General features: G+C 40.3%; 4 protein-coding genes and 1 long non-coding RNA gene across 11 annotated transcripts; 1 reads left to right on the forward strand and 4 right to left on the reverse strand.

Moving 5' to 3' along the window:
- Positions 1 to 1,857: 1,857 nt before the first annotated feature.
- Positions 1,858 to 8,147, reverse strand: LOC308410248 (uncharacterized protein). 3 transcript variants are annotated; one of them, XM_080903481.1, is made up of 10 exons: positions 8,062 to 8,147; positions 6,777 to 6,878; positions 6,354 to 6,494; positions 6,075 to 6,247; positions 5,698 to 5,834; positions 5,145 to 5,157; positions 4,280 to 4,609; positions 4,018 to 4,186; positions 3,439 to 3,563; positions 1,858 to 3,103 (listed from the first exon to the last, which is right to left on the reverse strand). In XM_080903481.1, the coding sequence occupies exons 2-10, from the start codon at positions 6,868 to 6,870 to the stop codon at positions 2,783 to 2,785; spliced, it is 1,503 nt and encodes a 500-aa protein (XP_080759607.1). In that variant the 5' UTR covers positions 6,871 to 6,878; positions 8,062 to 8,147; the 3' UTR covers positions 1,858 to 2,782. The 3 variants fall into 3 exon arrangements, with proteins under 3 accessions (XP_080759607.1, XP_080759608.1, XP_080759609.1); XM_080903482.1 differs by having other exon boundaries at positions 6,654 to 6,878; positions 8,062 to 8,099; XM_080903483.1 differs by lacking the exon at positions 3,439 to 3,563 and having other exon boundaries at positions 2,962 to 3,103.
- A 75-nt stretch (positions 8,148 to 8,222) lies between these two features.
- Positions 8,223 to 9,890, forward strand: nr0b1 (nuclear receptor subfamily 0, group B, member 1). Its single transcript, XM_080902751.1, has 2 exons — positions 8,223 to 9,107; positions 9,316 to 9,890. Exons 1-2 carry the CDS (start codon positions 8,465 to 8,467, stop codon positions 9,555 to 9,557), a joined length of 885 nt encoding a protein of 294 aa, XP_080758877.1. The 5' UTR covers positions 8,223 to 8,464; the 3' UTR covers positions 9,558 to 9,890.
- A 4,395-nt stretch (positions 9,891 to 14,285) lies between these two features.
- Positions 14,286 to 193,123, reverse strand: il1rapl1a (interleukin 1 receptor accessory protein-like 1a). 4 transcript variants are annotated; one of them, XM_080902276.1, is made up of 12 exons: positions 192,353 to 193,123; positions 170,583 to 170,684; positions 124,559 to 124,844; positions 112,501 to 112,687; positions 109,457 to 109,610; positions 71,187 to 71,261; positions 41,656 to 41,788; positions 34,612 to 34,757; positions 22,088 to 22,234; positions 19,593 to 19,763; positions 16,957 to 17,001; positions 14,286 to 16,535 (listed from the first exon to the last, which is right to left on the reverse strand). In XM_080902276.1, the coding sequence occupies exons 2-12, from the start codon at positions 170,662 to 170,664 to the stop codon at positions 15,814 to 15,816; spliced, it is 2,148 nt and encodes a 715-aa protein (XP_080758402.1). In that variant the 5' UTR covers positions 170,665 to 170,684; positions 192,353 to 193,123; the 3' UTR covers positions 14,286 to 15,813. The 4 variants fall into 4 exon arrangements, with proteins under 4 accessions (XP_080758402.1, XP_080758401.1, XP_080758404.1 ...); XM_080902275.1 differs by lacking the exon at positions 192,353 to 193,123 and adding an exon at positions 173,675 to 173,851; XM_080902278.1 differs by lacking the exons at positions 16,957 to 17,001; positions 192,353 to 193,123 and adding an exon at positions 173,675 to 173,851 and having other exon boundaries at positions 22,088 to 22,231.
- LOC308409873 (uncharacterized protein) lies at positions 22,629 to 26,720 on the reverse strand (the record flags this gene model as incomplete). The annotated part of the gene is made up of 2 exons (XM_080902874.1): positions 22,629 to 22,900; positions 25,739 to 26,720. One exon carries the CDS (start codon positions 26,718 to 26,720, stop codon positions 25,929 to 25,931), a length of 792 nt encoding a protein of 263 aa, XP_080759000.1. The 3' UTR covers positions 22,629 to 22,900; positions 25,739 to 25,928.
- An 86,649-nt stretch (positions 193,124 to 279,772) lies between the features above and the next one.
- LOC308410070 lies at positions 279,773 to 282,460 on the reverse strand. 2 transcript variants are annotated; one of them, XR_013974113.1, is made up of 3 exons: positions 282,323 to 282,460; positions 280,006 to 280,493; positions 279,773 to 279,925 (listed from the first exon to the last, which is right to left on the reverse strand). It is a non-coding gene; the product is annotated as an uncharacterized lncRNA (long non-coding RNA). The 2 variants fall into 2 exon arrangements; XR_013974114.1 differs by having other exon boundaries at positions 280,006 to 280,212; positions 280,285 to 282,436.
- Positions 282,461 to 288,358: the final 5,898 nt, after the last annotated feature.

Here is a 288,358-nt window from a genome sequence, read left to right on the forward strand (position 1 = left end):
AGTTTTACACTTGCCAGTCTCTGCGGATTAGTTGTGCAGCCCGATCCATTTGTTTCAGATTTCCTAGCTCACAGGAAACAGACTTGTAATGCAGATAAATGTTTTCAACTGTTGCATATTAAACCCCAACTGTTGTCATCTAAACTGACATCTTGCATTAATTCATCTGGTGTTTAGATGCAAAGGTGGTACATACGTGTCTATGAGATGACATGCATCAGTCATTATTTAGGGGATAGGGTGGCATGTTTGGCATCAGTTTTCAGATCTTCATCCAATTTTAAATAAAGCATCAACTTGTTGTGGTGGTGGGAGGCCAGTTAGGTGAAAGATGTTTAAGAAATATTTCAGATTGACTAAATTTACCCTGGGAAGGATGGTTAAGTGGAGAGACACCTTGTCCAAATCTGATAAACAAACAATAGACGAAAAGGAGGCCTGAAAAAGAGCGACCGAGCGCTGCAGCTGTCTTTTCAACTCTGTGCTTTTGCAACAAGACATAATGTAATCTCTCCTTGAGACAGGAGGATTTTTATAACCTGCGCTGGCTGGGCCTTGAGCAGGAGAAGAGACAGGCTGAGTGAAGGCTGTTTATCCCGCTGTGTCCTTGATATAAACATGTGAAAAATTTCTGTGGTTCTTCTTTCTGCTAAATCAATACAAAGACATTCGGCCTCTGAACAATGTTGTAGCACTACAGAAAAAAAAAGTTTTCATCCTGTCTCTCTTTTCATAACTGTGTCCTTCAATGCAACAGAGCAAGGGACACTGAGGTCCTGCTTACTGCAATTTCACGAATGTAACCATGTACTCAATGTCATCCTTTCACCAAACCAAAGACAACCTTTTGTTAAGACCCTCATTTTTTAAGCATGCGAGGGTATTTGGGACGTGGCCAGGGCAGAGATGCTCAGACCGTCTACAAAACAAACTGAGATTAGAACCTTTGCTCCAAACTTTTGCATTAGTCACCCACAGTTCTGCTCATCCTGACATCTTCTATTGCTTGCTTTCTGTCTGGTTAAACTCCTCTGTAATCAGCTCTGATTTCCCCAGAGGGATTTTCCTTTCAGGTAGCAGCCAACCCTAACTTGTGATCCCTCTCAGGAGCAATTAAGATAAACCTCTAATTCATCTGCTTTATCCCAACTTGTCCTTCTTAGTTTCTCATTCACTGACTTCCACCGCCCCCTCTCCCCACCACCTCCCAAATACCTCCTTCAGTGACAGAAGCAAGGAGAGCACTGAGTCATGACATCATAATTCACCAGCTCCAGTTTTCACGGTTAAATCAATATCAGCGTGTCCGAGTCAAGGTTGGAGGCCGGCCTTCGCGCCTCAGCTCTTCCTACTTCTTTCTCATAGAAAATCATATAAATTGTCCCTAAAATAATTAAGCCTTCAGATCCCTCCCTGGACTATTTTTTCTTTTACTGGCTTCTGTCCGATGACTGCTCAGAGAGTCAAGGTAATGCTGAGAATAAAGCTGCACAGCAAAATCGCCAGTGTTAAATTGACACCGTGAGTGTTAAATTTAACACTAGAAAAGTGTCTATATGTGTCCACTCTTTTGAGTGTTAAATTAACACTTTTCAAAGTGTTATATTTTTAACAATGACCTAGTGTTATTCTAACACTGTACAGAGTTAAAGATTAACACTGACTAACACTGACCAGTGTCAACAATATTCTACACTGGTGTTAAGTGTTAAAAAGTAACACCAAATAGTGTTGGTAGTACTTTACACTAGCCCTGGTGTTTAAAAATTTAACACTGAATAGTGTTGATTGTCTAACACTAACACTAGTGTCAGGCAAATCATCAATACTAGCCAGATTACAATAAACTCCCATTAATCTCTGATATCTCTACTGCTACAATTAATTAAAATGTATTCACAGCTACAGACACTCTACCCATTAAAAGAAACAACAGGACAGTGTTCAAAATACTCTGTATTCAAACAGCAGATACACCACAAATAAACAGCGCATAAATATATACAAAACTAGAATATTGGACAATCTACATTTTGTCATTAGTGTCATTTGAAAATAGCCCATTGTAAGGTCTATAATACACCACATTATCTACACAGATCAGTGCAACAGCATCCAGTTTATCCTCAATAACAAATGCATTTAAGTGACCATTGATCATTTCTTCGGTCTCCATATTACTTAGAGCATGCACAAGCAGCTTTAAGTACATCAAAACACACACAGGAAAACATGCTCTACAGGTTCAACTATTTTCCATTTTTGCTCAAAATGTCTCATCCTTTTAGATTCTGTTAAGATATGAGAATGGGTTTTCAAGCTGATCAAAACATTCAACTTTTCCGAGGTTTCTCTTGATGACAAACATTCAACAACAGATTGTTTTGCATGTGCAATGACGCATGTCATTAACACTTTCCTCCAATGAACCAACTAAACACTGCACAGTACTTTCAGAACTCCTGAGGATTGTAGTTGAGAAATAACAGTCCTATACATGTCCTGTCACAAGATGAGCCACATTTACAGGCTGTGAAACAAAGGTTCTATCATAAGGTGCAGGCTCAAAATAAAAATTACTGATGACCTCTGAGTCAACAAAGTCTCCACGTGCTTTGAAGAGGTGTTGCTTGTAAAAGATAAATTAATATCTAGGCTGTCCAAAGCTCAAAAGTAAAAACGTTGCTGGAACTTGACATGTCTAAATAACACTGAGCAACTTGTGTGGTGTATCTTGCAAAAGTAACACAAGAACAGTCAAAGTACTGTATAGTCGATGTCTTTAGACTGTACTGTGAAGAATTCTTGCTCTGATTTCCCTGACCCGAGGACTCTCCTTCACGCTGCCAACATCAATGCCATACACGGTGGTCTGGATGAATGTGTAGAAGTTGTGCAATGCTTCGTCATAGGACACGGCAAATACAAAATGTGCCTTGAAAAGCTCGTCAAAAGCTGCAACTCCCGTCTGCGTCACACAGGGAATGACCTTTTGATCTAGGACAATGTAGAAAGTCTGGATGATGTTCTTTCTTTCTCCAACACACAGGAGGAATGGCTGAGTGGGGCCAGCCTTAAGAAAAGTCTCCATGCTACCTCCCACCTGAGGGAGTGAAAGAAACCAAATGATTCACATTAAACAAAATTGGTAATCGGATGTTGAGTGGCAGTGCTGCCTAAAATTAAGACAATATTAAATATATTAATTATATTATTATATAAATATTAAAATGTTTTACTTCGGGCCCACAGTTATTTTTGTTCCAATGTGTAATTTTAGGTTTAATGGTAACAATAATGTGCCGGCGTTGCAACACCAAGCCTATCTGGCATAGATATATCTGCTGCACAGTGGAACTCCTTGCCCTCTTAAAACATCTGATAATCTTTTCTCATCAAAAGAGAAAGCTACTTTAACACATTTCTAAAAAATCATACCTTCATGAATTTCATTAGGTGGTGAGCAGCATCTGATGTGCTAATCTTTGAAGACTTCCTTCCCTTAGATGTTGGAGGTAACAAGTGAAGCAGCAAAAGAATGGCAGCCAACTCGCAGTCCCAAACTACAGAATAGGAATTAGGATAATCGCAATTACTGTCATTTTAAGGTCCACAGCAGTCATTTTGTCAATGTTATTCAGTTTTGGATAACTGATAATTTTTCAAATAAAGCAGTTTTCCAATGTCTTCAGTATGGTATGAAAATTCATTTCAAGACACTTAAAATCTTCTGGCCACCAAGTGACGTAAATATTGAGTCATAACAATACTAACATTAAGTAACTTTTTTTTGTCAAACTTTAAATGCCATTAAAGTTTGTTTGTAAATTCCTTTTCATACCATACTGAAATGAACAGAAACTCAACGTAATTTATAAAATCGACAGCTGTATTCCAATTTGTTGTAAAGGTGCCAAAACATGTTTTGATTTAATAGTATGGTCCACCTAATATATTGTGCTGTGGGAATTGTGAAAATGCTGTAAAGACATGTGAAGTCTACCATCTCCAACTTACCACCCTCATCAGAGTCCCCCTGTGCAGAGACAAGCAGGTCATCCAATTCTGTACTCTGAGACAGATTTTTGCAATCTTTGATGATTCTTGGCTTGAAGAATGTTGGCCACTTTGCAAGGAATTTACCAGACACTTCCTCCCCAAACAGCATTGTGAAGTCTTGGTCAATCTGAAACACAAAATGTGACAATAGAAAGAACGCATTAACGAGCAAACAAACAAAGGAACCACACAGCTGTCAGTCAATCAGTTTATGCCTTACCAAGCCAGGTGTATCCAGAAATCTTGGGAAAAGGTCCAGGACAGAAGAAGCTGTGGCTGGATCTTGAATCACTTTTTGCCTATGTTGAAATGTCACCTTCATTTTCTCTTTGACAACTTTCATATCAGTCGAGTGCCTCATCACTGACACAGCTTCCTTGCATTCATCACCCGACAACTGTCTCGCATTTGTTGCGAAGTTGCGAAGAGTCTTGGGGCTGTCTTGAAAAGCTGACTTTGATTTCTTCATCTCTTCAGTAGAGTTGCGCTGCACAGTTTTCAATCTCCATGCCAGGTAACCAGAACCACTCTGGTGACCATAGAAATGTTCCTGCCGAATTAAGAGCAAGAGAGATATTTATTCAATATTGATTACCTGCTACTCTGTTTGTAGCAAGTGAAGAAAACTCCTGACTGGTGGGATTGTTCAGTGCTACATGTCAAAAAGCCAGATATGGCATCATGCATTAGAGGTCTATTTAAATCAATTGTTACACAATGACATTTTTTTACATTTATTTATTTTGGGTCCATTAGGAAATAACTTGATAAACTGCCTGAATGACAGACTGACCTGAATTAGTCTTATCATATGATTTCTTTAACCACTCCATCAGAAAAGCCAACAACAAAATACTTTCACAGACCACTGACTGTCATATCTGCAGGTGTAGGCATTTATCACGTAAACCACAATCAAAAAAGTCTTAATTGCATAAAAACTGGGTCACAGACCCAGGACTATGACACTGACAGCATGTATGCATCATAACATCATAACTTACATAACCATTCTTTGAATCTGGGTCCTTCAAGTTTGGGAACAAGGTTGTAATCCCAAGTGCATACATAATGCGGACACTTACTGGTGGGATCCTCCTAAAAGGCAGATACAGAGAACACGAAAACTATCAATTATTTACCCCAACACAGATTCAAGTTCAATTATAAAATGTCAGCAACAAGAACAACATGTATCCAGGTGTATGATTTGAACTACCCAAACTACCTATCATCTGTAAATCATGACTGACCACATCACACACCTGACAGGTCTTTAAGAATAATGAAAATGAAGACTTGGATTATGCTCCACATGGACTATGACAATTTGATGCAGACATTTTCCTAATGTTTTGCTGTTGTCAACCATCCCTGTTAAGAAGCACTATGTTCAGAAACTACAATAATGACAATGGAAAATAACATCACTCCATAACAAATTGTGACTTTCTTTTGAAACATTATCAATATGGGGTTAGCAACTAATGAAAACTATGATTGATTTGATTTAACTTAACAATGACTTCATGACATATAGAAGAATCTATTTAAGTGGTGCAATAATGGTAAACAACTAAAATTGCAGACAAAAAAAAAACCAAAACAAAGATTTTTCTTAATGTTTACATCACTTACCCATGACTCTCTACCATGTCTGCCACAAGGATGTTCACCATCCTTCTTCTTGTAGTATCAGAGAGGCAGTTTGTTTTCTCATATTCCTTAAATACTTGATCACCATCTGGCTTTGAATACAAGGCTGCTCTGATGATCTGAAATAACAATTGCAAGAAATTCATAGAAAGCACCTACCAGGTGGGTATAAAAATTATCAGCATCAACTGCTATAGCCTTTGCATTAATCACTACATCTTATTTAATCATGAGAGGGACCATTGTTTTGTTTTTATAATTTTTTTAATAATATTTTTAAAGATATTGAGTATTGGTACAAATGAACAGGTAATTGGCAATCTTAAGTTACAACATATCATATCCTGAAGATTACTTACATTTCTTGCAGTGTTGCTGTCAGGAGGTCCTTCAATTAACTGTCTTTTCCGAGCTTTGGTAGATTCGAGTATTATTGTTGTGTCTGAACCTGATGATGATCCTCCTGATGCAGGTGACGGTGACAACTCTAATGAAGATGTGTGATCTGAAGAAGACCCTGCAACACTGTTGTCTAACAATACAGACAGCCTCATAGATTTAAACATGATTACACCAACTATAAATTAGTAAATTTAACAACGCATTTTTAAATGAAACATACGGCTTAAACTTCTTACCACTGCATTCTTCAGTGAAGACACTGAAAGACACCTGAGATGACTTCAAAAGTTCATCAAATATGTCCGAATCCACTTCCACTCCCGCAGAATCCATCAGGACCAAATTGGTAGAACCTGGCAAACTGAATTTCACCAGCACTAAAAAAGAAACAATCAATAAAGTTCTATATGAATTTATAATTCATAAATCCGTGAATCACAGTTTTACTTTGACAATATTTATAAATTCTTTATTCATTCAATTACTAAAAGAATTATTCATTTAAATTAGCAATCAATGTAGTGAAGTAAACTTACAGTATTTGCCCTTGGTCTGCAGTGAAGGCTTTGAGTAAAGTACAAGTAAATCAAAACAATACTTACATGAATAGTATATGAATAAATTTACTTAGTTACTTTTAATCACTACACTCAAATTACCTCCTTGCAAAAATTCGGAGTAATTGTAGGCATCGTCTGTCTTTGGTACCCTGACCCATTTGCTCATTCCCTTAAACTCGACAGGAACCAGCATATCGCCACCTTCCAAGAGTAGAACAAAACTGCATAACTGCACTGCAGTACAGTAGTCTCTTGATTATCGCGGGGGTTAGTAGAAACCATATTTCTTTTTTATTATTTTTATATACTTTAAGCCATAAAAACTCTCCCTGCACTCTAACAAACCCTAATATAAAGAGGCAGAAAAATGTTTATTTTACCATGAAAAAAAACAATCTAAAAAAAGAAAAATGCCTTATTGTCACAGAAATGCATAACATATGAAATTACCATAATTAACAAGATGTAGGGGGCATACTCTAGTGTAAAAATCTTTCCATCTATACATACTCTCAGGGTAGCCTTAAGCATCCTAGTTCACCTAAGCCAGTGTCTCAAACGTCAATGAGCTATGGGCCACTGCCATCTCATTGGAGGGCCACTTTAGTGTTCAAGTAGTACAAAAAAAAAAAAAAATACAAAGAAACCACCCACAAATATTTCCCAAAATGCAGTTCCTCGTTAGTTTTTAAAATTTCAAATATTGTATAAGAAGGCAAAACCGCAAACTTGAACGCATTTTTCTCACTCCAAACTAACCGAAGCCTAGCTCCGCGGCTCTGAACCGTGGTTAAAAAAAAAAAAAAAAACCTGGCTAATACGTCGGGTCCCGCGTCGGGCTCGTGGCCGCTAACTAGCTTTACTGTCAGCGAACACAGTGTACACTCGAGTATAAACAGCTTACTTACAACTGGGCTCGTCAGCCAGTCTTTTTGGCTGCAGTGGTTATTATATCTACATGCTTTCATCTTCCGTTTCTCGCGGGTAGCAACTCATACTTTCTCCCTCCCTCGCACTCAAACCGGGAGGGAGGGAGGGGGGAGTCCCACACGGGGCCGCGGGTTTGAGACCCCTGAACTAAGGATTTAGCAAGTTTAATTTGAAAATAAATAAAAGGCGTTTAGTAAAAACTGTGACATATATTAACAAGTAATATTCGTTATAGTCTGCCAACAGCCAGATTATGCTAAATGAATGCTAGGAAAGTAACTGGTACTTTGCAGTTTTAGCTAGCAGTAGCCCAGCTTAACAAAAAACAGTTAAAATTCAAATATGACACTTAAAGATAATGTATTTTGATACAAATACTATTGTTTTTACTAGTTATCATGTTACTTGTTCTAACATCAATCTAAAACTTAATATTTGACCGAATAAAACTTACCGCAGCAGCAAGAAAAAATGGCGACCGAAGATTCTGAAATGCGAAGCTCCACAGGAAATGAAGGCGTGGTCTAATTTAACACCCACAGTGTTAAAATGCAGTAACGATAAATAAAAAATCATTTACACCGGTGTGTCTTGAATATGTGAGGGCTGTGAAAAGGTAAGTGTGGGAAATAGGAGAGGGGTGGAGAGAGGGGCGGTGTTTGAGAAGGGAGGGGTGTGTGTGTGTGTGTTCAGGGGGTCTGAACAATCTCTCAAAGCGCGGGGACAGACGGGAGCTAATATAAACGCTCTGCCCTTCACTCGGGGCTATCAGGGGCTAAGAAAACAGGGCTACCTCTGTCACTGACCTCAAGCGCTTCAAAGAAGCAGCGGGACGCGCTGAGCTCCTGCCGGCGGTCATGGCCACGCTGGAGGGCTGCCGCTGTCGGGGTGCCAGCGGCCGAAAAAACAGCAGCAGCAGCAGCAGCATTCTCTACAGCATTCTAAAGAGTGATGACCGCCTGGTGACCGCCGAGGAGCAACAGCAGCATCCCCAACAGCACACGCTGCAGCACTTGTTCCAGAAGCCCCCCTCTTCCGCTTCTGCCTCTTTGCAGGAGGTCCGACAGCAGGCTTGCTCTTGCGGCTCGTCTCGGCGCCGGGGCGTCCTCCGCTCCCCGCAGGTGACCTGCAAAGTGGCGTCCGCGGTCCTGGTGAAGACGCTGCGCTTCGTGAAAAACGTCCCCTGTTTTCGCGAGCTGCCCGAGGACGACCAGCTCGTGCTGATCCGGAGCGGCTGGGCGCCTCTGCTCGTGCTGGGACTCGCACAAGACCGGGTGGACTTTGAGACCACGGAGACCGTGGAGCCGAGCATGCTGCAGCGCATCCTCACGGGCTGTCCGGACAGGCAGAGCGAGGCTGTGGGCGGCCAGAACAGGGGGGCACCCGGCGTCTCTGTTGTGGACATCGAAGCGATCAAAGCCTTCCTAAAGAAGTGCTGGAGTGTAGATATAAGCACGAAGGAATATGCGTACCTGAAGGGAGCCGTGCTCTTCAACCCAGGTGGGTCAGGGCTTTTGATAGCAGAGCATCAGTTTTTAAGCACAGGTGCCACGCTCACGAGTGGAACCGTTTGATTTATTAATTGATGGGTAAAAGTTTGTTTTATTTCAGCATGACTGCTCTGATATTTACACTTTATCTAACTACTTGTCTGCGTTGTAACATTTTTATCAACTTTTCACTTCCCCCCATCCTTCCCCACCTCTAGATCTGGAGGGTTTGCGCTGTCTGCACTACATCCAGTCGCTGCGTCGAGAGGCGCACCAGGCTCTAAACGAGCACGTCAGGCTGATCCATCGCGAGGATACGACGCGGTTCGCCAAGCTGCTCATAGCTCTGTCCATGCTGAGGGCCATCAGCCCGCCAGTGGTCGCTCAGCTCTTCTTCAGACCCGTCATAGGGACTGTCAACATCGAAGAGGTCCTCATGGAGATGTTCTACGGGAAGTAGGTCACGGGTCCATAGTGGACTGAGATGAATTCAGCAGGTTCAGCTGTCAGATGGACTGAACTGCTCAAAGATTTAATTGGTTGGCAGGTGAGGACGACGTGTGGGACTCAATTAATTAAAGACAAATGTATTTGGGAAATCTTCAGTGACTGTGAAATGACCAACACAAGCAAGTGTGAGTGTGCATGTGAGAATGAGCGGCACAGAGAAAGAAAGAGAGAATGTGCTGAGGGAATATGTCATAATAGAGGAAAATATAAAGCAGCTCATGTAATTCATAACTTATTTGTTTTTATATAAAATATTTTTCTATAATAATGATAATAAAAAAAACCCCCCTAAAAACAAACTATGTATGTGAGTGATAATTGCTCCGTCATTGCTGACACATTTTCCTCTGTGAAATCAGCCCTGGACAAACTCTTACGAAGGAAGATAATGTGTCTCAGTACACACGCAGAAAGTACTTAAGAGATCACGTCGCCTCGAAAAAATATGAGTCACACTGATTGATGTCAACTACAGTTCAGTCACATCAACTACAGATTATCTTCAAAAGGTCAGGGCTTGGTGTAGCAGCTATTCACTGTCCAGTGAAGGAGGTAAGTTGTGGAGTATAAACACAGATGCAGGACTTCTGAATTCAGGTGAAATGCCCTGTTAGGCCACCAGAGTGCAACAGTATACAACGTGTAGCGATTGTGCAAGTCACATGGATCAACTTCCCCTGTCATGCACACAGAAAGGGGCAAAAGTGGTTGAGGAAAAGGACCTTAGGTAATGTTCCTGTTCCTCGTAGGCTGGCCATCACAGTGTGGGCACAGTGCGGTAAGGTATCAACTTGCTCGCTGGAGAAAAAAAAAAAATCTCCCTGTAACCAACAGAACAAAAGCTCCTAGAGACGCCGCATAAAATACACCTATGGTTTAAACCAGACCTCTGTAATGAGACACTACTGAGTGAATGTTCATCTCAGACAATGGCACAAGGACTTGCTGCTGTTACACCATAGCCACACGATGTTACGAAGCTCAGTCCCTGAACATCTCATCTAGCAGCTATAATACTTCATCACTGTTCAGAGGTCAGATGGCCTGAGCCTGCACTTGGTCTCGCTTTGTGGCAGCACCAATAAAATAACCCGGCCAGATTGTTAGCATTTTATATTATACCCAAACAATTGTGGTAGAAGTTCTCACACACTTTAATTAAGGAACAAGTAGCACACATTAAAGTAATACTTCAAGTAATGGTCCTGCACTATACACACATCAGAAGTAAAATGGCATATGATCGGATAATTATTGGATTAAAAACTATTACATTTGTGTCACAATCGACATGGAGCAGATTTTACGTTTCATACTGCGGGGATATTAGCCTACAATAATATATCACAATGTGGTCAGATTTATTTAATTTGAATTGGTTAGAACACTCATTAGTAAAACACAACGATATTAATTGGCAGAAAATTGAACTACTCAAATAAAGCACTTAGGTACGTGTGTAAAAGTGCTTAGCTGCTTTCCACCGTGATTCCCAAACGAGAAAGGAAAGAAAGATGAAAGCAGACGTAAAGCTTCTTTGTTGGGTGTAAAATTGGAGAAGATTTCTCATCTCGGTCACCGAAGTATGAAAGGACCTCCTGTTTCTGGGTACACCTTAAAAAATGGGGCGCAACAACATGGGAGGTGACTGTGTGTGTGTGGCTGTCTCCGAGGTGAGAGCAGAGAGAGGAGAAAGTGCAGGACGAGCTACCTTATTAAAAAGCCACAAAGCAGGGGGCTTTCGGTGAGAGGCAACATTGTTAAATTACGGCTCTTGGAAAGAACAAAAAGTTATGAGTCACATTTCTGAAACTTCTAGACTATAATGCTGTATCGGGAGCTCTCCAGTCACCATCCTCGCCATCTTATAATAACCGCATGCGTTTAAATCAACATATTTACTGTTCTTTCGAACAAGGAAGCAAACAGCGAATCACTGTTTGTTGATCAAAGTTGATCAAATTGACTTTTCAGTCAAATTGTTTTCCATCTCTGGTTTCACATCAAAAACTCTCTGAAAAGATGTTTTCGAGATCAGTAGACCTTTCAATGGTGCCCTAAAGCAGAAAAAGCAGTGTCTCTGTGCTTAATTTGTTGCTATTAATTTCATGCAAGCAGAACAGCAAAGCACTAAAGGGAGGAGGTGATGCCAATAATAAAGGCTGGCACAGAAAACTTGAGATACTGATGAAATAGCTCACATACCTCCTGGTGGACAGATAAGGCATTGCAAAGAGTAAAATAACAAGAAAAAACAAAACAAAACCATGCACATGAAGGTGTATTTACACACACACACACACACACACACACACACACACACACACACACACACACACACACACACACACACACACACGGCCTTGCACATGTGCTCATGTGGACTTTGAAGCCGTCCCGTCTATCTCCTCTGCCTTTTTCTTTCTCATCGGGGCCTATTTTCTCTCCAATTAAGCCTGTAATTGCTCTGGGTAATAAAGACTCTATTAATCCTGTGTCTGCTAATAAAACCACACTGGTTTGGCAGGAGGCTGCTTTTCTTGTGGCTGACAATATGTTGTGGGTGTTTGCCTGAGTTAGCATCACTTATTACAAAAAGAACACAACCAAAGCAGATTCCACCATTTGAGACCCTTTTCTTTCTGTCTTTCTTTCTTTTTAAATTGGTACGGTGTTACAGTTTCTCTTGGTGTTTGCATAGTCTGAAAGCAGCACTCCCCAGCACCACCACCACCACCCTTGTCTCCAGCAAAAATGTCCACAGGCTGAATTTTATAAACACTGTCTTTAGCTTCATTTCTTCATCATTCTGCCTTCTACTCAGTCTTTTCCTGCTTTTTTTTTCTTCCTCTGCCCCAGTTTCTGTGTTTTCTCCTGGGGTTGGCAGACATCAGTAAATCTGCTTTCTGTCTCTGTGTTTACCAGTGTTCAGACACCCGTTGTAGGTAGTGTGTATCCCCAGGAGATGGCACTGTTTGTCAGCACTCACCCACCAATGTGCAGGCAAATGTCAGGCGTCAACTGAAACTGCTTGACCTTAAGCCAAGCTGTTTCTTATATCAGCACCTTTTTTTTGTTAAAGGTTTATCTTCACTTGGCATATCTGGCTCTATCTGAAAGGCAGTGAACATAAGGAGAGAGCAAGGGGGAGAGCATGCAGCAAACTTATTCAGGTAGCTTTAAACCAGAGAATTTCATGGTGCTTGTTTTAGACACCGTTTGATTTCCATCGTTACCTGTATGTTTGTATGTCACACTTCTCTCAAATGGCCAACTAAGTCATTGAAGTTGTTTGTTTTTGTTTTACTTTGCCACCAGGGGGGATTTGTGACAGAACGATAGCAGTAAGGTTAAAAAGGGAAGGTTTGCAACATGGCAGCAAGGCCTGCTATGACGTATAGCTTGGTGATGGTGGTGCTGACAGACAGGAGACTGAGCTGGAGGTTGAAGAGTTGAAGATGCTCAGATGCTTCTTTAGTAGTGGAAAGGATTAGAAATGAGTACATCAGAGGGAAAGCTCAGGTCGAGTGTTTTGGAGACAAAGGTGCAAAACTGAGATGGTCTGAACATGTACAGAGGAGGGATAATGGTTATACTGGACAAAGGATGTTGAAGATGGAGCTGCCAGGAATGAGTGAAAAGAAGAAGGTCACAGAGAGAGATTCATGGATGTAGTGTAGGAGCACATGCGGGAGGGTTGGTGTGACAGAGGCGAATGCTAGGGAGGGCAACATGGAGGCAGATGATCCGATGTGGCGACCCTATGAGGCACAGCTGAAAGAAGAAGAAGAAAAAGAGCTGCTCATTTCAGTTTCATTTTTATTCTTTTAAAAAATAATTTAGTTTTTATTAGTTTCAGTGTTTTCATTGTCTCAGTGGTTCTTTGTTTTGTTTTTTAGTACGGATAAGTATTTGTGTATAAGTATATGCAAAAGTTTTTGTTTTGCATGAACTGAGGAGCTGACATGTTTTTGCACACCTATTTTTTTAGTTTTGTTTAGTTCTAGTTAAATTCCATGATTTGCATTCATGCTATCTAATACCAGAACATCTCCTTTAAACAGTCTGCTTATCTGCCTTTCTCCTTTCTTCACTGCACTGACATTTTGCTGCAAGAAAGAATAATTATCAGTATAATTACGTAACGTGTTTCTTGACAGGATGAGGAAATAGAGGACAGAGGAATATGATTAGATCTGGCATATTTCTGGACACAACTATACCATAGGGTCAAGAAACATGCCCGTCTATTCTCTTAGAGGGCAAATGTAGTTGCAATGATTGTACACAGATGGACATCACCTTCCAATGAGTCTAGTATTACAGCATTTCGGTGTTATCCACCAGAAAGAGCAGCTGGATCATAGACTTTATAGAAAGATCTTTATAACATCTATGAACTGGACGTTCAAGGCACAGTTTGTTTAAAGACTTATTTCAACAGTACTAAAACACTTGTTCATTTACCCTGTGCCAGATTTCCCAGGGCTGATCACTGATTCAAATGTCCTGTTTCACATCTGGTGGATGTAGCTGACTCTAGCCATTACAAAATCATGTGGTAATGAAAAAAAGAAAAAAGGTTAAGAGCATAATCAGGTGTGTTATGAATTGCTGCTGGTTCAACTTGGACACAAAAGGAAAACATCGAAAGGAAATCAATGTTTTTAATGTGCAGTGAGAAAGTAAGGGCAACTGATCATGATTGTGTTTCTATAAAGATAGACATTTCTTTCCAAGTGAAAATTGTGTTTATATATTTATATAAATATCTATATTATATATAGAATACATATCTATTTGCTATGCATACTCAAAAATCACACCTTCAAATATATGTAAAAAGTCTTTCAAAACACAAAAGGAATTCTTTTCTTTCCTTAAACATGAACTATCCATATGAACCAAATGAATTATCAGGATGGGAATAATACTGTTATTTTTTTTTAAACCAAAACATTGAAAATGCTTTACCTTTGAATCTAGAAGAGCAGAGGACATTTTTTTGTCATGTGGGATTTAAAAGCCACCTTAATCTCTTTAACAAACCAGGAGCCACACCGAAGGGCACAAAACCAGCATAACACTTATACACAAATCCTCTTTCTATGGAAGATGAAATGCAAATAAGTATGACATCTCAAGCAAACTCTTTTCAGTTATAAAAATAGAATTCTTTTTAAAATAATCTACAGATTTCTTTTTAAGGTGAGGCATTTCACTATCACTCTAAAACAGCAAGGCTGTTTGTCTCAATAGAAAATATGAAGCTTTAGAGAGAGATCTGCCAGTCTATCTGCTTGGAGAGGACGAGCGCTGCTCCCCAACCACTCCTCCTTTTCAGTCCCACGAGACGATATATTTTTTGCCAGCTTCTCCTTCTTTTTGCATATTCTATATTTTTTTTTTAAAAAGAGAGAGTTTCCTTTTAAACTAGATACACCTTTTACAGGTAAACGAAAACAAGTTTTAGCTCCTTGAAGCTCCTGAAATGTCCAGGCGTTTCCCAAAGTTCGAAAAAAAAAAGGTTCTCTTTAAACAACACAAAGATTTTTAAACAAACAAACAACAGCGCACGCACATGTCATATTGGCTTTCCTATCGAGCGTGTTACAAAATAAGAAAGAAAAAAAGAAAAAGAGACAAAAAAAGAGAAAAAGATTAAAAATATACAACTCTTTATGACAAGTTAAAGCAAAAGTCCTACATTAGAGAAGGCAACAAACATGATTGAATAAAATAAACAAAAGAACAAAACAGGAAAACACTGATGCTACAAATAAATTGAAATATATGTACAGACCCTGTTTTCCTTTTGCTTGTATGGATGCAATTTCTTGTATGTGTGTATGTGTGTGTGTGTATTCGTTCCTGTGAATAATTGCCATAGTGTGTTGGTTCTTCACCATGGAGTCCTTGTGAGTCCATTTCTCGCTAGTTAATGAAACAGTGTGTTCGCATTATCCCCTGTAGTTCCACATAGAAAACATCCTCTGGAAACGAGGTGCAGTCCGACTGAACAACAAGACAAACCACGTCCAGGAACCTGCTTTACCTCCATGACTAGCTGCCGGAGCCATACGGATCCAAATGCTTTTTGCCGTAATCACAACCTCGAACTGTGTTCCTAAGAACTGCCAGACTGTAACCTCGTCATGTCTGACGTTGAGCGATCTTCCTAAAGCTGGCGCCGAGTCTGCTTGCCATTACCAGATGACGCTGGAGATGCTGGTTTCCCTGGGCAGCAGAGGGAGCATGGCGTTGTTGGCGTGCCCCTCCTCCAGACTGTGCTCTCGGCTCTTCCCGGGTGGCCTCTGTCCGTTCAGCAGTGTCAGTGGGATGTTGCAGTAGGTGTGCTGGTTTCCCAGGGATGAGAGAGGTGGCAAGGTCCCTCCTGGGGGCATGTCGTACTCGTAACTGCGGTAGTAGTGTTTCTGCCTCATGGTGGTGTGGTAGGTGCTGTGGAACGAGGAGCGCAGCTCTGGGTGGGCAGTGGCCATGGCCGTGGAAGTGGCCGCCGCCATGGACATGGCAGAAACAGTCTGCAGCTCTCCGAATGGGCCCTGCTCGCTGACGTCTAGTGCCGCCTCATGCGTGAGCATGGGCTCCGTGCGTCTGAAGGGCATCTCATACTGCAGCTGCTTCCAGAACTTGGAGCTGAGCTTGTTGCTCTTGGTTCCACGCCATTTGATGACAGTAAGGGTCTTAATGGTGTGTTTAAGCGCCTCCACTTCCTGGTAGTTCATGATTCCGCGCAACTCGGCACATTCGATCAGGATGACTTTGATCTCACCCGTCACCAGCATGTTGCGCAGTCGCGTCTCCAGCTCAAAGATGCTCCAGCCTCGCCGCACTACGTAGTTGGGTGTCATAACTATGATGAGGCGTTTGCTCTGGTCTACACAGCGGGCCACGTCCTCTATGTAGGCTGCGGGAAAGAAGCGGGAAGGAAAGAGAAGAGCAAAAATTTATGTGACACAAGTGTGGCAAAACATTGCAGTGAGCATTGTTTTCACCTAATGAGAACAGGGCCACAACACAGTGATGGATGAACACACAGACAGCATCAGACACAAAACGCAAGACAGTGACAGTATCTGGTCTACTAACACCCGTTTAATATGGAGCTTTAAGTGTGCACAAAGGTGCAGCATATAAATTAACATTTTATGCACATAGAGCAGATCCATATGGCTCTAACTGCAAACCAGTGATTGATAAAGCTGCACACTCTATAGGATTAGGGCTGAGCTCGCTATTGAATCGGGCCTGATGTTTCAGATCACACAATGGTGCCACTCTAAGCATGAAAGCAGCTGATGCAAGAGGAAAAGACCGAAGGCGAGTACCTCTAAAGAGCCGCGTGTCATCCTGGTAATGCTCATTGGTGAGACCTAAACATAAACATTTTAACATTCAGGTCACAGGCAGAACACATTACAGACACAGAAACATGCTCAACACCGTCAGAAGCGTGGCTGCGTCCCCTCTCAGTCATCTTTTTATTTCACATACGATTAATCACATACCATGTTTCTCTGATTGGACATTCATCTGCAATGATTTTACTTGGCAGTGGTGCTGGCGGCAATTTTCTTTTGATTAAAGGATAGAAGCGGCTCAGTCAGCAGGGCTCAGAGCCTTCACACATTACCCACTGATGTTTAATTCTGTCTGGACCAGCTAGGACATGTTTGCGTTTTATCTTTCTCACATGAAGCCTACAGTAGAAACACACAGCATTGCTACTAACTAGAGCACACTGTGTACCACTGGCAAAGACAGACTGCTAAACAGAGTTAGCACACATGAGAATATGTTCAGACAGAATTTTCATGGATTTATTAATACATGGATAAAAATCAGTGAGGATGATAAATTTGTTCAATATATCGGCTCCCGGTACACACCGCATACTGTATTCCCATATCTGTAGTACACAGTAAGGGAAGAGCTAGTGAGAAATGCTATGATCTAGTGCTTTAATCCAGAGAGGTTTGAGACGATACAAGAAAAAAAGGGTTCTTGTTGACAGTATTGCATTGAATATTGCATTTCCCTCCTCTTCCCTTATTTTAACTTTGAAATATTCATCTATTCATCACTTGTGAGCATCCTCTGCTTGATTCTGCCCTGACAGCACCGGACATTGAAACACAAGACAGTGACGGTGGAAAAACAATGGTGAAAACAAACAACACAGACAAAACAGACTGTGACAGTCTATGTATATGTATATGTATACATGTACCCTGCTCCCAAAGAAATTAACAATCTCCAATAATGGTAATTTAGTTTTAATGAAAAGACAGAACATCAACCAAATTCCAGAAAAAAGACATTATATAAAAGTCACAGATTGAAAGAAGTATTTGATGCCCAAGCAAAACATGACTTGGTACTCTGTAGAGAAAGCCTCATTGGTAAGCACCAGAGAGATGTGGGATGGATATTGGCCCACTCCTCTTTATAGAAACTTTAAATCCTTTATGTCTGTGAAGGTTCTCAGTCATCCAGGTCATCGTAGCCAAAGGAGCTTGCAAAGAAAAGGATCTGGACTTCTTTAAGTTGCTTGAAGACGTTTCACCTCTCATCCGAGAAGCTTCTTCAGTTCAAACTCTGGCTGATTGGGACCCACACCCAGTTTCACACCTTGGCTCAGGCGATTAGAGGATCATCAGGGGGTCCTTTTGTCCCTCTGTGGGGGGTTACTCCCACTAGGTTTAAATCTGGGACTCCCCACCATTTGACCTTAGAACTGAAGAAGCTTCTCGGATGAGAGGTGAAACGTCTTCAAGCAACTCAAAGAAGTCTAGACGCTTTTCTTTGCAAGCTCCTTTGACTTTAAATCCTTTACATTTCTTGGCTGCTGCTTGGCAACTCTAAACTTCAGCTCCCTCCACAGTTTGTTTATAGGTCTGGAGATTGGCTACGCCTCTCCGTGACCTTAATGTGCTTCTTCTTTATATCCGTTGTTGCCTTGGTGGCATGTTTTGGGTCATTCTCATGCTGGAAGACCCATCCATGACCCACCTTCAGTGTTCTGACTGAGCAGGGAAACAGCCCAAAAGTATAATATTTCCACTTCAGTGGAGGATGGTGATCCTTTGGTTATACTCAGTATTTCTCTTCCTCCAAACACGGCGGGTTGAGTTGATACCAAAGAGCTTGATTTAGGTTTCATTTGACCACAGCACTTTCATGAATGCCTTCTCTGAATTATTTCGTTGCTCACTAGCAAACTTAAGATGGGCCTGTAGATGTGCCTTGTTAAACAGTGGGAACTCTTGTTGTGTGCCATCAATGATGTTCTTGGTGACTTTGGTCCCAACTGCACCTCCCGTGTACTTTTGACCTGATCTATCACCTTTCTCATGATCATCCTCACCCAATGAGGGAAGATCTTGTACAGACTGAGGTTGACACAAGGTTTTGTATTTCTTCCATTTCTGAATCACGCCAGCAGCTGTCACCTTGTCACCAAGATTCTTGCTGATGGTCTTGTCGTCCATTGTGGCCTTGTGCAGGTCTGTAGGCTGCTCCCTGGCATCCTTTAACAGCTGTTTGGTCTTACCTAATTTCTTGGTCTTCCCAAGAAATTGATTCTGTGCTTTATGCACATAATCGTTTGATATCACAAGTATCTGTAATTGATTGATTGTAATCTGTGTGCCATGTGGGCACACAGCCAGTCTGTGGGAGCCAGAATTCTAGCGTGTTGGTCTGGAATCAAATACTTATTTCGCTCATTGTCACTCAATATTTTAACGTCTTTCTCCATTAAAATGAAACTATCATAAAATTAGAGACTGGACATTTCTTTGTAAGTGAGCAAATTTACAAATTCAGTAGAGGATCAAATAATTATTTCCCCCATTATAGAATTTATAGTAGAAACAAACAAACACCTATACAACTGTTTACAGTATGGCACAAACATTTCAAACGTGTGCAAGCATGCATACATACAAACACACAGTCTTACTTCCTGATGGGATGAGGTCTCGATCTGGGATGAAGAGTTTGTAGCCATAATGTTTCTCCAGAACATCAGGGAGGATCTCCAAGGCAAAGCGCTCCTCTTCCCGGGTCTCCTGACTCCACTGGTCAGGGTCCACTTTGGTGTAAGACAAATATGCATCATAGTCTTTATTTTCTGAGGAACAGGAAGAAAGAGTGGAGAGTCAGTCATGAAATATGCAGACTAAACGCCATGGCATTTTCACTGAACACTGCACGCTCATTCTCTGATGAGCATTTTATTCCAAACAACTGACTTTACACATTTCTTGCAATTGCGTTGGCTAACTTCTACAATACTTACAACTTTTAAAGCTACTTCTAAAACCAGAATTACACACTCCTTATTATAGTTTCAAAATAATAAAATAACGTTGGTTTTTCTTACACTTATTGGCTCTATCCATAAACATTCACATTCAGTGTCATGTGATGCCATGGTTATGACAGTGCCATTTAACCCTTATGCACGGCACCTCAAATAGTTACCAGTTATTTTCATCCAAACAGAATATGCATCAGAAATTTCTGCAAATTTATAGACAAAAGGCACAAAAGTAAAATGCCGAAAGTCGGAAGTTATATCTTTTGTGTAATTCTTATACAGTGTTTAACACAATTATTAGACCACCTGCCATAAAAACAGGAAAACACAAATATTTTAGAAATTTGTCAAAAACTTTGCGAAAGCTAGAAACTTTTCTGTTCCAGAAACTGAGCCATTAACTAATCAAATAATAATAATGTGATTTATTATTTTTTACATTTTTTTTTGTAAAACAGCGAATGTGAAGATTCATAGGTAACATTAATTATAAAACTGAAAAATAGAATTTTAATTAAAATGCTTGTTCATGCTGGAGGATTTAACATTATAGAAACATAACTTTTTTGATGATTACCAATACTGGTAACTTAGGGCAGCTGTGTGAAAAAAACTTGCACTTAATGGTATTTTAATAAATTTGTTAAGCACTGAAGTATGTTAAAGAACTGTAAACATGGGTAATACAGTCTATAGTCTAATATGAAACTATAGTGTAACTTTCTACAGGACACACGATTGTGCTTTGCTGTGTCAGTTTACATTTTCTATTCGGTACTTTGTTTTCTATAAAAAACTGTTAAATTTAATAATTTGCCGACATGGATTTCCTTCCAGTGAGTCACAAGATCGCTCATGAAGTGAGCTACTTATGATCAAGGAGAAGGCCTTTCTTGCAAATGCTGTTCCCAATAAGTGTCTCCGGTACGCAGTCAAATTCTTCCACACCAAACTCAGAAAACCATTTCTTTTATTGTCTATTGTATGTATTTTTTGCTTATCATTCTTGTTTGGAAAAAAGAAGACCACTTTTCTAGTGGTGTCAAATTGATTTGGCCATGTAGTGTATACAAGAAATAAATTGTGGTAGATACAAAAATACCCAAAACAATGCAGAAGCAATACTCTCTTCCCACCTCAAAATGATTTCCCAGAAGACAGTGGGAAGAACTGAGAAGGTAGAAAATAGATAACAGGGAAAAGAACAGTGCTGGTGCCATATTCGCTAAGTCCTAGTCATTATGCTCTGTGGAAACTGGAATGTGGTTCAGTCAGAAAGTGAGGAAGGACTGCTTCAGAAACTCTTTTGAGGAGCATGCGCAGCTTTGAAACTTACTGGAAGGGCCATGGCTGTGCTCGATAGGATCCAAACATCAAACAAAGCTTTCAAATTAGCAACCAACCTCGCAAATTAACCACCTAGCAAAGTTGGAAAAATCAAAAACAGCTTGTATCAGCGGTCCCTGACGGCATGACTTAATCATGTGGAAGTTTGAGTCTACAGTCTTGGGCGTAATGGATAATTTATGCTACTGTAGAAACAATCCGGTGACTTCTGTCTTTCCAGAATTCTTGAAAAGAGAGCAAAAATGCAAAACACAGAGGAATCATACTGGGACACAAACAGACAAATCCTTAAGTGAAGTACAAGTTAACTATGTTCTGTAGAGAAAGCAGAAAGTTGCTTTTCAATTTGAGGATTGTTACGCTCCTATTTGTTGCTCAGAGACGGTGCTTCGAGCCTGCCTTGTTGCTGTGAATCACTATCTGGCAGCAGAGGGTGGGCTTCATTCCATGACATACTGAGATTGATCTCTTTTTAAATGGGCAACAAATTGAATAAATTCCCGGTAAAGTCACTGCACCATGCACCTCTTTACCAACAGCAGCGGAAATGCCGTCACTGAGATAGCACTGGGGTAAACATCTGTAACTACTAGTGAGTAGTTACTTTTAAACAAAATAGTACATTCATTGGATCTATGAATACAAGCCCGCAAAGGCACATATGGAGTCATCACGGCTTGCTTGATATTGAGTTTTTGGATAAAAAAAGTCCTGGTGAAAAAAGTGTGAATAAGATAATGGTTAAAAGGCCAAAAGACATTTTTTTAGACGCATTCTTCTGTCTTTACCTCCGTCTACATCTTCACTGCCAAAGTGCCTCCTGTAGAAAAGCATCAACTCAATCTTGTAGCATTTGTAGAGTGAGATGAGAAAGATGAGTAGCAGCAGGATTGCTCCCAGCCCTCCTGCCAGCTCCACAGTGTACATGAGCTCTGCTGAAGACAACACATACAGACAAGAAAATAAGCAAAACTGCTGAGACAGTCATGGTTAAAACGCCAGTTACAGTTTTGTGTGGCCACTTACAGTCACTGGAAATAGATAAACATCCCCGCACCTCTAAGCTTTTACTTATTGGGACAAAATAAAAAAAATTATCTAGTCCCTACAAGGTCTAAAAAAAAAACCACATGAAATATTACACTGAGTCATTTTTTTATTCAATAGAAACTAAGACAAACCCCAGAAAGAGTGTGTAAGTACACCACATAATTCAATAGTTTGTTGAAATACCTTTAGCTGCAATAACTTGAAGTTGTGGAGGTATGTAACAACGACAGGAGAGGTCTCAGTGTCTCACTCCAACAACTTTATTAACTGACCGAACTTCACATATAGTCAGCGCCAAAATCTCCACCCCCACACTTCCTTTCAACTTGTGTGTGAGTGGAGCCACCTGGTGGTCCGCCACACATACCCCCCCTTGAACACACAGTCAGGTCTCCATTCAGTCCAGGACCCTGGGTCTAAGCAAACGACCCGCACGACTGAACCTGGGAGGGAGAGAACAGGCAGAGGAAGGTCCATCCTGTGAACGAGGCTGGTGAAGGCGAGCAGGAAAGGCAGGAGGAGGCTCAAACGTTGGTGGTCCGGGGGTAGTCCTGGGGGGAAAACCAGAGACTGTCAACCCCAGCGCAGGAGGTCGGCCACGGCGAGGGGCCTGGGCCGGCACTACATCACTGTCCGGAAGAACATGTGCTGGTTTAAGTCTGTCAACACACACAGTCTCCCTTCGACCCCCAAAATCCAAAACAAAATGTTTCTGGCCCGGTTCAATAACCCTGAACGGGCCGTCATACAGCGGCCGCAGCGGTGTCCTGTGGGCATCGTGCCTGACAAAAACAAACTTAGCAGTCTCTAAAGTCTTTGGAACAAAGGTGTCAGGCACGCAATGGTGCACCGGACCAGGAACCCGAAGCGAGTGCAAAAGCGGGGTGAGAGAGAGCACCGATGGATCGAAGCAGGGAGGAGGATTTTCAGGCAAGAATTCTCCAGGCACGCGGAGGGGCTGACCAAACACTAGCTCAGCTGGGGAAGCGCCGAGATCCTCCTTAACCGCAGAGCGCAGCCCAAGCAAAACCCACGGGAGGCGGTCAACCCAATTGCCATCCTTTAAGGAGGCGCGAAAGGCAGCCTTCAGCGACCGGTGGAACCGTTCACACATCCCATTAGCCTGCGGGTTGTATGCGGTTGTGCGGTGGACTTTAGCCCCCAGTCCATCAGCCATGGCCGACCAAAGCTCGGAAATGAACTGGGGGCCTCTGTCTGACGTAATGTCCGCGGGTGGGCCGAAACGCGAGACCCAGGTCGACAAAAACGCCTTGGCCACCACTGCTGCGGTAGTGGACGCCAGGGGGACCGCCTCCGGCCACCTGGTGGTCCGGTCAACAACAGTCAAAAGGTGCGTAAAACCTTGTGACTGCGGCAAGGGACCCACCAGATCGACATGCACATGATCGAAACGTTTGCCGGGTATGAAGAACGGCTCCAGGGGCGCCTTGGTGTGTTTATGAACCTTCGCGCGCTGGCAGGGAATGCACGCCGACGCCCATTCCTTAACAGATTTGCGAAGGCCTGGCCAAACAAATTTAGAGCTGACCAGTTTAACAGAGGCCCGGACCCCTGGATGAGAGAGAGCATGTACCGAGTCAAAAACTTGACGACGCCAGGAAGCGGGAACCACAGGGCGATGGCGGCCGGTGGAAACGTCACAGACGAGGAGGGGACCACCGTCCTGCACGGGTCTGTCCTCCAGTATGAGGCCCGTCTGGGTGGATTTAAGCGCGAGGATGTCAGGGTCACCGCTCTGATCGGCAGCCATGGCGGAGTAGTCTATGCCGAGAAAGACGGGAGAAACCAGCGCACGGGACAAACAGTCAGCCACATGATTGGATTTACCAGCCACGTGCCGAATGTCCGTGGTAAACTCAGAAATGGCTGCCAACTGGCGCTGCTGGCGTGCACTCCATGGATCGGAAACCTTGGACATGGCAAACGTCAAGGGTTTGTGGTCCACGTATGCGGTAAAGTGACGACCCTCGAGAAAAAACCGGAAATGACGAGACGCCAGGTGGAGCGCCAGTAGCTCCCTGTCAAAAACGCTGTAATTGCGTTCGCTGTCCCGTAGCGTACGGCTGAAAAAGGCGAGCGGTTGCCAGACACCCGAGATTCGCTGTTCCAGCACCGCACCCACCGCTATGTCCGACGCATCAGTGGTCAACGCAATCGGCGCTGAGGGGGATGGGTGGGCCAGAAGGGCAGCATTAGCTAACGCTGACTTAGCATCAGAAAACGCTTGGATGCTGTCCGGAAACCAGTCAACGGGGTCATTAGCTTTTTTACCCTTTAACGCCCCATAAAGGGGCTTCAGCAGATGTGCCGCTCTGGGGAGAAAACGGTTGTAAAAATTCACCATCCCCAAAAATTCCTGCAGTGCCTTAACAGTCGTGGGACGCGGAAATTCCGAAACAGCTCGGACTTTGTCAGGCAACGGAACCGCGCCCTCGGCGGAAACACGGTGCCCAAGGAAATCGAGAACGGGCAACCCAAACTGGCATTTAGACGGATTAATAATCAGTCCATGCTCCGCCAAACGCTGAAAAACCTGACGCAGATGGAACATGTGCTGCTCCTTCGAGCTGCTGGCCACCAGTATATCATCAAGATATACAAAAACAAAGGGCAGCCCGCGCAAGACCGAGTCCATCAACCGCTGGAAGGTTTGGGCGGCACCTTTCAGGCCAAACGGCATGCGCAGAAACTCGAAAAGGCCGAAAGGTGTAATTACGGCGGTTTTGGGGACATCCTCCGCGCGCACGGGAACCTGGTGATATCCCCGTACCAAATCGATCTTAGAAAAAACCGAGGTCCCCGCAAGATGGGCGGAAAAATCTTGGATGTGGGGAATGGGATAACGATCGTTCTCCGTGACATTATTAAGACGGCGGAAATCCCCACAAGGTCGCCACCGACCATCAGATTTAGGCACCATGTGTAACGGAGAAGCCCAGGCACTGTTCGAACGCTGCACGATGCCCAGACGCTCCATGGTGGCAAATTCTTCCCTAGCGACAGCCAGTTTGGCGGGGTCGAGGCGGCGCGCGCGCGCGAACACCGGGGGCCCTACTGTAGTTATGTAATGCTCTACCCCATGCTTCGTCACCGTGCTCGAGAAAGTGGGGACAGTGAGTGAGGGAAACTCAGAAAGCAAACACTGAAAAACGTCACCCGAATCTGAGTTAGCATGCACCACGGGCTGAGCACCCCGAGTCAAACAGGGTAATGAGGAAAAGGACACAGCATCAATTAAACGTCTGTTAGCCACATCAACCAGTAGTCCGTGAGCACAAAGAAAATCAGCGCCTATTATAGGCACAGAGCTAGCAGCAACAACAAAGTTCCACTGAAAGTCACGGTTGTGAAAGCAAACAGTCACCAACCTTTCACCGAAGGTTTTGATGGGAGAGCCATTAGCCGCTGTTAGCAATGGCCCGCAACCCTCAGCTAGCCTGTCCGAGCCAGCCGGGGGAAGAAGGCTCTTCTGTGAGCCGGAGTCCACCAGGAAACGCCTCCCCGAGCGTGAGTCCTCTAAGAAAAGCAGCCTTTCCTTGTTGCCAGCGGTCGCGGCTGCTACAGAGCGCTGACATGCCCGTTTCCCTGGGTCTGGAAACTGCAAGGCGGGAGGCAGCGCCGTGCCTTCGCTCCAAAACGCTGGTGATAAAAACAAAGCCCCTTTCCGCGGTGCCGCCGTGCAGCGATTCCGGCCACAGTGGACGAGTCGGAGGGCCCGTGGAGCATCGGTGAGGGGGAGGGGGAAAACGCTGGTGGGTCCTGAATAACCGTCTGGACGCCGAAAGTCCTGGTAGCCAGGAGGATGCGATCCGCCTCTTCCGCAAGGGAGCGGTAATCCTTCGTGGCCAATAGCGGGGAGTTGGCAAGGCCAGCGCGCACTGGAGCCGGCAGCTGTCGAAGAAAGAGGTGGGTGAAGAGAAATCCTCCGTCCTCCGCGCCCAGCAAGGACAGCATGCTCTCCATGAGCTCGAGGGCGGTGCCGTCGCCCAGGCCCGCGATGGAAAGGAGTTTCTCGGCCCGCTCAGCATCAGAGAGGGAGTAACGCCGCAGCAGCAGCCCCTTGAGGGCGGCGTACTTGCCCTGGGCTGGGGGATCCCGGAGGAGAGTAATCACACGGCGGGTTGACAGCGGGTCAAGTGAGGCCACCACATGGTGGTATTTAGTGTCGTCGGCTGAAACTCCACGAAGAGCAAACTGAGCTTCTACGTGCATGAACCATGAAGGAGGATCGTGAAGCCAAAAATCCGGCAATTTAAGCGCCACAGCAAACGCAGCCATCGGCGGAGGTGAAGGTCCGGCGGCCGCCGATGCTTCCAGGCCAGAGCTGGCTTCGTCGTCGAGCCTTAGCATGTTCACTACAGGGGTCACCAATGTGGAGGTATGTAACAACGACAGGAGAGGTCTCAGTGTCTCACTCCAACAACTTTATTAACTGACCGAACTTCACATATAGTCAGCGCCAAAATCTCCACCCCCACACTTCCTTTCAACTTGTGTGTGAGTGGAGCCACCTGGTGGTCCGCCACAAAGTACTCATTTTCTGTATGACTTCATCAATTTCTAACATCACTGTAGAGGAATTTGGGCCCTTTCTTCTTTCCAACATTGCTCTAGTTTATTGAGGTCTGCAGGCATTTGTTGATGTTCAGATCTCCAATGGTTTCTCAACAACATATTCAGCCAGTTTGAGGTTTGGACATTGACTGAGCCATTCCAACACTTTGATTATTTTCTTTTTCAGCCATCCTGTTGTAGATTTGCTTCTGTGCTTGGGGCCATTGTTCTGATGTAAAACCCAGTTTGGGTCAAGCATTAGCTATCGGACACATTGCTTTACATTCGACTCTAGAATACTTTGGTACAGTGGCTTGCAAAAGTATTCGGCCCCCTTGAACTTTTCCACATTTTGTCACATTACAGCCACAAACATGAATCAATTTTATTGGAATTCCATGTGAAAGACGAACACAAAGTGGTGTACACGTGAGAAGTGGAATAAAAATCATACATGATTCCAAACATTTTTTACAAATAAATAACTGCAAAGTGGGGTGTGCGAAATTATTCAGCCCCCTGAGTCAATACTTTGTAGAACCACCTTTTGCTGCAATTACAGCTGCCAGTCTTTTAGGGTATGTCTCTACCAGCTTTGCACATCTAGAGACTGAAATCCTTGCCCAATCTTCTTTGCAAAACAGCTCCAGCTCAGTCAGATTAGATCGACAGCGTTTGTGAACAGCAGTTTTCAGATCTTGCCACAGATTCTCGATTGGATTAGATTGGAAGATGAACCTCCGCCCCAGTCTCAAGTCTTTTGCAGACTCCAAGAGGTTTTCTTCCAAGATTGCCCTGTATTTGGCTCCATCCATCTTCCCATCAACTCTGACCAGCTTCCCTGTCCCTGCTGAAGAGAAGCACCCCCAGAGCATGATGCTGCCACCACCATATTTGACAGTGGGGATGGTGTGTTCAGAGTGATGTGCAGTGTTAGTTTTCTGCCACATATAGTGTTTTGCATGTGTTCCTAAAAGTTCCATTCTGGTCTCATCTGACCAGAGCACCTTCTTCCACATGTTTGCTGTGTCCCCCAAATGGCTCATGGCAAACTGCAAACGGGACTTCTTATGGTTTTCTGTTAGCAATGGCTTTCTTCTTGCCACTCTTCCATAAAGGCCAACTTTGTGCAGTGCACGACTAATAGTTGTCCTATGGACAGATTCCCCCACCTGAGCTGTAGATCTCTGCAGCTCGTCCAGAGTCACCATGGGCCTCTTGGCTGCATTTCTGATCAGCGCTCTCCTTGTTCGGCCTGTGAGTTTAGGTGGACGGCCTTGTCTTGGTTGGTTTACAGTTGTGCCATACTCCTTCCATTTCTGAATGATCGCTTGAACAGTGCTCCGTGGGATGTTCAAGGCTTGGGAAATCTTTTTGTAGCCTAAGCCTGCTTTAAATTTCTCAATAACTTTATCCCTGACCTGTCTGGTGTGTTCTTTGGACTTCATGGTGTTGTTGCTCCCAACATTCGCTTAGACAACCTCTGAGGCCGTCACAGAGCAGCTGTATTTGTACTGACATTAGATTACACACAGGTGCACTCTATTTAGTCATTAGCACTCATCAGGCAATGTCTATGGGCAACTGACTGCACTCAGACCAAAGGGGGCTGAGTAATTACGCACACCCCACTTTGCAGTTATTTATTTGTAAAAATGTTTGGAATCATGTATGATTTTCGTTCCACTTCTCACGTGTACACCACTTTGTGTTGGTCTTTCACGTGGAATTCCAATGAAATTGATTCATGTTTGTTGCTGTAATGTGACAAAATGTGGGAAAGTTCAAGGGGGCCGAATACTTTTGCAAGCCACTGTATACAGAGGAGTTCATAGGCAAGTCAAAGACTGCACGGTGTCCAGGTCCTGTGCCTGCAAAAGAAACTCAAATCATCACTCCTCCACCACCGTGGCTGAAAGTTGGTATGAAGTATTTGCTAATATGCTCTGTTTTTAATTAAGCTACATTGCATTATGGCCAAACATCACTACTCCAAAGGACATTGCTCTAGAAGTCTAGTGGTTCATTCCAATGCAAATTTGCAAATCTCAACCATGCTACCAGATTATTATTATCCTGGTATTTTTTTTTAACCTAGCCATAGATATTCAGTCTATCACTAATTGTATTGTATTGAACTTGGCCTGTAGAGCCCAAACTGTCACTTTTGGGTGTTTATTTGCACATTACACATTCTGAACTTAAATTTGCTGGTATATTCACTCCTAAGAAGGAATGGGAATTGTCGTCCCAGTTTTCCAATAGTCTTTCTGTAGGATGATGAAAATCAAAGTATTTGTAAATAACTTACTAATTCTTCCCAATTGCTTCTCTAAGATCATTGCTGAAAATTTTCTCCTTGTCAGTGTGTTAAAACACACCTAAATGCTCCATACCTGCAAATAGTCAAAAACATATGCTTTTATAGAGGTGCTCAGACCTGCTGATTATCAGTTAATTAGCTGCATTTGATTAGCAGCACCTCTTACCCTCTTAATTGTTATGGAAGCAGTAGGGTGTACTCAGTTTTTCACACACCGATTCTGCAACTTGGCTAATTTATTTCTTAAATAAATAATGACACAGTGTACTATGTCATGTGTTGTTGCTAATCTGAGTATGTGTTGCGTTAAAGGCCAGATTTTTAAGGACTAGATAATTTTTATTATGTCCTGATTATTATGTCCTTTTAGAAAAAAAAGTGTTTGCTTTCTTTTTACCCACACTCTTATGACAGTATTCATCAGGCCGGCCTCAAACACTGGCCTCTTTGTTTCATTATTTCAGGTAAACTCACAGAATGAGGCACTTTTACACGTTTACATTTGCCTGAAATCTGGACGATCATCAGCATTTTCAGCGCTCGGCTCAGAGCGGAGCAGAATCAATCTTCAGAGACACGAGTCTCATAATGAGTTTGGGAAAAATGAGAGGGCACATAGCAGAGAGACACAGGGAAAAAAAGGAGATAATGAGAAACTGGGTTCATTTCTTTGGAGCAGTGCAGCAATGACACAGCTTTGGCTGTCATCCATAGCGGGACTGGGACAATTCTGGACATGGATGGAGGCTTTTTCAAAACAAGAGGCTTTAGTTTACTCATCACGCTGACACTCACCTCGCCATCATAACCCACTCTCTTCAGAGTTCTCTTACTTCTCCTTGCCCACTTTTCTTGCTGTCTCTCCATTCATTTCTCCTCTCCATTATCTCCTTCTCATCTCCCCAGAGACCTAGCTTGGGGAAGGATGAATTATGGTGTGTATTAAAGCCGCATTTACCTGGTAGGCTCAGCTAGAGCAGGTTCACTTTATTTCTCTGTCACACTATGGGCTGTAATGCTGCACAGTGGCCCTACGTTCTCTAGGCTGCATGCCAATTTACTCTATATATAACCCCAGACACAGCAAAGGTACATATTAAAGTAATAACAGAAATACTGTGAATTTATAAAATCTTATTTTTATTAAAAGTCACTTAACTATAGCTACACTTTCTGGATCTAATGATTATTATTCTAAAATAGGTTTAACCGAAGACATAGTAGGTTATGAGAAATTACAAAATGATAACTAATTAAATCTGTGTTGGTGAGAGTAAAAGAAAAAGACCAACACTCATGATCAGCAGCCAGTTAGCTTAGCTTAGCTAAACTGCTAAAAACAGGAAAAGCTGCTTTCTGAGAGTAACAAAATCTGCCCTCAAGCACATCTAAACATTCATTTACCAGTCATGTCTTGTTTTCTAATAAATACAAGAAACAAAATGTAAGAGTTATAAAAGAAGCTATGTGGGTGGATATGATTTGGCTAATTTTCAACAATTTTCAACTCACTGTTTCCAGTCTTTGTGCTAAGCTTTGTATTTACCTTAGAGGCATGGGAATTAAGTGTATATGGCAAATCTCAAAACAGCTCTTTAACTTGTAAAGACAGATCTTTGATGTTGGCTTGTGCATTATATTTGATGTTTTTTTCATTTCAGCAGCAGTCGACAGTGTGTTGCGGAAAACAGCTATGTTTTCTCGGGCTTCTAATTGGCTATTTACCAGCCTTTTCCAACTGTAACCAAATGTAATGCTTTTAACTCATTATCAGCAATAATCTTCACTCTTGAAGTTGTTTATGTTTCACTGACCCCCACTTCCTTTCTGCCTTCTCTGTTTTCATGTCTCTCTTTCTTTCGAGATGGAAGGAAAGGGAGCCTGCAGAGATATTAGACCTGCTGCAGGGCTTGTGAGTGATGCATTCTTGGAGCATAGAACATGAAATAAACATCAGATGTGGATGAGAAGCAAGAGAGAGAGAGAGAGAGAGAGAGAAGGAGGGGGGGGGGGTGTTGCCTTGAAGTCTTTTTGTAGCATCCTTTTTTTTTGCAACTGCTTTTACAAAGAGAGCTAAATGAAATTGTCTGCAGTCTGTGAAAACTGCTAAAATGGCTGTCTACAAAAGATGATTGCAGAGACAGAGATTAAAGTGGGGAAACAGACATATAACAGCATAAAATGTAATTGTATGCTGGACTTATTGGCCTGTTGGGAGAAGCTGAGGACCAATTTGCTGTTTAAACAACCATCAAATTACCTCTCTTTTAGGATGACAACCAGTGCGTGAAAAGAGCTTCTGACAAGTCATACTAGAGCACCAAAATAGCTACACAGCCGATGGGAAACATGAAAAAAACCAAACATGCAAATCAATTAGAATATTTCTGTTTGATGAAATGATGTAGCCAGGCTTCAATTATTTCATATGTCACGAGGCTTTACTGTCAGGCAAACAGAAAAAATAATATCATGCTTTCTAATGTAAAGCAACTAAATATAAAGAAAAAAGAAAAAGGATGATTTCCCCCCAAATCTAACACACATTTTCCTTCAGCCCACAGGGATTTTAATCAATCAAGATTATTTTAATATCCAGTTTTGGGTTAAGTGTACAAATATCTGCATATTCTTGACTATAATAAAACTACAACCTGAAAAGGATAAGCGGAAGCGAATGGATGGATGGAAGAAATAAACCCATCTAACAGACCAGCATGCCACCATATGCCTTTTACTGTCCTCCCATCTCCCTACCATACAAATGACAAGCTGGACGAACACAGGTTAAGAACTTTGGGACAATGTTTGACACAAATTTGAAATTTGACAGACAAATAAATGCAGTGGTCGAGAGCAGTTTCTTCCAGCTCAGAACAATCTCCAGACTAAAAACATAACAAAACCCCCAAACAAGATCCAGAAAGGGCTTTGTTATGTCTAAAGTAGACTACTGGAATGCATAGTGGAGTTACTCATCTCTTGCCCACTTACAATTAGTCCAGTGTTAGCAGTCTTGCACTAAGCTCCCTGTGCATTGCATAATCTAGTACAAAGCTGCACTGTTCGTGTTTGAAGCTTTAAATGGTCTTGCACCTGCATATGTGGTAGATATATTGCGTCCATGTACTCAAGATCATAATGGCCTGATTCTCACTCCCGATTATCCCACAGTTGAACCTTAGTTCCAAAGTGACCCTCGACAAGCATCAACTGTAACTGTTTTTCAATCTAAACTTGAAAACTGCTCATTTCTAGAACTTTGTTGGATTGGTTGCCGATAGGAACCTGTTTCTATTCTATTTTATTTTCATGTAAAGCACTTTAGTTTTAAATGTGCTATAGAAATAAAATGCACTAACTTCTCTCCCATCACACAGCTATTTAACCTACAAATTGAATTTCAATCTGTTAGTTAAATGGCTGGTATGTTAGTATTTGGGTAATGTTAGAGAAGACTGTGCAAACACCCCAGCTCAGCAAGAGGAAACATTTCTATAACTGCAAGATCTGAAAAGAATTAATAAAACTTCTATAGGACTCATCGTTTTAAGTAGGAAGAGACAGCGAATACCAATATCTTAATATTCTGTTGCTGGACCTCATTTCTTTCTCTCTTAAAAGCACACACACACACACACACACACACACACACACACACACACACACACACACACACACACACACACACACACACACACACACACACACACACACACACACACACACACACACACACACAGGAGATATCACTCATGTTTCAATCACAAATATGAGTGCACACCTGGAGTAGACAACTTTTCAAATGAAGTGTTAATAGACTTATTCACTGAAAGTGATTACTTTTTCATTGTGAAACTTGTTAGACGTTAATATTACATAATCCATTCAGGCTTGTTAAACTTTAATTATCACAATGCCTGAAACTCCTGACTTAAAATTGATTTAATTGAGGAATATGAAATTTAATAATTAAACCAGTTTTTCACTTCTTGTTGTAAATGTTGGAAGTGATGTTATGACGATTAGTCATCCATATAATACTCTGATGATGCAGTCTATAAACCTTTGAAATACACTTCCTGTTTTAATCCCATTTTCTCTTCATATACATCTGAACACGTCCATATTTCTGAACAAACTCTATTGCCTTTATTTATGTGGTTGGAAGGAAGATTGTTCTTCGTGGTTGGATCTGTCCAAATAAAAGTTGAACAAAATTCATTATTTAAATAACAATTGTGGCCCCAGAATTCGTAGTGGCGCAAATAATCTTGGCCACACCTTAGAGGACATCCCAATGAGACCAGCATGATAAAAAGACTGACTCACACCATATTCAACTCTTTTATAATATTCGGTTTCATTTAGCTCACCAAGTAGTTTTTTTGCAGTCAGGTGTAATTTTTATTTTGCTAATTGCATATGGAAAGCTGTTCCTTATTCTAAAATGAATGTTAAAGCCATAAAACGTACTATTTCAGAATCCAGTTGACATCAGCTCTAAAAGACTGAGGGCCAACATCAGCTGCTGAGGTCTGTTTGCATCACATGCTCAAGATTTCACGGCTGCACCCTACTGAATCTACTCCATCATTAGGCTGTTGGATGACCTGAAAAGTCCCGCTTGTGAACTGAACGAACCCAGCCTATAACTACAATCAATAGGAAATCAAGCCTAAGTTCAACTGCCTCAGAGTTAATATTGTTGGTAGTCTCAATTAATCTGAATTAGTGTGAATTAAAATTAGTTTAATCATTCAGATATTCTATTAACTTTCATCTGGCTCATAATTTTCCAAGAGCTGGAGAATTAAATCCACATTCTCCCATTGATCATTACCCATTTGTTCATCAATTCTGATTCTGGTATTATCTTTATTTAATGCATTCTTGCTCCTGCTGTCTGCTTGTAGCTATAGCTGTTCATAAAGGATTTGAAGTGTGTTCCTTTCCTTGCAGCAACCCCCTAAATTGGCAAAGAACCCTGTCCGGAGACATAAAAGCAGATACTTTGAGCTACACATGCTTCTTTTCATTCTGAAGTAAATAAAAACCTAGTTTAACAATAACCTGATCATAGCAACATTTGTAGTCATCATTTTTGAAAAGCTATATTGCTTTGAAATGTGTTCTTTCTTTGGACCACAAGGCGAGTCCTATTTACTTCAATTACACTAAAGAGAAGGCAGACATCTTTACAGCCAATATGTGGAAAATGAGGAAACTCATACCATAATAATGTACATGGATGAACAACACTACATGCCAGAGGAAAAATCAGTATTTTTATTTTTTTATTTTGGGGGGTGGGGTTGAACTGTCCCTTTAAGTTTGGAGTAGGAAATGTAAATAAGCACTTACCCCGCCTGAAAAGCTGGATGGTAGCTTGGCGACGGCCGTTGCCATTTTCCACGTAACAGGAATAATTTCCCAGGTCTTCCTCCTCTAAAGAGTCAATAGTTAGTGAAATGGCCACTTCCTGTTCTCCAAGATGCTCCTTGATGACCCTGCAAGACAAACAATTTAAACGGTATTGAACAATTCTTCTCAGCATCAAACACAATAGGTGGATGGGGAGTGACTTGGAGTTGATGGAATTAAAAAAAGATCAAAAACTCTCATGTTCAGCATGTGATGGGGTCTTCAGGAGTCATGACCCGAAGCACATCAGTCAGCGTTAACCAGATACGGTGTTATTGCAAATCCCAAGGGTTAAGCTATACAAAATAGTTTTCCTGTGGTACAAATGTATCTTGATCGAGGCCCTTTTGCGTTACATTAAGTACTTCATGGTATGTTAATTTCTTTCTTTGCACTCAAACATATGAGAAATGAAAATCAATAAGGGATCTTCCTCAGCTTGTGCGGGAGGAAATCAAATAATAGCGATGAGGAGAAAATCTTTTTATAGCAGCTGCCATGGTAACGGCGAGAAGGAGAGAAAGTAATATTCCATAAAGTAAATGAGTGTCCCCCGCTGGGCTGGTTGAGCCTGATGGAGGAGCGAATAGGGAGATAATGCTCCCTCATACCTTGGACACACTACTTAGCCTACTTTTACAGCACCCTCAACACAAATGACTCTTTGGAGGAAACAAAGTGCAAATGAGAAAAAGATCCCTTCTGTTTGTATGTGAGTGTGTTTATCATTACTGTGCTGAGAAGGAGTGGGACGAGGACAAAGGAGAGAGAGTGTTTGCATGTGTGAGTTTGTGTTTAAATGTGTAGGGGGGGAGGGGGATAATGACTCTCAAGCATCTCGCTTCTCCCTCACCTTCAAACTGATAAACTGCACATAGGAAAGCTTGTTGGGAGAATTGGCATCTGTAATTGAAAGTGCATCATGGGCCGTGTGTGAAGAGGCGGCGGCAGCACTGATGATTCAGAGTTTGTTTTATTGTAGGATAGGCGCAGTGAGAAGGAGGCATGAGAATAAATCAGGTCTATCCAGAAAGCAGTGGTGACCCTAACCATAACTGTGTATTGCTTACTCAAGCCGTGTACTATGGGACTGTGGCTCAACACTTAAGGTGGATCATCCACTTTGCATGCCAAACCGTCCTCGGTTAAGATGCTGAAGTCCCAAAATCATGTTTCCTGAATGCATTTTACGATTTACTTTGCAAGTCAAAACTTTTGCATAAAAAATCTAAGAAAAACATTGGTAACTACTTTGATAATTGTTCAGAGAACTTGTGGAAACATTACTCACTATTCTAAAAAATATTTATTAACCAGTCAACTAATGGAAAAAATAATCTGATCAGTTCAGTAGGAAATTCATAATTGTGAAGAAAAGTGACTCTGAATCTGGCGTGGTTGGTGTACTGGGATTTTCCCACACAATCATGGTTTACAAAGACTGGTCTGAAAAAGAGAAAATATCCATTAGGGGGCAGTTCTCTGGGCAAAAACATCTTTTTCATGCCAGATGTCAGATAAAATCACCAGTGTTGTGTTCCAGCTGAAAAGGAAGGCAACAGTAACTCAAGTAACGACTCATTACAACCAAAGAAGAGCATCTCTGAATATACAACATGCCCAACCTTGATGCAGATGGGCTACAACAGGAGAAGAGAACACCTGATTCCACTCTTGTTAGCTAAGAAAAGGAAATTGAGGCTATATTTTACATGGGATCACCAAAATTGGAAAATAGTCTTGATTTCTGCTGTGACATTTAGATGTTCAGGTCAGAATTTGGTGTAAACAACATAAAAGCATAACTCCATCCTGTTTTGTTCATATTTTCTTGCACACTTAAGGCCACTTAATATCAGCTGAGCATTGCTTAGACATCACAGCCTACCTGAGTATTTTTACTGGCCATGTCCATTTCTCTATAACTAAAGTCACTGCCAGGGGTGCATGTGAAGAAATAAATGGGATCGGACATTAAATGTTCCTTAACACGCCAACTCCCTGGTCAGGGGCAGGGATAGCTCAGTAGGTAAAGTGGTCGCCCCATGATCGGAAGGTCGGCGGTTCGAATCCACTTAACGGCTACCCTGAGGTACCCCTACACACTGCTCCCCGGGCGCCTGCTTAGTGGGCTGCCCACTGCTTCACAGAGTGAATGGGTCAAATGCAGAGAAAAACAAGTAATTTCCCCATGGGGATCAATAAAGTATCCATTAAAGTCTTAATGTTTGGTAGCATGTGCATGAGAATAGCTCAGATAATGCTCCGTCTGGGCAGCACCAATATTTCCTGAAGTGAGAATGTGACTGAAGTCGACCGTCTCCTGCTGCGTTCCCCTTGTGGGAAAGTGCAAACTCAGACTCCAGACAGCATCTCAACCCAGCTTACCCCCAACACTGTCTGGAGTTCATGGGAAAACAGTAATTGTGGGCATATTTCTCCAATCAGTACTTCTAGCTTTAACTCTTGGACTACAGTTTTACAGAGCAGCTTCACAGCATAGTATTTTTCATTTTTAAGTGTAGCGTGTGAGTGGCGTGGTGTCTTCTGTTTCACATTTTACACCATGTGACACAACACAGCCATTGAACCTGATGAATAATGACTATGTGAACCTTGAATGGAGTTCACACTTGGTTTTAAAATGTGGACAATGATAAATAAACAACATCGTGAAAGGTGCTGCTTTGATCCGGTCATTCAGGCCACTTTGCTGAGGTGATTTTAAATGCACTTGGCCTCATATCACTGTACTGTAAATGCTAATGTGTCCTAACATGAGCAACGTATCAGGATGTAGTAGTAAATATGCCAACACTGAAGGACAAACATTTTGTTCTCTTTGCTAGCTCTTGCTGATCTTACGCTTGAATGGCAACAGACAGACAAAATAATGCTGTCCTTTCACCTTCTAGTGGAATTTGCACAGTAACAAAGGCTGAACTTGTGGTTAGCTGGAAACCTTAGAGGCTAATGAAATGATGACACATCTTGGCTCTCTACTTGTGACCCAGTCACCCAGCATACATTTTAAAACCAAGTGTAAACAGGGTCATAGTCACAAATGTGAGCTGAAGGACACATAACGGCTGGGATACCGATACACAGGAAGTTGTTCCTACTTTGGTACATCAGGGTCAGATTTGCAGGATGCCCTCTGCTTTTTCACGAGTGACCGAGTTTATTGATATAGCCTCAGCAGAAGGAGTAAACTGCAAACTTCTTCTCAAGCTATGGCTTCTTCTTTATCCCTTGTACATCCACTCCCCTCCTCATTGATAAAACCTCTGTGTTTGCTCATTTAGTGATCAATTTCCAGCGTATTCAATTCTTTCATATATTCAAGTGCACGTACACCTGCAAAACATCAACTGAAGCCACTCGATAACGTATTGATCACCTATTTTTTTTTATGCTGAGACGCATTTGTTTTGTTAATTTATTAATCTCTGCATACAATGCTGATGTCTAGTCATCCATGCCATGATAACAGCAACAGCCCAGTCCCAATGGCGCAAATGAGAATTTATGGGCTCGGGTTGCCACAGAAATGAACTCCACCAAATCAATAGGCTGAGAGTTGGGTAAATACAGTGGGGCAAAAAAGTATTTAGTCAGCCACCGATTGTGCAAGTTCCCCCACTTAAAATGATGACAGAGGTCAGTAATTTGCACCAGAGGTACACTTCAACTGTGAGAGACAGAATGTGAAAAAAAAATCCATGAATCCACATGGTAGGATTTGTAAAGAATTTATTCGTGAATCAGGGTGGGAAATAAGTATTTGGTCAATAACAAAAATACAGCTCAATACTTTGTAACATAACCTTTGTTGGCAATAACAGAGGTCAAACGTTTACTATAGGTCTTTACCAGGTTTGCACACACAGTAGCTGGTATTTTGGCCCATTCCTCCATGCAGATCTTCTCGAGAGCAGTGATGTTTTGGGGCTGTCGCCGAGCAACACGGACTTTCAACTCCCGCCACAGATTTTCTATGGGGTTGAGGTCTGGAGACTGACTCCAGGACTTTCAAATGCTTCTTACGGAGCCACTCCTTTGTTGCCCGGGCGGTGTGTTTTGGATCATTGTCATGTTGGAAGACCCAGCCTCGTTTCATCTTCAAAGTTCTCACTGATGGAAGGAGGTTTTGGCTCAAAATCTCACGATACATGGCCCCATTCATTCTGTCCTTAACACGGATCAGTCGTCCTGTCCCCCTGGCAGAAAAACAGCCCCATAGCATGATGTTTCCACCCCCATGCTTCACAGTAGGTATGGTGTTCTTGGGATGCAACTCAGTATTCTTCTTCTTCCAAACACGACGAGTTGAGTTTATACCAAAAAGTTCTACTTTGGTTTCATCTGACCACATGACATTCTCCCAATCCTCTGCTGTATCATCCATGTGCTCTCTGGCAAACTTCAGACGGGCCTGGACATGCACTGGCTTCAGCAGCGGAACACGTCTGGCACTGCGGGATTTGATTCCCTGCCGTTGTAGTGTGTTACTGATGGTGACCTTTGTTACTTTGGTCCCAGCTCTCTGCAGGTCATTCACCAGGTCCCCCCGTGTGGTTCTGGGATCTTTGCTCACCGTTCTCATGATCATTTTGACCCCACGGGATGAGATCTTGCGTGGAGCCCCAGATCGAGGGAGATTATCAGTGGTCTTGTATGTCTTCCATTTTCTGATGATTGCTCCCACAGTTGATTTTTTCACACCAAGCTGCTTGCCTATTGTAGATTCACTCTTCCCAGTCTGGTGCAGGTCTACAATACTTTTCCTGGTGTCCTTCGAAAGCTCTTTGGTCTTGGCCATGGCGGAGTTTGGAGTCTGACTGTTTGAGGCTGTGGACAGGTGTCTTTTATACAGATGATGAGTTCAAACAGGTGCCATTCATACAGGTAACGAGTGGGGGACAGAAAAGCTTTTTACAGACGACGTTACAGGTCTGTGAGAGCCAGAGATTTTCCTTGTTTGAGGTGACCAAATACTTATTTTCCACCCTAATTTACGAATAAATTCTTTACAAATCCTACCATGTGAATTCATGGATTTTTTTTTTCACATTCTGTCTCTCACAGTTGAAGTGTACCTCTGGTGCAAATTACTGACCTCTGTCATCATTTTAAGTGGGGGAACTTGCGCAATCGGTGGCTGACTAAATACTTTTTTGCCCCACTGTAAAAGCCTGCAGTAAGTCTGTTCTCAAGGTATGAGTGCTCTTCTCTAAACTTAAGTTTGGCTGCTGATGCATTAGTAATAAAAGTATGTGGGTGGCAGGCTGACAAAGCGAGGTAACCCTGAGAAAACATGCCCAGCGTATCATTTAAAGGGGAGAAAGAGCTTGACTGCAGGGGAAGCACTGATTAGTTTGTGTTTAGCTTCTTGTATACTTGTTTTTTTTTTTAATTTCCTGTCATTTTTTGACCCTCATACATGTCTGGCTGTGTGCGTTTAAGTAAAATCAAGTCGTTTGCTGAATCCTTCAAGAGCAGCATCAGTAGGAGAAAGTGGATAATCGGATATATTATTGATCTCCTGCATGAAATATGATTTAAATTATTAAAATGATCACCCCTCAGCCAGCGAGTGGAGGAATCCTGGTGACAAAGGCAGGGGCAGAGAGGGGTTGGTTAAACAGCAATCTGTTTCTTCTGCATACTCATACCAGTGTGCTAAACAACTCATGATAACATCCCTCTTCACTTTACTCTTCATTGATTTGTGAATATTTCTCAACTCGTTTCACTCGTCTTTCCTGTTTTCTTCCTCTCTGTTTTCTCCCGCTCTTTCTCTCTTTCCCTTCTAGCACTTCTCCTCAGCTCCCCATGGCCCATCTGCATGCTGCTCTAGGTGGGTGCAGCGGGGGAGATAGCATAGTGGTGGCAGTGTGAAAAATGGCAGTTGTTAACCATCTGACAGGGCTGTCTCCCAGGAGCTGCAGCCTCTCCAAACAGCTCTAATGGGAAACATGCACATGGACCAGAGAATGGACTTGTTTAAATGTGCTACACCACTAGGAGGGGAGCGACACGAAGATGGGCTTGTTTTAAATGTCTCACAGCCTCCGGAGCGAGGCTTGTCAGTGGAGTCTTTGCAATGTTGCACAAAGACCTTAAGCGAGGTGAAGTTATATAAACTGCTTTTTACAAATGTGTTCAGCATCATCTCAATCTATTCTCAGGGCTTGTGCTGCATCCTTCTCTGTCAGAGATAAGGAGAGGGAAAAGCGCTGGTCATGGAGAGACAGCAGCTCCCAGTAAGACACAGGCAACCACTTTAATACCCCACGATTTCTTTCCAGATTTCAAGTCAAAACTTTTTCTTCTTCTTCTTTTTTTTCTAAACTAACAGAAAGAGTTTATGAGTGCACATTTCTATTATGAGGAACGCTTAAATGTTGAATGTTTCAGTCATACATTTTTATTAGTTTTCATAATGATCATAAATAACAGCCTAATTACAATAAGAGAGATGAAGATGAAGCTGCATCCAGGCATGAGATACCAAATATCGATTAGATCAGGGTTGCTTTTTTCTTTTTGTAGCACTTTGACTGAAATTACTTGACTTATAGGCCAACTTTTGAAGGTGTCCTCACATTGTTTTTTTTACATTCATCTACATTTTTTTGTACAGCAGTGTTTGTGTCCACAGGACAATAATGTATTTTAACTGACAAAAAATATATCAGAGGTAATAAAACAAATAAATTACAGTTTCTAACAAATTTCAAGCCTCTGCATCGTGTTCATGCTGTAGTGTAATTAATTGAAAAGAGCAGCTGCTTAGAAGGCAGGGAATACATCTCTGGAAAATGGTTGGTTTAGTGTATGCAATTTGGAGTTAATGGGCTAAGAGATGCGAAACCATTTGCATCGTCCTTTAATATTATGGGGTAAATTTATCTACATCTGCTATTAATTCCTCATTACTGCCAAGTCCAGGGAGGTGATTTGTAGCCCTGTGTTCCTTACTTGATGTCGCTCTCCTGGACTCTCTCTTCATCCAGGTCCTCTATGAACTTCTCCCCCTTCATCCAGTAGATGAGGGGGCTGACATCGCCGCTGTAGCCAAAAAATGCCCGGCAGGTAAGGTTCAGGGCGCTTCCTGCAAAAAACCACAAAACAAAACAGGAGATGACATGCTGTCATGCTCGATGGTCTTGCTGTTGTGTTAAAGGCATACAGCTCACATGCACAACCTGAAAAAATATTGTGTCAAATGCTATGCAGGGCTTTAAAGTCAGTGATATCGCACAGATACTCCAATTCTACCAACTCTTTTTATTTTATGCGTCATACACACATAGGGTGTGACACACACTTCACACATTCATAGACTCACAAATACACACTTTGCAAATCTGCACACAAATGCCGTCTGATGAGGGAAAGTGAAAATATGCCCATCCTCAACTAGTTTGGGGGATGTGCGTCTGCTATTTAAGGAGACAGGCTTTCCTTTCAACGTCGGCTTTAAATGCCCATTTGGCCACACACAAAGCACACTGATCATAAAGCAAGTAATGAACACATGAGGGCACTCAAGAGCTTTCCAGAATCCCCCTGGAGACAGTGCATTGGAAAAAATAAGGCAAAAGGAAGTGAGCGGAGACAGACACATCATTTTATTTAGAGCTGCTGCTGGGTATGAAGGGAGGTCAGGAGTCAACAACTACAGTTTGCTGCGAGTTGATATGTGGAGGGAAGAAGTAATTGTCACTGGGGAGCCGATGGATTCTTGGTTCTGTGAATGAAAGGATTATCTCTGTGGTTCAACACAGAGGGCAAGTATTTGCATGGAAGAAAAGGTGATACTTCACTACCAATTAAAAAAGTTTCAGTTGAAATCTACCGCACTAAAGCTGCTGGCAGCGTTTTTATAATTCGAGAAAGCCTAGAGATAAATCATAAATGAATCTGAGATAAAAAGCAATAAATAAATAAATAAATTAAAGAAATATACATATATACATAATGAATCAAATATTACAAGCAGCACAACTGTGAGCTGATTAAAGCTGGCAACACGTCATCAATCATGCAAGAACTTCAGTGTCCATGAACTTTGCATGTATTAAACTAAAGCTAAAGCGTGGCTGGCATACACTGTGAATGCATTTATTTTTCGTTCCAGCGAGGTGGCATTCACTAAACGCCCAGAGCGCAGTAATCTCGGCAAACCACAAGCGACGTGTAAACAATATACATATGATTTGATCCCGTAGCACATACTGTAAAGTGGGTGGAGACTCCTCTCAGGAGAGTCGGATCTGTGATTTGGGAAGCGCCGGGAGAAAGACGTGAAGAGGCTGGGGGGATGACGCAGATGCTTTTTGCCTGTTTCGCAGCAGGATTTACAAGCCGCAGTGCAAGGTTTGCATTTGTTAATCCCGATTAGTATGTTACAGCACTTGTGTTGGGAATCCAAGGGAAACTCTGCTACTTAACACCAACTTCAAAAGCAACTACGTCTAAGTCAGATCTTTTTTGTAAGAGTCAAAACTAAATATTTAAGGATTTACTGCAAGTCTCTTCTCTTGCATTACATATTATACAAGGATTTTTTTCTTTGTTCCCTCACTGTGATCTTTGAACCCACTGCACACCACAGTGTAGCCCACCACCTTTTTCTGGGATGCCCCGGCTGTGCCACCGGTCACACATCTTCAGAGCTGTGCCGACAAGGGTTATTCTTTAGAAGATTGTTTGTGTTTGAACTAAGAGCTCGTTTTCTCTGTGCTCCTCCTGTCAACAACCGAGACACAGCTACAAAAGATTTCAGCGGGTCTCTCTCTCTCAGCATAAGGAAAGTTTTGTGGCGTGCAGGGAAGGAGGATGGGAGGACACCCAGGAATGAACTGATAGCGCTGTCTGTGAGGAGCCGTGTCTGACATTTCCAAAGTTCAACAGCCTCTCTCAGCTTGGTATTTGTGCACAGCCGGGCTCTACAAAGGCTACACGCTCTACCTACAAAATAGGAACCTCCTGCGTGCAACACACACACATACAAACACAACCACTCACATGCACATGTACAGAGAACTTGGTACAAAAATACTTTACTATATAATCAGATCCAATTTTTTAACATGCACATACGGCACAAAATTACACATTACAGGCAACTCCGTGTCTCTGTGTGTGACCCAGATGCAGTATCTACCTTTTCCTCTGTTTATAAATCTGCCCCCTGCTGTTCGTATATCCCTCAGATCAATTGTAAACTAGGAATGTCAAGCTGCCAGCAGCCGCTGCCTGGAGAGGAAGTCTCCACTGAGCTGCCTGGGAATCACAGGAAACACTTGAAGGCCTCCTGCTGTCTTATTCTAGTCCAAATGCAGCACTCCCTGAAACGCTCTCACAGCCACCTTTGTTACTTCCAGAATGCCGGTGGGTGGTGTTGCACCTGCAACATCATCGTCACAGTCGATACAGTGTAAAGCTGGACATTTTGTTACAGGATGGTGGCCAATTAGTCTGATAAAGTGCTCATAGGGCACATGTGTGCTCTCTTGCATTATCAGCTCATCCTGTACATTCAAGTAATACATAAAAACATTGCTGAGGCTCTGATTGAACAAATAATACCAGCGGTGCACTACACAGCTTTTTGGAGCTTTTGATGATATATGATTTTTTTTAGCTGATTCAGTTCTTCTGGTTTATTTTGGCTTAAAAGTCAAGACTGAAAGTTTATCCTTTAATATGAATAAAGATTTACAAATCTTTATTCATATTATTATTAAAAATAAAGAAGATTGGTTAATAAATCATAAACAAAAGATCGTCTGCGCCATTTAAAACATCTGATTTGTACGTGTGTTTGAAGTTGGATATTTGAATGTAATTTCATCCCGACTGATTATTACATGGCGTTCAGTACTGTCTGCAGGGTCACATGCACCACGTTCTCTGCCTGCATTGAACACTGAACAGCTTTTTTTTTTTTATACCTTTAGAGGCTTATTTTCTTTCAGCACTTCAGTGTGCAGCTGAAATAACACCCAAGTTATTTGAAATGACACTTGCGCTCCCCTGGTGCTACATGTGCAATGCATACCTCCAGCTGCGCTTTAATTGGCAAGGTGAAGAGAAAGGTGGACGACTCTTTGCAAGGCAGCAGAGAAATGCATATAAGTATTACCCAGGCATATATATATATGTATGTATGTCCTGTTTAAGCTAGGCAAGATTGCCATAACTATTATGATGCTAAGCCAGCCAGACTTGGAGCAGATGGTAGGAGGACTATTAACCAGAACTGGAACAATGAGGTTGATCATTTGTACTAGCTGCAAAGGAGGAACAGCTTTTCAAAATCTCTCCCATGCTGTCAAACCCAATAGCAGTATCATTATTATTATAATCTGCTATTAGTCTCAGAGAGGTTTGTAACATTTGGAAACTTCCATTAATGATCTCTGTGTTGACTTTGACTCTGAGAGTGAATTTTTACTGAATTTTTAGGCAAAAGATAAGTTCAGGAAAACCCTCCAAAGTTAAATTTGGCTTCAGAAAAGCTTTCAAGGGAACAGGTCGTATATAATATGTAACAGCATCACTGGTTTAATACCTGTCACCAACCACCACCATCCATGTCTCCTGAATAATAAGCATTCTAGCTTTTGGTGAAAACTCAAAAATTCAAATCTCTTTTTAATTTATTGAAGTTCATAAATAAGTGTGCCATTACAAGACTTGGCAAGATTAGGCGTGAAAAATATCCCCCGCTGAGTGGATGCGCGTCTTGTACAGCACAAGAGCGTGATTAAGTGTTTGCCTGAGTGTGCGTTTCTATGTGCATGTCTTTGTGTGTTGTTACTGCCTTCACACATGCGTGGGTGTGGAACAAATCCATGTAATCTGAGTGATTGACATCCTCCCCTCGGCTGAGAGTTGGTCACGGCGCTTGATGGAAATTAGACTTAAGAACCACCCCTTTTTTCCCACTTCTGCCCAATGTCTCTATGAGTCTTCCACACAGACTACATCTTTGGTCCTCCTATAGCAACAAATAAATATTTGGTAGGGAACAGTATAATATAAAAATACATTTTGACCCTATTATTACTATAGCTGGGTATATACATGAGGCGATGGGATGTAGTTATACAAAGTGGACCCAGTGCCCTTATTAATCTAGCTTTCAGAACATGCCTTTCTCAGAGATGGCATCTTTTATTTGTCTGTCTGAAAAACTTAAAATATGATGTTTTAAGAGGTCCTAGAATGTAGCCACACCAGTAAACGGCTTAAATAGAGAAACAGTTGTACAAAACCTTTTAAGTTTGCATACACAATGTCTACTTTTCATTAGTTTGGGTGTTGGTAATTCTTGTAGTCATGTCATCAGTAAAATTGGTACTGGCAAGAAGTTACCACTAAAATAACAAACCAGTTGTTTCTTTTAACTTTGGGTTTCATTCAAATCTTTTATCAAGACAATGGCTGCATTTATCAAACAGAGTCAAACTCATACTGATATATCGACTCATATTTTTTTCTTTCAAATACACAAAACATAAACAAATTTGCCTAACATTTGGTATGTTTAGTTATTTAGGAAAAATAATCTTTAGTTGTGGCTTGACTCTTTCACACTCTGACTCTGGTCTGTTTAGCTGGTTGTTGTATTTGTTGTGTTTCAAACATGTGTTGCAGACAGGGAAATTGCAGAGCGCTCTCTGGTGGACAAACTATGCAACATGAAAACACATGACACGGCTGAAGAGTGTTTCTACCAACTCATCTTTACTTTATAAATGTTGATTTATTGGGTGTTGTCAATGCTGATACTGATATATTGGCAAATAGCTAATAATGGCCAGTATATATGCTATACATATATACTGCAACTAAACAGTTTGGGTTCAGATTACAAACTGTTCTTCTGGGGAAATTAAATAAATTTTCAATTTATTTCAATGTTTAATTTCATATGGTAGCTGGCATAGGCTCCAGTTCCTCTGCGACCCTGAACTGTATAAGCGAAAGTGGATGGATGGATGCATAGTGCCAATTTGTGACAACATCAGTGCTTTACATCACAAAGTAAAGACCGTACAATATCAAAACCCCAACAATCACGTGACCCCCTACGAGCAAGCACTTGGCAACAGGGAGAAAGAAAAACTCCTATTTAACAGGAAGAAAACTTCGGGGTCATTGAGGGGCCGCCATCTACTGTGACTGGTTCGGGGTGAGGGAATTAATAGCAGCTTAAATTTTTCGTTTTCTGTCTTCTGTGGATTAAATATCTACTTTATCGGCACATTGTGACAAAACCTCTGTAAAGTAACAAGCTGTTCAGTTTTTACCAGCCACTAGAATTTATAATGCCCATTATACTACATTACATTTATTTGGGAAACACTTATGTCTACAGCAACTTGAATGAATGAGCTTTTTGAATGCTTTTAGAGCACACTAAATATATTCATGTCAAATAAGGATAGGTACACATTTTACTTTTCAAAGGGATCACAAAAGAAGCTCTTTATTAGACAATATAGTGGAATGAAACCTAGCAGCCAAAAAACAAGCCAACCCTCATGCTGGGCAGGCCTTTACTGTGAAATGCAATAAATGATTGAGTGAAACCAGAAATGCTGATCAAATTTTTAAAGACTATAAAATAATGTGTGCTGCACAGGGTCATAAATTTGATTTGCATCAACTCTTGGTGCATGTTTAGCTGATTTCACAGTATTTGGGATAATTAGGCCTCACAGAGCTGGCACTCAGATTCACACAGAGGAATACTTTCCAAGCCAGAGGAGAGGAAAACAAACCTTGCACAGAAAACACTCTGCAGATGCTGTCCAAACTCAGCACAGATGCACAGAGCACACAGCGAGATTGACAGATACGCCGACAGAGGGGCAGATGAATGAACAGACAGACAGACAGAACCCCCCCCCCCCAACAATAACACTATGCATATATGAACATGATTAGAAACTAACAGACACACACATACATATCGTGTCAGTTCTTTCTTTTCCGTCTCAACTCATCCTCCTTGAATACACGTGTCGTTCTCGTGCCACTGCTTAGAGCGGAGTTGTGTGCTGTTACTGCGTGTGACAGCCACCATCATGTTTTATTTGTAGGATAAGAAACAATCCGGAGAGCCTTTTGAAAAAGTCATATTCAGAGTGGGTTTGATGTTTCATAACACACTCTAGTCCTCAGCACAATTGTTCTCTCGGTACTTCGTTTTCAAGGTAAGGCACAGTCTTGCACATCACATGTGAGTGTTTTTTCTCACCCTGAAGATGCACTTTGCCAATTTTTAGGAAGGGGTGGCCCTAAAATAATAAATAGACTATTTGAAGTGTAGAGAAAACATGGAATTGACAATGAAAAATTGCTGTTACTGTGATAAAAATCATACACATCAAACAAAAACAGCAGAATAAAAATGTATTAATATGACAGTCAGTCTTCTTGTTTCCGGCCATCTTAGCGTCCTCATTCAGAAAAGGGAATCAGCTACATGTATAATCTTCTTTCATACATCTTGTTCACTGGAAGGAGGACTTTTAATTACAATGTTATACAAGAACTGCTATAAAGCTCAGCTGCTCCGTTATTCACAAGGGGTCCACAGCGGGTAGCTCCACATATTTGATTTGGCAGCTTTTTACACCAGATGCCCTTCCTGAAGCAACCCCAAAGGGGCACGCTGTCCATAACAGGTTCCCAACAAATATTATTCACTTAAAAACAGAAGAGCACTCTCAAACACACCTGCTTATTCTCTCACATAAAAAAATAAAGGGCCCTACGCACAGTATTGTGCACGAAAGATTTCAATTTTACACTTGTGCTTGTGTAATTTGTTTTTTTGGGTAGCCATCACTGGCTTTCACGTCGGTTGTGATGTCACAAGCACTGGCCCATATGTGCATGTGGAGCAGATGAACGTGAAAACAGCTTTCTACAAACTCAACATGTCGATCAATTTGTACAGTGAAAGTCAAGCATCCAAAAGCAGAAGCCGCATCAACACTTTGGCAATATTTGCTGCAATATTCAAACCCACCCGACCTAAATACAGCCTTAATAAGCTGCGCACCTTCCAGGGTTACATATCATAGCACATGTGTTGATTGATTGCCACCACAGGCTGATATTTAATTCTTGTCAGACCCCCAAAGAAGACTTAGAGCGCATACACACTCGTCTGTTTTCCCTCAAAGAATAAACTTGAACTATATAATTTTACCTGAAATAAGAGGGCTTTTACAACTCGTTTTTTTTTTTTTAAAGATTTCACCTGCTGCACTGAAAAGCACCTTTCAGATAAGCCCTCTGAGCCATGCAGTGTTTCCCTTCTTTTCTTTTTGCTGTACAATATCATTGTTGCAATATATTTTTCTCCTGAGATATTAATAGAATCGTTCTGCTCCCCACTGTTATATAGGTCCTTGTAATCCATCCGAATGGACAAACCACCAAAAGCTGAGTTATTGTACAAGGTTTTTATGGCAAACAGCAATATCCCACAGCCTAGTTTTAGACACAGGCTTAAATTTCGGAGTCTGGGTATTTTAAGCTTTCAATAAAATGGCCAAGAAGAAAGTGTTAGTGTGTGCATATGCATATATGAGGGGGAGGGAGGGAAGGGGAGAGAGAGAGTGAGAGAGGGAGCGGGAGAAAGAGAGAGAGAGAGAGAGAAATAAGGGTTTGTGAAGATTTCCTGTGGATATCTCTGCAGGAGAATCTGATACAAGTCCTGTCAGTCATGATTCTTCCCCCACAAGGTGTGAAACAAGCATGAAAAAGTGCACACAGTACTGTGTAATCCTTTTTTGCACAGAGAGAGGATAAGAGAGTGAACAAGTTGGAAAACAACAAAACTATGATACATGTCAAACCTTCTTTGGCTGGTGCATTGTGATGTGTATTGTGTGTGTGTGCACGTGTTGCACATGTAATAACGTCCCTTTGAGTAGTTAAAAATGGATAGGCCATACATTTTCTGAGCGCGCCTACTCTGTAAACTATATCCAGCCTCATATTCACCCCACACTCACATTGTAGAATGCCTTAAACACATGCCTTTTTCAAGGCTAGGATGGGAGACAGAGGAAGAGTAAGGGGAGCCGGAAAGTAACGACAACGGCGGCATTGAGAAAAGAAGGTGAATGACAGCTATTCAGCATTCCCGGGTGACTCCTTGAAATTCTCATTCCAGTCCCCTTTGCTAAAAATACCTGATCCCGCTTCTTGTCCGTGCTCATCTCTCGATGCAGGAGGTGAAATCTCTAGAGAACCGTAAGCAGGCAAGTGTGTTTACTGTTTCAGGAGTGGGGAGTTGGAGCACAGGAAAGTCCAAATCTGTCTGTCAACATTTCTATTCTTTAGCTGCCTGCAGGTTACCATGACTACACCTACCGTGCGAGGTAGCAGCAGCTCAGCAGGCTCCGTCAGGACAGAGAATACAGTAAAGATACGTACTGTAATGACATCAGGATCCTGGTGGATATATTGACAGTGAGCAGCAATCAAAGCTGGCTCTGCTTGGAGGAGGGTCAAAACAAAATTCTGACTCCTGACAAACTGAAAAGTCCTCCGCTTGTTTGTGCAGCGTTTCGAACATCTTGGAATCTGTGAAAAAAGCTCCACTGTATGTAAAGATGTGGCTATTTGTTCGTAGCACTCTGGTGAGCTGATGTGGAACGATGACGTTGGCTGAACTGATTACTTTTGCTCTGCATTGCGGAAGTCGGTGTGAGGCGGGGGATATCGAGGGGTGAGAAGTACAGTAAAAAGATGGATTGGAAGATTTGGGGCAGAATAAGTGGAGGAATGAGTAAGGGCAATGAGAACATAAAAGAGTTAGGGCCCACCCCCTCCGCCACCTCAGCTTCTCTGCAGCTCTAATATCGTGCCCTCTCCAGAGACAAGCCCTTAATTACCATTACAAGCCTGAGAGCTTTTAACAGAGGAGAATCCTGCGTCTTTCCCTCTCTGTTGCTCCTTCTCCTCGTTTGTTCTGTGGCCCCCGACGATCCATCAGGGAAATGTAAGCCTTTAATTACCGGTAAAAATTACGGCCTTTGTGAACAGGTAGTTGGTGCCCTCGCTTTCATCTCCCCTTTCGTCTGCTAAGCGTCCCTTTTTGATGACATAATAGGTGCTTTGTCCGAGGAAGGGAAACACAGAGGCTCATTATACCACAAGAGGCACTGTGGGGGATTATATGATTATGTGATAGCGAACTTAATAAATGTTCTTTTATCAGTGTGGCAACAAGTGCTCATTCCCCAACTTTTACTCAAAGATCAGCTTTTTGAACGTTCTGATCATCCAGTATGAAACTGTCCACCGTGGGAACAGAAATAAAATTTCACAAAACATGCCGACTCACCCACGTTTCAAACCTTTGGTCTTCTAACCTTTCTGCACACTCGATTTTGAATTGCTTTCTCACAAAGTGCCTTCATTACCCATGTCTTATTATTTCTTACGGCCCCACATCTCCCCTTTCCATTTTACACCAGAGGGTTTTTGGAATCACTTTTCCTACTAATCTGAGTTCATGTAAAATCTCCTTTTATAGTCAAAAAGAGACAAAAAATAAATGCAATTTTCATTCAGTGTCAGTGGGTGTCATAAACTGCCTTCTAGGAACCTCGAGAAAGCTTTTTTTCCCACTTTGCCGTTTATTTTGAAAAAAAAAAATTGAAGGTGTTGGGACGACAATAATGTAAAGAAACAAAAGGAAGAAAGGAGCAGGGAGGAAAATGATAGAAGAACTTTGCAGCTAATGGATAAGCACAGAGATACAAAGTCAAATATAGAGGGATCTGTAATTGGCTCCTATCCAGGGAACTGGATGCCAATTAAATGGTGAGATTTGAACACTTGACGAAGAACATCACTTTAATGAATGGCCCAACAGGGGCCTGGCTGCAGGCACTGACCCACTGACCGGAATACCAACCGGAGTCTGACTAACTCAATTAAAACCGGAGCTCAGTATCTAAGGTTAGGTCACACCAGCACAGACCATCACTGTTAACCAACCGTATCCCAAGTGACTTTATCAAATCCTATTCAAACATTTGTGTCATCCAACTTATGTCAACAGAAAAGCCCTCTATTCCCTTACTGACATCCATATATCCAGCCTAAAATACAAAGCACTGCCTCAAGAAAGTTTAGAATGTATAAAAATGTATTTTAAACAGACTAAAGAAAGCTTAATTTTTATATGATCACATTTTTTAAAATATGTTTTAAGTTAAAGGCTGTCTGGGCTTTGAGAAAGCTCAATAAGAATCATTGAAGGCGTGTGAAATGATTGCAAAATATGATTATTCTACTCTTATACAAACCAGCTATAAGAGCTCTGTTTGGAATTAATGAGAGCTGTAAGAAATAATCTGTAACACAGTAGGTGTCATACAGTAGTTTAAAGTTAAGACAAGTGTGTGTGTGTGGAGGGGGCGGGGGGATAAAACTCTGTGTGCGTGGGAAGGGTAGTAAACCTGCTGAGGTATTAATGAGACAGGAAAGGCACGTGTTAATGAGTTAAAACAAGAAAAAACTAAATATGGATAAACTGCAGAAAAAAGAACGATTCTGCAACAGTGTAAAGTTTTATTTTAACAGAAATGATCAAACAAATTGAGGCCTAAATTTAAATTTAAGGTTTGCTGTGCTGAGTCCTGATTGCTTTTAGGGATTTTGAAGAGACAAGAGGAACACCAAAGTCGGGGAATAGATGCAATGTTAAGTGCCTCTTCACCAAAGTCCACAGTAATGCAGCAGTGGATTTTTCAGTGGGTAGCAGGACATATACAGAAAAGGTCACTGAGTTAGAAATAACTCTATTAGGACTCTCAGGCTATTCAGTAAACCAAGAAAGTACACCGTTATAGCATATTTTCAAGACGCACACATCCTAAAACAAAAGCAGGGTAGAGAAGAAAGTGACTGTAATGGCTGAAACATTGTTCAGAGTCCAAGACAAATTATTTTTAGCAGTTGCAGATATGCAACTTTGTGCTGACCCCATGGTAAGGAGAGTTCACTCTTTTCTGCAGATGCAATCATATGACCAGGTGCAAATGATTTTCAGTATAGCGTTGTGAACTCAAACAAAAGCATGCAGATTATACACCTGCAAAAAGAAATATAACACATTTCCAAAACCTGAAACAGGCCATAAACATAAAAGTACTTTCACTGATCCACTCTGAAAATACCCACTTTATTTTTGGTCACTTTTTATTCACACAAATGTCATGAAATCAACATTCATAGCAAGAATAACAGATGAAAGACCCGGAGGTATTTATGCATTCTCCAAATTTCCATTTTAAATTTTTGTTTTAATTATAGCTGAACACAGTAAAACAGAATAATGTAATGATCCCCAAGAACATCTGCTGCTATATCAGATAAGCTGAAGCTAGTTAGGAAATCAAAGCTTTGTAATGTTGCTATAGAAAAAAAAGGGTTTGTTGCCTTGACACAAAAAGAGGTTAATACTATTTCTTTTATTTCATTTCTAGAGATCCCACATGTCCACTTCATGAAGAGATAAACCTTCTGTATGTCATTCTTTTGTAGTCTTTCTCTGAGTTTTCTTTTAAAGCTTTCACTCATCTTCTCAGCATCACCAAAATCCCATTTTTCCTCTACCTTCCCTCTTTTTATGCACCCGTCAAAGCACATCCACACACATCCAGAAATATACATTCACGCACACACACACTCCTTCCTATAACAAAGCGGTGCCCTCCTCTCGTCACTTCCACAGCTCTGCCTCTTATCACACCTCTAGCACTCCATACTCTTTCTCACCCTCTCATTTTGTAGCCTAACCCTGAAATCTCAACATACCACTTGAGTCAAAACCACCTCACAGACTTCACTACCCCTCCTCACTTTCTTTGTTTTTTCCCCACCTCACGCTTCTTTCGATTGTCCACTCTTTCTCTGTTTTTCAATTTATGACTCATCATCCAATTCTTCACACCAACCCTCCCCTGCCTCGCCAAGACCATGTCCGGTAAATTTTGGGCTTTTGAGTAGGAGCGCAGATTGAGCTTCGGCCGCAGGAGGCCTATGTGTTGAGAAATCTAAATCACGGCTGACAAATGACTTGTGCCATGTGGGCTGGAGACACTGGGACAGGGGCACTGGGGAAAACAGAAATGTTTACACACTAACACAGGCTGATGGTGTCCCATGGTACTTGGCAAGCACTGGGATAATTTCACTCTTGCAAAATACCTGAGGGATCTGTGCCGAGCTGCTTCTTAGGATGACTTTCAGCCAATCAGAATCGCAATGAGGGAGCGCGCTAGGACGTTAATTACTGCAATGATTTCCTGTTCCTGTGAGAGGCAGGATGGGTTTGATTTGTGTGTGTATTTGCATGTGTGTGTGTGTGTCTACCTACAAGAATACACATGCTCCATCACGCGATGGGGTGAGCACAGCATCAATCAGTGCCTCCTTTTCTCTAAAAGAGATTAAATGACTTGCACTGCATAAATCCTTATCTCGATGGCTCATCAGTCATTCTTATTCAGTTTCTGTCAATTTGACCACAACCTTTAACTGTAACAATGTCACTTCTTAACTGTCAGAAATCTAACAGATTATTCTCTCGACGATCCAAACTACAAGTCCTTGCCAGGACTTTGTTTGGAAGGCAACTAAACACATTGCATGATATCCTATTTTCACTTTTTAGGTCCTTGGGGATCAATACTTTTGAAGAATGCAACTGGGATCTGGTTTCTATAGTAACTGCAAAGTGCACTTTGCTTATCCACAATCTGGGGGAAAAAAGTCTTTCAATTATCACCAAAAAATGAACATTGTTTGCTTGCATGAGTGCTCATCCGCATGCAAATAAATGTGTGTAAATTAGGTCAACTGGTTAAGCAAACTAAACAGCATATTGCATGTGTTCATGCTCTGCATGTGCTTGGAGCAACTGTTTATTTCATAAAGATACAAATTTACAATGCATAAAATAGACAGATTAGATTAACATCGTGTCCTATATTTCTAAAATCTGGCTTAAAGTAGGGCTGTTAATCAGAAATTACCTACGTTCTGGTTATATTTTCATTAAATACATTACACCACAGTTAGCAAGTGCAATTCATGCTCACATCAACAAAATCTTTATTTAAAAAGTACCTTTCTTTCTATTAATCTAATAGTGATACTCATCTGTTTCCTGACTATGTGAATATGATGTTTTAACTCTAAAACAGACATGTTATATGATCTAAATATTTGCTAACTACATATGGATTTTAGTTGTCATGAAGATGCTCAGCACAAAGGTCAAGCAGCCGACCTAACAATAATGAGAATGAAGTGCCACAGCCCAATGAAATACACTAAATATAATATAGTTAAGCTTTTTAATTGTTTTTATGTGCAATGACTCTAGTTAACGGATTGGAGTCGTTAAAGCTGGGAAGCTGTCATCATTTTTACTGTATGCTGTCAAACAAAAAAGTCATTTGTTTTGTATTCAACACCCAAATAAATGCTTTTCCAAAGAAAAATTCAACACATAGTTTGTATATCACAAAGTTTTTGCTACCAGCATCCATTTTTCTCCAAACAGGCAGCCAGTCATAAACAAACACATGAACAGCAGATCAAAAAAAATGGCGATTTTTGTTGCCAAACAGCAAATCGAGCAAACAGAGTTGTTTTTGTTCTGGGATCATGTGGCGAACAAATCAACTGTTACTTACTGCGTGTGTGTAATTTGCAGCTCAGGTGCTTTTGATACCTTTGTCCTGATATCGGTGGCTAATGCTAACCATTTATTTGACAAATTAACTTTACACGCAACTATTTTAAACAGCATATATGATTAAAACATCCAATACATTGTTCAATTACTGGATATTTTTTAAGCTTTTCCCCAAATATATTTGTTTTTTTTAATTGTGAATAGAGCATTTTAAATGAGGCCGTGAGCTTTACTGTTAATAAAAACTCATGGCTTGGTTTATTCAGAAAAGGTCCAGAGTGATTGGAAACACAATCTGTTTACCAGTATTCAAACAATATCATGTTGTTGTTTTTTTTCAACATTAACCCAAATGTCATAACCTGTCGTCTCTGAATGCTGCTAAACCAAATAATGTCACAACTTGGAAAAGTATTTAGTAATAAGGTAAATACACTTACAATACAAGTGTATGTAATATAATTTATATAATATGAAGTAATTAATAGTGGTAAAGTAAGCTAGAATAGAACTGAATAATATATATATTTTTATCAGTTAGGGAAATATTGTTAAGAGGTAGACATATACTTCAACCTTTTTATTGAGATGGAAATTTGTATTTCATATTTTTAAGAAATAATAATATAGAGCCGAGCAAGAATAATTAAGCACATTATTAATTAACTTTTTTGTGTAACACTATTTATAATATAGAAATCTGAATGATAGTTTTGGAGAATTTGCACTGTGTGATTTGCTTCAAATTGCTAAAGGAAGTTTTTTTAATTTTAAGTTATTTAACTTTAATTACCTACATTTATAAAGTAAGTACTCGCTGATTTATAAGGCAAAGTTTCTTTGATTCCAAATGAGTCACCCCAGAAGTTTAGCAACAACCACTGCAATGCAGATCTGCGTGATGGATGACCTGTTGTACCTTCGTTATTCATGAATGCACACAGTTTTGTTTGTAGTACTGTGGGGAAAAAAAGTAAAAGAAAATGTAAGAGGAATTAAGGCGGAGCTGGGAATGGGACATCGAAAGTCAAAAGGATGTTTAAAAAGAAAGCACAGGACGTAAAGTTTGTGTATGATGCTGGTCTGCAAAATGCATGGTCGACCCAGCTATTCACATGAAATAATATGAATAATAAATAAGACACTGGGAACAGGTTAATTTCTGGATGCTACTCTTAGCAGACACTCTAGTCTGCAGTGTCGTTTCAGTGAAACAGTGTTTTACAGAAAATATGGTTAATGTGTCTTTTCTTCTCCTGTTAATATAAAGACTGCTGAAGTCCACTGATTAAAGATCTATACATCTTTAATTAATTGTAATCCTTAATGTGGATGTATGAACCTTTATATTCAGTCCAAATCAGGAGGTGAGTCCTAAAAGATGGCTTGCACCATAGTTAGATCAAATGTTTGTAACCACTTCTGGCTTGTGTCCAATGCATGAGCTCTTATCACTCTATCAAACAATGTCATTACCCCTGTTAGGAAAATGTTAGAAATCTGTGGGTGCTGCACATTCATGAAGGCCTAGAACATGCACAAGGAAAAAAAACAAAAGAAGAAGAAAAGACAATGAAATGCTGCGGCATGTTTCCTATTTTTAGGAAAGGTTAGAACTGAGGCTAAACAATTGTAAGGCTGTGTAGGTTTGATGCCATATCTGTCGCTTTCACAATTCATTAAGTTTTTTGTTTTATTATCAGAACTGACTGCACCGATGGTCAAAATGATTAAACTCTCGATGGAAAAAACAACAACAACAACAACAAAAAAAACAAAAAACAATTTGCCCTTAATAGTTTTGAGTGGGCCAGTCGTTCAATGTTGTCATTATTTCCAACAAACCATCTGCTGCTTGCTCACACCCACAGCAAATGTAAATCTGAGTGAAAGATTCAAGACGGAGGCCCACTAAAAAGCTGCTCGCTAAACTTCGTAATTATTAGAAGACGCTGCACTTTCAAATCCTCCATCACGCAAATGACAACTGGAGGCGTTTTAGCGTTTGAAACTTCAGACAATATCATAGATCAAAGAGTCTACCATCATTGAAAATAGAAACAGGTGAAAAGTACCATGAAGCAGGATCTTCACTCGATTTAAAAAAAAAAAGAGAAATGGTTAGAGGCACTTCTTGTGTGCAATAAGGAGAGCATAAAACCTCTGCTTATGTTTGTGTTTTTGTGATTCGCGCTCCGGGCAGTGCAGGGCCATCTGCATTGAAATGCCAGTGGCTTTAAAAAGAAAGAAAATCAATAAAATTACATAAAGTTCAGTGGAACTTTAATATCAGCCGCCCAGTGTAGCTGTGGTGCAGGGAATGTCACTTACATTTCTTTCAATGCAGAAGATGCAAATTAGTTCCTAGCATGCGGTTTCAAACACAGGCTTGCAGAGAGAAGGATCTTATAACGCACGCCACAAAACATGCATGCAGCAAACGTGGAAATCCTGACACAAGAAAGAAGCAGCCTTTCACACATATTCAGTCTGTTTTGCTGCTTTCCTCTCCACCAGTCCTATGTTTCCTTCCTCTTTCCCATCCTATGAACTGCAGGGATTTACTTGGTATGGAATCTTGCCGCAGTGCTCTCTCAGAATGCTAATATGCTCAGCTGATGTGGGTCAGGACTTAATCCTGTAGAAGTGATTATCACTGCACGACTGGAACTTCTCTATCATTACCAACTTGGTACTTTTCAGTCATGTCATTATCATTCCCAGAAAGACAAACACATCACTTTGGCAAAACTGGAACAATTAAAAGGAAAATTATACGTTGTAGAGCTGCACCCAGCAAGATTACTTTTTAAATCTGTGTGTATTCATTATCATAGTGTATGTAAAACAACTTTTGTGTCCCAGTTTAAGAATCATTTTAAGCTTTCTTTTAATACTGTATCTGATTAGTCTGGGACACGACCACTTATTTATGTGAATATTTTTTAAAGAGGAAAACAAAGCCAGCTAGTCCAGCCAGTCCCAGTTGGATTCCTTCTTCTGCAAAAACGCCCAGAAAGTAGAAGCCAAGATGCAATTTGAGAAGAACTGGCCCTCACCTGCATCAGGATGATGTAAGGGGGACCTGAGACCCTACCATTCTAGTTTATTTATAACGCACTTTTAAAAACAACAACAGGGCTGACCAAAGTGCTGTAGAATAACACTGAATATGAAAGACACACACAGGCCAGAAGGCAAATGACATAGAAACACAAAAGTAAAAAGTAATTTGAGATCACAGACAACATCTTGTCATGAAATGTCTAATCTTGCCTTCCTCTTCTTGAGCGTAACCAGTGGTTTGCACCATGTTGTAAACACTGTGTTTTAATCCATGAAGCTGTGTCTTGACTTTTAGACTTTGACAGTGATGCAGCAGCCTCCTCAACAGTGTTCCTAACTTGAATGGATTTTTCTTAACCAAGGAAGGAATTCTGTAATATAGCTTTCTTCTTTGCTTGTTCAGGTATCTTTGGTGTTACTGAGCTGGTGAGTGCATTAAAAAATGTACTGGATTGTAGATTTGGTCACTGCTACAGTTTCTGCAGTCTCTTTGATTGGTTTATTTCTATTTTATTGATGTATTTTTTGCCTAATGATGGCACTCATCATTTGCACTGACATCTCTTTGGACCTCATATTGAGAGCTCCAAATGGAAGTTTAGTAGTTGGAATCAGCTCCACATCTTTCAATAAGCTTAATTTGTCATGGACTAATGAGGGAACAGGAACTACTTTTCAGTCAACTTCCAATTACTTCTCAGTCTCTGAAAATGGGGGACTGGGTATGAAAAATGGCTTTAATTCTTCAACAGTTAATCCGGTACTTCTGTTAAATCCCTTGAATTAAAGCTCAAAGTCTGTACCTCAATCACACATTTACTGTTTGATTTAAGATCCACTGTGGTGGTGGTGTACAGGGGTAAAATCACAAATTTTGTAAATTCTGTCACTGTCCAAAAATCTACCTGGTAGGATTGGAAATATATTATGGTTTTACCTATACATTTAGAGCCTGAATTGTTCACTATCAGGTAAAAAATATATGTGGGATGAACTTCAGAAAAGACCTCCCACACATAGAAAAGGGTGAATGTAAATCTACAATACAATTCTGCAATCATGCACGGCAGTTTTGTTTGTTCACCAGTGCGTGTGCATGCTGCTCATTCACACAGGTGAAAAGCCAAGCTACCTGCTTTTCACCTGGGGAATTTAAGTAATGGAAAAGTTATATATTTCCCAAACAGAGTTAAAGCCAAAAGGGAATACTGTTGTTCTGCTGGAAATAACATTAGTGCATGCTTGAGCAACCACATTCACAAAGAAACAGGGAGCCTGATTGAGGTAAAGACACCATTTGATAGCACTGTGTGGATGCAGTGCTCATATATATTGAAATTCAGCTTTTTCGCTGCTATTTCTAACCAGCTGCTGAATATTAACTATAATCGCAAAAAGATGTGTGCCAAAAGTCAAAAACCTATGCTTCTTACCAAAGTACTTTTAATATTATTTACTCACTCCTTGAGAAAATTATATAAAAAGAGGGGTGAAAAACAAAGGACTAACTATGAGTTACAAATAATGAGCATTTCCAAACATTTGTTTCAGATTACAGTCGATTCTATTGATTTCAGTGTGGGGGAAAAATCAATTCACAAATTTCCTTTAAGAACAGGACTCACAAAAGAAAAAGATAAACTAAAGAGTGATGGCACCAGAGATAGAAAACAGATACAGGAGTTCAAAACCAATGAGGGGTAAAGAAAGTGATGAGGAGGAACACCGCAAAACAGTGAAAGTGACAGATTACTTGGGAAACATGGCCTGATCAGGTGGGCCTGTTCTACTAAAGGGAACAAGAGATGAGGCCAGAGAAGTCCTTGTACGCTTGGCTACACTTGCACGTACGTAAAGGTGACTAATTTTCTCATTTTACAGTTGAGGACAAAATGTTGTAATGGCCTATTTTGGCTGAATCAGTGATGGAATCCACTTTAGCTGCACATTACGTTCCACTCGATCCACATCTGTTCTCAGTCTGCCTTATTCTTAAAGGTCACACAGGAAACTGCCAACACATAAAAGGTCATGTTATCTCTAATAGGGCAGCGCAAGCGATTAGAAAAGCCACTGAGTGGAGAAGAAATTAAGTAAGAAGAGGTCAAAAAGGTTATTAGCAGGTAGCAAACCAGCAGTGCAAAGTTGTTAGCTTTACAATAACTGCCAGCCACACATTATATAGAAAAAAAAGCTGAAGCTATGTAATGACACAGTAAATAGGTGGATAAATAACAGAATCCACAGTTCAGACAGACAACAAAAATCTAGTAGGACTATAACAAGCTGTTATAGTGTTAAAACAAGCTGTTTCTACAATAAACAATAGGATCTAATGCTGGCAGCATGGGATAGAATAACTCTATAAGAAATTAAAGAACACATGTCTTGACTATTAAAAAAGTTTAAAGTAAAACAAAACAAAATAAAACAACTTGACGCTATAATAAATAATGAAAAATTGCAGATCAGGAAACTTATATTATGTTCATTGTCAGGCCTTGTTATTACGCAACTAAGACTAGTACACTGTTGTTCTTGGTGTTTTGTCAGATTTATAACATACTAAATGCTAATTGGAAGAATTTTTGCCAAGGTTTCCAACAAACCCTAAAACTGCCCCTGGAAATGAGCACACAATGTCCCTAGTTTTTCCTCCTGGACACCTGTCTTTATCTTTGTAGGAGTTGCTTTCAGTCAATTGCTAGTTACTGGCCTTGTTCTGTTCAATAAGTTAGCACTAGCTGCTTTACAGCTGTTAAAAAGGGGGTTTAAAAAATTAAGTCCCATTCATCCTGCGATGTTGTAATTTTCTTTTTCATATGCTTAACACAATAACAAAATTCGACAACTTTTCTCATGTGCAGAAGTGCGTTACACTGCAAAAGACACATGCTAATGATTGTTTCGTTTTGTTCCAGTCGGTTCTTTGGCCTAATAAATCAAGCTAGCTGTCACTGAAGAGGATAACAATGCTAACAACAAAAAAGAGAGTGAGTAAAAAAGTGTGATATCTTTAATGATGTGCTATATACAGTATGCAACAGTAAACAGGCACCCCCACAAATACATAAAACAGTTGCAGCTGCATGCTAACTGCCTAGTAACGCAAGAAGAATTTTTCCTTTTGTTTCAAAGGGGGCAATTATTACCATAGAGGGTGGTTATTAGGGAAAGTAAAGCTACTACTTAGCATGCCTATTCTTCCATTGTTTAATACTAATAACACTTTTCAGAGGTTGAAGGGAGCAGTTAAGGCAGGAAGAAGAGAATCAGGGAGGAGGAAAGTGCAGAAAAGAAGGCAAGAGCAGGCTAAAATAGTTAAAGGAAATGAGGCTCGGTCTCATCCCATGAATGGATAAATTACAGTTAAAAAAAGATTTGTCAGTTTTTTTATTAAAAATTTACAAACTTCAATTTCATATTAGACACTTCCCTGAACAGCAGCAAGAATAGCCTCAGTAAATTTTAGCTGACTGTACTCTGCCCTAATTTTCCCCCACCTCAGACTAGCACCGGCTAGCACCCGTTAATGCCAATTTTACAGAATAAAACAAGCCAATTACAATCAGTCTGACAGTGTTTATGGTAATGGAAAAAAATCGAAGATAATTATCTGACTATGTGTTTATTCATAAAATTATGCAAACCACTTTTATAACGCATTCGTTCTGACGCTCTGTAATATATTTTGAGCTGCATGTGTGACTGTGGAGAGAAAAAGAGAAAGGGACACCCGAAAGACAGAGACAGAGAAAGTCCATTAACACACTTGTAAATGAGTCTCAGCTATTTACCACATGCTGGGCCTCTTGAATTACTGACTGTGTTCAGGATACAGATTGCAGATGGCAATTAAAGATGAACCGTGTGTGCACAGACAGAAAGATGCACACACGCACAAACACACGACGCGCGCACACACAAACGCATGCACTAATGTAAGCCTGCATACGCTCTCCCTAAGGCAGTAGTTCAGTGCAGATCTACTGATCTCCATAGCAACATTCACTGCCGTGGGCGATGGTGACATCATGAAGATTGATTGTCATAAAAAAGCAAAACTGGAGCTGGTAAAAAGGTGTTAGCTAAAGTGCAAAACTGCTCCTGATTGCCAGGTGAAGTTGTGGCCTCCAGCCAGAGGTCTTCTTTAGTTAACAGAGAACAGATATACGTGAAGTGCCTCATATGGTCTCCAAAGAGATCTGCTTATGTAACACAGAAACAAAGAAGAAGAAGAAGAAAGAGAGTTACTGTAGCTAGATCTCTCAGGTTGAAACGCTCAGTGTGGTCCTTCTCCTCTGCTTTCTGTTTATACCTCCTCCTCCTTCTCTCCTCTCCCTCCTTATCGTTTTCTGTCCGACTGCCTCTTCTCAAGCCTCCTTTCTTGTCTCTCTTCACACCACCGACTGATCTCCCTCTTTTTCTGCTAACTCTTTTACCCCTCACTCAACACCAAGGCTTGGTGCAGCACGGTGACTAACCCCATTGTCCGAATACAGCCACTCGCCTGCCGGAAACATCAGAGCGCTGAAGTTTAGAAGTTCTGTCTTGCCTTCTTCGTCTTTTTTTCCCTCCCTCTCTCAACACCCTGCCTAGTTTTTTGGCACTTGTTTTTCTTCATTTTTCTGTTACATAACAGAGACAGAAGTGGAGCAAGCTTCAAAGTGAATGGCAAAGCCGCCTTTTCCCCTGCTCGCTTTGCTGTTCATGCATGTCATTCCAGTGCCAGCTCCCTCCCCATTGCCCCCCGCCTATCTCTCCCCATCCTTGTCATTATTTTTTTTTCTCCACTACTTCATCCTTGCTCCATCCTTTCCTGTTAGCCTACATCAGTTTCTTTCTGGCTAATGCTTCTTTAGTCACATTTTGTTGATGTAGTCTGTATTTCAAGTTCCTCTCTTACATCGTGCCCCCTGACCTTGCCATTGGTGCTTTGACCAAATAGAGGAGGCAGTGACTGGAAGAGGATGAAAGGGCAATTTCTGAAAGAAGAGACCCTCTAATAAGGAGACAGGTCTCATTATGTCTGCCTCCTCACCCTGTCTACCCTTGTTGTGTCAAATACAGAGTGATGCTGGGATGAGTGGGGTGCTTCTTTCCTTTGATTACCTGTCACTGAACTTGAGCATCAGCAGCCCGATGAGGTAAAAGCTACCATTATCTAAATAGTCTCTCTTTAAAGACATCTTTGGGCTTAAATGTGGAGAAACTCTTACCCGTGACTAACTTAGCACGAGTGCTTGGGATTGCCTGGATAATGACTGTGCTTTAGTCCTAGCAGGCACACATGCACAAACACAAACACATGACTGATTGCCTGAGTGAATACGCACACTGACAGTAAGCAGAAAGTTGAGCTCACAGCAGGCAGTGAAGGCAATCTGTGGCACCCCGAGTTGAAAGTAAAGCTGACTGAAGCGTCAAGTCACAATGCCTCACGTCTTCTAAGTAGCGCTTTACAAGACCACAACAGAGGGTCACCTGTCAGCTGACGTGAAAGCACATGGTGAAAGTAACAGAAAATAACACGCTAGTTTGTGTATTCTGCTCCAGAAGGTAACACAGACAAACACACCTAAGCGATCGAGCCAAAACTCTTTTCACAGCCATATTTTGCCTTATTATTAAGGTTCACACAACCATTACTATATCGTATATTTTGAGTAATGCATAACAGATGGACTCTAGGTCATATTTGTATTTGCTTTTATTTTGTCTCGTAAGCTATATATAACAGTTGGACTTGAAGCCTTGAGGTGAGTGTTTTAACCATCATCATGCTGGTGTTTTGAAACCGATTGTGACAAGCAAGGTAGAGATCTGACTGAGAACCTGAGGGGCAGTGTTCGCTCACACAAAAGTGATTTATGAATCACAAGGTTACCATGCTCTGCTGAGGTCACAGATCAGTACAGCAGAAGGATCCCTTTCACACAGACAATCACACTTGCCGAGACACATCCATGCACCTTTCATATGCCTATCCCCTATATACAGTCACGCTTTCAGAAAATACATGGAGTTCATAGAATATAGATAAGTCTGCACATTTTGGATGGGTATATATGGTGTTACATAATGAAACACTCCAGTGCAGCCAGCCTAGGTAGGACCTGACCTGAGAAAACTATTGATTAAAAGAGCTGTTTCATGCTCTTCTACCATCATAGAAAGAGAATACAAAATTAAGAGGACACTGAATTAAATAGGCAGGCGGTCAGATAGCCTCTTCTCACACCAATTCAGCATGCTGAATTAGCTGCTGAGATTGGTACCTCAGCAGCCGAGTATGAATCAAGAGAGTGTCCACACCTTTCTCGCATCTCTTGGCCTCACTTCAGCCGTGGTGAGCAATTTAAAGTCAGCAGCAAACAAACCCCTGTGTATGATGCACAGTAGGGTGTTGTGTTGTGCTACGTCTCTGTACAGTTTCGCGTTTGTCTGCTTTCCTCCCTCCCTCTCCCTTTACGGTTAGGCATGAGAGAAGCGGTTAGTTCATTTATCATACTGCAGTCCCCTGCTCTGTGCCCCAGACTTGGTGATTAATGACGACCGTTCACACACTTAAACATTCAGCTTTGTTTCGCTGACACACTACTTACCATACCGGTCACCATGGGTTACTTAACACTGGGTCACTGTGGGGCTACAACCAAATATAATGACATATCTGCGGGGTGACCTTTAAGGGTTCTCAGTGTGTGATTTTTATCTCTGTGCTGTAATATAAATACGTCATTTATCACAAAACATTAACATAACCAAATGGACATCTTTAGAAAGTGCTGCATAGTCCTTTTCTTTACTCAAAAGCTGCACTTAAGAGTTTTGATATGCTATTTACACGAGCATTTGATTTTCTGCTGCTACTGTATGTCTACTCACACATCATTTCAGGAGGATTGCAACCCCCTTTTTTTCTTCACTACATTTATTTGATAACTAAAGTTACTCTAGATACAATAAATGCAGTTTTTACCAAATGTAATGTTATTTTCTCTAAATAAGATGAGATTAGGACACAACTTTATTGATCTCTAGGGAAATACAAAAAATTATTACTTCATCAGGTGAAAAAGTTAAAGTAATCTACCCACAAATGGTACAGGAATTATAATAAAACATACATCATTCTGAAATGGTTCATTATAAAGACTACTCTTAATGTAAATGTATTTTAATAACAATATTTTACACTTAAAAAATAGAATTAAAGAATTTAATTCAGTTTTTTACTTTTAATTAGTTAAACGATTTCAATACTTCTTTGCATTATTATAGCGATGCAATTGAAACACATAACAACATGTTGGGTGATCGTGAATGCTGGAGCTGAAAATCAGAAAGGTGGCACGAACAGAGGCAAAAGGGAGCGAGGAAACTGTCAAAGATGTATCATTTAAGTCCGGAAATTAAAGTGTGTGTATGTGTGTGTTTGTAAGACACGGACAAAAAAAGAAGCAGAGACAGAAAGTAATTTAATGAAGTGAATCTCCTTTGACCTCCAGTAACTCTCCAGAGCAATGTCAACTTCAATTTCACCCTCTCCGAGGAAAAGCGGCATGTTTGTTGTCAAGGCTAGGTGTCGAAGCTTAAGAATGTCCTCACTAATCTGGAGTTCTGTACAATCCTCAAATCTCCAAGCAAGCAGCGGTCAACAGGTGACGCCGTGAGAACAGAAGAGATGTAATGGATGAAAAGATGTAGAAATAGACATAGATGGAAGGGAGAGGTGAGCAAGAACATGGATGAAATAAGGCATGAACTCGGAGGAAAACGATGCTATATGTCATGTTTTATATATAAAGACATTAAAGAAAAAAACTAACATTTTTTCGGAACATCATTTTAGCGTTCAATCTAGCCCTAAAAGGTTTGATAAATTTTGTTTCCCTCTATCCATTGTTATATACCTTTGCTCTAATGTGTATCTCAACATGAATATTTAATCTATCAAGACCCAATATGTTATTTTCTTTGGGGGGTTTTGGCAGTATATACTGCCTTTGGAAATTGGTCACATTTCTGATGACTTCATTGTCTGCTTTACAACCCTGCTTCCCAAAGATTAAGGATACTGTGAAAATGTGTACATGGAATGATGAGCAAATCATTTAAGCTTGAGAGATCCAGAAAACACAACTTTATTTCTGCTAGGGCTCACCTCATTAAAAGATGGACTGAACTGAAGATAATTGTCTTGTGGCCTGACCAAAATTTTACATTATTGGAAAAACTTGCAGACACTGCACCCTCTGGGCTAAAGTGGACAGGTGTGCTTTGGTTTTTGGTACATAAATTAAAATGCAGGACCTGCAAACCATACCCACCTCTTTGCCACATGACAGCTTGGATGCGCTCCAGCCCTCCATGACCCTAAATTGGGTAAGCAGCTATGAAATGTATGAATAGTGGTGCTGTTTGTTGAACTAGTGGAATCTGGAAGGGTAACCTGTATAATCACAGTTCAGTATTACAAATGCAGGCTAGCTAAATGCCTGATCATGTGTTTTATGGCCACGTCAACAGCAGTACACGAGCTAACGTGGGTTTTCAAGATTAATATTTACCCTCAGTTCTTTCTCGGCTCACAATAACAAAACATGATGTATCTCTTTCAGTCAGTGCATTCAAACTAAACATAACCAGCTGTTTCCAAAAGGTCATGAAAGAAGCTGAACATCCACGCTGGCTTTTTCCTTTGAGCTTTTCAAAATTGCATTGCTGAATTACTTGCTAAATTGGGAACGTCAGCGTTTTGAGTGTCAGTCTATTACAGCTCTAAACACCCCTGAGGGTGTACAGTGTGAGAAGATGTGTGCACACGTACAGGTGCATGGATGTGCGTGCACGTGTGTAGACTCGTCTCTGTTTAAATGAAGTAGGTATAAGAGCCTTCTCCCTATTGCTGCCCATCCTCTGCTGTTGGTTCCTGCTCTCCGAAATAATGGATTCTAATTCCTTTCCACACGAGTGCACCCATCTGCTGGCTTTGGGGGATAGTAAAATCCTCTATCAGTTACAATTATCCCACGGTTGCAGAGGTCTGCGCTGCAAGCGTGTGTGTGACCTATCCACCTCAAGTAGTGCCGGGTTGTTTGAATATTTGCAAGTGCATGTTTGTATGTGTTGCGATGAAGAGGGAGAGCTGGGGAGACAGAAAAATGCTCTCACTGAAGTGCTGTGTAAGCATGAGCTGAATCTTTAACCCACACCCTCTGAACTCCATGACAAATCATTCCAAGGGAGTCAACACCAATCCTGCATGTGAGTCTGTGTGTGTGTGTTTCTGCTAGGCTATGTGTAATGTGTCATATTACTGTACTGTGAGTATATGTATTTTGTGCATTTCCCTCTCACCAACCCCAGCACCTACACACAGATTTAAACCCATTAATATAATGAATCATCCTCCTAATTCTGGAAGAAATAGGAGTGGACTTCACCAACTCACCACTGGGGGACAGTAGTAAATCTGGCAAAAGAATAGCTGAGTGGCTAATGGTAAAAATCCAACATTATACACAGACTGAAAATGTCAAGATGTCCAAAAGTAATGTTTCTGATGCAGTGCAGGCCGGCTTTCAGCAGACGCACAGTCACATATCCCTGAGGATTCCTGATGCCCTAAAGAAGAGATTTGTGAAGAGAGCAACACACACGCATGCACGCACACACACACACGTACACACACGTACACACACACACACACACACACACACACACACACACACACACACACACACACACACACACACACACACACACAGCTATTTGGTGGTAGAATTGGGGCTTAATGTATGTAGTCCTGAGTGACAGAATCTGTAGCTGTGGGATTTCGGTCCATCAGCAGAAAGGGATGTAGTGGCAGAAACATCCAGGAAGAGGGAACCTGAAGAGAGAAGATCTGACAAAACCCCCCTTTGAACGAAAACAGTTTCTAATCCCGTGTGTGTATTCCCTCTCAACCATCCTGTCTTGTCTCTGAGTCCCCGCTTGCCTATCACGATTCTGAGGCCTGAGTTTCTCACATTCATCTTCTTAGACTTTCCAGAACATCTCTGCTGCAGGTCTTCCGTGAGAGTTTATGTAACATATGTCTTTTATTTATGCCTGCCAGTGTGTGCGTGTGCGCTGCGTAAAGCTAGCTGGGATGTAGGATGTCTAAGATCTGCACTGGTTGCAACAGCAGAGGAGATAAAGTTGGCCTGTGTTTCCCGGCAGTGTTGCAGATTTATCTCTCTGCTTACAGCTCCGGTTTTACTGCCCATCCACCGGCCTCCACTGGCTCCTGTGTCTTTTTTCCTCTCCCTCTCTATTTCGCGCTTGCCATAAGAGACCGGCCTCTTTCTGTGCACGTTCTAGCTATCATAAATCTGCCACAATGCCCCATAAAGCTGCTTAGGGCATGGCTCAACAAATATTAAGGAAGAAGAGAATAAATAAATAAAACTAAATAAAAGAGAAACTCTCGTCTAGAGGGAGAGACAACTATTCTGCACACAAAATGGAGCCACTGTAAAATATTTACATCAATGTCTCTCTGTTTTAGAGTCTCCTCTGGGAGTCTGTGAGGTCTTACCGCAAGACACTAGACTTAATTGTTTTTTTTTTCTCTGTCTTGCTTAGATATCTCACAGTGTTCCCTATTTACTCTTTCATTTATTTGTAGATGTACCAAACCTTTGGTTACCATATTATTAAAAGTAATTTCCCCTTATTTTGTGCATCTAGATAGATTAGAGTTAGTTTATAACTAGTTGAGCAACCTTGCTTTTGCCTAGTTATAATAACTAGATCAAAGCAAGCTTTCAGAGTGCCTTTGTTACTTTGCAGTTAAATTATATTACTGCACTCTTTGCGGAGGAAATTCTGAATTGTTATTTCAAGTTCATGAGATTCTGGCTGTGCTCTAAAAGTCCATCCATTTCTTCCAATTATCCAATTCAGGGGTCACCCGGGGGCTTCAGCCTATCCCAGCTGCCATAGGGTACACTCTGGACAGGTGGCCAAACTGTTGCAGGGTTTACACAGAGATGTTTTACGTTTACACTTACAGCTAGAGCCAAATTCAAATGACCAATGAAGCTAACCCAAATAATTGCATGTGTTTGGACCAGGAGAACCTGGAGAGAACCCGTGCAGACATTAGAGAACTCAGGACCTTCTTGCTGTGGGGCAACAGTCCTGAATATCAGGGATAGCAACAGATTTGCAATATTTGACAATTTATCACAGTTAATTGCAATATCATTGCAAGCAGATTGTATGTAATTACTAACAATTGAATGGGGTCAATTACTAACTTGAGCCCATTCATTCGCAAACTGAAAGCAGACCGTCTTCATCGTATTGGCTTTTTAGTATTTCAATTCAATTCAATTTTATTTACATAGCGCAGAATCACAACACAGGTTGCCTTGAAGTGCTTCCCATAAACAAAGTTGCTGTAAAAGGCAGTAACTGACTGTTAGTGGTTGCAGACTACAGTGACCCTGGTCTTCAAAGCAACAATTACAAAAGTGTGACTCTGACATTAAAGTTGCACTGCATTTCAGACATGGGTGCATGTATTTACCAGCCATGGGAGGATTAACAAAGAGATGAATCATTAAATAGGAGTAAGGACCAGATCTTTTCTAGCTTAAGGCATAGCAGAGCTTAAAATCATGATATTTCAATCTGTTATCCAATAATTTACACTATTCTTCTTTTAAAGAATTTTCTTTCAAAGTCTCTCTCACACACACACACACACACACACACACACACACACACACACTTACTGTACAGTACTCACACAGCAAATGCGAGAAGGAACTGACGTGAGGCTATAAATATGAGTGAGTCACTTTTGAGAGTGAAGTCTTTCCTCACAATCTCACTGGAATCAAGATAGAGACAAATGAGACAAATAGCTGAAGGGCCAACATTGTGCAACCTGTTCATGCATGGGTGTGAGTAGGCTGACATGTGAGGCTGTGCCTGTCAGTTTATCAACAGCAGCAATTTTTCACTCTTGATCAGCCAACCGTGGAGGCATTTTAAATTAACTACCTGCATTCCAGTAGCATCAGATGGAAGACAAAAGGCAAGCACTCAATGAATCATTGCAACTCTTTGTCTTTGTCCTCACCCTGTCTTTCTGTCAAATACTCTTCCAATCTCTTGTCTGACCGGCTTCAGCATGACAGACACATTGGCCATTCATAGAGCGGCAAGCACCATGTGGACAACGGACTGTGCCCAGAAATCAAGCAATATGCTGCTGCAGAAAAAAACAAACAAACAAGAAACCAAACCATACTCGCTCATGCACATACGCGCACACGCTTGGTCCATCGTGACCCCACGTCAAAGAAGACAAACAACTGCAACAGAAAGTGGCTGCGTCTCCATGCGGCAAGCCTGTGTATGGATCTCTGGCAGCATATGGGCTCTCCATTGTTGACAAAACAGCCTAAGGGACATTAGTGGCGACTATTAGCATATATGGCAAACACTTTTACAGTTTTTTTTTTTCCTGTTTTGCTGTTTTCTCAGCAAGTAAAAGAACCATCATCAATCTGCGATCAGTGCCTGTAGGTGTGCTGGGCAGGATTGGTACAGTTATCCATTTGCTTTCATTTAAAAATGACACAGATAACACTGAGTGCAGAGGAAAGAAATCCCACAAAGGTCTTACCTAGCTGAAGCTCCATATTGCTAATCTTGTTTTCCGAGGGGAACAGGATCTTTGGCGGCTTGTCCGTCAAAGGAGCTGAAAAGGAAAAAAAAGGGACTATTTATTTTTGGATAAAGCAGAAATACAGACAAACACCTTTTTAATGATCTACTTCTGTAGTTTTCAGTGGGAAAAACACTATAAACGCTACGTCCAGATGAACAGAATCCACTTTTTGGTACTTCTGAATGAGCTTTTTTTAAATTTAGTTGTATGCCATGCCATTACAGAGATTTATCATCTGTTTATTATATACTTCTATTAAATACATGCCCATCCCATTTTGACTTGTGCAAAAACAAAGGGGGGGGGGGGGGGGAGAACATTATATAATATATATATATTATATACACATTCTTCTTCACTCTTTGCTTTTTTGTGGCCACATTGTTTTTAAGTGCCTATCGACCTTGGGCTTCATTTATATGGTTTAACTAATCATAATGGAATGACTACGTAGCCTAGAGCATTTCACAATTTAATCTGTATGCATGATTGATAGATATCAGAAAAACCACAATCCAATGATTAAATTGTTCAGGATAAACTGACAGTTGGTTGATCAACTGCCCAGATATTATTAAAAAGAAGAAACTACAATCTTTCAGCTATATATGTTTGTGCCTCAATACAACCCTGGAACTCAAGAAGGGCTATATAGGTACCTTAAGCACCTCCACAGAATTATGTGTTCATTGGTGTGACTTAAAATGAATATTTAATTTGACAGGTAAACGGCTACTCTTTGACCTCTACCAAAGCAGCTATGTGCTAACCTGCCTAAGATCCACTGCAAAGTAAGTAAACACAAATGTCAAAAAGTCCAGTTAGCATCAATAGCTGCATCACAAACTCTGATACGCAACTTCACACAGGCATAGCAGTGTAGCTTGTTAGTTTCAAAAGACTAGATCTGTAAGGAAAATGCAGGAATGACCAATTTTTCTTAAGAACATAAAATAGAAAAGGCTGTATTCAACACTGGAGTTCTTCACAGCTTGGCTCCACGTTATAGCGGCTTTTTCATAAAGAAATGCCTATAAATATAAATGTCCATTGTCATTATGCTGAGAGATGCCCAGTAAACACAGTTTGATGTTTTGTACTGGGTTAAAAAAATGTTTAAATTCACAACTTTAAAAGTCATTGGCAATTGCACAATGAAGGGAATTTTTCATTATAGTTATGGTTACTTTGAAGCTTACTCCTCCAGACAATACACATTTACCTTCTTATGCATTCTTCTATGCTACAACTATCCTTTTTGTAAAGTTCAAGTCAATTCAATTTTATTTATATATCACCTCAGTGCCTCAAGGTAAGGTAAAGCCTACAATAATACATACAGAGAAAACCCAACAATCATATGACCCCTATGAGCAGCACTTTGGTGACAGCGGGAAGGAAAAACTCCCTTTTAACAGGTAGAAACCTCCAGCAGAACCAGGCTCAGGGAGAGAAGGAACACAGGTTAGGAAGTTCACAAATCTCCACAGTATGTGTTACTATTTAGGATTAGATAACAATATATTTTTCAGTGTTTAAGACTTGCTAGTTTACTGTAATTCAATATGGTCACATTCCTAAACCTGGAGTTTCCACCTTTTGTGAATCCTGGAGGTGAGATACTTGGACTCTACCATTTTACACAATATGCCAAGCCACCATTCTGCTTTATTTAATGCATGTAGTGTGAGTCAAATCATAAATTATGTATTGAGTCACACCTTATGTTAAATGTAATTTACTTGGAATGTGCAGAAAATTCTTGCATTGAGGCCACAGCAAATGCTAATCTGTGACCAGCCACTTTTAAACTTACATATAACAATTCTTTAGCAGGTGTGTTTGTGCTCCCCTTTATACCCATATGGAAAGATATATATAAATCTTATAAAGTTTGTATCTGTCTTGTGTGAAACTTATATGAAAAGCATACAAGAGTGAAAACAGATATAAGATCCCTTGAAAAATTATATAAAAGAAACTTGTATGTTTTGGATACTTACTAAAACAAGGTATGAAAGTAATGAGAAAGTGGCCACTTTCATGAGTAAATCATATAAGCGTTATATGATTTACTATATGAAGAAGGCCACATCTTATGCAAGTCTTTTATAAGTTTTTTCAATTTCTTTTCCATATTTGTAGAAAAAGGACACTCTCAAGTCTTGGACACATTCTTTCCATCCTAATTATGACAAATGAAAGTTCTGTGTGGTTGGTAATCAGTCACAACTCTGACACATTTAGTTGTTGCTGTGCCATTACATCATGAGAAAAAAACAGTGGCATATCAAGCGCTTTATAACCCACGTTTCTCTGCTAGCAAGCATGACATGTTTGATATCATCCCAGACTCTAACATTTCTTTTTCTGTAGTGAGATGAGTGCAGAGCTCTACTGGGTTTATATTATTCCTGATGCTAATGATAAAAATGTGGCTATCTGGAATAAAAAGGTTTGATATACATGATCGGCCACAACATTAAAACTGACAGGTGAAACTGATAACATTGTTCTCCTCATTGCAACTCCATGTTCTTTGGGAAACCTTCGGTCTTGATATTGATGTGGAGATTTTTCTGACATGTACCACTTAAGTATATGCCATCGCAGACGAAGCACACTTAAGGACAGTGTTATATTCTGAGTGCAATGGACTCAAACGGCAAAACACCATGCCCACAGTAAAAGAAATTGCTTAGGAATTGTGCAAGGAACATGACAAGGAGCCCAAGATGATGACCTGACCTCAAAAGCCTCGAGATGCCAACTTGATTAAGCATCTCCGGGCTAAAATGGATTGTGTCCCACAGGACATCCTCACTGATAGGTATGTTGTTTTAATATTGTGGCTGATTGGTCTATATTGTAAATCTCCATGTGTAGTGATCTAATTGTATTTATTCATGTATTACATTTTGCAGTTAAGTCGGACATAAAAACACAATGTTTGAACATATTAAACAACTCTGCACACAGATGCAGAGTCAAATCAAGCATATTTTGTACAATCAAATGAACTAAAGAGAATTCCTCATTTTCTAAATCAGATGAAAAAAAAATCAACATAATACCTCCAAGTACCAGCAGCTTTTCTGGAATTCCCAATTATTTTGCTGTGAATTTGTAAAGCTGCAGTGATGTGTATTCATTAAGATGTTTCCTTAGAGTGTGCACACTTGACTTCTTTTTTTCGTCTTATGATGAGGTTTCCAGCAAGCTGTTTGAAAAGCCTTTTCTGTTTTTGGGAGCGACATAATGTTGCTGCTTTGACTAAATTGTTGGGCAAGACTGAAGTACTGAAGTAAAGCTTTGTGTTAACATGTTCGGCAGTTACTGAAAGAACTACTCATGTGACGATACACAGACCAAAATGTAAACATCAGCTCTATTTTGTTCTGATTTCGTATTTATTTTTGGCTCGCCTATAACACCTGCTGATACATAAATACTGACAGAAAAGCACATTGACATCTGTGAGAGGGGCGGTCACGGGCTTTTAGGCACGACTGTTTGCACTGTTAATAGGTAATCACACAGCACAAATTACACTGGATACTGATACAGTTTTAATTACATATCAAACTGCTATACATAATTACACAATGGGTGATCCTATAGCTAATTATACACTGGGCAAACAAATGAGGACGAGCTGTGTATGGGAGACAAAAGGGAAAGCAGATGTGGTAAGGACTATAGACAGAGAGGTAATGCTGGTAAGACAAAAGAGGGAAAATTTAGAAAGCTAAAATAAAAAGAAGATATGAAACGTGCCCCCCCTCCTGCTTCATTTTGGCATGCTACACTTGGTTCTGAAAATCTCATTATCTTAATTACCATTCCTTCATGGGAAATACATCAATTCATGGGTTGGGAGGGGGGACACCATTTATGGAAATATGGAAGAGAGGGAGCAAACAAAGGAAAGAGTCTCTGTTTGCCAATAAAAAGGAAACGTATGAAATCAAGCAATCAAAGCTATAAAAGGTAATTAAACATGCAAATACATTAAGTGATGGGTTGTTAATGCAATGACAGATTGTGTGGGCATCATGACGGAAGATTCAGATGATTTATGTATTTGTTATATAAAAAAATGATTTTTTTTTGGTTAATTTCAAGGTTACAATAAGCTTGGATTTCAACCTAAGTATGCACATCTGCTACTTCAAAATCCACTTGAAAAATAATCCAAATGAAAAATAACTCCTGGTCCAAGAACAAATGGGCAAACTTTTGGTCAGATTTGTACTATAATGCTTTGTGGTGGTTGCAGATTGTTAAGTGTAGAAGCCCAAAATCACCATGTGGCGCTTGCAGGATTCTTTTGATTTGGCACATTCACAAAACAATGAAGTATCACACATGCAAATGAATTATATGCTACACACTTAAATCTAATAAGCCATACTATTCCTTCAGTAATACATGTGATATAATGTGACAAGTTATATGTCATGTAAAATGTTTTTTTATCCTTGTATAGTGGACAGACATACTGCATTTGAATGAGGAACACTTAATGAAACGTAATTTTGTTAAGAAGAAAAATTTTCAGGTCAACTTTCACAAAAAAGCAGGATGGCCACGTCCAACGAATGAGAACAAATGTTTTTCTTTTCACTAAAAGACCCTTAAACGTGTAAGAAGGAGAAATTTGAGACCACACTATCAATCCTAAAGCTACTGCTCATCTCTCTTCACCTTTAGAGCCACAGCTGCCCCACAGAATCACACTCTGAGAGGAACTTCTTTTAAGTTTACATAAAACGTTAAATGGCCTGTTTGTGTATGAGCAGAGCAAGTGTCTCCAGGGTGAATTTGTGTCTTTAGGGGACCTGAATGGCTTGCCCGGTATGCCTGTGCAAGTTTTACTCTCTGAAATCGATGAGTCACTATAAAACATTGATGTCCCAGGGCAGAAAGGTTGTCTGTTCTCAGTAGCAAATCAGGCGGAATTAATTTTCGGAGGAGACACAAAGCATCTGTAATAAAACTTTTCAACAACACGACACTAGCATTGTGGTCCATTTAGTTTGTGTATACTTTACAACTTGTAACGTGCGAATTACAAAAATGACTAACTGTGTGAAAATGTATAATGTAGTGTTTAATATGCAAAGTAATTAAAAACATTGCTGGATTTGTGTTTTAGTTCCTTTAACACTAGATAGTCAGACTGCATACCTGCAAACAAGTATTAAGCTCTACTGAAGAGGACTGAATCAACCTTTGTGTGTCAGTGTGTGGTGGCCTACATGAAATATATTAATGTAGCACAGGACTTTGTGGATGTAAGCTTTGTGATCAGTCATCCACAATCCCATTTGGTCATGGTGGTAGAAAAGCTCACTGGACTTTCCAGATGGATTATTCTGGGTGACTGACTGTAGGCAAACAGCAAATTAACGAATTACAGATGGAGCTGAGATTCTTGGATCACTGGGCTTTTTCTGTTCTGTCCCATTTGTAAGAAAAAATGTGCTGTTGGCACAATAGTAGCAAAGGTGAAAATGAGAAGAAATCAATGTACAAATGACTGCCATATGCTTTACAGGGACATTCACGAACACGAAAAGACTTTGTTAGAGCGTGTCCGTGCATGGACGCGCTCTCGTGCACGTTACGTTGCGAACCCTTGGTTTAACAAAATTAGCTCCCAAAGGTTTTTGTTTTAACCAACAAAGGCAGTCACGCTGAAAAAGAAAAGCAAAAAAAAAAAAAAAGAAGGAAAGAGACTTGAAAAATACGAAGTCCCTGTGAGTCTCCCAACACTGCTAAGCTTCACTAGAGAAGTCTCAGTTCTCCGCTACAGCTGGCAGACTCCTATATGGTACTGCAGGAGATCACTATATATTACCATTGACCTTCCTCTGCAGCGTGGTCACCTTAGAGCCAGTTTCATTTCATTCCTAATTGTGCAATAACCAGTGTGTATGATTCTCTTATAAAGTCACCTCAGAGTATACAGAATTCACTTCCCGATCTGACCATTTCCCACATGAGAGAAGCTGTATGGGGAGCTTGTCTGTGTCATCCAGAGGAAGCTAATAAAAGCATCCAAAACCACTTCATGCTCCCCCGCTGTGCACCAGTGTTATGCTCTCTAAAAGCCCTGCCTCTGGCAAAGCTGAAATACTTCAACATCAAAGCAACAGGAGTGCGCATTCTGTCCAGCAAATAAGGCCAGACAGGTTCCTACATCATTGTCACTGGCACAGTCAAATGGCTATCATCGCAAAAAGTGAAAACAATTGGCCTCTTGTGGCCAAGTAGGAAGTCGAGTTTTTCTTTTTTTTTTTTTTTTCTTTCTTTTTTTTTTAAATGACATCAGAAACAGCAGTATGCGACATTACGTGATGGCAGAGCTTCAGTTCATCCTTTGTCATTTTTTTTTTTTTTCTTTTTAAATAAATAGGACAGGGGGAATGAATGAGAGAAAGAGGGGGAGAGAAAGAAAGAAAACCAAAGGGGAGAAGAGACGGTGAGAAGGGGGGGGGAAGAGAGAGAAAAAAAAAAAAGAACTCCTGGGTCACCTGTATGGAGAAAAAAAACAAACAAACAAAAAAAACAAACAGAGGAGACAGCAAACAACAAAGAGTAACATAATAATACCAGGTTGAGATGCAAATGAGGAGACTTCACTCAGGCAAGTCTGCTGGACCAGACGGAGTGAGTCCCCTTGTCCTCAAGACCTGTGCCCCCCAGCTGTGTGGAGTCTTTCATAAACTGTTTATGCTGAGTCTGAGTCTGCAGAGGGTCCCGGTGATGTGGAAGACATCATGCCTCGTCCCTGTACCAAAGACGCCTCGTCCCAGTGGCCCCCAGGATTACAGGCCCGTGGCACTGACCTCCCACATCATGAAGACCCTGGAAAGGCTCATCCTGGACCAGCTGCAACCCATAGTAAGACCACATCTGGATCCCCTTCAGTTCGCTTATCAGCCTCGTCTCGGAACAGAGGACGCCATCATCTACCTGCTCAATCGTGTCTACACCCATCTGGACCAGCCGGCGAGCACTGTGAGGGTCATGTTTTTTGACTTTTCCAGTGCTTTCAACACCATCAGGCCGACCCTCCTGGGTGATAAGTTAGCAGCGATGCAGGTGGATGCTTCTCTGGTGTCCTGGATTGTTGATTACCTGACAGGAAGACCACAATATGTACGTCTCCCACAGTGTGTGTCTGACAAGGTGATCAGCAACACAGGGGCACCACAGGGGACTGTCCTCTCCCCCTTCCTCTTCACCCTCTACACCACAGACTTCAGCCACTGCACAGAGACCTGCCATCTTCAGAAGTTTTCTGATGACTCTGCGGTGGTTGGATGCATCAGCAGGGATGATGAGACAGAGTACCGGGCTGTGGTCGACTCCTTTGTCACGTGGTGTGAGCAGAATCATCTGCAGCTCAACGTGGCAAAGACCAAGGAACTGATCGTGGACTTCAGGAAGACCAGGAAACACTTGACCCCTGTTTCAATCCAGGGGGTCAGTGTTGACATTGTGGAGGACTATAAATACCTTGGAGTACACATTGACAATAAACTGGACTGGGCTAAAAACACCACAGCACTTTACAGGAAGGGCCAGAGTCGTCTCTATTTTTTGAGGCGACTGAGGTCCTTCAACATCTGCCAGAAAATGCTGAGGATTTTCTATGAGTCTGTGGTGGCCAGTGCGATCCTCTATGCTGTTGCATGCTGGGGGAGCAGGCTGAGGGTCGCAGATGCCAACAGACTTAATAAACTGATCCGTAAGGCCAGCAATGTTGTGGGGATGGAGCTGGACTCCCTCAAGGTGGTGTCGGAGAGGCGGATGCTGTCCAAGATAAAGACAATGTTGGATAACACCTCCCACCCACTCCATGACATGTTGGTCAGTCACAGGAGCTCGTTCAGTGAGAGACTGAGATTACCGAAAAGCACCACTGAACGACACAGGAAATCATTCCTGCCTGTGGCCATCTCCCTGTACAACGCATCCACTTAACACACTGTTTGCTGCTACAGCTACACATGTTTCTTTTCCAAATATTTATTTATAAGTGACTTATGTATGTATGTATGTATGTATGTATGTATGTATGTATGTATGTATGTATATATATGTATATATTGTACTATTCTTAGTTAGCGTATTGTCTGTCTTGTCTTAATGTTGGTTTAAAATGGAGCACTGTAACAAAAAATAATTTCCCCCAGGGATCAATAAAGTATTCTGATTCTGATTCTGAATAATAGAGAAAACAAAGCACCATCACAATAAACTAGCTAGTCATAGATATCAATATTTACTAAATAATAAACGATATTGTGCAGCACGCAAGATAGACAGCGCACAGTGTGCTTTGAGGCAGCAGCCAAGAAAGCTTTAGTCCGCGTCTGTGAATACCCATGTGTGCATACCTGTGTGGATCAGCATGCTTGCATTCCAAAGGTTTCTCCATGTAATGATCTGCTAGGGAGTGTGGGGGGGCCACAGCCCCGTCCTCCAGGGTGTGAAGCGGGTATGGAGGAGATCAAAACTCCAGACATCCAGAGGCCCCCAGAACACAAGAGACCATGGAAGACCAACAGAGGGGCAGCCGCGCCACTGTTCCAGTAAGAGTTGAGGAGAGTCCCAGATGAGGGCTCGCCCAGCAGCCGCGGAGCAGAAGCCAGGGGGAGTTGCAGTGACGCGCCCGTGAGCTCCGCCGGCCCCCAGCTGTGCCTGAGTGACCGAGCCCCAGGCCGAGAGGCCGGGGGCACCCCACCTCCAAAGGGGCCCGAGCGAGCCCCAGGCCCCAGGCCCCGACAAGCGGCCGCCAAGGAGTGAGCCGGTGTGTACCCGGACGCCCACCCCCAGACACAAAGAACCACCAACACACCGACACCTGAGGGAGTCCGCCACCGGCAGGGGAAGTGGTGGTGGGTGGAGATAGGCCTCCAAACCTTGGAGGGCCTGAGGTGTCCCCAGAGAGGTGGCGTCTGATACCCAACCTGACATATAGACACAGACATACAGGCACACACAGACACAAACATCCATTCCCCCCCTCATGCTCTCATATGCACTTACTCCACACTCAACCAACGTGGAGACAGACATAAAGAGACGCTGTACACACAATCACACTCCCCAAGCGTACTCTACAAACCGGGTCTAGGTACCCTTGCCCCTGGAGGGGGGAATTGCACCCAGACCCAGGTGGTGTTACCCTTTTCCCTGCGGTGGGGAGAGGCAGACCACCCCGACTCCGCAGCAGCAGGGAGGCCCCACACCCCAGACCGCAGTCGGACGGCCAACTCCTCCTACTAGCCCTCCCGCTCCAGCAGGCCGCAGAGAATGGGGGTGGGAGAAGACTCCAAACCTCCCTCCACCCGCTCATTGTAGTGTTGATGCATATGTGTTCTAAGGTGCAATTAAAACCCAGGAGGGCATGGAGCTACCTGCCAAGGAGCAGCAGGTAAGCGCATAGTCCCTCCTGCTAGCCCTCAATGACTAAGTGTATTTAAAATTGAGAGGTGGGCAACGACGTCAGGGGTGAGGTATACACCCTGATGGTAAATTGGACTCCGTGATTGTGCCCACCCCCAAGATCCTATATGTATGTGTAATGAGAGTGTGAATAATGTGAATGTCTAAGTTGTGGGATAAAATTGAGGCAGAGGCAGCCAGAAGGGGACGGGGGGGGGGGGGGGGGGGGGGGTAGCCTCCTCTGCACCCTGGTGACATACCCCCACTCCAAGGCCCTGCATGTGTGGGTGGTTGTGGAGGAGCGGGAAGAGGGAGGCAGCTGGAGATGGGGAGGGAAGGAAGGGAGGGGCAGGTAACCCCTCCCTGGGGCCAGCTCCCCCGCTGACCCCAGTCGAGTTTTTCTGACTAAGCAGCTCTCTAAGCGAGACAATGTGATGATGCAACATGGCAGTGACCAAGCTGTTCGAAGCAGGGCTCCAGCTGCGAGGCCTCAATAACCCATATCTTTGTTAAATAAGAAGAAAGAGGAAATTAAAAGTGCCCGCCTGTCAGTTCCCTGCTTGTTTGAAGAATATACGAGCCATTAGAAACTACATTCAGCGATTTATTACCTATTAGGTACAGCATTGTTTAAAAAAATGCATTGCTGATTCCTAGTTTCACCTCCTGTCTGCTCTCTCAGCAGGTGTTTATGCATAGTGGGTTACACATGTATGCTCACGTGCAGGAGGAGCTACTCACACACTTCAGGTTTTTTTTACTTAACATCCCTTAACTAAAGCACCACCTCCACACAATATCATATTGTTTTGCCTCAAACTTTATTTACTATTTAAAAAGCACCCTAATTAAGACTGTCTTTTCATTCTCCCAGCACAGGATTTATGGAGGCTGATTGAATAATGTGTTTCACACTAAGAGATACAGTTAAGCATTCAGGGAATATGAAGAGTACTTGAAATGAACAAGGAGGATTTTTATTGGTGTATTGTTTGCAGAACGAACAGAAAGTGAAGATGCTAAGGTGAGGGGAGAAGAGAGTCAGAGGTAACCACAATGTTTAATCGTCTCCCTTGTGTGTGACAGAGCAGGAAAAAAAATGAGAACACTCTATAAAATTCTTGTGTTTATAAATTAAGTTCTCAGATACAGAAAAACATAATTCATCCGCAAATTCTTGAACCACACAGAAATAAATATTTTAAACGGGACTTGCTTCACTGTTGAACTGACAACACTTACTTCGTTTGTAGATCTAATTAAATTAAGCAGAAGTAATTACACTGATAAAGCAGGTAGTGTATGGGCAAAACTAGTGCAACAAATGTAGTCACTCTTTCCCACCTCTCACTTGCATGAGCACAAAAATAAAATACCACCACACACACACACACGTGTGCAGCCTGCCCAATCCACTTTCCTCGCGTTCCTTAGGGATGTGTGACACATATGGTGTGCCGAACTCTGCTGTGTTACAGTTTGAGATATGACTGTTTCAGCGCTACACAGATGCTCTGTGTCAAACTAACTTGGACTTGAAGCAAAGACTAACAAGGCAGAGCTCAATCCATTTTGATAATCTTTAAATGAAACATTGAGTTATACAACAAAGGCAACTAGGTAAAGCCTAATAAAATGACTATATCGAATACAGGAGGAGGGAATTTTGTTTGTGTGCAAACTTTATCCATCCTTCTGTAAAACCCATGCAAGTGTGCCCTTCAACGCACTCATGTTTATTTGAACTTACTCGTAAAGAGGACAGGCAGCTACTACTGGCAAGAAAAAGTTAGTATAGAGTTATGCAAGTGCTTCTGTGATGTGAAAAGTTTAAATGAGTATGAGTAAAATGGAGGGCACATAAAAAGTGCGTGTGCATGCCTGTGCTTACTTAATACGTTTCTGCTGAACTGTTGTTGAAACCTTGATCGGGTATGAAGTAGAAAGGGACAAAGATAAAGAAAAACAAATAATGAAAACACCAAGATCGAGGAGAATTGAGCGGAAGAGGTAAAAGTAGGAGATGGCGAAAATAAAGAGGGTAGAAAGAAGACACACTTGATGAAGAGACTGCCAAGATGCTGGTTTCAGTCATGCAGTACTGCTGATGAAGTATCAACACACCAGAAATCTATGTGGGTGTCGCTTAGCATAGTCTGCTTTGTGCCCCCCTCTAAGCTCACATTCCTGCTCTTTTCATCTCTGTCTGATCTTCTGCGCTCTTAACCTCTGTCGCTGTAGCACGCCGTTATTTTCCTTTATTCCACCTCACTAAGGAGCGTGACCCTTTCTTCCCCCACTGTCATCTTTTCATCCATTTGTCACTGTCCCACAATTGGCCCCCACCCCCACTCTTTTTACCCTTTCAGAAAGCCTTGTCAGTTCTTTTCTTAGCTCCTCTGCACTCAACTCAGCTTGTGCCTGTACCTCTGCCTTTCCCCGGCAGCATGTATAGGACCTGCGTGCCTGTGCAGTGTATCTTGGATGATATCAGTGTGAACTTTAACGTTTCCCCAATGGGTAAGAGTACACTGTACTGTTCTTCTATTAGGGCGCGGCTCACAGACAGTGTTTATGTATTCAATATTGCAAGTCAGCGCGTACGTCTGCCAGTATGCAACCTAAGCACGCACTAATTAACACACAGAAACACACGCACATGCACACACAACTGCCTATGTACCTCAAATGCTACATACACCTTCCTGCTAGCCTCAGATAACAAAACCCAGTGGGTGACCTGTGATAAAGGAGCCATTTTTATTAAATGACAGAGCAAAATGTACAAAATACACCTGTGTGGAGCTTATGCAGATAGGCAGAGGAGGGATTCAACAAGGGAGACATGTGACAACACAAAGAGAGAGAGATGAAACATTGTCAGCCAAGACAGATACTGACCATCAAAATATCCGGCAGCTTCTCCTGGTAGGCAGTGACAGAGGATTAGCTTCTAATCAGTGGCGATCTCTGTGGGTGATTCAGAGGGAAACCCTAGTGGTCTGGTATCCATTCTGTTATTCTGTTAGAGCAGAAGGACAAGGCTAACCCAGTCAACTGCAGGGGAGGGCCAGTGCAGGTGGATATACACCTGAGGGACAGGATTAACACAGTCCTGGCACATTACAAGCAGCATGCACAGAGCAAAATCCCAATGGAAGGATGCGTTTTTGCCACGCAGTACACCAACCTCAGGTCTGTCCAGGTGTGTAAACACATTGGTGGTGCCATCAGGCTACCTGCGATGACACATACAGACCTGAGATTTACATGAAGTAACAGAGGAACAGACAGGCAGCCTGCAGGGTCACCTCGCTGCCATCTGCTTCATCAACTCCCTTTGACCCATCTCCACGGCATACTCGGCAGCTCCCACAATCTACTGTTGCCCCTAATCTGTGTATTTTAACACAGCCACAAATGTGCACAGTTACTGCATAGCACCCTGCTTCAAAAAAATTTGCGAGGTCGCATTACATATAAATATAGACATAATTTAATTCATTTTTGCAAATCATTTAAATCTTATATTTAACTAAAAACTGTTCAATTGAGAAAGTACACATTTTTACAGTTGGTACGGGTGAAATAAGTCACTGAAAATGTTGTGTAATAACAATATTCATGTGGTTTTGTGGTCAGTTAATTTAAGGTGAAGAGGTTACTTGGAACCATTCAGCAGTCCTGTATTTTCAATAAACTTTGCTTAAATGGACACGACCCTCATGTTTTTATTTGTTGAACTTTATTCTTGCCTGTTACATCAGTTATGCTGGCTCCATAGTATAGTGCTTTACACATTTCCCTAACATATGAAAGGTGCCCTGTTTGAGACCAGGAGGAAAGTCAAACACCTTTGGGGTTGCGTCAGGAAGGACATCTGGTGTAAAAATCTGCCAAATCAAATATGTAGAGCTATCAGCTGTGCTGAAAGAAGCTTCTTGCAGTATTATTTAGTCATCTAAATTTGTGGCAAAAATAAAAAGACAGGAGGCAGAGCTGAAGATGTTAAAATTTTCATTGGGAGTGGCCAGAATAGAAACAATTAGAAACAGGAATGTCAGACTGACGCTCAGGTCGAGAACTTTGGAGCCAGTTAGAGAAGCAAGGCTGAGATGGTTTGGACATGTGCTGAAGAGTTAAAGTGGATGTACTGGACAAAGGGTGCTGAACACAGAGCTGCCAGGCAGGAGGAAAAGCAGAAGGCCACAGACAAGATTAGAGAGGTGTAGTAAAGGACATGCAAAGGGTTGGTGTGACAGAGAAGGATGTTAGGAATAGGGTCAGATGGAGGCAGACAGTCCACTGTGGTGAAAACCTCTAAAAAGAGCAGATGAAAGAAAAAGAGGACTCAGCCATCTAAATTTTTTAGTGCTAGTTGCCCAGTTTTAAAGACATTTGCTGAGATGTTGCCATCTTTTGAGTATAATGGAAACTTGTAGTGCTCAATGCACTAAAGTAATACAAATAAATGATACCCATAACGAAAAAAGAAACAAAACTAACAAAAAAGCCTTTTAGTTGGCAGTTTCTTGTAGGTACTATTTTATTTGAAACTACACTCATCAAATCTATCACTCTTACTCACAGGAATGGAACTTTTGTCTGCTAGTGATGAACGGCCCATGCAGGTGACAACATGATGAGATATAAACATTAAGGGCCTCTTCATCAGCTTAGCTGTAACGCTAGATAGCTGCTATTTCTGACTGGGACACCAGCAGGCTGGTCATCTGGCCATCTGGTTTCATTATATTCAAAAGAAGAACATGTCTACAGCCAGGCCAAATTTACTAGCAGTCTGTGCCAAGACAAAAGCCTATTATATCAACAAAAAACTATTCTCTTCACAGTGTCCGTTTTAAAAATGAAAGGCCAGGACATTTCAGCAGCTGGCCTTATTGTAATTTCCCTTCAGAGTGCAAAAGTTTCAGAGAAGCATATTTGAAAGAATGAATGTTAATTTATTTGGAGTTTATTGGAACGAATGCCTAATTAGTGTGGGTGAACGGCAAAAAGGGTGTGTTCCATAACTCTTCTGTTTAGAGTTTACCTTGACATATTGCTGCTCCTCAGAAACACTGGTATTTTGACAAAATGTCCACATTGTTCTGGTCATTTGACACACAGAATCAGGTTTCTCTGTTGGAACAGTTTGTAATGATGCTGTGATCCACCTTCACTGTCCAGAGCATGGCTGTCTCCACCTACAAGACCACACACAGTCCAATTTGTAACAGAAGAGTTTGCCTTTATATCAAAAAATATTGATTCTTCTCCAGCTGCCTCACACTGCCACACTGTTTCCAGACAGAAAGGTTTCACAGACGTGTGAAACCTGTGCTTACATTGTATTATTTTAGTTAGCAAGAGTACTCTGCCTGTTTTTCACCTGCTGATTTGCACTGGTCTCAGTCAAACTGACTTTGATTATAAATTTGCACATTGTAAATCTGACTCCAAATCTCTTGTCTATTGCCATGACTGGTTTGTCTCCACGGGTTTTTGTGAGCTGGTCGTATTTTTTTAGAACCAAGTTTCAATTTACTTTCCAACCAAAAGCAACGTTTTTCTTAACTAATGCCAGTTGATTTCCTATTGTCACAGCTGCCGTAAATTCATGGGTTACTGTCAAGATATAATTTAAAATAGTGTGTACGCAGCAACCCGATGATGTAGTTCGCTATAGACTTGGCATATTAAAGTCGCATGTTTGTTGTTCACACACTGTTCAAGTGATAAGAAAAGACAAGTGGAGATGAGTAGAAGGCAAAAACTCAAATCAAAAACATGAATATTTAATTCCAACCTGTCCATATGTTTATTTGATAGTGTCCCTTTGATGAAAGTCCACATTGTTATTCATCCTGACAGAAGTGTTTGTCAGCAGAACCAATTGTCTCAGAGGACTAAGTGATTTTTACATCTCTCTCCGAGTGCTCAACTATTTATCAGCATCCTGTTCTTTCTTGATAGGGCAGGCATGCAAAATGGATTCTGCTTAGGTGGAAACAGGTGATGATGTTAGACTAGCTGATGAGTACATGCGGACAAAGGGGAGAGAAGCTGAGCAGCTGGAAGGGGAGAGAGAGACAACTTGCCAGGCTCTCAGATTCTTTTGACTCTGCACACCACACAACTTAAAAGGACTATGTCTCTGAAAAATTGCTTGACACACAGAACAGCAGCAGAGCAACATCCCAAAATATGCCAAGGTACTATTCCCATGGAATACTGAATACTTTGTTGATAGAACTGATGATTCTTACCACACATCTGTCTTCTTCCTTTTTTCTATTATACTGCAGAGAGGTTTCAAAATGTAACACCTACATGCCAAGAGATGTTTGCTGAAGTAAAACTGATTTAAAGGAACAGTCCTCCTAAGAGGAATGATAGCATGGGTTGTTGCAATAAGTCCCCTCCAAAAGCAACTACATATACAGTACTTCCTCAACTATCTAGTGTTTGTCAGCTAATCACATGGCAGTAACTCAATGCCAGTGTTGGGGGTGTAACGGAATACATGTACCGCCGTTACGTATTTAAAATACAAAATATGAGTAACTGTATTCCGTTACAGTTACCGTTTAAAAAGGTGGTATTCAGAATACAGTTACTTTGTTGAAATAAATGGATTACACGGCGGTATTTTCCTGTTTCATATTGTCACGGGTCAGGACTCTTTGGGTTTTGTTTGACAGCTATGTTCTGTTGTTGCAGGCGGCAGCGTGGTTGCAGGGTGACGCTGTGTTTCCTGGGTGAGAGAGCACCTTTTTGTTGTTGTTGTTGTTGTGCTAAGCTAATAGGCAGAATGCTACAGGCATAGCCCTAAAGAATGGGCAGTGTAGTCCGTGCTGCAGGGAGAATGGACTGCCATACCCGTTATGTGTCTGTGAGCACGAGGAGGGAGAAAAGTAGAGTGGAAAACTACGAGTTGTCATCGAGCTGAAACGGGAGCTGGAAGCATGTAAATATAATAATAACCACTGCAGCCAAGAAGAGTGCCTGAGAGCCCAGTTGTAAGTGAGCTATTAAGACTCGACTGTACACTGTGTTCGTGTTTTCCTCCGAAACAATAAGTTCCGTTGGAGCAGCCTTTCAACGCCTCTCTCTGTCTCTCGCTAGCAAACTTGACCCAGACAACAAAGTAAAGCTATTTTTCGGCTACGAGCCCAACACGGAACCCGACGTATTGACCAGAGGTCCCTTTACTACGGTTCGGAGCCGTGGACCTTCAGTAATAGTAATAAATCACATTCATGTAGTTGTAAAAAGCATGATAATATATTAAGTAATCCAAAGTATTCAGAATACGTTACTCTCATTGAGTAACATAATGGAATACTTTACAAAATACATTTTGGGGCATGTATTCTGTAATCTGTAGTGGAATACATTTTAAAAGTAACCTTCCCAACACTGCTCAATGCATTTAGGCATGTAGATATGGTCAAGATGACCTGCTGACTGGAAAAAATGCTGCCCGGTCTGACGAGTTCCCTTTTCTGCGGTGACATTCGGATGGTAGGGTCTTAATTTGACATAAACAACATGAAAACACCCATCCTGCCTGGTATCAACAGCGCGGGCTGATAGACTAGTGGTGTTGTTTTCCTGGCAAAGTTTGGGCTCATTTATACCAATTAAGAATCATTTAGACTCCACAGCCTACCTGAGTATTGTTTTTGATCTAGACCATCCGTTTATTGACCACAGTGTACCCATCTTCTGTTTGCTATTTCCAGCACAATAATGCACCATTTCACAAAGCTCAAATTAATTCGAACTGCCGTCTTGAATATGACAATGAGTTCGTAAATGACCTCCACAGTCTCCAGGTGCCACTGCAACATAGCACCTTTGGTATATGCTAGAGTGACTGACTGACTTCTATGATGCATGTGCTGCAAGTTTGTTTATAGGACATTCAAGACTGCCAATGTGCTCATATGTCACTGCCTGATCTGCACTTCATACCTACAGTATGTTCTGTGCATGTGCAAAAATGCATGCACTTCTGGTCATTTTTAGTCTTTGTATTTCCAATTTAGCATTGATGTTAATGTCATCTGACATCTGTGCTTAATGTAAGTAATGTGGAGGCTATATAGTTTTGTTTGCTTCTGCAAAGAGGTCTTCTACACTTACCTACGTGTTTACTAGCAGGACACACAATTGAAAGTGTTGAGTCTGTGTTTCCACAGGCCCCGCTAGTTTAGAGACTCATTCCTCATGAAGAACGAAAACAAGACAGAACATCTTCAACCGGTCTTTTACTCGCTAACGAGGAAAGGCTTGGTCAGAACCAGGTGGTGGAGCTTAATACTCCTCACCTGTCTCTAGTCCAAGTCCTTCAAAGAGCAGCTCCCCTTGTAGCTATTTATTCCCATGACAGTTACAGTTCACACAATACAACACAAGCACCTCCCACCGTAAACCCCTCCTCGGTTACAAAAGACAAGGCACTGTGAGTGTGTGAGTGTGGGCTCGTCTAATGCCGAACAAACTCCCTCTCCATGATGTTTGAGTCACTGTGGAGTGGCTGTGCCAGATTCTAATTAGAGCTTCATCAGTTTCATCTGTGTTCACAAGCACAAGATGTGCACATAGATGCACTTTCAATACGGCTGAACATATATTAACATGGACACACAGACAAAAGCTGAAAACTCAGTGGCTTGGCATTTATACAGTAAACACACATACTGTTACACAAACACTCCGACTGGAGAGCGCCAATCATTACCATGACACATCTGATGGTCTAAACTGTTTCTGAGCTATGTTTCACCAGCTGACACAAATAAAAACACCCATATAATACAGTGCAAATCATGTATTTGCTTGCTTCCTCTTACTCCAAAAGCCCAATAAAGGTCTCCTCGCCTAGCCTTCTAAGACATATGGGATCATTAGCCCCCCACCACCCACTCTATTGTTTGTCATGTCTACATCCACAGGTGATTTTTATACCTTTCCTTTTCACTCATTCGCTCGTCTGTCTGCCACTCACTCAATGTCTCTAACCATCTCCCTCTACATAGATTTATATCTATAGGTTTTCAACTCCAGCACAATCTTACAACTTTAACAAGTGCTTCATCACTCTTGTCAGAAGTAGTTACAGGAGTCATGACACACACTTCCCTAGACAGGAGGAATTGATGGGAAGCCATTAGACTCTGCTGATCCTAGAGTGAACAGAAAGGCCTACATCACGGCATTCATCTGCTCCTTGACATTGGAAGCATGGCCAGCAGTGGCTGTTTAGACAATAATCGAATGCAGCATTTCTTTACAGGCATCGCTTTACGTGTTTTTAGTGTTTTGAGCAGTTGTTAAAGGAGCAAATGTTAATGATAAACTTAACAGCTGTGACTGCATCAACATCTGCCCACAGTTTTAATTTACCATCAGAAAATCTGCCAAAAGGCATGCAGACTCTAAAATTTGTTAATGGAGTTCTGTCATTAATGGCATTATTAGGTGATGCATATGGCTGCGTAAACACCAGAATGGATCTATAGCTTTATTGTTGGTAGTGTTACAGTTTTAGCTGTGCGCCTGTTTGTAGTAGTGTTGAAATGTGTTAACAGAGCTCCTGCTGTCCTGCCGGCAATGGTGACCATCTGGACAGAATCCATCACTTCGTTCTGTACTTCCTTTGTGGCCCTGACTCCTAATTTGTCATTATGGCACCGCGGTTGTGAGACCACGAATCGGAGAGGCAACTGTACCAAAGGATTTTGTCTCCTATACATAAAATACTTAATTTTGTTATTGCATATCATTCTTTTCCATGTGAAAAGAGTATACTTTGCAATAAACAAAGTTATAAAACCTAATCTAATGTTTGTTGATATGTAGTATCTTTTATAAGGGAAACTATTTCTCATAAAAGTACAGTATTTATGAAGTACACTGTTACGTTACTTTAAAGAAATATTGTATCAATATTTTTAATAATATCATTTAATGTGTTTTAATAAGCCATGTGGCTTTGCGGCAGTTGATGACTGTCTTTATAGTTTCGCCCTTAGAATATTATTGGTACAATGACAGGGAAGGAACATCTGTTGCACGCTGTCATGTTGGCGTGCTATTTGGATGAATTATGGCACAGGGTCACTGTTCTTGAACTTCCATTCATAAAAACGTCTGAGCAGTCTTCTGCACTCAGTGCTCTGCATAATGTTTCACCATCTGAATCCGGGTTGAATTAGGTCACTTGTCAGGCAACAAGTCTATATGTTATTCCAAAACAAAACATTTAAGCTACAGCTGAAAAATTACAGAACTTTACTGCAGAGCTGTTTAAAAAAGTGGTGTGGTAACCCTAATGAGACTCGGAAAAGGTGTCTTTAATTTAGTCCTCTTTGCAGTCTTCAGTAACCGAACACAAACGAAGCTAAAATGACTGAGGCTGTTCTGTGAACATCACTGAAAATTCCAATTAGAAGGCTAGGATCAAAATTTGTGATATTGAGCCCTACTCCCAGCCTTTGTATCTCTAATGAAATCTCGCAAGCTGTGCTCTTGATCTTTTGCAATTAAAGCCAAACTATGTAACATTCTGTTGTGATTTTTTTCCACAAAAACAACATTTTTATTCCAAGAAATAAAAAGGATGCATCATTCATCGTGAGGTTTATTGGTATGTTTTCTAAAATTGGCTGGATAAAACAGCATGTAGCAGCTGAAAGAAAGCATGATGTGTGTCATCAGAAGACTTCAGTTATATTTTACAACCAGTGAGAACACAACTCCATAACAGACACCAGCAAACACACTGTAAATAATGCTGTTAGTTTCCTGACCTTTTATGGCTTTCCTTATTTTCTGTCATATATAAAATATCACAAAGGTGGACTGTCATATTAAACATCTCCAACAAGTCGTTATGAGCCAAATGATGGATCTAAATGCTTTTCTTTATTTTGTCATAATCTGGTCCTCCCAAAAAATAGACTTAAAGTTAGAGGAGCTAAAACACTTGGTTTCAGACAAATGATGGGCCTGCACTAAGGCCCAGTATAAATATATAGGGATTATTTTAGACTTCGAATTATGCAAAGCTAGTACAGGGTACACAAATAAATATATGGAGTCAGAAAAAAAGCATTAAAATACCCATTTAAGGTTTTGCCCCACTGAAGGAAGTTAGTACAGTAGGTTGTGTTACAGCTCGCCTCTTAGGCTACATCATAATGCTGGTTTGCATAAGGCATTTTTTTATTTTGTTGCATGCATGACTGATGTTCCTTTCCACACTGTTTCATGGAACCCAACTGAATTCCACAGTGTGCGATTATCATGCTAAGGCTGCTGTTGTTGCTGTTCATAAAAGGTAAGTCTAAAGGTAAGTAATTGCTAATGCAAATGTCAAACACTACATGCATTCCCAAACGCATACAAACAACCAAGTGCATACATGCACTACATCAAGAGTCACCCTCCTGTCAGCATTTTTACACTGAATTCAAAGCTAATAAAGGTAGAAGTGCTGATTGAGTGCTTTGACCTCCCTGGAGTTGGTGGAGGTTAAACGGTTGCAAACTGGAGTCTTTTTCTCTGCTTTTAAAGACCTGACATGTTCCCTGCAGGATGTCTGATGCTCTCTGACCACAAATCAACCATCAATTACAATCCAACAAAAACTCATGCACACACCATTACCAACACCACAGTGCTAAAAATCTGGGACAATATATTTGTGCAAAGCCAGAGGGTAACGTTAACAGAAGCTTAACAAGGCATACTGTTAAGCAGAAAGTAGAACAAGAGAAAGACAAATATGTGTGCAAATGGGAGTCGTGGGCTTGACATGTGAGCAAAGGAGACTGCAAGCATGTTTGAAGAGCTACTCATCTCTACAGTCCTTCAACAAATGCATTTATTAGCAAGAAAAAGCTCTGAAGACTTAAAACACGAGTGGCAATTGCATTTAGCTGTTTAATTCTATGGCCTCGTACGGCCTTACTTCGAGATTAAAGGACCTTTTTTGTCCACTCAGAATAACTTGTTACAACATAGCTGGAACCAAGGTGCCACCTTATCACTTACAAAGGCAACACTGTTGGCGAATGTCTAAAAAGGAGGACGGTTGGCAGCTTGTTGGCGGGCAGTCACTATAGAGGATAAATGATTCTCTGACATTCAAATACAAAAAAGGAAAAATCTATTGGTGAATGCAACACTTTATACCAACTATATATACATATATACAAAGAGGGAAGGGAAGAGGGAAACACAACCAGTCATTCAGAAGCACATGTGGGGATTTTGAGCTGAACACTTACTGAATATTGTCTTTAATACTGAGGCTTTCAGAACTTTTATCAGTGTTTATTTAGGCATTATTATAGTACATAAATACAGATTTTAAGACCACATTTTTAGGGTTTTTCATCTTACCTCATCGAAAAATATTAAAAGCCAAATTACCCTCCTTTTTTGTATATATAATTCACAAAACTCTTGTGTCAAAGACAACAAATTATTCAGCTTTGATAAAAGGGAATAATCTGGCAGCCACTCCATACAGTGACATCTCCTAGAGAAGCACAGTCGACATCACATTCCCTAAAAATGAGGCGACATGAGATATCGATAGCTGCATTATTTGCATTTTGAATATGCCCACCTTCAAAGCATAGCAACAGAGGGGAACACTGAGGATTTGACAGTAATGACTAATCATGGACCAGTGATACAAAGTGGGCCTCTTCACAGGGAGCCTTTGATGCAGGTGAATCACATCCTAAACATACTTATTAGCAAGAGTGAGGGAGGAAGGGTGAGGTGGGGAGAGAAAAATTTGTTCCGCACGTTAGCTGGCATGCTTGGGTGCACGAGAACAGAAGGTTGGCATAATGAATTTTGGCGTGCAAGCGGCTGTTAATGAAATAAAGAACCCCACCCCAACAGAGGCGTGAATGTGTGTGTGTGGGTGCCTGAGACTCTATTCATGTTTGTAAAAAGTGAGGGCTGGTGAGAGCTGTGTGAGTTTACTACAGAGGAGAAGATGAAGAGGGAGGTAGAAGAGTGAATGAGCAAAGTTTACTACTATACAGAACATAGAGGGGCAGGTTGTTGGACTCGTGTGGGCTGTGTAAAGAAAAAAATCTGCATCAACATTCACGTACAAGTACTGTGGCTCAGGGCCTGCGGTGTGTTGCCTCACAACAAGCTGGTCCTGGGTTCAAAACCCAGGCAGGCCCTCTTTGTGAAGTTTGTGAATGTTCTTGAGGCTACCTATTATAAAACAATATAGTGCTGAAGCAATATCATGATGCAAGCACTGAATGTGGATGTGTGCAACAAAGTGAAGGCGCTGAAGTTGCAAACACAAACAAGTGATGACAGGTGGATGAAAGGAAGACACTGGCTGATCACATATGGCAGTTTTTATAGCCTGGAAGAGCCAGAGGTGAGCTGCTTTAGCTTAGGGCGCTAACATGTCAGTGAATTTCCCTACAATATATGCTAGAATGGCCTTCCAGACAGTGGGAGGATTGTCACCGGGGAGCAAAAGTATCATAACGTACCTGGTTTGAAGTGGCTCAGTTTATGAATCAAAGATTTTTGCTGAAACAGCATAAAATATATCCTATTCAAACCGGCCCATTTTCATTCCAGGCCATCAAACACTACGGTTTTGTCAAAGCTGTTAGCCACTCTGATATGCACAGGGTTTGCTTAGTAGTACTGAGAGCGGGTCTGTCATTCTCATTTTGTCACACACAGCTTGTAAAGGACCACTTTGCGCCACACTTAAATGCACGAGATAAGCATTATATATTTCAGCATGCAGGGTTCATGTATTCTAACCCAAACCATGATCTTCTTCTCTTTATGCAGTAAAAAGTTAGTGCACACAAGAAATTAATGAGTGAAAACAAAGTAAAACACAAAGATTCAACAACAGAATATTAATCCCAGTGTCCCCAAGCTAGAGACTTGCTCAAGTGTGCAAACTACACCACCCCCGCCGTTCTAACCACCTGATGTCGCTGAATATTGCAGCATAGCTGTTTAAATAGTTAAGATATATTTAGGATATTGTAGTTTTATATTCATGTGGCATATAGTGCGTTCTCAGTAGGCCAGGTGGTGGTGGCTCTGATGTGATTTTGAAACTCTCTGAAGATAGTCTGTCCCCACCCTCTCAACATGGGTTCTCTAATTGAGTGTTAATTTGGTGCTAATTATGTAACATGTTATCCCAGTGAGACGCCCCAGATGCCACGAGACGAAGGCGTGTGGAAGAGTGTGTAGAACTGCAAAGCAAAGCATTTAGGGAGACGCGATATGATGCCGGTTCTGCATCTGCTTCGTGAACTCAGTAAATCACAATGCTGGAAAAAAGAAAACAAATACACGCACTCATACATCCCACATAAGGAAGCATTCAATCAATCCAGTAGTGAAAAGTGTGCTCTTCAAAAAGGCCATCCTCACACGAACTGCAGCTGCTTGTTAAACAAATATTCTTCTCTCTACAAGCGAGTGTTTGAATAAATCATTCAACAAACATTTCCCTGTGAAAATGTGGACCTTTAAACACTTTTTCTTTTCTTTCACTATGAAAGTAATAAACACTGATTCTGGGCTATTTTTTTGAGTGGTCGGGCCCGGGGTTGCGCTTTTCTCCCTCTGTTCTGTTTGCTCTTCAGCATACAGTAAATATAACATGATTAGGAAGAAGATCTCTCTGGTCTTTTATTCATCAAAGTTGGAGAGCTTCATGCAACATATACCACTGAATATTCTGCAGGGGCGCCGATGGAGGCTGTTATGATTTAGGAATATGTGTGTAGTGCTTGCTTATTACATGAGAATGTGAAGGTATGCACTTGACTGTGAGCCTGCTGCTTTGATCAAAGGATAATGCTCTCATATTTTAACCAGCTCTGGGGAAAGACCAAAAACATCTATACATTTCTCAGTGCTTATAAAATAGTCTGCCTTACACTCTACTGTCTAAATCTCTACAGAACTAAATCTTAAAGAGAGGTAATTTTAGATCTAGTCAATTTAGTTTATTGTAAACATTCTTTGAACAACATTAACTGTTATATTTACAGGAAACTAATTTAGGAAAAGAAAAATACATGTTTAATATGGTATTGAATTTTTAATCTATTTTGAGGACTGTTAGTGTAATTGACTCAAACTAAGCTATGTTGTGGTAAATCAATTGAGGTCAACTAGAGATGTACTGTACTTTTTATAACTATTCCCAGTTTCTTATTAATGATTTTCTTGCAGTAAGAACAAGGATTTATCCTCTAGTGGGCTTTTTCGGTTTTTTTGTACAGTCTATTGATGCAGTCACATATGGAACTCGCCCAGATACACTATTACTAAACTCCACTAATGATGCTATGCATCTTAACTCAGTGTTATGGCTTACCGCAACTTTGCTATTAGTAACATGAGTATACTCACTGCCCATAAAGCCCCTTTTCCATAAGTACATACTTGGTTCGACTCTGCACGTTTCACCATGGTTTTCAGGGTTTTCCATTAGTTTAGTTACACCTTGACAAGTTACACCTTAATAGTACTGGGGTGGATCACTGTTGCCCCCAGAAATGGCTTGGGTCTACATGACAGTGCTGGAAATATTGCTCAGAGATTTTGGGACATACTGACATCATAGCATCAAGCAGTTTTTGCAGATTTGTTGGCTATACTGATCTGCAGGCTTTTGTGGCCATTTGGGTACAGTGAATTCATTATTATGTTCAAGAAACCAACTTAAGATGCTTTGAGCTCTGTGACACATTATCCTGCTGGAGGCAGTGTACCCATCTCCTGATGGCTAAGGTCATAAAGAGATGGACAAGATTAGCAACAATATTGGCTCTTCATGTTTTAGTGATCCTCAGTTGGTACTAGAGGACCCAAAGAGAATAACACCACCACAACCAGCCTAAAGTATTAATGCAAGGCAGGATGGATCCATGTGTTTGTGCCGTTTACACCACATCCTGATCCTAACATCTAAATGTTGCAGCAAAAATCATGGCTCAAACCAGGCAACATTTTTGCCAATCTTCTATTGTCCAATTTTGGTGAGCCAGTGTGAATTTTAGCCTCAGTTCCCTGTTTTTAGCTGACAGGAGTGACACCCGATGTGGTCTTCTGAAGCATTCCTCTTAAACCCTTGACATGGCATATAGGGATATCCCAGTGCACAAGCAGTTTCTGGAATGCTCAAACAAGCCCATCTGGCTCCAACAATCACTTCAACAGGTTACCTTGATGATGTCTGCATATCTAAATGCATTTTGATGCAGCAATGTGACTGGCTGATGTTTGCATAAACCACTAGTTAAATGGGAGGACCTAATGAAGTGGCCAGTAAGTGCAAGTCTTTTAAAATGACAAGTCAGAAAAGGTAACTTGCCAAAAAAGGTATGGCTGCAATTAGCTTAGTTAATTTGCTGCGAGTTATTTATCTGCAACAATACAACCAACTGATAATGTGGATTTATTTTCACCAAATATGGAACAGATATCTTTGAGAAAGAAAAAGAGCACATCACCCATTTCCTTTTCAATGCAATAATGGCAGGGGAGATGACTGTAGTTAGTTTAGCACTAACAGAACTCAGCAGCCCCTCATTCAGCACTCAGCCTTGTCTGCATTCACTAATAGATTTCCTATTCTTGTCTAATTAATAAGGGAAGCCTTTTCCCCCTGAAAGGCTCCCAGAGCTATATTGAGGGGTGGAGAGGTCGCTTGGAATCCATCAGATGTGATGCAGTTAATCAGCATAAAGCCTGCTTCAATGCACTGCTAAACAACGACTGTAGGAATGGACCCAGCCTTCATAATGCACCACACCGGGACAGGGAAGTATAGAGATAATTCATAAACAGTATTGTGCACTGTCGAGTTTTTAGAGAAACTGCACTTACTTACTTTCTTTATTATCTGTTAAGCAGTTTTTCTAGTCAGAATTTAAAATTACTAGCTGAGGGAGAGAACGCTAAAGGATTTGTGGGAGAGAATATAAAAAAATTTAGAATGTGGGGGAAAAGCCCACAAAACTACTCGCATCCTACCTTTCTGAGCAACAACAACGGCAGGAGAGAGAAAATGCACAACTCAGGGAGAGAGGAATAAAGGAGACCAGAGAGCAGGACCATATACAGGACAAGAAAAAAATGCTATGATACTCCTCACACCCACATCATTCTGCAGCAAACTGGCAAGTCAGTAATAAAAGCTGACTCAGTCTCCTTCTGCAGTGCACATTTTACTTCATTGTTCCACGCATTTGATTAAAGTACAAAAAAAATATCTGTTCCTGACACAGTGGGGAACAGAGATGGTCATAAAGACAACAGATGAGTCAGGGAGGGCACTTCCTATTGATGTTGAGCATCTGACGAGCTAGACAGAAGTGCCAGATTATAATCTCACTAAGGTCAATCAAAAGCGTTAATCAGCATAATCTCACCTGCACCTACAGCCCACATATCTGCTGGCTACCTGGAGCCTGGCAACATCCTTCAAAGAAAACTGCCATTTGGGTGCTGCTGGCACCCGCTACCATCATCTAATCAGTCTCATTGGTACCTGATTCAGAGAAATCAGCTCTTCTTTAGCTGATACAAGCAAGGAGATTTGGACTGTGTGTCCAAGTGGCAATTGGTTTATGCAAGGAACAGGTGGAACAGAAACGCATTCATTTGCAGTTACTGCAGCCGGGCATGTATTCATGAGTGGGAATATGCAGTTCACACATAGGGATGTGCAGCAGTTACATGGATGCAGTGATGTGCACAAACACGCTGTACTGGTGTGCAAAGTATGCACACATACACACACTGTAGATGCTGACACTGGCATCTTGGACAGCCTCTCAAACTGTGTAGCGATGCCAGAAGAGGAGGAGAGAGAGAGAGAGCGAGAGAGCAGGAAAAACATCAATGCTGCTGTAAAGACATTATTTTCATTGTGTATCAGGGAAAGTGGTGGCACCATAAAACGGTAATGACAGTTAAGGCGTTTAGTCACGGACTTACTGGAAGGTGCTGAAAAACCCACACACCCATATTTTGACATACATAACATTCTTTGAAGCGTCAATCCTTAAAAATCTTATGACCTCATTAGTGGGCATCCGTATACCTTCACCTGTCAAGATGGAGTGAATAAAATTGATCTCTTCATTACAATGCAATGTTCAGCTGGGAAACCTTGGGTCATGGCATTCATATGGATGGTACTTTGACAGCTACTGCCCACCTAAACATTAGTGTAGACCAAACACCCTCGATGGGAAAGACAATCTTTAACAGCAGTGCTCACGCCAAGTGGGAAAATGCATCCTACCACCCTTGCAAGGCTTTGATGTGGAGTCCAAACCCCACTGATCCCAATCTGATCGATCATCTGAAAGATGCTCTGGAACGAGCCTGATACACAGAGGCCCAAAGGACTCGATGCCAACATCCCAGCGCCAGACACCCCAAGACACCCGCAGAGACACAATGATTAGCAATTCCACATCTGATACATAGCTCTTTGTGTGTGTGTCTATGGAGACAGAGATGCTTTGATTGGGCACTATGTATGTGTCAAAGGTGTATAGGTCAAGGGTGACAAAAATCTTATGAAGATCATTAACTCCAGGGAGGGGGAAAAATGTGATGGTAGTTACAAAAGCTATTATTTACCCTTGTATTGTTGCTATTTTTTAGTTTGGTTTGTACCGTATTGACAAGAAAAACAGTTTCTATCATTTCACTCAAAATGACATTGTTATACTGCCAAACTCTCTGAATAACAGAAAATTTTAACCTTCCAGATTTTTCTTGGAGCAACCTACAAGGTCTTTTGGCACCCTGAAATGTTGCATTATTAGATTTACCTGCAGGCTTGTAAAATCACAGACAGTCTCTCCATTCACTTTTTAACTGCTCTTTGTCCTGCATCTGAATGCAGTTGAGTAGATGTGCATATTAATCACATTAAGTGTTTTAAAATATGCCAACAGATGCTCAAAAACACCTTTATTACTCACATCAGGGCGTCTCCACGAAGGTGTCCACAGTCACTGCAAAGTTTAGATCAAGTGTCTGGTGATTTCTCTGTTTTGTATTGTCAACGTTCCCTGTGGTTGTTAATGGTCATACTCCCTATCATTTAATTGGACCAAAGCCTTTCTTGAGTTTCTTTTCTTGAGGACAGCGTATAATGAGAGGGTTATTCAGAGTCCTCTGACCTTCAGCCATTACATACTCTGTCATAAAAACTGTGCTGCGGCTCTTCTTGAATATAAAAGAACTGTGAGCACTTTCCTTTTTTCTCACAAGGAAAGGAAAGGAAAGGAACATGTCTGCAAACTAAAAGGTTTGCAACGTCAAAAGTCACAACATCATCAAATCAAAATACTGTAGCCTACATAGCAATGAAATGTCATTAGAATTAAAAAAAAAAAACAACCAAAAAACAAAAAACGATACTAATCTAAGTACAACATTATACTATAAGCAAGATGCTAACTGACAAAACTTCCCTGCTAGTTGTTCAAATTAAACCTCACACTGAGGCCATTTGCACTGCTACAGCTACTGCTGGGTTTAAAAATGAAACTACAGGAGCTCCAACCTTGCTGCAAGGTATGAAATTGTACAATAACTCACATGTAGACTTCAAAATTGAGAAAGGAGCACGCTATCTCAGTGTTCAGTTCAAAAGGACATTGTCTTTCATAGCAGGGTAGGACACAAATGGAAGAAAAATCATAGCTTTGGAGTGACTGCACGAACATGCACATTGTAAGGTACAAAAAGAGAGAGAGAAAGTGTCAGAGAGCGAGAGAAAGCCTAGATCTGTCTTCTCGAGAAAGCGAGGATTAAACAAACAAACATGTGATTTGCATCCGGAGGAGAGTACGTGACAGCAGAGCTATGTTTTTCTATTCCCCAGCAGTTCACGTACAATGCCGGGCTTAGCAGCAGCCTTGTAAGGACGGCAATTTCATTCTTGAGAAGTAAACTTCAAAATAGAGCCAGCTGCGGTAACATTTCTGGAGATTCCTGAAGAGTTTCATGCATTTTAAGAACCAAAAGTCCTTCTTTCTCATCCTTGATGAACAATAGGTGGTTCTGGATGAGATTGAAATGTTTGCGCTCTGCCTTTCACCAAAAAGATTTTGTGGTTTAACCCCTGGAGAGTCTTGGTTCGATTTGTGGCTCTAAGACCGATAGTGTATGCATTTTTCTAAGACCCTCCAGGGGTTAAGTGAACTACCCAACAGGCTACCCAAATTTAGTATTTTAGTATTAGTATTTATTTATTTATTGTCATTGTCAAGAACAATGAAATTGCGTTTGGGGCTTCCATACAACCCAAAAAAAAGAAGAAAATAATAAATACCCCTTAAAACCCAAGTGTACAAATTGCAAAAATAAATCGTGAAATGTTCTGATAAAAAGCACAAAAAGGCCAAATACACTTTATAAGTACTTCTCATCCAACTCCTAACAAGAGTTTGATGACAAGATTGTTGCCACTTATATATGTGACTACCTGTAACTATCTGTGGGATAGCCAGGCCATCGCTTGACCCTGTAAGAGTAGAAGCCATTATACTCAATAATGATGATCATTATCATTAGACTTGTCATTAATTTGTAGGGCAAACTGCTACACAAAAGACATTTAATGTTCTGTGTTGTTTGATGACTTCTTAAAGGTGACAGCAAGTCCTTCACCTCAGACATCTGACAAATTGATAAACTGCAGACAAGTTGTACAAACACATAGTTTGTGATCAGTTCAAGCCTTATAGACAAGAAGCTCAACCTCAAAGTCAGCTGACCATTGAAGAATTTTGTTGTTGTAGTCAACAACTCAGATAGAAATGATCATAGTTTGGACTTTATCTGATATGATGGGAATTTGCTCTAGTTGGGGTTGTATTTGATCTATCTATCTATCTATCTATCTATCTATCTATCTATTAGGGGTGCAACAATACTCGTATCGATATTGAACCGTTCGATACAGTGCTTTCGGTTCGGTACGCATATGTATCGAACAATACAAAATGTTTAATTTATTTTATCAACTTTCCTTCTGACGATGCTGTCTGTGTTGAGCGCTCAGTCGATCTGCGCTCGACAGTGCAGCCTAGGCGGAGTAGTCGAACGCAGATTCACTGAGCGCAGGGCAAGCTAGCGAGACAGAAGTTAAGTTCTCCTTGCAACATGGCAAATTAAACCTCCCCCACCCTCATTCAGATCTGGCGTTTGGAAGTATTTTGGTTTTCATGTGACGTATGACCCTGAAGGTAAGCGCGTCATGGACAAAAGTAAAACAGTATGTTGGATGTGCCACACAATGCTCAATTACATTGGTGGGAACTAGTGTGTTAGCACAGTTAGATCGTTAACGTGTTGGCCGTCCAGCCCCACGCACGGGGCGATCTGCGGTAGCTCGTTAACGGAGATTTGCCGTGTTGTGGCTTTAACGTCATTTCAACGAGATTACCGCTGACAGCACTAGTGGGAACAAAATGAATATGCCTGCATATTTACTCCGACATCATCCTAGTGCAAAGACAAGTGGAAGCAGACAAAAACAACAAGCACGCATGCTACAACCTTTACCCGAGTCATTTAGACAGCTGTTAGCACATGATTCTCCTTATGGGGACCTGATATGTTTAATATGCTGCTGAGAATATAGCCCAGAAGAAGCGTATAGTATAGCTTTTAGTTTGGAAAGAGACATTTCTCTGTAATAAACTCTCTTTTCCAAAGATGAGTGATTTCTCGATCAGATATATTTATTTTTTTCATTACTTTGTTGTTTCAGCAACATTAAATTTAAAAACTGTACTTTTGAGTTAAAATATATATTTATAATTTTAATAAATGACAAATTAAAAAGGCATGAACAGTTTTTTGAACCTGACACCAAAATATCGAACCGAACCGTGAATTTTGTGTATCGTTGCACCCCTACTATCTATCTATCTATCTATCATAGTCTGAAGTACTCATGTTATTGGAAGGCCACGCTATATAAGTTCAGTGTCATTCATATTGCTATGATAAGTGATATCAGTGTTATGAACGTTATGACTTATCCCTATCATAGAGGACACGTTCAGTGAAAGGAGACCATTTCACTGGACTCAAAAATATAACAGTAACAGGTCTTTTTAGACGTACTTCGTCAGCCACTACATAACACTGTTTAATTATTGACCCAGACTTCAAAAGGCTTCAAAAGACAGAATAATAATTTTAATTTCACTCATGCTCTTGTACTTACGCTATAGGCCTAGATAATGATAATAACCACAGACAGAGGGTGTGTATGTGGGTAGTGTGTGGTAGGTCAGGCAAGATTAATTGTGTAGTATGTAAATTTCATTCGTCACATGCAGACTGATGTCGATTTTAATTGAATTAAAACAATGTGAACTCTGGCCTGCTCAGACTCTAAGAGGACAGCTGGTGAATAGTGATGAAGTGAGTTGGAGAGACAGGAGCAGGAGAGGGCGGGGAGGTGAGGGGTGAGGTAGATATGGCAAGGGGCACAGATTAGTTAATGATGAGAGTGATAGTTGACCCTAAACTAATGAGCCATTTTCTTCCATCCTATACAGTGCTATTGTTTCACCAGTAACTGAGCTGCTTTGTAAATTTATAGGCTCTGAAAAGCATGCGGATTTATCAGTATCAGCAGGTTGTGACAGATAATATAAAGCAATTTTATATTGGGTGTGCCATCCTCTCATGGGTGTGATTGATGTAAGTGTGTGTGTACACAAGTGCACTGGTGTGTAAGTGAAGTTGGGAAAAGTCAACTGCTGGCGTAACACTTATCTCAGGTGTGATTTTATCATCTCGTCTCCAAGGACATGTACAGTAACCGAGGCTGAGAGTCGATCATGGCAGGCCAGCACACGACAGGCATCCGAGTTACAACGTATTCACGCAAGCACATAGTCTCGGAGATGGAGAAGGTTTCAGCTGAGGCTAAACCCATCTCTTTTTCTCACCCCACACTTCTTATCTCTCACCTCTCATTCCTCATATTCCCACTCTATGGGATAATATCATAGCTAATCGCTGCCTCTCCATCCATCTATCCTCCTTCGGCCTGATAGATGAGGACAGAAAACAGACGGAGGGGGTGTGGATACCACACTCCTCTTTCACGTCTCTGCTGACTGCTTCTGCCTCTGCTTTTTTTCCCCTTGCTGCATCCACGGAGGCTACATCCAGCCGACAAAGTAAAAGTCAAGTCATCGCCTTGATAAATAAATATATAACTACATCACACAGTCATGCTCACACATGTGCATGTCGCCGGTTACATTTTATAAGGTTGTGAAGTGCACGCACTTCTGAAGGTGACCCTGTGGAGGAAGAACGGTAAGAAACCTTTTACTGCAATGAGACAATGTCCCAGCTCACCTCTCCCCACATCAGCTCCTCATTACACACACAAATACACTCGGTTTCTGTAAACTCTGATGGAGGAATCTTAGGTGTAACACTGCCTGCTGAGTGTATAAAAATCAGACAATGCATGCCTATACAGCGAGGACACAAACAGTCACATATTTTATCCTCACAAATAAACATATTCATTCACTGTACATAAATTGAGTTTTCCAAGCATCGCCCCTTTTGCGCTGTGGACATTCTACAAGCGGTAATGTAAGGTAGACGATTCCTCTCCTCCCCTCGATTTCCTCTTGCCCTGTGCACCTCCAATTCACTGTGCCAAATGGTACATTTACATTGGCCATAACCTCAGTCACCATGCTTGCAGGCTATGCTGAATGTGCAGGCACACATTTCTACAGTGAAGGGATGCAGACAGTGGTATAATGGGAGCAATAGATAGAAACCCACGCCCGAGGCATCCATCAAGCCAAACGACTCCATTACAGTAAGTCCGACAGAGGCAAACGGTAATGTGCACTGTGATAAACACTAGGATAATAGTCTGTTTATAGTCCTGGACACACTGTTTCTGCTGGGAAACACTGGCTAGGAATACAGATAAGATACACGAGCACCAACCTCTATCTTTTTCACTCTGTTCTATCGCTTCTCCCTCTCCCTCTTTTTGCTGTTATCAGTCACTTTCGCTCCCTTGTTCTCTTTATCCTTTTCCGCTCTCCCTGTATAATATTTTCCTTCCTGCAGAACACAGAGCAGGCTGCATACATCAGCTGAACCGAGCTTTATCTGGTGTTTTACTGTTGTAGCATTACCATCACAGTACTGGAATGAGGCCTAAGAGAGCCATAAAAATTTAACAGAAACGATTCAGACGTAGAATGAAACATCACACAAAATTCCCACAAGTATGTATGTTTAACGTTAAAAAGACAAACTCGCAGGCACGCACAGATAAAGCGGCCCGCGCTCGTATCGGTTCATATCATAGGTGGGTTGCAGTTTCGGCTCGAAGACTGCTCCGTGTGTCTGTGAAAGTGGGAAGGGGTAAACACAGTTGTAGACAAATCTGACCACACTCAGCATTCCCCAGAGGAACCGCGGAATGGCCAACCTGCTGCTGCTATGAATCAATTATAACAGTACACAAAAAGGCACTCTCTTTTAAAGATGGGAGGTGGAGGTGAAGGCCCATGGGGGGCGGGGAAAAGGAAAATCTTTCCATCTGTTGATAATGGTGCATTTGTTCTCAGTGCACTCGGTTGCTGCACGGGCTGTACCTCCCTGCGTCTGCACGCTCAGAATCAGATAAGAAAATTTCAATGCACCGTGACATAAACATAAAATGAGGCGAGGGGCTGTTGTTTGTTTTACATTCCGATTAACCCGAAGAGCATCAGAGCTTGATTAAGGGGCTCCTGGATCAGCCTGATCTGTGAGGGCCTGTGTTTATGCTCATAGTTAACCTCTATTACAAGACTTACTTTATTCCACATAGCAGCTCCTCTACTGCTTCTAATGGAAGTCATTACATAGTGGAGTAGGGTCAGAACACACACACACACACACACACTCTGCAGTTAGGCAGGGTCTCAGCAAAGGCCAGTATCTATTGCGCTATATTTAAGATCAGTTAAACTTAATGACCTCCTTCGTCCTCTTGGCCTATCAAATAAACTACAACATTAGCCCTTGGATGTAGTTTGGCCTTTTATGTTTGCTGTCCAGGCAATGTCGGTTTTAACAGGATGTGATAAAATGTGGATAATCGCACACCCACTTGAGGGGATGATGGTGTAGGTTTATTATAGGAAATGAGCCCATGGTGAGAGGGAGCTAATCTGATTCTAACAGGAGACTACAGCTTTAAAAGAGGAGGTATCCCACTAAGGCTAAATCAAGTGGTACTATAGTATTTAGAGTATCCTCATCAGAGATGGCAGTAACGCGTTACTTGTAACGCGTTACTGTAATCTGATTACTTTTTTCAAGTAACGAGTAAAGTAAGGGATTACTATTGCAAAATCGGTAATTAGATTACCGTTACTTTCCCGTAGGAACGCTGCGTTACTGCGTTACTAAAACCGTGATTTTTTTTGCGAGAATGTCTCATGACAGTGACGTAAGCAAGTGCGACGTTGGTGACAGCAGCTGTGTGCAGATCAACAATGGATAATATATCGAGTGCGGGAGAGAGTATGAGCGTGCAGCGTTTAAAGTGTGGAAGTACTGACCTTACTTTGAGTTTGATTCCATAAAAAGTGACAAAAACATTAGCGTCCATCGTGCGTGGGAAGAAAACTTCTTTTTACAGCGAAAAAAACCCCTAAACTTCCGAGCAAACACCGAGTAGCTACGACGTGATGGGAAACTCACAGAGACACTCGCGCGGATTCTTCAACTGACCGCAGCACACCTACACCAGGGTAACCCTCCGCCTACCCTGCTCCTGCTTTACAGGTGAAAATAGAGCAAAAGGACCGCTGAGTCTTTGACTTTATTTATTTTCTGCTGTGTTTTACTTGCATCTGTTTGAAAGAGTGAGTGAAAACACAAAAAATATTTTATTTTATGTGCTGGAATGTGTAGAAAATAGGTTTAAATGTTAAACTAATTTATTCAAGTCAGAGAATGTTGCATATAATTAAATGTTTTGCTTGATGCATAAAGTTAAAAGATTAAAACTGATAAAACAAGTTAAAAAAAAGAGACTTTTCCATTTGATTACATTTTGTATGATGGATTATGTAGAAAAAGTAGAATTGGGCTGAAAGATCTATCACTTTATCACCTCTTCAGGTTGTAAATCGTGTTTTTAAAAAGTAACTAAGTAACTAAGTAATTAATTACTTTTGAAAATAAGTAATCAGTAAAGTAACGGGATTACTTTTTGGGGGGAGTAATCAGTAATTAGTTACTGATTACTTTTTTCAAGTAACTTGACCAACACTGATCCCCATATTTTTTTCTTTTACAACAGAAAAAGCAGAGTAGAAAATACAGAAGAGAACGCAGGCATTTACATTACTGCATTTCCCTGTCAAAAGAATCTCGCTAAACTGTTGTCATGGTTGATAGTTTTCTGCTGCATTAATGCTGAAAAGCATCGTGTCCCAAGTGTAAACTTTCTAACTCTGTTTTCATGACAAATGATGGCACTTTATGTTCTGCAGCCAGCATGGGATTCACTCATGAAGCCTACACATTTTATAGCATTCAATTAAACACACCAACAGTATTATTAGACCATATACTCACAGGACAGTTTATTAGGTACACCTTTCTAGTACTGGTGTTGACCCCCTTTTGTATTTGGAAATGCATTAGTCCTTTGTGGCATAGACTAAACAAGGTGTTGGAAACTTTTCTCAGATATTTAGGTCCATATTAACATAGCAGCTTCAAACAGTTGCTGCAGATTTGACCACATCTGTGGCGTGAATCTGAACTCTTGGACATGGTGCAGTACCCGACTAGAAGCACCTTTCAGATGATGGGTGGCTGTGGTTATAAAGGGATGGATGTGATCAGCAACAACACTCAAGTAGGTTGTGGTGTCCAGTCATTTTTAGTGCACTGAGTTGCTGCCATGTGATTGGATAATTAGAGATTTCTTTTAAACGAGCAGTTGAACAGGTATGCTATGGTGTGCACTATGAATTCAAAACAACTTAAAACAAAATCTATCAAAAACAATTTAAAAAGTAAATTTAGCCAAGGTGAATTGTTGTGGTACCAAAAGATGAAGGGATTTAATTCACCTTTCACTAAAAAATGCAGAAACAACAAAGTTTCTTTTAGGGCACACTGGCAAGGTAAAGTCCTCAGAGTTTGCTATTACATTTTCTCCAAAAAGTTGATTAAATAAATAAATAGTTCTCAGCATGCCAGAATACCTTGAACTTTCTTTTGGATTGCTCCAAAATTATTTAAATGTATTCAATTTATTATCTAAATGCTTAGCAAACCTGCAAATTTTGCTCATATCAACTGTAGATACCACAATATCTAGGGAGGGAAAAAGGTTACTTTCAACACTGGTGATGTGACTTTGGAGCTATGGAACAAAAACCCAAACTGGTTAACAAACTGCATGACCCACAACTGAGGGGTACTCACGTACTAGAGTAATGAGTCAACCAAGCTGGGAAGGCTCTCCCAGCGATAGTAATGGCAATAATGTCAAATTCTAATGTGTCTGCCTGTTGAACCCTGCCGTGGATAAACTGATAGCCCATCAGTCACAACCACAGCCGATCTCAAAACCACACCTCCAGGATCACTTTTAATCTTATCCAACAGCACACTCTGCTCAGGTTAAGACATGTAGCTTTCTCTCTCTCTGCCAGACAGCAGTCTGTGCACTTCAAATGCATAAACGCCTTCATATTACATAACAACAATGGCCAATTACTCAAAAAAGTGCCACTAAGGATATCAATCAAGTGTTCACAAATATTCAGTGTGGGGAAAACACCAAACATGCCCATGAACAATCTATGCGGACACATTTAATAATGAAATCATATTAAATATTTGCATTTATCATACCACTATCCTAAACATCATCAAAAAGATGCGCTGAATAATTTCTTGTAATTGCTACATCACAACTGAAAACAAAGAATCCACTCAATATAGCAGTGTTAGTATACAATATACTGTAGCAGTCAGTATCAGACAGATCAGTATTCTTTAGGCGGCAACATTGAGTATAAAAGGGCAAAGGAAAAACTAGATTCACCCTCAATCCTCATCAGAGCAGTTAACCTGGCAGAACACACAAGCCAGAGCATCCAATTCCCAGGTTTCAACAGATGAATGCGTTTATTTGTCACATGCTCACCTTGCAGCTGTGCAAGGTAAAGAGAAAAAAAAAAAGGAGTGAGAGATGTATAGAAACAAAGAGTAAGTGCACTGTAAATCTACTGACCTTGGTCCTGGCTCTTTAGCTCTCTGTGTGAACGAGTTTAGCCTATAGCCTTAAATATTTCAACACTGCTTAGCTGACTGGAAAGTGCTGAGTTAGAAGGAGGGATAGATGCCAGGCCACAGCATTCACCTCCCTCCAACAATTAACACAACAGCAGGACATCATTGCCATACCCTGTGGTATTTGTGTCTGTGTTTGTATGAGTGTGTGTGCGTGGCTACGTGTGTATCTTTGTTACAATCCTCTCCTTTTATTCAACTGTCTACTATAATTACTACTCTGCTCATTCTTAAAACATGTGCTACTATGTGGAGAATTTGTATAAATGGCGCCTCTACACGCAGAAAACACATCTTCAGTTTTCCTGAGAACTTACCAGTTACTGTGAGTTCAGTCGTCCTTCTGACCACAAAACCACCAAACTGGACTTCGCAGGTGTAATTCCCAATGTCATCTTCTGTTACCTCTTGGATAGACAGAATGTCTCTCTTCTGGATGATGCTTGCACGCCACTGCTTTGGACGGCACTCCTGTGTACCAAAGAACAGTCAGATCAGAACTGTAAATATCTATTTACTGATATATCACGGGAGGTGTCAGATGTCATATAAGTGACAAGTGTAAAGACGCTGTGGACTTTGTGCGGCCAGAGATGGAATATTCTGGGAAAGCAAGGCCTTGAGAAATTTAAGACCTGCAGAATCTTTTTTACAAATATACATCCATGAGATTTCAAACATTTTAACAATGCTGAGTGTAAAAAAAAAGTGAATAAAGTGGTAAAAACACATAGCTCGTCACTCTGATATAATAATTTTATAAGCTAAAATGATAAAACTAAGCTATTGTCCTACTTATCTGATCAAGATTTATTGCACTGAACGGAATATTCTCCATTCAATATTCTACAAAGGCCACAGAGAGACAGAGAATTTTATTTACACTACTCTCTGCAGACAAAATAAGTGTGTTTGTGCTACATCCGTAGATAAACATAAACTACTCACTGAGAGTCAGTACGGATTCAGATCAAGCAGATCAACATCATCGGCACTATTAGATTCAATAGAATACATCACAAATTCCATAGACAAAAAGCAATATGTGGCTGGGTTATTCATAGACTTGACAAAGGCATTTGACACTATAGATCATGATATATTAATAAGAAAACTGGAACGTTATGGTGTCAGAGGGGTAGTTTTAGATTGGGTCCGGAGTTATTTAAGTGACAGAAAGCAGTTTGTGAAAATAAATGGTGGTTGCTCCTTATGTATGGACATTGCTTGTGGTGTACCCCAAGGGTCAGTTTTGGGTCCAAAATTCTTCAACTTGTACATTAACGACATCTGTAAAGTGTCCAAAGTATTAAAAATGGTTCTCTTTGCTGACGATACAAACATTTTTTGCTCTGGTGATGATCTGCAGAATTTATTGGAGGATATGACTAATGAAATAAGTAAAGTGAAGTTCTGGCTTGATAAAAACAAATTATCATTAAATTTGAATAAATCTAAACTTATGTTATTTGGAAATAGTAGTTTAAATACAAATGCAAAGATTCAAATAAATGGTGTTGATATTGAAAGAGTCAGTGAAAATAAATTTCTGGGGGTAATAATAGATGAAAAACTTAACTGGAGAGCTCACGTAAGATATATTCATTCCAAAGTATCACGAAGCATTGCAGTACTAAACAAGGCAAAACAGATATTCGACAGAACATCACTTCATATTCTCTACTGTTCACTGGTTTCACCATACTTAAGCTATTGTGCAGAGGTCTGGGGCAATAACTATAAAACCACATTACATTCACTTTTTACTCTTCAAAAGAAAGCAATTCGAATCATCCACAATGCAGGTTATAGGGAACATACAAACTCACTATTTTTGCAGTCTGAAATATTGAAAATTGACGATATAGTGAAATTCCAAACAGCACAAATTCTATTCAAAGCAAAAAATAAAGAACTGCCAGGTAATATTCAGAGTATGTTTTTTTTGAAAGAAGTTATAATTTAAGGGGTTTTTGTAACTTCAAAACAATGAAGGTACGTACTACAAGAAAAGGCTTTTGTGTTTCTGTTCAAGGAGTGAAACTATGGAACAAACTGAATATGGAATTAAAGCAATGTCCAAACATAAAACTGTTCAAAAAGAGTTATAAAAATATGATCTTCTCGATCTATAAAGAAAAGGAAAATATTTAAATTAAGTGAATGTCTCTATTTAAAAACAAACAAACAAAAAATTCATGATGTGATATTATAGTATATAGTATATCAGAAATCTGTTCACTATTTTTATTACAAATTATATCAGTAAGGAAGCTGACTAAATATTCACTGATAATTTATGGGACAGGGGTGGGATTAAATAAGTGTATACTTCTTCCCACTCCCTTTCAACATGTAAATTAATCAGAATTTTTTTTGTATGTAATTTGTATAGTATATTTGTTTTTCTCTCATTTCTTTTCTAAATGTACTTGTATATTGTTCACATGTTGAAATAAATTACCAATCAATCAATCAATCAATGCGAGTATACGTGAGCAGGCAAAGTGAGTGACTTCGTGACATGATACTTTCTTCAGCTCCTTGGTGCTCAGCCAGGGACAGCGGTGGCTCGGTGGATTCTATTCTACCATTGCTCTCGGCAACCTTCGAATTCAATCACGGAGGCTCCGCAGTGGTCCAAATAACTCCGGGTTCCAGCACTCCCAGTCATTACCAAGATCGTAATTGAATTCTGGAAAAACCTAGAGGTCAAGCCCGGCCAGCTAATCTACCGCTGATCTGCCTGTGATTAGTCTGGCATGAGCCTTTCTCCGGGATGCACTCTGTTGTCCGCAGGCCATGCCTGACCTAGGAAAGGCAAGAACCCAGGTGATGGGGGCGGAGGTGCATGCTGAATAAAGATCAGGGACCAGGAGCATTTGGAGGGTATCCACTCTTTCCACAGGGCACAGAATGACATTGCACAATTTTCTTCTCATAGAGGTTTTGTGTTCATTATAAAAGCCATCTCTGTGGCTGCCCTCTGCTCCCTCCTCACTCTCTTTCGATGACTCTCAAAATGGTGTGGCACACTGCGAATGTGGCTTAAGGATTTCATTGTCATCATTGCCTTTATATATAATCTGCCTAAGTAATCTGGAAACACAATTCCAATAAGGCTTTAAACACAAACAGGCAAGAAATTAGATGAAAACAAACCAATGAAGCACTGAAGAATATTTCTCGGTTGTATAATCAGAAAGACAGACGCCCCCTTCTTTCTGACAAATAAGAGGATTCAGGAAACAAAAATATCACTGAGCCTCCAGGCAAGGATAAAATAATGATGCAAAGATCATATGGCAGAAGAAACATAATCACATATTAACGAGCACGCTCAGTCGAACAGCAAGCTCACCTTGGACCAGGTGATGTCTGGTTCTTTGCCAGGTTCAACATAGTCATCTATGTCAGGACAGAGGATGTCTTTACTCTTGCTGAGCTCAGCCTTCTCCATTCGTCTCATTTTAGAGTTGTAGCACAGGTTTGTGTCATTTTCCGCCACAGTCAGAGACATGGAAACCTTCATGCAGTATGTAGAGTTCCTGTCGGCACAGAAGAACAGTGCAAGGAGTTAACGAATGAGTTTGATTAGAATAACGCTCTTATTTAGTCTTCTTTTATTGTCAGCTCAATAAAAACATCTGCAAAGAATAAGAAAGAAAAAGGAAACTTTTTATATGATTTTTCTTTTTCACAAACCAAAAACGAACCATGTTTTTTTTTCCTTTGATAGCTTTTCAGTTATTATTCTTTTCCTTTTTACCCCCCTCTGCCTCGCTCGCCCTCTTTTTGTGTTTGTAGTGCTAGCAATAATGGAAAATCAGTGGAAAACATTCATGACTACATTCTGAAATTTTTTTTTGGGGGGGGGGGGGGGGGAGGCTGCTGCCCCCGCGACCCGGCCCCAGACAAAGCGGATGAAAATGGATGGATGGATTGGGGGGGGGGGGGGGAAGCTGAAATTGTTAATCTGAAAAAACGAGAAATGCAAAAATGGTCTCACAACAGGACAGTGAAAGATTCATGGCCTCTCGAGGACTCAACCCTCCCCCTTTTTCTCAGCAACCACCTGAGCTACGACCCGAGCTTTGATATTCGAGAAAGAAAGATGACTCTGTCTTTAAATTAATGTTATAAAAACGATCATCAAAGCCACATTCATTACAGTCCCTATCACCACTGACACATAGCTAAGAACTGACTGTAACAAAGTGTTCCCTGGTAAGCCTATGATACATGGCCGAAAATCTGTGGACACCCTTGCTGCTGTAATAGTTTCTACTATTTTTGGAGGTCTCTCCACAAGATTTTGGACCTCAATCGCAGGAATTTTCTGGCATTTAGCTTCAGTGCTCCAGTTTCTTTCAGACTTTAGCAGGGCTGTGAGGTTGTAAAAAGTTGTAAAAAAAAATATGTTTCTAGTTTGAAAGCACTTTGTAGAGATACTTACATGAAATCATCTCTAAAAAGATATGTTTGTGAATATGCAGAGTCTTTGAAAGGGATAAGACTGATAATCGTATCCCTTAATCCTGTCCCTGAAGCTTTGTAGCTTGGTGCAGTTTGCTTGTAGTCTGAGTACTACATTGTGAGTACTTTATAAACAGAGGAATAAAGAGAAAGAGAAAAGGGGGGAAATCATTTGATAAAATGCAATTTCCAAAACACTGTCTATCAATTAAATACAGTTTAAGACAGTGATGCACTCCTCAATGTATCTGGGGAAGGAGGAGGGAGTATGGTGACGGCTGTGGATGGGTCTGTGCCTGAAAAAATGAAAGACACTTTTCCACATAAGTTGCAAACAATGTTGGGAAAATCAAACTGGGATATTTCTGCAGGTGCTTTTCTCACCTGTAGAACACAACAGGAAGTAGCCTGGGTCAGACAAACTATCATTACTCCACTTGATTTAGGTGACCTTCTTATCTGGACAGAGTGTGAAGGAGGCACATGATGTCCACTTGCTCTGTGTGAATTCACCACACAATTACCTGAGCTACTCTCATAAGGGCGCAAGTACTTTGTACTAGGAAGCTGGTAAAAGACTCCTAAATGTCCAATCCGACTGATTTAGACATTTAGGTTCTCTAGCTAATGGAAAGTTAAAGGCTACGTGCATGTACCAAAAGGGCTGCAGCTTCAGTTAATGTGGAACAGCAAGCCAGGAGAGGTGCTTGTGGTCAAGAAAAAGTGTTCGAGTGAGTGAGTAAACCGGTAAACACATCCAGAGTTTGTTAGGAACCATTGCGGTAATTGAGTCTAGGGGTAACGAAGGCATGGATCCACGTGTCTGTGAGACTAGCCTGATCCAAACCATTACAAATGGCCTCACCCCAAAAGACCACATTCTTTTTAATGTGTGTCTGTCTGGGATAGCTCTCACTTGGTCAGTCACCTTGTTGGAAGGCTGGTTGTACAGGCCATATGGGCTTTCATTTCATTACATTACATTTATGGCTGGCCAGATGCTCCCATTCACTGTAAATGACGGAGTTTCATATGATCTATTCAGGTTATGGAAGCAATAAGGGAGTCCCCTCTCTCATATAAACACCTCTGACCTCCTGGGGCCATAAAACACAGACACAGACATGCACGTGTGCACCCACGCATCTATGTATGCTTAAAAGACGTGTGGCTATGTGCTACTATGGAAGGCTAGCAACAGATAGTACTAAGAGGGACAAAATGAGAATACACTGTAGCTACTTGGAATCAGAGAAAAAAAAAAAGAATATTTCTCCTACATAAAAATGACCAAAAGGGCATCTAGAAGACGCTGTAGGAAGCTAAAGCAAGATAGCCCCACAGAGCTATGCCCTCTTGGTGCAGAAAACTAACATTATTGACTCAATACCTCCTATCTGGAGGGAACAGAGTGGGAAGATGTGTTGCTCGAGGCTTACAGAGTACACGTGAACAATACGCTGTATTTGTCTACTGTACAAATACAACTATGCAAACATACACTCAATGGCACAAACACGGGCATGTACATCACATTTGCATGTAAGGAAATTTATACATATATAAAGTCAAGCCAGAACCTGTATCAACCACTGAAGTGCCCAAGAAGTCTGCAGAAGACAACTCTGCATGTTAAATATTCACAGCAGGCACCCCGTGGCATTGTGGGAAGGTGTTGGTGCTTACGCTTGATTGATGGACAGCCGGAGGTCGATGCACACTCCTATGGTGTCGTTCACGTCTGTCACATTCTAAGTATAGCAGCTTTAGATATTTGTCTGCAGCTCGTGGTAGCTGTAATTCTCCACATATTATTATCTAACATGTTGGACAGCGTAATCATGGGAAGTAAATGCACCATTTTTCGCATACTCTAGAATACAGGTATTATTACTGGAAGTATTATAAAATAATTTATCCACCAAAAGTATAGACTGTGGCAGTGAAAGAGTGGAAAAAAAAGTCTGTTGGCTCAGTGACTCTGACTCAGTGTTACAGACCTGAGAGATGATATGCAGAGGAAAGAGAGGCGGGGAAAGAGCAAAGGAATAAAAGAGAGAGAGTCAAAGGGAGAGCATGGAGATTGGTATGTAAATTAAGTCACCTTGACATGAAAACTGGCAATTGGACTTAAATTTGCAGACAGAGAAGGACAAATAATCATTCACACACGCAGACACACACACACACACACACAATAAATGTACGCACAATCTATCCACAGAGAAATAGTGTGGTGTGCCTCAGTATCTCTTTCTGAGAAAAACACCTGGAGGGCTTTAGCGAAAAGCTGGACTTAGAACCGATTTACCTTCAATTATAGACATTACACAACATACACATAGCTATAGGATAATGTATTATGTATACTGTACAGGCAGGGGATGTTAGGACAGTGACACATTTTTGTTGTGTCAGCTTTAGCCCGTTAAATTACACTGACTTTGAACTTTACAATGACAAGGACTTAAAAGTACTGACTAACAGCTTTGACAAGAGAGTGGTCATTATAGGATATATAATCATCGGTGCTTCTAAATTGCTGATTCCAGTTAACTCTTTCATGTTATAAAACTTGTCCCCACTGCTTATAACAACCCAATCTGACCACAGTCATTTTGGTATAAATAGGTATATATGTATCCTTAATATTTAAATTTGGCATACAGGTACAGCTAAGGTCCCTAAAGGTTCTCATCTATATCTCACAACAGGAGGTATAGTGTCATTATGTTGCCTGGCAACCACCTAACAAAATGGGTTAAAATGACCCAGTTATACCGTTTATGCACCTTATAAAAGCATGTATCATATTAATTAATACTAAATAACATAAATTTGTATAAATGCTGCAAATACCTAACAATGGACTAACTCTCAGACTAATCAATCCTGTAGCATGGGCATGTGTTATACCATGCAAATAGTCTTAAGAGACCCCTCATTACGTCTGCCAAGGAGGTTATGTTTTTGGTAGCATTCGCATGCATGTCATCATTCTGTCTGCAAACACAATAGCTCGAAAAGATTTGAATGAATTCTAATAAAATTGTGTAGGAATTGTGTTGGCTTATATCCAACAAGTTCAAGGCCCGTGTAATGATTTATTGGTTGAAAAATGACAAAACCCTTAACATAAAGGGAATGATATACAGATGGAGATTCTACTGTAATTTATTTTATTATCTACATTACAGTAAAAGGTTATAACTGGTTAAACACGTTACAATTTGTATACATGTGGGGGGGTTTTTTGGAAAGCAACATATACTAAATGTGTATTACTAAATATTTAGTTCTATAGCAGATGTGTAATTCTACACATCTACTAAAACCACATAAATAAAAAGTTCTTAAAAATAATTAAACTCATATTACACTTGTCTCTACTTTGCAAATGTTTTTACTGCACTACAAACTTCTTAAAGTAAACTACTACAAAACTACAAAGTCAGTATTTGATATGGCCATCTTATACTTCAACACGGCCTGAACTCTCTTAGGGATGACTTTTTGTAAATTCTTATGATTTTCTGTACATTTCTTTAAGTACTCTTCAGGATAGTTTTCCAGGATTCTTGAAGGACGTTTAAAACTGTTCTTGGGATGTTGGTTGCCTTTGCTCCATTCTCTTTTAACATGATGCTATGTTAAGATATGTCTTTGTCATTGTGTGGCAGTGTACAGGATGGGAACACTGTCATGCTGAAAAATGAAGCCGGTGATTGAAGTTTTCAGTCAGAAGTTTTCCAGTTAGTAGTGGATGATGGATCAAAATATGTATATTACAATATATACGCTCTGTCATTTGTAGGCTGAGTGCAGGCAGGAGTGGTAAAATGGAGGACCCAAAGTGCAAACTCCGGAGACAAACGTGAACTCAAACAGAACAAAACTAAGACTCCAAATAACTTACACAGGCAGACAGAACACACAGGCAGACAGAACACACAGGCAGACAGAACACACAGCATATATGATAGTAGATCACAGAGGTGTGGACTCGAGTCACATGACTTGGACTCGAGTCAGACTCGAGTCATTAATTTTATGACTTTAGACTTGACTTGAAAAAATGTTCTAAGACTTGTGACTTGACTTGGACTTTTACACCAATGACTTGGGACTTGAATTGGACTTGAACCGGTTTACTTGAAAAGACTTGATATTTTACCCCAAATATAAAATTTAACACGCATATTATATAGAGATTGAAAATGTAACGTCATTCACGGGTAGAACCGCAAAGGATTCTGGGAACTCGTGGCAAGCGGTACTAGCGCACGCAGGCTTTCAATTGAAATCAGTCACACAGCGATAAAAAGAAACACAAAAATGTCAAGAAGCTGTTGTATTATTAACTGCAATAGCCGGTCGCATGACAGCCACGGGAAGCCGACGGGTAAAGAGATCGGTTGTTATCGGATTACGTCGTTGAAGAGAAATTGTTCAAGCCATGTTTCCGAAGTAACAAAGACGCGACGGATGGCCTGGATTGCAGCCATTCAAAGATCAAATATAACGTCCCAGAACACTCCAGCTCACAGGTTAGTCTGCTCCAAGCATTTACACGAAGGTCAGTATTTTTTAGTAGTTAATATGTCATTTTCATAACATAATTAGTGATATAGGTTACAAGCAAGTCTGGCGCTGAACAGAAATTGTCGCGCTATGCTCCTGTGTTTATTGTGCATAAATAGTGAATTGTCCTGACACAATATTGTGTTTCGCTTCTGTTATTATGGTACATTAACAAAAACATATACTTTTATTCACAGGATAAAACAGGTTTTTTGTATCACTAATTGCCCAGTACGATTACAGCATACAATATTGTTGTCACTGCTACATTTCTGTGATGCTACCAGAAATGATTTCCACTACTAATTAATTACCCTTGAGCTCAAAGGTCCTATTAATAAACGGTTAACGAATGTGTATTTATGAAGACGATTTGTGAGACTGGTAAACTTATGATACGTACGATGGTCTTTCGTTCTACACGGTGCATTTCAAGGTCCTGCACCCATCCGTCGGTAAACTGTACCTGGACTTGTTGCAGTGACCTGAAGTTACTAAACTTCACGAGTGTATGCACTCACTCCAAGAACCGTATGATTATAAATATGCATATAAATATGCTACAATGAGATAGCTGACTTCATCTAACTAGCAAATGTTGTCCAGGCTACGTTGGTGATGCAGTTCTTTTTAATGTGTATGATATTTTTGTCATGCGATTTTAAAGCCGGTCCTACAACCGCATCCAAGAATAACATGCAGCTTATCACAGAACTGTCGGTGAAAATTATTCTTGGAGCTAGGTTTAATTGAGCTGCATTTTAAAGAGGTGCAATTTCACAATTTGTGTATATTTTCTAAGTTCACTATTTTGTCATGTGTTGAGAAAAACAGATTTTAAAATTACATGGTCTAATATTTACATTTAGCATAACTGCAACATTATTTTTTCGTTTTTTTTTTAAAGACTCGAAAGGACTTGAAATTCAAAGTTTCAGACTTGTGACTTGACTCGGACTTTTACACCAGTGACTTGAGACTCGACTCTGACTTGCCTGACATTACTTGAGACTTGACTTGAGACTTGAGGATAAAGACTTGAGGATAAAGACTTGAGGATAAAGACTTGAGGATAAAGACTTGAGGATAAAGACTTGAGGATAAAGACTTGAGGATAAAGACTTGAGGATAAAGACTTGAGGATAAAGACTTGAGGATAAAGACTTGAGGATAAAGACTTGAGGATAAAGACTTGAGGATAAAGACTTGAGGATAAAGACTTGAGGATAAAGACTTGAGGATAAAGACTTGAGGATAAAGACTTGAGGATAAAGACTTGAGGATAAAGACTTGAGGATAAAGACTTGAGGATAAAGACTTGAGGATAAAGACTTGAGGATAAAGACTTGAGGATAAAGACTTACTTGAGACTTGCAAAACAATGACTTGGTCCCACCTCTGGTAGATCATGACACACAGAGAAACACAGAGCTTAAATACACAGAGGGAGCAATCAGGGAATGGGAAACAGGAGGGAAACACAGCTGGGGCAAATCAGGCCTAACGAGACAGGGGAAGCAAAACCAGATACATTAACATAAGACGTGGACCTTCAAAGTAAAACAGGAAACATTACACAGAGACGCATACTTGACACGGGGATACAGCAGACAGGGGAGACAGCAACTATGGATCACAGACAGAAAACCAGAACACTAAAACTAACAAAACCCACACAGAGAACCTAAACTAAGAATAATCCTATAACCCATAAGGCAAAGCTAGAATATAATGAAATAAACAGAATCAAGGAACCAAAAAACACAAAACACTGGGTCGACGACCCAGGCACCTTAACACCCTCTAATTGTCTATTTTTGATAACATTTAAAAAAAAAAATCATAGTTAACCCAAGTGTACATGAATATAAGTACCTGTATAACATAACAAGTGCAAACTGTTCAGTAGATACTAACGTCTCCATTAACAACTATTTTCTATCAAGGACGTTACTGATATAGCACTGACACAGTGTAAGTTGAAAACTTTCCATGTTGTAGAAAAAAATAAAAATTCTCTTTGAGCAAGCACTTTGTGCAAACACTAAAAATTAATTATTTGCTATTAATTAATAGCTAAATACAGATTTTGAGAAAAGCAAATAATCTAAGAGAAAATAAAACACACAGAAGTGAAGCTCTGTCTACAATACTGTACCAGTGGCACATATTGTGATTTTAATTGAATACATTAATTATAAGAGTCAACAAACCAAGTAAATCATTATGGTTTATTAGCCAGATTATTAACTTTACATATTATATATAGAAAGCCAAACTATAAATCTAACCTTATATATTCAATTTTTGAAAATGTTAGAGATGTTGTTTTTAATATATAGTAGCATGGTTATGTCATTTTTTTATTCATCCCAATTATTATTATTATTATTATTATTATTATTATTATTATTATTATTATTATTATTATTATTATTATAGGGTTGTTTGAGATGTCTCCAGGTAAATTAAGGTATACTGAAACTCCTATTTGTAATCTAAAGGGGGTGAAGAAAAGACTCCTCTTTGCCTGCAGGGAGTTTTAGGGGAGAATGTTTGGGTCATATGTGCTACAGTGTGTGACTCAAAAGCTTACACTCTAACAAAAAGACAATTGATTTCAGCTCTGAGGCAAATCTCTTGCAGTGTTCTGATTAGGATATCTGAGAAGTTCGAAATCCTGTCAGCTCAACACAAGCAGAGAGGAAAACACAGCTGGGGGCACTTTGTTACGATTGCACTATTCTGCAGAATTATAGCATTCACAGAATTTCCAACACAGTGTATACAGTTGTGGCCAGAAGTTTATCAACAGTCATCATGGATATGATTGTTCTGACCTGTTCTTTATCGAAGGTGCAATGATTATACAGCATCAATCTTAAATCACTTTAAAAAGCACGGCTCAGATGTATAGATACACTCACTTTAATCTTTTAATAAGTGGTGCTGAAGGTTTTACAATGTTTTCACATGGCCAAGGCCCATTAACTTCTCATTAGTGAGCTCGATTGACTACAACTGGTAGTTTCTCTTTGTTGTTTGACAGCACTCACTGAATTGAATAATACTCCGAACAATGGGAAAGTTGGGAAAGAATCAGTGAAGATCTAAGAAAGAGAAATGTAGATTAGCACAAGTTGGGAAAGTCTCTTGGAGGCATTTCTGAATGACTAACGATTCCAAAATGATCAGTTCAAACAACTGTACATAAGTACGAGTTCTACAAGATAAATCACCACTTTGACAAAGTCTGGAAAAATTGGCAAAGAAAATAATTTTGAATGCTCAGTAAGCATCTGTGCTCAAGTTTGCCAGGAACTGGTAACCAGTGGAACACCAGCGTGACTGTCCACAGTGAAGTGAGTTTTAAATCGCCGTTAACTAAGAAGGTTCCAAGCAAGAAAGTAGCCTTTGCTGCCAAAATCAACACCTTCAAACTTAATTGAAATTTGCAGTTACCTACATGGACAAAAAATTACATTCTGGGGAAAAGTTTCTTGGTTAGACAAGATAAAGACTGAGCTATTTGACCACAATAACAAGACGTATATTTGGAGGAGTAAAGATGGAGCTTTCAAACATAATAACACTTTGCCAGCTGTTTAGCATGGCGGTGGTAGCATCGTACCCTGGGGCTATTTCGTTGTCAGTGGTGCTGGAATATTGCACAAAGCAGAATAATTAAGAAGGAGGACTACCTCCAAATTCTTCAACTTCATCTCACATCAAGAGCTAAACAATCAGGCTTTCAGCACAACTCAATGCTTCAACAGCTCAAACACACATTGGTTTTGGTCAAAGCAGACAAACATTAAACTTTAGGAATGGTCTCCCCAAACCACTCAACCATATTGAAAACATGGTCTATGCTGGGTCAAAGCCAGGAAACCAACAAATTTAAATCACGTTGGCCAAGAAGAGTGGGGAAATATCCAGCAGGAGTCATGCTAGAATTTTGTTAATGGCTACCAAGCATCTAGTTGAGGTGCAACTTTCTAAGGTACATGTAACCAAATATTAGTGGGGTTGTAAAAATTTACTTAAGCTTGTATATATGCTTTTGAACCCGTGTAGATTGGAGAAAACACAAAATAAATTCAAACTTGTGCATCAAATTCTTGTTTTTTAAAATAATTAAAGATATATAAGATGTAAAGTTCTGATTGCAACTATAAACAAGAGCATGTACTAAATTGTTAATAATAAAAGACGATATTAACTAAGAGTAAAACAGCACTTGAAAGTGTCTGTGCAAAACTGTAACTACAGCATGCAATAATGAAATGCAGGTATAGCTCAGGGTATCATTGCACACAAAAACACTCCCCCTGGTCACACTCCATGTATCCTGCCTCTTTGGGTCTTTATGAGGCCTTTAACGGGGTTTATTAAAATCTCTCTGAAATGAAGAACTGCAATGAGGCGTTTATTGAGGGATGTTCTCTACTGTAAAGGTTAATAAGTTACTGCCACATGATTATGCATCTTGTATTATGAAAAGTCTCTATGTAACAACCCACTGAAGTCTGACTGTGGGATTTATTTAATAATTTATTTTTTGCCTATATTTGGCTGCATCTCTGTGTCTGTAAATGTTTCTATGCAAAACCAAATGGAGAATTTGGTATTTTAATCTTAACTGAAAACAAAGTATGTATAACTCCTCTACTAAACACACAAATGCAACTCCATTGTGCTTCTGTCTCAAGTTGATAAAGTTGATAATGTGGTCAATGACAAACTTACTTTTACTTACATTTAACGGTTACAGAACTTGATTTTAAAAGAGATTCACTCTACCTTATCTAAATGTAAACTTTCAAGATGAGCGTTTTCACACTGATTTATAGTTCACTGCACTTCTTGTCTCTCAACACTCATACAAAGACAGCTCTATAAGAGTCATGTCATGTAATCTTTGAGATGTTTTAGGATTTAAGACACATTTGCTCATGAAAAGAGAGTTTAATTTCACTTTATATGAAAAATGTGAGATTATGTCGCCTTTGAGTATATGCCCTGCCACTTATTCTCAAGTGGGAAATTGAATATGTGCTGATTTAATTTGAAATATTAATATTTCTGAACAAACCGTTTCTGTTCTATTTGGATAATATTACCGTAGCTTAGTATATAAACTAAATCATTTCAGGTACATTTGAATTTAGCAGTCACAGAGTTTTGAGTTTTTTAAATTCTAAATAAACCCTGTCAGTAATAATCAACTTCTAAGTATGTCTCTAGAAATATGTTTTGTAGGTGCTTTTTTATGCTCCAGTGATTTAGAGGTTGACACACTCCTTGTTGAGCAATTCACCAAGCAAACAGACAAACAAAAATTCTTCTGAAATTGGTGAGGTACAAGGACTGAAAATGGGTCAAACTCCAGCAAATGTCCAAAGAAAAACTTTTAAAGACTTTCAAAAGGCCTGCTCAAAACCGCTTGAAAAATAAACAAGTCTGGCTCTTCGGAAACAAAATATTTTTTAAAAAAACGAGGAGTTGCTAAATTTTGCACAGTACTGTACATCATTTCTGACTTGTCGAGTCATACGGTCGTGGCAGGTACAGTACAGAAACAGACTCTCTAGCTTTGACTACTTTTATCACTGCATGTGCATATCAGATTTGCATCTAGGTATGTAACCCTTGAAGTCCTCTCCTCTTCTGCAGTAGCTATATTGTATTTAGATTATTAAGTATAATATTATTATTGTTGGATACTAAGATTTATAGAGCACTGCATTTTCCCGGTGCTGCTTGTCCTGTGCGCTCTCCAGGAGCACCATCATACACAGTATGTCTGGGACGTGAAATGGCTATAACATGCTTATTATTTCGCTTGACAACACATATAGGTATCACAGTACAACAACTTCTATCAGTATAGTTCGTATGATTCTAAGCATAATGCAATCTCACCTCCATGGTAGAGATTCATGGAAATGTTAAGTTGCCAATTAATCTAACCACATGAATGATAATCTGCACTTTTAACCCGTTTAAAGAGACAGTAGTTCATTTTGATAGATGTTTCCTGTTTGACACTGTCATAGAGATAGAAGTCCATTCTGGTAGATACTTCCTGCTAAAAAGAATAAGAACCCCATTTCTTTTTCTTAATCACATTTAGAAGTTGTAGTTTTAACTGACAGAATGACCTACCCTACTTTTAAAAACATAATTAAAGGAAGCTTGTCAGCTTCTCACTCTTACTGTATGTGACCTTGGTAGCTTCTAGATAATGTCTTTCAAAGGTAGTTCGCTATAAGTAAGAGGCTTAGTTCATCTGCCTTACTGTAGGAACAGGTTCTTCCATATTTCCATGTTCCATATGAACAGACATCACTCAAACTTACCGTAAGACACAAGAGTAAAGGCCCACATCTTGAAGGTCAGCAGGTCTGAACCAAATTGCGTCCTCCTCCTTGCTCATGCGCACGCCATCAAAAGAGATGGGCTCCTCAAAGTCACTGTGGCCAAGGCCAGAGCTGCGGTACCACATGAGGCTAAGGCCCACACTCTGTGCCTGGCTGTAGTTGGCTCGGATGTAACCATAGAACAGTGCACATTTTATCCGTACCGGCTCACCCTGAAGGACCCGGTACTTCAGATAGTCCACTGACCAGTCTGTACAGCCATCCACTACAAAGAAGCAGAAAGAGAAGGAACAAGACATGCATCGTTACCAAAGTGAATTTATAAAATGAGTCATAAAATCATAAATCATGCATAAGCATTAGTACTGCAATTCCAGTATGCAGTATATTCAAAGATATATTATGTAACAACAAAGCAACACATCGGTATTTTGCATTCTCACATTGCTTTAGGACAGGAGGGAAGATTGCTGGGTCATAAACAACAATGTCCTGTGTGTATTTTGAAACACTCCCTCAAATAGCTCTATTAGTAATAAGACAATAAGCTATGTATACAGTATGCAAGTATACCGTTATTTCATTGTGTATGCTGAATAGATAGTCATATAGCAGAGGACTTTTAGCTCCATAGTGTGTGCATTTTTTGAAGATTGCAATTAAATTTGTTACGTCAGTGCTTACGTCAGTGCTAGACAACTCTTCCCTCCTTACCTGATATGTTGACATTTCTCATCCAGGGCATATGTGCTACGATGCCCTCTGCAAAGGAAGCTTTGACTGTCTTATATAACCACTGTGACATTTGGAATTAACCATAAAATATCTTCATAAATGATGTCATGCACCTTCAAGTGCTGTGGGTGCACCACAGCCCCAGTGCAACACAGTGCAAGGCTAGCTTGTTGTTGGGAATAAGCCCTTCAACAGGTTTTGTGCCTTGTCCTACAGTTCTACAGCTCTGCTATCTGACTAAGGTTTTGTATATAGTGCAGTTCAGAAGAAAACAGTTTTAAAATTAAACCTAACATGTGCAGCACAGATGAGAACTGGACCTTAAAGCCTTATCTATGAAACATATAGGGCAACTCAACTCACAACAAAATCAAAGAAACTGGCAGGGCCTACCAGGCACGCTGGTCTGTTCTACTTCTGGCAAGCACATCTCTCCTAGTTCCCAAGCTACTGGATTTTAACCTATGGCCAGCTATCTGTCTCTGACTAATTAGGTAACATTTGTTTATCCAGCAGGTGTATATTTGAAAGCATGTGTGTGCATGTGTAACCAGAGACTGAGAGAAAGAGACAGAGAGAAGTAGTGATGGTGTGGTGAGATAAAGTAATAAGAACCCTGCTGCGTGCCAGTCTGTGAGTGATACGGAGCCTCACAGGGACAGCTATGCTTGTAATTAATACTCTTAATTACCAGGGAAGTAATGTGTGTCTTTCTGTGGGCGCGCTCGTGTGTGTGTGTAGGTGTGTGTGTGTTTTTATGAGTGTGCATTCCCTATACGAATGGTTGTCTGCCTAATTATGTCAGTAATTAGCAGCGTGCTTAGCTACAAATGTGTGTGCACTTACGTACATTTGAATGTGAGAGAATTAGAAGGTGTGTGCATGGAATAAAATGTGAAGCCCTGTCTAATTATCACTCTGCCCACATGCCCTAATGCATGCAAACAGGCATAACTGTACTTTCACATGTGTTTACCTACACACCTCAGAACTTCAGACTTGATTACTTTAACTGTCAAACATCTTAATGATGAGCACAGTTAAGGTTACACAAAATGTTTTTGTTGAAGATTTCGATACACTATTAGATACTTTAATCATTCTAAAAAGCCACAAGACATTATAATAAAAAATAAAAAAAAGCAATACAAACCTCAGAGAAAAACTAAACAATAGGGTGAATTTCCTCTACATTTGTTATGACATAAATATCATTCCACAGAAGTAGAAAGTAAATCTTCTCCCTTCTCTGAATATCAATCTACTAATCAACAGGGACAACAGAGGCTTCATTTATCCTTTTTTTATGCACCTTCTACACCTCTAATGGATATGACCTCTTCATTGTGCTCACAATATCCATTTCTGCCCCCTGTGCCACAACAAAAACTGTTTACTCTAACAAGCTTGCCTGAATGAAGCAATGAAAGAAAACACTTTTTTCAGAAGCTCCATGCCTGTCTTTTACTTTCACCGTGCAGACCTGAGCTGTCTGAGAAACAAACTCCACATGCATAAAAGTATGTATATGTAAACACACGCACGCACGCACGCACGCACGCACACACACACACACACACACACACACACACACACACACACAAGGAGACCTTTCATTCCTTACAGACATCCCAATGGGAGTTGTCTAATGCGGTGGCCTTTTGTGGGGGAAACCATATTTACGTCTGAGACTCAAAATGGTTTTATCAACTCAATTAGAGGCTGACATTTCCCACATCCCCACGCTGGGCCGGAAAATCAATGCTTCCCGCTGGAGGAATACTGCAGTCCCCACCTCTCACTCTCTCACACTGACAGCACTACACATATCTACACGCACATACAGAAGCTCTCTCTTTTCTTCACTGCTCCTCTGGGACGTCGCGCATTTGTACTGATTCTGTTCGGCCACTCTTAAACAAGCCCATACTGTAAAGGGTCTTTCCATATGGACACATTCCCACATGACTGTCAGTCTGAAGAAAGGTGGCTTCTGCACCTCCTTTACTGCAGTACCATGAGCTGCAGTACTCCCTTACTGGCTAGTGCTAGTGTGCTGCTGTTGCCCTAGCACTACTACAGCACATGATATAGAGGGTATAGGTATGGCTGGTGCAAGAAAATAGCAAGGGGGAGGGATGTCAAGCTGTGGGATGTGTGTCGTGTATGTGTGCGCGTTTCAAAGAAACCTTATTACATTCTGTGTTGAGGTCCAGACCTGTCCGTCTTCATGTGACACTAAAGCAAGGCAATAAATACAGACCCCTGAGCTAGAATAAATTTACTGGCACTCATGCATACACACTCGTGGAGCCACACAAACAAGCAAACGCACACTTGGAAACCAAACCCAACCTCCTAACATAAAATCACAGATTGAGCTACGTCCAACCCGAGTCAACTCCTGCTTTGTTTCTCCCATAATCAAATTCCTGTGATCCTTTCACAACATCATATGCCTCCAGTGGGCTTCCATGTCTCTCACTCGCTCTCACATTGCTCTCAGTTATCAGACTCGCTTCTCTCATCACTACCTGCTCTCTTAATGAAGTGTAATTATCAAACGTTAGGTGGGCGGCAGGGTTCTTGCAGGCCAGGAAGACATTCAGTGATCATATGTGGATAAGGATACTTAATAACTTTCTGTCTCTTTCTTCTCTTTCTCATTTTCTCAGTTTACACCCACGCCACATGGATGACTCTATTTCCTATCTCCCTATGCCCCTATGACTTGTAGCTTGGCCCGCTCGTGTTTCCTCCTCCACTGGTGATTTTGGACTTTTTTTTCTTTATAACAATAAATAATTGCTTTGTTGTTTAACCGGTGACTGAAAAGGGAAACAGATGACCAACAAAGTCTCCTAAATTCGCCTATATCTAAGGATAATTATGAACTACAGTATCTCTCGATGGCTTTCAGGCCCTACAAAAGTTTGTGTGTGTGTCTGTTTGTGTGTGTGGAGGGGGGTGGGGGGTGTAATGGTGCATAATCTATAATAAAACATCCACTATTCTATAAACCATCCATAAGCTTTCTTCAAATGACTTAAATCTACTGTGTTGCACACATTAGTACTATAAGTCCTTTATATTCAGCTAATGGAATGAATAAATATACAGAGCAGTAAATATAGAGAAACCATTCACACATTAGTCTTTAAAATGGGCTTAGGTACCAATCACAATGTGTCCTTTAGGCTCATTACTGGGCCTTAATTCTCTATCTCCCCATCTAGGCTCCAGATTATTTAATCAAGGAACAATATAGTCAACCACTACCCGAGTCTTAACCTGTAGTGATAGAATCCCAGCTGTCTCTGTAAATCACTGACTTTGTCTTTTTAGCCAACTGTTCCTCTGCGTGTCCCTGAATGTGCCCTGAATCTGAATGCTTCTTCCAGGCTTGCCAGCCTTGAATCAGAGGTAGGTTAACATTGGATCTCCACATAAATAAAAAGCCCATAATGAGGGACATACTGTGACATAAATGTATAACCTAAGTAATAGCAAGTAATAGCAAGATATTTGCAGTTATTAATGTCCTCATGTACACCTGCATGAATATGATTGGAAGTAATAAGTCAGATAATAGCTGAGAGCTGTGAGTAAGTGTGTTTGTAAAGTATGAATGCAGGAGCTGGTGCCAGTACACTAATGCAGTCAGTGCTCTGCTTAAAATAACACAGTCTTTTTTAATGTTGTTATGTGTGATGTTTGCTCTGATTCTTTGAAATAAAAATGTACTCTAAGAACTCTTATAGGTAGGGGACCCACATCAATCAGGTCTGCATATGTTAACTGCCAGCTGATTCAACTCAGAAACTCAGCAATGAGCAAAATTAGCTTCTGCCATCTGTCTTAATTATTTGGTATTTACAGAACAAGAACATCTGAAAATAATGCAGCTTGGTTTTGTTTTGATCCTTCACTGTTGCAGTGAAACAAGCTACTTTCTAACAGCACCTCACACAGCCTCAGTTGGCATTTGCAGTACATATTGCAGTGCACACCTCTCCTATTTCTGTGAATAATACAAAATTCTAAGTTTTATAAATTTGTCTGTCGGAAACTATTCCAACGTGAGCTAATTTTGCAACCTGCAATTACAAAAAGATAATTTATACTGAAACCTTTGCAATTATGCAATTGAGGCCAGTACCTATAGACCCCCAGTGTCAACATTTTTAAACATCCAGTTGTGCAACCACTAAACACACACGGTTCCTATTATTTGTAGGAAAATCCATCCAATTCCTTATCCCTCTCCTGCTAGAACTCCAGAAAAACCTCCAGCATGGACAAATAACGTGATGTCTGCTTTTTTTTTTTTTTGCTTATCTCTCCCCCTTGTGCTGTGCCACTCTGTACTTCTCTGTCTCTAAATCGTTCTCTTTCACTAACAGTTTACCATTGTTCATTTATATGCAAATGTGAAGAAATACTGATAATTTCTCTCCTAAGATGGCGAACTGCATTTGCTCTGAAAAAAGTTAGATGAACATCACTCTTCTTTGAATAAATCTGCCTCTGTGCTCTTTCTGTCGCAACTGAATAAAAAACAAAAAAACAAAAAAACAAAAACAGTTGCAACAACAAAGATTTAATTTTAAATAAATAATCTTCTAAATTGCATATAAGGCATTGTCAACCTGTTATACACTCATTTACAGACTTCCAAAAGTCTTTCAAAATGTGAGTAATCTACTCCCTGACTGTAGCTAATCATTAGCAGGAGTTTTATGGGTAATGTACACATACACTAGTTGTATGTCAAAATAAATACATCACTACATTTAACTATTGGGAGTGAAGAAAATCATCATGCGACTACACACGAAGGAAAGGAATACCCAAACTGCTGACCTGCTGTAGAAATATGCAACATTGATTGCTTTCATGCCTCCTTTTGTTTAGATTCTTATAACTGTGTGAAACTGTGCACATATGCAGTATATTATTATATCGAAAGACTGATTATGTAGAAGAAGATACAAGAAGAGGGATAAACAACAAGTGATGGGTTGTGTTTGCACAAAACTTCCAGCTGATCCAAACTCACGGTCCCCATTGCCTCTGTTATATTAGCCCAAATTTGTATGTTTGAGCAGAAAGTTAGAATGAAGTATTAAATAAGTAATTTACTTCAGATTAGGATCTTTTAAAGTCTCAATGTTTTTGCTGAAGCTGGTAGGAGGAGGACATCAGAAAATACTCTGAGTTGGGTAAAAGCGACAGATGCATGCCAGTTTTCTAGAAACAACAGGAAGTAAGCTATTCCGTTTCAGACACAATTTACCTTGTTTGCTTTTCACAGAATTATAGACCATAAATAATTAGAACTAAAATTCCATAAAACGATGAAGAAAATGTTTTCACTGTTAGTCAATCTATACCAACTGGTTGTTGTTTTTAAACCCCTTTAATCACTCTCAGCGTATGTCACATCCAGGTTTTCTTCTATCATTAATCTCCTTTATGTTTCATCAACTCTATGATTTTTCCACACTCCATCATTTAACTTGTATAAAGTTGCTACTGGGTACCAGAGAAAACGTGCTATCATCTTCCTAACTGGCTGCACCGTTAGGTTCCACTTTTCGTGGACGACTCTGTAACCAATCGCAAAGAGAACTGCATGATTCACATGTTTGCGGCCACTGAACTGTGCAGCACTTAACTGATAATGATACTGAAAAAGTTAAGAAAAAAAAACAAAAAACGATCACCACTATCACAACTGTCCAGTTTCTTCAAATAAATTTCACTACAATTCCTGATTATGTTACAAATACTGCCTTGGATGGTTCACATTTACATTTTTTTCTTATTTCATGGTTTTCAGTGTTTAAAGTTTAAATTTATATGTTATAACTTATTTAGCTCATTAGATTTAGAAAATGGGCCTTTTATTCTAACAAACATTGGAGTCTGAACATTGGAGTCTCTTTTCAAAACCACCTTCAGACTGTAAATGGCCACCATTATTGCAAACCAACCTTATGTAACCTTATATGTGACTCTGAGATAATGACCTTCCTTAATCTCTGCTGTAATATCTGAAAGCTATTATCCATTATTTGTTATTGAATTACATTTTTTCTGTGTTATTTTATACGGTTACTGTTCTGTGGAAAATTGAATTCACGTTATCACAAGCATAACAGATCATCCCCAGTAAACTGAGACAATTACACACATTAATGGACTGCTAAAAAGTGACCACACCTATACTTCACATGTGTCTTCACATAAGCCTAAGCAAAATATAATACTGTATGTGAAATACACTGGCTGTACCATTTTTCTGCAGCTTATTTCAGTAGTTTTTTTCTCCATGTGATAATATTTGCAGTGCTTGCTCTGTAAAATATGATGTAATACACAGCAGTGCAGCATTAAACTACTGAAGCTTCACCTGAGGACCACAGGAAGAATACAGGGAAGATAGTGAAATTAAGTAAATCTAATTTATAACAGTAGATGTTTGCATTTGCATTTATATTGCCAGAGATGTTTCAAAGGCAAGATGGATTTTTGAGAGATAAACAAAAAATAAGATCCTCAAAAATGAGATTTACCCCACAGGATCTGCTCCGAAAGAAACGGCACGCAAATACATCTGTTGATTAAATAATGACAGTAGGCTAGAATCTGAAAGTAAACAGACCCACAGTATTCATTAATGTATCAAAAGTGTTTTATGGGTGAATCACAGAAACTTTCAAGTTTGCCTGAAGGTGAGTCCTGTTTCTATTGTTCATACAGAAACCAGGGTGGGTTTGTTGCCCTTGACCAAGTTCAGCACAGCTCACTCAGATCCTTTTAATAACTCTCCAATTGACTTCAAATTAACCAGAACCCTTTATAGAACAGAAATTTCCCCTGTTGTGTGCAAAAGGGTGTCACTGAGACATTAGCTTTTTGACTTCCCTCTCTCTCTCTCGCTCTCTCCCGCTCTCGCCTTTCCTCTCTCATCCTTTCTTCCTTTCTCTTGATGATAAAGGGGCTCTTTTTAAGGAGAACAGAAAGCTTGTCAGGATTTGGCCAGCTGGAGAAAGTCATTTGAGGCCCAAATTGATGTGGCCGGGACTCTCAATAGTATCTCTCCAATAGTGGGGGCAGGATAGAGGGAGATGTGGTGGCCGGGACATTGTTCCTCGTAAATGGCTCTTTATTTCATAGGCGAACTTGGGAAATGAGCAGCACCGTTCACGGTTTCTGCTGGGGGAGGACGGCCATGCGTAAAATAGAACACTAAGAAACAGGAGGCCCTAATATCTTAACAACTAAAAAGTCAGTGGCTCTCCTACATCATGTGCAGTTTTACTGGCAATGAGAGCACATGCAAATAAAGTCCCTATAAGATATAAAGTCAAGGCTGTGTGTGAACACCATCCATCATGCTGACAGGGTGTGGGCAGCCCACATGGACATGAATCCATACACAGCCTGACTGACTGAGCCAGGTCCCTTGGACCATAACTAGGAAAAAAGGCCAAGGAAGAAAAGCACTTCAAATAACACAATCCTCAAATGCAAAGCTTGTGTGCAGACTTGCCTTTTTTCCTTCTGTGGGGCAGTCTTTGTGTTTGTCTATGCAGGTGTCAGTCTGCAGTGTTGTATTAAAATGCCAGTTATTTCTTCGCTCTCTGTCTCTGTGTGTGTGTATGTGTGTGCCGGCGCTCTCCATTGTGCAGCTGTGATCCATGTGATTCAGGCTGAGCTGTCACTCTGCTAATCTTCCCCAGTAGAAATACAGCTTGGAAAATGTCATCTGAACATTCCGAATTGTGTTTACACTCGCTGCAGGTTCCATCACTTCTAATTTGACAAGTCATTATCACCCATGCTCCTCTCCCTCTTCCCTCTTGCGGCCCGAGACACAAAAATAAAGAGGAGGTGGAAGAACGGAGGGAGGAAAAACAAGGCAATAAATTCCACTCACAGACAAACAACTGTGCTCTTGGTAATCAGTTAATACAAAAACCTTAGCTAAAATGGTGAGCATTATTGTTATTTTCAGTCATTTACATCAGCTACTCGGCTTCAGATCTGTGTAAACTTCACATCATTCCCTAAGGCCTGTTTATATTTATACAATGCAAAAACTAGACAGAAAGCCCTGACGGAGAAGTTTCTTGGCTGTCTCGTAAAAAAGAAGCAGCTGGTGGATATGTGCGCTGGGAAAAGCACATGGCTTTCCACACCCTCAGGCCCACAGCAAAGCTAGCTTTGACAAGGGCTGCACAATGGGAATTCAGTATTAAAGAAAACAAGGTGAAAAGCCTCATACAGCAAGTCCTAGAAATAAAACAAGAAAATACGTTGTTATTCCAACACCCCATATGAGCAATGCATCATCTGACGTCTCTATCAACAGGACAGGCTTTCAAAGATACAAATGTTCTGAGCTTACTGCTACCTTTAGGGAAATGACTGCACATATACTGCAGCTCTAGATCTTAAACTCCCATCAATTGTATAGTGATGTCTAGGTTAGATAATAAATCTGCAAACAGAACTGTAGAGCCCCTTCCTCCCCTTTCCAAAAACTTTGTGAATCTGGGTTAGACATGTCTCTAGACATTTTGTGGACCATTGGACTTTGTATCCTCAGGCTTTGTGAAGCAGCATTTTCTGAGACCTCTATTACCGGAAGGAGGGAGCTGGGGTGGAGGCCAACAAAATCCACAGACATCCCCACTACTAACTGAGAGATGTTAACTGTGCCTATACTTGAAGATAAGCTCTTCAGTGTAGATTTGTACTCCAGTCATGTGCACGAGGTAATCTAAAGCAGATCACAGAGTACAGCCTTCGTGGCCACTGTACCAGTCTTACTCGGTTGTCAAGTTGCATTACTCAGGTGTGCTTATTAAATTTTGGGCCACTTGTGGCTACAACATGGCATAAATAACAAATCAAAACATTAAATAGTATGATAATTATGGAGGAGTAATAAATGTGATGTTAAATCAAGGTGACAGCAGAAGAACTGACAATGACAGAGCAGGTGGGAGAGGAAAGGAAGCAATGATCCATCCATCCATCCATCTGTAAGTCTGTCCAGTCGTAAAGAGACATCTCCAGTGAGAGCTGGCACTCGGGGCCACGGGAGTTAATGACACACTGCCTTAAGCCTAGATCCAGGCACTGTTCCTCTGACAAACTTATACAAACACAAGAGCTGAAATTATTTTAACGTAAACGTGTGTATTTCACCACCAAAAGAAAGAAGCTTGCCATTTAGTGCTGTTATGCTACAAGAGCAAGGTCTATACACCATCAGCCAATAGCATCTGATGCTGGTTGTTGACTGATGGCACAAAGTAGAACAAGTCAATAGAAACCTGTTATTGATATCATCACTCCTGCTGAAGTGTGATCAGCGCTCTGTCTGCACATGCCCTTAAATATTTACCCCTGTTTAATCTTCTGTCCTCTCTGCCCCCAACTTTCGATCTACTCCTCATGCTAAGATATGATGCCTCACTGCAGCCTGTCCTTTCCTGAGTTGTAGTTAGTCATTTCAATTAATATGTTTGCTGAAAAGAGCACACAACAAAAATTCCAAGTCACAATACAAAGCCAGCAAAAAGTCATCATGTGCTGAAGATAAAAGAACATTTTCAATTAAGATGAGTATGAAGCTTGGTTCATTAATAATGCAAAAATCATTACCCCAATTATCTTAGCGTCCCAGTTTAAAGACACCGTATACGTGCGTGTGTGTTTGCTTGCCCGTTTTTTTTGCACGCAAGAGTTTGTCTAGTGTGTAAGTAAAATGGATTTCTTAAGTGAGCTAAAGCCAAAGATGTGTTCCTTTTAATGACCACAAGAAAAAAAGAAAAGAACTATAACTTTTACAAAACCCGTGCAAGCATATACATCCAGAGAGTGCTTTCAGGTGCACCTGTATGCATGCACAGCACAAAGGGAATGACAAAGACAGAGACTAGCGACAGAGATAGGAGCGACTGCTTGATGCGTTCCTCTAAAATATTTATGCAGCTGGAGATTTGTGTCCCTGATTCTGTGTCCAATTAAGTGGGTTTTTTCCTCCAAATGGATGGGAATTAGATAGGAAAGTCTATGAGAAACACCATGCGGTAAATGCATATACAATAAGAATAAATGCTCATGAATGGAATGCAATCCAATACAACAAAATCATGCCCCTTTCTTTGCTTCTTGCCTTGACTGCCCTGGCATTACGAATTACTGCATCCATTTAATGCAACAGCAGACTCCCAACATTAACCTGCTAGCCAGAAGTGAAAGCAATCCCATTCACGTTTCAAACTTCTGAATTATTCAGTGGCTTGCCAATAAGGAGTGGTGCTTGTGAGGATTGGGCTTTTGGGTGTTCACTTCCACGACAAATGACATAGATGCTAACATGCATCGCTCCCTAGTGACACTCACATATTAGTCTCATGAACTTAATATCCAGAAAAAATTGTAGAGTGATTTATGAGGACTTCACAGATGAAATCACTGACACAAATTAACAGAAATGATACTGACTAACAAAACGTGGATTCGTCCTCGCTCTGTCTCTGAGCTGCCTGCTCTCCCTCGGCCTGGAGAGTAGGGAGGGCAGTGGCTCTGCGCAAGCTTTAAATAGGAATTAGCAGCATTTCATTGTGATAGTGATTGAGTATGGGTCCCTGGGGTGGGTCTACTCATTGTTACCAGCCCTTGTAAATCTACAGTAATCCTCTTAGTGGAGGAGAAAAACAAACACACACACAAATATTATACATATACACATGCATATAAACGTGTGTGCACATGCATGCTTATTTTTCACTGGCAGAACAATATATGCATAAAAAGTATCTGCTGGCACTCAAACCCAGTACTTTTAAGGATGGAATGTCAATGAAAACAATCATATCCCCCCTCAAGATTTTCCGAGAACGATTTAAAAAACTTTGTTGCCGAGACACTGGTTCCTTATACGAACTACTGCCCAAGCTGCTTACTCCTCTAACATTTGTCCTCCGCCCACTCAATCACCCACACAGACCCACGGACACATGGTTGGGAAGACACAGCGAGAGTGCAAAAACTAGCTCACAGCTTGCTGACTCTTGCTCTTGAAACCTACCCACAGTCAGGGTTCACCTGTCCTTGCACTTTACATATTTTCAAATCTTGCACCATTTTGCAAACTTCACTTGGTCGCGCACAAAATAACCCTAGTCAAGACTATTAAGCATTTCAGACTAAGCTGGAGAGGCTAGAAGAGGCAGCTGAGTGTGGTCCTTGTTCAAAGAAGATGTCGCTTTAAGAGGTACAAAAACCCTTTTAATTAATTCTTAGAGGTTTGGACATGCAATGATTATTCCAAGTTTAACTACTAAATTCCTCAGGTATACCACCTTAAATCACGTTGGAACCTTGTGATGCTGAAGTGACTCGTGACACTAGTGAATTTTGTCATTTTAAATTCGGGTTTGGGTTGCCAACTCTAACAGGAAATCCATTGCTCTACAAAATAGAAAACAGGAATGTACATAGACACCATAAGATAAAAAATAATGCAATCAGTAGTGGAAGAAGCATTAATAAAACCATTTATATATGCTCAGCTATAAATAACTATAACTATTATATTGATATAGTAATAAATTGTTATTACTACAATTTTGATGTTGCAGCAGGTAGAGGCAAACAGTTATTGTGCAACAATGTGTATCTATGATAAATTGAAAGAACTCTTTCAGATTGTGGTAAAGCAGTGGGGATTCCAGTACCACTTGCCAAATGGCAGCGGGGTGAACAGGCTATGAGTAGGGTTGACTTTTGGTATCCTTTGGGCTTTGATCAGACACCTCACTGAATATGTTCTGTCAGTTTCAATCACTCGCTGCAGAGACTTCTGGTCTTGGTCTTACACATTTCATGATGTTTCCAGACATTTCCGATTGCACTTAGGGCTGTAGGATTATTAGAGTTTTAATCTCAATCATGATTCTGGCTTCCCACAATTAAAGGAGCATGATCGTGAAATGTTTAAAATGCAAGCTCCACCAATTGGAACACAAATTAAAAGCAAATCAGGCACTCCCTTAACCTCCCAAGACCCGAAATCTGTCATGGCATGCAATTTTAATTTCTCTTCGCTATTTGGGCTGATTGGGACATGATGAATGTAAAGACAAAGAATTACCAGATTTTTTTTTTACCTGATTTTTGTTTCTAAGAAAAATGAGATCCACATATGAGGATATACAGCAGCAGTTTAATGTCCTCGTAAGTGGATATCAGGCCCTTGTGGAGCAAAATTTTGTATTTTGGTCTAAATAACCCAAAATGTGATGTCCACATATGTGGACGCCAGGTCCTAGGAGGTTAAATTGATATTTAAACATGTGCCTGCATGTGCCAATCACAGCTGTTCCCTGCATCATGTAGCTTGAAGTTTGAAGGGTTTATTGGGTAACACTATGTTAAAAGATACAATTACAATAACATCCAAATGTCTGGAACAGCAAAAAGCAAAGAAAATGTCCTTAAAAGCAGGTAGTTGCTTGGAAATACTTTGGATTTAGCGCATGTTATGTTAGCCAAGGACAACTCATATGTAAAAAGTGCTGTGCCTCTGAACTGCAAAGCAACACAACTCATTAAACCACATGAAAACACACCATAAACTGCAGTGCAATTAAAGCATGAAGGCCTACAAAAATAATGAAATGCGGGAGCAGTTTCCCTTTGACTTCATTTTATTAAGTCAACAGGACTGTCATTAAGAGATGTGCTTTAAGTGAATAATTTTTCAATGCAAAGATTTGCACAGATGTGACAAATTGAAAGCAGCAAATATTTCACTCTTATTTAAACAATGCAATAAAAAATGTTTTAGTAAAATCAGTGAATAATGTTACAAATAATCTCAATCTCACTATTGAACAAAATAGCATGTTAGCATTGCGGATATAATTGTGCAGCCGTTCTTATACTATTAAAGTTTGTTATGCTACAGTAAATATGAAAATGCTATCACATATGGAACTTTCTCAGAAGTGCATTTAAAATCTGTTAAAGTTCAGTCATTGATATAATGCAGTAAACACAACAACTGCGTGAGGTCTGTTAGACAGGTAAACACATAGTTTCCTAACCTCACATTATACCTGTCAGTCTGTTAGACAATACCTCAAACATTGCTTTCACTAAAGTGAAATCAACTGCATAATAAAGAAATGCATACAGCAATATGTAGACCTGTGTCATTCCGCCACAGCTGGATTAACGTATTATACTGTGTTAACTTCAAGTATATAAGAAAGTAACAAACCAAGCAGTCATATGTTGCCCTGCCCTCAGTATTATTTGCATGCACTCATCTGTGCCCACAGCACAGGAGCCCACACTGAGAAATAGTATCTGCTGTTCTCTCAGGCATGTACTTTATAGACTATTTTCATATTTAAGCATGCTGTGAGTAAAGGCTCCTCTAGTGCACAGTAGGTGTTGTGGAAATAAATATTTTACACTGGAATCTAATTGCATTTTGTGGCCTTGAGCACCCTACAAGACAATCTGCAGCGCTGGTCTAATGGCTATCTTCCGTACTGTCTGCTGGGGGACCACTGACACACATGCACACTTTTTATGATCTAGTTTATGGACTTTGTGAAGCTCTCACACATCTGTGTTTAACGTATGTACACTAGAAACTACAGAAGATACAATATGTATTCTAACTACGTGGGACTCTATAAAATATTAAAGGATGAGGGAATATCATAAATCTATGGCAAAATCTGTGATGCATGCCGTCATGTCACGGAGGACTGTGTGTACCCTTTCTGTTTCTGCCCATTGACCAATAAATCCCACATGAAGGGCTTTTAAGAGTAAGGCGTATGAACATAAAAACACACAAACATGCACAAAAATTCAATAATGAACGTCAATATGCTCTGAACATCATACAAAATGAGGTTACAGTATTTGTGCATTAGTAAGAGATCTCTATAGCCCAGAAATCTCTACCATTTAGCTTGAGAAGCCACAAAAATATTAAAAAAAAAATATAGATATATCTAAATACCGATTGGGCTACAGGCCACAGAGTTAAGTGTTGTACTCAAATGATGGCTTTATTGAAGATCAGCATCGATAATCTGACAGGAAGACCAAATCAATATCAGTGCAGGATCCAGCACCTACCACTCAGATGAGGGTTTAGCACTCAAACAGAAGCCCACTAGGTCAACTACCAGACAAATCCCAATAAGGGAATCAACATAATCATGAGGGTCCAGGCCAGCCTTTGCTTTGTTTCCTATCCTTTTAGTCTGTGCTGATGGATAGTATACAACGAGGATGCGGGACCAGCATCCCTCTCTATACAGAGAGAGCAAACAAGCAGATGGTCATGTAGTTCTAAAACTTGGCTGTTAAAACAAAAGAACTCAAAATACTTAAAAAATGCAGTCTCCTGCATCCCTGCCTACTGCAGGGCTGCAGAGGTTCACAGGAATCTCTTTAGGATTAACCAGTGCGGCTGTGTGTATTGGTGATGCACATTCACAGGGTGAAGCTCAGAAAGCCTGATGTGGTTTTCTGCTGGCACACAGCCAGAATTTACTTATGAATAAATATGAGGGAAAATCAAATAAATAAAAGGACAGCAGGGAAAAAAATAATCCTGTTAAAGATCAAACAGCAGGCTCCCTTTCCCCTCCTCCTGCCATTCTCTCTTGCCTTGATTTTTCTCCAATTTATACCTATATTCCTCGGGTCATCTATGCTTCCACCGTGCCCTCTCACTTTGCTCACTTTTCTCACCCGTCTTCTCAGCAACTACACCTTAACTCGCTATATAAATTTCAGATTCCCGTCATCTTCTTTTTCTTCATCTTTTCTCCATCTCCCCCATCCGCCATCTCCTTTTCGATTTCATGGCCGGTCATATCTTTAATCTTGCTCCTCTTTCCCCCTTGTCCGATGCTCCCTTGCTGGCTTCGCTCCCTCCCTCTTCCTCTCCCCCCCCGCTCCTTCCCTCACTCCCTCCAGTGCAGAACTAAATGGAGATTAATGAAGGGAGGAAGATGTGTCTGTCATCCAGACAGTCTGATGCAGCCACCACAGCAAGTAAAGTACTGGATCTATTCAAAACACACTAGACATAGCTCTAATACTGCTCCAGCTGAGAAGAACGACAGATTAGCATGCCGCTTCTATTTAGATAATTTGTGAATACTAACCGTACCGCTGAAGCATGCATTCCTTTCCATAGTGATATAAAGTGTTTAGTGTGTGGGTTTTCTTTCCCTTCTCTCTCTCATTTCTTTTCTACCATTAAAGGATATTCAAAGTACACCCCAGCATCTCATTTCCTCCCCAAGTTTAAATCCTGACAACTGACGGCCACTCGCTGCTCACACGCCAGTCAAGCAGCTCTGATAAGCCCCGCAGGAAACTGACTCGTATTTTAGAGCTACATCTCCCATATCATATCCGTCTACCACCCATCACGCCCTTGGTTAGAGGTCAAGCAGCTTTCACTAATCTCACATGCAAATTTGTGCATGTTACAGTGTGAACGCGAGGGTGATATATGAACCATGTCTATAATTCATGGTTCATTACCGGCGACAAGTCACGCTTACGTCCGCACACAACTTCATACCGATATTAGGTTAGCGCTGGGTTGAAGAATAAAAACGGTTTTAAAAATAAGCTGTCATTTGAATACAGAGCATCTGTGTCAGTCTGTGCGTATATTTCTTATTCCTACATTCCCCTGGTGCATTCAGAAACAGAAGAGCAGGAGCATGCTGAATGCTGTGTGAAATATTTAGCACAAGTAGCGATAAAATTCTCTGAACTTGGTTGGTTGTCTTCTTAAATATCCAAACCTTTCCCCTTTTATAGTCCCTTGATATTACAATGTTTTTTTTTTTATATAGAAATGACGCAAGACTGCGGTACGTGTGTGTTTGTGCGTTTGCTTACCAGCACAGGGAGCGCTCTCATCTCTAAACACTAGACAAACACATTCGATTAAAAGCATTCTGATTAAGATGATGCATTAGCTCACGAGGTTACAAGCACCAAAACCCATCTATAAAGAAAAAAGGGCCTCTGTATGCCACATTTAACACTAAAATCAGCTGCTTATACCCACACACTTAGGCACTCGTCAAGACTCGCACAGCCATGTGTGGATTAGCTGCTGTTTATGTGTGGCATATATTCATCTATCTGTTGTGTTCCTTCTCTCAGCCCGGCTGGATGTTGCTTTTTTAAAGCGCAGACATTTCCTCTAGTTTTTCTGTAGCACTGTGCACAGCAGCCAGGGGAACGCAGCAGGGGGGAACAGGGCTCATGTGACTCTACTACTGGTGAGAAGGAGGCTGAAAACTAACAGGCTGGCATACACGACTGGGACTGCAGTTAAGTCGACTGGAAGACTCCTGCGAGGCCATTGCAGATATGGTTGGAGGAACTGCATTAAATGAGAGCATCTGCCCAGTTAAAATTGATTCCAATTTCTGCATCTGTTTCTCGGATCACAGCAAAAACAGTCCTGTACTGGGTGGACTGAAATGACCTGAAATCAAAGACAAAGAGTTATTGAACAGCTCAGCTAAGCTTAGATAGATAAGATACTGACCTAAAAAAGCTACGGGACGGTTAATGCTTCAAGGCAGGAGATGGCTGTAATTGTCCTCCTAACCTTCTATCTCTAATTTTAAAAAAACAGCTCTGACATTCATGAGCATTTGAACAGCTGGTTTTGACCTTCCTTACTGCCCACGTTATTAAAAATGACAAACAGCGAATATTTCAGCTTTGAGGGAAGGATTGTTTTCAGCATCACTTGATTTTCCAACATCAGCACCCCACTACACTTACAAACACTAATACACGTGAACCTTTGTCTCATAAATTTCTCCTAACCTAATACCTTGCCTCCAAAATGCATCGACAAACCACATCCGTAACATTGACATCACTGATTACTCTGGTTACTTAACAGTATGTTTTTTAAAGAAGCACAAATAATGGAACTAATTCATAGGGAATTTCCGTAACTATACATAATAAAATGTAATGTTTTTTTAAATATCCAATTCCTGTATATAACTGTTATACTCCTATCACTATTGTTGATTCTCTAATAATGGATTAATCATTACTAACAATGGGTTGTAAGGATGCTGAGAGGAAGACTAAAAATGGCATTAGCACCACACACAGGGACGGATAGTTTTAAACACTGGATGTTTTTTTTTATGAGCGTTATCTGTGGGAACCCGGTCTTCCTGTTCAGCTTCACTTAAGTATTTACCTTATTTGTTTTTTCTCATCGTGCAGTCGTAGTGCTCTCTGTCTGTCAGTTTCTGCATCATAATGCTGCACTATTTTGTCTTTCACTCTGCATATACTTCTACCTCATTCACATGCTAATATTCTTATTTTAATTCTTTTTGCCCTCCCCTTTACTTGCAGTGCTCACTTTCTCATTCACTGCGTTAATATCGGCATTCTTCTTATTTCCCTCCCCCCATCCTCTTTTTTCTCTTCTTCCCCTCCTCTTTTGATCTGTGTGCTGAATTATTCAATCTTACCCGGGCTTTTAATTCTCTTGATTGAGCCAATTACCTTCTGGCTGGATCAATGTGGGGAAGGTAATGATTTAAATGGCTGCCGCATAAAGCCACATAACCACTTCAACTGGTGCAGAAGGGGAAAAGGAGGGAGAGGGGGAAGAGCACATGGAGGAGGAGGACTGAGCAAAGGAAGGTGGTTTAACTGAGGTAGGGAAATGAATATCCTCTCTTTAACACAACCGTGCATGATTCAGCATGTACGTTTAAGTGCTTCATTTTGTGTCCCTGACTCTACCTGCTGTATGCTACAATGTGAAATCATGCAGGGGAGGCAGACTGTGCAAACCCAGTTTCCTTAGGGATTATCTAAAATGTATGGGCTCTGTGGAAACTGGGTCAGTCTGATCCTAAATGGTGCCATCGTTGCAGAAATCCACTAAGTCGATACCGCCCAGTATCCCACAGACCTTCTCTCTCTCTTGTCATCTCATCTCTCACATGCACCTCTTGTTCGTGTAGCATGTCCAGTCCTATGCACACACCAACATACTGTACATGTGCAAATGCAAACATACACTTTTTCCCCATCATTGCAACTCGTCATCTCCTGTTGAGTGAGCTGTCCCATCCTATTTGGCTTGCCTCCTTCATCCTCCTATCTATTATTGATGTAATGGAGCATTGTATCTAAATGCAGCCCTGCTTGTGACAAGCTCTTCAGCCTGGAGGGAATCAGGGAAGCAGGCGGTGTGCTCCTACTGGGTTTGCTTTAGGGGCAAGTCAGAGAGAAGACAGATGAATGATTGGGCAGGTAGTTATCTTGGCCTTGGACTTGGACTGACATAGATATCTGTGGCAGTCCATGGATAATGCCACTAGCTGCACCAGACAGTGATCAAGCATGAAGTGATAACAGTCCTCTTTGCGAAATATGCCAAGAATTGTAGTTGCAGCCATGCAGTTGACATAATTGAAAGCTGAAAATATGAGCATGAAAACTCTATGTTCCATCTCAATGGCAATTTATGTGCTTCTTTTATCATCCAACAGACACCACATTAACAGTATCACTCTAGAATTGTCTTTTGTCTCTAATTCAGATTTATTAGAAACTCAGACTTGAATCCTGTCCCTGTTTTTGGATGCACACTAGTTAAAGTACATCCTCTTTGTGGCCCACTTGAAGTCCAGTGTCCATATGAACCACTTAACTAAAAACAAAGAGACCAGCATTAGATTTCGTTACCACAGCAACTACAATTGGGTTCTCGTGGAGGGGTCAGTGGTGATCAGTTCCCTTTAAGAATGATAATGTTGAAGAAGCAGCAGAGGCTCAGGATGAACCACAGCATAGCTGCCTCTCTTAACCAGTTTCTCCCTCTGTTGAACGCGACTTGTTTCTTATACAATGATACAATCTGCTTTATATATCTATGCCTGTCACAGGAAACAGTCAGCCTTTATAAGCTTAGAATATGTATAATTACATGACTCATAAAATTAAGTGGCAACAGTTTAAATTTAACAGACAGCACACTGTTTTGTTCCGAATCTCAAATAGCTGACATGGTGATGTTTTGCTTTTCAGCATTTAGCTGATGATTAGCAGCAGATTAAATAATTTCTTTTAAACATCATACTGAAACTTAAAACTTGTATTTCGTTTTCTATGACATTGCATGATACAAACTAGTAGATTTTATTTAATCATACATGAATTAGTAAGATATGCTCATTTTCATCTGCTGCTTCTGTTCAGTTTTTAAAACAGTGACCAAAAATAGTACTAAAAAGATATAAGATATTAAAATTATATACAGTGGCACATACCTAAATCAAAATAACACTGTAGCAACATTATATATACTAAAAAACAGACAAATGAAATGTGAAGAAGCAGTTAGTATTCTAATGATCACTTGTTGGATCGTTAAAAACCTTCAACAGCTCGACAGCAGTAAAAGAAGTGTTGAGCTTAGTAATGTCTACTACAGTAAAATCCCTTCTTTAGACGCTCACTAACTTAAGAAACTTCTTCAAATGAAAAACACACAGTATATAGTATACAATATAGCTGTCTCAGAGATCACAAGTTGCAGTATGAATTACACTATAGATTTTCTTTTGACAGTTTTGCAAGATTCTTGAACTTTAACTACAAACCAACTCACGAAACAACCAACCAACAGCTGAACTATTCTTGTTCCCAGGATCACATATAGCCACCGAGTTATGGCAGGTATGGCATTGCTTGGTGAACTTGATGCATGTGCATGAAAAATAAAATCATTAAAAAAAAAGAAAAGCAAGGGAAGATCAAAGACCAAAAGAATAAAAACTGACTGCACCACAATACAAAAAACAAACAGAAATCCTAATGTGAAAGGCAAATACTTTTATCAACTTATGGTGGAAAAAAAAACAGAGGTTGTGCTTATTGCCTAGCAACCCAATGATTCTCCTTACACTGCAACAGTCGCATACGTAATAGGATCATAAACCACCGCAGCACACAATATTCACTTGGAAAGATGTCAAGGCCTAAATACTTAGCAGGTGTTCTTTATTCAGACTATAGGGAGTTAGTGTTCTGCTCCCTCCCCTTGTGTTTGCTTCTTTTTTCCCTCCCTCACTCATCTCCTCACCCTCTCTCTCTCTCTCAGGTGCACCAGGTGGAGTAACTGATGATCGCCCTGCCCTGCCCTGATTTAAAGGAGGCTGGGAAAAGAGTTTCTCTTTCTCTCCCAGACTACCCAGCTCTCCAGCATAAGGTTCTAAGGTCCCTGATTCTTTGTAGGGATTTATCTCCTTTCCTTTTAGGACTGACCTCCAAGTAGTCCTGTGTCTTTTTAAAAAAAAAAAAACAATATAAAAGATGGATGTAGTCCTGGGCTAAAGCTTCGAAACAAGTGGTTTCACTTTCAATCTTTCAGTTTGCAACATAGTATGACCAAGATTTGGTAAATAGACTTTTTTTTTTATTCAGTATGACCCAAAAGGACTGACTAAGACCATGAACTCAGCAGGAAAGTTTTTACAGAGGTCAAGTCAGAGAGTTGCTTTTTCACAGACTCGGATCAGAAGCCCTTTTGCAACCACAGCTGCTGTCTCCTGGTGGCAATTGAGTATTAGCTTTATGTTCCTGACCTTGAAGCAACATCCATGATTTATACTTTCTATGGGTTTCTTTGTTTTTTCATATTTTCTGTTTAAATAAACGTCTTGAGTGTGGCATCCTTTTGATATGTTGCGGTCACTGAGATGAGTTGAGCCTCGGTGTAGCTGTAAATGAAAATACCAGCAGAAGAATTCTTCAGAGAGGAAAAAGACCTTCATTACAGAGAAACAGACACTTTTAGCCACCTCCTGTGGTAAATGACTGAAGACATACACAAACAGATACCTTTTAGGCCTGTTCATTAATAAAGGATATTTCAAATACACTACAGGCTTCACAGAAATGTGCAACCAAACATTTGCAGAAATGTGTAAACATAAGGCAGAGGATCACATGAATGAAATAAAATGATGATTTCTGTATCACAATTTTACTAAATGAGCATGAAGGTGATTGATTGTTGGTTGGTTGAAAGAAATGTACTCATATTAAAACGAGTAACTTCAATAAAGATGTTCCACTTCTCTTATACTAAACTAATTGTGTTTGGCTATATATTCTCAACAAACCATTTTATAACTGGTATTTTCAGTGATTGAATGTTTTATTCATCAAACAGTTAACAAAAGATTTAGCAGATGAATCAATGTGTCCACCGGTGCACATTTATTAATATTTATACTGTACGTCCTTAGAATTGATGATGGGACCAATAAAAAATATAGTCAGTCCCCTTCGTTCTTGTGTTTGCCTTTGAAAGAAAAATGTACACAATAGATCAATGGTCTAGGAGGAATTTAAAATTAAAATCTGCACAAGTTTATAACCCAACAATACCTTTTCTTCTTACGTCTGCACAAATGCAATTGTTTACTTTCATTAATTCAGGATTCTGCTCTTTGCATAATCATGTTTCGTCTCCTACCCAATCTCCCATTTTCTGTCCATTCTGCACCTTCAGGCTGTTCACTCTTTTAGCTCTTTTTCTCTCTATTCAGCATCCAATAATCCTTTACTCACACCTCCCCACCTTCCTGACTCCTAGTTTTGCATTTTACCCCACCTCACAGCTTTCTCCTCTCTTGCTGTCCGCTCCTGCCACTCGCCCTCAGATGGAATAATCCATGTCATATTGTCACATTACAGGAGTTCAGATGCTAATAGCTGCACTGCTAATCCAGCTGCTGGCGAGTCTGGACCGGTGCCCGACTGTGCTCTGCCCTGCTCTGCAACAGCTGTGCCTTGCTCAGTCATGCCAGTGATATGCTGGGGATCTCAGACACAGCGGTCCGGCTGGTAGTGCGGTGACTGCATGTTAAAATGACCCTCAAAAGAAAGGAAAGGAGACCTCGAGACTACAATCAAAGATGTGTGCTGGACAAGAGGCGGATGTGTATCTTTCCAGTAGTAACAGAGTCCAAGCTCCCAGGCTACAAACAGCACTGCCTTTTGGAAAGTCCTCTTAGGATACAATATTGGAAAAACTGTGGTCATGCCCTCTACCAACATTCGGTTATTTTAACAAAGAAGAGTGTGAATGTGACTGAAAGTCGGGATTCACCAGTGAGATGCTGATACAACAAATGTATTGAGCTGTGGATGTGAATAAGCCTTGGCAGGCAATTATGGTCATTACTGTCGCTTACAGTCTTTCAGAAAAAAGAAATTTGCCATTCTATGGGAAGTAGGGAATGTACTTAAGCTCCAGAGCGTTTGCTGTTTGTTGTGAAGTTGTTCCAACAGCTCTCCCATCCATTAGAGGGGGGAAATCGGTTTGCCTATAATCTAAGTATAACACTACTTTAAAAATTTAAAGTGAATTAAAACCTCCTCCTTTTCAATAAAACATCTGCCCAAAAGCACCATCCCATTAGTCAAAAGCAGGCATGCAGCTACTTCAAAATAATTCTGCTAATTTGGCTGAAACCTCTGGGTTCAATTATTGGTGAATGAAGCCCACAGGAGCAGGGGTTGGAGTGGGACACCAAGTGGAATGATCGGGGACATGAGAGCTCTTTTGAAAAGGGTGACGTGTACCTGTGCAGAGGTATTGTCCTTCACCCTCTCGTTTCCAATATTTTCACAAATCACTTTCCCACCTATTCCCTCAGGGCAAATGTCCTGTTAATAGATGAGTATATTGCATCAAAATCAACTCTGAATCACATTGAGCTACAATATAGGCTGAACTGCTCTGTTAATTTGATTGGTGTGTTTTTGGGCAAAGGCAAATCTAAAACAGGGACGGACAAATTAAATTGTAAAACTGAAACAGAATTGTTAGAAATGATTAGCAATAAAACAGGATACAGGGCCTTGCAATCTCTAATTTCAAGATGGGCCTGCGAGAATGGATAGCAGCTCTTCTCAGCTTCATCTCATCTCTTCCAGTGTTTAAAGAGGGAGACCTTTGACCCTCAAACACTGCAAAGAGTGGAGAGAGGATTCAGAACATGTGTACTAAGCTCTTCTGTATACAATGATCCCCTGCTTTCTGTGTGTTCATGCTGTTTACATTTAATTTGATTAGGATATGTGTGTATTATAGTGAATGCCTTTGAGTTATGGCGGACATATATCTGGTACCAGTTGTCCCAACTTACACAAACTAATGAATAATAGTTTCTTGTTTATTTATTTATTTATTTATTTTTACATTAATGAAAAATATACAGCTGAAGAAACAGTAAAGCAGTGGGCCATCACGTCTTCGGTGCGCTTTGGCTTTGATTCTACAAATTCCTAGAAATCAATCAGAGGAGTTAAAAGTAATTCTACCAAAAGTTACTCCCTCATTTGACTTTGATGATGATGTTGGAGAGATGAGCCCAACATGCTGATCCAAAGTCACCCATAGGTGTTCAAATGGCTTGAGATGTGGTGACAGCAAAGGCCATAGCATGTCATCAAATTCTTTTCATACTCATCAAGCCGTTCAATGACCCATCGTGCCCTTTAGATTGGGGCACTGTCATCCTGGAGGGAGACCTCTCCAGTCGGCATAGAAATATTTTTTCATACGATAAAGGTTACCACTCAGAACAACTTTGTATGGATTTGCAGTAACACTTTTTTCTAGCGAAAACCCACCACATCCCTTCACTTGACTGTAGCCCAGAGTTCAGGGCTACAGTCTATATGTGCTGTGAAGCTTCCATATGACTCTACAATGTCCCCATTTTAAAAGAGGAACAGAAAAGCAGCAACTGAATCATTTACATTTATCATCATAATATAACAGTTCTTATTTACAACACTATACAGCAGTATATATGTGTACATTGTCATCGTTGTATTTTTACTCAGTTGTATATAGTATTTGTATTTGTATTCTATTTTTATCTTATTGTATATTTATTTTATTTTATTCTACTGTATATAGTATTTTATTTTATTTTATTTTATTCTATTCTGTACAGTTGTGTACTGTATTTATTCTTATTGTATTCTAATTTTTGCCTCATAACTTTTGCACTGTCCACTTCCTGCTGTGACAAAAACAAATTTCCCAAGTGTGGGACTAATAAAGGTTATCTTATCTTATTACAAGGAGACAGCAGTATGTAGCACAAAGATGAACATTCTGTAAAGTTAGAGTGTGCGAAATATCACAGCTAGATGTCAGATGTTTGCAGACTGCAGTAAATTGAATAAGTTTTCTTACCCCCAGCAAATTCAAGTGCATACCACTAGCTATAGAGGCTGCTGTAGGACAAACAACTCTGGCCACCATTCATCTGTTGTTAGTGTAGGCCAGGGGTGGGGAACTGCAGGTTTTAGATGTATCCTCGATCCAACACAGCTGATTTAAATGGCTAAATTAACCTCCTCAGCATGTCTTAAAGTTCTCCAGAGGCCTGGTAATGAACTAATCATTTGATTCAGGTGTATTGACCCAGGTTTATATCTAAAACCTGCAGGCCCTCAAAGCCTGGAGTTCCCCCACCCCTGGTGTAGGCTATCAGTCTACTGTTTATCCCAAATGTCATATGTCCACAACTGTTTATTCTGGAGGAGGCTGTAAAATTTTGTGAAAGGAGTCCGATACGAATTAACAACTCAGTGAAGCTCAGCTCTGTCCAATGACAGCGATACTGCCGCAGTATCTGTACCCAAATCCTCCACCATCTCCTCATTGAACGACTGGCGACCTGTAGCCCTGACCCCCATCGTAAGCAAATGCTTCGAGAAGCTGGTCAGGGACTTCATCTGCTCTGCACTACCCGACTCACTGGACCCTCTACAGTTTGCATACCGCCACAACAGGTCCACTGATGATGCCATAGCCCTGACACTACACACTGCCCTGTCACACCTGGAGAAGAGAGACACGTATGTGAGGATGCTGTTTGTAGATTACAGCTCAGCATTCAATACCATCGTTCCCTCGAAGCTGGACAGGAAACTGCAGGATCTAGGACTGAGCAGCTCCCTCTGCAGCTGGATCCTTAGCTTCCTGTCTGACAGACGCCAGGTGGTCAGACTGGGCAGCATCACCTCATCCCCCATCACACTGAACACTGGTGCTCCACAGGGGTGTGTACTGAGCCCTCTCCTGTACTCACTCTACACCTACGACTGCACAGCCACTAACAGCTCCAACATCATTGTGAAGTTTGCGGACGACACTACAGTGGTGGGTCTTATCACCAACGGTGATGAGACGGCTTACAGGGAGGAGGTCAGCGCCCTGACCCACTGGTGTCAAGACAACCATCTCACCCTCAACGTCGCAAAGACAAAGGAGTTGATAGTGGACTTCCGGAGGTGCAGAGAAGTACACACCCCCATCACCATCAGCGGCGCTGCTGTGGAGAGAGTGAGCAGCTTCCGGTTCCTTGGTGTACATCTGGCTGAGGATCTTACGTGGTCAGTACACACAAACAAAACAGTGAAGAAGGCGCAGCAGCGCCTCTTCTTTCTCAGGAGACTGAAAAGATTCGGCATGAGCCCCCGCATCCTCAGGACCTTCTATCACTGTGCCATTGAGAGCATCCTCACTGGATGCATCACCACCTGGTATGGCAACAGCACCGCCTACAACTGCAAAGCTCTCCAGCGAGTAGTGCGGTGCTCTGAACGGATAATTGGAGGTGAGCTTCCCTCCCTCCAAGACATCTACAGGAAGCGCTGCCTGAGGAAAGCGGGGAGGATCATCAAGGACTCCAGTCACCCCAGCCATAAACTGTTCAGACTGCTTCCATCAGGAAGGAGGTTCTGCAGCATCCGGTCCCGTACCAGCAGACTGAGAGACAGCTTCTTCCATCAGGCCATCAGACTGCTGAACACGTCATAGACACCTCAGCTTCACTACTGGAACTTTAACATTATGCACTCCACACTGTATATAAATGCCACTTGTTTTGCACATATTCAACTCTGTATATTTTATATATTTTATTATTATTATTATTATTATTATTATTTTTTTTTTTTACTATCTAATTTGTAACAATGTGTACACACACACACACACACACACACACACACACACACGTAGGAAAATATTTAGTATACACATCCAGAAATGCATACACTATTATATATTGTACATATATTTATTAGTTTCAGGTTGGCCATTCTTGTATTTTGCTCGTTTGTGTTGTTGTGTTTGCACATCTCTGTTGCTTGTGGGGCTCGCACACAAGAATTTCACTCGCATGTGCTGTGCCAGTGTGCCTGCACATGTGATGTGACAATAAAAAGTGATTTGATTTGATTTGATTTGATCTATAAGAGCTGCTGTTCTTGCTAATGTTAGCGGCTGTTAGCTGACGTTAGTGAAACTTTCTTTGAAGAGAATCAGACATTGCTTGACACCAATATGATACGAGAATGTAATCCCACTGTTTATCAGAGGAAAAGTGTGATTTTCATGATACTGAAGCCTAAGATTAGCTGGTATAATGTTAGCTTATAACCAGCTGGTATTGCTGTTTAGCCAACTTGTTGTGTGCTTTTTGGAGTCCCATGACTAATCTGCTGACAACAGGTTGTTGTTACATAACGCACATAAGCATAACAGGTAGTTATGCTTATGTGTGTTAGAGCCCTGGCTTCAGCTTAGGAGATGAGGCTTGAGGTGAGAGAGAAGTGGATGACGGACACGTTGTCTTTTCCAATTTTGCTTCTTTGGTGATAAGGATGAGATGATAAAACAGATGATGAAACATTGGTATGATGCTTTATATCTTGAGCCTAAAGGTGAAGATACAAATTAAAACTTCTCCTTCATTTCTGGTGTACTACATATGTGGCTGGTTTCTAATCACATATACAAAACTAAACTAGGTTCAATAGAGATGTACATCTTGGCCACTGTATTTAAGATGGCAGGGCAACATGGTGGATTCCATAAACTGGCACCTGTTCCTATATATTTTTCAAGTTTAAGTTTATGAGAATACATCAGTTTGTTGAAAGATGTACTAACACAGTAATAAATGTATATTTATGAGTACAACATGCTTTTTTTCTATTAAATAAAAAAAAATGTGATTGTACCTTTAAGGAAATAAGCTATTTCTGTTGTGTTTACTGAGACTTTCTTCCTTGTTAACATTTTCATCCAAGGATCACTCTGAACCACTGAGAGGGCCCTAAGCACACCGGTGATCAGATCACCCAACACACAACATTAACAAGTGAGAACGAAAGATTTTAAATAGAAAATTTATTCCTGAGAAAATTTCAATAAAAAGGAACTGAGGAAGAAAAGGGGGGAAATAGAGTTCTTTCCTGTTATTGTTGAGTCTTTATTTCTAGCTTGAAGAGAGGGTCTCAAGGTCGCAGTGGTTGAAAATGTGCGCTCAGTGGTTTAAAAGAGAGAAAAGGGTGATTGGCTGAGATTGGCAAAGGATAATAGATGAGGATTGAGGAAGCCCCCGAGGCTAATCTATCATTAGCATTCTAAAGGAACTACTGGGGCTTGGAGACAAACGCACAAAACACAACAACATTTGCTTGACTGACACAAGTATATATTTAGAAAAAAGAAAAACAAAACAATGCACTTGAAAGTGAACACACATAATCCTTCATCATTATCTAACTCGGGGCTCTTAAACTTTTTGTGGCCCTCCTCAGAAGCAGAATAAATTTCATGCCCCACAGTTTTCAAATCTATCATTAGCCAATTTATTAAAATGAAGACTGGAAAAGCCTTGCTAATTTTCCTTATTAAAATCACATTATTTCAACTGTGTTTTAACCTTTTCAAATGTGGTAAAATTTTTATGGTAACTGCTTCAAGATGCCATCTTGAGCTTTGTCATTTGAAACAATTTGTTGATCATTTATACACTAAACCTAGACAAATGTGTTCAAAGGGTGCAGAAGTTGAAAAAACTGCTCACCCACACAACACCAAGCTATAAACGAGCATCACCGGAGATTTAAACGGGAAAAGAAAGTGCTGTAGGAGAAAGGAAAAAATGGGAAGAAAAATGAAGAAACACATTTTAACGTTTGAATTTTATGCCACCAGTCCATTGTATGGTAAATACAATGAGATCTGTTGCAGTAATGAGGTAAGCCAGAGGTGTATTGATCACATGCAGTGGATCAGAGGACCTCTGCCAGTCCCTCAGAGCCCACTTTATGCAGCCGACAAACCACCACAATCTCATCTCATTTACAATGTACATCTGTCTTTCCCACCCCTCCCTGCCTCTGCATCCATCTTGTCCTCTCGATACATTTTAGAGGTCCTCCTTCCTTTTGCACTTTTTTTCCTCATCTACTGTTGTCTCATCTTACTCTCTGCCTCCATGTATCAGCCTCCTTATTCATGTAAATCCATTTGCTGTGAGAATGAAGCTTGTCTAATGTCCTGAACACTGCTGGATTTCATGCCATTTCTTCCTGGTAACGGTAGAATAATGAAAATGTAAATAGCGTTAAGCTGGGTAGCTTAAGACAACCTCTTAATGAAGGCAGAGAGAGAGAGAGAAAGCACAAGAGTAAGAAGGAAGAAAAGAAAGAGACGTTGAGAGAGAAAGTGCAGACAGTTTTAGCTTCAAAAGAGTCCTGTCGTCACTGGCTACAACATCACATGCAGCAAATCACTGAGGCGTGTGTATGGGAACCAGCTAGAAAAGGGACACTATAGGAATTCAAGATACGTGGTAAGAGTTGCCACCACATAAAGCCTTTCAAAGTGTATCCTTTCAACCTTTCTACTGGTATACGCCACACACCATTCAACCTTTTTCTCATGTCTGCTTCTTTAGGCTTTCCCTTCGGTTGCCCGTCGACCTCTAGAGAAAAATCCCAGCCTGTAATCTGAGGAGACGTTAATCAAGCTTTCGTGTTGTCTCCCTCTGATACAGCTATCTATAAGAGGGATAAACCTAATAGTTTGTGAGAATTGATGATATCAATATTCCCTCTGCCTTAGCGCTCACATTGCTTTTTACACATGCGCAAGTGAGGGGGAGGCAGTTATGTAAGAAGGGACACAAGAGGGCTTCCCTTGAGCTTTAGATATATTGAGAGAAAAGAAAGAGCAAAGCAGAGGAGCGCTGTATGTGAACAGAGGAAAAACACCAGAAGCTGGGCAGAGGTGCACAAAGTTGACCTCACGTGCTGCTGATGAAAAGATTAAGTTAGGGAAACAAAGAGGAGGGACTGAATAAACCAGAATAATTAGCTATTTCAAAGAGTGATTACATGAGAGAGTGAGGAACATTTTTAACAATAGAGGCATAGAAAAGAATGCAAAATATGAGATGACTCAACTGAAAGAGGGCTTTTGCTTTTGTTTCATAAGTACCTTTTGGCTGTCACCTTTCTAAATGTCCTGCACCTCTTTATAGATTGTAGATCTACTTAGACCACAAAACAGCATGTGCGTCCTTGCTATCCCGCTCAACCTTGGGATAACTCTGCATTAGCACATCAGGCTGTTAAGTCAATCCCAGAGCTACTCAGCCAAACAGACCATTGGCTTGATCTTTGATTGTAAAAGCCTGCCAGGCTGGCAAGTTAATCCCGGAGTGTAGAAGGCCAATCAAGTTGTCAGGCCAGGCTCACCGTCAATAACACATTTAGGTCAAACAAAAAAGGTGTGGAGCAGGCCTGAGCTTCTAAAGACATACCTCCATCAAATCAGTTAAATGTCAAACAGTCCAAGTATAGCTTATATGTATACATATGTGCAAAAAAAGGATGCTGTTAAAAGTATAAAATCAATAAAGGATTGGGGGTTTTGTTGGATAACTTGTTCTGCCTGCCTTTTTTTATTGATCGCCAAGTGAACTCAGGCACTTGACAATGTGAAGCAGTAGAAAGGTTATTGTGCAGTCACCAGAACCACCCACATCTGCAGTGGCACAGAAAAATGAACTCCCAACACAACAACTAGACAGTAAGAGAAGAAAAAAAAAGCGGCAAAGATCGAGGGAGGTGACGTGGCAACAAGAGGAGTTGAGTAAAAGAGAGAAATGCGGAAAACACTGAAAGAAATAAAGAATGATGGAAAGAAAAAGAGAAAGAAAGAGACAGGCCGACATTGAGACAGCACTATTTACGGTAGATTAGTTGTTATGGTGATAGGGAAAGGAAGGGATGTAGTTGTCAGGGTGATGGGGCTGCACTGGGCTACTAATGATATGTAAAAATAACTGTGCTTAGAAATCACCCTACTTTTGAAAAAAAAAAACATACTTGCACACACAAACTCTCAGATTCTCAGATGAATATGCACAAAGCAGTTTGTTGAAGCAGGCTCCTTTCATTAGCATATGGAGACATACTCAGATTCCTCCCCCACATTCCCAGCATGGAGATCAATTTTTTGTAGGTTTTTGCTTAATGAGGGATGGTAGAAAGATGCATACCAACACTGGGAATGTAAATGTTTAGTTCTATGTGTGACAGCTGTAGTTCTGTTCTTCTAAAGGTCTAATAACAGAGTCTGAGTGTGTATAATTTCTTTGCGGAAGGACATAGAAGTGCGGGTAATTGTAATTTAAATGGCCTCAAGGGTTTTCTAGAACGGTGGTCTTTGTAGCTTTTACCGCCTGCAATGTAAGCTCTGGGCTTTCCAAAGCATCTGATGTAATCACTGTCAAATAATAATCAAACACACCTCAGTGGCATGTGCCAAATAATATTTTCAATTATGTCAACAACTGTTTTGCCCACTGGTGAACGCAGTTAACTGCATTTAGTAGTTGGTACTTCATATTTTGAAAGAAATGTAATCGTTTTTAACATGGGAGAGACACAAACCCAGCCGCAGGGAGTCACAAGCCAGTGCACTGCTAGTGTTGATCCCAAGCCTGGATAAATGGGAGGGTTGCATCAGGAGGGGCATCAGACATGCAGATCCATCCGCTGTGGTGACCACTTGGGAAATAAGTGAGCAGGTGAAAGCAGTATAGCACAAAGCACCTTAAGAAAGCTTATATCCTCGCCTGCTGACAGTAACAACAAGAGTTTAATGAAACAGCTGCAAGAAAAAGTGTGATTTTCACAATTGTGAACCGTGCTATTATGAGGATCTTCTGAAAAAAATAAAGTTTTTGTGCAAGCAAAAAAATTGTGAACAAATGGAGGAAACTCAGTTGCCCTTTTTATCCACCTTGAGTGCACAACCAGCAAAGCTCACTCCAACAGGAAAGTGGATAATAACAGGGTCTCCCTCACACTGGCTAATGTTAATGCTCATAATTTGACTATTAGGTCAACTGCAATTTTGGACATGGCAGGTTGCTATCCAAAAAGAACGTAGCTGCCTTTCTGCAGTTTACTGAGGTTATATGTACAAATCAGCAGGCTGTTGAAAAGATGTTTTGTGGGCAGAGACCAAAATCTTTTTCTTTTTTTTAGTTAAAGTAGAAGCATTACATTTGGAGGAAGTAAAATATTGCAATCCACCAGAATAAACGTATCCCAGTTGTGAAACACGATGGTGGAAGTGTTACAGTTTGGCCCTGTTTTGCTCCATCTGGGCCAGGGTGGTTTGTCATTATTGATGGAGTAATGAATTTTGCATTATACCAGGGATTTATAAATCAAAACGTTGGGGTATTTGTTTGAGAACTAAATCTAAAGAAAAAAGTGGGTCATGCAGCAAGACAAGAACCAACACATAAGTGATTAGACAGAAAATAAAGCTAATGCTGTGGAATGGCCCAGTGAACATCCTCAGCTTCATTAAAAATGTTTTGGAAGGACACGAGAATTGAAGCTGTCCTGAACAGATGAATGACCCCAGGCGATATTAATGAATGAGCGACAGTTACCGAAAATGTTAGCTGTAGCAAATAGGGGTGCGCGCTTTTTCTTGAATTAATTTGCAACTACCAGGTATACAACAGTATATGGTGTTTAAAAACACAATTCCCTGTTTTTATCTTAGTAATTTGTGCAATGAGAAGTTTCAATAGGATAAATTGCTACAGATTATGCTTCACTAGGCAAATTTTTGCAAATATACATTTGTGATTTTCTAAATTGTGGCATTTGTACTTCAATAAACAATGTGAATTACTAACTTAATAGCTGTGTCCAATGTTGTAGAAGCACTAATACACTCATAACTAATTTAGGGAATTTCAAACCCACCATGAAAACCTTTAATTTGCTCATGTACAACAGCCACTCAAGGTACTGAGAAATTACATATCACAACTTAAAGAGAGCAAAGTGCTGCTATATCACAGCTATCTAATTCGAACTTAACTGCTCTGATGCCAATCAAAGTGTGTAGTGGTACTTATCCTTTGCCAACCCTTGATTACCTGGCAGATTATTACTGTAGTAGATCTAAACACACTCATTTACACATACGCACACAGTAACAGCACTGCATATGTTGAATATTATATTATTTACTTGTGTCACTAACATGAAAAAGTCTCCAGCATAATTGCTTCAGTGTCAGTGGAGGCCAGCGTGCACGTATTACTCTGTGCATCTCTAATCACGTGTTCACATTGGAGTAAACTGCCTTCAAAACGCATTGCAGTGCCACCAAAATAGACACACAAATCACATGTGGCATCACACAAACACGCCCACATACACATACATGAAATGTGCTTGAGCAGACATCAAATAAAGGGAATAATTTCCCATTTTTAATGAATAGAATATAGAGGAAATTTACCCCTAAAGCAAAAGCTGTTTTAGCAAATAAAACGACTGAGTGGAGTTATTTATGACCCCATTATGTTTAATACAGCCATTCTTATTTATTGGCACCATTTGTGTTTAGCATATATGTTTTCCCTTTTCTACAAGAGATTTCTGACACATATTCTCATGTAGTAATTGTGTTTTTTAAAAGATTTTTACACAAAAGGAGATAAAACAAAAATCATACTAAAAAAATGACATTTATTTAGAAAATCTGTTTCTGTTCCTACTTCCTACAAAAACAAACTTTATTTGTTTCAATTATACAAGAAAAAAAGAACTACGATAATACATAGTGAGGTTTGAGTGAATTAACTGGTGACACCATTGTACTTTTTACAATTACATCATCATAATCAGGCTTTAATCCTTTTTTAACTTCAGTGTTACTTTTTAAAGTTTATTTTGTGCTGGTATTATCTGATGTGAAGCGACTTGTGATTTGAATCTTGAAACACTCTTTCTAAATAAATCTACTTTCTTCTTACTTACAGGTTGAAGACCTACTGAATGAAAGGTACTTAAGTGAAGTGAAACCAAATACCTAGCTCTTGACAAAACACTTAGACACAAGAAGAGAAAAGGGCAACCAAAATTCATGGAGTGACAATGAAATTTGTCAACTTGTGGTTACGACGGGCCACATGACACACACTAACAGGAGCAAAGAATACTACTGACTGACATGTGAACCAATGGGAAATAAACAAGTCAGCTGTCTATGGATGTCCACTTGCGACCAAATGTCAGACCGGAAAGTGATGGGTGACAAGGAAATCACTTTTTCCGTGCACGACTGTGTGTGACTAAAATCATTCAGAAGTCGTCCTTAGTTTTCTGAAAGCCTCTTGTCTCCACACAGCCGAGCACTGATGGCTTACATCAAAGGCAAAACCTAAAACGCATTTCCAATTTCACTGATGATACAATCAACCGCTCTTTCTGTTTTAGTGTAGTAAGTAAAAATAATTGTGTAGTCAAATTCAATCTTTTTCCTCCCCATAAAAATATGGCATTATGGCTCGGGTGCCAGCATGTTGTCCTATCCTAAGGCTATGCAGCTTTTCTAAACTAAGCAAAGAAAACAGGCTTCCTATCTGCACAATGCACCATCCAGGGGCAGTCTGGCTTTCCACAAGAAAGCCATTTAATCTTCAGTAGTCTGCATGTGATCAATCTCCTAGCACAGTGTTACTGCAGCGCAGGCCATTCCTCATCATTTAGAGAGGTATTGACCAGGCCAAGACAGCCTCCGTAGTGCATCTGCATGTTGTGAGCCAACAGGAAACAATAAAAAAAAATTTCCACGGTATACATTATGTGTTTTTCTCTTCTACATTATGTGCATTATGTATATTCACGAAATGAGAATGTTTGAGTATGACAAAGAAGCAAAAACAGCTGGTTAACAAAACCATATATTTACAAATGCTCACACATCTTCCAGTTTGTCGGCTTGCTTTTATATTAATGTCTTGTGGGTTAATGCAGTCGGCTGTATTTTCTGTTTATCATCAATACATCCTTAGTTCGACATTCCTGCTTAGTGGCTCACACCAGGGAAATGCACCGAGAACGAGCACAGCATTGTTAATGAGCATCAAGTGCAACTGGCTGAGCACGCTGATGCAAAGAAAGGGAGCCTGAAACTAGTTTTGAGTTGGTAACATCACTTTAAATTAAAGGTTTAGACTGCTCAGTTGCTAAACTCGGCTGCAGACATATATTACTGTGTACAGATGTCAAAGTGGACAGCTGATCTTCCAGCCCTAGAAATGAGAGGAATGAATGTTCAATACAAGCATCCAGGAAGCCTCTGGGGTATGAGACAGGCATGACAAGTAGAGACAAGGTTTCACTACATCTTATTTGTGTACGTCATTTAGCTCATCTTCTTGACAGAGGAAATGTATAGACAGGCACATTTCAGTTTTCAAGTGTCAGAGAAATTGCGGCAGTATGATTTGTGAAATGAAAGGAGAGCACCTTGACAAATAAATTAACTGACTGACAGACTGGCTGGATTGTGTATTCCTGCCCTCACACTTATCGAGTGGTTTATTCAGGCATCAACTCCACGGACTTCATCCCTCACACTGCCTTGGGGCCATGTCAGATTTACAGTTATCCATGACGTTCTCTTATCAGGGATTTGGAGCAGGACTTTACAGACTCATCTAGAATATTGGCTGTATCATTTTTGTGTTGTTGTTTTTTTTTTTTTCTCATCCCTGCTTCGAGACACAGCGAGAAGCCAAGGTTGGGATATCACAAGTCACGTGGATAGAGTCACACAGTGCTACATGCACATACGCACATCCCTGATGTCTCCTGCTGGGATTGCTCCATAGCAATACCCCGACATATCAGAGTATGTTGACAGCGAGCCGATTGCAGTGGTTTCTGCTGTAGTCACAAGTCGCAGCACTCTCGGCTGGTCCATGAAAGTCTTATTTGTACTGACAAAGACATCAGGTATGCAATAATGTTCATTCTGTGAAGTCACAATCCACCATTTTCTCCCTTACTGTTTAGAGCAATTTTAGATTTCTTTACATTTCTTTAGTGTTTGATTTAATGATAAAAACAATCATCATTATGTGCTTTTCAATAGCAAGAGAGCAAGCAAGAGAGATTAAATACCATTTTCACTCTATAATCAACCTTTAAAAAGCTCATACTGTCTTTTAGTATCTATTTTTGGCTTTGTTTTGCTTCATTCGCAGCTCCTCTCTGTCTCGCTTAAAACTGAAAAGTATTTTGTTTACTTGGATTACATGCTTTCATGATTGAAACAAAAAGTACCAATACTACACAATCAGGATGATAAGAGCTTTTCTTAATGTGCTGATAGCAAACAATATTTCCAATGTTTGATAGCAAAACGTTTTGAATGCGTTTGAACAGCTTTTAATGTGAACACACTGTAATCAATGTATTTAAATCGAAAGGAAATATTGAAAGAACTCTTTCTATTTACATACTTGTGTATATGCATCTTATAATATTTAGACAATTTGCATGCTATCTGTGTGATTGTGACCTCTATCATGCATGATTTGGACATGTCAAGTCATACACTTTGATTAAAGGACTTTCCATTCACATGCATACTTTGAAGTAAGTACCCATTAACATACTGCACTAAGTCACACTAACACACACACACATATATAATGGAAGATGGTGCTTTTGCCGAGTTAAGTGGAAGAAACTGAGATGATACCATTCCTGTATTTAGTCGAGTGCAGAGTGTTGTTTTTCACTGCAGCATGTTCATTCATCCCTGCCCGCTGTATTTAAAAGCCATTATTCCGGCTAACAGACCGGTCAGCAGGCCTTGGATGTGTTTAGAGATGTGTATTGTCTGTCTCTCTCATGACATTTGGAGTGTATAAATGGACAGTGTGTTCAAACAGCATATTATTTTGTGTCTCTGTATGGGACAGCAGAGGCAGCATAGGGTGTGATGATGCAGAGATGCAGCTGTGAGCAATTCCTAATTAGAGCTTTTGTCTGTTTATGGCTGACTCAGGGGCAAAAGATAAGATAACACAAACTGTGCCCTGTAGGATGATACATTACGTTCCTCCTTTGATTGGGTGACACTGATTGATGCATATGTAGTGCACAGTTCTCAGCACAATATTTTTTTGTGTTTCTTTAGCAATTTGGGCAGTTTTAAGTTTTAAAATGTGATGAAAAGAATATGGTGAAATTTAGCTAATCAACTACCTTGTGTTCTTATATGGGTGAGTAACAGGGACAGACTGAAATAATTATTTAGGCCAGGATTATTTTCCTTTTTAGCCTCATTGGGAAGAAAAGATTTACAGATTACAAAATCGAAACTATCTCAATTGTTGAGTTTTAAAGGTACTTTGGTTGTCTCATCAAAAACCGACTAGCAACACAGTGGGGAATAAATCAATTTTATTTAATTGAATTTTATTCACATAGCACCAAATCACAACAACAGTTGCCCTAAGGTGTTTTATATTGTAAGGTAAAGACCTACAAGAAAACAGAGAATACCCCAACAATCATATGACCCCCTATGAGCAAGCAGTTTGGCGACAGTGGGAAGGAAAAACTCCCTTTTAATAGGAAGAAACCTCACATGTGTAAAACACATAGTGAATGAAAAAAGGTTTGTGAAGAAGAAACACTCATCATGCAAAGCCCCCATCAGCCTACACATATTGCAGGACAACTAAGGGAGGATTCAGAGTCACCTGATCCAATACAGTATTTTTTAGCAAAAGGGAAAGTTTTAAGCTTAATCTTAAAAGTAGAGAGGGTGTCTGTTTCCCAAATCCAAACTGGAAGCTGGTTCCACATAAGAAGGGCCTGAAAGCTGAAGGCTCTGCCTCCCATTCTACTTTTGGTTCCTAGAATATTTTAAAGTAAACCAGCAATCTGAGACCAAAGTGCTGTATTGGGATGATACAGTACTATGAGGTCTTTAAGAGAAGATTATTAAAGAGCTAGTATGTGAGGTGAAGGGTTCTAAATTTGATTCTAGATTTATCAGGGAGCCAATAAAGAGAAGCCAATATGGGGGAAAAATCCTCTCATTTTTCTAGTCCCTGTCAGTACTCTTGTTGCAGCATTTTGGATCAACTGAAGAGTTTTCAGGGAGTTTTTAGGACATCCTGGTAATAACAAATCACAATAGTCAGGCCTAGAAGCAATAAATGCATGAACCACTCTTCAGAACCAACTGAACCAATTCCTGAGTCCTAATTGTTTGAAATATCACATCATCCTTGATAATGCCATACATATTGTCACCTTGAAAAGTGAATATTTGGAATGGTGTCCTTATGGTCCCTTATGGACTGTGGTCCCGACTGCCTTCTAAGCTTCTTCCATGTAGTTTTGGGCTGACCGACCACTTTTCTCATGATCATTGTGGCACACAGCCAGTCTGTGGCTTGGTTGAAGGCGATCAAATATTTATTCACACTTTATTATGATTATTACTACTATTTCATCCAATAACATGCAAATCAATTTATATAATGTTTCTGTAATGTCTCTGCATTAACAATGAAACTACCATGAAAATTACAGACTGTTCATTTCTTTATAAGTGAACAAACCTTCAAATTCAGCAGAGGATCAAATAATTATTTCCTCCACTGTAGATCAGTCACATCAATGAGCAATATGCAAAGCAAGCCACAAAAAACAATTAGCCCACAATAAGAAGAGAATAACACGGGACAGTGCACCCAGAGTGAGTTGAGTGGATTCTGAGACGTCTGCTGGCTCATTCCTGCTTGCTATGTTATTGCTGATTAGATTGACTGTTCACAGGAGGGCAAAATCCCAAAAATGTCGATATGCTCAGGCATCTTACTCTGACATTTTCTAATCTTGTCAGACATATCGAGTCAGAAAATATTAATTTCTTTTGTGTTATAATTTTGTAAAACTGGGCACAGTGAAGTAGATGGCCATGCTGACCTGGAGCCAATACAGACCAATGCAAAATTAGCATTAAATACAGGAATGAAGACCATGTTAATTGGAATTTCACATCTAACAAGGCATCTAGTTCTCTTAGTAAATCTATGATTAAAGTCAAAATTATAATTATGACTCAATTAATTTCCTCTCATTTACCTGTTTTGAATCAACCCAGAGCAAACATACCAAAGCGTATTAAACTATATGTCATGACTGCAAAGTTATTTTATATAACCATCCCAAAAAGCAACAGCAGCCTGTTTTTGACTAAGAAATATTGATAGACAATAACCAAAGACCTCGAATGTTGGCTTTCATGTGTAGTATTAAAATTATTGGACAAAGTCACTGAAAAGCCACATGGACTGCAATGCTTGTGAAAATATTATGAATTCAACATTAATTTTGAACTGGATGTTGGTCGTATTCAAAGCGCAACCTTTCTTGCATTTAGCATTGCTAATATACATAATTTGCAAATCAGGAAGACCTGTCTGTCCTTCTTTATCCCACAAAGCGCATGTACACTTTCAGGCAGCCACTCTTCAGAACCAACTGAACCAATTCCTGAGTCCCCATTGTTTGAAATGTCACGTCATCCTTGATAATGTCATACCTATACCTCATAACTATATTGTCATCCTGAAAAGTGAATATTTGGAAGGATATTACTTTGGAAGAGAGCAAGCATGTTTGAAAACACTTAGGAAACATTATGTGTCCAGGGCCCAAAGCTGAAGAGGTTCATTTGGTTTATTTGGCCAACTTCAACTGCTGCCCATTCATCCTCAGCCTCTCAGTTTCCTCAGTTGTCATTTTCTTGACTTTTCGCTGCTGCAACTCTGATTCAGTCCAGTGGACAGTGCAGTGCCACAAGGTCTTTGAGAGAATCAACAGAGAAATGTCTAAATTAGCATTTTGTTTTCAGTCCAGACGTGCCCAAAATTCACACAGTGCACACTACTTTGGATGCTCCCTGGATAGATAATGCTAGATAGTGATCATCTCACTACACAAAGTATATTGTTTCACCAGCGAGGATGTGTAAATGGTAAAAACCGCCCAACAACATAACAACATGAAGTCCACTAGAAATATCTGAAGTGACACTGTAGATCAAAAGGAATTAAACATCCCACTTTATTGTTTCCTAGTAGAAAACAGTGGGTTAGATCATTTTCACCAAATACAGAGAGTATCTTCTTTCTCTAAAAATACCTACAATATGGCCAATAAACCAGTAACTTGGTATTTTCCTATAAAATAGATGTATATAAGATGTCTACTTGATGTCAACCGTATGGATACATTTTTGGATCCATTTTGCCTGTACAGTGTTTGTAATAAATCAAGGAATAAATTACATATTCCTATGGGACGCTTCCATGGTCCAAAATGTTAAATTAAGAACTATTTTGCATGACAACAACTTTTAAAAAAGAGCCACTTTACATGCTTGAGAAGTCTGATTAAAGGAAAAATATATAGTTGAATACAGTTGACAGCTTTAATAGAAAACTGATCACCAAGGTAACAATTCTATTTTTCCAATGACTTAATCCGTCTATCCTTTCAGCAATACTCAGAGACCATGGGTAATGTTGACTATCCCCATTCTCTTACTTTACTTTTACACAGTTTAACAATGTATTGTGTTGCAGTGTGCAGACTAAGAGGTTTGTTGTTTTGTCTATAAATTTGTTATCCATATTCTGCAGCGTTCATTGTCTTTTTCACCGAGCTGCAAACTGATAATTGGGTTTGTAAGAAGACTAAGACCCCAGTTAAACAGTCCCTGTCTTCTCTGATTAAAGTCTGGATCTTTATGGGCCGATCTGTGGCCAGGAAACTGAGGCGGGCCTGTTTAGGTCAGACCAAGACAGAGACAACTGGAGCTTGATGGACAGCTTGTTTCTGTCACCAGTATTGACTCTCAGGCAGAGTCAGCATTACTTTGGTCATTCCAGTGCAAAATAACACCTAGGTGAGCACAATGCCTGGAGTAACAAACCCTCATTTGCAGGAGCACAGCATGTGTGGGTCAAAAAAAAATAAGATCTATGTATAAACAGCTCATACTTGCTTCCACATGTTAACTATTGTTTTGGGGTAGACTATTGTTTTTGGTTGGGGAGTTTGGTTTGTGTGGTGTGCACACCACACAAACCAAAAACAATAGTCTACCCCAATTGATATATAATTCTTCTGAGCTTGAAGGGTCATTAAAAGCATGAGTAGTACCAAGTGTGCCATAAAGAGCGAGGGAAAAAGAGACAAATACAGCTTTCAGACCTTTGGGAAACTCATTATTCTGGGAAATGCAGGCTTCACATTGAATAATTATAGGATTTTGGGGAACGCTGGGAATGACACCCAGACATTGGGGGGGAAAAATCAATTGTATTGTTGCTTCATACAGTATCTCTTGAGGGCTAATCAAGCCCTCAGAACTGATTCTTACCCGAAACTATTCAAGGTTGTGGAGTCAAATTCTTCTTTCTGTAACCCAATGAAAACAATAGAGTTTTCCCATCGGAAAGAGAATGCCCCACAAACAATTCATTAGCAGAGTAGCCCAAGCTTTTCTTTCTTTGTCTCAAACTTTATCTTCCAAAATTTCTGTTTTGGACTGGTTTGGAAAACCCAGTTCAGGGATGGTGATTTGTTAATTTGAGAGCAGCCATGGAAGTGTGTGCTCAATCTCTTCATCTCCAGCCAAGAAGATAAATATCCCAAACCTCTGAGTCAGAAAACAATCACCTATCGTGTGGCTTTATCTGCAAATTAATCTTCTGTACCGCTACATTTCATCTTTAACCTCAATTCCCTTCAGCTTGTCAGCAGCCAGTGATCAAAGCTGAAGGTGCAGGAAAATATATTTTTCAATTAAACCATTTTTGAGTTAATTGTCTTCGGGCAAAATCAATTATTCAAAATAAAACAATAAATAAATAGGTAAGTAAAAAGATTAATTTTTCAGCACCATTTTCCATTTAGAGAAACAGATGCATAAACAAGAAAATTTTGCTCAGGGTAAATAATGAATGGAATGTTAATTTCATGCAAGCAACTACACTAATATTATCCTTACAAACTTGCAGCAATGAGTTATTTACTCTTTTTCATTATTCTTTTTGAACACAAATAAAGAAGGCATTATTTATTGATGGATTTACCGTCCAAATTCAGTACTGCTGGATGTTCCATTAGTTTGTGTGAGACAGAGAAAAAATGGAGCTAAAATGACAGTGTCTGTTTTGTGAGCTTGATTTTCCTCATGACCTAATTGATAATCTTTTTATAATCTTTCAGGCTTCCCTTTGAGCTGCTGGCAGAGAGGCGAGCGCAGTCTTTCAAAAAGGCTAGCTTACCTTCATTGTGTCAGTCAGATGTCTTTGAGCCCACACTTGAGAGGTAATATTGAGTTTACCGCCATCAATAATTGACCGAAGGACCCAGAGGAATACGTGATTGACCGGATGTGTTATCCTGACTCTGATCTATGCCAAAATCCTCCACAGACCAAATCATACAAACACACAGGTACTAGTGTATGTGGATAGGGTCATACAAAACGGACACACAAGCAAAAACATGGAGTCAACCAATTTCAACTTAGTCACTCACTGACTGACTGTACTCTAAGCAGAACAGAGAACATAATTACAAATCTTATTTGTAATTATGTACAAGACAGAAAAATGATTGATAATAATAACACAGAAAAAATATTTGTTGTGCACTTACAAAACTGATTTAAGGATCAAATTAACGACTGAAATTCATTTACCCTACTGTCTAACATTCATTTTTTAAACAACATTTAAACAATGGCTTTGTGGGCGTGGTTTATCCAGTCAAAGATGAACGGTGGAACATATCACTAGCAATGCATAAGTGCTCTCACCTTGACCTACAAGGTATACTTTGAATGTCTGAGACACTGGCTGTATTTTGAATAGACTATTTTATTATCATTTTCATACTCATTTGCATGTAAGGAAGGTCACCACTTGTACGAGGCCAAGCACCACTTTTACATGTTATTGATCTAAAGTTTAGTGTAGTTTAATGGCCGCATTTACCAATGCCTTTAATGCAACACTGCCGTAAAAGAATGTACCATTTTTATCATTTTTATTCTGCATACTCATAAAATATGCATCGTATATTTTCAAGGGGTGTTTAGAAAGCTGATCTTATTTTCCCTGCCTATTTCCATCAGAGATGTTCAACAGCCATTGTGTGGGTCTGCATTGAAGTAATGCTCTCCTGTTAATTGTGGGAGTGTAGTAGTTTAGTGTCATCTATTTAAACGGTCATGATCAGTTGTTATCACTCCCATAGATATTGCTAATAGGTACTTTTCTACTGGTAGGTTGCGACAGGGGTATTTAATAGTGGAAATCTTGTATAATGTTGATGGTGGCAGCACATAAATGAGATGATATACGAGACACAGTGCCCTATAGTTGATTAGTTAAGTAGGTATAGTTGATACACTGGCTTTACGACACCAGTTTTACACCTAAATTATCACAATGTGTAATACAGAGCTTCTGGTCAATGAGCAGGTAAAGGACAGCACCTATGCTATCCATATTAATGTGGTATTGAGCCATTTAAAGGGTTGATGACATTCAAATCCAGTTTGGGAGAACCCAGATGCTCAGTCTGAAGGAACAGAGATCCATAGACAATTAATCAATGAGATGCATAATTCATACAAGTTAACACAATGGCACGTTTAACCAACGAGCAGACACAATTTTCTTACATGACCTTCATAAATGTATTTTGATTAACTTTTCTTGTAGAATTTAAAAAATGTGAACAATCCACCAGGACACAACAGCAGTCAAGTTAAAATATTCTCACTATCAAAATGGTAAAATCATTATTTTGAATAGACTGTGCATACCTGTGCTGACACTATAACAAGTGTACTTATGTGGAGTGGTTTTTCAATTAACACATTTTTATTGAGTGAAATGATTCAATTCTGAGAACGGCCTAATTATGCATAAAATATATGCAAGTTATTAGATTGTTACTGTAGCCCATGCTGCCCCGTCAAGTCACATACTCCTATCAAAATCGTTTGAAGCTTTGTAAGATCACAAAAGACGCAGGGATAAGTAGTAGGATTTAAGAGTGTAATAACGGACTGAAACAGAAGATGGCAGCACTGCATGTACAAGGATGCCAGCTGCCGTTAAACCACGAAGAAGAAGTAGCTCTGTCCCAGAATCAGTGTTGCCAACTTAGCGACTTTGTCGCTATATTTAGCGAGTTTTCAAAAAAGACGTGAAAGCGCGTGTCACTTTTACTCTTAACAAGCAGCGGGTGCTGTAACGCAGTCAGTTCTTCTTTTACTCTTTTACTCTTATGTTGTTTTGTGGATCACAAGGTTTAAAACTACTTATAAACACACACACAAAGTAACTCCACCAGAGTGCCTATTTCGGGTCACTTTTGCCGGTCCAAGCCCGGATAAAGGAGCAGGGTTGGAATTGTGACATTAAAAAAAAACAATAATTGCTAAAAGAAATTTAATTTGTAGTTCTAAATAAACTCTAAATGCATTTAGGATGTTTTTTACTCACTTTATGTCTCTTCCACGATGTTATTTCTCTCTCCAACAACATAGGTTACAATTAGATTAGCATGACCAATTATGCAAATTAGGCGATGACGTCATTTAGCGACTTCTAGCAACTTTTAGGACAACCAATAGCGATTTTCCTTACTGAGGAGTTGGCAACACTGCCCAGAATCCATAGCGCAGCCCAGCTCAGTTTCCAACAATGGCGGCAGCTACTTAGTTTTAATATTGCTCTTATTATTCTTTCTGGGTCACAAAATAAACGTTTAACATATTTTCAGGCGAGAATGTAGCTGTGGAAACCTCAAATATCTGCTCAGTTTATCAAGACACCACATATTTTCAAAAGCGCTCCGACGTTTTCGGAGACGTCTGTTACCCACTAGCTCGATAGCGAGCCGGGGGCAAGGCTTACTAGACCCGGTGAGAACACCGGACTCCCAGCAAATCGTTTTCAAACCCACTGCCGTCTTTCGCTACTCAGGTTAAACATATATAAGTCACTTAGATAACTTAAAAATGTTATTGTTTGGCCTTTTTTAGTATTTTATTTGTTCCTGAGTAAATCGGTTTGGCTGAGATTAAAGTTATAGTTTTTACACAGCTGAATAAACATCAAGCAGACAGCTGATTATCAGAAGTGTGAGATGTTTGAGAATATACTCCGGTGTAGCAAGGAGTTTATTAAACTTCACCAACACAAACTGCAAATTTCATTAAAATGTAATAAACTATCATCTTGTCTTTATTTTTAGTTAGCACATACCTTAAACACTTAAAGCTGTAAGCTAATGATAGTTATATAAGAGCAGATGCTGCTGGTGCAATAAGCTGTAGTTTTACGTCCAATGGATGCATGATCTGATTAGTCGACTAATCGCAAAAATAATCGGTGACTAGTCGACTATCAAAATAATCGTTTGTGGCAGCCCTACTCCTCACCTTAGAGACAAATACAAAAAAATAAAAGCAGGAACTGCTTTCCATTGTTAGATTCTTAGCAATTACCTATCTATCACCAGTTTTTGACAACTGCAGAATTAAGTGGTGGATTATTTTCAATTATTATCAAGAAACAATACATTTTCACAGGCTGAACACAGTCTAATAGTCATAATAACTGCAACATAAATTCTCGAATATTGATATTTAGCACCGACAGAACTTAACAAACAACTACACAAAACAATTTAATCATAAAAATTGACTATAAGTCTTCAAATTAAATCAGCCAGTGGCGCCAACCATTAATATTAGCAGTTGTAAACATTGGAGTCTACTCACACACATGCATGAAAACAGCGACACAGAGGCTGTGCATGCACATAAGAAATAGGAGTAAAATACCTGAGCCTCTCTTAGAGACCACCTTTACACTCTTGGACAGGGTGATGTACAGCAGGATCATCAGAGGGCTGGGAGGTCTCATCTTCCCCCCGTCCTCACAGCCTAAAAAGAGCGAAGGAGGGAGAATAGGGATGGCAGGAGAGAGAGAAAGAGCCATCAGTCACTGCCATTACATGAGATCAAGTACCTCTTTGTACTACTAGACAAGAGTAAGTGTCAGTGCAGAGGGATGTTCTGCAAAAACTAAAGAGAGCGTGCACACACACACACTTTTGTGCAAATATTTGCACACCAACTTAAACATACTCACACACTTAAATCAACGTACCAATTTCCACATTCCCCTGGGGGGGGGGGGGGGGGGGGGGGGGTCATTCTTGATTTTCTTTCGTGGTTGAAATTCAGACGAGTTATCATTAAAGGGATATATTTTATGAAACACCATTCCATAAGATGCTGACAAATCAATAAAGAAATAATTACATATGTAAGAACGACCAGTTTAATCGCCATTTTCATTAAAAACCGAGAGGGTTGGGAGGAGGTGGGAGCTTAAGGCAATTTAAAATGATTACCTTCTGACTCAAAGTGATGTAGGAAATATCCCACCTATACCCCTTATATCGACGCTTATTATATTAATTAATGGAGGTGACTCGCTCTCTACCTCTCATCTTCTCTGAGTAAATGACATAATCTAACATGTAGTAATTACCCCTTAATAGCCAGGTCCTGAAATAGTGCTACAGCTGTTGTATAAATTTAAAAAGAAACTGTTTATTAGCTTAAAGGTTATACTCATGCCAATATTCATCTATGTAATAAATTTTTCGAGACATCAAACAAGAATCACAATTGGGAAGTAAATTAGTTACCATTTGACCTGTTAGCATCACCCAATTTGCCACTGACATGTTTAGGATTAGGATAATCTTAAGACCCCCTTTTTGCATGCCTAAATATGAATGCTTACAGAACTGTGGTAAACATGCAAGGTGCAAAATAGAGTGCATTTGCATGGTCTCGAAATGTGTTTGTTTAGCTTCTGGCTAAAACATAATTTGACTCAAACCCCCAGCAAGCTGCTGCTGACCTGATAGCTGTTAGGAGGATGACATTTTGGACAAGAAAGCCTTGTTTAAATTATAATGAAATTATAATTTCCTTAAGATCAACATTGTTTTAGACCAGAAACAAAAGCTTCTAAAGTGTCTCCTATTTCCATTCGTTTTAGGCTTTTTAATGGCATGACATAAGATAAAACATATTAATGAACCGTTAATGAAATGTTACTGAAATATAAAGGAGCTTATGCCTTATTTTAAGTCTAGTGCTAAGTTAGCCAGCTGCTGGCTTCTGCTTCCCTATTACTATGTCTGACTCATGGCAAGAATGTGAAATCTAATTCCCATAATGCTCAATTTCTTTCACGTCTAAGATTTTTTATTTTTTTTATTCCTTGCTAGTTCCTTTTTCCTATGTTTTATCCAAAGGTAGACAGAAATCCCTCGTGTTGTTTCTTTTGAAGCACGGATAACAAAGGAGGGGCGAGAGTTAACTCCGTGGTGCAAAGAAACTCTTATATCTACTTGTGTAGGAGTATGTCTTTAGTACCAGATAACCAAAATTCTTTAGGACAGGATGGGAAGATTGAGCAATAGCTCGATAATGTTTCTTTCAATCAAACTGCATAGAAATGAAGAAAACAACACACACAGAACTGACCCAATGAACCTGAAATGAAAAGATAGGCTCTTTGAAGACAAAAAATAAGAGAGACAGAGCCAGGAGGGACCTTGGAATCCACAGCTAGTCACGTGCCCTGCAGATTAGCATAGCTAATGAAAGGGGCCTCTCTCAGCGTGTGTTTACACGACACTCACAGCTCCTACTTTAAAAAAGAGCTCTTTCTCTGCTCCTCAATCACATTCTGCTAGAAAACAACTCTCAGTCAATAAACACCATTATGCCAATAAAATTCCTGTGAAACACCACAGCTGATTTGCTCCTCCTTTTTTTTGTTTCTTTAATAGCAATAAGCTGGAGAGTTGTGAATGTGTGTTTTTAGCCTCAGCTCTAACTCCATGATGGTTTATGGTTATGTAATCACCTATCCGAAATATATCCCCAGACTATAGTAGTCTTAATGACTTTATACCTCTTTAAAGATAAACTTATTCCACAACTAATGCAGCGGTACTGTTTAAGTTTAAAACAGCAAGGGAGACGAAGCTAAAAAATAAACAAAAAAGGTAAAAAACTGAAAAGTCAGGGGACCACATGCACAGAGAAAGATTTCAATACTGTCACGGCGTGGTAGTTTATTTACATACTGTACCTTTCTTTTTTCTACTCTATAGTTAGCTTGCTGTCTCTCTTTCGTTTTGTGTCCTCACTGTATTTCTGCGGTCTGCAGTCATGTGATCAGCTTGGTATTCAGTGTTAAAGCATTCTGCTATATCAACTGTCATGGAGGCTAAAATGAGCACCATGTAACCATAAAATGATCAGTTTAACTCTGGTCTCTATCGTCCCATAATTCCTTTTTTTTTTCTTTTTTTTTGTGTCCCGTTTGGATCTTTAGCCATCAGAATTGTTGTCTTAAGGCCAAGAAAGATGCCAAGCGGATTTATTTTACCAAGTGGATCATCATGGCCTTGCCATATTGGTCCATTTGATTGACCTTTATTATAATTATGAATTTATTTTATTTTCAGTTCCTACAAACGGGACAGACATGACTGGGGGATAGGACAGGGAGAAAGAATGAAAGAAAGAGAGGGAGAGAAAGAAAACCAAAGGGGAGAAGAGACGGTGAGAAGGGGGGAAGAAAGAAAAAAAAAAAACAACAAAAAAAAAAAACACCTGGGTCACCTGTATGGAGAAAAAAAACAGAAGAGAAAGCAAACAACAAAGAGCAACATAATAAAAAAAACGGCACCATCACAATAAACTAGCTAGCAGTAAATATCAGTAGATACTAAGTAATAAACGATATTGTGCAGCACGCAAGATAGACAGTGCACAATGTGCTTTGAGGCAGCAGCCAAGAAAGCTGTAGTCCGCGTCTGTGAATACCCGTGTGTGTATACCTGCGTGGATCAGCATGCTTGCATTCCAAAGGTTTCTCCATGTAACGATCTGCTAGGGAGTGTGGGGAGCCACAGCCCCGTCCCCCAGGGTATGAAGCAGGTATGGAGGAGATCAAAACTCCAGACATCCAGAGGCCCCCAGAACACAAGAGACCAAGGAAGACCAACAGAGGGGCAGCCGCGCCACTGTTCCAGTAAGAGCTGAGGAGAGTCCCAGATGAGGGCTCACTCAGCAGCCGCGGAGCAGAAGCCAGGGGGAGTTGCAGTGACGCGCCCGTGAGCTCCGCCGGCAGCCAGCTGTGCCTGAGTGACCGAGCCCCAGGCTGAGAGGCCGGGGGCACCCCACCTCCGAAGTGGCCCGAGTGAGCCCCAGGCTCCAGGCCCTGATAAGCAGCCGCCAAGGAGTGAGCCGGTGTGTACCCGGACGCCCACCCCCAGACACAAAGAACCACCCATAATTCCTGTTAATATTTTTGCTTTAAGCTCTCAATCGTTGGCATCGGGCACAAAAAAGAAAACAAAACCGTAATTAGTTGTAAAAAGTTGATTCACTAAACAAAACGATTGGCAGGCGGGTTTGTGCAGTATGGGGAGGTGCCCCTCCGTTACAGCCTAATTCAACAGAACAATGTTAGTGACCCTGCTCTGAATCCCGGTCGCGTTACGCCTTCACAATCTCAGTTTGGGCCTTGCCAGCCATGACATCACCAGCCTGCTATCCTCACACACAGAGAAGGATTGTGCATTTCACATGCAGCCCCTAACAAACCATACAAACACCCAAAACCCACCTCATTTCCTGTCACCTCTGTTTAACCCAACACAAAAGAGCTAAAAAAGGAACTTAAAAACAAGAACGGTCCACAGGACAGATTCTCAGCGTGCTTTTTAGGACAGACTGAGGACTGAGTGAAACTACACACATTAGACATCCGCATGTAAACTCAGTAAAGCAGCTCTTTGACTACCTTAGTGTAGACTCTATTAAATGTTTTTGCAATCCTCGACGCTTCATTCATCATTTTATGATGCTCAGTGGAAACGTACACCATAACACTTTTATGGTTAGTGTCCCAAAACAAAGAAAGTTTGAGTTTGACTTAAACATACAATGTAAACATTTCTTAGCCTGACCGACTTCTTCTGAATGTATTAAGCTATATAACATCCAGGACAAGAAAAAAGCTCGAAAGGTAATTTCAAAGTGCCCAATAAAAAACGTTTCATGGTTTTAAAAATTAAAAATATATAAAAGTACAGCATGTAAGTGAATCACAATATGTACTATCCGTTTATTCTAATATGACACTGCTCTGTTGCTTGTATAGTTAAGAGCCAAGCTTTTTCTCTGAGGCGTCAGGAGCAGGTGTGTTTGAGGAGGCACACACAGAGGCATGGCGTGAGATCCACGCTTCAGCGATGCATGAAGCATGCACACATCATCACCCACAGTAGCACACATGCCGTTTGCCTGCTGTTTTTTACCAGAAAATGAGGTGCATGGCCCACCACCTTCTGACTCACCCCTGACAAAGTAGCAGAGGAATTTAGTGTCTGTTGCCATTGTTACGGGACTGTATCTTACGGGATAGCAATATCTCCTCCCAAATTCAATTATCACCTCAGGCTATTGGTTGCTAACACACCCCCATTGTTCTGTTCATGTTGTCTATGTGTGTGTGCGTGTGTGCTTCCATCAGACCTGAGTATGTTATTCTCATTTCCAATTTTTTCTTATCTCTCAAGGCAGTGCACACAAATTCACGTAATTACAGGCCAAAAACACCTTGCTGATATAGGATGAAGTTATGCCATCTTAAGAGAGAGAAGGAAAACGCCGCCATCTTGGCATAGAAAGCCATGGGTGATTGATCATGTGATTTAGAGATTTAATCTAATTTGAAGGCAGAGCACGCTGTGGTCTTAGGTAAAGTACATCATAAGACGTGACTCTGACCAAATCTTGTTGCGTCCGTGGAGTTATGGAGTTATCCCCGCTGCTTCCCTTTAGCTCTAACTTCTACATTATGTCGTCTACTGTTTCTAATATAACAAAATAGACGGTCCAAGTGAAAATGTGAAACAGATAACATATGTAAAAGTGAACATTTAAAGAGGCAAATTTAACCTAGACTATTTATCCAACAAGGTATGACGTTGATTACGACGAGTTCTTCAAGAAAGAGCACAGGGGTCTCTCATTAGCGGTCTCTGCTAAGTGCAGGTAGGACAATTTATTCTCAGGAATAGATGATGAGTGTATCCCACTGCTGCAAATACAAGGGTTTAATCCTTCACACACACACACACACACACACACACACACACACACACACACACACACACACACACACACACACACACACACAACAGGCCAAGTGCTTTTTGATCAATATTACATGAGTAATAACTGCGTAATATTAAATGAGATTTCTTATCTGTATACAGATCATAACCCTGATGTTGTGTATGGAAATGTGTGCATACATATATATATATATGTGGTATTTGTATACCACCATCTATTCTATAAAACTGCATTATTTATGAGCATTAGCAGCCAGTGACTGTAAAATTACCTTTGAAGCTACCCTCTTAGAGATAAATAAACTGACTGACATTACTGATAACAGGAAGCAGGTTCAACACTGAATTCAATTAAATTAAAGAGAAAGTCTAAATTATTTAAAAAATGAACGTGAATTTGTGTGCAAATGCAGCTCTCTAACTTTCATCGTTATTTCTCTTCATCTGTAGATTTAGCTACGCTAACATCAAATGCGACACCAGCAAGCAGAGCAGCCAGATGAAGATGAACAAGACAAGCACAACTGAATGAGTCATAGGTGTTTCTATGTGTCACTGTGTCAAAGAGATTCATGCTGGGATAGATAGTAAATGGCACAGCATACTGTAACTATGCTTACTGTATGTTTACCTGTTCCTCATGTTGCTCAATGTGGCATCTGCGCGCACATGTGTGTTTGCTCTGCTGTTTGCCAGATGTGTCACAGTGTGAGTCAGGCCCCATGAGCGGCATTGTGCAGTTGTAATGTGAATCACTGCCACGGAATAAAAAATAAGCTCGGTGGTACACTGGGTGAGCTTTCGTTGAAACACATTTGACCGCTTTTGACCATGACCAGCCCTCGTTAATCTCCAGAGGCTGGCCATAGGTGGTTAGAGCTAACGAGCAAGGTGCTGTGAGCTATGCCCTGCCTCAGTCCCAACACGCACCTCTTCACTGAGTGAGATTAATTACCACACGATCCTGAGCCAATCCACACCCCTGCTGTTCTCTGAACTTCGAACATAAACACACGGAGACTGCACATGCACGTAAAAAGCACATTCAAGCACATAAAATGCAGTGCTGTGTATATAATTAATTAGAAGAGCTTCAAGGCAAACTAAAGCCGTTTGCTCATGATCGGTCAAGAGTAAAGGCCGTGGGTTGTTGAGGTCTGACTTCACACACATTCCACCAGCAGAGAAGCATTTTCCTGCAGTTGTTGATTGCTTTCAGCCAGGTCTCCCATGCCCAGGCCATTGTCAGCTGTCCAAGGATGACTGGCCACAGAGACGCCCTTATGCTTCTAGTCAATGCTGCCTTTGATGGAGAGCAGGGGCCAACGCTCTCCTCACCCATTTAGTGTACACACCCCACTGGGGCTGCTGGACCACAACTGACACGCAGGTAGACTAAAAACACTGGCAAATGCAAGCACACCACTTCCACAGAATGGTAAACAAACTGGGGTGTGCACACAAACATAGAACATTTTAAATATGGATGAATGTTGTGCCTTATATTTTGATGTGATATTTGACAAGTTTCATCTAAAGCACTTTTTACTCTGCACCATAGACTGGCAATCTGTCCAGGTTGTGGATGGATGGGTGGCTATTATATTATTCTGATTTGCTATTGCTCTAATTGCTACATTGCAAGAACAAGCTCAAATGTGCACAGTTTGTTCTGGCATCAGTGAAGATTCAGCGCAGTTCAGTGAACTCTGTAGGCGTTATGTTATATTTAACATATTCTTTCCTCATTGCAAACATGGGTTTTTTTTAGTTTATAATAGTAAATATGCATGCTGAAATGTAAAGCAATTATCAGTAACTCTTTCAAAACAGTACACTGTTAAATCTATTTTACAAATTAAAAAAAAGCAACAAATGGTGACTTAATGCCAATGAGGCATGTCATGTTTAATCTATATAAATGCATATCTGTATACAACAATGGAGAATTTGTAGCCAGGGGACAAGATATTTGATATATCATGTTTGGTTTCTATTTACAGTCTTCTTATAGTCCAAGTTTTACAAACCAGTTGCTGCATGGTTAGCTGCATGTGGTTAGCGAAGAGCCAAGGGCAGAATGAATTTGCCAAAGTGCAACTATTAACTGTACTCAAAAAAGAATTAAGGTTTTTCTTTCTTCTTTTTTTTCATTTTAATTAGCTTTTAAGAATTTTTTTCCGTTGATAAAAAAAAAAGTGACTGGGGCACAGAGGAGAAGGTCTTGGCCCGGCTACCCCAGAGGCATAGTCAGCAGATTAGCTGATATGTTCCCAGGTTGCAAAAGATCTAAAACACAATAGGACACTAACCTGGTAACTGGCCGGCTTAAAAGGGACTTTTAACTGGAATAAGATCCCTCTAGTCCGCATGTAAGGAATTAATAAAGTTCTTCATATTATTATTATTATTATTATTATTGTATAATCAACACAAAAATATACAGTTATTATATACACATTTTAATTTACACATCAATTTCTCATGATACCTGAGTCATGTAGCCAGGCAACAGCAATAGATTCTAGTCAAGTACCTGCTAAATTGTATCCTCTCATCAACTTAAGTGAATAAAAATATCCCCAAATGGTTATTGATTTGCTTAAATTGATTCTGATTTTTTTAGGCATGGAGCATAATATCCTTCATCTGCCAAACTGCAGTCTGATATTGACATCTGAAGTTAGAGGACATCCAAGTATATCTTAAAGTGTCAACACACTTGCCTAAAAGTGCGACAACTCAAACAAAACACTTTCTCCTCTAGGTAAAAGACTTTGAGAATTATGAGAGAGAGACAGTCATAGAAAATTTTCTCAAATTCAGGTTTTTTTCTCTGTTTCTCAGTGTGAAAAACAAAAGTGTGAAGGAAAACATGCAAGTTGGGACTCTATTACACAATCCAGGCATGTATAGTAATGATGGTTCAGTTCCAAATAAGCGAGGTGCTGCTTTTGTGCATGCTGGTTCACTGTCATGAACTATGGGGACAATTAATGGAAGTGAGGGATTGTTAATTCCACCTGTGCTCTCTTGACTGTGACAAGATAAAACGTCTGTCATGAAAAAGGTTTGCCACAGAAGCTTTCAGGGAAACTTTCAAACCGAGATAGAAAATGAGGACTTTGATTGGATCTGCACGCTTCAGCTGCCTGACAGACATGCAGCTGCTGTACAGGAGCGCAGCGTGCCCGATGAGGAATCAGCAGCCACTGCAGTAGAAACACATCACCATATGTTGCAATTCCACAAAAACTAAGGCAGCGCTGGAAAGGTAAAAAGGTAGCTTGCAGCGTGGGAAAAAAGACTATACATTTGCTATATTCCCATCCTATCTTGCTTTTGATTGTGACATGGGGTGTAGAGAGGCATTGCAGTCGTTTAAAAAGACTGTATATGTCTATTTTTTTCCCTTTAAAACAAAGCTCCTTGAGGAAAGGAAATGCTGGCCTGAGCGGTTTTCACCTGGAATGTGCATTTACGATTTGGTATCCATGACAGTCTGTCCTATTGTCTGGAGAAGCCATCGTAGTAGCAATGGAGCCTAAACGAGGCCAATAATGGTTCTCTGCTCGGTCCCCAGAGTCCTGCCTGTTTAAAAATCGATTCTCTGCTTGACTAAGGACAGGCTGGGAATAGAGAGAACTAAAAGAAATGGAGAGGAAAGTGGAAGAAATAAGGAAGCGGGGGTTGAGAAGAATTACAACAGACAAGAAAGATACCTCCAATGAAAAATCCAACTGTAAGTTGCATAATCAATTGTATTTGGATCAGAGCATCATAAATTATAACAAGCATGCTGTTGCGAAAAACATTTCAAGAAACATCTAGCCGTGGTTGTTTTCCAGCATGCTCGTGTGTTTATCCTGCTATTTAAAAGTAATATCAAACACTTTTTATTAGAAGAACATCTTTTATGTGTACGTATGCAAGGTCTTCACAGCTGCATAAACATACACTTCATCTCATCATCTCCGTATAGTCCAGTGCACGGTTCAGTATTTTAACTGAAGTATAACTGAAGTAAAATGTGCATATCTAGTCTAGAAACCTTATTTTGTTTTAAATCTGTCAAAGTATTTTGAAACGTTTCCAGTTCGTTCTCTATGGAAGCCCTTTTCCGCCACAAAAAAGTATCGAAAACAAATATCCATAACTCAAAATTTTGAGTTATTTTCTTGAAATTTCGAGAAACAAAACCTGAAATTTCGAGTTACTTTTCTCAAAATTTCAAGTTAATAACTCAAAATTTTGAGTTAGCTCTGCCAATCAGTAATCTACCTGAATTAGGTCACTTTCTTGTTACCCGGAAGCATATGGCGCAGAGTAACGCGCAGTCAAAACCTGATCGCAACAAATTGGCACTTTCGCGAGTACGTTTGCTGATAGTAACGCCATGTGATTCAGCTAATAACACATAGATTTCATCATTTTTGAAAATACTCAGCAATCTGTGCATTCATGACTGGATGTAATACCGGTAGCTTGGCTGTAGCATTTGTACCTGAGGGCTTCAGCTTCCAGGTAACAAGGAAATGACGTCATTCACGTAGATTACTGAAATGGCAGCGCTAACTCAAAATTTCGAGTTACTTTTCTCAAAATTTGGAGTTAATAAGTCGAAATTTGGAGTTAATAAGTCGAAATTTTGAGAAAAAAAGTTTAAATTTCGAGAAAATAACTCAAAATTTCGAGTTACGATCCTTTTTTTTGTGGCTTCCATAGTTCTCTGAATGGCATCTTGCCTTGATTTATATGCTTACTGGCCACTTTTTTAGATACACTGCTCATTAATGCAAAATCAGTCACATTGCAGGAACTCAAAGCAAAATTATAATAGAAACTGTTGATCAACTGAGGTTTTTTCCACACAAAATCTCAGAGGAATGGTTCCAGCAATTTATTGACGTGGGAAGTAACAAAGTACAGATGCTTCATTACTGATATCTGTACTTTACTTGAGTATTTTTTTCTGACAACTTTTACTTGCTTTTACTGCACTTTAAAAAAATATCTGTACTTTCTATTCCTTATATTTTCAAAACAGGCTCATTACTTTTGGTTTAGGGCATTTGAAGGGTTATTATTTCACTTCACTGCGAGCCTTCAAACGTCAAACCAATTTGAGCCTAAACAGTAACATCTGAAAGGCAGTCCTGTTCATGTATTAATCACCAGGGGATGACACATAACAACAGATGAAAGAGACAAAACTCTGTCTAAAAGTCAGGGTTTAAAGTGGGCCGATGTTTCAACTTATTTATTATTATTTTTATTCACAACATCGGACCGACTGCAGCTGTCCATAAGTTACGGTTACGGTACTTCAGCATTTAGCTAGCCCTACTGAAGAGGAGCAAACATAAAGTGAGTAACATTTTTTAAGTAAGTCATTTGCAACATTTCTATCAGCTCAAAAAACATCAGACGGCAGTGTGTTGCTAGCTTAAAGGTCCAGCTGCTATATTTCACAGGACGAGAAAAAAACGAGACTTAACTTCACTCCGCAATGGAGAAACAAAGACCAAGAAGGGAGGTCATATTTAAAGGTGAGGACTGCTCAGTGGTATTTGATAAACTGGAAAAGCTTACATGTAATTCCTCTTGCTTTAAAATCAGATATTGGGTCTGTACATGTGACATTTTTTTCATGTTGTGAAACTTGCTGCAAAACAACCTGTTGTAGACTAACTGTGCTATTTAAAGATTGCATGAAAAAGTCTGCAGGTTAGTGCAGGATAAACAGGGTAGTTTGCAGTACTGTGGTTATTCACAGTAAAGGACTGTGTGTGACCGGTGGACAGTGGCTGTGGTTTCATGGTCAGAGTTAGATTACATCAAGTATAGCAGGGATGAATTTGAAGTTAAGCTGATGTTGCTTAGCTTCATTCACTGAATTCCACCTTCATACTAACTTTATAGTGCCTAATATAAAGACAGCATAAACAATGTACTGTCTATCTGTATTGTGTAAATCCACAAAGAGCAGCAGGTCAGCTCATCCTTGCCTGTACATAAAGAAAGTCTACTGGAGAACACCCATTCAGAAGGTTTCAAGTGATAAGCTGCTTCCTCATCTCAACACAACCTTTAAAGAAATGTTTCCACTGATGTGAATGAATTCACGCTTTCAATTATTACAATATCAGCTATCAAAATGAAAATAACTGACTTTCCTCAGTCTAAATGGAACCAGATTGCACACCACAAAAACAAAAAAAGGAACTTACCAAGGTGTGAGTTACCAAAACTACTGGCAGTATGTCACAGTTGAACTTGTCTTGTTTCCTTGACTTTACAGCCTACAAAGAGCCTGAGGTACTGTCAGTTTTGACAGAGAAAGATATATGTGCAGCAGCATTAAGTGAACCAATGACAGCCGTCTGGGTGTTGCAGTAAAATACCTGCAGCCAACCAGACCTAAATACACACACAAAGGAGGTATCACACTGACTAGGGATGGATCAATGGATGGTATATGTTTAATTGAACATGCGCTCCCATTGTTATCTCTTGCTGTACACACCATCACTCTACCTTGTATTACCCCAGCTGTTTTATGTGAGCAATGCCCCATAAGCACATCTCAGTGACCTTCACTCTCTCGTCTATAGAATCCCAACATACTCACCTGACTGTCTCCACCTGGCCACAGTGCACTATATGATGCAATGGGACTCTAAAATCAATGTTTTGGATGCTAGACAATATTCAGCTAAACCAAAGTGGACATTGCACTCCTGTATACTTTTTGTTCTTTGTCTGAATGCACACATCCGGCATCCTTTTCTTTTTTCAAGAAAATAAGAGATTAATTACCATTATTTTATGCAAATGGTGCAGTGTTTTCAGATATAGTGATCCACATATCTAATAAAGCATGGAAATGTTTAGATCTGGCTTTTAAAAAAAAAAATCTGTTCAGGCTACTGGAAATTCAAGGTTGCCGTTAAAATTTAATATCTAGTATGTGCTCTCTCTAGTGATTCCTGAAGAGTATTTAAAATCCATGTTACAACCACACACACACGCACACACACACACACACACACACACACACACACACACACACACACACACACACACACACACACACACACACACACACACACACACAGAGTTAGTAGCATTGATTGTTCTCTGACCACAGCTGTATCCATTCTATAGTGCTGTGCCTCTCTCCAAGAGGGGAAAGGGCCCTGTGGGGAGCACTCCGCTTATCTCAGATGGAATCTTATTACATGATTTATGTGAACTGAAACAGAAATTTAAGACAGGGTATTCTTATATGTGTGTTGGTACATGTGTCTATCCCTGCTGTGGGGTTATCTAGGTTTTGTCCAAGGAATAATGAATGGACTTTGTTGATTGCAGCTCCAGCCTGTAACTAGTCACAGCTCTTCACAGTCCATGTGTTCAACATCTTTTGAGTGGCATATTGTATTTTGGGTACATAATGCTGTCATATTACCATCACATGATAGCAAAGCATTAAAAACTGAGCCAGAAATGAGAAAGCATACCGGGGGAGCTGGGGTGAAAGTCCAGTCAGCTCTCTTTCTTTTATTTCCTTTTTTTTTTTGACACCCTGCAAGGCCCGGGCAGGCTGATCTGCACTGGTGTGTGGATGGAGGGAGAAAAGAGGGATGGGAGGAGGAGAGGCAGCAGGAGAAAGGGAGGGAGAGAGGGATGCATGGCAGGGGCTGCAGAACTAGGAGAAGTGCCAGATCACTGCTGGAGCCAAGAACAGGACTGACTCGGCCTGTGTGTGTGTGTGTCTCTATGTGTGTGCAGACACACACACACAAGCATATCCAGGATGAACAGACACATAGATGTCATTGACCTTCGACAAAACACACTGCAATGTCAGCTCCAACAAACACTAGTGGCTCTTCACTAAAACAACCCAGCTTCCTTTGTTTGTGTTTGTTTATTATGAGTTCTCTACATCCCAAAGTTTAAATCTTTGCTCATCATCTGACAAGGAAGCTGTTTGTTGCGCTAAGTTGCTGCCCCGTGTGTGCGTCTGTGTAAACTCAACTGGAAGACTGTTTTAAAGACCCTGGTGCCCACTCATTACTGACCAACAGCACTAATGGCCAGCATCCGGTGCACAATGTGAGCCCACATCAGAGACGGCTGCTCAGAACAGTGCAATATTTATGGCAGTCCCCACTCCCTGGGGTCTCATTGCACCATAACAGACCATTGCAGCTGACAAAACAACGGGGCAGAGCGTTTCAGCTTTAGGAAACAGTAGAAACACCTCGAGTTCTCTTTTCCTGTCTCGGCGTCTTTCTCTGTCTCCCCCATGCCAATTCTTGCATGACCTTGTCTGTTTTTGTCTTCCCATCTTTATAGCTCAGAGCTAGGGCCATCAGAGTGGATTTGAGAGGCAAGATGACAAGCCAAGCAGCAGAAAATTGACATAAAGTCACTCCTTCTCTCCCCCCCCCACTGTCTATTTTTTGTGGGCCAGTCCACCGAGAGATCGCAGCTTACAATTATACTGTTGTGAGCAAATCTGATCTTGAACATTCGAACCACTTTCTTACAAGTACCTGCCAGCTCTGAGACTTCCAACATCCGTGTCTCTAAGGAGCGCTACAACTGTGATTCACTTTCCACACAAATTCTACAAAAGCAAAATGATTAAATTACACCTTTAAATACAATTTCATCAGACATCAAGACAAGTCAATTTGCCAGGCTTAATCTTGTGCGCGCCACTCTGTGTGAGCATTTCTCTGTTTTACATCCCTGCACTCCTTTCATTTATGTGCCCTGTATGAGCACACGTGTTGGAAGCGTTCACATTGCATATCTTACATGTTCACCCATGGGACACTGGTGAGATTTGCCCAGGACCAATGCAAAGTGACAGCTGAGAGATTGATTCCATTACAGGCGGTGTGGTCAACCCTCTGTATTTTATGGCAGGGCCAAAGGCAGCGTGCAAACAGTAAAAGAGAAACCTAATACGTTTAAAGTCAGGAATAGGATTTATTCAAGCATGTTCTCGTGACAGACATAATCATAAGGGAAATAATTAACAATGTCCAGACCGAGTTTCTTTTTTTATTGATGGAGACTGAGAGGGCAACACGTCCTTTTAGATCATATGATGAAAAAGATCATTTGTCGTTTTGCAAAATGAGCCATATGAATGTTGTCTAATCTCTTCTATCGAGTCTTATTTTGGCTTCTGAGATGAAGTGTTTTTAGGTTTAGGGAAACTCAAACAGCTGGTTAAGTCTGAAACCAGATTGTGCTCATGGTTTAAAATCAAACCTTGGTTTTGCTCAAAGAGAGTGTTAAGAAAAAATAAAGGGTGAATGATTGCAATATAACATCTTCCCTAAAAGGTTTTGCACCACTATAACAAAGTCTAAATCCTTCAAACATTTGCATAGCCCCAATTCTTCCTCTTCTTTTTACAGAAACAACTAGTTTTACAGTTTTCTTAAATCCCTTAGACTTCTTCCTTAAATCCTAACATTTCCATCAAATATATGATTATAAAAGTAAAAACTGAAGCTAAAGCTAACATTTAAATAATAGTTTAAACATTCTGATAATCTGCCTTCATTCAGCTGATCAGATTTGATTGACAGCGTCCTGGAACACAATCTCACTCCAATTATTGCATTTTAATTAAAATGTTAGAAATCCTGATTGGCTCCATTATGGTCCAGCTCCCATCAAAAGAGAGAAAAAAGCCTAATCCAAAACACAATAAAGACTTTTTAAATGAAATAATAAAACTCTTTAAACTTCTATCTGGCAACAAATGTGCACTGATGTAGTCATAATATGTTTGGGGGTTAAGAGCTAAAATAAACTCCCCTGTAAATCTTCTTATGAAAATAGTCTTAAATAATTCATTTTTGGTGTTAAACCCTCCTGAAAGATCCAACCTTCAGGCACAATTAAAACCATCTACCTGTGCTAAGTTAGGGCTGTCTCAAGCCACAAAAACGCAGCTGACCCATCAGGGCATGAAGACTGGACCTTTCTGGGTGTCCTGTAGGGTCTGGCACTGGAACATTGGCAGGACTGGATCAACCCTTTGGACCCTGTGGATTACGGGGAGCGGCCTGCATGGATCAGGCTTTTTCAGGTGTATCTTGTAGGTGCTCTACGGGATTTTAGTTTGTAAGCTAAATGAACTACTTGGTCTCTTTTTTTGTGTTACTCATGTGCTAAGGGCAACACCAGAGCACTACATTGTAATGAGACGATCACTGATCACTTCACCTGCCAGTGGTTTTAATTTTGTGGCTGATTTATGTAGATATTTAATCGGCTTTCAAACTTGCATTCCAGCCTTCGAGCTTAAAGAGTATGGTTCTTTAGCAATTGAAAGCAAGTCTGTGTACCTCTCTTTAACTTTTATATATCCAAACCCCCACATCGCCACCCCTCAGTGACTGCTCTCTGCACATCAAGCCTCCAGATAATGCAGATTTTTTCCCCGTTTCCTTAAATAACTACCTGCCTTCCTCATTTTTTCTACCCCGTGTTCATCTCCTTCTCTGGTCGATTTAGAAGTACAGGCCATTTTCCATTAGTCTTCTCAATAAATGTCTAAACATAAAGGCATTTTTATCTGGTGAGCAAAGTGACTTGAAGGTACAAAATCGACACCACTTTAATCTAAATACTGTAAGAGCTGGCAGCTTATGCTTCCAAGTGACTGAATTTAAGAGCCAAGCTCTTGAAAGCAACCTTGACAGGCCTAACTTTGTTTACATTGACAGCTTTCAAAGTACAGTGAAAGTAAGAAGTTAAGTTTTCTAAAAATGTGTTCCTGAAAGAAACTTGAGGCAGACAGACCAAAGTTACAGTATGAAGGAAAGATGAGGGAATCAGTGAAGTGGGATCTGTGCCAAGTGCTGTGAGAGCGATAATGTTAGAGGTTATCAGAGAGGTGGTATCAGTACAGATGTTTAAGCATCCACTGTCAAAGATCCTGCAGTGAGCTGTATTACTGTCTTTCTGTTCTCTGATGTGAATGTTAAATTTTGCTTTTTCAGAGAAAGTAAAGAAAAAAGAATACTAATTTCAAAAACACACAATAACTTTATAATGAGGTCCATGATTAAGGGTGTAATTCCCCTACAATTAAATGAAATTTCAGTTTTTTATTTGATTATCTTCACTTGCAAATACATACTGGTAGTAGAATTAGGAGGTAACAGTTCAAATGAGTTTTTGCATAAAAGCAAACAATATTTCCCAGCCTACACAACCGTACTTTCAGGACTGCTGGAGTGGCTAAACTTCCTAATCTGATTGTATAATCATTGTTTTGCTGTCGACTAAGGACTTTTACTATTCACCTGTATAAAAATGTGATAAGGACTTTTCTTCATTTCCTATTTATAAAAAACAAAATCAACAAAATTATTATTTTTTTCTTTTGTTCTCGTAAAATACCTCAATTGCTGCACCGTCATTCTTGTTTATCTACCATTAAAGATTAGTACCAACTAAAAGCACCACATATATTTAAACTGCAATGATAATAAGGAAGGGTAAATGTGCTATGGTCCTCTTAAACAAAACAAGTAAATGGAGTAAATAAAAAGCATTTTAACAATTTTAACCTCAAATTTGATACATGCCTACTGAAAATCTTCATGAACTGGCAATGAAAATGCAACATGGATCAAATCTATTCATTTTTAAATAACCTTTACCCTTTTTTGCTTTTATAAGATTGTCCTGGGTAAAGAGGCAGCACCAGCTCAGCATTTGTTATGGTGGGAGAAACTGAAGCAACTGGAAAAAAATGGTATAATTACAAGAAAGGGCGTAAATGACTGACTGATAGAAAAACATTTGGCATTCTTAAAAACTGAGTACAACACTGCAGTTGCCCAGTTCGGCCATAGAACTAAAGATACTTGAATACCATGCTGTATTGTCTAGATGCATCAGTTTGGCCTCGTCATCCTTCACCACGCCCAAGTCGATATGAATGATAAATGAATTAATGCCATCTTGACTATTGTCATCTTACTGATATTTGATCTGGGAGTGCATTTTACAATGAAAATATATCAGAGGCAAAAATGTATATTCTAATGTGTCATAAATACTGTCAATATCTGTGATATTGTATCACATTATGTTTTATAGCATTTTCAAACCCCAGCCTCATTTTCTCCCTCCTTTTTCAAACACTTCATACACAATAACAGTGGATCATTTATAATAATATCACATAAATATATAAATTACTGCTCTTAAACTCCTCATGGGATTTGACATTACCAGTTAGACCTATGAGCAGGAATGTCATGAGTTCAAGCTGGAAGGTCTTCAAACCGGCATCTAAATGCCATTGTCCTAATTTGTGAGATGAAAACGTGATTTATTGTCCATGTATGGTTCCTTTGAAGGCTAGTTAATCAAGCAGTATTCTCTCTGAGATGTTTATTGTTCCTTTATTGTCAATCAATGTGACAGGAAGAAGATGGCTCTTTAAAACATGACCCTTCCCCCAGATATCAATTCCAATAGTCCAGGGACTAAAACAGCATGCAAGTACATGCGTGCATGTGCATGTGCGCACACTCCAGTGAGTGAATTAATGAATTGGCTCGCAACCTTTACTCAACCTTTTCTGCAGCAGGGACACAAATCACTGACCTGTCCTTTCTGCTGTGATGTGGCGATCTGAACGATTTCATCAGATAACAGACAGGCTAAAAGCTAAAAGCTTCCCTGACACCACTCTGTACGCTACATCTATGTGTTATTATGCTGTGATTTTGTGTGTGTAAGGATATAATTGAGCATTTTGAACCTTAGAGCCAATATGCCTCAAATGAATCCTCAGCTCCCACAACAAAATGATTATTCCTAAACAAACCGTGTTTAATCGACTGCGTGCCTCTGCGGCTCTCTCCATCTGGAGGATGCTGTGTGACAGCTTCCCTTAAATTACAAATATCAATCTGCCACAGTGGGAGCTCAGCTGCCAGTGGCCTCATGGGGGTCCACATCAAAGCAACCAGCCTTCAAAACAAAGCCATCAAAATGCTGCGCTCGCTAGACGCTTTGTTCTGAATCAACCATGTTCATCACCTGATCACAACTGTGGTAAATTGACCGAATATTTTGTGATAAAGAAACCTTCCAAAAAAAGAAAACCAAAAAGAAAAAGAGCTAAACTGAGCTGCCTTCACCCAGGATGCTGACCTGAAGTTGGCCCAGTGTGTGGTTCTAGGTCAGCTCTGTGTGGCTCCACTGCTCATTCTTCCCCTACGGCAGGGACCGACAGACGCTAGCACCAAGGGCTCCCAATCTGCCGTGTGATCAGTGGGACTCTCCCTAAGCGTGTTCCCCCTCCTCATGACCGGCTGTCTGCCCCCGGCAACACTACCACTTACACTCCATCCACCCGCTTATTGATAAACTTCACTGCAGGATCGCCTTTGCTCCTAGGGAAAGCAATGGAACTGCAGGGTGGCCTAATTCAATCAGCGTTAGGGGAAAGCACACACGCCATTCATCACCAACGAAAGACCACTTCAGGAAGTCTGTACTAGCGATTCCCTCCATACCAGATGACCATTAACACGCAAACAAATTAGCTTGCTGTGGTCCCACTGGGCACTGATCAGCATGTCTTTCTTGAACTTGGTAGGGGTTATCAAGATTGTTATCACATAATGACATTTTGATACACTGATGTGAATATTATTAGTAATCACAGATAAACAGTACAGTCAATCATTCAGTGCACACTAGATGTCACAACACCCCCATCCCCACCAGAGATAATCGGATTTCCACTTGGGCTGTATATCAGCGCCACAACTGTGTTTATAACACATTTTAGCACCAAAGGTGTCGTAAGAGACTTTGTGTGCTTAGCTCTGTGGAATCCAAAAAGAAAATAAAGCAGGAAAATTGTTTTTTCCCCAAGAACACAATCATCTGTCTTATAAAGAAAGTACTTCATTTTTGGAAAAACTGATAAAACTGGCTTAAAAATAAAAGTTTTATTTGAAAGCATATTTTGTGTGTGTATGTGTTGCAAACATGAAAAGACTGAGAAGAGATTATTTCTTTGAAACTGACATTTTACAGTTACAGCACCATAGTGAGGCATAATTGCTCTTTGTGCCTGCTTTTAGTGTTGGGCTTATTTCTGGTGTCAATAGCTGTTATTTTCATTTAAAAAAAAGAAAGAAAAACAATTGTTCACATGGCCAAGAGAAGCCCCACTTTATGGTGATCAGCTAATGGATTTTAACACCACTCAACAGACACGATGATGCCATTTAAAGCAAAGGCTGTGATCCTGTCCCAATCTATGATAGATAGATAGATAGATAGATAGATAGATAGATAGATAGATAGATAGATAGATAGATAGATAGATAGATAGATAGATAGATAGATAGATAGATAGATAGATAGATAGATAGATAGATAGATAGATGCAACATGTGTGTGTGTGACTCACTAGCTGTCCAAGTATTTAGCACACAAAATGTGACACAAGCCGAGGAGAGTTAGCCTACAGCAGCAACCGAACATTTCTGCCCAGAGTTGAACAAAGGAGCTGTCTGTTTCAGCACCACGGACAGTTCCTGTCATCTCTCCTATGACGAGGTGCTGCTGGCAAGCGCGACGGCCTGCCATTTTTATCTGCTGCACCGTGAAACATCAGACAGAAGTGACTTTACGAATTTATTAGCAAGGCCCCGTGCTCACACAAACTACACTGAAAATTCAGCGTGACGCGGAGACGGTTCAGTTTCACGACTTTTTTCGTTAACAGCGTGAATTGGAGATGAGGCTCACCTCAGTCCCACGGATGATATCGTCCCGGCCAACATCAATAGATAAAGGTTATCTGAAAAACTTCAAAAGTCAAAAAATTATGCTCTGATTAACGATATATGACTCCGGCTTGGTGTCACCTCAAACTGCAGCCTGGCGACGAACCAGGCAGCACTGGTTGTTTGACAGCTAGACAAAGACTTTGGGGCTTAATACCAGCGTGTGCGTATTCAATTGAAGAACACGGTTGCAATGAGTCCAAGAGCCACTGACCACCCACAGTCTCTCCTCATATCTGCCTGTAGTGAGGTTTAAAACACACACACATACGCAAAGAGCATGGCAAACAATAAATAAGACTGGCGATTCTTGATGTTTCCACTAGCGCTTAAATTGTTCAGACATTTATAATCCAGGCGCACTTCCAGAAATAGGATCATCATCTATCACTCATGTCCCTGCGTCATGCGTCGGTATTTGTACGTTTCCACCCAATGGGCCGCGCTGTTCGTCCCTCATGGGTAACTCGTACAGTAGGTCAAAATGGCAAGGAACCCAATCCGATTAAGCTGTCATTTCAATACGGTTACATTTGCGTAATGACGCGGATAAGCTTTGCTCGGGCAGTAAAATAATGACAGCATGTGCGCGAGCTTTGGCATTCAAATATGTCTCCAATTTAAGCTTTACAGCCTAAGTACAGTGACGCACTCTCTCTCACACATACACAGTCATTTCAAACTATCACTGAGAGTGTGTGGGTGTGCACGTGACACACACGAGAGAGAGAGAGAGAGAGAGAGAGAGAGAGAGAGAGAGAGAGAGAGAGAGAGAGAGAGCATAATAAGTTTTGTGTTTTTTTGAGGCTCTCTTTTGTGGCTAAATCATTGCCTCGGTACAACCAGCAGCCCATATCCCTCCATATAAAGACAGGATTGTGTATATAATAAGGCTTACTGGTAGACTGCCTTCAGGAAAAGCTGCTGCTTCGTTTACACCTTTATCTAAATCCTCTCCTTTGTGAGCTCCAGTGAGCCCGGCGGCCCGATGTATGAGACTGCACTGCAGAGGGTTTCTCCGGAATCTCCATGATTGAGCTCATGAGCAAACATATCGTGAGCCAAATACACAAAACAGGAACACTCATTCCCAAAAAAAGAAAAAACTAAACAAAAAAGGCAGGCACTGAGGTTGCCTCTCACATTGCGACGCATATCTTTAGTTTAATTAATTATCTTTTGGCTTCCTGAATGTTTGAAGCCCTTTGTAATCTATATTCGAAGTCAATTACATCGTTTCCACAGCATGTGTTGAACTTCTCCCCTTAAAAGCTTTTGACTGACTCAGAGCTTTATAAAACTGATTTATATTAGCCTTTCTCCACCGGGTATTTTTTCTAGATTAACTACTGCAACTGTCCGACAGAACCACAGACCAGGGGCGATCAATCTGTGGTTGTAATATTAGAAGAGTCGGTTAAAATGAGGTCTGCGAACTTTATCAGATGGTCAGAAAAACCGTGTTATGTCGAAAAGCCAAAAAAAAGAAAAAAGAAAATTGGCCTACCTTCAACTCGATTCCAAAAATGGTACGATGCCGTTTGTCAGTCAGTGAGGAAGGCTTTGGACATCACAACTCCAGGTCAATGGAGAAAACAGGTTTCCATATAGTGTGTGCAAGCTCGTGATAGTCTGTGTTTCGGCGAGGTCACCCATTCAGCCGATCGTCCGGTTTAAATCCAAACAGAAGAATGGAGATTTTTGTCTCTGTCCTTTGGGGGAGAAGTGCGCCAAGTGCTCTCCTACGCAGATGTGACTTTGCGCGCTTGAAATAAAACGGATGATGGGTAGAAGAAGAAGAAAAAAATACGATTTTACTACAGCAAATAAAACATAACATCAAAACGAGTTGGGGCTAAGCTGTCAAACGACTAACCCCTCCGAAAAAAATATCTGACAGCTGACTTTTACGCAAATAGTGTTCGGTTAGCCTGCTAATCCTCTCCTGGGTGCTTGACCATCCTAGGCTCGCTGATTGGTGCGATCCCCACTCAGCCGCGGCGCGGTGGAGATGTGGAAAAGAAATGTATGGATATAATGGCCAGATCCGATGGGGGGGTTTCCTCCACAGCTCCTCTGTAGTTGCAATGCACACGACGAGAGGAATCGCTCCCTGGTCCTAGTGCACCACACACCGTCCCTGCTGTCTCCAACACATGCTGCACCTGCACTCTGGCACCATCATCGCAACTGAACGGCAAAATAGACGAGGGGATGGCGCGGGAGAGAAATTCCAGCAGACATCGATAACTCAATTCAAAGCGCCAAAGAAGTGCAAAAAAATCCGCTCTTCACTTGTTGGAAGAGAGGAAAAGGTGGACAGGGTTAAGAAAGGGAAATACGGGGGTGGGAGGTGCGGAAAAGGAGAGATCAACAGGGAAGAGAGAAGGGACTTAAAACTGCATGCTTCAGCCTCACGCTGGAGAGGAGCTTGAAATAAAGTGCGAGTTCAAAGTATTATGTTGTCCGTTCAAATGGAAATATGAATTATAAACAGCCTACTGTTTAATCTTGTTATTACTTTGTTTTGCGGCTGCGATTAAAAGGAGTTATCCGGACACCTGTCGAATTTGAAACACCGACATCACAATCTCAGAGACATCAGGGAGCTTCTAGGCTACACGCTGCCTTCTTTTATAACATCCTTATTTACAACAGTTTGAAGTCTGACTGAAATTAGAAAATATTGACCTCTTTATGTTAGTGAGCAGCTCTATTTTCTATATCTTTATTATCTCCCCGGTTTCTGTTAAAAACCAAAAGGTAGGTGGAGGCTGAAGAAATACAGTTTGTTGGTTTTGCAGTAAAGTACCATCTTCAGCTTTTACATTCATGTTTTTTCTGATGGACTTGTTTTCAGAAACCTGTGAAATCTACATGAGGCAATAATGTTGTCATTGCGTCATGCAGTTCTAAGCAAAGACACACTGGTGAACAGCTAGACAACAATATACACAACAACAGAGGGAATGTTTCTAATTGAGTAATGAACTTTAGCTTGAAGATTAGTCCACTAAGCAAACACCACACATTAATCAGAATCGTGTAAGCTTCACTGTGAAAGTCACTTAGAAGTTAGTTCATTCTTTGGCAACCATGCTACCAAGAAACTGCCAGCAAATAACAAGATTTCTCTAAGTTTGTTGGACTAAACTTGTTCTCAGGTCTGGATATATAGACTTTGCTTGATTGGCAACTCTCTGACTCATCTGTTAGTTTGTTACATCCATTTTGTCAGGACAAATTACACCTTTTCAGCATCTTATCGGTACCTGGACTGTAGTTATGCCACACACTACGTCTGCCCACATTTAACACCAGCATGTAATCCAGCAGAATACATGAAAACACCTGTGTGGGTGTACAAATCCAATAGAGAATGATTCAGTTCTTGTACTCATCTCCAATTTTGGGTTAGCATGAGCCATCAGTGGTGATGAGACACATCCTACTAATTCATGTAATAGCGGTCTGAAAAAGAAAAAAAAGTCTCAGCTCAGCTGAAATCTCACAGCCAAATGCACACTCAGTGGTGAATTGTTGTTGAATTGTTTGCTCTGTGTGCAATATTTAACACTTTACCCGCTGTCTCCCTCGCACCATTCTGTGCGAATGCCTTCTATTTTAAGCTGGTTTGACATTTTTGCTGGATAAAAATGCTCGTGGTATATTTTTTCTATGTATTTGTTTTTATGGTAAATGATTAATCAGAGAGTTCAGATCAGATCAAAGCCAGGATGAAACCAACACATACTAAATTGAGTAGCCCAATTATCACCATGAGTAATAGTAATAATAATACATTTTATTTGAGGGCGCCTTTCAAAAACCCAAGGTCAGCTTACAAAAGGACAACATTAATAAACAAAGCAATAGTCATAAAATACATAAAATAAGTTAAAATTGCAAAGCAGAACTTGACAACAGGTAAAATCAGCACTAAAGCAAATAAGCCAGTTTGAACAGATGTGTTTTGAGCTGTGACTTAAATGTGGGAAGAGAGTCTATATTTCTTATGGCTGGAGGAAGAGAGCTCCAGAGCCGAGGAGCAGAGTGACTGAAGGCTCTGTTCCCCATAGTGGTAAGACGTGCGAACGGAACAGTAAGATGAATAGCAGATGAGGATCGGCGAGGGCGGGAAACTGTGGTGATATCGAGCAGGTCACACAAATAGGAAGGAGCAGATTTATGCATACACTTGTACGTAAGAAGTAAGATTTTAAAGTTTATCCTGACTTCTATGGTCAACCAGTGAAGCTGCTGAAGAATTGGCGTAATATGAGCTCTTGACGGAGTACGAGTTATGACCCGAGCTGTGGAATTTTGAAGAAGTTGGAGTTCATGAAGGGACCTTTTAGGGAGCCCAAATAAGAGGGAATTGCAGTAATCAATGCGGGAAGTAATACAACTATGGAGAAGGATTGCAGCAGCATGGGGAGTAAGGAAGGGGCGGAGTAATAAGCTAAATTCAGACCTGTATTTTTAAATCAGTGCCTTAAATGCACCACTTCAATATCAATATTAGGCATCTGACTCAAAGGCCGTGTTACTGGAGGCATATTTACTGATTTTTATTGAAACATTTGAAACCTTAAATTGTTTTTCTTAATAAGAGATTCAACATTTAAATGTAATAACATTGCCCAAACAGCTGTCTTATATATGGTGTATGGTGGAGCTCCAGTGCATGCCTTACTACAACTTAATAATTTATCCATCACAGGAAAATGTGAAATAAATAAACCTCTAAGCAGCTCACAAAAAAAACTCCTTTTCTTGAAAAACTCTCTACAGCATCTCTTCTTGGTCAAGTTTCGACAGTTCTGTAAGCCCCACAAACAAAATCCCATATACCATTCACCAACTTGTGTCAGCTAGGGAAGCAGGGATATGGGATCTACTATGGGCAGATGTAATCGTTTTAGAAAAAGCACGATCATCCATCATGTCAGACCCATCACCATAGTTTCTCACTTTAAACATTCATTTGTGCAGATCCGTAACAGCTGTTGGAAGTCATAAAACTGCATCTCCATCCACCCACCTGTAAGGATTCTCTTAACTCTTTGGTGAAATTTGGTTATGCATTTCATTTAGCATTTTTTCACTGCTGTATTGATTATGGTTGCATCATATGATGTAATCCACGATTGCAGCTTATAAGAGTACAAGTGCTCTGTAGATTTAAAATGCCAGCTAAGATATACTGTCCAGTTTGCTAAACAAAAACTTGTGTTTCATTTGTGTGTCTTTTATATTTCTCAACCACTTAACATAGCAACCCTGTTTAAAAAGTGGTCATCTCAGTTGTAGGGACTACACAGCAATCTTCATAGTATACTGCCCTCAAGAAAACAGGAGCAACACTGAAGCTGAGGTTACAGAATAAAAGGAATGCTAAAGCAGCACGTGGGCATTTTTATGCACACAACAATTACACTGCATGTGTTTGTGTCTTGTCCACCTTTCATTGTGAAATCCCAAAAGGAACTGTGGTGTCCGTAAACGAGGGGAAGGAAGAGGGCTGTCTTGTATAACTGCACTGGCCCAGGGCTCAGGAAACTCGTCACAGACGTATCTGCCTCCGCAGTTTTCCTTTCAGAGTATGAGTAGGTACCTGACCATTATTCCGCCTGCAGAAAATATAGAGGCTGACTGATATGACATAAACCCTCCTCTTCATTCTCCATAAAAAAAAATATATATATGCTCACTCACTCACTCACTCACGCACTCACTCACTCATGGCTAGTTCCTCCATATTCGGTAGATAAACGGTGCATAAGTGATGCCATAGAAACTGCTTAGAGATCACAGGACTCCATCACAGCTTACTCCCACACTTCTTTTTTTTTTCTTGCTGCTGCATTGTCCAGTCTCCCTCTGCTCAGTGGCACTGCACGGAGGCTACTTTGACTGGATGGGAACGGCTCCATATGGACTCTTTCACTAATTTAAAAAAAATAAATAATCACCAACTTTGCTTTTAAATAGGCGATATTTTGAATTAACATCGTGTCCCACTTTCCTGAGCGGACAGAAATAGACGATGCATATGAATGCAGCCAGATAAAGAAACAATTAATTCTTTGGTTCAAATTGAAAATAAGAAGAAAATAATGTGTGTCCTAGTGGGCCACAGGAAACACAAGAACAGATGTAGCCGTGGACTTTTAAAACACAGCAGTACTCCTGCAATGTGAGTTCACACACAGACAAATTGTCTTCTCTCCATTGGTTTCTACTTGAACATTTCTCAAAGTTTTAACGTAATAAGATGAAGCCTTTTCCCCCCTGCTGTGGGTTTGATTCAAAGTGCTTAAATCCACCAGTGAATCTTGCTTGTAGCAGTGCGTGTATGAACCCCATATTGAATTCTTTTCTGTCCACTTACACATAGCGCTGTCATAGATTTGATAGCACACAAACATGGTGTAACCTTGGCCTCCAACAAATGAGTGATGTCACAGTATCAGTCTAATATTCACACTTCCTTTAGCTCCGTTTTGCTTTTCATCATCTCCTGGGAGCAATATTTGTCTCATTAGTTTATATATCTGTCACTGTCTGGTCTGTGTGTTGTCCATCAGTTGTCGTCATCTCATCTCCCTCCTGTTTCTGTGCCTTCCGCCATTTCTTGTTTCCCTCTCTGAGTTAGGCTTTCTCTTGTTGCTGTTGGATATTTTCTGCCAACTCTTTGAAGGATTTTGTGTAAAGCATAGGTTTAGAGTAAAGATACTTTAATTTCACCACCTACAGTGCTGTGGAACAGTATTTGCTTCCTTCCTGATTTTGAGCTTTTTTGCATATTTGTCACTTACATGTTTTAGATCATGAAACAATTTTAACATATTTTTTTTTATTAAGAAAGCAGCAGATCATGCTTCGATCTAAAGAAACTCAAGAACAGCTGAGAAACAAAGTCATTGACATCTATCAGTCTGAAAAGCAATTTTCAAGGGTTTATTGGATCATGAACGCTGACCTTAACTGAGGCACGTGAACTACAGTGAGAGCCATAATCCACAAAACCTGAAACAGTGGTGAACCTTCCCAGGAGGGGCCAGCCTACAAAATTATTCCATCTTGATGTTTCATCCAGGTTATTCCCAAAAGAACCCAGAACATCTAAAGAACTGCAGGCCTCACATGCATCATTTAAGGTCACACAAACACAGCATTTCATAAAAAGGGTATACCAACAGCCAAACATGGTGGAGGTAGAATGATGGTTTGGAGCTGCTTTGATACTTCAGGAAGACTTGTCATTATTGATAAAATCGTGAATTCTGAAGCTCAACCACACTTATGTTATGTCAAAAAACATACCAGAAAATCTGCCTCTGCATGACTCCAGAAAGAAAATAAACTAGTGGACTAGTCAAAATCTGGACTTAAATCAGATCTAGGTGCTTTGGCATGAACTCAAACAGGCTGTTCATGCTTGAACATACTCCAGTGTGTCTGAATTAAAACAATTCTTTAAAGAACAGCGGGCCAAAATTCCTCAACAGTGATGTGAAAAGCACTTGATTGCAGTTCTTGCTGCCAAAGGTGGCACAACCAGTTATTAGGTCTAGGGAGCAATTGCTTTCCCACACACAGCCAAGTAGCTTTACATAACTTTTTCCTTTAATAAATGCAATCACTCATTTAAAAACTGCATTTTGTATTTATGCATACTATCTTTATCTAATATTACAGTCTGCTGGATGATTTGAAATGTCAGTGTGACAAATATGCAAAAAGACTAAGACATCAGGAAGAAGCCATTTCTTTTTCCAACTGTTTGGGAATTTGCTGTCATAAAAGACAAATAACGCTTCTTTATCTCCAAGAGACTATACTGGATGTCCCTTCACCTTCCACTTCTAAGGCTTCAATGAGAGATTTTTACAATTTGCTAGTTAGCTTGTGTCCATCGTCCATCATTTCTAATTCTTTCTGTGATATGCACACATGCTGAAAATGGACAGACGAACACACATACTCTGACAAACGCAATAACACACACCCACAGACAAGCAGATGTTTCACAGAGTGTGCTGACTGATACATGCCCATTGCCTAATTGCAGGTTTATGAAATCTGCAGGTTGCGGGTGCCAAGCAGTTTCTAAACGGATGCCAAACGGTTGCTGTGACAGCAGGTCGTGACCTTCCTGTAATTGTAGAGATGATGCCATTTCCCCTGCTCATCTGGTATGCACATCTGTGCCAGCACAAAACCACTGACAGCCAGAGCACACAACTGAATTAAAACCAACACATCAGAATGAGAGTTGGTTTATTGTTACCAGTCCTTCAGAGGTTTACTTTTCAAAATGCCATTTCCTTTTTCAAATCCTTCAGTTAGAAGTGATTTAACCTCTTTATAACTGATACTGACGCTGCCAGCAGATTCATGTGCAACCTTGGGAAAAGCAATTGCTCACACGTACAAGAAATCTAATAGTTCTAAAACTTTTGGACACCTTTTCTTGTCCTTGATTATGTCATCGTTTTGGCCAGTTCATGTGCTGAATGCTGTGAACAGCCTTTTTGATTAAAGTGGCATCTTTCCGAATCACAGTGCCATTGCCTTTGAATTTGATGGTCCGGCATACGTGTTTGATCATAGCGTGTGAAAAGGCATCAACATCTAATTAACCTCACCAAGTGATGCACTTCCAGAGAAGTAAAATTCTGGGTTTCATTTTAAAATGCAGAGCAGGAGAGGAGGGGGTTAAAACAAAGTTGAAGAGTACAAGTGGTGGATTCAGAATAACTTCTCTGTCTGGGCTTTTATAAGAATGTACCACCCACTGCTGGATCATCATGATCTAAAACCACTCATCATCTAACAGCTATTGTTGCATTGTGGAGAGTTTTATTTCAGTCACAGAAAGTCTTGGACATCAACCTACATATTTGATGCTTTCATTTGTTTTTTAAAATATATATACAAAAAAAGAAGGACATTTCACCTTCTGATCCAAAATTCAAGCCATTCCTTTTGACGTCAGTCACACACTGACAATTTCTCCTCTAAAACAGAGAAAACTCCTTGTTTTGTGACATGACCTTGTCATTGCATCACTCTGAGTTTTTTCCACTGCTGTGTTAAATAACTTTTTGCAAAAGGCTAGTTTATTATTCATAGTTTAGGTTGTTTTGGGGTTTTTTTGCCTTTTGAGTAGTGCTGAATATTTCAACTTGGAACTACATTTTCTCCTTTTGGAACTTGCCAACAAACCATTGACTAAATTATCACAAAAACTTAAAAAAGTTTAAAGCTGAATCCCTTGAAAACACTGAGAAAAGGAGGAGAAGGAGAACTTAGTGAGTGGTACTCTGAACTTCTACTAGTAATATGCATTTGGGAATGTTTGGGGTGGTCCTATGTATGTCACTGGTACCGTGGGTGTATAGCTATTTGAAAATGGCTGTACATCCACAAATTCATTTAGAGAAATAAGGCTGCAGTTGTCAAAAGAAAATAATCTAAACCCAGACGCAAAAAGCAGTCTGTGCGGTAACAGGTGTGAGTAAACCATTGACCATGCCTAAGATGATAAGCATCTGAAAGCAAATACTACAAATAAAGTATGAAATTAAAAAAGCAAAACAAAAAAGGAAAAAATCATAGCAATAGAAAAACAGCTGCAGTGTAGACAAACATCAAAACATGTGTGATGGGAAAACTTGAAAAAAAAAAACACACAAGTCCATAATTATTAGAAGTTAATATCTAAGAAGCTTAAAATACAAGATGTTTTGCAGACTTGGTGCAGACCCGTTTGTATCTAGAGCATGAAGAATTTGACAGTACATGAATGTCATAAACGCGACGTTATACTCTGACTTTGACGAACATTTGATGTTATCTGTTTAAATAAATTTGTGAGTGTGCAGGCATTACTTTTTCCCCTCTTCCACGCTGAGACATGTGTCAACATCATTAGTCAGTCTCATTAAGATCTCCCATCTAATCTGAATTATACATCAAGCAGCCAATCAAGAGCTTGCATCTGGAGCCGTCATGGGAGCGTTCCTGATGATTCCCAGTCGAGGTTTTTCCTTTTAATCAGAAGACTGGAGCAGGATCACTGTTTTCCATCTAAAAAGGAATACATGGTAAGGTTCAGCAAAATAGAAAGATAGTAAGAGATGGAAAGAAAAGAATAGAGGGCGGGAGAGTGGGAAGTCTCAGATGTGCAGGAGTGGAGAGATTTACATTTAATAACCACGCGCTGTGAATTTGTGCAAAGATGCTTCCAAAGGGAAAAAAACATGCTTACACTGTGTATAAATATATGTAAGTATGCCTTTTTTTCACAAAAATGTAGATGAATTCATATCATACTTTCAAAACCTAAAAGCCTAAACAATTTCAGTGCTATGTTTCACTGCCATTATACCGTGACGCTGTACCAGGTATGAAGCAACACTCCTGCCCACACCCATCGGTGATTTGGAGCACAGCGGTGTTTTGTCCTTGTTTCATCTTATCCAGCTATTAGTAATTTTTGTCATTTTTGACATGTAATTTTATACAGCATCAGCATCTGCTTCACTTACACCTCTGCTGTTACGCCTCTGTGTAGCTGTCACTGCAGTCGACAGTTTGCATTAGCAGTTTTCCTGAACTCCAGTGTTAGAAAAATCAAGTCTGGGCAAAGTCGTTCTCCTCACTTTTACCACAGAGCAGGAGGCATAGCACATGACACCCACTCGCCCACTTGAATTCACAGCACAATTACCTGCTTTATTCTCACATGGCCTGAACAGAACTTTGTCAAGGAACCTGGTGGTGAGAATTTCCAAACATAAGACACAAGCTAGCTCAGTTATGAAGCTCACATGGTGGACTACAAACACAATGCTACCCTTATATGTGATCTACAGAATTCAAACTCAGGGGGGGCAATAACTATTTCTGTCACATGAACTCATCTGTGGGTCAAAGTTTAAATGACTGCCTAAGTTATTTTTTGCCAGCTGGTTGGTGGACTGATATCACAAAACTAGAAAAAGTCAACTCAAAGGTACACAAGCACCACTTCCTTCTACAAATGGGGTTTTGAAGAGGGTAGTGACAGGATGCCACCACATATAAATGAGAACCAAATCTTAGGACTTATTTAGATGTAAGATTTAAGCCCCCACTTACTTGTGATGTTCTCAAAGCTGGTGTTTGACAAGTAGCACTTCTTATGTGACACTAAGTACAGCAGCTAAGTGCATTTGTAATCTAATGTCTTTTATTTTTCACTCTCTTAATACAAGGTTACTTAACAATATTTTAATCACATAACTCCTCTGCTGAACATCAAGTTTTTCTGAAAACAATTGTCCTCTCCCTGTCCCTCCCTGCGCCTCTAGTATTCATTAACATAGAAATTGACAAGCCACAATTGAGGCTCTAAAGTGAAGTGCAGACAGCAAGGTCAGCCAAGAATCAGTAATTAAGCAAGTTCTTAAAGTGTGGTGGATCTGCTTATTAGTAGTGCAGGCCTGGACTCATCCATATAGAACTGAAAATGGAAATATAACCCATCTCATTCCAAGAGACGCCCGCAGGACGTCAGCACTCAGCATGCAAAACAATTACAGACTATTACGTAGGGCATACTGGGTTGAACATGGTCTCCTTGCCTCTAACTGCCTTTTACCTGTCTTTTGAGAGACACAACTTCTCCAAGCGTGCTTTTATAAATTATATAATGTCTAAATCTGTCTTTCAAAAGTTTTCATCCAGAGAAAGCAATCATAAGAGTAAGGGTCTGGTAAATGGTGCTGAAATTTCCTCGAGGAAATCTACAACCCTGAGACCCAGTCAGAACAAAGTCTCACTCCACATTTGCTCAATTACCTATCATTTCAAGCCCAATTTAGGCCAAATAAGATAAAGAGAGACAAAAGATACATTCTTCTGGTAACTTTGGATCTGCTAGGTCTCACTTCCTACTGCTTTCTCACATTAAACAGCAATAAAAGCAAGTGTTGGAATGGTCTGAAAGATAAAAGGGGTGCTATTAAGTGCAGTAGAGATGATTTATTCATTGTTTTTAGTTCCATCATATCAGAAGCCCTACTGCATTAGATAGAGGCTGACTAGAGCCACACTTGATTTGTCTGGCAGAGATGTAGGCAGGAGAACTAGAGTCACTTCTTGTCTTTCTGTGTATCTTTCCGTACTTAAGCACGCAGCCGTAGAATTTCCTACCATACTTCTTCTTAATTTAGATTTCAGGGCCAGGGGCTCTAACTTGGCTTGCTCTCCTGTTGAAATAAGACTGCTATTATTACCAGTTTAATCCACTCTGACCCCTGCGCACAGAAAGAAGGAACATGAAGACAGTGAATTATTTAGCTGTAATAAGGTAATCGTGCAGAGAGCAAACACATTTTTCCTCCCTGATAATTTTAGACTTGTATCATTTCTATTTATGTTGTACTTCTACAAACAAAACAAAAAAGGCAAGTGAAGCAGTTCATGAGTACTAAATCCACCTACTCCAATAGGTTACCAAGTTGTGTGTATGACACCAGTTTATAATTACACACATTCTTAAGAGGGGAAGTTTAAACCTTTACCACTTATTTTTTTTGAATTTGGGATTTAATTTTAGGTATTTTATCCCAGTAATCCTAAATTAAAATCCATCTTTGACTCTCAGGCTTCACAATGATGTTCTTCTTATTCTAATAAAATCATTTATTTTTATTTTATTTTCATTTAAAAAAAAAATTTCCCAGATGTTAATGTTACCAGAACCAATTCTTAAGATATCTTTCAATGCCAAAATTCAGAAAACATGACAGATTTTTTTCTTTTTATTAAAATCCTTTTAACCCTTGGTACCAAGGCTTCTATTGGATGACTGAGGCAGTCTATCCTTACATGCTGAACAAGAAGACGGACACCCACAGGCACAAAACTACACATGGCACAGCAAAAACAACACACTGAAGATGATGACAAGCAAAGCTGCAGCGCAACTCACAACTCACACAATAAGGAATAGTCAGGCATTTTTATTGTGAAATACACATTACAGGGTTTTTTTTAAGAGCTGGTATTCGCATTGTAAGAGCAACCATGTTTTATACTGATGTAATGTAACTAACATTATACTTTGTTGTAATGTTACTAGGCTTCACTACCACCACTCTGCCACCACAGGTCACTGAGTTCAAATGACTTTTTAATCAAGGAGTATGTTTAAGAATATGGGATTATGAATATTATTTGTATTAAATTGACTATTGAAAATCATGCATTTCTACTGGTATTGATACTGGCTACTACATTTCTATTGTCATACTTTCTGGGTCCTACTTGGTGCAACTTCTATGGTATACTTTGAGTTAGGCAGTTGGTGTTACATAGTATCTAGGAAGTAGCACTCAACCAATAATATCAACACCAATACTGATACTTATTTAGAGCCTTCCTAAGATAATGCAAGAATGCAGTTTAGAGATAATCTTGTCTTATTGTCATAGCAAGTTATAGATTACTCATTTACAGTACACTCTGCTCACATCTGTTAAAATCAGCTGGATGTCGTGTTGAACGTGTGTCAGCTTTTTTTTTTTTACAGTTTCACTAGCTGGGACCACATTCTCGGTAACGATGGGCGATGAGGGATGAGGAAGTGTGAACTGGCGCTGCAGTTTGGGGAAGGCCTCGAAGGGGACTGGCGACGGCTCCCGGGCCGGGCAGCATAAATAGAAGTGGCTGTGTGATGACATTACTGGCGGTGCATAAAGCAACGAATGCGGTGGTTACACTGAGACGTTTAGCCATACTCATTAAAATCTTTATTTCTCACTCTTAAACCCCAATACTGGGAAAAAAAAAATCAGAATCTTGACTGTGTTCATTCATGTGAAACAAATGATCATGTGGAAAACATTTACAAGCAATTTATTCATACATGTAGAGCTTTAGTTTATCTTGGGTTCATGGGTCAAAAAGATAAACCAAACTGCATTATCCATGCACTGAAAACATGTGATTTCTACAATTTCTATAACAGAACAGAACGGGATTGCTGAAATCTCTTTTTGTCACTGCTCTGCAACTTTGTAATCTCTTTTCATGAGTTGTTCTTGCCTCGTTTCACTGAAATTAAAAAAGTTACGAATGTGGCTGAGACATCCAAACAGCCATATTTGGTTATTCAGCGTGTATATGACCACTCCAATCAAGATTTGAACCAGACAAACGGCAATCAGGCTCCAACTCTTATCGTGAGAAATTTCTTCATCACACCATTATTAGATTTCAACATTATTGTTTTTTAAGAACATCAAATCATGGAATTTATCTAAAATAGCCCTTTCCCTGCCATCAATAAAAGGCAGCCCTGTGTCTAATTAGTGTGGAAATAGGCTTATCTTTCATCTCTCTTTAATATAAACAGGCAAAAACATTGAAGGGCACTGAGGCTGTGTCACTGAAGGGAAATGAGAGCATCTGCATTGTGGCATGGCGAAAAGAAAACCATCAGCCAACCATAAAAAACACACACAGAGGACAATTGCAAACAAAACAGCAAGTTACTGAAGGTCACAAAAAAGACTGAGTGAGAAAAGGACGGAAGAAGAGCACTGTTAGCCTGGAGTGACAAAAAGAGGAGTGTTAAATGTTTGCCACTTCATCATTCTGCTCTGAATGATTTTGCATGAATTTATGTGATGATTCATGATATGCCGTGATTGATTTGCTCTGCAGCAAAATGTTTGTAATTAGTATTAAAAGTGAAAAAAAAACAACCCACAAAAATCTTGTGGGAAAAATATCTATAAAAAGCAGCCATGTGAATGACTTTCTTTTAAAGTTCAAGCTTGCTTCACTCTTCCTTTTCAAGTTATTTTGGATTATCCTACATTATCAGCATGGCTGCATTTATGGCAATGACACACATGCCATTCATCGGTCACCATACAACAATTCGGCCATAACCGCCTCACATCTGGTCAGTCGTGCTGCGTTTGCTGTGTTTGTATGGTGGGTTAGAAAGCAGGAGTGGGTGTGTCATTAGTAGTAAGCTGATCTGGAGTGAGGGAGCAGGAGTATCCCCTGGCTCGCTCATGTCTGACAGCTGGAAGATTAGTATGAAGGATGTTCTTCATTTGTTAAGTGCTGATACTAATCCTGTCTGTCCAGGTTATGAAGTGACACTCAGTCTTTATGCAGCATGGACAGCATCTCTAAGATCAACACTGGCGGAAATTAAAACCAGAACCTGCCTCCCTTATTCAGCCAACAGTTATTCATGTCTGCTTGAACTCTGCTACAGCTGAAGTGATGTGTTTTTCAAAGCACATGGATACATTCACATCACACAAGGCTTCAAAGGGAGACAATACAACTTTTTAAATGTAAATACAAAGCTCTTATTGCAATAAGTTCAGCCATTTTTATGTACAGCTTTACTTCAGCTATAACTAATGCATAGCAGCTTATGATTGCTAATTTTAGCAGCTTTTAGATAAATGTAATTGTCTTTTTAAAATGATTGCTGAACATTTTGGGGTTTTTTTCATGGCTCTGCTTACATGAAGCCTAATGTTCTGAGTATAATTAGTTTAAAAGCCCACACAAAATAGAAATGTTCCATATAAACAACTCAGTCAGGCCAGAATTGATTGGTTTCAGAGGGATGTTTTAAAACGTCTTCATCAACCATATATAAAGTGAACAATGTAAATGACTTTCCTGATTACTTTATGACTGCACTGTGCATGCCATCTATCTTGATGTAAACATGTTAGGATGTGGTTTTTTCTTTTTTAAAAAGGCAGCTTCCGACGTTAACTGTGCACTGGGGAGAGTCTGTTTTTAATCTAAACTCTTAACCTGGACTAAAGCATTAAGGCCAACACAATAACAGCAACTCCTGTGCAAAACAGATGATAGATCCATCAGGGATTTTATCAAACACATTCAAAAGACTGAAGTGTTTCAACATTTTTGTGTCACACTGACATATAAAGACCATTAACATCTGAAGTACACAGTTAAATCATGTATTCTATTCTGCACTATTAATCAAAATGAATTTTTTTAACCATTTTATGGTAACATATAAGTTCTCAACAAGATTCACAAAAAGTGTTTGTGTTTAGTTGCATTTATTGCCTTGCTTTGTTCCTTAAACATTCAATGGGCATCTAAATATTGTACAAATTATGGCTGTGCCATATAATACCGGTATATTCTTTGTGGGTAAAAAAAAAAAAAAAAGAATATCCCGATTATTGCTATTTCAATATCATGCACTTACATCCCGCAGCGAGACAAGCTAAGACATGCCTGAGAGAACCACAAGGGCCTTGTCAGCCTTCGAATAAGTACTTTGCAAAATATGCAAGAAGTCCTTTCCTGCAAAAGGTGGAAGCCACTTGAGTCAAAAAAACAAACAAAAAAAAAAACATGCTTTTGAATACAACCAGTATATGAAAGATGAGATAATAGCATATAAACCATATAATTTTTCTGAGCATTGATGGAGCACTCACTAGTTTCACTTGCTAGCTGCACTTCATATTAGAGATGGACCGATCTGATATTACGGACGAGCTTATGTTACACCCCGGCCTAGGCAACCGGCGTGCACCACAGGAAAATAAAAATAAGGGAAAAAAAACCCCAAAACAAAACAAAAAAACTACTACGGGTCTCCACAAAAAAATCCCAAAACGAATGTATCGACAACTATTTACATCAAAGCAAAATAAGACATTTATTTACATCAAAACACCAAACTATTTACAACCGGGGGGGGGGGGGGGGGGGGGGGGGGGGAATCGCGACCATGACAAACTGAAACACAGGGCTTAAATACATAGAGGGAGCAATCAGGGAATGGACCACAGGAGGGAAACACAGCTGGGGCAAATCAGAACTGACGAGACAAGGAAGCGTAAACTGAACACACTGAGATAAGACAGACTTTCAAAGTAAAGCAGGAAACACATAACAGTCACGCCTACAACAAAACACTGACAACACCGAATCATAACAGTTCCCCCCACCCAAAAATCAAACATTTAAAACATGTAACCCCAAAGAAAATGTTTGATTCATGACCAGCGCATACGGCACCGGCTGCTGTTCTGCGGCGACGCTGATGGCTGGACGGGCCCCTTGGATCCTCCAGCGGAAACGGAAGGCTGGAGCGGTCCCTCGGACCCTCCAGCGAAGGCAGACGAAGGCTGGAGCGGTCCCTCGGACCCTCCAGCGAAGACAAACGAAGGCTGGAGCGGTCCCTTGGACTCTCCAGCGACGGCAGACGAAGGCTGGAGCGGTCCCTCGGACCCTCCAGCGAAGGTAGACGAAGATCCCGGACGAGCCCCCATTATGTTACACCCCGGCCTAGGCAACCGGCGTGCACCACAGGAAAAATAAAAATAAGGGAGAAAAAAAAAAAAAAAAAAAAAAAAAAACTACTACGGGTCTCCACAAAAAAACCCCAAAACGAAAGTATCGACAACTATTTACATCAAAGCAAAATAAGACATTTATTTACATCAAAACACCAAACTATTTACAACCAGGGGGGAAGATCGCGACCATGACAAACTGAAACACAGGGCTTAAATACATAGAGGGAGCAATCAGGGAATGGACCACAGGAGGGAAACACAGCTGGGGCAAATCAGAACTGACGAGACAAGGAAGCGTAAACTGAACACACTGAGATAAGACAGACTTTCAAAGTAAAGCAGGAAACACATAACAGTCACGCCTAAAACAAAACACTGACAACACCGAATCGTAACAATGTGTAGGTATCAGTCCGATACTGATGTAAATTACTGGATCGGATATCGGTAAGAAATAAAAATTGTAATCTGATCCAGCACCTCACAAAACTTGCGACATGGCATAACTCGGCTCATAACCGTAGCACGTAGCAGCAGTATGCCTCACGTGATGCGGCTGTGTGTATTTGTAGCCTCGCTACCAAAAAGCAAATGTGTAAGTTCATCTCTGAATGTTTGTAAAGAATTCCTGCGTTAAGTTTAACAACCGATATATGGAGTGACTGCCTCTCTCTCCCCCTCCCTCTCCTGCTGCTATTTCAATCATGAAACTAATCAATGATCAGCTGATCGGCTTTTCTGTCACGACGTCTCTCTTGTTTGTTTATTACAGCTTGATATGCTGTTGTTAGAATTTATTTAATATAACTTTGTACACCAGGATCCTTTTCTATGCAGCTGACGGCTGGCAACTGCAGGGGCGGATCTAGCAAAGTTTAGCCAGGGGGGCCGATAGGGCATGAACGGGGAAAAGGGTGGCACAAAGACACACTTTTCTTTCTTATTCTCATTTAAAATGTCTAGCTTTTAATAAATAATTATCTGAATCTTTCACCCAAAGTTTTAATCAGATGTAAAATGTATAGAAGTCCATTACTGTATATAGTAACTATTAAGTCTAATATACCCTAGTAAGCTATAGTACTTTTTCGTTTGGGAAGATACCATCTGTGCAGTCTGCACTTCTGTTGAAGAAAGATGTTGGATCTATTTAATTATTCTTGAAAAAATAATTGATTTCTGTGCATTTTTTTTCACACTTATGTTGATTAAGTATCATGAGGTGGAGGGTGGGTGGTTCCCTATCTATTTTTTTTTTTTTGCTGGGAGTTTTAGAACCCTATTAATTAGGTTGCTTACTCTTTAAAATACCAGAATAGGGAGGATAGAGTAGGTTTAAGTGTATTAGATTGATCAGTATTACTGAACTATGAAATATTTGGGTGCTGTGTATTTTTTGCATACAGGTATAACAGAATAGCTTTAGTGTTTGTTTTTTAACTTGAGTATGAACTTATACAAAAACAGCAAGATATAAAAAAAAAAAACAGTTTTATTGATTAAAAAATACACTATCGGATTCATTTGAGCAGTTGTTTTAAAAGTGCGATCTAAAGCACAAAATCCCTGTTCGAAAATATTTTTCAGTTTTGTTATGCGGCAGCATTGTGCAGCGTTTGTTATTATGAAACTAACATGTTAAGCATTTTATAGTTTTACGTAAAATTTCCAGGTAAAGCAGTACCTAGGCTACGTCTGTGCTTACATCTGACTTACACTGTATCACTGGAAAAAAAAATACTGTGTCTCTACTATAGCACTATAATGCTCAGCTGCTGGTAATTTGTTTCAAACACTTTAAATGAGGTAGCCTGTCATCAAGGACAGTAGCTCATTAGGAAAGAGGGATGGAAAATGCTCTTCATTTACTGACACTTTTTAAATGCTGCTGCCTGCAAACTACAAGCATCATCAGAACTATTATTGCAGTTTTTTAAGTATCGGGATGTCATTTAAAGCCTATTACCTATCCCGTGTGCAAACCTTTTGACACCTCTTATGAGCTGCTCAGGTTTTCATTGAATTAGTTGATAAAATTACAGGCCACTGACGCAGGAGGGGTTATCTGTCTGTCACCAGTGGCAAATTAGGTTGGTGCATTTTTAATGTTTTTGCAACAATGTCAGATCTCTCTTTATAGATGTCATAATGCACCAGGAAATTTGGTTTTCTCAGTTCAGGTTTTCACACGTTCAGCTCACTGTGACATTTTCAATGGCTCTTTTTTTTTCTCTAAAGCAAAAGACAATCTTTGCCTTAGATTACCTAATCCTAGATCACAGACTCAAGCATGAACATGAACACAGTAAGCAGCTATACTGATATATCGTTTTCTGATGAACTCTGATTAACCATTTGTTTGTACAAAGCCATTAATGTCAACAAACATGAGTGTCAGTATAAACTGTGGGTGAAGATTAAGTCTGTAGTATTTGCCTTTTTGTGCCTTTTTGTGCATGAGTTCTGGCTCATGGCAAGTTAAAGTTAAATACATTTGGCATTTTAGCTGTTCCAAAAAACTGCTATAATTTTGAAAATGTCGGTTTGGGCTCAGTTCACCCTGGGAAATTATCATTTGAATAAGTGATGATTTAAAAAAAAAAAAAGAGGTTAAACCAAAGTCAGACAATGACAAACACAGACAAGCAGAAACTAAGCAATGCTGGCAGAAGACAAAACAGCAGGGCATCCATTACCCCGAAATGTTCCAGAGGGACCATAATATTTAAACAACAGAGTGTGCTGGGACATTAATGTGACTTGCAATGGAAGTGGGTTCATAAATAGTCTTGAGCACCGACACGGTGGACTCGCTGAGGAGGTTCGTCAGGCTGCTGAACTTAGAAGCTCCTTGGTGAATGAAAGTTCACAAAGTGGTGAGGCCCACCTCCACTCGGCAGCCCACACTGCCGGGCCTTCGCATCATTTTATGTAACCGTGCAAGGAGAAGAAGAGAGAAAACAAGAGAGGCAGAGATGTAGAGAGGCGGCAAAAGAAAGAGGCAGGAAGAGAGAAAAAAAAGATGGAGTCACAGAGGCAAGTGAAAAAAAGTATATATAGAAAATAATGAATAAGATGAACCTTAAACCTAAATAGCATTATAACATTACTGGTTCATAAAATGGATGTGGCTAAATATGTATACACACATATTTTGAATCCCACAATAAGACCAAAACCAGTAATGCATTAGCCTGGCTCTCTTTCCTGATCTTTTTCTGTTCATTACTCCTAACAAAGCTGCAAATCTTAAATGCCTCATAAATGCATTGCTTCCTTTGTGAGTAATTTCCTCCAACAGCTGTGCACTGTTTAGCAAACATTACTCAATAAGGAGTAAAAAGCACATTTGTTGAGCACTACTTTCAGCAATGGATTAATCCATATTTGGTGCACTACAGTGTCTATAAAAATGACAGTGTGCATGGGTTGATTAAAAAAATATCTACAGTGTCATTGTAATGAAACAAAAGCAATGTAATGTCTCATTAATGTTGTATGGGCTATGGCACAAAGAGAAATCAGGCTTTGGCTACACGTGTAATACTCGTTAGTGGTATTTCTAAGTTACTCTTTTTTCAAAGTGTTTGTTGGCCATAAGAAATAAGTTACATCTTTTTTTTTCTAAGGGATCAGTCTCATCTGTTTCTGAAAAGATTTCTAGAGTTAAATGTTATATAATATTAAATATAATAAAAGCATAAACACATGTCCTGAAGATATCAACCAAAGATTAATAATGTCGCGTGTGTGGTCATTTCCAGAGTAAGAGCACAGTGTTTGGAAAGCTCTCTCACACAAAGTTATACACACTCATGCCAACTCACACTCGCACTGCCTAAGTGGTGATAGGAGTGCTGGGACTGGACTAAATGCCAGGCAGTTCTCTGCCTGAGGAGATAAAATTTTCTGCTCATGGTCTCTCCACTTACTCATCAAATAGTCCTAATGATCCCGCTGCAGGTGAAGTGAGATTATGAGTGTGTGTGTGTTTGCATGCATGCGCGTATGCGTGGGACAGATGGTAGTTAGGGGAATAATTTGGGTTTTGCTCAGAGTACCGGTGGTGTATGTGTCTAGCTTCTTCCAGGCTGAAGCCTGTGCAGGAAGTCAAAAGGAATGCTCTAACATTTTTTTAGAATATGGTTGGTTTTTCCGAGGATGCTCTAGTTTTGTCTCCATTACCCTTACCCTTCAGGACTTCTGTTTCAGTATTCCCAGGCATGCAGGTGATGCTGTAACTAATATTCGTCTTTGAGTTTTAATTATAGATTATAAAGCTGTATATGAGGCCCTAAAGCAAGCCTGTATTATAAAGCAAAAGTATTTTTCTGTGCTGGATGTGGCTTTGTTTAAGTGCAGCACTTTTAAAGATTTTAAGTTCTAAGCATTAAACTGCTATTAGCTGCTAGCTTTTGTTTTAATGGAACTGCTTAACACGGTGCCTAAAGAGACGCTGATACAAGTGAAGGATTCCAGTGGCACAAACCGCTGGTTACGCTTAAGCAAGGCCAGATTAAACTTTGCCAGAAAGATCCTTCACAGTTCAGGAAAAAAAATCTTTGGGCAGAGAAAACCAAGATTAACTTGCGCCAGAAAGATGGAAAGGTCTCGATTATTCAAGACCTTGTATGCGAGGAGAAAGATTTTAAGTTCAGTTCTGGATTTAACAGTGAGCCAATGAAGAGAAGCCGATATGTATTAAGTATTAAAAACAGTCCTTATATTTTTCATTATGTTAGTTTATCCAGTCACTTTTGTGATATTGAGTTTTAGTTTGCTTTTATTTTTTTCTTCTTGAGTTTATAGTGTCCTTGATGTATACCTGTCTTGTCTCCCGGATACTGCTGTCTTCTTGTGTTGCCCTGTCTCTGTCATCTTGTTTAGTGTTAGTCTCTCCATGTTCTTTATATTTTGTTTATTTCCTGTTTGGTTTTCTAATGTGTCTTTTTCAAATTTTCCCACATTGTTTTCACCTGTTCTCACCTGTCTCAGTGAGCAGTCACTCAGCTATGCATATAATGTCCTCCAATGTTCTGCTACTCATTATTTTGGGTTTCAGTTTTTGTTTTCTTTTACGCTCTCTCAATTTCTTTACTTTTGCATCAGCATTTTGTTCACTTTGTCTGCCTTTTGTCCTGGAACTCGATCCTCTGTCCTGACATTTGACAGTTAAAATACAGTTAACTATAATAGTTAACAAATATACAGCTAATGACAGTTAATATCTTGAAATATTTTAACCCAAACCATGATTTTTATTTTTCCGAAACATGACCAAGATGTTTACACTTAACATAAAAACTGAAAAAACAAAAGAAGAAAAATCCCAGTACTCCTGTGTGCTTTAGTTTGTTTTCATATATCATAATCTATCAAGAGGCTTTATAGATCACACAGCACTACCATGCATATCCAAAAAATAACACATTGAGGTATACAGTGCAGTAAAATGTGACACCCGAGATCAGTATGCATTGAGCTGAGTGAGAATGTGTCGGGTTTCTAGCGTATGGAACAGAAACATTGTCTCAGTGGAGGCCTAAAAATAGGTCATGCTCTGCTCTCTGATCTACTTTGCACTGTTACATAAAATACACTGTTTTGTATTAAATCTCCATTTCTTAACCTCACTTTTACAGACATGCAGTACACAAACAAATGCATACACTGAAAGTGTTTCTATAGACATAATTACATGTTAAGATTTTAAATAGGGAAATGACCGATATACATTGCACATATGCCTCACCCATGGTACGGGAGGTTGCTGAATTTACCTTCAGATATGCAACATTGTACGATAATCCCTTTTTCGTTGGGATTGTGTTGCATGGCAGCAATGATAGCTGCCATGACCGTGATGTGAAGGATTCTTATGAACTTTTTAAAGAATAATTATCTCTTTGTCGTAATTTATAAATGTGATCCTTTCTTTTGCTTGTGTTTGTCTTGCACAAATAAGGTCTGTATACTAATTAAAGCTCTAATTGGTGATAATGCCATTGTTTGTTTTCAGATGAAAGCAGCTGAGATGAGAGGTCGGCTTAATGCCACTGAGAAAAGATCATCTGAACCTTTCAACCTTTCCTATTGATTGCCGAGCAACATGATGCCATTGACTGTCAACTCCCTGATAAACAAACACAGCTTGATGCCAAGAAGCTAAAATACAGAGGAATTAGTTTTCTTATATAGAACTAGGGATGGGTACCGGTATCCGGTGCCATGATGGCACCGGTTCTGACATAAACGGTAGTAACCAGACCGAAAAGCAGAGCACATTTCGGTGCTTTTTTTTCCTGAGATGTCACACACTTTGGATTCCAGCCAATTATTTTACCTTTGCAAGTGTAGTAGGTGGGCCCAGGTACGTACGTTCTTTTAGAGCAGCGCTACAGATTAAAAATGCCCAAGGCGAAGCGGTCAAAAGTCTGGCTGTACTTCACAGCAAAAGATGCAAACTCAGCAGCCTGCAACAAGTACTTTAAGGTGATACTGTGCAAAGGAGGCAACACCTCGAATCTGATGAAACACCTGGCGACACAGAAATGAGAAATGCACCATATTTGATAGTTTGCTGCGAGACCTCACACCGAGCACATCAACTGCGGGTCTGGTGCCTGTTATCGGACCTGGAGTCAGCAACATCCCCCAAAAACCCGAAGAGGAGAGTCCTGGCCCCTAGCCCTGCCAGTGTAGCAGAAATGATGATGGATGATGATGGCAGCAGCAGCTGTTCTTCTCTGCGTGAGTAGCTTAATGTTGTTCGTGTGTAATTTACATTGAGTAGGCTAACCACGTTATTAAATGAATGCATGTAAGGTGAACTAGCAAACACCGTCGTAGTCACATGCGGCTGTCTCCTCGTTTGATGACAGATACTCTCTTCACCCTGGCCAAAAAAGGCTAAAATGACCAAAGAAAAAGGTTTTTGGACAAAGTTGGGGTTTTTTTTCCATTGATTAAGCACTGCTTCCAGCCAAGAGTGATACCATAAATCCCCTATAGCTGCAGAAAAGGCTAACATTGTTATCTTTTTTTTTTTAAAGATTTTATAAATTAAATAAATATAACTTAAACATTACAATGTAGATCCAAGTTATATTGTAATGAGTTAAATTTAACCTCCTAGGACCTGGCGTCCACATATGTGGACATCCCATTTTGGGTTATTTAGACCAAAATACTCAATTTTGCTCTACATGGGCCTGATTTCCACTTACGAGGACATTATACTGCTACTGTTCCATCGAAATCTTAAACAAATATCCTAATATGTAGCTTTTATTTTTCTTCAAAACAAAAATAAGGTTAAAAAAATCTGGTAATTCTTTGTTTTTACATTCATCTGGCCCCAATATGCCCAAATATCAAAGAGAAATTAAAAATGCATGAAGTGGAGGAGTTCAGGTCTTAGGAGGTTAATTAAGCATTTTTAACATCAAATTAGGGCAGCACAGTGGCACGGTGGTTAGCACTGTTGCCGCACAGCAAGAAGGTCCTGAGTTCAATTCCACCATCAGGCCGGGGTCTTTCTGTGTGGAGTTTGCATGTTCTCCCCGTGTTTGCGTGGGTTCTCTCCGGGTACTCCGGCTTCCTCCCACCGTCCAAAGACATGCAGCTTGTGGGGATAGGTTAATTGGATAATCCAAATTGCCACTAGGTGTGAATGTCCGAGTGAATGTGAGTGCGAATGGTTGTCTGTCTATATGTGTTAGCCCTGCGACTGACTGGCGAACTGTCCAGGGTGTACTCCGCCTTTCGCCCTATGACAGCTGGGATAGGCTCCAGCGCCCCCCGCGACCCTGAAAAGGATAAGCGGAAGCGAATGGATGGATGGATGAACATCAAATTAACATGACAGGAGTCAAGAAAAGGGAAGTCAAGTCCAGCTTTACAAGAAAATGAACTGAAAAGCTGTTTAATAACCTAAACTCAACTTCCAGTCAGGATGTGTGACTGTGCTACTTATTCTATTCCCTGTGAAGTCCGTGGAAATAGCAAACATAACAGCTAACAAACTACACTTGCAGCACCTGGAATGAGATGCCAATTTGGCGACCCAAAAATTATGCTCACTCACTACACAGATTTAAAAGCTGTAATTTATTGATTAATGTGTTTTGAAAGCTAAATGAGGCATATTTGAAAAATGACAACACGTAGCCGGTAATGTGTGTTGTCAGTGTCAGCTGTCTAGTCACTTTTCTGCTGGGTATGATTCACTGGGCCATGCAACACTCCAAATTTTCCCTTGCAAACCGTCTACAATCATAATCACTTCTCTAAGGTTATTCTCTAAAAGTGGATGCCTTTATAGTAGTGCTCTGACTGAACTATACAGATCATTTTGGGAATGCATAGAGGGAGGTGTTCCAAAGACAGGATTTAAAGACTCGCCACTATAGTCACATAATGGGGCCAGTTACTCAGTTCTTGTTTGTGTTTACTGGACACAAAACAATTGTTAAAGTTCATATCCAGCTAAGGCCATGCTAAGAGTAAGCCTGAACTATAGCTTGTGCTATTTGTGATCATATTTATTCTGAACCATGAGATTTACAAAGTTGCACTTAAAGGATTTAATGTTTTCTGTGGTCCAGAATAAGACATGCAGAAATGCCTGACTGAATGTTTGCATCCATTAAAATATTAGTTGTACAGGTTCAAGCATGTATCTCGAATTTTTAAGCCTAACAAACCTTCGCACGAGCTCTGTTTTATTTTGACACAAATACACTGAAAATATCTCACCGTAAACTGTAGATCACAATTTGAAGTTCATCCTTAAGCCATTCATCCATCCATCAGTCTTCTTCTACTTACTCCATTTGTGCCTATCCCAGCTGTCCAGAAATGCATTGTACACCCTGGGCAGGACACTAGTCCCAGTCTGTTGTAGGGGCATATTCATACCTACGTTCAATTTCAAATTTCAATTTTGTTCTTGGACTATAGGAAAAAGCTGGAGTGTTCATCTTCAATATTAAATTAAACACATCTTTATTTAATCCCACTTTAAATGCCGTAATACTTTAAATCCACACAATCCCAGAAATGTACTCAGTTGAGTTGAGCACATTCAAAATAAATAAAAAATGCCCACTCTGCAAAGGCTGATAAAAATGTAAGTGTAAAAAATCATTTCTGTTAGATAAACAGAAATCTTGTTGAACCTCCATCAGGCCCCTCCCCATATGTCTCTCCTTCTCTTCTCGCCACAGGTTCGATTAACAGTGCACGCTTTGTTCTGACCCCCCGGGGTTACCCTATTGTAGCGTGCCTGCATGTGTATGTGTGCAAGAAGGTGAATGGAGTAAGATGCAAGAGTAGCAAGTCTTTGAAGAACGAAAAAGGAAAGGAAGACTGCCAGAAATGTGAAAAATGCAAGAATATCAAGGGACAAAATAAACTCATGATGCTGAAAAGGTGTAAAGATCAAAAGGATAGGAAAAAAGGTGACATATATACATTGATGACAACTCAAGCTCTTATGTGAAGACTCTGTTAAAGGTTAAAAACTACCATAATACTCTGTGGTTGTTCGTGTATATGCATGTGTAGTAATGCTTTTAAGATCTTAGAGATATGTTCTGAATGTTCAGTGAAACAGCTGACTTGTTATCGCATAACTTGAGCTGAAGTGAATGTGTGTGAGAGCAGCTGATGTAATAACTTGTAAGACTATGTGTTGTTTACTGGTAATGCTATTCACACACTATCTGCATAGGGTATTTCACAGGAATACTGCATCCTTATGGAAAACTCTACAGACCTGCTTCCTAAGAAACCACTGGCAAGTCATGAGAGCGTGTACTTAAATATGTGATTTTGTGTATATTACGTGTGTCCACAACAGTTGGGTCAATAAATGATGCTCTGATTGACTGAATGTTGGAGCTTAAATGCTTTCTGTTTCAATATAAACATGTTTTCTTTCTATCTTCAACTTGATGCATGCTCAGTCATCCAGGCAAGTAAATCCCCAAAAGTTGATTCTGTTCACGTGGATGTAGCGTTTTCAGTGGCAGAAACGTTTCGTCACTCATCCAAGTGACTTCTTCAGTCTCAGCTGGGGGAATTGGGGAAACCTGCAGTCAGTATCTTCCCTACATAAGCTGCAATTATATGTTTAAAGTATCAATATCTGCAATACTGGCCTTGTATTTACTTGGTATGAAATTAATACCAAAGTTTGAGTATCGCACAGCACTACTATTCTAGCAGAGAAGCAAGAAAGACAGATCTCAAAGGTTTACGAGGCATATTGCAGCTTTTAAAACTTATTCAAGCATATTTACAGCTATTTCGGAGGGAATTTGGATGCTTTCACTTCGAAAGAAATTTGAGATTAAATCAAGTGAAGTGAAACAGCTGAAATAGTTTTTGTAATTTTATTAAAAATGAAGTTAAAAATTAGTCATTAAGTTTTCAGATCTTTCATGAAATAGTATGAAGAAGACCTATTGGCAGCAATTATATGTTTAAGTTTTCTCTAATTTCTACAGGCTTTGCAGCAAACTTGACTGACAAGTTCAGGTCTAACAGATGTTCTATGGAGTTCAATTCTGCCCTTTGGGTGGGTAATGCAAGGACAGCCGGAGACTGGTCCTGAAGCATTTATTTCCTTGTGTGCTGAAAGATCAACCGTTGTCCAAGTCTTACGTCCTGAAACAGTTTTTTTTTCCTCAAAGACCTCCATTATGTTTTTTATTTAGCTTTATTCATCTTTCTGACACTGACAAGCAGCGATTACATCAGCCAGGTGCTAAAGAATTCCCTTTATTAACCTGGAGGGGCCTGTCTTGATACCAAAGGAGCCCAACACAGGAATGCTTCGTGAACTTAAGCACTTTTAAAAATAATAATTCAACAGTACAAATACTCTTCACGTCTTTGTTTTATTCTGTACGCACTAGCACAGCCAAGGAGAGGACTACAGACTTGACAGTTATTCCGATGACAATCATCAGCACCCTCAACAAGGAGGGCAAGCCTCAGAAAGTCATTGCTGGAAAGGCTGACTGTTTACAGAGTACTCCATCGAAGCAAACTAATGGAAAGTTGAATATAAGGGAAAGGTGTGTGAAGAAAGCTTCACAAGGAGTGGGCTGAGGCTGGTGTCAGAGCATCAAGAGCCACCACATTCATCTTCAGGAAAGCAGCTACAACAATTACATTCCTAACATTGAGTCAGAGACTCAGAGACAATATCAGAATTATCTTACCTGTGATAAGGAGAAAAAGAGCTGGACTGCATCATCCCAGTGTTCCAAGACTACTACCAAATGGTTTACAGCCTGGACTTCAATAACACCTTAGTAATGCCACAAGGTGATCACCTCCATAAAACACCACACTGATCCAGTCATTCATGGTAAACTTTTCAAAGCTTGAACATAAGCCATAATTATCCAAATTTACAAAATATATACAAAATATTTCACCTAACATGCAATGAATATAAAATACATTAAAGTTCACTACTTTTTGTATTTTTTAACATGATAGATAGATCGATTGATTTCTCTATCAATTGGATTTAATATTTTTGTACGTTAGAGAGTAAAATATTGGTTTTCACATATTCATCAAGGGTTATTGATTGTAGCTTAATGGACAAAAACAATGTATATGTTTAAAATGAAATCAGCAGCGTATAGAGTGTTCATATAGAGTGAAAGTGAACAGAAGCAGCTGATTAGTGCAGCTTTCTAGTCATTAAGAGTGATTGTTACATTGGGAAGGAGTGCTGGGTAAAATGGAAAACCAAAGTTGGTAAACGTAAAAGCAAACTGGAAACCAATAAAGTGTGCACTGTGAAAAATGAGGTGGGACCAAACATGTAGGAGGTTTAATCAAATCAGGTAGTTGTTTTTGTCTTCTTTTGTTGTTTTGGTTTTGGTTTTTTTGTTACTGTTTACCTTCTGATTTGTTCACACTCTGCACCATCTAGATAGCAACAGGTGTCACGATACTTTGCTTTAGGCAGGGAAAGGTCCAACACACAAAATCCATAAGGTAACTATAATAAACAAAGAGATAGACAAACAGAATCTTAACAGGCTGGGAGCGCACAAAGATGACAAACAGACAATCTGACAGTTAACAAAGTTAATACTCACACACAGATACTGAGGGCTAATCATGTGAATGGGACACAGGAGGGTAACAAGACACAGCTGAACATAATCAAGGAAAATGACAGAAGGTGAAACTAAAGACATGACACAAGAGACAAAGCACAACAAAACGGGTCAGGAAATAATTAAATCAGATGGTAAATAAAGGGAAATTGACTCACAAGTGTGGAATAGAAGGGTCTGATGGCCATCATAACAGAAACTCAGTAGCCACACTTAAACGTAATAGGACCTGGAAACATAGAATACCTTTGAGGACAAGAAAATACTTAAACATTAAAATACCTGGAACCAAAAACCATGCAGAATAGTAAATAAAAGGAAATCTGTCCCTAAGCAATATACACAATAAGGACATTAAATCAGAAAATAGAATAGGTAAAAGTATAACAAATATAGTCTTCAAAGCTCAAAAACACACAAAACGACACAACAAAAAAAACCCAGACCATGAAAACAGGAAATGCTGAAAAAGCTTATCCTTTATTTTTAACCTATTGAAGTGTGATCGGCTCAGCTTCCATGACAATGATGACCTGTTTGCACCCGAATATATATATTAATCGCAGTTATTAATCTGCATTCAACTTCACCCTTTCCTTTTGTATTTGCAGTGCTGTAAACACACTAACCTGAGCGCACACTAATAAAATAAAAACTCACAAAGCTCCCCATTTCATTGTAATCCATTTTGAAACTTGTATTTAATATAAAACAACATCTTAATTCAGCTATTTATATCTCTCCTAAGCTTTTCCTGTCAAACTGAGTAACATGATCCATTTGTTATGTACCATTAATCAGATCAGCTGCTAAATTATCCATGTATAGATTGTTTGATATCACTAAATTTCTTTTTGGTTCATAAATGTCACAGTCTTTAAGGTCATTGTCATTTGATATATTTTTGAAGTATTAATCAATGATGAATTTATGTGACTTGTGTTTATTTTCGAATGAAAAATACATGAATGATTTGCCCTCTGTCTCGGTCTGACTCTTCATACATGACTCATATATTTATTATATATAATAAATATATAACATACATAATATAACATAATATAACATATATATCTTTCCACCTATTTTATTTGCAGCAGAAACCCTTGTATCCTAATTATACTGATGCAAAGATAACTCAATATAAAAGGAGTAAAAAAGCAATAATGTTCAGGTATACACACAGTAATGCAGACTTGGGTCTGTATTCATTTCAAATCACCTCATATTATTTTCATCTCTTCCTGTCATTCTATGATTCTGTGGAGAGGCGAGCCTCCTCAGACTGCGTTTGACAGAGAGATAATGAGGCACCGGTTACAGAAACATGCTCTAAGGTACACAGATACACACACATACACACAGTAATTCCATCTGTGTTCATAAAAAACTTTGTTTACCCCGAGTGATTATCAGGGGCATGTGATTAACCTGTGTTCATTACACTGTCCTCATGCTACTCAATATGCCTTATATTACAATAAATGGGTGTATAGGCACACATTAAGACAAATCCTCGGGCAAGATCTCATTAACGTGCTCCCCCACTCGTAAACACCAAAGTAGAACCATGCAGTAAAAGTGTACATATTGTACCTGTAGGTAGACACACAGTGCAGTTGCATGGGCAGACAAAAAGAAAACCAGAGAATTGCAGAGTATGTAATTTTAAATGTCTTTAAATAGATTAAAAACACTTTATTTATACTTTTGGTTTTGAAAGCAAATGTGATTAATAAACTAAAAGGACAATGGCTAATTTTGGAGTCACCAGTTAACCTAATAAACATGTCGCTGGAGTACCAGTGTCAGCTGATGTATAGTAAACACAGCTTTGAAAATATTGCCACAGAGATAAAAATTCAAAATTGGTCACAAATGTGAGGTATATAAAACAATGCATGAGATATGACAGTGAGAGGGGAGGTCTGTACATAGATTCAAAGTATTTGATTTTTAAATACATTTCTGAAGAGTAATAATAAAAGAAATCAAGTAACAAAGTAACAAAAAGTAATAAAGAAAATATGAAAATAAACTGTGCAGTGTATTTTTTCAAATCTATTTACAGCTAACTCATTATTATTGCTGCATAAACTGAAGCAGACAGAACATTTCAATAGAGAGTTACTGTTGAAAATATAATGGTAACATTGTTATTGTTCATGGCTTTTTAACAGCATTCAATATTATCTGCATATTAAGCATTTGCAACTAAATATAAGAAGAACAAGGCATTTTTGTCTTTGTGCTTAAAGGTACAAATGGCACTACTGTAAAGTAAAACGCTACTGACCTGGAAGTTTCTGGCTCAGAGTATGAAACAAAAAACAGTCATGTTCACAGCCTTTAAAGCTATTTTAAAATGTTTTTATATTGAAATTGAATACTTACAGTATATATAAGAAAAAAAATCACTTTAAAAATGTAACAATTTAAATGAATAAAATTCTATTTTGTAATTCAGATTCTCTGAAATTTCTAATTTAAACAAGCAAATACGTTGTTATCTCATTAATATGTATTAATTAGCTCGAAACACCCTGTGTGTATTTTTGGGCTTTTTATGGACTCTTTTTTTTTCCCCCATTAGTCTGAAAAAAAGATGCTCTGAAACCAAAATACCTCAATATATCAAATTGTTCAGTCCCTGAAAGAACCACATTTTCCACTGCGGTGTCTCCCATTTAAGGATCATTACTGTTCATTTTGTTAGTCTCTGGGACAATAAAACAAGCCCCCTCAGTCACCTGTAAAGCAGAGCGAGCCACAGCACGGTGTATCATCTTTTGTTGGTGCATGGCCTTTATATAACGCAATGCTCAGCCTACATTTGGATTGGCTGAATCATGCAACTCATTTACATTTTCCCAGTGACCTTCCTTGCTCCCTGCAAACCCACGCATTCCTAAATCCAGAGTGCTGTCCACGCATTGAAGGGGCGTTGCTGAAGTCTCACTCAGATGTGCGCACAGACTTCAGCACACACTGTTGCACGCAGGAAAGCGTAAATTGTGAACATATGCTTTTCCTATACATTTGCCTAGTGTCTTGTTTTATGGCATGAGCCAGAGCATCTGCATTACTTGAAAAGGGTGAATGTCTACGTCCAACCAGATATGTTCTGTGCTGTACAGGTATGTTATCACTTTAGGGTCAGCCTGGCAAACCTTGTCATGGACTGACACTGTGTGTGGATAGCAGAGTAATCCCTGATTGTGTAGGTGCAGTTACGTTTGAAAAGTGCTCTTTTTTTCCTCTTCAGCTCCAACTGTCGAATGAAATGAGAGTGCTAAGCCCTTTCTGGTGGCGCGCTTTGTGTGTGTCCTTTTGATTTCCATGTTCTCCCCTCCCTCTTACCTTGGATTTTCTCTCTCATGCCTACAGTATGTGACAGTATGTGATTATTGACATACAAATGTGCTTTTCTGTTATTTCCTTTGTGTGTCACTGAATGTCTACTGCTCCCCTCAGATCTACCTCACTTTGCATTCTAACCCCCACCCCCCCAACTACTCAGCGGAATCCTTTGCATTAGAGACTGTGAGATGAAGATTAGTGTTGTATCAGTGTGTGTATGAGTGTGCCTTTGGGGTGGATGGCTGGGAGAAAGGATTTCCGAGGCTTTCTTGGTAACAGTAAGACGACAAGCAGGAATACCATTATTGTCCAAAGGGTTGGAGGGGGATGGGGGCGATACTTTATTTATATCCATAGTGTCACACCCGTTATATATCAACTCTGTCATACCATGTGATATTACCCATATATAGTATATCATCATTTTCTGTTACCATGAGCCTAGTTCTGCTTCTACCCAATTGTGCAAATCAAATGCTGTGTGAGAACAAAAGAAACTCCCAGGCATACAGGTTTGAAAATCTCAATTAAATCCACAGGGAAGTGAAGCCTTTATGCACACACACACACACGCACACACACACACACACACACACACACGCACACACACACACACGCACACACGCACACACACACACACACACACACACACACACACACACACACGCTTTTGCATCTGCAGGGGCCATCAGTGCTGGGACACGTGTGTTGCTTAGAGACCAAGAGGTCATCCGCACAACAGAGATCACACAAACCAGGTGTGACATCTGTTCCAGTGTGGCGGCCACAGCTAGCAAGGGAGCCGTGCCTGCTTGGAGCATGCAAATGTAGAACAGCTGGTCATGAGAAGACATTTGACAGTGAATACATTTGGAAGGACTGAAGGGCCTTTTTTCAGGTGTTAGTGTTGGTGCCTCCAGATCAAAAAGTCCCTGGCAAATCACAAAAAATTAAAGGGGATCTAATGCTACCTCTGATGCTACCAATTTTTTCAACATACATAGAAAGAAAGAAAGAAAGAAAGAAAGAAAGAAAGAAAGAAAGAAAGAAAGAAAGAAAGAAAGAAAGTAGATAATAGGATGCTTTGTCACCTCAGCTGAGAATAAAAACATTTTCATGCATATTGTCTTATGAACTGAATTGGCACAAAGGCCTCTAGTGAGGCTGTGAGGCTGGAATGTCCATTTTTATAGAAATGATTATGAAAAAATGCTAAATGGATGAACTACGGAAAGGAAACTGTTATTATGTAACATTAATATCAATTTCAATTAATTTTATTTTCTGTCATTTGCCTGTTTTAAGACTCCTCGGTCTGCTGAGCTAAGCTCTGCTTTTCGTCATTTCATTCGATTCTGCTGCACATCACTGGAAACAAGCATAGTTAGCTTAAAATTGAACTGAAAATTGTGCATTCATTTAAATTCAGTGGGGCTGAATACATAGAGAGTGTCATATCTAGGTATTCAACCATGGTGAATTTGAGATCATGATCTCAATTATCTGTCATTTTAACATGTTTAGTACCTAAACATTATTACATGTTTTTTTTTAGCTCATTACTTGTGGTGCATCTAACACTGGGTAAGCTTTCATCTCAAACGGAGCTAATCAGAAGTGGGAAATTAGTTATTTCGTGGATTACAGAGGTAGACATTATAGAGGCACATTTATCTTCTTTTAAATATGAATACAAGTACAAAATGTAAAGGCCATCAGATTATTATGGTAGCTGGTCCAGTGCAAGACTGACAACCCAAACCTGACATCCGATGATTCTCAGTAACATGGCGTTAAAGGCGAACAGACTGTATTTTGCTTATGAGAGTTTCCTGTGAGAATGCACGATCATCAAAGTTAGGCAAATAGCAGTTACAGCTTATATCTGCATTTAGCATCTGTTTGAGCTGTTGAATTGGCATGCTCACTGAAGCATTTGAGAGACATCCATCTGCAGTGCCACTCCAAAGCGGTGGAGTGCGACTGCAGTGACAAACGTGCTGTCATCCAATTTCCCACACGCAAACAAATACAAGGCACACACACACACACACACATTAGACACACACAGATGTGCCCTCTCATAAACATTTGCTCAGATGCTCTCTTCCTCTCAGTCTTCCCATTCTGTTCTATCACTCTGTCTTGATTTCTGACATAATTATAGACAGTAGTGCAGTGAAACATAAAGGAAACACAGTAGTAGAAGCTTTAATACATTTTAAAAAGTTTTAAAAAGAAGTGTTGACTATTATGAGCCCTATCACAAAGCCTAACAACCTATAAACATAACTGGTGTTCAGAAATACTCACTAAGTGAATAGTTGTAGAGTAACATATTGTAGATATATACACTCACTGCTAGCAATGTGTTTCAGTTGATTTGTTAGCTGCACATCCACAATTGGAATTTCCAGTTCCATATGACAGTCTGACCTGACCATTTAAATATTGCAGAAGAAATTGAAAGCACATTTTGGCGAGCCTTTTGAAACTGTAGCATCAGTTTCCTGCTCTTAGCAGACAGAAGTAACAGCCGGTGTGCTCTTCTGCTGCTGTAGTCCATCTGCTTCAAGATTTAGTGTGATTTGATTCACTGTTGGAGTGAGCAGGTCAGAGATAGAGCAGTTCATCTACTAATTGAAGATTGGTGGCTCGATCCTTGGGTTAGTTACTGAACGTTAAGTTGCTCTCCAATGCGGCCATTGGAGTATGAGTGTGTGAACGTTAAATAGAAAGGAAAAAGTGCATTTTTGTCCAGATAAATGCAACTCCCTGAACGTTTTCTCTTTTTCTGACCCTTCTCTGTAAACCCTTGCGATGGCTGTATGGGAAGATCTCAGTAGATCAGCAGTTTCTGAAACACTCAGACCAGCCTGTCTGGCACCAACAACAATGCAACATTCATACAAATCACTTTTCTTCCTTATTCTGATGCTCGGCTTGAAGTTCAGCAGGTCATCATGACCATGTCTGGATTCCTAAATGCAGTTTGTGTTTTTGCCATATTATTGGCTAATAGATATTTGCATTAACCAGCAGCTGAACAAGAAACCTGTAAGTAATATTAATAATTCATTAAGCTGTGGTCTCTGCGACTATAGTGAGCACTTCTTCTTGCCCCAATGCTCTCCACCTTAAGCAGTTCAGAACACATATAAGCAGGCAACTTCAATCTATGCCGATGCTCCTTTTTCCATCTCTTCCATGAGCCTCTCTTGCATATGCACCCTCTGCTCATCTTTTATAAAAAACATTGTGAGAAGTTCAGTCTCTTCTTTGTACCCAAACATGCTGAGTGTTTTGACCTCCCTGCCACTTCTTTCTCTTTTATAGTTTCTTTCGTTCTTGTTCCCTCTCCCTCCTTTTGCGTGTTTCTTTCCGGCACTCGCCATGACACCAGACCAGGGCCACCAGGTGACCCCACAGATGGCACTTTGACACTCAGATGTGAAATCAGGTGTTGTGCTGTACAGATCTGCATATTTAGTGTCAAATTATACGGTATATTAACACACAATGTTTACAATTCAAGGTAATGTCTAAGTCAACAGAGCCAGGGTAAGGAAGGAGAGAGGGGAAAACAAAGAACAACTTTGTGAATAAACTGCTCCGCTGCTCCTCTCTGTTCACTTTTCAAGGGTAAAGCTGGCTTTGGTGTCAGGGAAACAGGAAGTCTCGCTGCTTCTTGAGGAATTGTTTATAGATTTCTAGTCTAGGCCAACAAGTTGTAATTCTCGCTGTCTTACTCCTGCTGTGCATTTTCTCATTAACTGCATCAGCGCTATGCTCAGCAAGCCACAGCAAGAACAAGAGGCCATGCAGGAGGCGATTCATTTTTGTGAAAGCAGAAGATTGAGTAGCCTTGACATTAAGGCCACACTGTATATGCTGACACATAAGCAGCAGGGGGTTTGTCTACACGTCACACAGTGATCAAAAATGTCTAGACTTGGCAATTATCTCTCAACGAACCACCAAGAAATAAAAAAAGAGTGAGACACGAGGCAGAGAAAGGAGAAAAAGGAAAGAAGGGAGAGAAAGGAATGAGTGACACAATGATGAACGACCGTAAACTGGTAAATCTTTTCAAGTGATCCTGACATCCCATTATATGTAGAAAAAAGTAAATTGGCTCTGTGATTAAATGCAGCAAGGGCTCCTATAATAATAATGCAAATACGAGCAGCTATTGTTAAGCTTACAGTGCTTGCGCTTGACTTTAGAATTTCTAACATTACACCAATCCAAAACTACAAATGTGAGCCTCATAGTTGAATAAATTCGGGCGGTTACCAAAGTATTAGGATTTGTCTGCGGGGAAGCGTGAATGTCTTTATTAGAAAACCATCCAATACTTCTTAAGATATTTCACACAGCAATACAGCTGCCAGTCTGAATAAAAGTAACCTACATTTTGATGATGTTTTTATTTCAAAGGAAAGTGTAACATTAGCAATTCTTTATAAAAAAAAAAAAAAAGGTATATAGCTGCAGCAGCATCATTTGTCTATCACTATCAGCTCTTCTTTCCACTGTGTTTGGGTCATGAAACTGCACGTTGTTATACTAGCTGTTTAACTTCTTTTACCTGTAATTTTGTAACTTTAGGCCTATTATGCGTTCTCTAGTGTTTTCCAGGTAAAGACACGGGTGAATCAGGGGTATCACTGAACCATTTACTGCTACCATTACCATTTGACAACTAGCAACTGTTCGTCTCAGTAAAGCTTTTCAAATGTGTCTGTCTCAGAATTAAAGATTTGCCATTGGCAACAAACCAAAGCTTGTCAGTCCAACAAACCTCATCCTGTTGTTGCCCTAATAAGTTTTTCCACAGCTGCATAACAGGGATTTTTGAGATGCAGCTAGGAGACTAATTTTCCCTGGAGCTTACCCCAGAGATAACAGCATGATGCATGTGTGTCTCTGTGAGTGTATGTACGTGCACTATGCACTTGTCTGAGCAGTGCCTATGCCACACTGATTGTCGGTAAAACTCGAGTGGATATGCATAGGATTTTTTTTTGCTGCACTTGATTGCTTTTATTTTCCTCTTTGCCTTTTTTAAGCAGACATTAATTTGTGGCGGTATTAATTTGTAAAACATTGACATATTGGTTTAGCACTTACAATATACTTGAATGGCTTGAACACTGAATATTAGGGGTATAATAATACCACAAAAACCACAAAAGTTAATACCTCTATTACTGGGCTACAATCTTTGTTGATACCTTGGTTTATATTTAGAGTGAAGGAAGAAAAAATATGTGTGTGTGTGTTGTGAATAAAACTTCCAGCTCCTTGAAAATCAAACCTAATAAAAAGCCAGTGGAGATAACTTTGTGATTTAGAGACTGAAAAGAATATGTTTCTGCTTCAATTAGAAACTGTAAAGTGAGCCAAAGATTGATGAGATGATAGTCCTCTGGCCATTCTCCATTGTCTTCTTCTGGCAAGCTGTATATTCCTCTCTCCCTATGGGGTTGTAGGAGGTTTCAGAAGATTTAGATGAGAAGGCAAGCTGTTGAAAACACCTCACAATCGCACTCCCACTGGGTGCCCCATCACCAGCAACATTAATCTATATTCACTATATCGTCACACTACCTGAGGTGATGCTTTTAATAGGAGATATGCTCGACAATGTGACACGGAAAGAATGAAAATGCTGTGATACTGTGATCTGAAATCGATAGCTCTTAGATCTCATGCGCAAGTGCCTCAAGCCTGTGAACAGTCTGCAACAGAGTAGCTTCTGCTTCTGCTTCTTTCCTTGGCTCCACAAAATAAGAATAAAGCAAGATGACTGTTATCCCTCGCTGTAGACATTTATTTGTGGGCTTTGACAGCCAACTGGTAAGACAAAGCCATCTGTACTTTATACTCCAAGGATAGCACTTTTTGACAAAATCCATCTGAGTCAGTGTTTTCCTAATCCAACTCTAGATTCAGAATAGCGCTGCAGCAGGTTTAAGAAAAAGATAAAACTACTGTATCAGCAAACAGTCATTAATTCCCTCAAAGCGTTGCCTCCGACATACATCATGCTACCCAGCCACCAGCCACACTGACAGTTAGCGATTGGTTTGATTGGAACCTGTCCCTGCCATGCTGAACTGTACAATCATGTCACACTCTGATTCATGGGTTTGTGCCTGCTGTCGCTTAAGTTTTATGGCCGGTATTGGCAGAGTACTTTTTCACACATTCAGAGCCATTTTAGGGTCTCTTCTCTCTCTGTCTCTCTCTCTCTTCAGCTTGGTCCATTTCTGCCAGCGTGAATCAGCATCCCGGTCTCTTTTACCAGCGTACACGTGGTAATACACGACAGGGTGAGGACTAGGGAGATGAAGAGGTAACCTGCTGTCTACTCCTCGCTCTCCACCATCAACAATCTATATTGTGCCTTCGCAGTTTGAGGCTGACCTTTTTCTTGCCTGTAAAACATGTCCATGTCTGTGTAAAGCAGGGATGTTGAAACAGGTATGCTGCTGTGTATCTCTGTGCTAGTACACTCAGCTTTGACCTGCATTTGGGCTTTAACTGCTGTGTAAATCTAAGCAGCACTTTAATGGCTTGTTTACCTCTGATGCTTCTGAGACACATCACCTCGGCGGGACAGTGTTCGTCTATGTGTTGCTGGCACATTGCAGTATCCAGTAACCCTAATGATTATTATTTTATTCACTCATCCGTACCTGTTTGACGCCAGCAAATTACAACTTCTTTCACCCTGTGCATTTTGTGTGTAGGAAGACTGCTACTGTAAGACTGAAATTTAAGGTTGTTACCCATGTACGATAACACTTTAACACAAGTGTTAGATATTACTTAAAAAATAGTGGAATTGGACTTACATCAGGGTTTATCGTCATGTATAAAACTGAACACAAAAATCAGATGATAAACAATACTTGGTGTTCGTTTCTGTCTGCCAGCTTATCCAAGTAATAATCTGCCTGCCCATCGATCCTGCTCACCAGTTTCATTTGTACTACAATCAGCTGATTTCAGTTTGTGTGCTGGAGGAGGAAATAGTGACGTAGTCTACTTGGACATTTTACTTTTATTTTTACAGCGCTAACGCTAAGCTAGCTAAGAAACCAGCGTAATTATAAAGCTGAGTGAATGCCGACCCCATTCCAACGGTGAGACCCTGAACTTTAACAGGTAACAAAAGAAGTGATCAGCAGTCAGGCTGCAGCTTTCCACGACTGCAAACAGTTTCCACCTTTTCATGTTTCCAAAGTAGGATCACTGTGGCGATCGTTTTGAAGTCTCTTTGAGCTGGGTTTCATCTTTGCTTTGTGCTGTCAGCTTTGTGTTCATACCTAAATACTAAGAAAAAGATCATATGAAACGCTGCTTAGAGATGGTCGTGACTCTCAAAGCAGAGCCAACGAGAACCTACTGAGAACTGACAAGAGATTCCATAAGAAATTGAATCAATAACTGGTATCAATCACTAAATTCTTATCAATTCCCATTCCTGCTAATACACAATATACATTTTTAGTCAGTGTGTAAGGGTGAGGCAGTTGTTTCAACCATCGGGCCTGTGTGTATATTGTTCAGTGGTCTCCATTCCCACTATTGTTTACAAGAGCGGCAATCATCACTCACAGAGGCCAAGAGAGAAGTTTAAAATGCTAAATCTACCGAACATCACAGTGATGTAAAACCTAATGCACTGAATGTGCACGGATCATTCTGTGAGCGGACAGAAAGTCAATTTTTACCGTCATAATCAGAAAACGCATAGACGAAGGGTGGGTGGGGAAGTGATAACCTGTTTGTCTCTGTGCACTCTCATGGAGGGAAAAAGGCTCTGCCACCACAGATCAATGACCTCCCCCCTCGTGGAGCTTAAGCTCCAGCCCCACAAGCCATAAGTCTTCAGACTGCATAGCGATTCCTTAACTCTGATCCTGTGTCACACATAGGTTCATTTCCAATATATTACAAAATGGCTATAAATGTACGCGGCTGTGTGATTGTGCATTGTGCATTCTGATACGCAAGTGCTTTGTAACCAGATTACTTAAAAAGCTACCTGCACTTAGAATGGGCAGTGATTAAAGTGGTGACAGTGAACCACAACTGTAAAGTTTTAGGTTAAAAAAAACAACAACATCAAAAGTCTGAACAACACACCACAAACCCATGAACCTGAACATAATCCACAGAGCAGCAGATGAAATGCAGTGAGCTTAGCCGAGTCTTTAGGGACTCTGAAATCACTTCCGAAAAATATCAGCTGGATATTCCAAACTTATTTTCAAAAAAGCAAAACTGCACTATGTTTAATGTGATAGGTTTCAAAAGCAAATGGATTGTGCCGGCAGGCTATAATTTTGAGATTGATTGGATCCACTCATTCTGGGATTGGGTTTCTGAAAGGGAATCCACACATGGAGCGTTTTGCAAACCATGATGAAGTTGTGGAGAAATGTTTGCCTGCAGCCACTCCTCCCCACTCTGTGTTGTTCTAACAGCTGGCCCGTGATGGTGCACATTTCTTCAACCAACATACAGACAGTACATGTAAGCACATGTAAGCACATGGCATCTGGGATTGGTAATTATTACCTTATAGCGAGATGTAATGGAGATGAGGAACCCTCGGCTGGCAGAATACATTTATCCCCATGTAGCAAATAGCCATCAAACAACAGCCAGGGGCAAAATATTGTTGACTAAACAATGAACAGATATCACCCTGCATCTTTGCAACATAGCGATTAGAATTTAATTACTGAGAGTAAAGAAGAGATTAATTCAGATTTATCAAATACGTCACACACAGTTTAAATTGATCTGAATTGGTCCTTCAAGGGGGGTTGAAAAATATCTTCAGTGCTGATAAAGAAGACAGATAAAGAAAAGGATTACAAAGTCTTAAGAAAGACCACACACATAGACACACACACACAGTGACAAAAGCAAATCAGCCTCAGCACCATATGGCGCTGAAATTTTAAAATCTTAGGCACTTGGGATGCTTAGATTGTTATCCAAAACCCTTGAAACAACTGCAAAGGACTTTAAATGCACTCAAGTACTAGTGCTGTTCATGAGGACACAGCGAAGACTGAACAGATGTAGTTATTCGTGCTTTATTGCCTTTTGTAGGATGTTTTTCATTTTCATTTCAAAGCAGTCGCACTTTATATTATCTTTACATCTTATAAATAAAAGGAAAAACTATCAAAATGTGTTTCTAAACAATCAAAGTAAACTGTAAAATGATACCACTCGCATCAGGATAGAAATATTTTGTCACTATACGATGATTACTCAATCATCAGCTATGTAAATTTGTATTTATATAGCTTCAAATCACAAAATCAGTCACTTCACCAGCTTTGTATTGTAGGTAAAGACCCTACAACAATGCAGAGAAAAACCCAACAATCAAACAAACCCCTATGAGCAAACACTTGGTGACAGCAGGAACGAAAAGCTCTCTTTTAACAGGAAGAAACCTTGGGTAGAACAAGAACCAGGCTCAGCAGCTATGATGGGAGAAAGACATGACAAAAGAAACTCGGTATATCTTTGTAGCAGTCCTTCATTCTAAGGAAGGTTTGGTCAATTCATTCTCTCAGGGGGCCACACGAAAAACTGGGGCTATTGTGGAGGCCCACATCAATATGTTTCTAAGGAGATAAAAATGTATATTGGGCAGAATTAAGTCTAGCTTCAACAGTCCCATTTTTTTTATGTGGTCCCTTGGGAAAGGTCTAAGGTAACAAGTGGACCTAAAGCATTCCGGCAGAATTCCATGGAAAACTTAAAAACAGGGGTTGAGATTTAAGCTTTTTCCTCTAATTTGTTACATCAGTATCTTGTGCATGTTAAGAAGCGGATCAGCAGCTTATTCTGGGTTTGTATAATTAATATTCCAGTGGGACTCGTAGTCTAGTAATTAGGAGCTGAAACTCCACAGGACTAAAATTAATGAAAAGTCAGTCTCATAGCTAATAAAAGATTGATCATCTCTTACTTTGTCAAGCATGTTATCCAGCATTTTTACTTGGTTTGCCCTTTAAAATGTCCCTTGCTTAGAAGCACCTGTGTGTCCTTGACAAAATTTCTTCACAGGCCACAAAAAAAGTGCCTGGACCTTGAACAGTGGGGCAGAGAAGGAGTGCGTAAAGAGAGCAGTGAAAAAGTGCCCTTTGTCGTCAGACACTCCATCTTGCCTCGTTTATGTTGACATATTAAAGCATGGACCATCGAGAGCCCATAAATACAGTGGCCATATCCTAACCCATCACTGCTAACCCTTGACCCTTCCAATATCAACCAAGGGAATGGAAACAGCAGCTAAAGGAAAAGCAACTATAAACAGAACAGGAAATATGATATACTTTTTTAAAAAGAATAATCCATAACAGGAAAACAGGAATATTAACAGTTCCAAATTGTAACATTCATTAAACTCAGTGGCATTCCCAAAACGTATAAGCAGGTTTAACAAAAGACACAGCAATTTGTATCCTCAATCAGCTACAATATTGTGCAAAAGTCTTGAGTTGCTCTTAATATCTTTATTTGTTGCCAGAAAAAATGGGCAAACAAACTTTTGCCCCCCCAGTCCTCTAGAAAAGGATTAGGGACACTGGAAAAAGAAAAAAGTGGGGATGTCTTTTTAGTCAGTGGCCCTAATCCTCTTTCATACAAGCTTGAAAGTCAACATCATCAGTATGGTCGCCTTTATTCTTCAACAGTAGATGGATTATCAGATATTTTATGTCTGCTGTAGATTTTTTTTGCACCTACCACTTCTTCTTTTCTCTTCTACTTGTTTAGTTTCCTTAAATGTTTTAAGAACACACTGCCCACCGTGCTGAGATATGCCAAGATTTTTGGTTAATAGCTCTTTGGGGATCACCTTATTGGTGCAATAATACTATTTACTACCTCTGTGAAACTGATTCAACTAAAGAAATAACAACAAATGTTTTTGCAACAGGCAGCTTATAACAAAGTGCCTGAAAAGTCTGCTTAAATGTGTGACTTTGCTAAGTTGTCTGATGTGCTGCAAGTTGCGAGGAAGGTGCATGTTTATGCACCTAAATGATTCATAGGTCAGAGTTAAGTGGCTTAAGAAACAAACAAATTAAAGAAACAAACCTGAAAATGGTCAAGGATTGGATTAAAAATGAGTGAAGAATTAGCCAATGTCCAAAGAAAAACTTTGAAAGACCTTCAGAAAGGCAAGAGAACCTTTGTGCAAGACCACCTTATACAAGAACTTTTGGCTCCTTGGAAGAAAAATATAAAGAAATTAATGGTGGCTCATGACTTTTTACAGTACTTACATATCCTAAGAAGACATTTTGTACAGTTAAATGCAGTAACTGAGCAGCTTTTATGAATGATTCCACAGTTGGTGCGAGGTATATACAGACTTTGAAAATCCGCAAATGTTGAGAAATGTCTTAGCCTCTCTTTAGAAAAGATTTCCTTACAAACCACCAAACATGTGAACGTTAACTAGAACAAAGCTTCTTGGTGTTTTGTAAGATTTTGAAGAATGCAATGACTTAATATGGATGTTTGATGGGCTTTTTCACCACATTGTTATGTGTGCTAAGTCATGCAATGCAGTGAACTCAAATAAGAAATGACAGCTAGTAGCAATGAAAACCCTAATCCGGATTACACCAATAGGTTTCTTCCTGCAGGTGGTGTGAAATTGTTTGAGTCCTACAATTCCCAGACCACAAGATTAAAGATCTTGACATACAAAGCCAGCTACAAAGAGCTGGGCCAGGCAATGTCCAACTAATGCACTGACTCTCATTTTCTCTCATTTTCTTCTCTTAAAGGAAAATGAAAGTGCTGCAAAAGACATGCTCATCACTGAGCAGAGCTTTTCCTGCATTGGAAGGAACAAGTACTATGTTGTATTCATTCTAAATAGAAACATCGGCCAACTATTAATGGCTCACCAGACAAATGTCAGCTCGGTGTGTTAGGCCTCCCCTCACCCTCTGAACTAGCACCAATGTAAAATCTGCAGAGTTGAACGAATGTGCTTAAAAAGTGACAGATCTTCCCTTCAGCACAGCTGGTTAGACAACTCTGCCTCACATAAATTCAAACTCGGTAGCAGATGTTGAAAGGAGCACATTTAACACGCAGTCACTGTCCAACAAAAATAAAACAACCCGAGCTTGTCAACTCAACCGTTTCTGGATAGAATCCTACAAAACAATAAATCCATGACTAAACAATGCATGATCTAGCAGCCAAAGACAGGGCTGAGAACGCTGCCAAATAACTGATGTTCGTTGATCCTCTTTAAACATGTCCCTCCTGAGAAAACAAGCACTCCCTTAAAATTGTTGACTAGCTAATCTTTACTTTATAGTTCCACACATTAGACAAATTATTTGGACTTGCACAACATGAAGCCCAGTAGCGGTGTCAAACTACACTATGTGGACAAAAGTAATGGCCCACCTACACATTACACCTTCAGCAGCTTTTATGTCAGTGAAATCCAGTAAATACATAAATCCATGGGTATTAATATAGAGCTCGTCCCCCTTTTGGAGCTATAACAGTTTCTGCTCTTTGGGGAAAGTTTTCTACAAGATTTTGGAGTGTGTCTGAGGGAATTTTAGCCCACTCTTTCAAAACGGTATTCATGAGGTCAGGCGCTGTTGTTACATGGGAGAGCTTGGCTCATAATGTCCATTCTAGTTCATCCACATTGTTTGAGAGGAGGTTTTGAACTCTGCAATCACTGAGTCAGCAGAGCTTTCGAGACCTTGATGCACTTTGCACCTCAGCGCTCTGTAACTTTATGTAGTCTGTGGTTGACTTTCTTTCAGTAATACCACCTACAGTTGAATATTTAGGGGAAAAGAAAGCAAACTAGCTTTTTGCATCCTGTTACAGTACCACACTCAAACTAAGTGAACTCTTTAGAATAGAACAAAACATTTGTTCACAAATGTTTGTAGAAGCTGTCTGCATGCCTAGGTGCTTGATTTTATACACATGGGACTGACTGAATGAACTGAATTCAATGATTAGGAGGTATAGCCCAATAATTCCATCCATATAGTGCAGGGGTGTCCAACATAAGGCCTAGGGACCAGAATTGGTCTGGCAAAGACTCCAATCTGGCCACTGGACAGCTTTGGAAAATACAGTCATACATTATTGGATTTTTTATTGACCTCCCCACAGCCATTCATACTACAGTAAAGTAGTTATGCAATACATAATGTCATGGTCCGTGGGAGCAATCGTGTCGGGAGTGCTTCCAGATGGCTCTCCGGCTACACCCTCTGGCGGGGCCACCAGTATTAGATTTGTATTGTTGATTGTCATTTATGCTTAGAAATATCTACTCATATATGCTTAGAGTTTTATAATCAATGTCATGTTGGTAGAGGTTTGATCCTTAGTAGTGTGTAGAGACTCTGTGTGCCTCCCAGAGCACTCTGGCATGCACACACAACTTAAGGTCAGGAGCAGTGTTGGGACTAACGCGTTATTAAGTAATGCGTTACAGTAACTACGTTATTATTGTGGTAACGAGCACGGTAACTAGTTATTATGCCAAAACCGGGAACGCATTACTCGTTACTGGGATTTAGATAGGCTCGTTATTCGTTACTTCGTGTGGTGGCTATCGCGGAGCTTCCACAGATTCAGTAACATTAGCAAGTGGTGGAGGCCAGCAGGTGGATGAGGGAAGGGGAGGCAAGAGGAAAGACCCGAAGCAGCCGCTGGTCTGAGAGTGTCAGGTGAACTGAACTTCAGGTAAGAAGTTATAACCTGCAGTCCATCTGGGTCAGATATGAACCAAGTGTAGGTGGAGTTTATTTTCGTTATGCTGACTTTTTCGTACTTCGTGCTAGCTAGCATGACAGAGTTTCTATACAGCTGGGTGGGTGCTATGTTACTGATGTTGAACTTTATTTTGTTCATAAGGTTAATTATTAGAGTTGCCAACCGTCCCGTAAAAAACGAATCGTCTCATATTCAGAGAAATTATTACGCATTTCGTATTGAGGTGAAAAGGAACAGTTTGTCCCGGACTTCAGCTACAATGAAAAAGACACAAAGTTATTCTGTGTCTTTGCTGCACAGCTGCCTCTTCTTCTCTCATCCTCTCAACCTCCCTCTCCTGTTTCTACTTCAATCATGAAACTGATCAATGATCAGCTGATCGGCTTTTCTCTCTGCGCCAGAAAGAGGAAACCAGCGGATGTCGCGGTAAACAACAGCAGCACGTTTAAGCTTGATCAGCTGTTGTTAGAATTTATTTAATATTAATTTCTAGTATCAGCTGATGTTTGCTGGAGCCACAGCTGTAAAGCTGCTGGTCATGATATCGGTTTGAATATGTGATGAGAGGGAAACATGAAGATGAAACCAGGAGATGTCCTTACTGAATCATCAGAGCTGTGATGGAGAAACAGGTTTACCTTTTAGGTGACATGAATGAGTTGAAGGGAAGTTATGAACTGTTTCTGAGAGACAAATAACACCAGGATCCTTTTCTAAGTAGTTGACAGCTGGTAACTGTGCAGGGGCGGGTCTAGCAAAGTGTTGCCAGGGGTCCATGTAGGGCATTAAAAGGGAAAGGGGGGCACAAAGAAATACTTTCTTATTCTCATTTAAAATGTCTCACTTTTAAAAAAAATAATTATCTGAGTCTTACAACAAACGATTGATAGATTGATGCATATATACCATCAGAACAGTGTACATCACTGTCACAACAGTGTTTTTTTTCATTCAAAGGCTTTATGATTTTTCCTATAATGGCGGCCGGTCTCTAGTCAAAATGCCCGGGACGATTTCTTTGTCCCAGTCCAGCCCTGTATGCAGCTCATCTGCAGTCTGGTGTTACCTACATCTTCCTATTCAGAAGGCAGAATTTCCGAGTTCTGAGTACAATCGAAAGCACCACGACTGCAGTTTTTGTGTTGGATGTAAAAAGCAGGCTAGGATAGAATCAGGCGTGGGATTTCTCTCGTGGAAATATGCACATTATCTTTTCCTTTCTATTGGTAGGTGGCACAGTGCACTTGTGGCAAGTAAGCAAGCTAGAAGACTGGCACTCTTGCTGGGTATCCAGTTACGGAAGCAACACATTAACAAGAGAATTCTGAGTAAAACCAAAGTTACTTTCCCTAGTAACTAGTTACTCTGAAAGTAACGAGTAACTTGAAGTAACTGAGTTACTTTTGATAGAAGTAACTAGTAATGTAACTAAGTTACTAATTTAAAGTAACTTACCCAACACTGGTCAGGAGAGAGGTTATGTCTGCTCTTACTGATATATGGTATAGCAAACACACGTACAGTGGGGCAAAAAAGTATTTAGTCAGCCACCGATTGTGCAAGTTCCCCCACTTAAAATGATGACAGAGGTCAGTAATTTGCACCAGAGGTACACTTCAACTGTGAGAGACAGAATGTGAAAAAAAAATCCATGAATCCACATGGTAGGATTTGTAAAGAATTTATTCGTAAATCAGGGTGGAAAATAAGTATTTGGTCAACAACAAAAATACAACTCAATACTTTGTAACATAACCTTTGTTGGCAATAACAGAGGTCAAACGTTTACTATAGGTCTTTACCAGGTTTGCACACACAGTAGCTGGTATTTTGGCCCATTCCTCCATGCAGATCTTCTCGAGAGCAGTGATGTTTTGGGGCTGTCGCCGAGCAACACGGACTTTCAACTCCCGCCACAGATTTTCTATGAGGTTGAGGTCTGGAGACTGGCTAGGCCACTCCAGGACTTTCAAATGCTTCTTACGGAGCCACTCCTTTGTTGCCCGGGCGGTGTGTTTTGGATCATTGTCATGTTGGAAGACCCAGCCTCGTTTCATCTTCAAAGTTCTCACTGATGGAAGAAGGTTTTGGCTCAAAATCTCACGATACATGGCCCCATTCATTCTGTCCTTAACACGGATCAGTCGTCCTGTCCCCTTGGCAGAAAAACAGCCCCATAGCATGATGTTTCCACCCCCATGCTTCACAGTAGGTATGGTGTTCTTGGGATGCAACTCAGTATTCGTCTTCCTCCAAACACGACGAGTGGAGTTTATACCAAAAAGTTCTACTTTGGTTTCATCTGACCACATGACATTCTCCCAATCCTCTGCTGTATCATCCATGTGCTCTCTGGCAAACTTCAGACGGGCCTGGACATGCACTGGCTTCAGCAGCGGAACACGTCTGGCACTGCGGGATTTGATTCCCTGCCGTTGTAGTGTGTTACTGATGGTGACCTTTGTTACTTTGGTCCCAGCTCTCTGCAGGTCATTCACCAGGTCCCCCCGTGTGGTTCTGGGATCTTTGCTCACCGTTCTCATGATCATTTTGACCCCACGGGATGAGATCTTGCGTGGAGCCCCAGATCGAGGGAGATTATCAGTGGTCTTGTATGTCTTCCATTTTCTGATGATTGCTCCCACAGTTGATTTTTTCACACCAAGCTGCTTGCCTATTGTAGATTCACTCTTCCCAGTCTGGTGCAGGTCTACAATACTTTTCCTGGTGTCCTTCGAAAGCTCTTTGGTCTTGGCCATGGCGGAGTTTGGAGTCTGACTGTTTGAGGCTGTGGACAGGTGTCTTTTATACAGATGATGAGTTCAAACAGGTGCCATTCATACAGGTAACGAGTGGGGGACAGAAAAGCTTCTTACAGAAGACGTTACAGGTCTGTGAGAGCCAGAGATTTTCCTTGTTTGAGGTGACCAAATAGTTATTTTCCACCCTAATTTACGAATAAATTCTTTACAAATCCTACCATGTGAATTCATGGATTTTTTTTTTCACATTCTGTCTCTCACAGTTGAAGTGTACCTCTGGTGCAAATTACTGACCTCTGTCATCATTTTAAGTGGGGGAACTTGCACAATCAGTGGCTGACTAAATACTTTTTTGCCCCACTGTATATCTGTTTAAGTCTAAGTGCCTTTTGTTTAGATGTACTCCTGGACTTCCAGACCAGCAGGTTTAGGGAAGTCGTTTATGGGGTCACACTCTGACCCCACACACACACACACACACACACACACACACACACACACACACACACACACACACACACACACACACTTACACAACGCACAGGCAAGGTACTCTTTGTGTGTATGTATACGTCATATGTTAATGAATCTATGTATATTCATCTAACCTCAATAAAAGAGCAGTGTTACGGGGGAGCGGACGAGAGCAACTGGGGTCAAACGGCGTTTGTCCAGTTCTCTCCCGTGCATGAGAAACATAAAGAACTTTGCCTACTTGTGTCTGGCTTTGCTGTGTAATTAAATTATCTTGAACGTTCCAGCGAATAGGTTTAAGCTATGAACCTATCAACCAGCGTTGCACCTGAATTCCATCCCCAGGCAATCACAGGAGGACTACTTCAGCCAGCATGGTCTGCTGCTCCACACCAGTCCGTTCAGTCACTCTTAGTGGTAACTAAGTCTTGCCTGTGCTCTGTTCTCGTTTTGGTTTTGGCTCGTGCTTAATTTTGCTCCCTTGTGCCCAGGTCTCCATCCTGTTCGCTAGAATTACTTCCTGCCTGCCCTGCACGCAGGATAACGCTGGATACTTCATTTCGCTCCCATGGACGTCTTTCCCTTTCGAGCTCCACGGTTTGGCTCTGAAGGTAAGCCTGCAGCAGCCTTATCCTGTTTTGTCCTCACACCCCTACTTCCCCACAGTTAAATAATTGTTTCCTCTTCTTTTGCAGTTTTCCCACAGTCCCAATCACTGCTCCTCCCGGTACTCACCTCCATAGTTGCTCTCAGTTCACTCTTGTTTCCTAGTGAAACTTTGTACATGCTGCAAAATTTGTGTTGAGTCTGCTTTTGGGTCCAGAATATATACTGAGAACATTTTTTCAACGAACAAAAAATTCACACAGCACAGTTTGGGTAGATTCAGAAAAGATTCTGGAGCTACCAGAATATTTTCTGTAATATTGAACATTTATCATGTAGAAAAACTGAGCTGGTCTTTACAGGTCTGGCCCATTTAATATCAAAGTGGGCTGTATGTGACCCTCGATGTGAAATGAGTTTGACATTCCTGACATACTGTATACACAACTAAACCAATGCTATCATTTTTCCAAACTCTCCAGCTTGCATTTTTACTGTCAGCGTCTTGTGCCATTTCTCTCTGAAGCTTCCTGTCTCTGAAAAATTCACTTTCTTTCAGCCATATGGCTTTACTCGAGACCGTACAGTGACAGATGTTTGTCCATTCATAGTGTGAGGTATCTGTCTGTAACACACTGGGTGGCTCAGGAGGTGGAGACAGGATGGCACAGATGAGGGAATTCACCACAGGCACTGATAATCCCAAAGCATTTAACAGAGCTTTTGAGAGCTGGTCAGCACCGCAAAAGCAAGAAAAGGAAAAAAGAAAAAAGGATATGGAGAGCTGGGAAGAAGAAAAGCAAAAATGTCTGCAATTTATGCCCCCAAATCAATTTTCAGTCAACACTGTCTCTGGCATGGGGACAGGTTTATTCAATAAGAGTTGTTATGATCTATAAAACCTCCAATTTATAAATTATCCCTTTCAGCACTTCATCATCTGAAAGAGTGCAGAAAGAGCAAAATACCAAAATGAACTTTTAGAAACTCAGCATCTTCCTTGCCTTATCATGAAAATGAGACCAACTATATCCAATCTATAATAATAAGTAATTTACAATTTACATTGCATTTTGCTATATCTCTAGGACATTGACAACAGGAATAAACAAACCATATACCGGGGTGGGGGGGAAGGGGGGGGGGGGGGGGAATAATGAGTGTTTAGAGGGAAAATAAGGAAGAAGTTTGCTGTGATGACTTGAGAGACTCATGGGAGGACTGAAAAAGCCTGCTGAGGAATCTCTTTGAAGAACCACTCTAACCAAGTGGGGGTCCTCTGCTAGTATCCAGAATGCGTCCTGTCTTCTCAGTGTTTTTTATTTTTATTACCTTACTTGAGATCTCTTTTATGCACCCTCTGGTTTCAGCCGCCACAGAAGTACGCTTTGGAAAATGAATAGCATTTACGCTTTATGTTCAAGACATCCTTGAACTCACCAGGAAATCTCACCAGTATGTATAAACTAAATAACAGCAACATGAGAATAATATTGAAAGTTTTTGACTTTCTCCTTTGTACACAAATTTCACTAAAATGATAGATTTTTGGGGATGTGTAATAAAAAACAAATGTCACATTTTCATCAAAATACTTCCTTTTTAACATTTTTGTTAAGTTAACGATAGTTTTTTCATGCATATATACACATGTCAATATAAGTATTTGTACCTTGTGTACATTTCACAAGCACATGTACACATACTCATACAAGCAGTGGTGGGCTAAAACAATAGTTGTTGTAGAGTTGTAGGCCAACTCTATATGTTAAGGCTCCCACATAATGTATTCCACATCATTATCAAGAATTCACATTAATGTGTAGTAGAGGAAATAACTTCATTGATAATTATATTTTAGTCAGGGGTGCTGTAAGGGGGAGAAAAGTGATGACGATTCTAAGGGCCCTTGACTGACAGGTGCCCAAAAAACTGCCAGTTAGTAATTTTTTGAGTGGAAATTATTAACCTGTCACCATAACATAATGTTTTCTTCACAAGGTACTAATAAAGTTTCCTAGCATTAGTTTTATGTTGTTTTTAACAACAAATAAAAAATCCCCTCCTCCCCCTCTTTATTTTATGATTTGGTTTGGTCCAGGTGCTCCGAGCTGATGCTGAGCACTAGAGTCGTACCTCTGCAGGAGAAAGAGACAGAAGAATGGGTCCATGAAGTAAGGTCTGTGTTTCAAAAAAGAAACGAGACAGGTGGAAATTAAATTCCGCCTTTGTCCAAGTCCACATGAAACGACGTTCCTAGTAGTAGTTAGTTTACTTCATTTCTAACAGAAAATGAATTTACTCAGTGCAGGCAGACCCTTTGTACATATATATACTAGATGACTTATCTAGTATATATACAGTGCGGCAAAAAAGTATTTAGTCAGCCACCGATTGTGCAAGTTCCCCCACCTAAAATGATGACAGAGGTCAGTAATTTGCACCAGAGGTACACTTCAACTGTGAGAGACAGAATGTGAAAAAAAAAATCCATGAATCCACATGGTAGGATTTGTAAAGAATTTATTCGTGAATCAGGGTGGAAAATAAGTATTTGGTCAATAACAAAAATACAACTCAATACTTTGTAACATAACCTTTGTTGGCAATAACAGAGGTCAAACGTTTACTATAGGTCTTTACCAGGTTTGCACACACAGTAGCTGGTATTTTGGCCCATTCCTCCATGCAGATCTTCTCGAGAGCAGTGATGTTTAGGGGATGTCGCCGAGCAACATGGACTTTCAACTCCCGCCACAGATTTTCTATGGGGTTGAGGTCTGGAGACTGGCTAGGCCACTCCAGGACTTTCAAATGCTTCTTACGGAGCCACTCCTTTGTTGCCCGGGCGGTGTGTTTTGGATCATTGTCATGTTGGAAGACCCAGCCTCGTTTCATCTTCAAAGTTCTCACTGATGGAAGGAGGTTTTGGCTCAAAATCTCACGATACATGGCCCCATTCATTCTGTCCTTAACACGGATCAGTCGTCCTGTCCCCTTGGCAGAAAAACAGCCCCATAGCATGATGTTTCCACCCCCATGCTTCACAGTAGGTATGGTGTTCTTGGGATGCAACTCAGTATTCTTCTTCCTCCAAACACGACGAGTTGAGTTTATACCAAAAAGTTCTACTTTGGTTTCATCTGACCACATGACATTCTCCCAATCCTCTGCTGTATCATCCATGTGCTCTCTGGCAAACTTCAGACGGGCCTGGACATGCACTGGCTTCAGCAGCGGAACACATCTGGCACTGCGGGATTTGATTCCCTGCCGTTGTAGTGTGTTACTGATGGTGACCTTTGTTACTTTGGTCCCAGCTCTCTGCAGGTCATTCACCAGGTCCCCCCGTGTGGTTCTGGGATCTTTGCTCACCGTTCTCATGATCATTTTGACCCCACGGGATGAGATCTTGCGTGGAGCCCCAGATCGAGGGAGATTATCAGTGGTCTTGTATGTCTTCCATTTTCTGATGATTGCTCCCACAGTTGATTTTTTCACACCAAGCTGCTTGCCTATTGTAGATTCACTCTTCCCAGTCTGGTGCAGGTCTACAATACTTTTCCTGGTGTCCTTCGAAAGCTCTTTGGTCTTGGCCATGGCGGCGTTTGGAGTCTGACTGTTTGAGGCTGTGGACAGGTGTCTTTTATACAGATGATGAGTTCAAACAGGTGCCATTCATACAGGTAACGAGTGGGGGACAGAAAAGCTTCTTACAGAAGACGTTACAGGTCTGTGAGAGCCAGAGATTTTCCTTGTTTGAAGTGACCAAATACTTATTTTCCACCCTGATTTACGAATAAATTCTTTACAAATCCTACCATGTGAATTCATGGATTTTTTTTTCACATTCTGTCTCTCACAGTTGAAGTGTACCTCTGGTGCAAATTACTGACCTCTGTCATCATTTTAAGTGGGGGAACTTGCACAATCGGTGGCTGACTAAATACTTTTTTGCCCCACTGTATATATGTATATATGCACCAGGCATTTGGAACCTGTTTCCAAATCCCTGGTGTCACTCCTGATTAACGTTATCCTCAATACCTGTCAGTGTAATATGATGTCTGAAATCAGTATCCTATGTTCCTCTGGAGTTTTCCAGATTACACATATAAACAATTGGGACTGAATCACCCAAACACACCAAGGCTATTGCTGAACCCTCGAGCCCTGAAATTTAAAAACCCCTAACCCCCCCCCCCCCCCCCCCCCCCCCCCCCAAAAAAAAAAAACTTTCTAAAAATGAGCTTGAGATGCAAAATAAATATCTTTACATTCACACAGGAATCAAGATATGAAATATCTAGTACACTGGGCAACTTGTCAAATGTTATACGTGCAGATGGAGGTACACATTGCGTACCTTGGCAAAAGAGAGAGACAGTCATCACCAATGGCTGCATGGAGTTTGATATGAGCTGTGGTGAGAACATGCAGTTGATGAAGAGGGTGATAGAGTTGTGAATAGTTATGTGTGGAGTTATTTCAAATTATTAATTCTTTATATAATATCGTCCATATGATCCTGCCACTAAACACAAACTAGAAAAGGTGTACGTGTACATATTTGAACTGATGCCAGAATGGTTTTATAGTTTTATATGGTTACATGATTTTATTTGTGTGCATAATTTGTGGTTTTAGGGGCGATGAGAAAATCTATAGGTACTAAACAAAACTGGTTTGTTTTTCTCTTTTATTAATGCAGTTAGTTCACATGGGTATGCACTGTTTGCAGACTGAGCCAGTGGTTTGTTTAAAATTTTTGTTTCTTATCAATTTAGCCTTGTTTTTCACCAAGTTAAACTATTATGACCAAAATGTTTTATGTGTGAAGATTCCGAGAGCATGGGGATTAAAGCATTAATGGCATTTTCTGTGAGATTTGAACAACAATATTTGTGAGTCTTTAAGTGAATGTTAAATAAATGCACTTAGATTTGGATGTACACTTATTGCTGCTTGCTGGTTGATGTTATAGTCATGAGCAATGTCCATAATCCATTTTTCAGTTTGTGCTACTGGCCTGTCTGTAGATATTATTTAGATTTTAGTGGGAATCAATTCTTGTCGATGGAGGGGAGAGCTGTATTTGTTTAGAGCCCCATGGTTAATTTTTCTTTTCTTTTAATTTGTCTTACTTTATATATATAAAAACAAAAACCATAAGTAGGTATTGCGTAGCTTGACTAAATAAGTTAATAAAGGCTATAAGAGAGATTAACAATCGCCATCATCTAGACTGGGTACTCATCTTTGTTAGACAGGGAATGGTTCTATTATTGATTTAAATCACTGCTTTTTGATATAGTAGTATAAAATAAAAAGGGTTTATTTATTTTAATCTCTCTAGAAGGAAGCAGATCCAATCTACAAGACCCTAGAGATTTTTCTTTGGGGACAGAGTCAAACAGATCACACTGTATATTTTGTTAAGAGTGTAAAAACAAACAGCATTTTTGCCTTTAATAGCTTTTCATTCTCAGGCCTAATGCCTGCTATTACATATGCACATCACATGTACATGCATCCTGGTCGAGTGCGTTCAGACACAACTGCACTGATTGCACACATTTCCAGGGCTTGTCGATTGTTTATTTTCCTGTGGCCCTGACAGCTCAAGAGAAGCTCTTCACCAACTTGACAACACCTACACATGCATAGTGAGGAAACAACTACATATTGAAATGAACTGCATTAAAAACTTCTAAATACACCTGGGATGTGCTCGCTGTTGCCATGATAACTAGTAAAGTCGCTGAAGTCAACAAGATGATGGTGATGCTGGAAAAAATGAAAAAGCTGAAATGAAATTTAGTTTGTTTCTTTAAACATTTGGATAAAATGATTCATATTTTATTCCAGATTCCTGCTGTCTGCCTCGAGCGTTCCTGTAATTGCTGGGTTGTAATTTCCCCCCTTTATTTTTTAAAATGCAGCACACATAAATACAGATAATTGCACATTTTTGAAGGTGTTTTTCTGGTTTACATTAATCTATTTGCATGCAGTCACACTGAATCCAAAATAAAAGTACAAGTATATAAGAGCACAACACCAGCACAGGTAAAACTACTAAATTCTCGAATAGTTCTTCACAAAACTGAAAAGCTCCAGTAATAAATGCCCAGTAATAACTACACACTCCCTTTTGCTTCTGTTGCTAAGAAACTTGTGAGCTTTCAGACCTACCTGTCAGTCTTCGCAATCACTTAGCAACCACTCAGCATGATCCACAGTTGTTAATTTTTCCAGGGCCTCAACATATTTGCTGACAGCTAGGAAGTTTTACTTTCGAACTGTGCACACTTTTTATAATATTCTGATGAAAGTTGCATCATCCTGTTGGGGGCTGATACGCTACGGTAACTGATACGCTATGACATGAGCATGGCTTTTGAGTTTAATAAAAGAGCGATAGCTATAGTTGATGCAAGATTTGAAATGACTGACTGAATGATCCCAGATTATTTATGCTGTGATAACCTATTTTTAAAACCACAAATACAAAGATAGTTTCGTCATCTGACACGGTAGAGCCCAGAATCTGACTCCTCATCTGCCATTGTACAAACTGTGTCATTCTCAACCTGACATTTTGACTTTGTCTTCATCTTATCTACTGAATATTGCAAAGACCCGATGTTTGACCCAGATGCTTCAACTCTTCATCACTCCGAGTCTGTAAACTGTGCAAGAATTGCAAAGCGAGACTGATGCTGTGACATCTCCTCTTCCGTGACTGCTACTTGTATGGTTAGTTTTGCGTTTCCGGTTCAGGAGCCTTTTTCTTCCCAAGTGACATAATTTATGTTATCTTTTATTTCAAATGTCATGCAAGTTTGTTATAAATGTTTCTTCCAAATGTTGTCACTGACCTTAGCCAGTTTACAACAATGCCAATGAGTAAGCATTACATTGCAGAAGAGTCCTCCTGCCCTCCAAAATCCTTGCTTCATCATCTCTCCTCAGTAAGCCTGGTGATTTGTGACAGATGCTGTTAGCACTTGCTCTGATGGCTTTGGTTCAGTTGTCAAAGCCTGATTGAAGTTTGTACCGGAGAGGGCCAACATAACGCTGGGCGGGCACACAGGTGTCACAGCCCCGACCAGCTGTTCACCGTTGTCAGGACAATGTTTGCCCTTTTCTGGTGCCTCATCATCTCTCCAAACACCTGCTATCCTGTCATAACCACAGGAATGGCTCTAAACACAGCTTTGATCTAATTATGATACAGCTATCATAACGAATGTGCAAGTATCTAAACAGACAGCAATTTTGGAACAGCTTTCTTTGTGAAGCTAACTTTTTCAAATGTAGAACAACGTATTTTTAAAAAAAATCATTAAATTTTTTTTGTTTGCTGTAAATTACTATCTCGTCACTCACATTTATACAGGCCCACAGGAGAAATTCAATTGTACTCTAGTTGTTTTATAAGTTAGCCTATAAATACATTATGGTTTGTTCTTTGTTTTAAACAATTAAATGGTTAAATTAAACTATCTCTGGAAATTGTAAAGAAATACATATACAGTGTTAATATATACCTATTCTGAAATTTAATTTTTTTTTTCAAACATTGATTTACGTTCTCGTGTAAACCGTGGGGAATGATGCACGTGCGTAAGGAAGAGACAGATTAAGACAAAAACACGTTAAGGAAGAAGAAACATTTTTTATTCAGTTTGAAAAGTGTTTACAGGGCCTGCGATAGCTGAAGTGTAACCAGACTATGACACAGAGCATTAAACAATGTCGGAGTGCTTCAGGCATTGCAGAATTTCTATTATCTTCATGTGTCTGCACACATTTCCTGCTGCACTCTTAAACTGAACAGACATGTAAACCATAGACTTTACTGAAATAAAAACAACACCTTCTCAAAGTTCTTGAAAGCTGAGTATATGTTATTTATGTTAGTCGTGTTGATTTACAGCTCAATATAGGGGACAAAATGTTTAAAAATATTAACTTATACCAAAATCCATCTCTTTTTTTCCCTGAAAAATCATATGTCCTGATCTGGAAGCTCTGCATAATCATTTTTACCTATGCAAACTTTTCATATTACCCAAAAATAAAGCTCTTTTTTTTTTTTTTACTTAAACTGAAAAACAACCCTACCAACATCTAAATATGTGACATTAAAGAAGATCAAAAAAATCACTTTGATTCTGTTTCACTGTGAATTTAAATACCTGCTGGGACCTAATGCTTTAGAGGCATTAAATTCTCTCAGAACTGTGGCTCAGTGTTTTTGTGAATTAATATTGCCCAACATAAAGCCAAAGTGTGTGTAGATAGATAGATATATAGATAGATGTTATTCATATTGTTTACTGTTTCCCAGCATTTCGCAGGCTAAATGAGACTACTGATATTGCTGGGCACAGTCAGTGTCATGCCACATAAAGGGTTAGTGTTTTACTTCTGGTGACTGCATTTATGTGAACTGTTTTAAGATTCTCTTGCTGAACAAAATGTGCAATGTGTAATAAACTTTCCTTTTCTCACTGAGCTTATTTTTCTCATTGATTACAAAAAACCAAAAACCGAGGGCAACGCTGACATCCTGCAAAAGAAAATGTCATTCTTGCAGCATTTTTCTCCTTTTATTCCCAGTCTCTGTTATTTAATTAACCTTCTCGAGATTGAATGAACTTTTTGTTTTTACATGGTGCACTGAAATTCTGAAGAAATACACATCTGAAAAAGGAAATATGGTCTAGTCGCTTAAATTCTGCTTTTAAGACTCCACTAATTCTATTCTGTCAGTAATTTTTCCTACGTTGGTTATTATGGTATATAATGTATATATTATATCACTCTGAGACAGGCTTATTTACATCATGTGTTTTAAAAGACAGACATTTGCTTCAACATGTTTTAGATTTGCAAAAAGCATGCTGACAGATCCATTTTAGTTTTACTTCATGATATTTGTTCTTTTTAAACGATTGTTCTCCTCTTCAGAAGCCAAACAACTTTGAATTTCAGTCAGCTGAACTTCCAAGCACCAAGAAACACTTACTTCTTTTCCCTCCAAAAATCACATTTATTCCACTTGGTTTTTCTCAATTTTCCCTCCACTCCACCTGCAGTGGCTCTATGCCCCAGACGTTTGTCTAACATATGCTAGACCACATGGCTATTATAGCAGTAAATGACATGAGTCAACTAACCATTTATAAATACCCAATTAGGGACTTTCTTCATGGTATGGGTATTAATAAACACTTTTGTGTTCACTGTATTGTTGCAGTAGGCACATCAATATATTCCAACTGTTGTTTGTAATGTATACTGTTTTTCAGCCATTGTTTTATACAGAACCATGTTTTTAATATTTGAGGGTGCTACCAGTTTGTGATTGAATAGGGTTGTGAATTACATACATCCTTTCTGTTTGTTATAATAAGGTGGTTAATGATAGGTTTGTAGCTTGAACCCATCCGCTGGAACGTTGAAGACAATATAATTACACTGCAAAGCAAGACACAAGTAGGCAAGCTTCTTCATGTTTCTCGTGCACGGGAGAGAACCGGACAGGCACCGTTCCTTCGCTTGACCCCAGTTGCTCTCGTCCGTTCTCCCGTACCACTGCCCTTTTATTGAGGTTACATGAATATGCATAAGTTCATTAACATATGATGTCTACATACACACAAAGAGTACCTTGCCTGTGTGTGTGTGTGTGTGTGTGTGTGTGTGTGTGTGTGTGTGTGTGTGTGTGTGTGTGTGTGTGTGTGTGTGTGGACTGCTGATCAAAGGGTCAAACATCCTTGGTCAGGAAGGGGGTAGCCTCCCCCTCACCCTAGATGGTTCATCCTAGATAACACGGTGAGGAAGTCCTGCAGTTCATCTAAACAAAGAGCACTTAGACTAGAACAGACGCAACTACGTTAATCCTACCATAAAACAATAAGACACGGTATGACCTCTCATGCTCCCAAAGTGCTGTCTAATACACACAAAGTTTGCAGACTATCAAGGATCAAAACCTCTACCAATCTACAACTAATTACAAAACTCTAAGCATATAGAAGTAAATATTTCTAAGCATAAATGACAATCAACAATACAGATCTAACAGTTAACAGTGATAAATTGGTAATATATTGCAAATCTGTTGCCATCTATATTCAGAGAATCTCACATTAAACCTGAATTTATATCAACCACTTACACTCAGATTCCAGCCAGAACCTTGTAGATTTGAAAGGGAAATTTAGAAACTCCTCCACAAATAGTGGTGTGAGTAATTGTTGCAGGACACCAATTTAACTGCAAAGCAACACAGGCACTCAGCAGCCTTGCTCTTATATAGGGACATAACTGGAATACAACTAGTTGAGTCAAGTCCATTATTGCAAAAAGACACGTTTGAGACGAGATGCACTCACTGGCACAGCCTGACTCAGACCGACTACAATGTGTTGGCATTCGTAAGTTACACAGCATCTATTTGCAAACCTTTGCCAATATGTCTGAGAGTGATTGCAGTCAATCTGAGTCGGGCAACCTGTGCAATCACCTTGCAAGCTGGTCATCACAACAGCTCACATTTCCTGAATTTGACAAAGATCAGTGAAGTAGGTACAACAACAAATCAGGCAATCATAAGATAATAAAAAATAAAACCGCATGGTTATTCACTGCCTCATATACATCTTTTTGATTCTGACTGAGTTCTCGGGTTTTGTGGTAAACATTCTGTGTTTCTGTATCTTATATAAACATGTTCAGAGCAAACATTTCAAACTAAAATCATCAATCAGTCCAGCAAGTAGAACTGCACATGAGATCAATGCATCTTTCTTCAAAAAAGCAAGTTTTAAATATTTTTGAAAGATTTAGATATTATAAAGGAAATTATATTATCCATTATATTATCTATATATTTTATACATTTACTGCAATGCAGTGTCTATGATTTGCATGTATTTCTGCTGAATAATGTAACACTGTCACAATTTTATATCCCAGTTACCGTTTTCCTGCTCATAACTTTCCAACCCCTCTCACTTGGTAAACTTTCTTGACCCTACCCTGCCCTCTTACTCACCTGCCTCCACTTCATTCATTTCCCTCAGCATATACACCAGCAGGCCACAGTTCACTGCCTGTATTTAGAACTAAGTAAGCTACATAAAAAAACAACAATTTGAGCAAAAGATGACCCAACAGGTCTGAATGCAAATCTAAAAAGTAGGCAGTGTTAAGTAGTTCATAATACCAGTAGCTGAAAATTACTTATACAATGGCAACCTCACAATATTTGTTCGCCCCCATCTTCCCCCTCTTGTTACCTTCAGCTTGAACATAGTGCTTTTACCACACTGCAAGGAAACTAGTAATTGAGTTAGAGAGAGAAAAGTACGACTGTGCATGTTAACATCAGAGATTCGCTGTCTGCTGTTCCTGTGGCTGAAAAAAAGCTTGCCAGGGAAGCTGCCCCTTGTCAGCGAAGACATAAGAAGCTAAGCTGATGGAGTCTGTTGACACGTGAGATATAAGACAGGGTCACACCACTACACGGATGCAGGCAGATAAAAGGAGGGAGAGTGAGAGCTCATGAGAACCCCGGGGGAGCAGAGAATATGCAGGCTTGAATATCAATTTACAGAGGCCCCAGAGCTTCAACAGAGATGATGCTGCCAGCTCCGCATTGGCTGGAGAACACGACAGCTGTCCAATAAGACTCCGGATAGGATCTCCTTTTGACATGAGTCGGTAATCTGATTCATCGCTTATTATTTACACACTGTACATTCTGTCAAGATAATCAAAACTATATGTGATATGATCACATATGGAATTCTCAGTGGCCTTTTTTTTAGATATTAACCAGTCAGAATGTGGAAATGAATGTGGTTACACCCTAAAGAAGGTGATGACAGCCAAGCTGTATTGTCTGCTTGTCTGAGAGCCTCACATTCTGAGATTTCTGAGAAAAAAACCCAGTGTATTATTTGGTGTGCTGTCTCTTTGGGCAACCTCTAAAAAGCATCAGCTGCAAAAAAAAAAAATGTCAAAAATGACACGACAACTTATCAGTTTATTGATATGCTACATCATGTATGTGGCATGAAAGTCTTATCTAAAATATTCCTGAATGTATTTTGGGAAAGCTGTCTACCAGATAAAATTCACAAATGTGATTATGATCTCCAGTTTTTCATTTGCTGTAAATTGTTACCTTTAGACATGCCTAGAGTGTTTTCTTTGAAGTAAAGAATGGGTGTGGAATCTATGTGTGTCTTATTTTCACAAAGCAGCTTGATCTATTATTTTTTTCCAATTTTTTGGGTGAGTAAAACACAAAAACAGCACACACCAACAAAAGCAGAAACTAAGAAAAGCTGCACTCATATGTCGGATGCATTAATATCAGCCAGTCAAGATCAACAGTTGGCTGGTAGATAATCCTTTAATAAAAGCACACCTGCTGCTAAGACACTAGCTTGTAAGCAACTCTTTTGGGTTTCGTAATGCAGAAAGGCATCTTTCAAGCTGCCTATAATTCTAAACAACATGTTGTTTTGGATTTCTTAAATCTAGTGGTGGCATTCTTTTAGAATTACATTTATATGTATTAAAAATTAAAGAACCGATTCAACTTTTTTACTCAAGTAAAAGTGAGTAAAGAAGCACATTGAGCACATTTCTGGCCCTGAAATGTCCTCAAAGTTAGACAGTAAAAATGAGTCTTTGAAGGATGTTTCTACCAGCTATTTTTGTGCAATGATAACTGATACTACTTAGATAATATGAGTACATGGGGATACAAATTTCTTTTGGACTTTGATTCCACAGCTAAAAAGAAAAATGAGCACAGTCGGGGGTTAAAGTGCGATTCAGCAGATGAGGGAACCCTCAAATCGGCCTATCAGAACTCACAATCAGCACCAGTAGGTTTTTTCTTTGTGTACAGGCTGCTATTAGCTGACCTGATGCTCTTTGTGGAATTACACAACAGAATTCAGCAAGATGTAAGCAGATGTTACACAAGCTACCTTGGCTGATTTCCATCCCCTACACTGATAGTATTCAGTCTTTATACTAGACAGTACAGAGCTGGTATGAAGGCTGAATTCAGTGAATGAATCTAAGCATCGCCAGCTTCAGATTCATCTCTTCTACAACTGGCTGTGAGCACCACAGCCACTGTACTTAAGCACAGTAATGAAGTATTTGTATTTTGTTACTTCCCACTTCTGGTTAAATTGAGCAAAAAAAGCATAAACTCAGTGTCTCAAAACTATGTGTTACAGATTCTTGGGAGGATTTTAAAGTTAAAATGCCCTCACATAACCTTTTTTTTAAGAAAAAAATAGTTTTTAATTTATAAGTTGTATTTATGTTATTCAGCCACGTCAGTTCAGTCTGTCTGAAAAAAGTTGTTTTAGATCTTATGTCTTCAAGGCCCTCCTTTCTAGAGCCTTCTTTCTTCTGATTGGCTGTTTGTCCCTTACCTGGCTTTAACCATCATCTTCTGTCTTGCCTTTGTGGAGCTCAGCCTCCTAGTAGACACAAATATTTTATCAATTTCAAAATCTTACATTGCCTTACTTTCGAGTTATCGCATTTTAAGTTAAAACTTGACCTGAATTTGACCTAAATCTCAGGTCACTGAGATTTACAATTTTTAGTAGCTACATCAATGGCATTGAACTCATACGTCACCTTGTTCTGGAGTTATCATATTCACCCCACCCGGCGGGGTTACGACAATGCTGCATCAGACTTTTGTGACTTTTGAGGGGTAAATTTTCATTCTACATTTAAAATGTCAATTTCCCCAAACTGCATTTGTTTTTATCCTGAGCCTATTAAAGCAATGAAAAAGTGACGAAAGAATTAAAAGTGTAGAATAAATCTTTCACTATCCTGACCTTTATATAGACACATTTTTTATATATATTTTTTTTCTATACAACAATCTAATTCCATTTACAGTCGATCTATAAACATTATGACAGGGAGATTTTAGCATCACACCCTTAGTTGATGGAATGATAAACACTCAAAGTGTGACCAAAATCAAATACCTATATTCATCTGAGTAGGAGCAGCTCTCTGAAGATGATAAACCTATTGAACTGTACATGAATCCTCTGTGGGGAGTAGTTATTTCAAGCACCATAAAGTGTTTAAAGTCCCTCCACATTTCTCAGATTGTTGATCATTAAAAGCACAACTTAAAACTCAAACAGCTCTGACCGTGTTGAATGGTAGTATGGACAAACTGAAGTGCAATTATAGCTTTGGGCTGCGAAATAGTTTTCATCGCCACAGAAAGCACTGCCTTCAAATGATTCAGGTTGGAGAACTGGAGAGAGTGAGAGTCTACACACACAAAAAACTGAGATATTCATCATCACACGTCTGGAGAGCGGGAAACATTTGCAGAAAGGATCCCTGGAGAGGCTCGTATTTGGAAAAACAAGAGAGACTTCCAGGACAGAGTGATAAACATGTAACAATCAGATAAGCCTCTTGCATAGCACGTTGGTGATATCCTCCCCAACTTTCAAACACTAATCACACATCAAACAGCTTCATAACAAATTAAACACATCATTTATCAATGAGGCTGAAAATATTAATAATAAAAAAGAGTCAACGCTTTCTTCTATCTCAAAAGAAATGAGGGATGATAAATTAGACTTGACCAAATAGTAAGTAAAATAATTTTTTATTCTATTGTAAGTTTTATAAAACAGAATAAAAGATGCAGTTTAACTCTGAGTATTTTAATAATAGTAGTAATGAACTGATTATAATGATTATAGTCACTGATATATTAAAGTTAAAATATAAAATATAGCTTATGTCGTTTGCTTTAGAAAGCTATTGACTGAAAACATTTTGCAGGCTGTAGTACTCAAGAAAGTTCAACTTTTAACAGCATAAGGGAAACAATCATTGTCTGATTGTAATAAGGGAATAATTAGGTATTGCGGAAGAAGGTAACAATCAAATGGTTGTATCAGTACAATATTTGGATTAAAGGTAACATGGTTAATAGGATATTGAGCCGGTAGGATGATGGTTTTACACGATGAGCTATCAGCCTAATACCTTTGAAATCCCACGGAAGTCAAAAAAGGTAACTGACTTTATAATTATCAAATTAACTTCCTGCTATGTTCCAAACAACCAAACGCTTTTGTTTCTCCACATTACTCGACTCTGAGGGGAGTAAGTGTTACCAGAATTTCCAAAAATAATCATAAATAATGAAGTTATTAGTGCAGGGCGAAAATGGATGTGTTACAAGAAATCAGCCCTTCTTTTTAAGACTTTGTATTCTAATTCCAATTTGAAGCTAAAAAACAAACAAATAAAAAGCAAGAAAAGAAGTAGGTATAGTAGAAACAGTGAGTGACATGTTTCCTGAGATCTCCAAATTCAGGCTGCAGCGTGAGTGAGCACGAGGAAAGAAAAGGGAAGATAAATCTAGTGTCTGTGCTTTCTTGCACATCTTGTACTGACACATTTAGTTGATGTGCTATTTTGCTAGCATGTCTGTTTAACACGTGGTAAGATTATCCTAAGAATGAGCGCCTATGAAGTTGCAAGGTAAGCAACAGACAAAAACTGAGATGCACAGTGGAAGAGTGGGGATAGTTGGAGTTGGAAAGAAAGAAATGGTCTTTGACTTCTCAAGGACTGCAAAAGATACAGACCTAAATATCAACTCAGGCACCAGTTTTAATTATTGATTATCAAACAGAGTTTGCTGACAAACCCTACATGTGATCCATGAACAGTCAGCTGACAATCGTGTTTCCATTTATGTTTGCACATTTCAAAAATCAGTGCCCCTATTTCCCATTTTTGCTAGCATATACAGAAATAAGATGTGGCTCAAGACCTTCAAGTCATTCATACAATTAATTTCAGTTAAATTTTATTTATATAGCACCAAATTACATCAACAGTCGCCTCGAGGTGCTTTATATTGTAAAGTAGACCCTACAATAATACATGCAGAGAAAAACCCAACAATCACATGACCCCTGTGAGCAAGCACTTTGGCGACAATGGGAAGGAAAAACTCTCTTTTAACAGGAAGAAACCTCCGGCAGAACCAGGCTCAGGGAGGGGCGGCCATCTGCCGTGACCAGTTGGGGAGAGAGAAGGACGACAGGATTAAAGACATGCTGTGGAAGAGAGCCAGAGATTAATAACAAGCATGATTCAATGAAGAGAGATGTCTATCAACACATAGTGAGTGAGAAAGGTGACTGAAGAAGAAACACTTCCTTCTATGTATGTTCTGTATCTACTTTACAGCCCACCTTTGGCCCTGAGACAGCTGCAATAGACTCCATAAGGATAACATGCAAACCTCATATAGAACAGTCCCAGCAGGATGTTAAACTTCTTGCTGTAAGTTGTAGTGCTAACCACTGCGCCACCACCAACAACACACAGTCACTGTTTCTATCTCCTATTCCTGCATCTACTGGTCCTGTCATGCTGCATTGTGGCAGATGATTACTAACGCTTAATTTCATTTGTATAATTGGAAGCTAATTCTCACACACTGCAGATGAAGTCTGAGAGACAGTGCAGTGGCCCCGAGGTAACTTAGTAGTAGCCTCTCCTCCCTATTCTGTGTTCAAATTCAACTTAGCTCCCATGACTTCATTTCATACTTCACCTCCCTTCCAGTCACATCTACTCACGCACATAAACGCACAAGTACAAACAGAAGCACGCGAGCATCCTTCATGGTCACACACAAACACTGTGGCATAGACTCGAGCGCACAGGAGAGTCCAGCAACAATTTGAGACATTTCCACAGAATCTTTAAATTTCAAAACAATCAACCTACACAAATTAGGCTGCTATGCATGGCGGAGTAGAGCTTGATGCGTGCATGATTGCATTAAACAGCTGTGAGTGTGTTTTCTTTGCTGATATTTTCCTCTTGCACGGTGACTTCTTTTACATTTACCCTTACAATCACACATTAACGATATGACATGGGATTTTGAAACCACTTTAGTTCGTCCTGTTAAAGGCAGATACATGACACACTGTCGAGCTTTGGTTCGTTTGGCACAATATTCTGTTTAAAATGAGTGAAATCAACAAACTGGGAAACTAATGCTTTGTATTCCCATCCCATCTGTTAGGGAGCTTGGAGCAGCGGGCGCCTGGACTCTTTCTTTCATGACACTGAGTGGCTTCAGAACAACTTGTTCATGTTAAGCCTGACCTCACTGTGGCCAAGTCAGTATGGAGCCACTCAGAAGTCAGATAGCCAAGCAGATGAAAAAAATGTAGGAGGTAGACATAGTATTGGAAGAAAAAAGAAGAAATCTGATAATGTCATACTGACATCACAGATATTATTTTACAGACCAATTTTTGTGTCATTGCTACAGTATCACCACATCTAAAACTCAAAAAAAGTGAAGAGGACTTTAAATCTCTGGAACTGATTATTAAAAAATAAGCTAAAAGAAACTGAAGCATCATTAGAGAGGGTAAAAAAAAAAACATGTTAAAAATGACTCTCCAAATGCTGTGACCCAGTAAATCTCCTGACAATGGAAATGAGGCTTTTAAAGGTATGACTAATTACTGAAGCCTCCTCAATATTAGCTAGGTTAATGCGTATCCCTTTAAGGTAAGAGTTTCTTGCACAGCCTCTTACTGTAGGCCTCTCTGTGGTGGGATGAGCTTTAGAGGTAGTCATATGGTGCCCGTGGTGTGTGTGTGTCCTTCAGGCAGGTTGTGTGAATGTGTGTTTATTTTGTGTATATGGTGCAATCTGGTCACCCGCCCAGTTTTTCTGCCAAAAGCTCCCTCAAAGGAAGACTTTTAGTGATGCATGTTTGAGAGTCATTCTTGACACCCCCATTTTTTGCCAAGCTACTGCACTGATCAAGTAAAGATTCTGATGGATTGCAAGGGCAGCCTTTACATTTGAATATTAATTTGGAAATCAGTGCATGTGACGAATTGCATCAGTGACAGAAACACTCCAAACTGAAGTTGTATTTATTTCCTGTTCATCTGTTTTTGCTTTTCATTCCCGTTTTCCTCACGTCTCCCCGCCTCTTTTCTTTTCTTTCCGTTATACGCTGCCAAATCTCAGTGGTAGACTGAAACGTTGAAGTTTGAAACCAAGTGCCTCTTTCAGATCAAAGAGGTGAATATGAGCTTATAAAAGAGCTCAGTCCCTTCAATCCAATTTCAGTGTTACAGTTTTCCTGACAACTTTGAGGCTGAGGAAGTGTTTTGCTGAAAAACGGGCCCCCCAAATTTTTCTCTCACTACACTGGCCCATAAATAATGAGGCACTGTAAACAACTCCCTCTATCTTTTTACTGTAGAGTGGAGAACATTTACAGTATTATACGTGTTAGGGGGAACGCAGATATCCTATTGTTACGATGTGCCTGAGGCTTCACTGCTGAATTGAGAGCGGCCCCTGCCTAGTGTTGAGATGTGCTACATTACATGATAATGGCCATCTGTTGGTAGCGCAGCAGTGCAGTAAACTACCTCTAATGGTCACACAAAATTAGACATGCATATACTAACACGTGCAAAGCTTCAAACTAAGCAAACTCTTCAAACACACACAGTTCAAGTGTGATCTCATTCTAGTCATAGCGATATGTGAGCGCAATTGCATGTTTGTATTTCAAAGGCTTTTCTATAATGCTCTGGGGCGAGTCATCGAAGGGACAGAAGAGGATTGAGCTTCGGCATGAGAGTCAGGGTTGCATTGTTGATGCCATATAATGTGTTTGGAGGACACATACTCTCTATCCCTGGCATGCACAAGATGTCCTTTTCCTAGGGAACTATATTTATATATACTTGCCACCTTGACATGCTTGAATGCCTAACGAAACCCTGGAACTCTTCGAACAGGAGAGAACTGGAGAGATCAAGACGATAGAGGCCCAATAAAGTGCAGCCCATTAGTTCTCAGTGTTGGGATAGGCTCCTAGTCTCATCAAAAGTTGTTAACATCAGTAGTGTGACTCAGAATGAATCAACTGACAAGAACTCAAGAACTTCAAATGTAAGACTGGGATCATCTTTGGGAACATGTCGACCATGTATGAGGCAAGGAAACTGGCCTAGTATGAAAATGAAAAAGCTGTGAGGGCCATATGTAAGCTCAAACAGGCAGTATCAGGTATGCACAAGACCAACACATAGAGGAGACAGTACTTTAATCTTTTGAGGATGACTACCAAGATCATGGAGGTGTAGCTATCATTCTGAAGAAAGGAAATGAGAGTAGAAATGGACCAGAAATCTGTCAAATGCTGACTACAGCTAAGAATACGGGGAAAGGTTATACCATGGATATTTTACCAATTCCAAGAAAATTCATCATATGAACTGATTTGCTGAAGTTGTTGTAGAGTAATGTCAGGTATAAATGACTACACATTCAGGAAAGAACCGGTATTCACACAGATAGTCTGGCATATACTTGCACATCTTGTCAAAAGTATCTTTGCAAGATATCTAGACTGTGTCTAAGATAACTAGACTTCACTGGTAAAGTGTCTGTGGTCTCTGTAAAAGAAGAAGCCTTAAAGATCGACCAGAATAGAGATATTTATAAAGAAAATTCAAAACCTGTAATCAGTCTTCTGGCAAACCTGCCAGAAGAATTTACGCATCAGGTTTGGAGGTGCAGATAGTAATATTGCCAGCTGATTCAACAAGGCCAGAAGCATGTTACAAAAGCTAAACAATAATACAGAAGAGTAAATGACCACACAAAAATGAGACTGAACTACTGCTGTGGAAACTCTGCCTTCTATATGGCTCTGAATGCTTGAAGATGACAGAAAGTCACTTCCGTAAGGTATCCATCATCTACACAAAAAAAGCCAACAGAAAATACTGAACATAGAGGGATTTCTTTTTTTGTCTGAAGCAGGTCTTCTCTATTTAGTAAAGTCTGAAAGGTCATTCAGAGTTAAGTCAATCATAAGAATTTAATGAGCATGTGCACAGGCTCCAAGGCCTGAGTGGAGCTTTGGTCATCTCTCAGAGAATTGACAGGATGTTTCAAACATCACATTCCTACTCTTCATTTAGACTGAAGGTAAGGCAATTTGCAAGCATTATTTAGATGGATGAGTAGACATGAATAAATAAGAATAAACTGAAGATGTATAGAACTGGCATATATAATTGCTATTAAGAAATCACCTTTAGAGCTATGTAACACTTTGTGTCGACACATGTGACCATCCTTGTTTTCCTTTCACCACCGCTGGGTTACTGAGCTTGCCTCAGACATAAGACTTCTGATTTCTTTGAATGATCTGCCTGCAGTGCAAAGGAGAAAACATTGCATTCATTATCATGAAAAGGTGATACAGACGGACTGCGGATGTCAGAAGTCATGTGTCACAAAGAGCAAAAAATGATCATACTAACAGGAGAAGGAGCTGAAGATCGGGCACCACACCTGGGGTACCTGGCGTTTGCAATGATCAGCAAATCCATAAATTTTAGAATTTTCCGATATAACCTCAGTGTTTTTGTTTTAAGTCCATTAGATCTTGTGTTTGAGGTGCTTTATGAAGGGACCAGATCACCACTGTGTTTTCAAAAGTGGCAAATCCACATTTTAAAAAATACCCATGTTCAAGTGGATTTAGACTAAAATATTCCAAATCAAACATGTTCACATGCTGTGCCATTTTAATAACAAGGCTGCATGACATCACATTTTTAACAAATTAATTTCAGCAGTTTCCCCATATTGTCAATATATGTACATAAAGAAAAGAGACACAGAAGATAAAGCACTGCCACTTTATGTTATTTGATCCAAAAGACTCGAGGTCAGTTGGAATCATCTCATGTCTCTATCTGTAGCCCTCAGATGAGAGGGATGGGCGCTTTGCTCTGATTCAATACTTCAGCTTTTGTACCGTGAACTCCACACAGACAAATCCCAATTATTATGCCTTTGATATAGCTTGACAGTTGCCAGAATGTCATGAAGGTTTTGCCTCATAGTGTGATGTTAGATGCATGTTAAATGGGGGGAAAGAAAATCAAGTCCATGCACATGGAAATCAAACACACACACAAACATACACACACGTGCATGCTGAGACTTACAAAAACCAAAAGCACACATCTTCTTTTATTATGTTTTAATGATCTTTTAGCAGCAGCAAGACCATTAGCAGATACTATTTTTATCTTTAAAATCTATCAATATCATTTGACTATCTATGAAGATCAGTAAAAAAAAAAAGTTAACTTTTATGGTAAAATGATAATTTGTTCTGTATTTGTCTTAGTTTCTTAGTTTCAAACCAAACTAGATTAAATTATAAAACGGGAAAACTTCCCAAAACACAGCGAGGTCCATTCTCCCTTTGTCTTCCTTGCTTGGAAAAGTTTTTGATGCTTTTTCAGACAAGTCACTTAAAGCTTGCTTCAGGTTTTGCTGTATTTCCAAAACAAATAGCGCACCACTGAAGCATGATATGACCTGATGGCGTGTGGTTCCTGTCATGTTTTTTTTTTCATCTTTTTCAGCGCCACACTGCAGCTGGTGTTCATTGCACACTCTGACAAACCTGCAAAGCAGCACATTTTTACACTCATCTCACACACAGTGACATGCAGAAGGCTTGCATGACCATTGTTGCCACCCAAACTGGAGATTAAAATGTTGACATGCACCTTTTCTGCTCTTCACTCAGTACAGCGTTTTAACCGATAAAAAGTCCAATGTAAAACACAAAGACATTCCTCCGGGTGGGATGTCAAGACTTCAGAAAGGAGCCAGATTGAGTTAGCGAGGGCTTTATTGCGATCCATGCAATCATCTTCACAGTAGTTGCTCTATTAGTGGTTTGTACTTAAACGCTGTGCAGCGAGTCAAGTCTGCTGTCTGCAATTAGACTCTGCACTGCACCAGTGCCCACAAATTGTTCACATATGAAACAAGATGCTCATTAACCAGAATTCCCACATCATGCAAATGCAGCTTTCTGAAGTATTAGCATCTAACTATTAATATGTCAAATTAGCTCAAGTGCTACTGTTGTTCTGTTGTATAAAAGCCCCCATCCTTTTTTAGTGTTCAGAGCAAGTCTTTGCATCTTGCATATTCCAAGAGATTACAGATCTGAGACCTCTAATTGTATCTGTATTGACTGCATGATGCCAGCAGTGACTGCAAAGAAAACAAAATCTAAGGAGAGCTTATATCATGAATTTGCAACAGTAAATGCTCTACTTTCAGGGCTTGTGAGCATTCACACAAAAAAAAGGCCAAGGAGCACAAGCTGTAATTTAGATTTTTCTCAGTATCTAGAGCAGTTTCCGACCTTACTTTGTGCAGTTCTCCGAGGATGAATGGCTCTTTTTATATAAATGCCACAAGATGATTGCTTGTACGGTCTCTCAGTGAATTCTGTCCCCCATACAATATCCTCCACTTCATTCAGAAAGTGTCTACAATGCAAACTCAGTCAGTTCCTTAAGGCTCAACTGTGTCTAAACATCTTTAAACTAAACAAGCAAGACACAGAAAGGAAATGTGCAGTTACAAGAAATCTGAGAAAACCACCCAGCAGGGCAGCGGGAGAAATAGAGGGCAGTGTAAGTCTAATTTCCCATGGCAGACGTGTTGTCTGCATGTTGCAGGTTTTGTTGCTGTTGACTGATGATGCCTGATTGTGGTTTACCTGCAATGGCTTTCTCACCAAGGTCCTGAACAACCACTCCCTTTGCTCAGCCAGCCACCTACAGCATTCACTATAATACATTGTAGTTTTCAGAGTATTACACCACCCCAATTACTACATCGTACTCCCATTACCATTATGAGCTCTTCCTGTGAAGAAGAACACATCCTTCCATGTGCCGCCCTCAAACAATAATAATAAGCATTAACCTGGCAGAGTAGAATATGTGGGAGGGATCAACTAACACATATTTAACTGCAAGAATAATATTTATAGTGAGCATTTCATGTGTTTAAGGTGTGTAAGACATATTTTTAAGAGTTTGTCTCATAATGAAATTGTAATTTGGAGCGAAGACTTCTTTTACAATAGGAGAGCACTAATAACTTAAATGTAATCTGTGTCTTCGGATGCTTAATGTATTACGGGTCCCAAGGGAGGGCCACTGGTTTATAGCAGGCTTACTCTTTGCATTAAATGTTATTGGTGGGATTATCATTCTGTCTGCAATACAGAAACTTTCCATTTCAGATTGCTAGCCACTCTGCTGCTTAGCCTGGCTCCAGGGGTCTGTATCCCAGCGAGAGTGATGCAATTTAATCTGGCTCTCTTGGGCTGTCTGGCTTAACTCTGGACAGCCTCAGTTAACTCAATTTTCCAATCAAGCAACAAGAGCATTCAAATAAAAGAAGAAAAGTTATTAGTTATGAGGAATATCATCATAAGTACTTAGTATGAAACAAAAGGAAACTTTGGTAGCGGCCACAAAAAAGTGCAAAGCTTATCTAAACAGTGTCTTTATATATATATATATATAGATATATATAGATATCTATCTATATATATATATCTATATAGAGTTGGATAGCGTAGTGGTTAGACTACACGCCTTTGGAACCCAGGATCGCAAGTTCGATTCCTGCCTTGGGCGTCTGTATCCAGTAAGGGTCCTAAAGCTAGACCCCCTATGCTAAGCGAGCCTACCGCAGACATGAGCGAGACAGATAAATATGAAGGCATGCCGGCTCGGAACAAGAAGGCATCGGTGGGCAAGAGACGAAAACAGGGCGTTGGAATGCTACTACGCAAGTAACCCCGGCTACATGAATAGGATGAGGGACCTATGGATTCTTCGATACCCAACATCCACAATGACGGCGAAACAACTAGTAGCTCAGTGTTCCAACATTCGAAAGAAGGGACTGCTCTCACAGCTAGAGATTGACGAGGTACAACACAAATGCTACGGCAAGGAGGAGTCAGGACGCCAGGTCAGGGGGGAGATATCATCACCCCCACCTGAGATTGGGTACATAGCCCCAAGTGCGATAGGAGAAGGATCGTTGAGTGCGAGAGGAACTGACCTGAAAAATAGGATAATGGCCAAGCTTGAAACCTGGATCCCCCGTAGCCGGTTACCAAGATTACGTAAAGTACCCTCAGAAGGTCTGCTAGATGATGTTAATGCAGCACTACGGACAATACCTGCAACCACGATTACCGACACTAACAAGCTGATCTACAATACGGCAGCAGTGATCAGTGAGATGCTTGGCTACAAGTTGAACAGCCACAAGGGGCAGTACCCTCCATGGAGAAGGAGGCTAGAGGGCAAGATCAAAGTAGCACGGAGGGAGGTTAGCCAACTAACGGAGTTGCAGAAAGGTGCGACAAAGAAGGTGCATAAGAAATACAGCAAGCTGTCCATACCTGAGGCCTTGGAAACTGCCAAGCAAAGACTCACAGCCTTGGCCAGCCGCTTGAGGAGGTACACCAGAGAGATAGAAGGCAGGAGAATAAACCAGCTGTTCTCCACAGAACCAGCAAAGGTGTACTCTCAGTGGCAAGGGAACAATAATAAGAGAACAGCACCACCAAGGCTGGAGACGGAGCAATACTGGAAGAGCATATGGGAGAAGGACGCAACCCATAACGGCAATGCTCAGTGGCTAGAGGATCTGAGGGCAGACCACAGCGACCTCCCTGAACAGGGTCCAGTAACCATCACAGTGGCAGATATCCAAGAAAGGGTCTCCAGTATGAAGAGTGGACAGCACCAGGGCCCGACATGGTTCACGCCTACTGGCTAAAGAAGCTGACTGCACTCCACCGAGCGTCTGGCAGCACAAATGAACCAGCTGCTAACCGAAGGCCGGACGGTCCTGATCCCCAAGGACCCCAAGAAGGGACCGGTCCCCTCCAACTACCGACCAATAACCTGCCTCAGTACTACATGGAAGCTCCTGTCAGGCATCATATCGGCTAAGATGAACAGGCACATGGGTCAATACATGACTGGGACACAGAAAGGAATTGGCAAGAATACCAGAGGCGCAAAACACCAGCTACTGGTAGACAGAACAATCAGCCGAGACTGCAAGACCAGACTGACCAACCTGTGCACTGCCTGGATTGATTACAAGAAGGCCTATGACTCAATGCCCCACAGCTGGATACTGGAATGCCTAGAATTGTACAAGATCAATGGGACCCTAAGAGCCTTCATCAGGAACTCAATGGGGATGTGGCGTACAACACTAGAGGCCAACTCCAAGCCCATAGCACAAGTCACCATCAAGTGCGGGATCTACCAAGGAGATGCTCTGTCCCCACTGCTGTTCTGCATAGGCCTGAACCCCCTCAGTGAGATCATTAACAAGACTGGCTACGGATACCGACTACGGAACGGAGCAGTTGTCAGCCACCTCCTGTACATGGATGACATCAAGCTGTATGCCAAGAGTGAACGAGACATCGATTCACTGATCCACACTACCAGGCTATACAGCAATGACATTGGAATGTCGTTCGGACTGGAGAAGTGTAGTCGGATGGTATCAAAGAGAGGGAAGGTAGTCAGAACTGAGGGGATTGAACTACCAGAAGGCAACATTGCAGACATAGAGGACAGTTACAAGTACCTGGGGATCCCGCAGGCAAATGGGAACCATGAAGAGGCCGCTAGAAAGGCTGCAACCACCAAGTACCTGCAGAGGGTCAGGCAAGTCCTGAGGAGTCAGCTGAATGGTAAGAACAAGATCCGGGCCATCAACACGTACGCCCTGCCCGTGATCAGGTACCCTGCTGGGGTAATAGGCTGGCCAAAGGAGGAGATAGAAGCCACTGACATAAAGACAAGAAAGCTCCTTACCATGCATGGAGGGTTTCACCCCAAGTCCAGCACCCTGAGGCTGTACGCTAAGCGGAAGGAAGGGGGCCGGGGACTGGTGAGTGTCAGCACCACAGTCCAGGATGAGACAACGAACATCCAAGAATACATTGGGAAGATGGCCCCAACTGACCGAATGCTCAGTGAATACCTCAGGCAGCAAAAACCCAAGAAAGAGGAGGGAGACGAGGAACCATCATGGAAGGACAGGCCCCTGCACGGTATGTACCACCGGCAGATAGAGGAGGTGGCTGATATCCAGAAATCCTACCAGTGGCTGGACAAAGCTGGACTGAAAGACAGCACAGAGGCACTAATCATGGCAGCACAAGAACAAGCTCTGAGTACAAGATCCATAGAGGCTGGGGTCTATCACACCAGGCAAGACCCCAGGTGCAGGCTGTGTAAAGATGCCCCAGAGACAATCCAGCACATAACAGCAGGGTGCAAGATGCTAGCAGGCAAGGCATACATGGAACGCCATAACCAAGTGGCCGGCATAGTGTACAGGAACATCTGTGCCGAGTATAACCTGGAAGTCCCGAGGTCAAAATGGGAGATGCCCCCAAGGGTGGTGGAGAATGACCGAGCTAAGATCCTGTGGGACTTCCAGATACAGACGGACAAAATGGTGGTGGCTAACCAACCGGACATAGTGGTGGTAGACAAACAGAAGAAGACGGCCGTAGTGATCGATGTAGCGGTTCCGAATGACAGCAATATCAGGAAGAAGGAACACGAGAAGCTGGAGAAATACCAAGGGCTCAGAGAAGAGCTCGAGAGGATGTGGAGGGTGAAGGTAACGGTGGTCCCCGTGGTAATCGGAGCACTAGGTGCGGTGACTCCCAAGCTAGGCGAGTGGCTCCAGCAGATCCCGGGAATAACATCGGAGATCTCTGTCCAGAAGAGCGCAGTCCTGGGAACAGCTAAGATACTGCGCAGGACCCTCAAGCTCCCAGGCCTCTGGTAGAGGACCCGAGCTTGAAGGATAAACCGCCCGCAGGGGCGTGCTGGGTGTTGTTGTATATATAAAGACACTGATATAGATATAGATATAGATATATATAGATATATCTATATCTATATATCTATAGATATAGATATATATATATATAGATAGATATAGATACACACACGCAAGAAAAGCTATTGCCCCATTTTTCTTTTCTTTTCTTTTCTTCTTTTTATGTCTTTGATCTCTTATGAATGCAGGATAAACTCATTCAGACTGAGAAAAAAGAAAGGAGAGAAGACAAATACTTCATATCTGATGACTGTAACGGTACATTTATAATCATGTATGTTGATTAACATCTTTGATCACACTTTTAATAGAAGACAACAGAGGGATTAGTTTTTATTTCCAAAGATCATCACAAAGTGTCAGTCACATTAAGAATGAGATCGTCTGTACAGAATTTAAATCTCGCTAACATCGTTATGTTTAGTGTGATAAATGCTCTGTTCTAAAACCAGACCTGTGGACAAGCAATGCAATATGACTAATGTAGAAAAATATTGATTGCTCTTTATTATTTGTCACTTTGTTGTACACTCTGAAATCTGACTTGCGAGTAGCTGCTTCTTTAATGGTTGTGAGCTCATCTGCTGAATTTTAGCCTTCTCCGGAGCAGATTAGCTGAGCAAAATACTGTCGATTACCAATTTGATCCTGGGATACCGTTCTCACACCTACTAAATTTAGCCTGCATAAACTCCAACTCCAGCCAAACGTTTGGCCAGAATAAATAACCTTTGGCTTTATGTGTGAAGCCTCTGGAACAATTCTTCAATTAAGTAAGCCTTGCTTGAAAGTTAGTGTGTTGTACTTCAATAAAAAAAGGCTGATGATCTGTCATTAAAAAGAGTGAACATCACCTGAGATGATGCTTAATCCCCACAGACACACTGTGAATGGGTCAGCTTCTGTGAGAGTAAGCAGTCAAGAGGAGACTGGGAATAAAGTGGAGGTATCCTTTCATCCAGCACCATTCTTCTCCCAGTAAATATTCCCGACTTTTCTCTGTTCTGACAAGCGCAATTATGCATACATAATCACTGGTGTTATGCAACTAAATGGGTTACTGGTACATGAATAATTTGTATTTGATACTCAGCCATCTGAAGCCTCTGAGTTTTCTTTTCTTTTTTTTTTACCCATTGTTTCAGTCTCATTTCTGCCGTGTTATTATTTTCAAAAGTTTTAGTGTTGTTGGCGTGCACTTTGGTCGTATACTGTACTTTCTGTTTGATTGTGGGCAATTAAGGAAAGATCATTCTGCCGGGAATAACTCTTTATTTTAAGATGACAGATTGTATGTTGTTACGTGCTGGTGTGCGGGGAGAGGAGGGCAGAAAGGCCTCCCCTCCCCGCACAAGTGGTTCTGAATTCTATGGAATTTATTGCAAAGGAGCAGTAGTAGAGTGGTGTACAAAACTAAAGTCGTTCATACGGATAAACCGATAAAGAGCATCTCGCTAGAACCACTCCCTGTTTGTACATTCTGTAATTAACCTTCAGTGTTAGATGCGTTTCCAAGCTGGATTCAATTTGCATACCTACATGTGAGGGATTCATGAAAAATCAGCCCGCTGAAGCACGCCGACAGTCACTCTCAGCATTTCTTAGGAAGCGGATGAGTTTTAAATATTGTAGTGAGTAATGGAACAAGAAGGAGCAGCCACTATGAGCGGTTAGATGAAGCGCTGCTGGCTGCACATCTCCAACTCCAGATTGTGTTTGCATTTTTAATCTACTGACTTCTTTGTTGTGTTCTTTCACAGGTTGGACTGGCTGATTAGGTGCACCATTTGCTCCTCTGTTGCATTTGGAATAAAATAGATGTCTGCTGGAGTTTTAACCCTGTTTTTTTATTTATTTTTATTATATTTATCCAACAAATCAGTTCCCGTTAGAAAACTTTTGATCTCCCCATACAGAACTTTATTCTACCTCGCCTTTCACATGTACCCAAAGCGCACATGTGCAGCGTTGTGCTTTTAGACACCAAACGTCGTTGTGTATTTTCTGTGCGCGTTTGTCCCTCCGTCTGTTTGGACACTAATGAGATGTCCAACTGTGGCAGTCATCTGAAATGGTTCTCCCTTTATCACAAAGACACGAGACAGTTTTAGCAGCTAAAAAGACACATGTCAGCAAGACAGCTGAAGAAAGCGCACAAACGTGCACGAAAACTAGCGCAGTTGCATCGTTTAGATTTAGGTTTTGCTGAGCGAGAAAGCAGAAGCTGCCCCTCTCCCTTTGCAGTGTGTAATTAGCAGTGCCATCTGTATGCTGTGGGCTGTCAGAGACTCAGAAGTGAGGACAGCACAGGAGGAGCACGGCTGTCCATCCTCATTTACACTCAAATCATCACTTCGGCCTATTCATCGCCTTTATTCATTACTCCTCTGCTCTTTTCCCTGGAAAATGCTCTCCCAGATTAAGCCATCAGTGCCAAACGTCTCTATTTACTCCGCAGTGCCACGCCACCTCTCTGTCGTCTTTGTGTGGTATTCAACCTCTCAAATGTCAGTTCATGACTGAGGTTGTTTCACCATGCTGCACTATTCTCTTCTGATCCTCTTGGCCCAATCCAGCACACAGACATCTGCTGATTTCACATCTTTCTCCTTGTCTGTCCTGTTGTCTGTCACTGTGTCTGTCTCCTCGCTCTCTATCTGTCTTTATGCATCTTTTTTATTCAATCATTTACGCTCTTCCTCCCCTCCCTCTCTTTGGGCTCCAGGCAGAAGTGTTGGACTCTCAGAGGAGAAGCACAGGTTTAAATGACGGGCTTGTTAACGGGGTCACTGATAATTCTGCTAATTAGCTGCCATATCACCTTCAGCTGCCGTCCCAGCAGCTAGATAAGAGAAGCAGTGGATGCGAGTGGAAGCGAAAGCGAGGCAGAGAGGAGATGGAAAAGAAGCAAAACCCTGCAAAGCTGTGGCAGCACCTTAAATGTACACCATTCACTTCGTTTGCACATTTCAGAAAGTGCAGAGCAGGAGCAGAAAGTCTAAAGGATGATTAATAAGAAAATGAAGACTATATTAAATCACATTTTATAATTGACTATCTTTTAAAGTTTTGCACAAAAAAAAAAAAAAGAAGAGTTAATTATGTCTGCAGTGAGCAAATTACATGCAGCCTCTCCTTTTAAAGTTGTCTTGGAGAAAATAATGAATAACTTTAATCACCATGAAAAGAATCTCGGTTACTATTAAAAAACACTGGGGTGTTGTGAGATCTGTTTTTTGTGCGTGCGATAGATTTGTCTAATAAAATTCACGTAGCTATTTGCATTACGGCTGACAATGCATCACAGGTCTGCACGAAGGAAGAAATTAACATGTGTCCCCATGAAGGAAGGCAAAACTTCACACAGTTAGCCTGATTAAAATCAATTAACTGCAGACTACAATGCATAATGAGAGGCCATGTTCCCTATTAGCTAAGATGTCAAAGTAGATCCCTCTGTTGTACTATTGGCTGCTCAGGGAGTCAACAAACCCGCTATCGGTCCCCGCTACTTGTTAATAAACCTCAGATGTCCACTTCACCTAGTGGGATTATACTGGTGTTTAATATTTATAACAGCTGCGCTAATTACACTCTATTAATTATGGAATAAATAATTGGAAGTAAAAACTATACTCCAGTTAGTGTAATTAAAGACTACTAATTAATGTATTAATTGATTTTATGCTAATTTAATTTTCCATGAAGAATCAAAAAGAATCTTGGGAGAATAATGCAGAGCGAAGTACGGAGCCCTTGGACGAGGTCGATCATATCTGACACGCTTAGAAATACTTGATGAAATATGAGCCATGCTCCAACAAACCAGGAGAAAGTTCCAGAGAGCAGTTTGATTAAAGGGGAAGTTTCTGTCTTATAGACTCGCTCATATGCATACTCGCCAAGTGTACTTGTGTTTTTTTTTTCCTTATATTTTTTCCTAATTGGAGAGCATGCTATAACCGGATAGCACCCTTTCGTCAATTAGACTCCGGAGAGCATCCTCATCCACCACAGGGACTTTATCTCAAAGAATCCAAAAACACAGAAATAGTAGAAAATGGTGGAAATGCACAAATGAGTGGAATGGAGGCATATATCTGAGGGCTAGATGAGCCTTTGTTCTAAAAAGAGAGAGAGGGAGAAGATGAAAAACAGTCTTCGTCTCGGATCTGGGTCAGAGCTCTGTGTTGTGGCGCAGTGTTTCTCCGTGGTTCTGTGCTGCACTGTAATGACTGTATCTGTCTCTGGATAAGCTCTGAGATGAATCTCCCCGGTGAACCGTCGCCGAGTCGATAGGCGATAGCACCCACATTCCCCCCGTCTACGATAATACGCAAACAGCAATCAGAATTAAAATACTGTTTCGCACTCTTACATGCACAAGCGCTCAGCCCCGGTCGTGATATGCGGTGATGCAGAGCCAATGAGGCGAGAAGCCATATGAGGTTATGAGACAGCGAGTAGGCCAGCTGTGACAGACTGTTCCCGCCGTGAAAATCTGCTCCCCCTCTCTGCTCGCCCGATCCGTTTTACACTTAAAATACCACAGGAACTGTTCTCAGAGTCAGCAGCCATACTGATTTCTTATCCCCCCCCCCCACACACACACACACACACACAAGTTTTACCTCCCAACCAGACTCAGACTTGCCTGCCGTCAGCATGAATGAGCTCTATTAGATTAGCAGCACGGTGAGCTAGCCAAGCCCCCTACTCCAAACTGCATTACAAGGTAGCATGTCTTTGTACGACCTTCCCTTTGCAGGTCACTGCACTCATTTTGCGAGCACAGAGCTGCAGCAAACACACACTCAACTCACTAACATATGCCGACACATAAACACACGGAAACACTGGAGATGCTTGCACAAAAACAGCCGCTGCCGTACAATGGAAGCACCAGAGGCATTTTGATTGACATTAGCACAGTGACTGTAGATCTAATTTTCTCGGCTTGGTGGAGAGGAACAGCAATGGAGAATGCACCAAATCAGCATGTCAGTCAAAGCGGCTACCTGCTCCAGCTAGGGCGCTGAGCAGTCTCCGCAGCAGAGCAAACACAGCAGGAATAACGGCAGCAACAACAGGTACATCAGTCATGTCACTCAAGCAGAAAGGATTCATCCACAAGTTGTTTTCGCTAATATATTGTTTTAATTGTGCCAATAATTTATGGCAATTATCATGTCTTGAAGATGACAGTAGTATTTTTTTGGTGAATCAGAGCAAACAGGAAGCGCTTTTCACTGGGCCTCAGTGACAACAGCGCGCCCTGTTTTACAGAGAAATCTTACAAATGTACAAATCTAGGACAGCATCAGACCGTGTGCACACAGGAGTGATGAATGCCCGGTCGTCTTAGAAAATGTAAACATGCATCTTTCAAGTAAATGCTTGGCAACTGTATTCATTAAAAAGGTTTTTAACAGAAGACAATATTTAATACCTTCAATTTACTAATGTGTTGGCTAAACGTATTAAAATGACCATGAAATGATGCCCTTTCATCCATGCTGGAATACATCACTTTCCGCCACATTTCTTGTTAAAAGGCTATCCCACTTATGGATGCTTGTCCAGTAATTGTGGTGAGTTTCTCATCTTGGGCTGACGGATCAGGTGGTCCTTTTCCTCTAGCTTCTTCATCTGCTGTCTTTTTCCATCAAATTTGATTTTTAAAAAATGTCTTTCTTTGTTTTTAAACCCGAGCTAGACTTGGTGCGTGTGTCAGGCGACATACTCACCGTCTTGTGTATATCAGCACATACGTTTCAACTATCATCAATCCTCCATGGAATATTTGTCTCTCTGTGCCTGTTTTGTATTTTATTGTTTGAAGACTATTGTTTCACTTTCTTCAGTTGCCATTTTTGCTTTAGTGGACACAATTCCCTTCATTTCTCCAATTCAATTCTATTACCTTTGTTTTCCTATCAATGCAAAGCAGACTGGCTATTCTGGCTATTCACTGCATGTTTGCTCTTCGGCTTCTCACTTTAACCTTATCCCTTGAATCATCTTATGTCACACCAACCATCTCCATGTCCATGTCCTCCTTCACTACATTCTTAAACCTTTTCTGTGGTTGTCTTCTTTCCCTCCCACCTGGTAGCACCATCTTCAGCATCCTTTGTCCAATATATCTACAATCCCTCCTCTCCTCATGGCCACACTACCTGAGCGTCTCTAACTCTTAAACTGCTCAAGCTGGGTTGTCCCTGTAATGTTCTCGTTTATAAACCTGGTCACTCTTAGTTAAAATCTTCACATCTTAAACTCTGCCACCTCCAACAATGCCTTCTGTCTTTTTGTCAGTTCCACCATCTTCAAACCATACATCATAGTCCCACAGCTATCTCCTATACCTTCCGTTTCACTCTTGCTCCTGGAGACGAGTGCCACCCACTTTCCCCTGAATGCACTCTTTTTCACCTTTTTCATCTCTCATGTGATGTCTGTTGCTTTGGATGCTTGGCCCTAGGTATTTTAACTCAGATTATCAGTTACTCAGATCCTCAGATCAGCCCATCTGTACGGTGGCCCTGAGAGGCCAAACGGACTGCAACTTAAGAAAACACCAGCAATAAGAAAAATGCTGCAAAAGCACACAAAACACAACGGAAATAGGAAAAACAACAAAGGAAATAGGAAGGAAACAGAAATTGGGAAAAAAAACTGATTTCCAAAAGCACAAGGGAAGTGTTTCTGAGGAGACAATAACCCGACGGACCAGTTGAAGAAACCAAAATATGCTAAGAATTGCACTGGGAAACACTTAAAAGAAGTGGAGGATTTATCGGTTTTGTGAGGAAAGAAAAGATGAGAGGTAAGTGTGTTAGCCTAACTATTAGCATTAAAATCCATCATCAGTATTATATGAATCATGATAAAACATGCCTACCATGTTTTGGGTTCCTGCAACTGGTCCGTCGGGTTATTGTCTCCCCAGAAACACTTCCCTTGTGCTTTTGAAAATCTTTTTTTTTCCAATTTCTGTTTTCTTTTTTCCTATTTCTGTTGTATTTTGTGTGTTTTTGCAGCATTTTTCTTATTGCTGGTGTTTTCTTAAGTTTCAGTCTGTTTGGCCTCTCAGGGCCACCGTACATCTGGCACCAACAGCCACACATTTAAATTACACTTCTTCCCAATTCTGATGCTCACTTTCTGATGCTCGTTGCTGCCATATGACTGGCTAATTAGACATTTGTGTCAGTGAGCAGTTGAATAGTTATACCTAATAAAATGGCCGGTAATTATATAAAATGAGAAAACTGGTTAGTGACAGTAGTAAGAACAAAGCACTCATCAAGAATCCGATTGTACATTCCTGCACACATACAAAAACACATAAATACTGTACTGTTATTTTTTTTCTTTGAAAGATGATAAAGTAGTAAGTACAAACAGCACACAAAAAAACAGAATTTGTTTAAGTACGGGGACTTTAAGATCTCTTGATAAAGTCAAATCCCCTTCAGCAATGAAAATACATTCACCCACAAGCTATTACCCAGAGTGCTTTAACAGTGTGTTCCTTTTCTTCCCTGGAAATGAGGTTATCATCTGGGTTCACTTTTGAATGGATTGTTGGGTAATATCATCAGTTCATTCTTAATCTAACAGATCCTTCAGGGGGTTAAACAAGGTGTATCAGATCAATTTAGCTGCTTATAGAGGAGGATTTAGCAGGAGAAGGTGGTGGTGTGGGGCCTGAGGCAGAGAGAATAAGTTCTCAGCTAGGTATCTGCTGTATCTTTATTTCGCTGGCGGGGAGGAGGTAGGTGTCATATATGCTGTTATCAGCAGAGTAGGACTGCTTCCCATATCTCTGATATCTATGTTTCATCATCGGTATAAACAAAAGAACCTTTGAACAATGAAAAAAAAAGGCCTTAGGCCGAGTATGGCCGTGTAACTGTCTTCTTTTCTTCCCATTCGTGTTTCCTTTCTTTCCCCCCAGTTGTCACAGTGAAGAGACCGAAAAGGAAATGGACCCACTCGACACTGACAGCCCACTCCGATTCTAATCTTTTCTCATTTGTCCGCCCCTGTTTAAAGAGCCTTTGTCACGGGTGAGCACAGGTGAAGGACATCAGCGTCTCGGCTCTATCTTGCCCTGTTCTTTCGCGTCTTCTCTTTTATTAACCGATGAAAGGTGAGGATGGACCTTGCAGTGGATTCGGCCACACAAGGGGACCACACAGAGGGTTTTTGAAAAATCTAATTTAAAATCTATCTTAAAATCTTTTGTGCTGTCAGTTTTAAAGGGATCCAGAATAGCTTCCGGTTTTATTCACAGCAAAACCGGCAAGAAGAAACCTCGTCTGGACTGTATGGAGCGCGCGGGTGCATGTGATACTTCACGCTATCAGTAATCCACCTTTGTTCCTTTGCCTCTTTTGTTCTCCGTTACAGTAGGACGTGCTCAAAACCTGCACTTCCCTCTGCATGTACAGACATCTCCTTGACTTCTGTTTTCATTAACCTCTCAGTGTACTCTATCAGAAAGAGGCGAATGTGCTACAATAATATCCCGGTGACGACACACGGGTCAGGACCCCTCTGATCCTGAGAGGGGAGAATATCTCATTAAGAGAGAAAGCCTCTGGGACATCAAAGCAATTTGGCTTGCCCTCTGTTCTCGGGAACCAATTAAAACATTAGCCTAAACTATCGCAGCACTCACAGATGTTGACGCAGCCATGACAGTTCTTTGCATAACACCGAAAAGTCAAAGCTGTAGCCATGACTCCCAAGGCTATAATGGTAATCAGAGAAGGTGACAAATATGCCCCATAATGCAAATTAAAACAGCAATCAAGAGAAAATGAGAAATGTGCTGCAATTATAATAAATATGTTTAAATAGCTTGTGCACCCATACTGTGCATATTTTTGTCCCAAAGTTCAGAAAGTTGTGTGTGCATTTCTTTTCGGAGCAAATGCGAGCGGAGTAATATAAATGCAGTCAATGAACTTTGATTCAGACTTGAAAAGTTGCTCCCCGACTGTTCTCTCCCACAGAGCTTTCTCACATTTTCTACCCTTCGATTTGATTCCAGTCTATTAATGTGTGCTTCCAGGCCAGCTGAGAAACTCTCAACAGCTTCATTCTGTGCTAATGAAGCACCATAACCAAATCTGAGTCTATGAAATTTCTCGATAAAACTGGCCCGTGCGCTGACCTTCCCTCCGATCTCTAACTCAATTCAACAATTACATGCAAATGATCCACAGACTCTTAAACTGCACTGGTGTGAAAGAAGAAAGTTCAGGTCAGGAACATCCATGGATAAACGCAGATTAAATGATACAAAATAGAAAGAAAGACAACTCAATTGACAAGAGCAGATTTTGTCCGTAAGCCACTTTTTCATGCAATCTGGTTCGGGTTCTTTCTCCAAAATCTCTCAGAAATATCTGATTACTCATGAATACTCTTCCTGGAGCGAGTAGTGTTCAATGCTGTGCCTTTCACAAGTTATAATCAGAGCTGAAATCTGTCTTCCAGAGGAAAGATACGAGCAAATGCAGTCCTTGAGTTAACTCAGCTACCAAACCATGAGGATGTTATTTTCTCAAGTCAAAACAATATTTACAAGTATTCAGACACGGTGCTGACAGAGTGCGGCAAAAAGAAAACCTTTAAGTGTCACCTCTGACCGCGGGTCCCCCTCCTAGCCGATATGACTGACAGAAGATGGGTGCTGATATGCTGAGTCCACAGGCCATATCCCACAGCGATGTCATTGCGAGGTCATGTGGTGACAGTTCAGAGTAGTGGGTCATCACCTCCCCCTGAATAAACAGCAAATAAACAGAGGAAACGTCCGGTGAATCTCAGCAGTTTACTTCAGAAAATAACAGACAGATGCCGGAGCTCTGTAAATGTGTTATCTGCAAGAATGACTTCTCGTGAGAGCTGCAAAATAAGTGCACTCCACTGTTTCTAAACTTTAAACACTCCATCAAACTCCTAAATCCAGCCAAAAGGTTACAGATTTCAGCTACTTGTCAGTTTTGATCGCTTCACTAACCACATTCACATTAAATGCAGATGGATGATGCCTCTTTATCCCAGCACTTATACAGGCTGATCATCACTCTGCAGGTCAGTGGTCCAATCACCCCCTCGACCTCGAGGGTGTTGGTTGGACGCGGGCCAGCACTTAGAGACAGACTGGCATTTCACCCACAGCACCTAACATCACTGCCAAAAGCATGCCTTTGTGCAAGGCCCTTAACAGTTACAGATCAGCGCTCCAGACATTGTGGTTTTTGGCTGACCCAGTGTACTGTGACCCTGCAATAGAGGATACTGTTTATGTGTGTGTGTATGAAAATGTTTTTATTAGCGAGAACCCAATATCCATAGACAAGTAAACCAACCTTGATGAAAGTTTGCATAAACATTGCCTAAGGGACTGTGAGTGCCAACATCTACGTGGCGTACACAAATATTTGACACAAATCCCGCAATCGTACACATTTGTAAATTTGACAGTTCAGCTGAGTGACCTTAAAATTCGCACATGCGGCTGAGCAGCCGCTGATTATCGATTGAGTTAACAAAACAAGCCAGCTAATAAAGTTCGGCTGACCATGATAGTGTCTTGAGACATTTTATGAAGCTGTTCATTTTACATGTGTATATTGTACTTCTAACAAAGTCAGTATTGTTCTGGTAAACTAACCAGTATACAGGTCTTGATTTAACACCAAAGCAAACTTTGTTTGTTAGTATGTATTTAAATGTTCATTGCAGTTCTTTAACCATTATAAACTCAGTAATAGAGCGTGGTATGAACTCGGTATGGTCGCACTAAATCAGTCAGTGACGAAGTTTGACCACATCTAGATTAGAAGAAGAAAGGTAACAAGATAATGACCCGTTATTCCTGTGAGGTGTTGAAGAACAACAAAAACACATTGCAAGTGGTGAGCTGGAAGCAGTCTCTGGTGTGCTTACACTTTTCAAATCTTGATGCAAACAACATTCGCTGCAACCTTTAAAGTGCAAAATGAAAATCTGGCTTTGGCAACACATTCAATCAATGAACACCTGACCAAACGTAACATACAGCTGAAGCTGAAGAGTGTGCTGTATTTAACAGCATGAAAGTCAAATTTATCAAAGGACATTTATCAAAGGACATGCTAATGTTAGCTAACATTAGCATGTCTGTTGCCAGTGGATAAGAATCTGAAGTCTTGGATGATGATGATGGTGATGAAACGTTTAGGGACTCATTGATAGCTTCATCAACATCTCTTCAGATAATTAGGTTGTAGAATAAGTTGTCAGAGAAACTGTGCTTTTTCTTTCCACTGTGGTTTTAGTTGACATTTTAACATAGCATTTATACACAGGCTATACTTGTCACGTGGCCGGGTGGCCGGTACTGAACAGGACTCAGGTGCAGAAACCCAGAGCGGAGACAGCAGATGATGCAACAATTTATTAGGTTTAAGTGCAAGAGAAAAATGTGGCAAAGACAAAAAACAGCGAGACGTGGAGTCTTGGTGCGGCGTGGCCTGGGGAACGTGGCTATGGCGAGGGAATGAGGCCTGAGATGCGGAACGGAGCTGAGTGGGGAACAGTCACACTGAAGGAAGAGGATATAGGAGTTAGGTAGGTAGTGAAGGCAGCTCTGCAGTGGCCAGTTGTAAGAGCAGCAATTCTTACTTGCAGTTAGGGACCTGGAGTGTTGAGAGGGGGGTGATGAAGATCCAGGGGAGGCTGAGTGGCGTGGAAAAGCTGGCCTGAGATCCGGGGCTTCAGATGGAGTGTGATGGCAGGAGGGCAGGCAGGTGAGGCACAGAGAGATTTCCAGAATGATTACTAGGTATCCTGAGTCCAGAGGTGGAGTGTGAGCCAAGGTGGATACAGCAACTGTAGCACAAGAGAGTCGTGTTAACAGGATGAATCACAGCAAGAACTTAACGTATACGGCCTGTTACCAACATGTGTTGATGACGAACTGGCAGTGAATGAACATCAACGTGTGGTTTAAATCCCTCTGGCTTGATTGTCTGCAATAGGCTCCAGGTGTGCGGGAGCTGGAGTTGGCCCTGCCCAGGGGCGGATCCCAGGTCAGTTCAGGAGCCTTATGGAAATTCCAGCCACCCACCGCAGACCATGACAATACTGAAATATCTCATGAGCGTGCAAACCTAACATGTCATAAAGTAAACCACAGATTTAGTATTTAGAATGAGTAAAGTACTAAAAAAAGGTGTTGTCTGGTACAAATATTGGTTCAAACGTCAGAGCTACCCGATTCGACTCAGTAATGACTGTCAATCATCCCAAATATGTCTGGGATGCTTCAATATGGCCCACAGGAGTGTCTAAAACTGATTTTGAAATATATGTTTAAAATAAAATGACGCTGAGCTTAAATAACTATAATAACTTATTGCCCCCATTAAATGATCCCATGTGTTTTCCTTTGCGAAAAACAGAAAAAACAGTATTAAAAGCATAATCTTTTTTAGCAAGGACTCGGTTTTGTAACCGATATAGGGAAATGTGAGAGCACCCAAAGATAGAAAAAAAGGTAAACATACACATTCACACATTCTGACACACACACACACACACACAATAGGATCCCTCTTGGCAATCTATGACCCAAATCCTCTATGAACCTCCTCCCTCTTGGCTCCTCTAGTTCTGTTTTCTCTCAGTCTGTCTTTCTGGCAAGGGATTGGGACCTCATACAGTTGCGAGTTTCGAGTAGAAATACAGGTTGTTTGTAAGTAAAATAGCATCTTAACTTGTGTCTGAGCAGTATTCTTCTCTTTTGCCCCTCACTGGTAATTATACTGATAATAAATCTATTTCTTGCCTGATATCTCTTTTCTATAGTCAGTCAGAATTATAATACCTCTGTCTTTGTTTTCTCTTTCAAAAATATCTTTACCTTTGGTACTATATCACCTCTGAGTGAGACGCTGGCTCCCAGTATGAAAAAAGAGCAGGTGTCCAGGAGAGAGAGTGGCTACTAAGGCTACAGAGGGTTAAATGCTGGCTCTGACCCCCACCGATCCCCCTGCGGAGTCTATAATGCCCCCCTTAGAGTGAGGTCACAGAGAGACACGTGGCGATGCTTTGGGAATATAAACTAGGCAAGACTTGTGCAGTTATAGAGAAAACGGAGGGAAGGGATTTCAAAGAAAGTCTTCTGAGAGTTGCCGTATGCTCAATAAGCCCTTTAACGCCTTCTCTCTTTACCATAAGCTGTCATAAGGATGATGTTCACACACTCAGCAGACAGCTCCATCCCTCAGAGCATTCCTCTTCTTAAGTACATTGAGAGCCTCAACAAGATACTAATTTAAAGTACTAATTTAACAATATGAATATTATAAATTGCAAATAAAATTCTATGTTCATAATCGTATTCAGGTAGAATTAAGTCTGTTACACACAACCCTATGCAATCTGCAGAAAAATTAAAGCGAACACCTATCAGCTGCAGGGAGAATTTCATGGTTTTATCCATGAGCTGAAGCTGTTTCGTGGCCGCTTTAGTACATATTTGAGGATGTCAGTGGGGCAGTTTGAGCTCTTGTTGGCAGAGTTGGGAGCACATCTGAGGAGGCAGAGAAATTATTTCAGAGAGCCGTTTGACCCTGAGCAAAGTCTGGCTGTGTGTCTGAGGTAAAATACTGTTATATAATTTTTTGTATAATCAGTACCGGTTTGTGTTTCGAGCTACAGCGCACTTGTTGCCAAATGCAGTCGTCTGACTGATCAGATCTGTTTATTTGGAAAATTCAGTTTGGTTCGAAAAAATTTATGCCCCAAATTAAAAACGCACAAAATATTTGGACAGATTTTACACATGACAAAAGCGCTGTGGGTTCAAAGACAGGTAACTGCAAGCACTTGCCACATTTTGGCCTCAATTTTGGTGACGTCATTGTTCATCTACACAAAAAACAATGTTATGACCATAAACTAGGCTTCAAAAATATTGGAAAACTTTTTTACTTACAACACTCTGAGGTTGTTTTTACCTAACTTTAAAATAGGTGTAATGTTCTTATTCCTCTATGAATAAAACATCAAGAATTGCTCCTGGTGCCAGCTTCAGCTAGCTGTTTATTATTCTTTCTACCACGATAACTTCTTCTTCTACTCTGTATATCTTATTGATTCCAGAGCGCCCCCTGTGGGTAGCTTCAACAATAGCAACTATCATTACATCCCCTTTCCAAACAGGTTGGTGTTATAATAAGCACAATTCCAAAGAGAACTGTTACTCGGTAACATCTGAACATTCTTGTCTAACATTCAACATGTTATAAATTGTGCAACAAGCTACATTCAGTAGTATTCTTTTTTTTTTTATAACCAAAAATTGTAGCACAAGTCAAACAAAATAAATCCAAATGTATACCTTACATCTTCCAGAATGAACCAAATTAATCCCATACAGCCCTCAAGCACATTAGAACTCTTCACCTTTGACAGCTTGAACAGTCAATAACACATAACTCAGCAGGTATCAATTAAGTGTGAACAATTACTATTCTAAATGAATTATTATCCGTTGTTTACTTGTGATTTATTATTATTATTTTTTAACAATTCTTTACCACAACAGTTCACACTTGTTCTATGAGCCTCTCTGTAGGTTTCTTAGGTCTGGTAGACCTTCTCAGTATCTCAGACATTGGGGAAGTTGAAGGAGGCTCACTGTGGTGCTCAACAGGGTTAGCACCTCGTTGTTCAGTTCCAGTCTCTGTGTCCTGATGTTTAACATCCTGTGTCTTTAACAGACTTCTCCGGTTTCTTCTTAACACTTGTCCATTCTCTGTCTGAACAGCAAACGATCTGGGCCCTACTTCGCTGAGAACTGTTGCTTTTTTGTCCCAGAAATCTGGACCTGCAATCCTCACAACATCTCTTTCCTGAAGCGGTTCCAGACACCTTGCAGTTTTGTCATAGTTCCCTTTCTGTCTGTGCTTGAGTTTCATTCTTTTGTCGGTCAGCTTGTTGTCATGTGCATTGTCATTTTCCTTGGAAATGTGTGGAAGTGTGGTGCGGAGCTTGCGATGCATGAGTAGCTCAGCAGGTGATGCCCCACACTCCAGGGATGAAGCTCTGTAGCTTAGCAGAGCCAGGTAAGGGTCGGTCTTACTGTCTCTTGCTTTTTTGAACAATCTCTTTACTATTTGGACTCCTTTTTCTGCCTGTCCATTCGCTTGGGGATACAAGGGACTAGAGGTGATATGTTGAAATCCATATTGTTTTGCAAAGTCACTAAATTCTCTACAGTCATATTGTGGACCATTGTCACTGATGACACACTGTGGAATTCCATGTCTGGCAAAAAAGCCCTTCATGTGTGTGATGACTGACTGTGCTGATGTACTGGAAAGCTGTGCCACTTCTGGATAATTAGAATAGTAGTCAATCACCAAAACATAGTCCTTGCCATCCAGATGAAATAAATCCGTGCCTACCTTTTGCCATGGTGCAGTGGGTAGGTCTGCTGCCAGCATTGGCTCTTTTGTTTGTTTGTAGTGATGTTTGAGACATGTTTCACATTTCTGTATCATCTCTTCAATATCCCTGTTGATGCCTGGCCAGTAAACTGCTTCTCTCGCTCTCCTTTTACATTTCTCCACTCCAAGATGTCCTTCATGGATACGCTGAAGCATGTCTTTCCGCATGGATTGCGGTATGACAATCTGGTTTTGTCTCAGCACCAGCCCATTAGCCATGCATAAATCAGCTCGCACAGAGTAGAACCCTGGACAGACTCCTTTTGACCACCCATTCTGTATAAGGTGGGATACTTTCTGCAGCACTGGATCTTTTGTCGTCTCCTGTACAATTTGCTGCAACATGACATCTGATGCTGGGAGTGAGGCAGTTACCATGTTTACATGTGTTTCAGCCTCCTCGGCTGTAGCGCTGACTAACCTGTCACCACTTGGTGCTGGCGCTCGGGATAAAGCATCCGCAAGTACGATATATTTCCCAGGCGTGTAGATCAGCTCAAAATCATAGCGCTGCAACACCATCATCATGCGCTGAATTCTGGGTGACATGTCGTTGAGGTTCTTTTTTCTGATCGAGATGAGAGGTTTGTGATCAGTCTCTGCTGTAAAGGTTGGTAATCCATATACATAGCTGTGAAATTTTCCACACCCAAACACTAAGCCCAAAGTCTCTTTTTCAATTTGAGCATAGCGTTGTTCAGTTTCTGTCATTGATCTGGACGCATATGCTACAGGTTGCCACTTGTCTTTGTTCCTTTGGAGCAGAACTGCTCCCAAGCCATCTTTTGAGGCATCTGTTGAAATTTTTGTTGGCTTTGATGGATCAAAGAATGTCAAGACCGGCTCTGTAGTTACAGTTTCCTTCAATTTTTTCCACTCTTTCTCATGCCGGGCCGTCCAATCGAAAACAGTGTTGTGCTGTAGCAGCTCCCTTAGGCATGCTGTCTTGGAGGTAAGATTAGGAATGAACTTACCCAGAAAGTTGATCATCCCCATTGCTCGCAAGACACCTTTTTTGTCAGTGGGTGCTGGCATATCCAATATGGCTTGTACCTTTGACTGATCAGGTTCCACCCCTTCACTTGTAACCTTATCTCCCAGGAAGGTCATCTCTGAAAGACCAAAGAGGCACTTGTCTCTATTCAGTTTAAGTCCATTCTTGTTAACTCTCCACAAAAGTTTCTCCAGCCTTTCATCATGTTGTTGCCTTGTATTTCCCCAGACTACGAGGTCATCTATGTAGACTCTGGTGCCTTCCAGCCCTTCGATCAGGGACTCCATTGCCCTGTGGAAGATCTCTGGTGCTGATTTAATTCCAAATGGGAGCCTCAGGAAACAGTAACGCCCAAATGGCGTGTTAAAGGTAGTGTACCTGCTGCTTTCTGGGTCTAGCCTCAGCTGCCAAAATCCATGTGATGCATCCAGTTTGCTAAAAAACTTAGCTCCTGCCATTTCACTCATTATTTCCTCTCTCTTAGGGATCTGATAATGCTCTCTTTTAATATTTTCATTTAGATCTTTGGGATCAAGGCAGACTCTTAAGGCACCTGTATTCTTTTTCTTGACACAAGTGATAGAGTTCACCCAGTCTGTGGGCTCTTCCACTCGTTCAATGACACCCATTTGAGTCATTCTTTCAAGCTCTTTTTTCAAACTTGTCCGTAATGGAGCAGGCACTCTCCTTGGGGCATGCACCACAGGCACGGCATCATCCTTGAGCTGGATTTTGTAGGTGTAAGGCAATGTTCCATGTCCTTTGAAGACTGAAGGAAATTTACTGATAATGTCTGAACTTCCTTCATGCCCTTGGTGTTCCTGTCTTTTGCCTTGTTTGGCTTCTTTCATGGTGTCAGTATTAATCTGATAGATCCTCTTTACTAGTCCCAAATCCTCAGATGTTTTATCTCCTAAAAGTGACTCGTGTCCATCAGGCACGATGGTGAACAAAATGTTATGCTGTTTGCCTTTTGCTGTCACTTTAAGTCTGCATCCTCCTTTTGTTTGTATTGGCTGGTTATTGTAGGCCCTCAGCGGCGTGACTTTCTCTGTAAATCTTCTAGGCTTCTCAGTCAGTGCCTTGAAATCCTTCTCGTTGATCAAGTTAGCTTTGGCCCCTGTGTCAATTTTAAATGTTACCAATGTCCCATTGACTAACAGTGGAGCAGTCCATTTATCATCTGTGACTGAACTAACACTTTGGCCAGTGTTATGTCTTGAAGACTGTGCATTGACATCTTCTTCATGTGACACCATCTTAATGAAAAATGTTTCACTTAGATCATCACTGTCATCTGTGTCTTCCTGCACAGTGTGTACTTTTTGTCCCTTGTTTTTGGAGAGACACATTTTTGCATAATGGTTTTGTCCTTTACATTTTGCACATTTTTTTCCATATGCGGGACATTGTTTTGGTCTGTGTTTCTCTCCACATCTCTTGCAAGTGAACATTTCATTGTCACACGTTCTGTTTTTGTTGTCGTTGTTTTTGAATTTACTCCATGGCTTTCTTTTAATCGACACTGCATTCACTGCCTCATTTTCCTGTTGCGCTGCTCCTTGAACAGGCTCTCTAAACGTCAGTACATGTTGTCGTGCTAGCTCACTGGCTTGACTTATCTTTATAGCACTTTCCAGCGTTAGTTCTGTTTCTCTCAACAGTTTCTCTCGGAGCTTCTTCTCATTAGTTCCAAACACTATTTGATCTCGTATCATAGAGTCTCTGAGATCACCAAAATTGCAGGACTGAGCTTTGATCTTGAGGTCTGTGAGAAAAGTATCAAATGACTCACCCTGATGCTGTAAGCGTGAGCGAAAGACGTATCTCTCGTATGTTTCATTTTTCTTTGACAGACAGTGCTCGTCAAATTTCTTCATGACTTCATCAAAGTTATCTTTGTCCTCGGGCTGAGCAAACACAAAAGTGTTGAAGACCTCTATTGCTTCTGTGCCGGCGATGGTGAGCAGCATGGCTATTTTCCTTTCATCTGCCCGTCGATCCACTCCGACAGCTGCAATATACAGTTTGAACTGCTGTTTGAAAGTCCTCCAACTTGCATCCACGTTTCCAGTCAGTTTCAACGGACTTGGCGGTTTTATTGCATCCATCTTGTTGCGTTGCTTCTTATTCTTAACCCGTCTCCTGGTACCATGTAATGTTCTTATTCCTCTATGAATAAAACATCAAGAATTGCTCCTGGTGCTAGCTTCAGCTAGCTGTTTATTATTCTTTCTACCACAATAACTTCTTCTTCTACTCTGTATATCTTATTGATTCCAGAGCGCCCCCTGTGGGTAGCTTCAACAATAGCAACTATCATTACAATAGGTGGTTACTATTTTAAGTCTAACACTTCTGTTTTTTGGGGGTTTTTTTGCTAGGCATTTAAACCATCAATCCGGTCGTTAAGTCTGACGTCACTAGCCATGTCTGGGCCTAAACTCCGCTGCAGGTCCATATATCAAACGATCACTATGGCATTACTGAGAGTTGAAAAACTGTCTAAAGTCTTTCATCTTTAATAAAATGATCAATGTTCTGCTCTACCAGGTGTAACAATTGAGTTTAACATCCAGGCATCCATGAAAACGGAATTTATGACATTTAACGGAGTTAGAAGTTAGCAGGAAGTTAGCTCGCTAGCTTCTATCTAAATACAATATAGCATGTCCTGACTGTGGGGTTTTGGAAACAAATTAAAACATACAGCTCTGTTATCACTTCCAAAATAAATGAAGACAGAAAACTAAACAGCAGTGACGTTTGTAGGGTTACTGAAGTTGGGCTAGCTGGTATATGTGCTACCTGACCGCTAGCGACACAGCTATGTTAGCATAATATAAACAAGCTAACCTTTTTTCCACTGGATAAAAGTTAACGTGAGTGTTCTCGGTGGTCAGGAACAAATGTAATCGCATGGCAGGATGCTGTAAAAGGACCAAACTTCAGCCAGGAGAACAACTGAGATAATCCATCCACAATACGAGGTTAGTCATTCATATACTGCTGCATGGGCTGGGCTGTAGTTACATCCTAAGGTTTTAAAAACTGAGCTTAAATAAATGATTAGCGGTAATAAAAACCGAGGGAGGTCAACATCGATCACTGACTGTTTTAGAAGCTTTTTGAGATTAAATAGAAGAAAATACAAAACATTAAACATGTTAACAACACAAAAGCCATATTAAACGCAGACTACTTTAGGCCCAGAAGTAGGATGCGTCACGTCATCACTTAACGACCGGATAGCTATTAGCTGGGGGGGTTTATATAACTCGTTACTATAACTTAGCCCACTGCTTTCAGTTAGTGCTATTAACCTTTTTAAAGCGTTTTTTTTAAGCATTATGTAATATTTCACCTGTCTACAAACACATACCCTGTGACAATCCAATGTGCTAAAAAAAAATTCAACATAAAGCTGATCGAGGTTATCGTTAATATTATTTAGACTTATTTATTTATCACACTGAAGGATCCTGAATCGTGAACAGCGTGGTGGAGGCAACTCAGGACACTGTTT

The sequence above is a fragment of the Rhamphochromis sp. 'chilingali' genome (genome assembly GCF_963969265.1).
Source record: "Rhamphochromis sp. 'chilingali' genome assembly, chromosome: 14".
Classification (NCBI taxonomy): Eukaryota; Metazoa; Chordata; class Actinopteri; order Cichliformes; family Cichlidae; genus Rhamphochromis; species Rhamphochromis sp. 'chilingali'.

Bases quoted from the DNA above. Each gene is read 5' to 3' on its own strand.
- LOC308410248 (XM_080903481.1), bottom strand. From the start codon at position 6,870: ATGCTGGTTCCTGTCGAGTTTAAGGGAATGAGCAAATGGGTCAGGGTA. The intron at 5,835-6,074 runs GTAAGTAATCTT...TTGTTATTTCAG, and splicing joins ACAGCAACACTGCAAGAAAT to ATCATCAGAGCAGCCTTGTA. The intron at 3,564-4,017 runs GTAAGTTGGAGA...CCTATTCTGTAG, and splicing joins GGGGGACTCTGATGAGGGTG to TTTGGGACTGCGAGTTGGCT.
- nr0b1 (XM_080902751.1), top strand. From the start codon at position 8,465: ATGGCCACGCTGGAGGGCTGCCGCTGTCGGGGTGCCAGCGGCCGAAAA. The intron at 9,108-9,315 runs GTGGGTCAGGGC...CCCCACCTCTAG, and splicing joins AGCCGTGCTCTTCAACCCAG to ATCTGGAGGGTTTGCGCTGT.
- il1rapl1a (XM_080902275.1), bottom strand. The intron at 41,789-71,186 runs GTAAGACCTTTG...GGTTTTTTGCAG, and splicing joins CAATATGGAGCTTCAGCTAG to GAAGCGCCCTGAACCTTACC. The intron at 34,758-41,655 runs GTAAGGAACACA...TTTGTCTTGCAG, and splicing joins GTCCAGGAGAGCGACATCAA to GGTCATCAAGGAGCATCTTG.